This window comes from Falco biarmicus, chromosome 3 (genome assembly GCF_023638135.1).
Source record: "Falco biarmicus isolate bFalBia1 chromosome 3, bFalBia1.pri, whole genome shotgun sequence".
NCBI classification, from domain to species: Eukaryota; Metazoa; Chordata; class Aves; order Falconiformes; family Falconidae; genus Falco; species Falco biarmicus.
Genome location: NC_079290.1, coordinates 16,165,323 through 16,445,470, shown reverse-complemented (window position 1 = coordinate 16,445,470; position 280,148 = coordinate 16,165,323). Strand labels below are relative to the sequence as shown.

At 41.3% G+C, this 280,148-nt stretch overlaps 7 long non-coding RNA genes across 10 annotated transcripts; 5 read left to right on the top strand and 2 right to left on the bottom strand.

Annotated features, from left to right (window-relative positions):
* Nucleotides 1–1,862: 1,862 nt before the first annotated feature.
* On the top strand, nt 1,863–14,038 carry LOC130146753 (uncharacterized). 2 transcript variants are annotated; one of them, XR_008820998.1, is made up of 5 exons: nt 1,863–3,169; nt 4,841–5,091; nt 5,448–5,484; nt 13,176–13,279; nt 13,370–14,038. It is a non-coding gene; the product is annotated as an uncharacterized LOC130146753 (long non-coding RNA). The 2 variants fall into 2 exon arrangements; XR_008820997.1 differs by having other exon boundaries at nt 13,176–14,038.
* A 37,896-nt stretch (nt 14,039–51,934) lies between these two features.
* On the top strand, nt 51,935–62,072 carry LOC130146754 (uncharacterized). Its single transcript, XR_008820999.1, has 3 exons — nt 51,935–52,092; nt 58,172–58,253; nt 61,329–62,072. It is a non-coding gene; the product is annotated as an uncharacterized LOC130146754 (long non-coding RNA).
* Nucleotides 62,073–83,357: 21,285 nt separating this feature from the next.
* On the top strand, nt 83,358–145,013 carry LOC130145900 (uncharacterized). 2 transcript variants are annotated; one of them, XR_008820729.1, is made up of 10 exons: nt 83,358–83,667; nt 85,775–85,850; nt 87,003–87,142; nt 114,832–116,660; nt 126,061–126,197; nt 130,756–130,871; nt 139,535–139,656; nt 140,754–140,830; nt 142,452–142,774; nt 143,495–145,013. It is a non-coding gene; the product is annotated as an uncharacterized LOC130145900 (long non-coding RNA). The 2 variants fall into 2 exon arrangements; XR_008820730.1 differs by lacking the exon at nt 114,832–116,660 and having other exon boundaries at nt 83,389–83,667; nt 142,452–145,013.
* Nucleotides 91,002–107,989, top strand: LOC130145904 (uncharacterized). The gene is made up of 2 exons (XR_008820733.1): nt 91,002–94,449; nt 106,325–107,989. It is a non-coding gene; the product is annotated as an uncharacterized LOC130145904 (long non-coding RNA).
* Nucleotides 103,530–106,334, bottom strand: LOC130145901 (uncharacterized). The gene is made up of 2 exons (XR_008820731.1): nt 105,024–106,334; nt 103,530–104,840 (listed from the first exon to the last, which is right to left on the bottom strand). It is a non-coding gene; the product is annotated as an uncharacterized LOC130145901 (long non-coding RNA).
* LOC130145902 (uncharacterized) lies at nt 132,760–176,079 on the bottom strand. Its single transcript, XR_008820732.1, has 3 exons — nt 175,917–176,079; nt 139,529–139,650; nt 132,760–135,557 (listed from the first exon to the last, which is right to left on the bottom strand). It is a non-coding gene; the product is annotated as an uncharacterized LOC130145902 (long non-coding RNA).
* Nucleotides 176,080–189,960: 13,881 nt separating this feature from the next.
* On the top strand, nt 189,961–201,216 carry LOC130146223 (uncharacterized). 2 transcript variants are annotated; one of them, XR_008820825.1, is made up of 4 exons: nt 189,961–190,301; nt 191,018–191,061; nt 194,273–194,414; nt 201,154–201,216. It is a non-coding gene; the product is annotated as an uncharacterized LOC130146223 (long non-coding RNA). The 2 variants fall into 2 exon arrangements; XR_008820824.1 differs by lacking the exon at nt 201,154–201,216 and adding an exon at nt 194,551–194,601.
* The last annotated feature ends 78,932 nt before the right edge of the window (nt 201,217–280,148 follow it).

Below are 280,148 nucleotides of genomic sequence, written 5' to 3'. Positions count from 1 at the left end.
CAACTTTCTGGGCAGAGCTAGATGTAGGTTTTGAACAGATTTATTTATAAAAAATTGATGCAGTCTCGCCACAGCAGTGATTTAATTTGGATACAAATATATAAGGAAACTTATACGGACCAGACAAACATCTGTCAGGAATGAACAAGGCACAGATAATTTTGTCTGAGCAGGACAATGAACTAGGAGACCTCCTAAAGCTCTTCCAACTGTTTTCAGTAGTAACTTGATCCTGTAAATTGACAGTAGTTTTCCCAGGCAGGGCATGCGGTTACAGTCCCTGGGAGCTGATTTTTGGTAACAATGAAAGTGATGCTTACTGCAGCACAGGTCTGACATGCAGATGAACTCATCAGTCTCTGCAAGACCCCATATCTCAGTTTTGCCAGGCTAACATCTGAAACCTTGTATGTCATTATCTGCTACATCGCTCCCCTCCCTGATCACCCATCCTCTCGGACTTTCACTTCCTTGCTCTGATTTGATTGTGCCTGTGATGTTGAAACACTCCTCTCTGTGTATCTCCTGCTGCTACTATTAGTTCCTTTTTTACTTTCTGAAATCTCTTACATTTGTTTACAGATGAAACCCTCTGAACTTCCCCTAAGTCACCACCTCTGCCCATTTTCCTGCGGAGACGTCTTTCATAATTTTACTTTTTTCATTAATTTTAAAGTTTCATATTCTTTCTCTTTTTAGTTTCTTTTCATGTTATTTTCTTTTATTCTCTGGAGTTTTCCAGTGTATAGCTCATATTCTTTCCCTTGCTTTCCATTTTCCTGGAGCTGCCTACTACAGAAGTGGTCATCTTTCTTTTCTTGGTAAATTTGATGCTTTTTTGTTCGCACATAACTGTTTCATCCTCCTGAAGATCATGTGGGCTGTAGAAACACAATTTGTTTCACCAATCCATAAAAGAGAGTCTCTCCAAACTAAAATTTCTCCAAGCTGCACTAGTTTTCCTTCTAGCTGCCTCAGGTTTCAATTTTCTGTGCTTTTCACAGAAAGTCTATATATAAGGTCATATTCTTTTAGCTGACTAATCTTGCCCTGCCCAGGACAGCCAACAGTCTGGGACTTGCTTGGCACAGGGAAAACCTGAGATCCAGCCCCTGATGGGAATCAACAAAGGACTTGAACTTTGGTCATCTTTGTCCAGCATGGAGACCCTGTCCACCAGATTATTGACCCTTCTAAGATGTGTGGCTCTCAGAGGTCTGAGAAGATCTTCTAGAGGTCACAGATTTGTTCTGGTGTGAAAGGGAGAAATCTCAAAGATGGAAGTGGTCTGGGAAAACCATTTCCCACAGAGCTGCCACAGGACTCATATCCCCTGCTTTGTACAAGTGGTCACAGTGTGGGGATTGGGCTGGTTTGCTCCTGATGTCAGCCTTCTCCTGGACTTTGCGACCGCTTACAAAGTAGTAATTTGAGATTTTTCCCTAATTTGCTCCCTTTGGCCCTGAGCATGGATACCAAACATTGCTGATTGCTTCTCCCTCTCGTTCATCCTTTAGAACAGCATGGGTCTCTTCTGCTCCTGCAAAGCTGAGCATTACTCCAACTTGCAAGTGTAATTTGCCTTAGTATGGAGATCACAACTGCATCTTTTTAGGACAAGCTGTATTTATTTCTCCATGTTGTAAACTCAAGGCAGAATCTCCATCTTTTACTAATATTATTTCTCTAGACGAAAATTTCCTTCCTCTTTGCCAGTTCATACAATAGAGTAAAATTGCTGTTAGGATAGGCTGTGCGTGTTTTGATGGACACATACAGGCAACTGCACAAGTCTATCTCACAAAAAGAAGATAAAAGGGGGGGGGGGGGGGGGGGGAGGGGGAATCACACCCTATTTTTCATCAGTCACCAGAAATGTAATCTGTGTTTTACTTGGAAATATTGAAAGTATAAGTCTTCTTATTTTCAGTTAAAGCAAATTAGCCTGTTCTTCCTCTTTATTTACAGGTGAAACCATAACTTTTCCTGCCAAATGAATCTGCCAAATACTGTTTTGTCTTTAAATACTTTTTAGAGGTTTGGTTTTTTGGTGGTTTTTTTATTTATTTATTTCTCTTTTTCCCCTCCTCTGTATGCCTGTAATGTCCCAGTTTTGCCTTTGTTTTGCACAGGAATAAGCAAAGACAGCTCTAATTTATGCGTTAATTTTAAAAGGTGTAAAATTCAGTACAAGATGCCAAGGACAGTGGCTTATACATGCAAGACCTGCTCCAGTCATAGGCTGCTGTGTTCTAGTCCGTATCCTTAAATTCTGCAAAAGTGTATCCTCTGTTACTGAAGCTGGAATTGGAAGGATGAACAGTATTAAATTAAGAATCTATCTGTATTAAATTAAAAATCTGTTACATTTCACTAGTGTTATTAATGTGCCATCTAAATTCCCCATCTAACATATAGACAAACTAATCCTCAGACAAAGCTCTGACATCCTGTAAAAATACACTGTTCATTGACTAATTTTTCCTATTGTTTTCTTCTCTCAGTTGTTTTATTTTCATGACCAGAAAACTTCAGCCCTTTGCCTGTGGGTAAACAGCTAAGTTGCGTAAGAATAAAACAAGCAATATTAATTGCAATAAAAGTATAAGCGGACCTTCTGAGTTTAAAGTTTAAAAGCATTTAAACTTCATGCATTTAAAGTGAGATTGCTTCATCCTGTAGTCCAGATTCTTCCTTTGCTGTGGCTGTCTCACCCGCTAGTGAATAAAAATTGAATGCGTTTCTCCTAGCAGCGTGCCGTGAGAGACTGATGTGGTCCAGAGTAGAAAGAGGAGGTGTGGGGGACGTGACCATTGCCACCAGGATTGGTGTTGCCTGACCATTGAGCAGATATCCAAGCCACCAGTGTCAGGAATTTGGGCAGCCTTGTTTTTTATTCTTGTCCTCTGACTTACTTTGCAGCTCCTGCGGTGTCCTGCAAGTCATTCTTTCTGCTTCACCCTTCTCCTCTGTGGCAGGAGAAGGCTGTCCTGTTTGCTGTGAGGAGATGCTGCAAGGTTTCAGGAGCTGATGACTCCAAAGACTTTTTCAGCAGAAAGCTGCTGGCATTTGCAGTGCAGCTTCATCATGGAGCTGAAGTGAGCAAAAAGATTTCCAGAGAGGATGTTCTGTGACATCTGCCACTTAAGACTTCAAGGCATTTGCAGAGGTGAAGTAAGCATACTGTTAACTGACTAGGAAGCAAATCCTTTCTCTTTAAAGTTCTTGTTCGATGCAAACTACAGGGGAAAAGGAATGGAAAGCATCAATCCAGATCATTTACTGTTACCCCCAAGGAGCAGATTCATTGTCTATTTTCAAAAGACTGCCATACAGCTATTAAAGAGCGTTCTTGGCTTCTTGGGGAGAAAGGGAATGTACCCCTGTTGCTATTAATTATTAATAATTGCTGGCATATTTAATGAGTTCAGAAAATGATCAGTTCATTCACAATAATCTCTTCTGCCTGCCCCCTCCAGATCCTCTAGGAAAAAAAACCCAACAGACAACAAAATGGATCTACTAAATTTCAAGATGACTAATGACACTTACATAGCATTAAATAGCAGGATGAAGACAGAATTTCTGTAAAGGATGTTGCTGCTTAGATAGCTTTAGAAATGCAGGACACTTTTATTTCACTTAAAAAAAAAAAAAAAAAAACCAAAAAAAGAAGAAGGTGGTAGAGACAGACTTAAAATAACCCAGCTACTGAAATGTCATTATTTTAACTTGATTTTGAGCATGCAAATAAAGGAAAAGAATGAGGAATGAGGTATTCAGAAAGAGCAGGTCCCTATAAAGGCTAGTTAAAGTCAGTGACAAAAATTGAGAGGCTGGTCCCAAAGGGGAGTCCACGCTGTGTGAGAAGGGAATTGCCCTGTGAATGTATTTAGTCTGCAGCCATTTGGGGTGCAGCTTTTGTGCTGTCTTTACTGTGCCTAGTAAAATAAGATGCTGGCTTGTGACTAGGAATCCTAATGCTGATCCCTAACTAATGCTGATCCCTAACAGCAGCCAGCATTGTTAAAATGTCAGCAAGAATGATAAGAGATATCAGGCATTTGGGACAGTGGGAAAGGCAACAACTACGTTTCTGCTCTTTTATTTGCAAAAATGGGTTCTGGCAGTTACACATCTGCCGAGGATTGCTTTGCTCCTTAGGAATAGAACAGGAAGGAGAAATAATAGGAAAATATTTTATGAAGTGTGACAGCAGATGGGCTATTACATATGACTCACTGTGTGGTGTGCTGGCAAACTCTTACTAATGACCTTGTGACTCGGCAGCCACTTCGGCAGAGGTTATAGACTTGACAGGCCATCTCTGCCTGGCAAAGGTGAGCCTGAGCCCAGCAAGCATCATGCTGTTCTGAGACTCGTGATGCCAAAAATGTGTTACCTGAGTCAAGGAAACTGAATTATGTGGATAATTAAAATTTATATCAGAGTTGAGTGTAGTTGCCTATGTGGATACTGAAGTTATTTATGTCCACAACCATTTCATCAGTCTTATAAGTTATCAAACAAAGGGGCCCTTGCTAAAGGTGGAGGTATTAAATGGGGGTGTCTTACCCACATATTAAGTAGAGGTGAGGGGAGGACTGGACCTGGCAAGAAGGTGACAAATATAGTGAAAATGCCAGAGCCATCTACAAATTGATAGATCCATGTTTTATTTGTCCTTTAAAAATCAACCACTGTACAATGAGATGTACAAAGTACAATGCACAAAGAGGAGACCACTGTACAATGCATGGTAGGGAAGACCCCTGCTGCAGAAAGGGAATGTCCAGGCTGATCTAATACTTCTTCTCTATTTTTAATTTCTGTGTCACAGATGACCATTTTATCATCAAGTCTTCATGAAGCCCAAAGATCACCAGTTTTCGAATGGCTGTAGATTCACACCACGGGCACAGGAGACTGTCAGGGGAAGATGACCTGTAACTCTGGTGTCCAAGCTCTCCTTTGGTGCTTGTATTACAGAGCATCTAAATCACATATTACAGCCGTTTGGATTGTACCACCTGCTGAAGCAAGCAGCCAGAGACGTAGTCCTGTAGCTACCTGTGATGTTTCCAGTTCCAGGTGCATTTGGTTTTGTTTACAGCTGCATTGGACTTGCATAGAGAAATGCTTACACCTCTTACCAGTGCCTTGGAGGCTACAAGACCTTGTGGAATAATGAAATTACTATTCTGTCACCACTTCAAACTTTATATAAGAAGACATAGGAGGCATGAAACAGCTTGTATGTGATACATATTTGGGGTACTATGGGAATTCTATACTTTTCCCTTCTGTGCCCTTGGGGAGTTGTGTCTCCTTTGTCTTAGGGGAGCAGTTTCTGCCTAGGCTGCTCCAGAGGCCACCAAAGCTAGACAGAGAAAGGAATGTGCCCTCTCTCCTGCACCTCACTAACACGTTTTATTGATTTATTACAGGGAGCCTGATCTTTGCTGGAGAAGCCCTCTTGGGAGGGTAAGTATGAAGCAGCTGCCAGTAAAGGCAAACCTGAGGGCATATCCCTGCTGAAGGTGTGACACAGAAATTTGGTGGCAGGGCAGGGATCTAAGAGAGCTTGGGAGGAAGAGAACCTCTGGTTCCCAGCTCTTTGAGGGAGAGGGGAGCTTTCCTGCCCTCCACAGTCACAGTCTGCAGACCTCCGACAAAAAGGGAGCAAATCTCAGCATCTTCCTCTTCAAAACTTACTCCTGTAGTGAGTTCAAAGGAAGTTTGAAATATTCTTTGTAATACCCACAGAACTTCAGGGTTCAGATACCTCACTTGCCAGCACTCACGAAGAATGAATAGTTCAGTGAAGCTCACATGCCTGTGTTTTTCAGATCCCTGCACCAGATTGATAATTTGACTCACTGTAACAAGTCAGAGCAACCTCAGTTCATTGACCCTCATAGAGCTGTTGCAGCAGCAGAGTACGGGCTTGCTCGGGGCACATTCCCGGTGCATTCCTGGAGCTAGGGATTATTTGGGGTGGTGCAATACTGGGTGTCCTCCTGCCACTGGGATATCTCAACAAAGGTTGAACCCCTGCAGTTGCAAAAGCACAGCTGGGAATTTGGCCTGTGATGTTCTCTGGTCTTATCCCTGTTCATAGCTATGCAACCCAGAGGAATATGGAGATGCAGAAGGAAGCGGAGAGCTCTCCTCTGACAAGGAGGAACTGTGGGCCTTTGTGCAATAACCCTGCACTCCTTATTTTCCAAGAGCTTTATTAGCCACTCTTGCATAAAGCCAAACTAACACTATCTCAGGACAAGCATCAGAGTCCTCCTATAGCCTCCTGAGCTTCCTGAGGCCAGTGCAAGTACCAGCTTTTCCTAATGCAGGAGGGTTGCCTGTGTAAACTTCACCCCGTGACTTCAGCCATGTAATCTGTATTCAGAAAGAGATGCTGCCTTTGGCCCTCTGGCTGCCGTTGTCTGGCTGTTACCTGTGCAACCGTTGCAGAGCACCGTGGCAAGGGAAATGCAGCAGACACAGCTGGAGGTGATGTCAAGCGGGGGGGTGGGGGGTGGTGGAAAGAGATCGAAAGTTGAAGGCAAGAGTGAAACTCTAATTGAGGATCTGTAAGGTACTGTGAAGATCCTGTCTCCCCTTGGTGGAGCATGCATGGAAAATACAAAAGATTTCCTGCCCTACATCTCATGCTACAATGCGTCTCTGGAGGTTACAGTCCATTTCTACACGATGATTCCTCTTATTTTTCCAAGAGGTGAGGATCCCCATGCAGGAAGTTAAATCCTAGAGGAAATGGGCTTGTTTTCTTTTGGCTTCTTCTATCAACTCCGTCCCCATAGGACCTCAACTTTCCCAAGATTACAGACCAGCCACCAATGTATGTGATGTAGGAAGGCATCCTGCTCTGGAATTTCCTGCTGTCCCACCTTTAAAACAGATTTTGAGCATCACTCACCAGTGAGGCCCAAACCAGGCGCTCTCAGCCCTAATACAAACTCCATTGCTCCACAAAAGTGCTCATGCCCTCCATCCCCCCTACCTGTGGACAGACACATGTTGTCCAGAGAAAAGAATTTCTTGAATTGGGGGTGGGTAAGTATAAATGGGCTTTTTTCCTCTGTGCCAGGAGTGGAGCAGGACCTGGTAGCAGTTTATCAGTATAGGCAGCTCCCGACATTTTTGCAGGCAAGCCTCTCTTGAGCAAATTTGACATGTCTTCGTCCCTTCCTGTGTCCCCACTTTCTTCCTAGCCTGGTGGTGATGCTGACACTGAGCTAGTACGACTACCCGAGCCTGTCTGTCCTGTAGTGCTTTCTCCAGGGCTCCCTGTGTGTGAAGCCCCTGGAGCTGACAGAGCACCAAAAAACATGTTCATGGGGGTAATCTGTGCCTCCTGCTTGCAAAGTACTCCTGTTCCACGGAGCTGTTGGAAACAAGAGCCCCATTATGGCCCATTCCCCTAAAAATGGGGCTTCTGAGGTGGTTGTGGTTCCTAGAAGCCGATATCAATGCAGGATCAGGTCCTTACCAAGGAGGTTTTGACCTGTTTGGGTAAGAAGAGCTGAAAGGACAACATGAAATCATAAATTAGGTGTATGAAAAGTTCAGAAAGATTTATCTTGTGAAAATGAGGTTAGTGCAAGGAGAGAGCTTTGCTCAGCTTCTGCAAATTTCCACTCTAGTCAGCTGCAATCATGTAAAGAATGAATAAGTGGAATGAAGGGCAGCATTTTGCAGTAAATTCCTCGTGTTCTGAAGGTTTCCTCTGGACTGAAAGAATAGTAACTATCATCCATTACAAGGGTGTGTAGATGTGATCAGGTAGAAACAATCTCGAACAAATGCAGCAGAAGCAGCTTTAAGATGCAATGAGCGTTCTGACTCAGAGAGAATGATTTCACAGGGGAAAAATCCAAAGTAAAACTCCAAGAACAATGCTAATTAGAGATGTGTCAGGTGCTTGGCTCTGGATTACTGTTTTGCTAGTGTGTGCATTTCAAAGACAAGTCACAGGCAAGAAACAGAACAAAAGATGTTGAAATTTCCCCATCTTTTTTTTTTTTTTTTTTTTTTTTTGTCTTCCTTGAATTAGGCTGAGTGAAGTCCTTGGGAGAGGAGGCTGGAGAATGAGCTGTGCTGAAGGCTCACTAGCCCCAGCTAGTATGCCATCCACAGCTGGTTTCATTATTGGCTAAACTGTTGGAAACGCAATCCAGAATGAGGGAAAACTGAATTCTGTGGTGAAAAACTGGGAGATAATTTTTTAACTCTCAAAACCCGCCGTAATTTGCGGCTTCAGACAGGACAAAAAGCAATGGCAGTGTGAGAAAAAACTGCTTCTGGCTACGCATCCTACCTTGCTTCAGACTAACAGAAAACTTAGCAAAAAAATTTGAGCTTCGCAACTATACACAGTTCTACTCCCCAGGGTCCTCACTGGCTAATTAGCACTCTCCCTGCCAACAGCAGTGATCTTTTCAAAGTCCAGCTTTCTTCCTCTGTTGAAACCGAAAGGTTTTTGCAAGCAAGGGCATTAGTTGCAGGTGAAAGCTTCTTTTTAATGAAATTGGGACCAGGTTTCTCCCTGAGATTTTGATCATCCATTTTGCCTAGCTTTTTTTTAAAAAAAATTTCTCACAGATGTTCCTTCTTATGTCTCATCATACTTGATACCACTTCAGTGCTCGCTACCTGGGTTAGCCTGTACATTGTAAGGCCCCTCTCTCATGACTTTCAGTAAATATGAGACAATCCTATAAGTCACCAGTTTTGCTGGTTATATATTGACATTTGGAAACCTTTTCCTATATAACCTGTCTATAAGAGACAAATCTCAGCTGATGCTGCCTGCCTGTCTGTCCTAGAAGAAATTCCCTGTGCTCAGAAGACTAACCTGTTATTGATCATGCTTGGGAAAGACCCCTGAGGGTTTGCTAGGTATGATTTATGCTTTTTTTCTCTTTTCTGCTTGCTCAGCATTCAGCCATTTGCTTTCTTACTGCTTTAATGTTGTCTGTTGCAGTGGTTTGTGTTTAGTAATTGATTGTACCTTAATGTCAGGATAAAAAGCAGTGGTAAAATGAGACACTTAAAAACAATGACTTAGTGCATGTGCACATATGCCTATGCATCTGAATATAAGTAACCTGATGTATAACAGGATTAATAACTGGAAAAGTGTTTTTTTCTAGCTGAGGTGTTTTTTTCAGATTCTGTAATTGTGATTTGAAGGGTGTTTAATGCACTGATTCTCTCAACCCCCTCCCTTTGCTTTCCACCTCTCTGCCCTGCCCTGCACCCCACATGTGCAAGGAGGAGCTCGCCCTCAGCGGAGGGCAGTGGGGAGATGCCCAGGCATTGAGAGGGATCTCTGACAGGGCACCCCAAGTCCTGTGCTAGCACCCTGCTTCTGGGATTTTTGCCCCCTTTTCACCTGACCTGTGCATGTTTGCTGTCCAGCTGCGGGTGAATGCAAACCTCTCACTGAAACCTCTCTCACACAGTCAAATTCAAGCCTGCACCGGTGACCCTGCTGCTTGCTTCTGCTGTCATTTTTGATCTTGTAGGGGATGAGAATATATTCACATGCAAAGTTGTAAACTGCCTGCACTTCACCTGCCTATTCCGGTGAATAAACAGAAAATTCTGCTTATGGCACATCCTTTCAACAGGGGAATACTTAGCAGATGAACTAAGGCACTGAAGCGTGAGTACCATTAGCCACACTTGCCAAATGAAGAAAGAAAGAAAGAAAAAAAAGATAGTAAGGCAAAAATCCCCTGGTTTGGAAAATATTTCCTGACTATCTTACCTCAGCCACATACTAGAGAATCTAATCCTGTTAAAATTCCTCCCAAGTCCTTCTATCCTCATAAGAGCGTTTAACTTTATATACCTCTTATGAATAGTTCTCCAACAAATTATATTACCTGCGTAAGTATCAGTTTTGGGGGTTTCATTATGTGATTTTTGTTTTGTTTTATAGAAGGCTCTTTGTACACTGATGGCATTACAGAGCTGATGAGTAGTTTGATTTACATGAAATAAAATGGGGAAAATTGCATGAGTAAGATGAGCTAATGAAGCATTGAAGAAAGAAAATGTTACTGTGCTGTCAAAAAAAAAAAAAAAAAAAAAAAACAACCAAAAAACCCCACACCAAAAAAAAACTCTGTAGGCTGACAAGAAACCAGACAAGCAGACTCTCTGAGTAATAAATTTACCAGCATTTTAAGACATTTTTAGTTTTGATAACATCTTTACAGGGAATGGCCTGAATCAAACTTTTATGTTTTAGTATCTTAAGATTTGGGGTGTATGGACAAATAGGAACTTGCAAGTGTGTCTCTGTTGATTTAGTGGGTTGACTGAAAATCCTGAGCCAAATAAGTCTTAACATTTGTGTCCAGCAGTAGTTTTAAATGTTCTTTTTTTTTTTTTTTTCCACTTTTCACTCTCTCTTAGTGGGAGCTTTAGGCTTGTAAGGGACAATTTCACTTATTCAAGTAGTGAGATGTTAACTGCTCAGGCGTATTTGTCTTGTTCGCAAGAAGCAGTGGAGAGTGGGAAATCTATGGACCTTGGATTAATTTCCCTGGAGTTTAAAAGATAGTCTGGATTTCCCCCCCCCCCCCCCCCCCCCTTGCTTCTGGAAAATTCAGCCTGTAGATCTTGGTGCCTACAATTTTTTATTTAAGACATTGGTGCAAAATCTCTGAAAAGCCTGATGTGAATCATCCCAAAGAATCACATTTTAAATTATTTGCTTAAAAAAAGCACCAATGCTGGTGCCAAAAAACAGTCTGTAGAATAAAACCCAACTCTTCTGTGTTTTATGACCTTAAGGGGAAGCACTCCAGGGTTGTATCTGCTAGCTTGTACTAATGTCCAAGGGCTATGATCCAAAACTGCGATTTTTTCTGCCTGATGGGAGACTGCAGGTGTGGCTTGGTGTCTCTGTCCCAGGATGGAGGCTTCTGTACACCTGGGAGAGCTGCACTTCTCTCAGATAGTGCATTTGTCTGAGTGTGTGTCTCTTGCATCCCAAATGGATGTGTTGGGTGGTATTAGCAAGCATTTCCAAGAGGCGCATCTCTGCAGCATGTGTGTGTCAGGCTCACAGAATAAGTCAGTCAAGTGAGTGCCTTGGGATTTGCCTGCTTCTGAACCAAATTTTGGATTTTTGACCCCTGTGAGACTGCCAATGGGTGCAAAAGCTCAGGCAGCAGGGATTAGCTATGGCCACCTGGGTGGTGTTTCTGGGATTCAGCCTCTTGGCAGCCCTAGGAATGGCTTTCAGCACCACCTTCACAAGCAGAAAGCCTGATTTGCATCCCTGACTCTAGGGCATCATTTTTGCTTTTCTGACTCACTGGCTGTGCTGTGTTACCTTGCTGGGGCTATCAGACAGCATAGGTCAGGGAGGCTCAGCTGTCTGTCCGAGGCGCCTTGTTCCTTCTCCTGTCCCTGCCAGCCTGCCCCAGACTGAGGAGTGGAAGCCACCGATTGCCATGTCCCTCGAGTCTCCCCTAAATGCCCAACAGCCAGACCCTGCCCTGTGCCTATTGACCGCTTTTTACTGAGGCGATACTGAAAAAGGAAGGAAACGTTACACAAAGCGATTAAGGACAAAAAGTCACCAGCCCGAGAGGGATGAGCCCCAGTCCTTGTTTAGTTGCAATGCAATCTTTACATGTAATGATTTATGCTTTGTGTCTCTGAGAGCACTTCTCCATATAAAATTGGAGAAGTTGGTTCATATAAAATTGGAAAGTTGGTTCGGAAATGTTCGGATACACACAGGGGCACCATTACCCTCTGTTCTTTTTCATATTAGTGGCTTCGCAAGTCAGGTCAGCCCTTATCTGAGATGCTGGTGCCGAGGCCAACTTATCTGATCAGATCATCTATTCTGGTGGAGTGGCAAACAAGAAATTTTGCAGAATCCATATTATTGTGAATTTGCATTAGTATATTCACACCATTGATCCATATATCCTTTTATCATTGACTCATAAAGGAAATGCCAAACTTGTTCTCTGTTGAAAATCATTCTCTTTCTTTTACTCCGATCACTGACGTTATCTGGTGCTTTCTGTACAATTTTCTCATTCTTCTCTGCATTGATAATGCTGGATATTTTAAACTTCTCATCAGCAAATTCCATTTACAGCAGGCACATTTTTTTTGTGCAATGCTATTAATGAAATTATTGTCATGTCAGTCCTGAGACCAAACCTTGAGGAACTCCAAAAATACTCTCTACAGCCCAGCAGTTCCCCTTTGAGCACAGGCCGTTATCATCTCCCCATTAGTCAGTTCCTTTTCTGCAGTTTTGGATAGTGCCTGTCATTTTGGATCTGCATCGTCACCGTGTCCCAGACACTGGAACATGCCACAGACAAAGTTAAATGAGGGAAGCTGGTTTCTGAGGCACATCTGTACCTGTTTGATACTTTCTGACCAGTCCCTGGTACCAAGCTCTGAACCATGTTGCAGACATGGGTACCTTATTGCCTAAATCTCAAGCCTTGCTTCCTATCCCAACATTAATAGTTCGGGAATGTGCCAAAGATCTTAGTCTCAGAGTTTTGATTGGGTTTATACTGACCAACACTATCTCTGACTGGTACATCGCTCTAGACACTGGTTGCTATGGGCTGCTCAGTGGTGCCTGTTGAAGCAACATCCATTTAATTTCTCTTTTCAGACTTTCCCCTCAGCTGCCTTCCTGCCCACCTCTTTGGGTTTCTGAAGAAATATTTCCTTTGCTGTCGTCCTCCAAGAGTTATTCCTCTACAAAAGATTGCCAGTCAAGCTGAGATTAAGATATTCATACCAAGTTGGTAAAGAGCTGGTCTATTTAAAACTCAGGTGTTCCCCAAAGATGAACGAGTTGTGCTAAATCCACTGGAAACATCGGTGTGCATTAACTTCGTCTGGCCTTTTACATATAACTTTTTCTATACTGAACCCACTAAGTGCCTGAACTTAATGCCAAATCGTTGCCTGATTGAAACAATTCTCAGTACTAAAACGTATACCAGGAGAGATTCTGGGAATATAAACTTCTGTGACCTAATTCTTAACCAAAGTAAAATGATATAGCTCTTGATTTCAATGAAGCTTTGTTAATTTGTACCAGCTGAAATTTTAGCTCGTAATTTGGTTTTCTTTTCTTTCTCCCTCAGCTCCTTAAAATTTCCACTAAGTCCTCTCCCTGAAATGTCACATGAATCTGGTAGGCCACAGGATTTTACAGTGGTTCACTGAGATATATATGGCTGGGAGAAAGGTTAGTCACATATTTGTCAGAGGAATGTTGTATCTCCTATGTAGAGTAAGCGATTGTCATCAAGAGCCTTATCTCCCCCCCGTATCGCAGGAAGAGTGGCACCAGGCTCGATCGTCAATAAAAGCACATACGAGGAAGATGGCTGCTTTGACTGCATGAAAGCCTGTTCAGAGATATGAGAATAAGGAAGAGCAGAAAAGGTCCTGTGGTGGAAATGTAAAGCCAGTTGTGATGGTTTGTGGTATAAAACAATCTACACATCAGAAGAGTCATTGAATTTAGGACAAGTTTAGCGCTGGTCAGCCTCAGCCTAGTGAGCTGAGCGGGACACATCTGCTCTCAGCATAGGGGGCGTGAAGCCAAAACATGAAGTTTACCCCAGCCAAGATTGTGACCAGACACAGATCAAGAAAGCAAAATAAATTAAGTTCTATGAGAAAAACAAGATAAAATTGGGGTGGAGGGACAGAGGAAGAACATGTGGGTGTGTGAATTTCTGAACCTACCATATACTTCCTCCTATGATTATTTTCCCTACCGGTGGCAACTTTCTTGTAAGGTAGAACTTTTATGGCAGTAAGAAATGTATTAAATACATTCAGACCAGCACAAGCCTCAAATTAAAAATGTTGTGTTTTTATTTCTCCACTTAGATTGCTATTTCTTTTTCATTGTATTTTGATATTTAGAAGCTGTCTGCCTTCCTCAGGTTTGCTTTCCCTTGTTTCCACTTAAAGGTAATTGGATTTTATTAATGAAAACCAGCTTCCTCCTCCCCACCCCCCCCCAAAAAAAAAATGGCCTCTGATTTTTAACTGTAGGTGTAGTTTTAGCAAAAACTTCCACTACTCATGGAACATCTTGTTTGTTTTGAGACAACAAATGTTATAACTCTGTTTCCTTTAAATCAGTATTGAAGAATGAATCAAATCTTGTATGTTTTTCAGTTGAAAATGTTGAGAAAATTGATGCCTGATGAGAAAATGCAGCCAGATTGAGTCTTGAACAGGTCAATGAAAATGAGCATGATACACTGTCTTATAGTCTTTGGTACAAATGAATCATTTAGTTGTGAGACTGGGACCAAGTTTTTAATTTACAACACATTGCACAATGGCATCAGAGCCTCTAGGTGCTACAGAAACATTAGTGATGCTCATGGGAACAAAGGCTTCTGTTTTCCGTAACAGTATCTATGACAAAATATTCAGTGCTGGACACTTGTTATGCCAAAACAGTTGTAGTAAATGGAAAAGACTTCAAGAAAGTGTGAAGCCAAGTTCAGAAAAAAACATCCTGAGTGCAGGGTGCTAGCATGGTCATATAAATCATATGAGGTTTCTGTAGCAGGAGGCACCTGAGAAACTCCCTTTTATTCCTCCAGCTAACACTTGTGTGTAGCTTTGTGGGTGGGAAGAAGCCTTCCATACTAGTCCAGAACAGAAACTCACGTATGCATCATGTTTGTGTGGACTTGAATTCACATCTAGAGGTTTGCATCAAGATTTCTTTGCCTTTGCAGTCTTCTAAGCAGCAAAGGTTTGAAATATTATCTATAACATGATGAAGTGTAGCCTGAGTATAAGCATATGAAAATCCTGAATTTGAAGGAAAGATTATTGGAGTTATCCAAGGGGTGACTGTAGCAACATAATAATACCATGCAAAGAATAACAGGGCAAATACCAAGGAACTTTTCCTGAGAGGAGATCTGTTATCACACTAGTACAAACTCCCCAAAGATCTGGTATTCCCCCACAGCATGAGAATTTTAAAATGGGATTGGGCAAAACACTCAAACACACTGTGTAAAGTGTGTCTTCTCTGATGGACTGGATGACCTTGCCACTTCTTTGTTCTGTTTGCCTTAATCTTTGAACAACAGTACAGCGAATCAGTCACTGCTTTTCATTCACGCTTCTGAGGATAAAAAAATCCAAGAGTGTCTGCTTGCTTTATGGTTCTTATCCCTAGTCTGTTAAGCAGGGCTTACACTGAACAATAGATGTTTCTCAGCCATTGCAGTGCTAGATATTGATGAACATCCTGTTGGAATTTGGGACTGGCTCCCCCTCTTGAATGCATTAATGACCCATAATTTTCTTACAGATGAAGGGAAAAGGCACCCAACCTGTGTGTGTTATTTGGAGAACCACAAAGGTGATGCTCTTTATTCCTTTACGATCTGGTATATTCTAACCTTGGCAGAAAACTTTATTTGAAAGGGGAGGGGGACTAAGGCAAAACTGCATGCCATGCATAACTCCTGAATATTACAGATGCTAAATATTTGGAGGAAATTTTGCCTCTTATAACCTCAACTGTCTAAAAGCCAAGCATTTTAAGTAAACCAGTAATTTGAACTCCCTCTGTAGTCAGCAGAAAAAGTTGTCTTCAGAAGGTCACTGATCCTGCCCATACTAGATGTTGCCTTCCATCTCCATTGAGTACTGAGCCTCGAAAACTCCCTTAGATTAGATGTTTGCTTCTTAGATGGGTAATCTCAGATAAAAAGAGTTCTGCTCATAGTGATTAGTTTCTCTGCTGTGTGTGACCTTCTCCACTTGAATCCCAGAGATAGCAATGAATAAAATTGTGTCAGATTGAAAATACTCCACAAATACTTTTTTCTTTTCTTATACTTCTTTGAACTAAAGCTAAAATTATTATTCTGTATTTCCTGTTCTACCTTGATCAGACTATACTAGTGCATGATTGAGGTCCATGGGTATTAACGTATTCACAAAGAAATGGCACAGCCCCATTCAAAATTCTATATATAAAGGATATGCATGTATATGCAAGTAGCAGGACTGTTATTGATGTGACAGCATGAGGCAGGGTTCGAAGAAGAAACTGCTGCAGCATATTTCTGTTTAATATCAAGAAAGTATAATGCTGTACTGGGGTTCCAGCAGTCTGCCCTCCAGCTACTCTTCAGCAGATAAGAAGAACCAATTGGCAATGATCCCACAAGGGAGCATTGTCTGTTCTTGCTGCAATCCTGCTGTATCAATTCCATGCCATTTGCAGACCTCCAAAGGCTGTAGGTCTGACCCCCAGGGTCAATACAGTTTTTACTGTTTTTTACAGTTTACAGACCTTCAGTCTGTACAGATTTTATGCCACCTGAGTGAGGCATAGGAAGCTGGATGCTTTGGAGAATAAGCTTTATAATATTCTCCCATAGAAAACTTCATCCAAATAAGATTATCGGCCTCTGTATCTCACCTATGCCAAATCCCCTGAATCAAGGGGCAATGGTAGCCATCCAGTATCCAGTCTATGCTCCACACTCGATGCAAGAGCTGTTAACACTTTTTACACCTGGTACCTTGTGTGTCCTGCAGGTATTCCCTGTCACCCTGAACAATCCCCAACTATATTCCTGGGCGATGAGATCTTGTGTTTTGAGAAGGAGCTATGAAATGGTCTTTCACAAATTATGTTGCCTAAAGGTCCAGCCTGGAGAAGGGGGAAAGTGTGCTTGTGAACTATACAGTCAAGCTGTTGATGACAGCATCGAGATCCTCTTTGTCAAGCTTAGCAGCAGATGACTATGGACGGGTGAATGGCAGCTGTTGGCAATTCTTCTACATCAAACAGCCGTGACTTCTGCAGCCACTGCAATTCTGTCTTGCCTCCACATGGAGACTTCAGTTTCTGTATGTATGTGTGGCCATTGGTTTGATACAGTCTGTGTGGTAGTGGAAGTTATTTAACAGTACAGTAAATCACCTTTGTCCATGGGTGGATTTTGCCCATAAACCATGCAGTAGGCGATGAGAGATTCAGTCCTGAACCCAAGTCATTATTTATTATTGCAGGCACAGCGCCAAGTGCATGTGTCTATGCTGCTCTCAGAGCCTGTACTGGTCTCAAAATAGTGTAGCTATACTTATGACTTACGTGGCACTGAGTACAAGTTGATAAGCTCCATTGCTTTAAATTAGCTCTTGAGGTCCCTCTTAGGCACTGGTTCCTAAGTGGCAGAGGTATGTGGAAACCGTGGAGTGTCAATCAGAGGCTTTATGCAGCCATTGCTGAACATGGTGATCCTGCAAGGCCATTGTGTGTGGCTTTGTCCATCATCCCAGTGCTTGCTTCTGAGAGGGCAGCTTGTTTAGATTCAGTGCTTCATGTTGGACCTCCACTGAAGATGTTCTTTTGCACCATATCGCATTGGAAACCTCCAAAATGCGTAAGGATCGTGGCACATGAACCAGTCCTGCCAGCAGCATTATCCAGGGTTTTCTTTCGCCCAGGATATCCCTGCCCTATCGTTACACTACCAGATTTCTCATAAGCCTCTGAAATGCTACATTACTGAATGTGTTGTAGGACAGGAAGGACTGTACAGCTAAAGCACATTCATTTAAACTATACCTCCCATATGCGGTCAAATCTCTGAAGGGTCCTTACCATCGATTGATCTCTTAGCCTTAAGATATATCCTGCAGTTAAGGAGTGGAGGCCTGAAAGGGGTCTCTTGTGTGCAGGAAATCACATTATATAATCCCTTTTATGAACTGATTAAACTCCATCTTAAAAGTAGTTAATATGTTTTATGCCCAAATGTTCTTACTTGAAGCCTTTTCTGGTAAACTACTACCCTAATGTTTAGAGGTGCTGCAGTCTTTCATCAAAATGAGTTTACACTCGTTCATTCTTGGAAATACAAGCATATTGTGTACCGGACATTGTGCAAACCAGTAAGTCCACAGGGACCTTGCTTGAACAGCCTGTGATGTTGAGGTTGCAGGGACACAACTATTTTTTTTCTGCTGAGTAAGCAGAAGGCAGCCTACAGCTGAGCTCAGCTCTTTGAAAAAGAAAAACCAACCCTTTTTAAAAGTCATTATTCTTTTTTTCACGAAACCAAGGCACTATGACTACTCAAGAAAGCAGATCTGCCGAGTGAGGTGGTGTCATTTTCAGGTAGACAAATTTCAGAATGGAGATGGCCTTTGAGGGACTTTCCCAAGATCAGACAGCAGCTTGTGGCAAAGTTGGAAATACAACCCAGATTTTCTGAGTGGTTTGCTGCAGTGAGAAAGTCTCTATCAGTCATACGTCTATGTCTCTGACTTTCTCATTCTTTTTCTGTTTATTTATTCTGATCGCTTAAGTACCTCAACAGCTTGCAATTATAGAGAAAATGAAGCATGTCCCGTGGGCTGTCTTTTTCTTGGGAAGCTTTGCTGAACACTGAGTGAGATCCTGGTTATTCCTGTCAATAGGGTCCTTCGCTGATAGCAATGGATACTAGGTCAAGGCTTCAGTGATTCAGATTTCAGTATCTATGTGCTTCATAAATTTCACTGACATGGGACCCAGCAGATCACAGAGGGAGGTCACAGGCTCTGCTTGTTTCAAGGTATTAAGGCAAAAGTGTGTGTGGGTGTTGTACTGCTCTGTTCAGTCATGGGGGAACCAAGTATGATGCAAAAGGTGTAATAAAGCAATAATGATGATGGCAGCTACTAAATTTCCTCCAGATGAAGTGCACATGATTGGAAGGCCATGGGTGAAAACTGGGAGAGGACATAAAATTCTTTTCTTCATCTTTTTTTTTTTTTTTGCTATTGGAATTATGCCAGCCTGATTTGCCCTAGACACAAAATATTTTGACTCTGGTGGGATAGCAAGAGCATCAACACTGTCCATCTGCTGAATGAGGAAGGAAGTAAGTGATGGGGTGGGAGATGCTGTAGAGGAAACTGAAGCAATAGTGTGACCACAAGAAGATCAACAGTACCTGTCTGCTTGGCTTTGGCGGTCTGCTTGCATCGCAGTGGTGACATAAACATGTGATCTGGTTCCAAGGTCATAGGGGATGAGGATTTGTCCGGTGAAATCCTCAGACTGCTCAGTTCTTTAGAGAAACCAATCCACCGATGTTTAGAAATTTTCATGTCATTCAACTAGAACACTGAGGTAGGAGAAAATCTAGACATGAGCACTAGGAAACAGAGCTGGCTTCAAAACATTGCTTCTGAAATTGCAAAGGGCACCAATACAATGATAGGTAAATGTAGCACATTTGTCAGTAGCTTTAAAACAAGCACAAGCTAGATGCTGCTGTTTTAAAGCTGAGTAAAAATGATTTACAGAAGCAGGGTTTGGATGCAAGTGACCGAAGAGCATGTCTGTCTCCCATTCTCCTGTGGATGGAGGCTGGTTGCTGATCTCTACTGCCTTTATCTAATTTCCCTTCAAATAATCCTACTGTAGAGCTTTTTTTCACAACTTCATTTTTTTTTTATTTTTTCATTGGCTATACCGTTACCAATCACAGTGACAAATCCTATTTTCCTAAGTGATAGGCAGTATATTTTTCTCCCTTGGAATTCTTCCTTTTCTCCTTTCCCCACAAACTTCTATTTACCAGAATTTAATCTGTTCATTAATACATAGACTGGATCCTGAAATATTATAAGCAGGTTTAGCTTCAGTGATTTGAGAGAAGGCACACCCATAGATTCCCCCTCACAAGCTAGCCTTTATGTGTGAGAAATGGGCCATTCTTTTAAGATAGAAAGGGCCATTGTCCTGTCTCTGAAATATCTCCTGTTTGGTACTCAGGGAAGATAAATTTGAGTCTTTCCTTAAATTACTTTTCACTCTGAACTGATGTGACATTTATCTCTGCTAGAGTGTTGACTATATGAAAAGCTGAAGCTTGTTTAAAGAATGCTGCCAAACAAGAAAGATTGTAATCCATCTAATTACTGAGCTAGGATGTGCCAGGGCTGCAAACTTCAATTACCGCCATTAAAGCATCAATTGAAAGCTTCAGCTGATTCCCAGAGAGTCAGACACTTCCAGACATTTCATGCATTATACAGATGTTTTGCTGCTCCTTTAGTCACTAATGGTTTGCAGTTTTGAACGTTTGGGACTCCTGTAACATGAGAAGCAAGCTCCAGATGTAGAGGGATTTTGAGTGAATTCTGCCGCTTTAAACCACATCTTGTCTATTTCCCCCCCCCCAGTAGGAACTGATGACCTCATGCTGGATGGGTTTTATTTTTCCCAAGTGTTATAAGACAAATTTGCCCACAGGGTTACTTGCAATTCCTGGGAATCCACATTTCCATGGATATCAAAGGCCCAGTACTACAGTGAGGTCGCTGGGACGGAATTCTGCAGGCACACAGCTCTCTTTGTAGCCCCAGCTGCTAATTCTTTATATGTCAGTATTGCTGTCCACGCGTTTAAAGAATAGCTCCAAAATAGCAAAAATGACCCCATGTTTTGAGCAAAGCTCTGGAAATTTTGTGGGCAACACCTTCTGTGATAATCTCACCCTTGTTTCACTTTGACACAACTGTTAGTAACTCAGTTTGATTGATTGCCTTCTGGCAATGTGCTCTTAAGTCAGAGTTGGGTCAAAATCAAAGACAAAATCCTTCTAGAGTCTAACTTTTAAAAAAGCCCAGGACTTTAATGGCCGAGCACTAAAGGAAGTTTCAGAATTAAAAGTCAATTTGAATCACAGAGTCAAATAATTTTATTTTGGAAACATTGAGACAAAACTTTTCTATTTCCAAAAATGTCTCTTTTCAGATGCAAATCATCTTGGGAAAGGTCGCAGAAGTCATTGCTTCTGTGTCACTTATGCTGCTTATGTTTGCCAAGGGCAAAATTTGCACCTGTGCAGAACAGCCAGCCCCAGGGTTAAATCAGCATCTATGGGCCACTCTCTGCCACTTCAGGCACTGCTGACTTGCACCCAGCTCTCAAGAGAATATCCAACAGGAAGATTACACTGCCTGGAAAAGGGATGTAGCTGCTGGCTGAAGCCCTCAGTCTAAAATGTTGTGTGGATCTTTTGTTCTCAACATTTCTTCCTGTAAGAAAAAAAAAAAGTTACCTTCCTTGACAGCCAATTAGCAGCTGCATTCTACATATGGGCAGTCAATCCCCTCCTTTGATTTAATCTTCAACTGTATGTGCTTTTACTAGGTAGACCTGTGAATTTGATGCACACTCTCAAAATATCATTGCTTTTTAAACAAAAGAAAAGCTCAGAAGGAGATTTTTCTGGGAGGGTTCCCTAAATGAATAGCAGTTTCTGGAGATGTACTAAAAGGAACATGCAACTTGATGTTTAGCAGGGGCTGAGAGGTGGGTGTGTGTGGCTGCAGTTATCACCTACTTCTCTTTGCCAGCACATCTTCCCATCCCTCCTGGGTACTGCTGAAACAGACTGGGAAAAGAAGGGGAAAAGACAACCTCCTTTGAGGAGAGATTTCAGGTGTAGAGGCTTCATGTCATAGACAGCTTTTGCTCCTTGGGCAATGGCCCAAAGCAACAAGAAATGCTAAAACACATAAGGCTGCCTTGAAGGTATTGCCTGTCAGGTTTTTACACAAAGTGATTTCATGAGGTGCTCACGCAGGCCCAATTAGGAGAAACTGCAAGAGTGGGTACCCTGGTATACTTCAAGTAGTGGAAAAAAGCATTTTAACAGCAGAAGGACACAGGCAGAGGTATATTGCAGGAATGCGTTTCAGAAATCCTATTTGTAAGGTATGCTACACCAAAAAGGAAACCCAGATTCTCTCTCTATCCCTTGGAAGTTTGATGAAGCTGATCATTTGAATTTCCTTGAAACTATCTGGTCATGTCAATGGAAGTATGAAACCCTATGACTTCAGAAATATTGTGTATAATTAGGTATATTCTGTAGATACTGGCATGGCGCACACAAGGCATGAACATACGTTTTCATTTAGACCTTCATTTTTATGTTAGGTGAAAATAAAAAAAATGAGAAAAGGTAGAGGACAAGTGTGCCCAACAGCTCTGTAAAATATTAATATCTAAATAAAAATGGCAGCCAGTTCTGGCAAAGAGGAGGTTGCTAGCGAATGAGGTTACAGCATGTCAGAAACACATGGAAACCACTACCTAGTAAATACGTCATTCCTTGTTGTAAAGACGGGTGAGCCAAATTGCCCCAAGAAGAAATAGGTATTGACAGTGGTTGTGGGAAGGTAATGCCTTTTAAACACAGAAATGTAAGATCAGCTCTAGACTTAAGATCCAGCTATCCCGGGATTTCTGTCTGACATTAATTTGCTGTGAATGTTTAAAGACAGGGTATAAAACTGAGTCAAGCCTCCAGTTTCACTTCCTCCAGCATCTCCTTCCGCCAGCTTCTGGTAAAGGAGGTGTATATTTATTTTTTCATAGTCACTAATGGGTTTTCATTCAATACGTTTGTCTAATTGCTTTTTTAATTCACCTAAACTTCTGGCACCTACAGCATCCTGTATCAATGGGTTCCATTTGTTTAGGTATGCATCGCATGAAAACGTACTTCCTTTTGGTTTAAATCCTCTACCTGAGAATTCGTTGCTTGCCTGCTAGTTCGGGTTTTAGGAGAAAGAGTGAATAATCTTTCCCTAATCATCTGCTATTTGCCACTTAAGCTTTTATACGCTAGCCTAATCATATAAAGAACTAAAAATATTCAGTCAGCCTTGAAACCTATATATGGGAAGAAATTCACTGTTTTTTTCAATTCATCCTTCTGCCAATGGATGAAAGTAAGACATCCCTTATTAGGATTTGAAACAGTAACTACAGGGTTTTGTATGTTCAGCAGCTTGTAGCAGTAATGAAGACAGACAGCTTATGAAGTTTTCTGGAAGTTCTCATTACTGCTGAAATGCTTGCAGAAGCACTGCAACTGCTATAGGGTTCAAAACTTACAACAATGCTAAAGAGCAAGGTGGGGAATTACAGGTCCTTCCAGCAGTCATGGTGGTGAACTCCACACTTTGTGTAGCCGTGGTGCTCTTCCACATGCTGCAAAGATCAGGACTAAATAAATATCTGCTGGGCTAATTGTGTCTAACCCAAGAGCACTCAAACCCCATGGATCTCTCTAGTGAGACAGAATTTGTTATGTGCGCTTCAGGGAGCTTCGTGTTTCTCTGCTCTACCATCTTGGCATCTCTGAGTTAGCTTGAACAAGGCTAGTTCATGCTCTCTAGGTGATGCAGGTATTGAACAAGGATCTTTGTGCAGGCTAACTGCATGGTTATTTATTCTGCTCAGGCCAGTCTGAATCCTGAAATTAATTCCATGCTCTGTATCTGTGCGACAAGTAATGACTGCAGCTGAGACATACCTTCTGAGTAATCCAAGAACTATGTTATTACTTATGGAAGAGAAAGTGCAAGCGTTGGCAAGAGAAAAAAGGCCTGTGGAGGAAGAAGGCAGTTCTTGTGGGTGTGTCGGACAAATGTTAAAATGTTAAGTCCCTGGATAGGCATCACCTCAAAGGACCTACGGGCACTGCAGAAAATGATGCAAGCTCTATGCATCTTGCAACTTTCAGTCTAAAGGACAGGGTGATGTTCTGAGGTGATGACCTGTGTAAAGACTGGAGGCAAAGAAAACATTGGTCTGATCAAGTTGAAACTAGAGGCGATCCATGGGACAGAGGAGGATGTAATAACATTGAAAAAAGTGATCTGTTTGCAAAATCAGGTGGCCCCATATCTCATCAGCTGCAGATATGCAGACCCAGTGAAACTTCATTGACCAGAAAGATTTGATCTCCTTTCCAAAAGTTGTTTCTGTCTTCTATTAAGAAAAAGGAGATGTTAAGAATACGAACTGTGAACACTGGAACAATCAGTCCTGACAATGAGAAAATACTTTCAGATGTGAAATGCTTATCTGAGTTCATCTTGTCGTTCATAGAAGTCCCATCCTGAGTGTCCTTGGAGAGGTACAATTCGATACACAGATCTCTGAGGCTTATCTCTATGTCCTGTGTTGGTCACCCTATAAGGACCTGGATGAGTGAAGCTCCATATCTGCTGCAGATTTATTAAAGGAATCATTGTTTTACTGGTGCTAGCAGTATCCTGAGCATCACAGGACTTTTTCCCCACCTCCTATTGGAAGTCTTCAGGACAACATATCAGCAAAGAACAATTGGCAACAACACATTCATAGCCGAGGCCCTGCTTCTGCCTCTGATGTCAAGTTTGTTAGTGTCTGGCTTACTGGAGAGGAAAGTGAGTGTTCATAAATCACTCATAATGGGCAAAATTACTATTTTCAGTAGCATTGGCTTGTAACACATGGAAGGACCTCAGTAATTTATTTGTTTCTAAAAACTCTGAATGGTTACCACTATTGCTGTGTGTGTCCAAACTTTATCAGAAGATTATTTCCTTTGGCTGTGGGATTAACTTCCTGCGCTGAACGAAGGGGATGGCTTTCTCAGAGACTCCCAGTTGGCAGGAGCTTTTATGAGGCTATTGCTTGGTAGAAGGTTCTTCTGCTTAAGTATAATAAAAGGATAATGAGCAATTGTTGTCTCTTAGGCTATGCTGTGGTTTCGGTAAAGCGGGTTTACTCCTTTTTCTTTGTCAGTTTTAAGACTTGCGTGTCCCTCCTGCGGGCTGTGATCTCTTTGCATGGGGTTCACAGCAGAGCATTCACATTTCTGTAAAACCATGTGTATGTGGCTTTAAGACTACTTCAGAGTTATTATTAACAATGAAAGTTAAAAAAAAAAAGAAAAAAACCCCTTACTGCAAGTCATTAAGAAAACTAACTCATTGAGTAAAAAAAAAAAATATATTATCTTTGGAAAAGGAAACAGCCAATATAACTGCAAACTACTGGTCTGACCACTCATTTTTCATTCTTACAACCACAGATCATACAAGCAAAAAAAAAAAAAAAATCCCCTATCTTGGAGATTAAAGAAAACTCAGACTGGTGGCTTATTTAAATGAAGTCTCTCAAGTTGTTTAAGGTTGAAAATCACACCTGTGCTGAGAGCCAGGCACAGAGATGAAGGGCTGGGTCTGGTAACAGGCATAGGGTTCTGCAAGTCCCTGGTTTTATTCAAATTAAATTAAAATTAAATTAATTAAATTTAAAATTGCTCACCCATTTACCACTGAGCATGTGTTGGGCACCCTTTGAATGTGTCGCCTGGACCAGAGCCCCAGGCTGGGGACAGCCCTGACCCTGCAATGCATGAGTCAAGCCTGGGACAGGGCTGGGTGTGTGCCCACAGACCTTTCGAAGAACCTTAAAGAAAGGAGGATTCAGGGCTGCTGCTCTCACTTTGGGATTTTGGCACCAAAGTGCGGCTTCAGTCCCATGTTAGATTCCTAATCCTCAACTGCTTCTAGGTGGTGAGTGATGATTCAAGGTCACCACTGAAATCATTAAATATTGTATGAGGTCTAACTTCTGTCCTTGGCTGTCCTTCAGGGGGGTTGCTGATGACATACTTTGGTGACTAACTTACAAATCAGCCTGGTCCTGGCTCTCTGTCCAGGACTGAGCAACTCCCTGCTTACAGTAATCAACACTGACCACAAAGGACTGAAGTCTGCTGCCTCGTACACCCCTACAAGTCAGGAGAAACCTCATTTTAGCTTCATCTGGGGCCGCTCCTGATTTGCATTGGTTTAACTGAATAACAGACTCCGGCTGGACATGGACGTGAGCAGCAAATCAGCCCCAGCACAACACAGGCTGAGATGGAGGAAGGCTTAGGGTGGCCTTTTTTCATGCTAAAGCACAAATATAGAAGTCCCTCCTGCTGCAGTCCAGGAGTCACAGTCCATAATTGTCTTTCATCTTTTGGTGCTATTATGGCTGATTTAAACTAGGAGAGAGATTCAGGCCCAGGGTGATGTTTCCTGAAGCTCTTTGTCCCAAACCACTGTTTGCTGCGTGAGCGTACTGGAGGCTGATGCTACATGGAAGGGCAGCTAGAAGCAAGATGCAGCGCATTCCCCTGCTGGTACCAAGTCTTGCTCGTTTCAGGCAGTTTGAGTCATCTGTCCTCAGTTACTGACTATTAATTTCCAATACTGTCCTTGTGTCAGCTAGCCAGGAAGGCTGTGTCCTGAAGATAATGCTTAGCTGTCCCTTGCTGCTGGAGGAATGAGCCTGAGAAATGTTTCTCTCGGCTCAACCTGCCTCGAACTGCTGGCCGTGAATTCAGTCCTTTGCCAATACCCTGTACGAAACTGCATTTCTTACAACCACTGCCATTTACATAATGCAATATCCATATGGTGATTGTTTTATTTATGTTTCCCCTACTTCAAGGCAGAGGAAGCCAGCAGCTGGAGCTGTGAGATAGAGGCACCCACCAGTTACTGGGCTGTGTTGTTCATGGGGGTGATAAGCTTTTATCACCCATTGGGAGTTAGGATCTTGTCTAAGTGATAGCATCCATCCCTTGAAAACAGAACAGAGCTCTCACTGTTTGCCTGTCTGAAAGGAAAGAGTTTATAACTCCAGACTTTACAGTGACTGTGAGCTAAAACATGACATAGCTTGATTGTCTTAATTTCTTGACTCATTCTGTTGCAAATCACAATACAAGCATTTGCTTCCTTTGCATCAAAAGAGTTTAATTGTGTTTGCATTGCCCCCTTCTCTGTACGTGCCACTGGAAGCCTTAAAAATATCTCCCCCTCCTATGTGACTTTGATTCTGCTAATCCCTACCCACCTTTTGAATCAATTAAAGGACAGTTTATGGTTTGGAAAGGGAAACAGGGCAGATGAGAAGCAAGTCCTTCAGCCATCGTGTGTGTTTCAAACACAAAACAGGAAAAAGGGTCGCTTCAGTGGTTTGTTTCTTTTGCTCTTTGGATTGCATACCAAGGGAGACAGAGGGTAACTGTTGATATTTTGTTTTTATAATTAAAAGAACACCAGAAGATTAGCTTTACTGTGTCTGGATATCATCTGTATGGAAATTTCTACAGTTAAAAAGAAAACAGGAAAGTTTCAGATGGTTTCTTTTTAATTAATCTACAGAATTATCTTGTGCTATTACTGCATACGGATTCCCACAAATTTCAGCCTTCTCCACAGAAGGAGAAATTTGGCCCCTTTCTTATATTAGCCAAATAATTTTACAGAAAATGTAAAGCTTTTTCCTTTTTCCTCTCTTTTTTTGAGAGGATGGTCTGCTTTTCTGAGAGACAATGGTCTGCTTTTACCATTCTGTCCCTCTGATTTTGCACCTTTGTGATTCCACCTACTGAAGAAATTGCTTTATAGTGGCTCTGAAGCTGGGAAATCTATATGAAGGACGATGCTGCAAGTTCACAGGGGAGGCAGTTGCAAGTTGCTTCTGTGGCTCTTGTTTTCTGAGTCTCAGCAACCACAGTCTGAAAATTGTGAGACTCGGGCTGCAAAAGCACACGCGAGCCGAGCTGGAGCCGAGCCCCAGCAGGAGGCAAAGGGCTCTGCTGCTACGAAGAGCAATCCTCTTCCAGCTTCAGCCACTCGCTTTGTAGGCACAAGTATTGCTTTCTTGGGGGCAGGCTGTCTGCTTTGGTTTAGTTTCTCTTTTCTTTTGCGTGGCTTCTCTTCTAGAAGTGTATCTTCTATAGGTACAAGGGCTAACTGTGCAACAGCAGTGACACAGTAAGCCCTGGCACGACTTCAGTTGTACAGACTCATCTCCATATTCACTGTTCCACAAGCATCCTGCATCCTTGGGTCCTTACAGTGGTGCTGTACCATGGCTGGATGTGACAGTCTAAACTCTCGTGATATCTTTACGTGTTTAGACGTCTCGAACTGATGTCTTCACAACATAAAAGAGAACAACGAGAAAGAGAAACCTTCACCTCATCCCCAACCTCAATTCCAACACTTGGTAACTGAATTCCCATTAAATTACTTCTCTAGGTAATTTCTTAGAAGGATGCATCTTGCTTTTAATATTCTGCATCAGCTTTTAATTATAATATTAATAACATTGCATGTAAAGGATTTATCTTATGTTTTAAAAAAAAAACAAACACTTTTTAAGGGTACCTGTTTGAGTTTCTGAATCACCAGTAAATTCAGGGAATAGAGCCAGATTTGATCTAGTATTCAGATGGCTCTGTGGTCCAAATATCCAAGTGTGTTTCATGTTCTAAATTGCCTTTGAAAGACTATTTATTCCTGTACATTTTTGGTCTGAAGTGAAATATTCCTGGGAATTTCTCTCTCCCACATAATTTTTTTCCAAGGAAATGCCTGTGACATGTCAAAGGAGACATTTATATTTCCAGAGCACAGCAGGAAGGGAAGCATAATGCTTTTTCCAACTTGATTCTGAGGCTGGGTTTTTCATAAATGCTTATCACTGGAATAGTTTCACTCCTGCTTAATGAATGGCTTACGGGCTTTCCAGGGCTCCAGCACAGACTGCCTGTTACGTGCCACAGTGGCTTCTCTAAGTTTGTTAATTTTACTACTTCTGCTATTGCAACATTTTTAACAGCTGAGGTGAAGAGGAAGAGTGGGATGGGAAGGAAGTGGTGTGGAGACTTGACTCCTATTTGCGCTCGTCTGTGAATCTGGCAAACTACACCAGAGCCTTATTCAGACAGTGTCAATTCAGTCTGCGTCTTTGGGGTTTCCCACTTGATAGTGATACAGCAGTTAGTAGGGCGTAGTAAACCCAACATTTTTAAGTGTTTGAGCTATGATTCTCAGTTTTCATCTGTGGAAAAGGGGGAATGGTTTTTCCTTGATGCTGTGAAGTCTTGTGATGGTAAATCCACAGGTACTGAGACGATAAGGGGACTCCAGATACTTAGACCTAATGCATGAAAGGATGGGGCCATCAGGCTTCATGCCTGTAGCAAGTACTGGGTGGCCAGCTAGTCTACCACTGATGCACCAAAGTGAGCCCTGCTTTGAATTTGGCCTTGAAAGGTCCCTTTGACCTCTGATCTTCTCCTCAGGAGGAAGAAAGGAAGGAGCCAGAAGCAGAGGTGGCAGAGAGGTGAGAGGGAGGGCGGGCTGGACTGACAGGCAGCACCGCTCCACGCAGCGGGGATGCTGAATTCAAGGAGGAAGGTGAGACAATAATGCCCCCTCTCTGCAAAGCGGGGTGACCTCTGAGGGTGAGTCATGCCTCCCGCTGCCTCCCACCGTGTTATCGGCTTCTGACGTGACCGAATGCTGAAGTGAAAGAGACGTCCTTCCATGGCAATGAAAGGAGAATGAACAATGGCAAAAGATAAAGCGTAACGTAGGAAATGTGAGCAAAAAGGCTCCCCCCAGCCACAGACAAACCCAAGCAGCAACGAGGCGGCTATCCACACACACCTGTCCATCCCAAAATGGCAGGGGAACCCCAGCAAGGGATGTGGAGGCCTCAGCCCTGCGCACCTCCTTGAAACCTCCAGGTATTGGCAGGGGGGCTTTCTCTGACATGCAAACCCAGGGAAATTCCTCTGTAAAGGTTTGCATTTCATTGGATTGCAAGCGAGATGGACAGCAGGCGGTCCCACGGGGATGGGTACCCGGCACCACTCAGGCACGCAGGATGTGCGCCCATAAAAAGCACTTCACCTTAAATACGAGATTAACTTACCCAGGGTCAGGTTCTTACCCACATTTGACATTGGCCTTTATGAGTTTACCTTGAGGTAAAGCTGAAATGCTTTGACTGTGTGGTGTTTTCACATCACGATGCCTTGTCTGCATTTCCCTTTAGAAAGGCAGAAATTGTTATTAGCCACTGAGAAAAGAAGATAAGCCAAGCATTGTCCTCAACAAAAGAATAAGCAAAGAAGCAAGCGTGTTGGAGATAAGAGATATGTTTTGTTTACAGAAAGTTTTTAATTTTCTCTCAAACTGATCTGAAGAAATGCAAAGGGGTAGGTACAGTATTATTCTTGATGTGCAGACATAACTGAAAGGCATTTTAGATGGCAGTGCTTGTAAGAAATAGAGGTATATACGAATGTCTCCCACAGAAACAGCCATGCATGTTTTTGGCTACTTTTAATTGTGGTTTATATTGCTTGGGTTCAGGTGCACTAGTTATTTCTCAAAGGTCACAAATAATGTTTTTTTCAGTGGACCACCATTACACAATCAATTACTAACTTCTTTTTTTAAAATTTATTTTAAGATTACCTAGTAATTCTTCAGGATTTGAGATATGTACTTGTACTTCAGAGGTCCATAAAAATGCTGAAACTCTGCAACCTCTGGATATTTCCTATATCACCTCCCACTTGCAACAGGACAATCACCAGTGCTAAATGAGATCAAGGGTATTTGCAAGGTGTTTTTGAAGGGCAAATAAATTCTTACATTTTTCAGAGTACTGGAAGTAGCTTCTGTCCCCGAGATCAAACAACCCCTGAGCTGAGACACATACAAGATTTTCCCCAGGTCAATATTGTTACCCATCTACTAAGCGATGGCAAAATCTGGAATCCTCTAGGGCAATAATTTTTATGGTGTGGATATTGGTTACAGAAATTACTCTTTCAGTCCTATTGGTGTAATTTGCATAAAGCAATGTTAGTCACCAGTAAACAGGAAGCTAATTTTTGCAGAAACCTTGCCCTGCCCCTGAACCAGCTGTCCTGCTTCCATCTCTCTTCTGAGTATCGCAGCCTCAGTGTTGAACTCTGCTTTCCCCATCTGCAGCATCTTGTTTCAGCTGCTGGCACTGACTTTCACACCTCCTGCTTGCCCAGTCCCATGGATCCACGTGGCTTTCTCTGGGCACCAGGTATTCATTTCTGCAACTGCTCTGGAGCTCGTAAAGTTTTGCAGTCAGATGAAACAGCTCCCACACCTTAGGAGAGGTTGAGCTTGGTCCATATCTGACATGGGCGAGAGACTTGGGCTCCATTTGGCTCTCACACACATCTACCACAGTCGCTTGATGTTGGACTCCAGTCTTTTCTCCCTTTTGGGCTGGCTGGTATGGAATTAATGTTACGTTCATCTTTAGTCCCACCAAGCAAGAAAAATATATACCTGCATCAAGAAAGTAAGAGGAGATAACTGTGTGTGTTGAAAAAGATGCCCCCTCATCACTAAAATATGTAGTGACAGGGTGAGGCAAGGAGGTCATCTTTGTAAGAAAGCGTTTTCCTTGTTGGTTAAATGCTAAAATCAGATTTTTTTCCAAAGTGATGGGGAAGGGGTGGGCAGTACTGTGACTGCAGGTAAAGAAGGGACAGATTTAGGTTTATTCCAGGAGAGGACTGGGAGATGAAACTTTGAACATTTTGTTTTGGCAGAATTATCAGTTAGGCTCCGGTTTATCAAACCTCAATTCTAAACTTAGCTTCTCCAAATCAAGAAAATTTCAAGCATTTGTGTTGGGCCAATCTTCAGAAAAATGAAAAGGAGAAATTCCAGAAGCTTCTGGTATTTCCAGTACAAGGCCCAAGTTTTGCATGATCTGAAGAGGTACGTTTCAGTTCTGGTTAGCACTGAGAGCCCTAACCAAGAAAAACAGAAGAAACTTCTGTCTTAGAAAACCATAAAATCATCTTGTAAAGTTTCAGGTGAACAGAATAAACAATAGAAACATGAGCTCGGGATGAACAGGCGTATGTGCTCCCTTGCTTTCTCATGCTCATCTGAAACACATTTCTAATCTTTCTGAGGCTCATCCTTGCTGAGGAAAGAAAAATACGCATCTATTTAGGCTGCTGTTGCTCTGGATGGGAAACTGGAGAAGCCGTATTGCTATTTTTACAAGTTTGCTTCCTTCAGGGGAGAGATATCTTAGGGTTGAGGGGGAGGTAACGTGATCTCTTTTTCTATTTTTATAAAGGGCCTGGGGATGCACAGGGAAGCTGCAGATCTGTGCAGTTGAAAGTCTTCAGCTCCTCTTTTGAGATACTAAGGGAGGAACAGTTAGAAAAGCATGGCCTAATTAAGGATATCTAATATGGTTTCAGGAAGGGAAGGGCATGCCTCATTAACTGGCTGGAATTCTTTGAGGATATTGCGGCTGAGGGAGACCAAAAAAAAAGGCAACTCACTTTGAGCATTGTGTACCTCAATGGGCTGGGGGGGAATAAAACACAGTTAGGAAAGTCTGGGGTTGATACCTACAGTATGGAGTGGGTAAAAATATAATACAAAATTAACTGATATTTAAACCTGTGGGGAGTGGAACTATTTCTTAGTTCTTGAAACCCTGGGTGCATTCTTGCCTTTAATCTTTTCTTTTTTAAAAAAAATTAAATTATTATTATTGATATAATTGGCTTTTGTGGTTCAGCTGAATCGAAAGCCGCAGCATTTCCAGATGATATTGCACTAAATTTGGAGGGCAATGAGGAAAATTGCAATTAGAAACAGACAGTGTTAAATGCTTTTTAAAGTTTCTAGCATGGCAGATGGCATATGCAGTAAAGGTCAGATAAATGTAGCATCAGGATAATAAGCCCAAGACCCTAGAATCAGGAGACAGAAAAGGTGGGGTGGATGCAGGGTTTCTCTGTATATTGACAGCTTTAACATGGGAACTGTGGGAGCTGCACTTTCCCCAGATCTTTGCAGAAACAGAGACTAAAATGCTTCAAGTTATCCTTGGGAGAAAGAGATGACTCAAAAAGGAAGATCATGTACATTTTGACTGGGGAAAATTAGAGTTTCACATGAACCTGCTCAGTGCAGCAGGAGCAGGGCTTGCAGCCGAGGGAGAGCAAGAGCTTGCAGTGAAGGGAGGGTCCGGCTGGGGTGTGGGACGTGGGACTGAAGTTGGTGGGGATGTGGATGCAAAGAAGTCATTTGAGCTTCTCTCACCCTGGGGATGGCATGGGGCCGGTTTGGCCACTTGCCTGGCTGCCTGGCCATCCCAAGGGCTATTGGACCAGCTGAGTGCAATGCTGTCCACTTGCAATCCCTCAGTACCCTGTTGCTTGCCCATCTGCTGCGAGGAAGGGTGCTGTCCTCATGAGCTCTTTACCACCTGGACATACTTTCAGAACTGGGGAAACTGCATGTTTTTGACCCAGCTGTGTTCTTCAGAGCTTGCAAACAATCAATCCCCTTGATTTGTTGTACAGAACCAGTCCTTCCATGTTGATTTCTTGGAAAAGCCAGGTACTTTCTTGTGGGTGTAAGAGACAACTGGACCCTGAGAGCTCATATGGGGGGGCTGAGAAACAGTCCTGTGACTCAGGGCGGGGTTTGTTCCCTGCTGAGCAAAGCAGCCTTTATTAGAAGGAAAGTAGGTGTTAGAGGGGAAGAAAATGGGGAAATCCTTATGTTATGTTTATTTTAATACTGATGAAATGTTAAGAGCTTTGGAAGAGTCTCATCTATATGTCTCTGTTAATGGTGCCCCTTTGCAATTTGGTGTGAGACTGGGCACACATCACTATTCACTTAGATAAAAGAGGATGGACACTTAGAAGTTGGAGGGGCAGGGAGAGGGGAATGCAGTGAAGACCTGCCTGTGAAGGAAGCACCAGGCAGCAGGCATGAGAAGGAGCACAGCCCTGCCAGAGGAAGGTGGCTTACGGATCAGGGCGGGTCAGATGTGCCTCGAGCATCACTGGTTCCCCTCAGTTCCACAGGGTCTGCTCCCAGCCAGGGTCCAGGCCATCCCTAGGGGCTGCCTCTGCCCCTCAAGACCTCTAAGAGTCTTTCTCTGCTCTTCTAGTCTGCAAAATCATCTGTTAATGCGGATGCAGAAGAGCCACTCTGTTTTTCCCCTTGCCTGAGGAAGAAACAGCATGAGTGTCATTGCTTGCAAAAGGTGCCAGACTGGTGTTCCCGTGTTCAGCCGCAGGCTGATTACAGCAGACGCAAACGCAGTGTAAGGGAGATGCTTCCAAGATATTTCCTGAGTATTTGCCCTTGTTTTCTGATTTGTGCTGTGGGAAGGGCTGTTTTTCAAGGACCAGCCTCTTCCCATGACTCTAAGGGCTGTACAGGCACTGAAAACAAAGAGACCCTCCTCCTGCAGAGCCTCTGATGTGGGATGAAGACAGGAGCAAGCAGCCAGTGATGTTAGGGAGGGAGGGGAGGGAGAGGAGTTGGGGGAAGCCTAGAGACAGCGCTGGCTGTAGTGACAGACCACGTCGGGGATGACTGCTCGGCTGTCAACCACATTTTTAAAGCCTTGCAGTGCCAAAGCATTTACCTCCAGGATAAGAAGCATAACTTAGTTTCCAGAGGTTATTAAGTTCTTGATCTCTGGCTTAATGCAGCCAGAGAGGATATTACCCACAATGACTGGTTTGTGAGGAACGCATCTGGCTTTAGTGAACTGGAATATTCAATTCATTTTGCTGAAATCACTGGCTAACCTTCAGCAGGGAGGAATTAAGGAAAACTTGGTGTGAGGTGAGTTTTGAGGTGGAGGAGCTTGAAATTTGTGTGCACTGACAGATGTGTATCAATGTCCCCCGAGGAGTTTCCTCCTAATACCAAATTGCCAAGGGGGAAAACCCTAATTTATAATTGACTGTGGTCAGTTTGAGCTAGTCAGTAACCAGCAAAAGGCTTCAGAGGCTGTTATCTGTTCTCAATAGCACTTGGACGGGGACTCCAAGGTGTTATTTGGTTGGGTGCTGTATGAGTACAAGGGAAGAAAGAGTGTTCTGTAGGCCTGTCACCTGGAAAATAAAGACAAACTTTGAAATTCTGGCTCAACTATAGTCAAAAGGAGTTTTACCGCTGACCTAAAAGGGGTGAGAATTTAATCCAAATAGTACAGAAATAATAAAATACATACAATAGGCTATTCAGAAGCTCAGAGGAAGCCAGAGGAAGCAGGAAAACAATAGACTCCCTAGGCTGATTTGTTTGACCATGTTTTCAGACTATTAGAGCAAAAAAAGGCATTTGGGAAATACAGACACGCACACGCATTTGTGCTGAGAAATGCCAGACATCCCCAAACAAACAAACAAACAAGGTGTCGCACATCTGTTCCTCACCTGCATGCGGGATGCTTTCGGACCTCACACCAAACTGCGTAAGAAATACATGCACATCCAGCTGAAAATCCCAGGGTCCTAGACAGGGTTGGACAGTCACTAAGGACTTCAGGGCCGAACTTGTCCCGGGGAGTGAGCTTTAGCCCTGGGACCTTCCCGTGACACGAGCAGGTTGCCCTCCAAGTGTGCAGCCCCCCCCCCGACAGCCAGCCATGGCCACATGGCTCCTCAGCGCCGGTGCCGCGCTCCGGTTGTACAGCACCCGGCACAATAAGCTGCCGGTCAGATTTGAAGGCTGCAGTGTGATCTTGTGATATTAATAATATAATGATAGCATTATAACTGGACCATTCAACTCTGTAGTTTGTTCTCCTATAAATGATTTATAAGTTTTATGCATTTTATATGCCTCTCATTAAAAATGCATTGAAAAATACTATCAAAATACCACTTTGCGAGACTCAGGATCTCTTTATTCTTGTTACAGCCATCTGCCATTAAACTTTAATAACTGACTGATTATAATTTATTAATTTATCACCTGTTCTTTATACAGTTGGATAAAATAATTGTCAACCAATGTGAAATGGCCTCCTATTGTGTTATTAATCCCCAAAGCAATTAGAAAACCCAGTGATTGCACAAGCCATTGAAAATGGGCAGTAATTCATGTTAGGAATGATCTGCAGTGTGCATGTCAGCGCACTTAGTGTGTGATTGGTAATAAAGTTCCTGTCACCAGTGTGAATTTGAAAGGGGGCAGTTTAAATAGGGAGGCTTTTATTTTTATTTATTTATTTTGTAAATAAGCCTGGAGGTTTAGGGCTGACAGTAGATGTGTAGGTTGCAGCTTGTCTTATGGGTTCTGTGGGTGCAGTCTGAGAAAGGTAACACCAACTTCATATGGTGTCACCCTAATGCTTCTCAAACCTCCTTTGGAGAGGTTTCTGCCCCTGCTAACATCCCCAGGAATGAAAAGGTAATTTGGGGATAGATATAAATGCCAAGTCATTTAAGAGATTGACTTCAGTCAGCTTAGGATGAAGATGTCAGATTTCAGTATCTCTCCGTTGATTTTTATCTGCCGAGGTTTCAATATAGGTTAGTTGTGGGCTTTCTGATATGGATATTTACAGTATGTGAAAAGGGACTGAGCCAGCGGTTTATTGAATCCAACAGCTGTCGTTTAGCAATGCTGTTTGCTTACTTTGCCAGCGTGAAGGAGATATGCAGGCCACCCCAGATGTGAAAACGTTCCTTATCTCCCACCCTATTTGCAGTGCAGTCTTCCAGCTACTAGTGTTACAATACCTCTGACACTAAAAAGTCACATTCCAGTAATGTTGTTCCTGATGCAGGTTTAACTGCTTTTCTGGTGAAAAGAAAGAAGAAAAGAAACAAGAAGAAGAAGAAAAAAAAAAAAAGATGTCATGACATCAGAGAGCACAGCCACACTACTGAGGAAAGCAGCTGTAAATGTTTCTTTGTCCTAAATAAAGCTGCCTGGCCCCTCTTGTGTGTGTGCTCAGTCAGGGACCACGCTGGTGGGTCAGGCACAAGGGAGGTATAGAGCTTCCAATTACAGTCTTATTTTGTTCCACATCGCCTGGGAGAACTTTTCCTTGAACAAGATGATTGCATAGATCGAAAAGCTGTCAACATTTTGCTATTGTAGAAGGCTCTGGGCAGGCTTAGGAAGAGATTTTTCACATTTACATGCCATACAGTAAATAGGTCTGTGCATTAGTGTGATGTAGTGACTCCAGAGCATGAGAAAGTCTCGTCTTCCGTCAGTACCATGCTCCCTCTGCATGATGGTAGGATAGTTGACTTATTCCTCTTCCACCCAGCACTTCTGCTGTCTTTGCTGTTCCATTTCAGGTTTGTAGCTTCTCCACAGTTAAAGCTGGAGAAACCACTTTAAGACCCAGAAAAACTGACATTGAACTGAGCATTTTGGGACACTTGTACTTCCTCCTTCTACAGGGAACCCAAAGCAGAAATAAAGAGGTCATTCTTGATATTCTTGTACTATTTCTGGCTTTTCTGGAAGTAAAAATCAGAAGAAATCTCATGCAAATGTTTGTCCTTCGGAGACATCCAAGACAAATGTGCAGATCTAAGGGCTTTAGATAAAGCAGATATAAGTATGCTGAGTTCTTTTTCTCTCATCTTGAGAAACTTTCCCACCTTACCCCTCTAGTGTGTCCACAGATAAAATCTGGACTGTAGAAAGTCCTCAGAAATGGTGCAGCCACTATAACTGCCTTGCACTGAAGGTGCACAACCATCCTACATAATCCTCAGTAGAGATGAGCATGGAGAGGATCTTCCACTCCTTCCCACCTCTGCAGGCATACACAAGGCTACTCTGTATTCTTAAGCTAGCGCAGTGACTACAACCTCTTCATCTTAGTTTGCAGCAGAGTGTTTGCCTTCTGTCACAACCCACAGCTAACTAATCATATTTTCCCCAGATTTGGATCTCAGGGCTCTTCTAGAATCAGGTTCTCGGCACCAGCAGGGGAGCTTCTGGGTATGGAAGCTGGTTATGGCATGCTGTCTAACATGAGCTACCGGGTAGGTAGTTTTTCAAACAGTAGATTGACAACTGTTACTGTCTGTGTTTTCACTGCAGGTAGGAGGTATCCAATTATCTTGCAATGTTAATTGAACCACAATGCGTATACACCTTCTTGACTATAAGAGCATCATGGAAGGAAATCCACATTCAAAACAAGGCTAGGGCCAGTCATCCGTGTAATAGACCCCCCTGGCTTCTTCTGTCTGTAAACTCGATGGTCTTATATAGCGCACCAGATAAATACTTCACAGCTGAAGAAGTGTCCCAAAAACTCTCATTCATGAAGGGGTACCCATGGCCTTTCCCCTCCGCAAAATTGCCATCTAAGGAATCTGTCATATTTTTACTCATGACAAAGTTCCAAGCTGGGGGGGACACTGAATCCTTTAAAAGGACTGTTATCAATCACATAGGAAGATCTATGTTGCAAAAGTGTGGTTGGAATCCATGTGGGTCTAAACGCAAGTTAGCAAACCATGGCCATATTCTGCACTCATTATTTCCACAAAAGGATTGCATACACCCATGTGCATCTCTGAACCTATCCCAGTAATATCCCATAAATCTTTTGACTGCATTAAATGGTGTTACTCTGGCTACATCTACCCTGATGAATACATCCACTAGTGGTCGCATCCACACTAGACAGGCTGGCCTCCCTGACAGCAGGGTAGCTTTGTTCCCTCCTTACCACACTTGGCCCTATGTCTCCTGCAAGTCATTTGCCCCCTAAGACATAGCTGTCATTTTGGGTCCATTTTTTTTCAGTTCAAAGTATGAGCTATGCTGCAGTCCTGCTGCTTGGTGTTTTCAAGGAATGAAGCTGAGATTCTACATTTTGGTCTTGTATTTCTGACATGACAAGGCTGGAGTGCAAAGCCTGCAAAGAAGATGCTGAAGGATTCTGCAGAGCAGAAGAAAACAAGCCTGGTGTATTCTTGTCCATACTGCCTGCCGGGAAATGTTCCCAGAGTGGAATATCTAAGACAAAACACTTTGATTTTTCTTTCAAAGGAGCTATCTAGTACTTTCCAAAAATAGCATGGGAGTGAATTAATGTTTATGCAATATGGAGGATCAGTGAATCAAGACCAGGGGTGAGGCTGAGAGTGAGGTGAGGGTGTAGACATACTCCCACTCATGTGAGTGTATGTAAATTGGAGTGATTTTCTGGGCACGGAGAGGTGTGGGAAAACACTGGGGAACTCGGCATTCAAATGCTGTGACTGCATCTTCAGCATTGAGGGTGCCAGCCCTTGTGAAAACAGATCCTGAGCTTCAATTGGCAATCCTGTTCTGAATGGAAAACACACCCCCAGATTCGGGTTTTCTCTATGAACCAGAAGGAAGAAAAGACAACAGCTTCACCTGAGTTCATTCTGAAGTGAAGGCATAACCTTTGACACACCGGATCGTTTACCCTTTTATGTGGGAAAACCTATTATTAGAGCTTGACTGAAATGTTTAAGAGACTAACAATAATGCCACCTACCTTCAGCTTTCAAATATTGAGTACTAGAGTTTGGTGCTTACTTTTCATCCTTGTTTAGACTCTCCTGCTTTGGAAAGTCTTGGGAAGATAACCTATTTCTTTAACAAAGCTGTGCTGCAGTGTGGATGATGAGGATAGTGAAGATCCTCAGGAGATGCTCTTCGAAACACCCTGGAGCCTTTTGCATCAATTAGCTCCACCAGCAGTATGCGACTGCCTGTAGGCCAGGCTGTTGCCTATTATCTCTTGAAATGAAGATCATTTTTGATAGGGAAAGTGGGAGGCTTTTGCTTATGAGAATGAGTTCACTCAAGGCTGCTCAAGTTAAGGGTTCCTTCAGAGTCTCTTATATCATATAGGGCAATTTATAAGGAAATGCTTTTTTAAAAAAAACACATTTCTTTTTCACTTAGCCTGTTGAATTTTGCTGAATGTGCTGCAGTTTGTTGTTAGGACTTCTGAGCCCTGATGAGCACAGGCAGTGTCACATCCCCAGTATGTGGTCCAAAGCAGTGTCGCAGTGGGGTGACTATAACTACTGTCAAATGGTGTCAGGAGTCCGGTTCTGACTTGAAAAGAGCATCGCTGACACTTCTTACTACAGTTTTTTGGCTTTCTTCCAAGGTTTCCTCCCCAACAGATGCTGAAATCCCAGCAGAAAGCAGGAATGAATATAACAGAACAAATGCACAGCATAGCTAATTAGTCATTAAAATCTCCTAAAGCAGCTAGTATGACACAGAAGTAAAAAAAAAACAAAACAAAACCACCAAAAAAGCAAAAAGGATAGTTTATTGGATCTCTAACCTCAAAAGATTTTTCTGTTGCACCTATCACAGCATTTTATTGTAAGTAATTTTTACGGAGTGAAAGAGAGGAGGACGTCCTGCTGGCAGTTACCCGAAGTATAAATCCAGAGTAGTTCTGCTGCCTCCAGCAAGACAATCCAGTTTGCTGCGACGGTAACAAAAGGCAAGTTTGCAGCCAGGCTACTGCTTTCACGAGAGCTCCAGCAAGAGAAACAGAAGCAAAAAGAGTATTAATAAAAGAGTGAAAGACCTTTTTAAAATGTAGCACCTGGAGAAGGTCTCGTCATGTTTGTATGGCACCTGGCACAACAGAGCCCTTCTGAATTCTGTTTCTGGAAGCTGCAGATATATCCAGTGAAATGACAGCACCAACCACCGAGGCCCAAAATAAAAATCTGTGACAGAGGTATTAGGAGCAGGGTTTGGGGAGGAAGAGGAATCTATGTTGATGGACTCTGACAAAATTCCATCACAGTGAGTCACTTTTTAATTGAGAAAGAATAAAAGAAAGCAAGGGTGGGGAAAAGACACGGGTGAAAATCAGAGGTCACCTGCCGTTGTGATAACTTAACTGAAGTTTTGGAAATGAATCATCGCAGCAGGCAGTGGAAGGTTTCACCCCAGGCGATGACAGGAAACGCAGGGCTGTAGCTGTGTGCAGAGCATTTTGGGCTCTCGATTGGCTTTTATTGATTGGGAAAGTACAGCTGCGCTCAGAAAGTCTTAGCTTTTTCTCTCATTTTCAGTTCGACAGAAAGGAAAATCTCGAGCAACCATTTTCAGCTTCTCTTTCTCGGAAGCAAGGGGGTAAGTGGGAGGGGAGTTCACAGGAGGAAGACACAAATCTCACAATTTTACTCACATGTCTAATGAAATCACATGCTACCAGTGACCCAAACAAAAAAGAAAAGAAAAAAAAAAAAAACAACAAACCCACAGCCCACACCCTTGCTTGAAAGAAGAGCTGTGAACAGCTACCCAGGAGAAGACCCTATTGAGAGGTGCTTCACAAGGGCTTTCTTCTGTTTGCAAGCATGCAGCTATCTAGGACATCCCTCTCTGGGCATCAGATTTTCTGGGAGGGGAAATGATCTTGACCAGAAGATGAGCTTAAAGCCATTGTTTGTAAGCCAGTGGTTTCCAAACTCCTGCTACCAGGCACGTGTGATCCTGTCTGTGGCATCTCCTTGTTCTGGGCCAGGCTGCAGTGCACATCAAAATAGTTCACATCCCACCAGTAGTAAACTTACATTGGTAAACCTTGCTTACATGCCTTTGGATGTGTTTGCCCTTGGGGTGGCAAGGGACTGTGTAAAGATCCAGACAGCACATCCACTTGGTGTGGTACAACTCTGTGGCTACCTTAGCAGCCCAGGAACGGATTAAATGTAAAAACCTTAATGCCTCTGGATCTGGTTGAAAATATCTTCTATATCAACCATAACATGTCCTGGGAAATTATTTTATCTACAAATAGGTAAAGGCTGCGTGGTGTCTTTGCTGGTTCAAGTGTCTGTACTGTTCATCTCATGCTGCGAACATGGTGAAGAACGGCAGGCCCGTTTTAAAATCATTCCAATCATTAGATACCAAGTCGTGTGAGCCAGGAACCAGCTGCAAAGACCCTTGACACCTCTGAGGTCTCTTTACGGACCTTTGCCTTGGCCTGGCTTAGCTTTGGTTTCGCTCTTGTATGAGCATGGCCTATTTGAACGTTGCCTCCTGAAGAAATGGTGGGTGACCAAACAGCAATGAAGTGACAGTGAACGGAAAGAGGAAGCACTTCCATTTTGCTGGGAAAGGACCATACATGACACGGTGCTTAAGTGCATGCTTACATGTATAAATGCGGGCCTGCGCATGTGACACCCCACTGAATTAGTGCACAATTCACATTCATAGTGTGAGCTTTACTGGTATTTTGTATGAGAGCCCCACTGAACCCATCATGTGTGTGCAGTGGCTTGTGTGCATGACTTACGGGCATGCTGTTCATTGCAAAGAGCAACCAGACTCTGGGAAAGTCAAATAAGGTTACAGGCTGTGAGAGACACATGGTTTTAAAACACTCCATGTATGAGGGATGCCAGTGAGAGCTGAGGAGACCCACACAGAGAAACTTACCCACAGAGTTTATGCAGAATAAAGATTTTGAAAAGTGTGAGAATAGGTAAAATTTAGATACTGCACCAGATTTTCTTGTTTCCGTATTTTGGGCTTAAAAATACTTATGAAATTATATGCAAAAGAAGAATTAACCAATCCCCACCTCAAAAGAAGAGGCTGAAACAAAACCAGAACCCCTTTACCTCTTGTCACCCTTAAAATCCCCCGGCGCTCGCACAGTCTGATGCATGTGAGATGAAGCATTAAAAAACTAGGAAACTCCAAAGTTATGGTATCTCACAAAAGTTTTAATGGTTGTAGGAGAGATGTGTCATATTTTCCTTGTGAAAGGTAACTCAGAATATTTGATTATTATTATTAAAGTACACTATAAAATATGAAGAATATGAAGTGCAGAAGAGTGATTGTGAACTGTAAAATGTAGCCTTTCTAATTTGAAAAGTATTTTATATCCACTTTACCCAGCTATCAATGACTTCCCTAGGTCCAAACCCCTGCAAAGTGATGCCCAAATAATTCTAAAACCCCTCGGTAATTTTAATGACCGTATAATTTATCATAATTCTGAGTTTCCTGTAAGCAGTGCACATGTGGGGAAACTTGCACCAAAAGTCTATTCTCAAGAGAGTCTCATGGCTCTGAGCATCACAGCAAGCTGCCTGTAAATGTATGAGATTGAAATGAGATTTGTTTTGATCTCTGCCTGGCTTGTTCACTTCCAAAATAAAGTGCTACTGATCCTATGTCACCTTTGTGCTTCAGGGAAGCAAGTGGTGCTGTGTAAGCTGGAGCCAGCAGTAAGATGTCAAAGTGTTTTCTATGGTATGGGGGCACTAGCAGGGAGTCCACATGTTTAGGAAGAAAATCTGAGCATGTGGTGTGGCTCTTCTTTAAGCACACCCGGCTTTTGACATTTCTGGGAAAGAAAAAAAAATTGCCAGGAGTTGGTACAATTTTAGTATATAAAATATGCAAATTACTGCATTTCAAATGAATTCTCAGGTTACTTGGAGGCCACCCAAATCTCATAGATGAACACCCTAGTTAACATTGGGGTAAAAAGTGTGTGAATGTTGAATGAGGACTTGTGGTGGTGGCAACAGAATGTACCGTATCACTGAGGATGCTTGCGTGACCCTCATCACCAGTATATCTGAGCAGTTGTGGAGTATCACTTGTTCTTCCTCGCACACCCCAGTGGGAAGGGGAACAACAATCTTTCTGGGGTCTTTATAGATGCTCCATGGTGCAGAGCCTGTGACCCAGGAGTGGCTAGAACTGACATCTCCAAAATCCTGTGTTAAGTGTCCTGCTGAATCAACCTTTTTCCTATTGTCGGTCTTGACAAGGGTGCTATAAACTTCTGTAATGCAATGGGAACATCAGACAGGGTCTGCCTCGGAGGTGATCACGAGATGAGCAATAGCTGATCTGGATGCACATGGCACTCTGCAGGTGTGTGATGAGCAATGATATGAAGACTGCAGAGATATATGAAATCTATGTTAACATCCATTAGCTTGTAAATGAGTGGTCAGGCTTGTACCTGCTTTGGTTGGAATTTGGGGTTTTAACTGGCTTTTGTAGATATTCTTATATTATAGATTATACAAGATTTCCAGCCTTACTGGTATGAACATTAAGGAACCACTTTTAAAATAGTGGATTTATGATAATTATTTTTTTATTGAGATCTCTTTGAAAGGTGGGGGCTATTTTATAAGTAAAATAACACCAGTCTCGATCATTTCTGTACAAAATGAAGTGTAGGTAGTCGTACATAATAAATAATGTTTTGATTTGAAAATGTTTCATTACATTACATTAATACATCTTAATAGGTATGGATCATGTCACACACAGTTGTTAGCTTTACTGTTAGCTGGATCTTTCTCATTAACACACTGTAGTTAAAAATGAAGTGCCCTAAAACTGACTATGTAATACTAAGTGTAATTTCTGAAATTACTGTGTTATGCTGTCCTAAGTACCTTGGAATTGCTTATTTAATGGAATGTTCAGCCCCTAAAATAAATCCTTTACTATCTACCATTAACTCCACAAAATGTTTTAAGGACAAACACAAGCACACTGTCCTTTCAGGAGAAGGCTGAAGTTATTAAACGTTTGAGCCATCCTAATCAGCGAATGCCAAATCTAAACTTGTCACAACTGTACTTATAATAGCTGAACTTTCCACCTCCCCATGAGTGGCCTGTCTCGTCACACTTATTCTGCCTGACCTACTTTCCAGCTCCATACCTAAAGATGTTAAAAAAATTTCTGCATCTCTTGAACGAGGACAGAATTAGTTTTTGTAGTGCTGAATCAACACAAAACCAGTCCATGGCTGGGGACCTCTGCCTCCTGCTTCTCACAAAAGAGATTTTTCTTTTGGAGCCCCATTCCACCTGCATCATTCACTGGCTGAGGAGTTTTGTGATGAGGTGGAGATGCAAGGAGCTTAAGACACGTTGCTGAACTGATGCCACGGTTTCAGGGTAAAGAAAACAGGGAAGAAAGGATACTCTGCTGCTATTCAGTATTCTGTAAAAGTGTTCATCCTGCTGCACTGTCTGTATTTGCAAAGGGCTCCAGAATACAAAGCTGCATCTAAGCTGCCAGCATGAAGTTTCAGGGCATAGGGTAAAGCTCAGTCACACTGTCACCCATGGATAGCTCTTGTGGACAGTTCTCTGTCATGGTTTGGGGAAGCCTGGGCTGATGCCTCAGCAGCTGGCAGCCTGACCAAGGAGTGAAGGGGCAGTCTAGCTCTATGGGTATCAGCCGACGTCCCACCCAGGGACAGACTTCAGCCTTTTTCACTTAGTACAGACATAGCTACGGAGACCTGGCATCAGGATACTTAATGACAGCAACATCCTGTGTATTTATTTATGTGTCTGACTATGACAATGATAAATATGGTTATAAAACCACTAACAAATTGCCTTGTTCTTCCCACACTTACAGCTTGAATATATGTCCAGGCAAGTAATTGTACCAGGGACATTCCCTGGCAATGGGCCCAAGTGTCCCATCTCCTACAATTAATCTGTCTTATCATACCAGATGGGTTAGCTGCATCCAACCTGCCTGTTGGGAATGGTCTTTGGACCATACAAGCTTCTAAATTGTGCCTAGGTTTGGTGGGTTTTTTTGGGGGGAATGCTACCTGGCACAGACCCAGACTGTGCTAGGGACCACCAAGTACCCTTGCCTGGGAATGACCCTGGCATTATTTAATTTATTGGAATAGATGTTGCCTGAAAATCTCCCAGTGAGTTCTTGGTGCTACATAATTAATAATATCCCACTAAGGAACAAATCATAGTGCTCAAATGAGGAAGGAAAAGATTGTAATTTCTGCTGTACAGGTCAATAAGATAAAGCCCATAGGGCCAAATCCTGAGAACCTGGTGGGAGTTATGCCTGTAATCAGTCAAGTTTATAAATACTTATTGAGGGTCACACCAGAAGATCCCTATAACGTAGCCAGGATTTTTGGACTGGGTACAGTAGTAGCTTCTCCCACTGAAGGTGCAGTTGGCAGGTTTCGAAGTGTGATTTTGTTCACCTCAGAGAAGTAAGATTTGTCAAAAGGGAAGGCTGGGGCAGGGGCAAGGTGTTCATGCTGATGTAGAACATGGGCTGGTAATAAACAACTGCGCTGCTAGTTAACACAGAGCAGCACAGGTCTCTAGTGTAGACTTCACCTACACGTCAGCACTACTGCCAAATTCTCATTTCCCCCAGCCAAATCTCTTCATCTCTCCATTCCTTTGGTATATAGGCTCTAACACTCTTAAGGTATGCAGATGCAGCTGTGACACAAAGGCTAGACATGGATTCCATCCTCGTTCCAAACACAATGGACTTCTTTCTCAGCAAATACATGGCTTACAGACAGCCTTTCATCCTCACCAGAATTGCTTAACTTTTAGAAACTTTTAGTTTTATCTTTTGCACATGTGTAATTCTACTAAATGAAACAACTACTCTATATAAGAACTGGTTTCTAATGTCAAACTTTTACTGGAAAACCGGGAGGGAGTACCATGTAGCAGTAGTCAGGTCCTTTGTTTCTTCTGCTCTGCTGAACCAGCACTTTGTAATGAGTCTATCGCCAAAGGACAAACGCTTCTTTTTCCTCTCATACCATGATGATTCCCTGTTTTCCAAAGTAAAGCCACGAAGGTGAGGGAGGGGATGTGTGTAGGGGGGGGAACGTGGTCCTCCAGCAACAGGATGCCAGTACCATCTGCTGATAGGAGAAACATGAGTTTAGCCTGGACCTCCCCCCTCAAATCTGTATTCTGTCTGAGACAGTTCGGTGTATTTTTAATTAATTACTCATGTCAGTCAGAGACACTCTGCTAACACCAGTCATATCTTAACAAATGAGCTCCTCGCACCTTTCATAAATATTTTATCTATCAGATTCAGCAAGAGTGGCCCAGTTTTCAGTAAGGGAACACTTGGTTCAGACATCAAGGTCTCTGACTAATGGTGTAAGCATGGTGAGCTTATGTCTCGCATCAGTGTGAGTGTCTGAGAAAAGGCAAGCAGTTTTGCAACACAAACATTTGGAGCAATGTGATTCCCTTCTGGCAGATGCAAAACTAAAAAAATTCATTACATGCCTGGATGCTCTTTGGCCATGGAGCTGCGAATGGAGGCGGATACTGAGTAGTCAGATCCCAAAATATTGATGGACTTCTGGTTGGCTGCAGAGCGTTTGATACTGTTAGCTCACCTTAAGGGCCCTGATTCTGCAAAGCAGATCTTTAGTTTTACACCTTTGCTCCCATCCCGTTGAATTCAACCTTTGTGGTTTACTGTTGAGCTGAGGCCATGTTTCTGGATCTCTTTCTCACCTTAGCTTCAAAAATCATTCCGGCTTTGTCTAGAGCGCAGCTGTGGGTATCTGCAGAGACACTCAAGTTGTCTTTAATAGGGCTAGCACAGGCACAGGCAGGAATTAGCATATTTCAGCATAAGCTGAAACATTGATACCTGAACTAATAGCTAAAATTAGTTCGAACTCTGTGTGTGCTATAAACATGTTACTGACAGATCTAACTGATAAAGCGCATTATCCTCTTAGCTAATTTTTGAACTTACATTAATCAAAATCCTTTTTGAAAATGCATATAATGACTGGCCCTTATATTCCAGCAAAATTCTCAGTAATGCTGTACATAATACTAAAATATTTTCTGAGTGCTACTTTGTGTATTCTTAGTAAAGATGGAGACAAATCTAGGCCATTTAAATGCATGTTCTTTAGTAAGATTCAGCTTTCTGCAATTGTATGAAAAATCTTCAGATGACTGTGAAAGTATTGTTTGCGTATCTAGCACAGAAGACAAGTTACAAGATAAACATCCTTCATTACTCTTCATTGCAACCTCCATACATGGGGATTTTAACAGTTTGTTATCATACATTGAAAACTGAGATCTATAATAACAGTTTTTAGAGATTTTTTTTAACCTTTAACAAAACCACAAATATTAATTTTCTTTTAAATCCCTAAATCATCCAAATTTTACGTGCTGCATGAACTATGCCTATAGGCTAGGTACCCTATGTAATATTGGGTACATTTCATGCAGCTGGTAAAAATAGTAATCACCTTATCACAGTATTGTAGAGCTGTCAAACATTAACTTCACAAGTTTAATGAAAAACAAATCCTAATGACAGGGATAACTTACAAGGACTATTGATGATGAAACATCCTTACTCACCATTTTAACACCATTTCAGTATTAATATACTGCAGGTTGATTACTGTTATTCTTGGAATTAAATGATCTTTGTTATATTAAAATAAATGAATAAACATTGATTTCACTGTTGCGCTTACAGCCTTAATTCTCTGGTGTCTGCTACAGAGTCTGAAACTTTTAGCTAAAACTTCTCAAACCTTCTCTTTATATGGCAAAAAACCTTTATGGATTCTCATGTAATTCAGTATCCCATTCAGACTTCTGATGACTGTGTTGGTAGATTTAGATCTGCCACTGGCGATCTGGGGTGCAGTTTTATGTTCAATTTAATCTGATGTAACCTACTTTCCCCTCTCTTCCCCCCCTCACATATTCCTGCCCCTCCCTCACATAGTGTCTGCAGATCATGCGAATGTGCGTGAGTTGACACAGAAACTAACCACATACAAGAAAAAAAAAATTTGTTTTCTGCTGGTTTAGCAAACAAACTTGTTTCTTTGAGATGATTTTTAGATCTCATGTAAGGAGTGGCTGGGGGTGGTAATGGGCTAGACCCAGGCATCTTCTTTTGGTGGCTGCCTGCTGTGACATTGGGGTAAGTGTAATGTAATGTTGCATCTCTGTGTATTTAACTTTTTTTATCATCTCTGCCTTCCCAATTTGCTCCTTTATTATACCCGCCACAGGATACGAGGCACAAAGGATGTCAAAAAGGACAAAAAAACCTAGAAGTGATGCTGAAATACTAAATGAAGGGAACCAAGCATCCTCTGTTTCTCATACACATCCGTGCTAGAAGCTGCAAGAAAGCCTGTCCCCTTTGCCACCATAGTGATAAGGAGAGGATGCTAGAGGAAGAAATGAGATTTGAAATCTTGAAACCTACACACACATTACTCTTTCCACTGACTGGACTCCAAGGTTGTTGCTCACGAAGAGGGAGACCTGATATGAGGCCGTGGCCAGCCTTTCAGATACCTTTAGTCAACATTAGTGTAGTAAACATATGCTTTAAGCGTGCAGATATGCAGATATTAGGTGGCCTTTAACCAAGATGAGGATTGGTGATAAACAAATATCCTAAGGCTGCTAAGGATTTTAAATGTAGGAGGTTTGAAAAGACTTATTTCCTATTTTCTTTATTCATACTGAAAGCAAGTGAAATGCATGCTCAGACCACATGAAAACTTTAAAGAAAAAAATGGAATTCATAACTGTTAAAGCCGTCGTCTGGCAAAGAAATTGTTAACTCAAGAGTCTGAAAAGATAACAAATATCTGCTGAGATTCATTAACTAGGAATTTTTTATTCACTGCTGCATAGCTCCAATTGTTTTTTAAATGGGCTTGGTATTGAAGAGGACATCTGTCTACTCCCAGATATCTGTTCTAATGGCAGGAGTTTCATGATGTATTCAGAGCCCCCTGGCTGTACTTCCAGAAGTCTTTTCTCTGGGAAGCAGGTCTAGGTTTTGTCCCAAAAGTACTGGCAGACCAAGACCTGGAGCAAATAATACTTAGGTCCTCGGAATAATTTATGTAAATAATTCTCATGGGCTTTCATTTACCTTTTGCTCTCCTGCATGTCTGCCTTTGAAAGTGGCTCATCTTCCAGGAATCCTTTACAATTTACTGTTTTCTGGAAGTGAAGGCCTTTTCAGGCATCTCCTCTTAATGAACTGACAGTAGTTACTTACAAACCTCTAGGCCCACACTAGTGACTGTTTCTTAATCCTTCCTGCAGGCCTGTTCCAGTTGCAATGTATTTTTTTTAGCTGCTTGCTTCATTTAATTTGCCTCTTTGTTCCCATTTGCTGAGTTATTTAATCAAATATGTGCTGCTGAAAAGCATCAGAAATGTGAGCTATTTTGATAAAAATCAACCTTTGTGTTTGGTTTATGTGCTGGGGCTGTGTGTGAGGTTTTAGGTTGTTTTGTGTTTGGTTTTTTTTGTTTTCTTTCTTTTTCCCCTCACCATGTTTGGTTTCCCATTCACAGGAAACCCAAAGAGCATTCACACATAAATTAAACCCTCACTAGAGAACAAGAGGTATTTTCCTCCCACTTTCTAATAGAAAACCAGGAGGAATGCCCACTCCAGTGTATGCAATTTCATACACTGTGTCAATGGGCAGTTGAAAAGAGTTCTTGTAAGATTTGTAGGACACATGCAACCTACATTTACTTTCCACCCAACACATGAAATCCAACCTGACAGCTTTGAGTTACACACAGCCACTAGAAGAAACATCTCTGTGGGAAAATACACACATGAAACCCACTTGAAAAATAAAGTTGGCAATAATCAATTACCTATAAGCCCAGCTCTGCAAAGCTTACTTGTGGGATTAATTCTTTACATGGTACTTTTTAGCACCCAAGCGCTTTATAAAGGGTAGCTCAGTCATCCTCATGTTTTGCAGAAACTTAGGCACACAGTGATATTATCTGCCCGAGGCCACAGAGAAAGTCAATAGTGGAGACAGGATTTGACCCTGGTATTCCCAGCACTTGAGTCTGGGTTTTCCTTTGGAGGCATCAAGTGCCTAGAAGCTTACAAGGTAAGACTCCTTGCTTGCTCTAAGTCTTTATAGGCTCCTTGGGAAGAAACACAGGAAAAATGGTCAGCTACAGGTAGATATTCACTTCACAGGCTTTGCCCAAGAAGACTTCTGTCAAAACTTGTGTAGCCTTTTTTCTGCTTGATGAATGCTTGCAGGGAGCCCAGGCTTCCAGATAATACAGTCCTAGAGCACACATCTCATGCAGAAAGTCCAAAGGGCTGTGCTTTCTAGAGCTTAGAGAGTCTTTGGCACCATGTCACCACAGATGCAGTGAAATGGAGCTGGTGTGCCACCAGGTCTTGGAGCTACTGCTCATCCCATCACTATGCTCTTGGGAGTCTGGAAAATCTGACCATGTCAGCTTATGCTGGAGCATTGACACTTCCAGCCTTCTCTTCCAGGCTCTCAGAAGCCAGCAGCTGCTCTTCTTCAACAATGAGAGTCTGGATTTGGTCAGTCTTTCAAAGATCATAGAATTTCTATATGCAGAAGCACTGGAACCCACTATAGATAGTGAGGAATACTCAAACATTTGCTTATTTTAGTGTTTCCTCTTTTTCCCCCCTCATTTCTGGGCTCCAAGGAAATCTTTCAGGTTTCTACTTCTCTTTTGAAATGGAACATTCTAATTTTTTCCCCTAACTTTTGAGATTTCCCCAGATTTTGATTAGGTCTTAGCTAATTGTAACTGTACCACTGGACTCTGACTAGCTAAGCTACTAACATTCCTGTTCTTACTGTTATTTTACTCATACCCATTTGGAAACTGTCCCAGTGGGCAGTCCATGAGGGAGACCTCTGATGCTAATCACTGAAGTGAAGACCAGGTCAAGCTACTGCTTTAATGAGTTTCCACAGAGTTTCCATGTCGCTAAACACAGAAGTGAGCTGCCAGCATCCTTCCAGCTACAGCAGTTGCTGGCTGCAAATATCTGGTTTAACTCATGAATGCCCTCTGCCTGTTTGTTATTAACCATCTGCCAAAGACAGCCTTCAACAAGAACTGCTGCTGGAAGGGTCTATAGGAAAGGTGGTGTCTCATTTGTACCAGGTTACCCAAAACAGTCCACGTACTTGGTTTGAAACAGACCTGCTGATGGTCCTAAACTGGAGGAGGGAGAACCAACATGAACCAACACATAGCGCTGGAGTTGAGGGATGGTTACCTGCAGCTCTTGAGCAAGGGCAATCAGCAGGGCCAGAGCCAGATCTGGACACAGAATGTGTGGCTATGTCAGGGAGCTCACTGGCAGTCTTGGCTACCTCGGTTTTCTTGCCACTGTACAGGACAGTGGACTTAAGCCACAAGAAATCTGTTGAGAGGGGGAACAGTATGGACACAAACCTCACACTTCACTGCCCGCACAGTAAAATTTTCATTAAAAATTATGCTTGTGTATTTACATCCATAGAACTCCCCATATGAATGCAGAATGAGGCCACAAACACATCCCAGACCTTTGTCATGGTGGCTGGTAATATGATGCGAAATATCATGAAAAACTCAGGTGATGCCTGCCTGATTTTGCTTGGCTGGTGAGAAAGACTAGACAGCAAAAACGAAGTTTCCCTGGTCCTAGCTATGTTCTCAAAGAAGTTGTAAATAATTACCTTCCTCCAGATGCAGTTGAGTGAGCTGAAAATGTCCTGCCCATCAGGAGGTTACTGATGCAGCAGCAGAGCATCTCATGTCCGTTTTCCCCTGCTCCACACTCCAGCCCACTGCAGGAGCGATTGCGGGTGTTTTTTCCTGAAGAGGATTAAGCAGCACAGGTAAGCGCACAAAGCATTCTCCAGCAGAGCTGCTGGCCGGGAACGTGTTGTGTAAAGGCAATGACATTTCAACGGTATCTTACGGTGTTGTAGCTGTTTAGCTGATCCCACCTCAGCCTAAAGTTTTTTTGTAATACCAGTTATACCACCAGTGATCAGCCACTCTCCTTCACTGTGAAACCAGCAGCAGCAGGATCCCACCAACAACCCTCCTGCTGGCTGACGAGCGGGTCATACCCAGCATAATTCATACCAGTGCAGGTTCGTTTCAGCAGCACAATTTTATTCAGGAACATGGGGGTTTTGCACATGTAAGCCAACAGCTGTACTTGATAATCTTTGTAGCCCAGGTTGGGCCCAGAGTATATGCTAATTTGCCCTAGGAAATAAAAATGTAGTTTAGAATGGCTTTTCAAAAGCAGTACTACTTCCACACCCACACACCCCCCACACCCCCCCCAAACCTTCCCCATCATAGTAATATGAAACACATTGCAGCCCAATTTCTTACACTTGTACATACTGAGAGTAGCACCTTTGGGGCCACTGACAAGTATGAGGGGGACTCTTTGTAAAGTGGTTATTTTTGCAGTACAGACCAAAACATTTCCCATATTGCCCTTATTGAAAAAATACTCTCAACTTTGTTTGAGGGTAACACTTGCCCATGACAGAGTGGGGGCTGCAAGGGGGTGGAAGCAGGGCAGCGGTGGAGGTTGCTGCTCCCTGAGGCTAGCGATGTGACAGGGGATGTGGTGCCATCACAGCTTCTTGCTGCCACAGCCGCCTACATGTGAACGCTTTCCCCTGAGCATGGCTCTAGGCAAAGCCACGGTGCCTGTGCAGCACCACCAGCAGCCAGGGTGCTTCATGCTCTGGAGATGTGGGCAGAGACTCCTTGGGGTGCAAAGAAGCACATTACACTTCAAGCTTTTCTATTTGAAGCTTTGTCAAGTACTCGATGCTTATCAGGTTTTCATTGCAGCATGGGGTGTCAGCCACTTCTTCTGGAGACACTTTAAAGTATTATCTCCAGGATCTGATCTCACTCTCTCAAGATCTGGCCAAGATTGCTTTTGCTTTCACTGCAGGGGTGAAAGAACTGCATAGTGTCAAGGGTCTCCTCTTCACCTTATCAGTCCCTCCCACTCCCTCTTAAAATGTGTTTGCAAACTTTTTTTATGAGCAGCCAGCTGGAGTGGAGGAATCCCCATGCAGGGACTTCTTTCTCCCTGTCCAATTGAGACAGAGGCTTAAACCTCTGACTTGTCCTAATTCTCTGCCACTTTCACTCACTGAGAACAGGAACCACTAGATCTGATCTGTGCTTTTGCACAGTGCCCATCCCTGTGGCATCTGAGCTTCCTTTCACTTCTACCTCCTCTAAGATTCCTGCTGGGTTAGTGCTCAGAGGCAACTGTGAGTCATATTCCCTATCAGACATAAAATGGGAGAAGAGCTGTTTATAAAACATCATTTTTATGTGTCACATGAACACTGTGTTGCATATCTCCAAATTATTGTACAGTGGTTGGATATCGATTCTGCTGTTTGAATTTAAATGTCTGCTCTTCTCAGAAGGTCTGCTGACAGAATTTGACAGAAAATGATTACTTAGCTATGGATTTTTTTTGTTGTAACTAACCCACAGAATTTAATAAAATAGTGAGAACTGATTTCACAAGAGGGTTCTAGAACCTGAAAATGGGAGGAGAAATCTTCCCTTAGTAACTTGTATAGGATGCAGATAACTTCTGGATTAGCCTGTTAAATTTGATTTAGGTCCTGATTCAGCAGAGCATTTCAGTACTGCTTACGTTGCTGAAATGAACAGAGATGGATCTGAACACAGGCTTAGAGATCATTACATGTTGGTGGATGAGATTTTTAAAGTTATTTAAATGCTTAGCTCACTAAGCATCTTTAAAAATCTGTCTTTAAATACCTTGCTGAATTAGGGCCCTAATTCCCATTAAATTTTCTGTGGGCTGGATTCTCCAGTTTGCCAAGTTCATTTGTTCCCTTTAGACTTCCTCATGAGGTTTCCCTTGATCAGCTAATGTGTGTTGAAATAGACCTCGTTCTGTCTGCAGTTGGCATTTAAAATTCATTCATTAAACACGTTGGCTAATGCGTTATTAAAGAAACACCTTTTATCCTTCTGTAATCATACTCTTGGTACATCTCTCATGATGCAATAGGTGCTGGGTGCATTTCAAAGGTACACAATTGTGTCTCACAGCATCATGATGTAACAGGCTTCCCAGGTATCATCTTTCCATGCATGAGACGGGGCTGGGATGGTTTGTGGCATGAGAGCATATTTGATATGTTGGCACTGGGTGGAGGAGGAGGTTGATGGTAATGTTGCTGGGAAATCATGCTTGGTTATGGTCCAGTGCTCTTTCCAAAACAGCCACCCCACTGCTGGGGACATCACATAGAACAAGTTGACCAGGTACTTGTGTCTTATGGGCTTACAAGGCTGTGAAAGCCTGAGACACAGACCTAAGGGGTAAAGGGAGTGTGGGGACAGCGATGGTCTCTCTGCGCAGTTCCTGAAGCAGCAGCTCGTCACTGGGACACCAGAAGGTCGGGTGACCCTTGTCTAGAACAGAGGGAAGTGTGCTGTCAGGCCTGGGTGACACCAGAGAGCACACCCATCACCCTGCAGTGCCAACAGGGTGACACAGCCTGTGTGTCCCCCTTGGGAAATTGCTGCCTGTTAATCTCACCCCTCGGTGCCTACGCCTTATTGCTGAGCTTCGGGAGGAATGTAAGTGCTTCATTGACCACAGGGTTGAATTTCACCCGGATTAAATCCCTTTGAAAAACTAAACTGGCTTGCTGATGAGCTACACAGAAATACTTCCTGTCTATTGCATTACCATCTCTGGGTTTCACCCTTTCTGAAACACAAAGCGGTCATGGAGGGATTTCAGACCTTGTGGTAGATGGTAGTGAAAGAAACATTATCCTCCTGCAACACAGGAACGGCTCAGTTGATTTAAGTCAGGTTTGGCTGAAAGAATCTCCATCAGCTTTAACCTCTCATGCAAAAACCTAGCATAAACATGATTGAACATGTTTGAAACTAGAGGAAAGCAGATCTGTGAGAGAAATCTTCATTAGAGCCGCAACTGCACAGAATCTACCACCTCTCCGCATTTGTGCCATTTATCAGTATTTAATACAAATATATACATTGGAGCAAAAGGGAAGAAGAGAACCCCCCAGGACGTGACTTCCAATTAGCAGGGGGTCACATCCCCTGCTGTGATTTGCTATTGGAAAAACATGCAAAAGATAATTGAACATTACACTCTCATCTCCCCCTGCTGCTGGCAGCATTACGAGGAGGGCTGCTCCGGACCCCTTGGGGAGATGGGGAGAAGGGATCAGGCAATTACATGCAGCGCCACATAATAACAGTGATTCATAACCTCATGGCACTAAACTCACTGGGCCAGATCTTTAGCTAGTGCCCGCTGGTGTAGCTTCATTGACTTCAGGAGGGAGATGCTGATTTACGTCAGCTGCAGATCTGGCCCATTTACTTTTTCTCTTTAAGAAAGCGATAAACTATATAGAGGGAGAACAGGATGTGCAGTGCTCCACACGGCAGCCTGATGGGTTTCTGCAGAGGAATGCTAAATAGCTGAGACATACTGACCGCTTTTGCTAAGTAAGATCAGGTTATAGTACCCCTTGTGCCTCCACAAGGTGGCTTAAACTGCGAAATTTGCTATTTTGGACTTGGGATACTCAAAGAAGCCGGAGTGATCTTAGTTATAGTTAAGCACCACAGAGCAGTCAAGGACAAATCACTTTCTGTACAGCTTTAGGAATGGGTTCTTGCTACCAGCATCATCATCTGGAGGTGCTGGCATCCGTAATATTAGAGGAAGTTTCCTTAGTCTGATCATTTTCTTATCCTGATTTGCCTTGGTGTGAGTTGGTTTAAGGGAAGTAGTACAACCTAGGGATTAGGGGTCCTCCTGTCCCAGTCCAGTTCGAGCACTGACTTCCAATGTGACCTTGAGCAAGTCCCTCCATGGTCCTGTGTGTCTGACTCTTTTCCTTGGCTCTTGAGAAGATCTTCTTTCTTTTATGTGGTTGCCTGGGAATTTTCCAGCTTCCTAGGAAGAACAGGCAGCCCCTCTCTGAGACCCAGGCCAGGTACAGCTGTCCCTCCTTTTGGGCTGAGACCACACACAATTCAGCCCAGCCCTGAGGCAGAAGAATTAGCAGGAGGGTCTCGACACTCCTGGGGTACAGAGGTCTGGGACGGGCTGGGGTCTATGCAGCTGTGCCAGGAACAGGGCTGCTGTAGGAAGAAGGCAGCTTGTGATGAGAGCACCAGGGCCCTGGGATCCACGGCCTTTACTCACTCTGTTTGGCACAGGCTGGAGCGAGGAATTTTTAATGACAGGATTTGAAAATGTTAGCAGATTGTACATAGCTCGTGCCTGCTTTCACTAGCCAAACCAGCCAGTAATTTAATTGCATGCGTGGCTTACAGCTAACGTAGGCATGCCTGCCTGTTGCATGCCTCTCAGCCCGGTGCGGGAGGGTGGGCTGGCCCTGGGAGAGGGCACTGGGAAGCCCTGCCGATCTGTGCCGAGCCACGCGTGGCTGCCAGGGCCCAGATTCACCAGTGGGGATTGCATTCAAGGGCACAATTGCTTCCTCCCTTTGACCAGGCTTGATGTGGTTGCAGGAATACATAACCAGCATGTCCGCTGAACTCTTTTCCTTTTTATGTGGCTTCCTGTTCTAGTCCCTCTGTATTGCAATGCTGTAAGCTCCTTGAGGCAGGGACCATGGCTATATGTACCTTTGCTAAATGCTAATGCACTCGTCATGTTGCTGCCTGAGTGAGCAAGATTGCCGTAGTGTGAGCTGGCTTCAAAACTCGGTGCTGAGCTCTGTCTCACTTTCTCAAAGACTCAGGTGGTGCTGGGGTTGAAGTTGCCTGTACTGGTGAATTGGAGTGAAATATGCTGATCTGCTCTGTACTGCAACAGCACCTGAAGGGCTAAAAGCAGGAAGAACAGAACTCGGTTTTGTCAGCTCTGCACTTATGAATCATTTTTTAATCCTTAATAAAACTTCTATCGGCTTAGAAATCTTGATACTTTAAAATAACTAATGTCAGGTTGTTTCAGTTGCTGCCCCTTCACATTCATGCCTTTAGGCATTCATTCCTTGTCTTTGCCGCCCTGTATGCTGCAATCTCCTGACCATGAAACTTTAGGCTTTATTTTAACAAAGAGTGAGATTATCCACAATCCCATGACTCCAGGACCTGTGTGATCAAGGAAAAAGCATACGCCACACCACAAAAAAGCCCTGTGCTTGTCACATTAGCATTTGCTGCTGTTAGAGAAGGCCTAGGGAAGAACTAGACCCAGGCTAGGGAGGGATCCTGGCAAATGGTGGTTCCAAGATTTTTATTAGTGTCCTGTAGTAGGTGCCTCAAAATTAAGCTTCTTAGTGCCATTTTGAAGCATAGAAGTGCTATTATTTCCCTTTCACAGCTGGGAAACTGGGACACAGACACAGCTAACAGCTTGCCCAAAGTCACTCAGGCAGTCTACAAAAGAGAGGAAAAAACAAAACAAAACAAAACAAAACAAAACAAAACAAAACAAAACAAAACAAAACATGTCTAAATCCTGGGTCAGGGTCCTCATCAGTGAGCAATGAACTGGAGGTGAGTACCACCGGGTTAGCCTCTGCAGGCTGAGTTAGGGTTCAGTGTAAGGAAGCAGCCAAATGTGTGGCTGTCTATCTGGAGGGTATTTGCACTAATAAAACTGCTGAGTCTGGAAAGTTGAGTATTTTCCCGTGTGATTGCTGGTGTTTCATTTTCTGGTCATGGTGGGAACAGCCTTTCTGGTTCTTAATGGAATTAGTAAAACATCCAAACATTTCATAACTTTAATGGCTGTAGAAGTGGGAGAAACTCCAGCTGGTAGGAATAGAGATGGCTCCTGGTTTTCCAAGTCAGTTTGCCCTTTCTTTCGTGAGCTGCTTTATTTTATTTTAGTAACCTGCTGTCTTCTTTCTGTTTAAGTCTCGACGGAAAAGAAGGAGAGAGCAGGTAAACAGAGGTGCAAAGTCATCATCTCTAAGAAACACCCAAGAAATAAGTACAGGTAAGGCAATTTGCAACGTCGCAGTCTCCCGGGACAGGGCTTTCCTTAACGTTGACCTGTGTTGAATCTTCCCTTTGTGCTTTCCTGCAGCCAGTAAAGACACGGAGTCCAGGCTCTCAGCCGAACTGCAGCTTGTTCCTGCCTCCTTATCTCCATCTGTTACCCCTTCCCTTATTCTTGCTTGGCCAGTTACTCGCAGATCTCTGGCCTGAATAAAGGACAGCCCCTCCCCAGCTCTTTGTGGAGCGGGATATTTCCTTCTACACACACTTCCCTTTGAAGAAAACACTAAGTTTTAAAATTACCTGGCACATGCACACAGTAAGGCTCCTCTCCTGCAGAATGAGCACCCAGATCAACGTGTGCCTGATTTTTTTCTCTCCCAGCATTGCACATGCATTAAATATGCCCATAAGAAACATATACCCACTGCATCTGTGTCTGTGCACACAGGTTGGATGAGTATCCTTCTATTTGTTTGAATCATGGAAAATTCACATTTTATTGTTTTGTGAAAATACATTTCCTATGTCCTTTTATGCAGCCAATAAACAACTAGTTAGTGAATCCATGGGCTAGTGAAAGATGGGGAGTTGTAGTGACTAGGCATCAAGCAGGAATTTAGGAATGCTGTGCTCTGTGTTAGCTCCCACACTGAGTCATCTGCATCCTCTTTGGTAAATCACATGGAGGACTGAAAAGAGATGCTCCAAATCACCTGTAAATGCAGTATGTCCCCCAATGCATCCCCCTCCCATTCACATAACTCCTTCACACTCTGTCTGCAAGAGGCCTGTATGACAAAGCCTGTATTTTGGGTTCCCAAAATCCTGCATAGGGATACTTTGATCCTGCCTGAGGCAATGCTTGCAGGCACCCCCTGTGGGAGACAGGCAAGCCTGGTCTCAGGGACGGTTTCAGCCACCTTTAGCAGACCAGTGCAAACATAGCCATTAAGTTCTCCTATTTGTAAAACAGGAATAACATCTCTTAAAAGCATCGTGACACTTTTTTGCTAAGTGTTTACATGTTCTTGGTGTATCTCGCTCTGGAAAGAGCTCCATGGAACATTTTGGAAGGGGAGAGGATTGCTGTACAGTATAACAGAGTGTGACAATGGGTAGCAGAAATGGGCTCTGAGTATTTGCAAAGAGCCTGTGATGAAAGGAGAGATGGAAGTGCAAAGTATTATTATTCTAATGACACCCGCCTCTCGCTGAGCTGTGCCTTGTGGAAGTGTGTGAACTTTGGAGCATGCCCTGATGAATGTGAACCATGACAGCTCTCAGGAGATGTAGGGGATGCTGGCAACAGTTTAATCAATTATGACAGCAATGGTAAGATCTGTCCAGATTAGAGCACTTCAAAAACTACAAAGCCTCAGGCTTCTCTGTCTAGGTTTTTTCGAGAGCGGGACAATGAAGGAAATGGATTGATTGGGGTCCTTTGAAATGTAGTAATACATCTGCTGGCTTAAATGCAAGACCAGCCAGATAGTGTTTTATCATCTGAAGACACAGGATGGTACAGGAGGTAGTGCTGTGAGTTTTACAGTTATGCCTGCCTGCAAATGGGCTAGATATGATGTTTCCCTGGAAGAAGGGTGGGTTATCTTGAACGTGTTATTGTAAAATAAGACAGGGATGAAGGAAAACAAAAGGAAAACATCACACAGAAAAGATCTTTTGGGGAATGGGTAACTGCAGAAACATCAGATCAAAGGAAGACATTTTCTGTTAGGAATCAAATTATCCTCTTCCTGTCCAAGTCAGATGGACCCATTTGAGGAACAGATAGGCAAGATAAAGCCTCAGCCAGAGTGATTTTATCTCACTCTCAAGTGTGTGTGCACGTGTGAATCTCAAATAAACACAGCATCAGAACACAGAGTTATGGAGCACAATGAATTACATGAGCATGCACGTGTTTTTGCAAAAGAAACAAACAAACTAAAACAGGTAAGGCTTGAAATTGCCAAATCAGCAAATAAGAATGAACACATCACTATTGCAACAGTATTTCCTAAATATTGTCCTCAAAAGCAAGTCACAGACTGCATAGGGTATTCAGATAGGTGACCATTTCAGGGTACGTTAAGCTGATCAAGTCATCGGAAGCCACCGATCCTTTTAAAGGGGTTCACAGGTAGCTCCTCAAAGAGCCACCCAGACATTGCACGGAGCTTCTTGTTTCACGCTGGCAGTAGTGGCTGTGTGCAGGGATGTGTCCTACGCAGCGGCTCTGCTGCACAAGGATGAGCCAAACCCTGGGGCCCCCTTGCCCCCAGTGCCCAACCCTATTTTCTGTAACTGCTCCTGACCATTAGTATTGCTCCCTGCTGCCAGTGCACGGCATGGCCTGGTTCTTAGCAATAGGAAATGTGAATCAGATGTGCAGGATTGATCCCTAGCCATGCAGCATGTTGCCACTATTTGCCCGGTGGCCTGGCTGTGCCCCTTACGTCTTCAGTGATGCGTGGCAGCTTGTTTGCACTGCAGTGACTCCCTCTCTGCTGGTGTCACCCACAACATTGCTCCATCACGGCCTGATGTGGCAGAGATGGGGACAGAAGTCAAGCATGCAGGTCTCATGCCTGGTGTGTGAAGCCTGGCAGGTCTTACGCAGTCAGGTTACAAGAGCGAGAGCTGGAAATAACCTTGTAGCTGTACAATTAAGTGAGCAAACAGGGCTGGGCTTGTTCAGGAAGCAATGCACTTCGACTTTTGAGGGAAGAGCAGCTTTGCCAAAGCACCTCCACCTGCTCCCTCTGTTCCAGTGTTGATACCTCACCTGAACCCAGAGGATCACAGCAGACCTGTGGTTTTGACAGCCCTGCGTACATTGCAGGAGAGTTCACGCAACAAAGACATGATTGCCTGCTACTGTACTGTGCTGGGGTGGATTAAGCAGGGGATTAGCAGTGCAGCCCTGGCTTCAAATGCTGCTTTGGAGGTTGGTAGCAGTCCAGTTTACAGCTCTTCTTCCCTGTGTTAGGTGGGACTCTGGGGAGCAACTGTTTGGGTTTGACTCTCATTGTGCAGCCTCAGTGACATGACAATGTTTCTGTTTCCTCAGGAAAATGGGGATCAATAACACTCACTCACTTCAGCAAAGCACCTTGAGGTCAGCCTGTGAGAGATGCTGGAGGAGTGGGGACTATCATTCATTGGTGTGGACTTGCAGCCCACTGCCTACTCCATGGAACCTAAGCCACAGCTGGTAAACACAGCATCAAATGTGATTTCTTTGGCATTCTTCTCTAAAGCATTGCCAGCCTTCCTTCATGTATATTGTTTGCAGTGACCTTCTGTGCTTTGTCTTTGTTCATATACCAGCTCAGACAGGGCTGGCTTTATTATCCAGCAGGGCCCCTGGTGTGAACACGAGCACCTAGAACGGTGCTGATGGTTGGTAGGACATTAGAGTACACCATAGCAGACCCTGATCCATGTACAATAAAGGGACCTAAGTAAAAGTGCTGGGCAGATGGCTGACTGCAAGTGCCTGACTTTGATGTTGCAACAACTTCTCCCTCTTTATGGCATAAAAAGGCACAGTCTGGTAGTCCTAAATACTAGGCAATGAATCACCTACTTAATGACTGTAATAGGCAGCCAGAACACAGTCCACAGCCTTTTGGGGTCTGTCCAGTGTCTACTTGCCTGTCTGTAAGCACACATCTAAAAATAATAATTGACCCCTGATTCATAGGGTCAGTACTTTTACATACCTACATTTTTATGATGAAAAAGGAAAAGTGTTTTCTTCATGGGGTTTAATTTACAAATTAAACTGGAAAATTGTTGAACTGGTGTTACAGGAATAAGCAGGGTATAATTTAAAAAAGTGAATAATCCTGAAAGTGTGTTTTCTTTGTCTTTTTTTCCCCCAGCCTTGCTGTTTTACAGATGTGTAGTCACTTTAAGAAAGTTAATTTGTCACCATTGTGAGAGAGGTTTTCACTGTTCACGCAAACGCCAGCTGCCACCCAGCTGAGTGTAAAAGAAACTTCATTTCCACCGTGAGTAGAGACCTGTCCTGAGGACCCAAGTGAAACATCTTTTGCATCCTGCTCAGTCATTAAAGAAATACAGAGGCCACTACTGCATGTGGTTTATCACCATTCAGGATGGCAGGAGGTTGCCCCACAGACATATCTCCATGGAAAAGCCCGAGGTCTCCTTCCTTATCATCTATTAAAACATGGCATCTTCTCTGCCCTAACATACATGTTTACATCCTAGTTTGGAATCCGGCATCATGACTTCCTAAAGCTTTCTTAAAGTACCTTCTACCATCATTACCTGAGCTGCAGTCTCCTTCCTTGCCTCTGATATGAAGAAATTAGTGATCACCAAGTCTTTCTTCTTCCTGCCACCTTCCCCAGCCATCAGCGAGGTTACACAGAATGATGGCTTTTCTTCCTCTGCAATTGTGCTTTCCTGGACAGGGCTAAAAAGGCAGTTAGATGGACCTTGCGCCCAATTTTCCTTCCCATTGATACCATGGAGTGGGGAGTAGGGAAGGAAGCTGCTCTCCTTGTTTTGCCATCTTTGCTCTTGCCCGTTGATGGCCACTCTCACTGCCTGAATGCTGAGCTGAGACCATGTTACTGTGTCCTTTCCCCCACCTGACTCACTTCTATCTCTCATTCCACAGTCTGTCTCTCACAGCCATAATTACAGGCCTGACTTTGCACGTGGCTCTGGAAGCTAGATGGCTTTGGGTTTCTCTGGGGTTGTATGATGTTGTGGACAGAGATTTTATTAACTCTCATTGCAAAAATGACTGAGCCAAACCATCCTTTGAGTGTTCACAAACCTGGTTGTAAAGATGCTATAGCCTCCAGAAGAAGTGTGGACATTCCATACTTGCCCAGCAGTACTCCACCATGCTTTCTACCTTTGCTTACCCCCAGATTTCCACCACTTCCACAAAAAAAAGGAGTAGTTCCACAAAGAACAAGAGGACTGCAGGAGGGTCAGCAAGATCTGATGGGTCTTTTGAAGCCCGCCTTGCCTGTATCAGCATAAAAAAGGTATCTGTATTAGCATAAAAAATGTATCTCATCAGCTCAAAAGGGTTTGAAACACCAGGTCTGACCTCCCAGAGTTGCAGTTGCAATGGAAATGGTGGGCTGAGGATGGCATTCGGAGTGGTTCAGGCAGGTCTGTGAGGTGAAAGGTGGTCTTTGTTTAAGAGCACTAAGTCCCTCCACAGACACAGCCTGACTATTTATTTATTTATTTGTTTCCTGGTGAGATCTTTGGAAGATACTTTTTTCATTAAAGTGATTCATAGTCTTGTAGATATGGAGCTTTCATGAACAAGAAAGCTGGGTTTTTTTCCAGCCAGTGATATGCTAAGTTTTTCCACTAGAGGTGACAAAACCCATAAACTTTTGAGGAGAAATTTTACTCCGTAAAAAAAATAAAATAAATATCTCTATCTTTGTCTGCTGAAGACAAGACTCACAAAAAGCAGAGAACAGTACAGCTGCAGGTTCCTAGGAAACAAAAAAATACCTTTATCTCGCCAGTGCCTACTGTGGAATCTGGCATCTTTCACCAGGCTGAGATATATGAAGGGCATCAGAGTCAGTAGCCCACAAAGAATACACAGGGGCACTAGCTTTAAATGTACCTGCAGAGGGAAGGATTAAACTTGGCTTGTATGATTAATCTAAAAGACTTCTGATGTCTTAGTACCCTTCTGACACAATCTAGTCACATTTATTTAGATCTGACTCAGATGTGTGACTATCAGCCACGAAATCAGCGGCATCAGTTTTGCAGCACAAAGCATGACCTGCAGCTCCTAATTTTTTTCTGGGCAAACTCCAGATCCAGAGCAGTTCAGCTTCCTGAGAACTGACAAGGTTGGAGCATAAAACAATCTGTCTGCTGGCTTGATGGAATAAAACCTGAACAACTCTTTACAAACACCATCCTTTGAGAGAAAGGGTCAGGAGTACGCATTAGGTTCACAGTCCTGCCTCTCTGCTCATTGTAATAAGCAAGCAAGCTTAGGACGAGCATAGGTTCAAGAATAGGATTGTCCTCACTGGTATAGAAATAGTTACATACATAGACAAGCATTAAATAAGCTCTTTTTCTTTCCTCAAACAAGCCTGTTAATTTCTGATATTTGTTTGGGTCTGAGGTAGTTAACAGCATAAAGGTGAAATCCCTAATATGTAACAGATTGATGCTGTGATATTCCAGAGGGCAAGTGAAGTTTTACTGTTTGAGAGTGGGATGTTCACTCATGGAGATCCTGGCAGAGCTGGTTAATTTTTTTTTTTTCACCCACTGAAGTTACCGCTGCAAAGGTTTTGCAGTAAGGGGAGGAGCTCTTGCGCTCTGCTCCTCTTAATATTTGACTACATCACAGTCTATGAGTGACCTATTAATTGATTAGCTGCAAACTGCTGAAATGCCAGGTTTTTATACGTGCATGTAGAGAAAACAGGGAACCATATTCAGGTCAGGTTTTAAGGTTGCGCAGAGGTCTGCAGTGGTAGATTATCTGCAGACAGTGTCTAGGGGAATTATGTACGTTGGGCATTGTGGTAAGTATCAGTCTTAGAAAAATGCTGGTTAACGTTTGAAATTCCTGGAGTCATGTCGTTTTCTACCATAATGCATAAAACGATGTGTTCTATTGCAGCTGTGCAATTTGGCTTTGGTAAAGATGAATACACATTTCTAATGACCCTTATCTACCTTGTAAATGTTTAGCTCATTAGAAGATGAATCTCAATAGTGAGGGAGACAAGCTAGGTGACAAGTCTAACTGTGCTGATGCCATAAGATGAAACTTGATAATGTGTAGCATCTTGCAAAGAAGGAATAGCTAAAATTTCTTCAGACAAATAATACAGCAGATTGATTTAGATTTGGAATAAATCAAAGTGATTATTCAAGCTAAATTGGTTGAAGTCTAACAGCCAAGTGAAAGAGATGGAAACAGATGCTAGAAGGATACATTAAGGTGAAATATCTAAAGATGTGAAAATATTGCAAGAAACTATGAACTAATTCACTTACACATGAATTTAAGGGAAAGACTTAACATTGTTGGTGGGACCTGGCAGGAGCCAGATGCCAGATGAGAGAAGATGAGACAGTGAGGGTCTGTGACCCTCAAGGTGACAGATGATGGGGTAAGCCTGAGGAGAGTTTTTCACCTAAGGATAATCATTTGCAGTTCAGTAGAAAAAAAGTAACCATGTTTGTGCCCTCTCTGTATTTTTAGCCAGGTACAGAACAGCAATTTTAATGTACTGAGACTTGAGCAAATGATTTGCAGCTCAGCTTTCCTGAAAGCAGCTCCATCTCTGTGATGGATACGTGATATTTCACTAAGTCAGGGTTGTTTTTTGGGAGGTCTTTGCAAGGCTGGTGAGTGTGAAAGATTTTCCATATGTAGAAAGCCTAGGGAGCACTTCCAATGGGTTGGTAGAAGATAGCGGAGAAAAGTGAGCTTACGTTTTACAGACACACATTTGCTGTAGAGGGATTTGCTCTTTGAACAAGCAGGATCTTCTAAGTGGGCATATCAGTACCAGCTAACAGACAGGAGGAGAGAGACAAGAACTTGACTGAAGCATGCAAGGTTTCAAAAGGAAAGGAAGATCTCTGCCATGACAAGGTTGCCCTTTCTATTCTTCACCAGGACCTCTGATACACACTCTTCTCACTTATTATGAGCAGTTGCTGTTGCAGCAGCTGGAATGAAAGATCCCTTCCATGCAAAGCATTTGTATTGCTGTATGAACAAAAAATCTTTATTTAAGAAAGGTGTGTGGGAATATCCTCCCTGGCTGAGAATGACTGGGTAAGACAACTTGTGTATGGATGGAAAATATTTACCCAGGCCTAGCACTGGTGCCCCTGAGGTTGGTGGGAGTTTTGCTAACTTTGGGAGGACAGAACCAGGTTTTGTGATGGCTCTCTGGGGCTGGGACAGGCAGAGTACAGTGGGACTGAGGTATTCTGGTAATGTGTCACGTTGTTTTAATCAAGAGACTTGCATCATTCTAGGAATGGAGATGTTTAGTGAAGGGTGGAGTGCCTCAGATAAATAAGCAACTGAAACTTGGGATGTTCATCCACCCCTTATCTGAACTAGCCAGATCTCTTTGTTGTGCAAAATGGGGCTGGAAAGCTTTTGAGGATAAACTTCCTTCTGGCATTTGATATTCTCTGCTTCTGCTTCAGCTGCAGGCACGAAATCAGCTTCACACCAGTGTCCACTTTTCAGCTCTTTGGTTAGGGCCTTCACCTCCTTTTTCCCCATGTGCCAACTGCTATGAGACACTGGCAGCAGCTATAGCTACTGGTGGAACCAAGTCCTTTCACATCCCCAGCACCTTCCCTTATACCTCTGAGTGGGGCCACTGGCTCCAAAGTCAGTTACAGCAAATTTCAACAAGATCGCCTTTGTGGAAACTAGGAATCCCACCTGCACAGGGTCTTTATTACTAAGATGCTGAGGGAAGTGAAGCAGGATGAATTCAGTTCTGTCCAGGACCTGCTGCATGGTCATGAGACACCATTTTTGTGTACTTAAGTTTTTTTACAAACATTTTCTTTTCACTGAACTTAGATGTGGTATTACTAGTAAGCAAGATATTCAGTTCAGCATAAGCTAATAACATTTTTTTTAGGCTAATGACTGTTTTGCTCTGTAGGTATCTGTCGTAAAGCTGACGTTCTGAGACAGTGTTTCTGTTGGTTTGTGTTTCCCAGATATTTAAAAGACAGGTCTGGATATGCAATCCTATGCTGAAGTGTAAAAGTTAAGGGTTTTACATATCTAGATAGTTGATTTATGGGATAAATAAGTTCTCAGAGGATCAAATTATCTAAGCTAAAGCAAGAAACAGAAGTCCAGTTAAGACAAGCTTAAAAATATGGCCCTGGAAAATGTCTGGATGAAATTTATTTGCAGAATAAATTTCCACCATTTGCAGAAGGGTCACTGCTATCACTTTATTACTGAAAAGTCAACTGCCCTTACAAGTGTTTTCATCTTCAGTGGCTGAAAACTGAACTTCTCTAGCAAGTGTATTGTAGACAAAAATCCTATGTTAGAAAGAAAACTTTTTGTCTGCTGGATTTTGCACTTTCTGACGAAGTGCTCTTTTGTAGAAGACTGACTCCTTTTGTAAAAATAGGTTGTTTATCTGAAAACACATTTTTGTTTTAAAAAAGTTTGATGCACCCAAGGTCAAGATCTGCTGTAAGATCTAATCCTTCCTGTGTTCATGCTTGACTGTTTGCAGCAACATGCTTCTGGGTTTCCAAAAGTAGCAAAAACTGCAGGGCCACTTTTTATGGCTGTTTGGAGAGGGGTTTACTTAGCTCTCTACACTATCAAATGACTCAAAAAATCACCATATGTCAGATTAGATCAGCTCAAAAATTACAGCCAGGAAACCACTGATAGCTTTTCTGGAGTTCCATGGAAGTTTACATAACTGTCATTGCATGTCATTTGGTTTAGCAGCTGCAGGAAGACCCTGGTCTCCAATAAACAGACATAATTGATTAATAGACTGTATCTGTGGCCACTGCAGTTTGTTCTGTGCGCTGAGATCTGCGCACCCAGGTCTGGAATCCTGCTGCTGAAGACACAGTTTATGCATTCATTTAGTTTAAAATCTGTATCTGCTCTGAAAAATTGTGGTGAGTCATTTGAAGAGCCCAGATCGATTAGGCCACATGCACATGTTGATAGGATTAATAATTCAGGGTGAGCCCAACTAAATCTGTGGCAAAATTTCCTTTGGCTTTTATATGACTTGGAGGTGGAAAGGATGGGAAGGTTCTTTGAGTCCACTCCCTCTGCTCAAGTAATATTGCAGGTTTCCATGACTTACTTGACTGGATCTTATAATAAAATCTCACCAGTTTTCTTATGTTTTCAAAAACTTCTTTCCTCTGATGGCTACAGAATCCTTTGCTCCGGTTGCTGTGCCCACAATCATCCTGCAGCTTAAATATTTTGTGCATGGCATTTATCACTTGGGATATTTAGATACAGCAACCATATTCTGTGTCAGCCTTTGTCCTGTGAAGCTAAACAAAACCTATACATCTCTTCTCCTCTTGCAAAACAGGCTTGCCATGTCCCTGGCCAGTTCAGCAGCCTTCCTCTGCACCTATTTCCTCGTGAATTCTCCTTTCTTGAAAAGGCATGACCAGAATCGCCTGCAGTGAATTTTCACAGGGCTGCATACACTGTTACCATTGCCCTCACCTGACAAGCTCCTTTAAACACAGATTATAAAGATGCCCTTGCCATTTCCAAGGGCTAATTTTGGGGGTGGATGCATCCCAGAGGCAGGCAGCCGCACCAAGAGAGCTCTGCCCCTTCTTCCCCCTGGGATTACTTCAGTGAATGCCTTCATTTTATGGCTTTTTAGAAGTGAAAGGCAGGATCTTGAAGGCCATGACCCTGGGGGAAAGGAGTGTCCTATCTCCTGCCCGTGACTGGCCCAGGATGGTAATGTTTGCAAAATCCAATTTTTATGGGGCTTTTGTGACATGATGGAGGGCAGGCAGGGTGGTGGGTATATATATCGTGCCATGCTGTTGTTGTCGTGGTACACCCAGTGAAGGGTGGCACCCTGAAATAAATCACCTGGGCTCCAGCAAAGTCGATACAGCAGTTTATACCAGGTAAAGACCTGGCCCCTGGGCTTGGGGTCACCCTGGAGAAATAATATATTTTCCTGGTGTCCTGTCTTTCTCAACCTCTGTCAGCACAGGGGGAGACAGCTGGGCCGGGGGGGGTGTGGGTGGGGAGTGGGGCTATCAGCAGAGCTGCCGTGGTTTTGGGGCAGACAGCCTTTTTCCTGGAATTTTCATGGCTATTATGTATAAAGAACCCATACTGTAACTTCAGAAATAAAGTTCTTCAATATTTTTTTTTTGTCTTCCCCCCCCCCCCCCCCCCCCCCCCCCCGCCCCTTCTCTTTGCCACAGCTATCTGTATTTGACAGCGAGCAAGACAGTCACCGGGCTGTTTGGCCCGCTATCTTGGTTGCCGTGTGCAGGCTGACTCAGGACTCCCACGATCAGGCCGGTGGCTGTACTTGTTACAGCCCACCAGCCCCTCGTTGCCTTGCTGAACCTGTATGGCCTTTGGAGTCCTTCACTCCCAGGTCTGGCTGATGATGTTTGAACAACAGGAAAATATGCTCTCATGTCACCTAAGCAGTAAGTGTTGCAAACTTTTGAAGAAAGCTCTTTGTGCAGTACCAGGTAAAAAACCCAAAAAGCTATGCAGTTATAATGTACCCTTCATATCTCAGCATCTTCTGAATTTTCCAAGGATATCAATAATAAATAAAATGTCTTCAAAGCTATCTCCTTAGAGCAATTTTAGTACATTTAAGACATGCAGTAAAACATTCACTATGACCCACGAAATGCATATAGAAATAGATATATATTTGCCTGTGGGAGTACATTACATTGGTAACTGAAATAAACTTTTCTTTTGTATAGACTTTAAAGGAAATAAAGTGATTATTAAAAACCTCATTTAAAATCCATCAGTAAATAAAAAAGAACATACAATTAAAATGTATTTATATAGATATTCTTTACTGGAAGGATTCTGCATAGGCAATGGAGGTAGCTGGTGTAAACTGGTGCTTAGAGATCCCTTTTGATAACATCCTAAATCACTGCAGAGCTAGACACAACATCCAGTTATTCGGTGTGCTATGTTTGGGCCCATTCTTTAAGTCTCTAATTCTGCCAGGTTTTCCAGTTATAAAAGAGGGCAGTTCAGTAAACAGCAAAACTGAACAATGGATAATTTGCTTTTTTTGGGAACAGAAGATTTGCTAAGAATATTGGTCAGAATACAAATGTTTAACAACTTGAGTCAAATTTGTGGAATAATCTAACTGAGAAAAAGCAACAAAGTATTTCCTTTAAATATCACACCATATCTTTTTAGTAGTTATATGTTGCAAACATTTTGACTTTGCAGTTGAATGTGGCCTTTCAGTTTAGAAATTAACCCTGAAAAGAACTCTGAAAGGGGGAAGATAATAAAAAAAATACTGTAGTTTAGATAAAGATTTTCTGAGTAATACAAAGTAGTATTTTTGAGGAGTTTAGTGGGGGTTTTTTGTTGTTTGTTTTTGTGGGTTTTTTTTTTTCCTTTTGGATTGGTTGAAATGGGAATTACTTTAGCCACTGATCTGGAAAAGAAAAAAAACCAATCAACAAACGCAGTTTTAATGGCTTATAATACTTCCTTGAGTAAAAATCTGGAAGATGAAGCTTCAAAGTTCTCCTTATATTATTAAACATATCGAAGTCTCATGTTACTCCTAAAGCAGTTCCATGTTACTCCTAAAGCAGTTCAGCAGATGTACAAAAATAGTTAAGCCTTTCTTGTGAAAAATTCAAATTATGACTCCAATAAGACATAGATTTATTGTGTTTTACATGTACATTAGTCTGTACCTTCACAGTACCCATAGATAGGTAGGTGATGGTGCTGGACTGATGGATATACTATTCTTTTTTCATGGAGGAAATTTTTGCCTTAAAGCTTTAGTTTGGATGTAAGTTTTCCAAGCATTTACAGATGGAAGTATTACTTATTTTATTTGTTGGGGTTTTTTCCACAATTGTTTCTGATGTCTTCTGCATACTCCTGGAGTGGTAGCCCTTCTAATTGCATAAGGCTCCTTGTGGTGAGGTTCCTATTCAGCTGAAATTGATGTAGTTGCATTTTCCCTGGTTGTTTCTGCTGTCTGATGGCTAGATGAAATATGTGAAGAAAGCACCCCGTTGCCCCAGTGCTTCCAAAGGCCTGTGTTCAGGCTCGGTGATAAGATTCCTCTCCCTGAGAACGTGCTGTGGGTGTGCACTGAATCCCAAACCCCAGCTGCTCACACTTTGTGGAGGGGGCAACATAAATAGAGAAAAGCCATAAAACAGCGTCCAATGCCCTGGGCAAGAGCTGGAAGTTGGTTGGTGTTGATGATGAGGGGCCCAGGTACCATCACAGTGACCCTCCAGCTGGATGTGCCTGCAGCGAGATGTTGGTAACAGAGTCTGGTCTGTGTACAAATGCACAGGGAACACAGGACTCAAAGGTCATTTATTTGCCCATGGCAGGGCCCCGCTGTTCTCTCCTTGTCCTGATGTGAACTTCTGATTATCATGTTGCATGCTTTGAAGTTTATTAACTTCTTTAGTCACCCTGTGCCCCTGTGCATAAAAATACATGTGTGTGAGCACTGCTCCTCCAGCCAGGCTGGCTCAGACAGTAAAGCAGCACCAGCGTGAGAGATGTGGAGGTACAGACCATGTGCCTGAGAACATGCAGGTTTGTATAACAGCATCTCACAGACTGGGCTGTGGAGGATATTTAAAGAGCTCCTATAACGCAACAGCTTAGCTGGGGCAGGGGAAGGAAAGACCTTCCTGTTCACACCCAAACTGGTTTGCTTTGGGAGATCTCTCGTCTCCTAATCCTGCAGTGCTGGGAGGGGATGCAGCTCCTGCCCCAACACAAGAGCTGCCCTCCAACCCAGGCACCAGCCAGAGGTGGCATGGCGTGAGGAGGGACAGGCATGTCTCATCCACAACCCCTTCCCCTGCTACCAACTAGTCCATGCCATGAGGGCTGCCGCAGCCTGTCCTGTAGATAGGAGAACAACTTAGCTTTAACTTACAGCCCTGTGCAAAGATTGCGCCACTGTGCAATCTCCAAAGCAAGACAAGGGCAGACTGTGTCTCTGAGGGAAGCCTTGCTCCCTGCCATCCTCTTGCTCCGCCTGTGTGGGACAGCTTTAGTGTAATGTTAGCTAATGCTGCCTGCAACATGCACTGGATGAGCTGTACCAGCTGGTACCCCCCAAGGATCAGCTCAAACCTTCATTCCTCTTTCCACTCACCTTTCCTGTAAAGCTTTTTCTTGTGAGATCAGAAACTCAGTGACCTTGGCAGCGAGGGAACTGGAAAATGGGTTTAGTTGGAAGATATGACTCAAAAGCACAGTTCAGGCCTCAGATATCTTCCCCTGGGGATTACAGAGTGAGCAATACTAAAATCAGTGTGTCAAGATGTCACCAATCATGCATTGGAAGAAACTTTACATGGCAAGATGAGAGTGCTGCAGTCGGTGCTCTGAGTTTAAAGAAATGTTGCAATTCAATCAACGTCCCTTCGTTTATCCTAGTGTATGCTTCTCCGTTCAGCAGGAAGCCTATTTCATTCCTTTTATTGCTGCCGTGCTCTTTACTGCTTCCCCCTCCATGAGCATCTATCACAGATCCGTTCACGTCCTCTGCCTCTGATAGCTAACGGGCACCTGTCACCAGACCGGTCTTTGATGATGCTCCATCGATCACCCAGAAGGAAATGGTTATTGAGTGGGTGGCAATCAACTTTTTACCTCTCCCTGGAGCCAGAGTGCATCAGTGCTTTCCAGCACTAGGCAGAAGCCTCCTGGAAGGTATTTTTTGTGCTACATTTCCTCACGTGGAAGGCTGGTGTGCCAATGCAGAGTCACAGGGCTCAAGAGACATGGCTGCAATTTCTTGCTGAGTCTTGCTTTGAACTTAGTGCTAGAGGAAGGTAGAAAAGGGAGCTGGGGCTGGGGACCAGCATCTTCTGGCTGGCAGGTCCTACTTTCCAAGTCAGAGCTGCTGTTGAAATCAGGGGAGAAATGTCCTGTTGATGCCAAAGGTTTCTACCACCCCTCCCACCTTTGCAAACACAAACCTAAACTGAGAAAGACTGTGGAAACATGTTAACCATGACTGGAAGAAGGAAGCCCAAATGCAGATGCTCAGTGGGAAAGAAATAATTAGGATTAAATGTGAGTTGGTAATATATACTGGTACAACCACTGTCCCAGCATTTGCTGGAAAAATCTGAATTTTCAGTCTGAAAGAAAAGAAAGACAGAGAATTAAGAAGAGACAAATCCTCTGTGTTTTCTTACAGCAGTAGACAGCAAACCACAGCCTGTGTGTCCCGATCCTTAGCGGCACTTAGGTAGCTAACTCCTTTAATTCCCATTAGCACTAGCAGATAATTGCATTTGAAGACGTAAATGTTAACCAGCAGGACTCAGAAGGACTCAAGACACTACAGGGCTGGTAGGCACAAGATGCTCTCAACACACACCTTTGAAGATAGACCCAGTGTTGTTCTCTCTGTACACATCTTTCACACATTTGGCTAGCTGGGGCTCAGCAGGACTTGTTGGCAAACTGGTGTGACTGCCAAGCACCCCTATGCAGAGAAATCCAAATGGATTCCACGTGGATGCAGTCTACAAGAAGTAGAGTTAGAGTACACATGTATATGAGCAGTAGTCAAACTGGGTTTGTGTATTTTAAAATATCTAACATAATTTCAAAGCAGCGTAATCATCTGGATTGACTTTTTCTTCCTGCTCTGTTATTTTCAAATATTTACAGCAGCACTTCTAACTGCTATCTTTAACCAGTGGATACAAGAATATGTGGTATTTCAGGCTTTAAAACATCCTATGCAACAGCAGAGCAGTTTGCCAGTACTTACAGAATGTATTGGTTCCTTCTTTTCAAATGGATCCCGGACTGTGTTTTAGAGGGAGGAAAAGCAAAGGTGGGATAGGTATGTACTAATCCCAGTAAGATCCTCAGATGTAGGGCCGTTTGCACTCACAGCAGCAAAGTTGGTGTGATTCTGGGCTGCTGACACACGATGCTTCACATCTGCCTGTGCATTCACATTTGAAGTGCTTTGCAGATGTGTTTTAATGATGTCATGAGTTTCCTAACTGATGTGTAATCACGTTCTGCCTTCACCTGATATGGTGTGGTACATGGCATGATGCACACCTCATTCTTTAAGGCATTAGACCCAGATCCACTGAAGTTTTTCTGCGTCAGAGCGCTGTGATTTGTGAACAGCCCTGGCAAACCAGGATGACTGATGAGACCACAGCTCTCGGCAGCACCACCTCCCTCCGGCTGCCACACTGCACCTCCTAGTAAGGGTCTTGAGGCAAAGTGTGACAGCTCACTTCAAAATGCCACGTCAGAAACCGTGGCAGTTCAGATGCTGATTGATGAGCAGCTGTGATGCCCCAGCTGTCTGGACAGTGAGGACAGCTGGCTGCATCACCTCGGCAGCCAGATGGCATGAAGCCGTTCCCTGTCAGTCAGAGCTTGAGGTCCTGCAGGACAACAAGTTCTCCGTGGGCCTGACATCCAGCCTTGTCCTATGGCCTAACTCTACCAAGATCCTCAGTTCTGTGTCCGTCACATCTGTCTGCATGTGACAGTTTGTTTTCTCCCAGCTGTGTGTGTTTGCGCTTTTCACGCTGGCTTTGATTTGTGCTATCTGTTTGGGCCAACTGGCTAAGTGTACCGGGATTCCTGTGAGCGTTGCTTTTGAATTTAATACTATTTCTAGTGAAAGCCTGGCAAATAACTCAAAATGAGTGCTTTGTTTGATGAAGCTCCTCATTTTCTGTTCACAAATGGTCCATGAATAGAGTGCAAAATTATCTACTGCAGCCATTAGAAAGTTTTTTGCAAATTTCTTTTGGGAAGTAACTCTTGATCTGCAGCGGACACGTCACTCGTGTTAGTGCTGCAGATGTGTAACTTACCAACATATGTAACTAATGTAACTAATCAAAGCATTTGAATTCCAACTTTTTTTTTTTTTTTTAATTTTGAATTTAAATGCCAGTTTGAATTCCACTGGCTGATTTCAGCCTAAGCAACTGGTGCAGTATGGATGGTTGCCTGATCCAAAGAAGGAAATTGGCAGAGAAATGAAACCAGCACTCAGTGTCTTCTCCACCCTTAGATTGGGGTCCCCCAAAGGGTGGGGGGATGTGCAGCACTAGCAACAGCAAGCAGCAGTGATCTCTGCTTTTGTACCACGTGCATGAATGTGGCTCAGCAGCAGAGTGGAAGAAATCAGGGGCTGGTTAGTTGCCTCTCTTTTTTGTTGGAAGAGGAAATGATGTCCTTCTCCATGCTTCTCCTGGAGAAAGGTTCTGGTAGGCCACCCCAGACACAAAAAATCTTTAATATTTTCTCCCAGGGACAATGTGAGCAAAAGGATTTAAGTATCCCAGTAAGGAGAAGTGTCTGTGCCAACCTAGTTTGTGTTTGTGGCCAGGGACCATGACAGTTTACCTGACTTACCAGATTAAAGTTAACATCATTTTTGAAAACTTTCTCCTCTCCCTGAGCTTCTGTGGGAACATTGCTGGAATTTATTGAAATTTGTACATCCACCCACGGCACACTTCAAAATGCTGCAAAACAGTCAAGTTACAAGGAGTGGTAAAATGTCAGGTTTCCCAGTTTCCTCTTCCTCAATTTGCAGATGCTGGCATTTTTTTTTTTTTTCCTGTAACAAGGAATAAGTAGCATCACAAAGGCATTCTGCATCAAAAGGCCTTTCATTCTGCCTTGGCTTTTAGATGGCTTCCGATCCAGATCTACTATAGATATCTCCTTTTGGCTACTATTGGAAGTTCCCTGCAGTGTGCAGTAAACATTCACTTCATATCACACATCTCACCCTGACAAGCAAATCCCCTGCATATCAATGTGGCCCTGTGAAGAGATTTTGCTTTTTTACATTCCTTCCACTCCCAGCTGTTAATTTGCACTGACTAGATAGCAGGGGGTCCTACTCTGCCCCAGAGATACGCTTGCAACTTCCACTGACTTTAATAGGATTTGCGTGAACATACACAGTCAGTCCCGCAGCAGAATTCAGATGAGCTGGCTGGAAATTTCAAAGTCATCAAGGGGTTTTAAACACCCAGTTTCTCTAACCTTCAATAGGAATGAAGTGTTCAAATCTCAGGTAATTGTTAAAACCCACGGAGTTCACAATAACTAACTAGGTCTAGTTTTATTGTCTTTTACATAAAGCAAATCTACAGCCTGTAATCACCCTGCACAAGGTAAAAAAAAAAAAAACCAAACAAAAAACAAAAACCAAGAGGGCAGGAGTTAGCCTTTCACTTACAGAGATTTTATTTGAATTGCCACACTTTCATAGGTTCAGTTACTGCAAGTGTGAATTACGTCTACAAACATTTTGACAGACCTGCAGAGGACTGAAAACATCTTCCCCTGCCACCACTGTTTGTAGGAAATTATTTATGGGTGCTACTGATAAGTATTTCAGATTAAAACTGAACTATTTTAGATTAAAAGCATAGGAGAGTACTAAACTGTTCAGGAAACCTGTAAATGGAAATATTAGGTACATGTATAGCATTGTGTCTGATTTCCTTTATCCACTTGAGGCATAATCACCAGTTGTTAGATCAGGAGAGCTTTACCAAGTTGTTTAAGTACACAGTGGAACTGTCAAAGGCATCTAAACAGTTAGATGTTCAGTTCCCACAACTTTCAGAGAATATATGCATCAAGAATACACGTAAGGAATGGGTTGGGATTTGTGAGTAATTTAGATCCTAATTCATTTAAAAAAAAGGAAATCACTTAAACGTTCTTTAAAAGTCCATTTTTCAAAGATACCGTTTGGTTTCTTTGGTGCCTCAGTTCTAGTTTGGCCGTCCCTCTAGAACAGCATGTTTCTGCTGATGGAGCTGATACACACAGGCAGTGCAAAAGAACGTGATTAACTGCTTGTTTTTTAAATATTAACCAAGTCTTCACTTTTCCAATTAAAATCTATCAAATTAAGCAAATTGCATGGGGGATTGGAAAGAAAAAAAAATCCTTCACTTAATTATTTAGCCAATATTTACTGGGTAGGAGTGTATTATTAACACAGCAAAGGAGGCTATTAATTACTATTCACAGCATTTCTAATAAAAAAATGGCATCTTCTATTTCTATATAAGAAATATTGTCACTAATAATCCATCCTAAATTTTAAATGTGGCGTAATAAACTGGATGTGCCATTTCTCTGTTCTGTACTGACACATGCTATATGAGGAAGATGAACTTTTTTCAGGGCTGTGTCAAAAGGCTTTTTCTTGGTGACCTTTAATCAACTGGTTTCCAATTATGCAGAAGTCTAATGGTGTATTTGTATATTTGTAATTTATTTTCCAGCAGAAATCTCTGCTTTGGCATCACCTGCTTTTCACTTCCATTGTGATAACATAGACAAGCAAAAATAGAAATGAAAAAAATGAAGAAAAAAAGCTATTTCCTTTACTCTTTGCAAAAGTTTTAACATGTCATCTGTTGCATAAAGGATCTCCATGTGTAATCTGTTTATTAAGAGAAAGGAAGTGTGAGGAAAGATATTCTGAGGTAAAGATACTTGAATTGGTGTTGCTAAGGTCAGGCTTCAATTTTCTGCTTGATTTTAGATGCCCCATGTGAACTCTAGTTAGTCATCCATGACCTGCGTCCCTGAAATCCACAGTGTGTCATGGAAGGAAAAGACAGCTAAAAGAAACATTTTGAAATCTTTTAGGCTATCTATCTATTTGGTGTTAGGATCGCTTCTGCCTAAGCAACTTCTGACAGATGTTTGTCAAATTATTTTTTTAATGTTAGATTTCTTGCTACAATTAAAATCCATATATTTTATCCCAGCCTCAGCATATAAGAAGAGCTTATTCCTTGTGCCTCTCAAGTACTTCAAGACTGTTTTCATGTCTCCTCTCAGACTTCCCCTAGTCCAAGACAATCCCAGTTCTTTCCTCCTGGGTCACATTTTTCTCTGCATTGCATTCTTGCTGCGCAGTCCGTCCTTCCTAAAGCTGGATGTGCTATTGCAGGGCTGAGCAGAGCAGGAGGGATGTTTCACATGTCTTACAGGTGATGGTTTTGTTTGTACACACCAGTGCTGTATTTGTCTTTTGAACAACAGCGTAACATTGTTGACTTGTGTTCAGTTTGCAATTCAACATAATTCCCAAATGGATTTTTTTTGTCTCTCCACCTGTTCTTTCAAATTTGATCTCATTTTTCCAGGCCACCCCTCTAATTTGTCACATTTTTTCTGATTCCTGTTCTATTCTTCAGTGTGTTTAGACTGCCTTCCTAAGCTTAATTTTATCTGTAAATGCAGCAAACACACTTCTATCCCTTTTTTCTCATCATTCATGAAAATATTGAACTTTACCAGACCTAGGAAAGAACTCTGTAATTACCACCTGATACAATCCTACCATTTTGATGCCAAATCATTGATAAATTCCTCTTAAAATGCAGATTTCCAGCCAGCTTTGCATGCCTTTTCTGTGTAGTTTAATCCTGACCATGTTTTCTTAGCTTACTTATGAGAATATAATGTGAGACAGCGTCAAAAGCCTCACTAAAGTCAAGATGTATGACATTTTCATTTCCTCCGCTACCCACAAGGCTTGTTACCCTGTTGTAGAGTTGAATTAGATTGGTTTGATGTGATTTGATCTTTACAAGTCTATGCTGGCTGCTACTCCTTTCCTTGTTACCGCCCAGATGCTTACAAGTAGTTAGATTATTTGTTCCAGATTTTTCCAGAAATAAAGTTAAATTGTCAGACTGATAATACCCTAGCTCCTCCTTTACTTCTTCATACAGATAGGTGGTCTGCTGACTCTTCTTCAGTTTTCTAACCCTACCCTCTTGCATGAGTTCTCTAAGAGATTTACTAATGCCTGTAAGTATCTTGGGATAAATGTCCTAATGCCCCACTGAACTGGAAACATCTGCCTTATCTAAGTATTCTCTAATCTGATCTTGCCTTGTTGTAACCTGAGTTGTTGCCCTTTGGTTGTATCAGCCATCTAGTCATAATTGACCTTTCCAGTGAAGGCTGAAATAAAAAAGGCACTAAACATTTCACTTTTCTGGGACTCATCTGGCAGGAACTTGTTCTCTCCATTTAGCAGTGAACCACTGTTTTTCCCTGGAGTTCTTTTCTCTGCAAATGTGCTTACAGAAAGCTTTTTGCTTCCTTTGCTAATTTCCTCTCTTTTTGTACCTTTGCCTTTCTCAATTTTTCCCCACATATTTCTGCTATTCATTCGTACTTGTCTTTAGTATTTCAATGTAGTTTTCTCTTCCTGTACATTTTATTTAGCTCCAGGTCATTGAAGAGCTCATGGTTTAGCCAAATTGTTTTCTGATTACACTTCCTATCCTTCCTTCATGTTGGCATGGCTTCTGATTGTACGCTCACTGTCATTTCTTTAAAGAATTGCCAACTCTTCTGGACTCCTTTGTCACTTCAACTTGTTTCCGAGGAGATCTCACCCACCAATTTACAGTGTTTATTGAAATCTGCCCTCTTGAAATACATTGCTTTTAGTTTTCTGTTTTCCCTCCTTCCTTTGCTAAAGATAGTGAATTAAGTCATTTCATGGTAATTATAGCTCAAGATTCCCTGTCTGTAAACTGGGATAACATCTGTTTGTCTCTGTAGGTTATAAAACCTTGTGGGGAAGAAAAAATTTCATTTGCTTTTCCTTTTTTTTTTTTTTTTTTTTAATAAAATACAACACAATGCAAGAATATTCCAGTATTAGCTGATTCCTCTAAAGAAGCCCTTGTTCCTCTGCCCTCTCTAGGGACCAGGAGTATCTTTCCCTTCCTACAGTACCATGTTTCTGTCTTTGACAGATAGCATGGCTAGGTCTCTGCTCTGCCATTCTGCTCTAATATCTCACCATCTCCTTTGTGGTCATCTTCCTAATTGACTGCTGTTAAACAGGTTGAAGAGTAAAGGCAGTTGTACTGGTAAATATATCCTAATAGCAATGTAAGTACAGACAGTGACAGGAGAAATAGTCATATTTTAATATATTATATATATTGTGGGGCTTGATGCCAAATTAGAGCAAGACCCAAGTGCACAGCAACGTGTGTGTGTGGATTTCCCCTACATGTGGGCTCTAGATACCATGTGAAGGAATGTGGATTTTCAGGTCTGGAAGCAGCTGTGGTACAGTCCAGCCAGCACCTCAGCATGGATATTCAGGGGAACATGTGGAGCCTACACATACTCCAGAGACCAGACACAGAATCATATTCTCTCTGCTGTTCAGGGAGGGGCAAAGGCTGCCATGCTGCCAACAGGAATGTAAAGAATTTCCAGATACAGATATCTGGTTGCAACCCTTCAATTAACTGGAAAGAGCAATAAATGTGGGGCACTTGGTCATCTGCTCTGCATTCATGTAAGCACTGTCTGGAAGTGGAGAAGAGTTAGGAAATATCTACAGTGTCATTCTTTTGAATTCCTCCTGTGCGAGCCTCTTCCCTTGCACTAAAATATACACAACTGCAAGCAGACATAAAAAGTAGCAGAGTAGTTAAGTCTGGCCACATGTATCATGACTGTGTACCAGGACAGTGAGAAAGTGGGCTTACGATGTTGGCCGGAGAAAATGGTCAGTTAGTCTTGTACTCATTTGCTTGTTTGAGTGAGTGCTGTTGGCACATTGTCATGAACGGCAGTTGCTGAATCCAGCTAGATGTGGCAGAAAACATGGGCAAGAAACTGGAGGAGCTGGCAGTCATGGTGCAGCAGGAAGACTATGCCATTATCGCCATCACAGAAACATGTTGGGGCAACTCATACAACTGGAGTGCTGCAATAGATGGCAACAAACTCTTCAGGAGGGTTAGGCAAGGAAGGAGAGACGGTGCAGTAGCTCTGTATGTCAGGGAGTGTTTCGACTGCCTAGAGCTGAATGATGGTGACAACAGGGTCAAGTGTTTATGGGTAAGAATCAGGGCCAACAAGGTGGATATCATGGTGGGAGTCTGTTAAAGACCACCCAACCAGGATGAAGAGGGAGAGGAATCATTCTACTAGCAGCTGGGGGAAGTCTCAAGATCACTACCCTTGTTCTCATGGGGGACTTGAACCTACCAGGAGCCTGATGGAAATACAACACAGCAGAGAGGCAGCAGTGTAGGAGGTTTCTGGAGTGTGTGGAAGACAACTTCCCAAACAGCTGGTGAGTGAGCCAACCAGGGGACATGCCCCACTGGGCCTGCTGTTTACAAAGAGAGAAGGACGAGTGATATGGTGGTTGGAGGACATACTGGGCGTAATGATCATGAGATGTTAGAGTTTCCAGTTATCAGAGAAGTAAGGAAGGGGGCCAGCAGAATGGCTGCCTTGGACTTTTGGAGGGCTGACTTTGGCCTGTTTAAAAGCCTGGTTGACAAAGTCCCTCCGGAGATAGTTCTGAAATGCTGAGGGGTCCAGGAGGGCTGGATATTCTTCAAGAAGGAAATCTTAAAGGCGCAGGAGCAGGTCATCCCCATGTGCTGAAAGACAAGGCAGTGGAGGAGAAGACCGATCTGGCCGAAGAGAAAGCTTTGGCTGGAACTTGGGGGAAGAGGAGAGTTTACCACCTTGGGAAGAAGGGGCAGGCAGCTCTGGAGGACTACAAGGATGCCACGAGGCTATGCAGGGCGAAGACTCAAGAGGTGAAAGCCCAGCTAGAACTCAGGCTGGCCACTGCTGTAAAAGATAATAAAAAATGATTTTTTAAATACGTCAGAAACAAAAGGAGGGCCAAGGACAATCTGCATCCTCTATTGGATGTGGCAGTGAACATGGCCACGGAGGATGAGGAAAGGCTGAGGTACTTCATGCTTTCTTTGCCTCAGTCTTTAGTAGTAAGACCACTTATGCTCTGGGTACTCAGCTGGAAGACAGGGACAAAGAGCAGAATGAAGGCCCAACAGTCCAGGAGGAAACGGTCAGTGACCTGCTGCTCCACTTAGACACGCACAAGTCTGTGGGCTGGACGAGACCCACCCGAGGGCACTGAGGGAGCCGGAAGAGGAGCTCACTCAGCTGCTCTCCATCATTTATCAGCAGCCCTGGCTAACGGGGGAGGTCCCAGAAGACTAGAGGTTAGCCAGTGTGACACCCATGTACAAGAAGGACAGGAAGGAGGATATGTGAAATGACAGACATGTCAGCCTGACCTCAGTGCCAGGGAAGGTTATGGATCAGATCATCTTGGGTGCCATCACACGGCACATGAGGTACAACCTGGAGATCAGGCTCATCCAGCATGGGTTTATGAAAGGCAGCTCCTGCCTGATGAACCTGACCTCCTTCTACAGCAATGTGACCCACCTAGTAGATAAGGGAAAGTTTGTGGATGTTGTCTACCTGGATCTTAGTAAAGCCTTTGACCCCATCTCCCACAGAATTCTCCTGGAGAAACTGGCTGCTCATGGCTTGGATGGGTTTACTCTATGCTGGGTGGAAAACTGGCTGGACAGCCAAGCCCAAATAGTGGTGGTGAATGGAGATAAATCCAGCTGGTGGCTGGTCACATGTGGTGTTCCCCAGGGCTCAGTACCGAGGCTAGTTCTGTTTAATATCTTCATCAACAATGTGGACGAGGGGATTGAGTGCACCCTCTGTGAGTCTGCAGATGACATCTAGTTGTGGGGGGCAGCGTTGGTTGGCTTGAGGGCAGAAAGGTTCTGCACAGAGGGATCGACAGGCTGGACTGATGGGCCAAGGCCATTTGTATGAGGTTCAACAAGGCTCAGTGCCGGGTCCTGCACTTGGGTCACACCAACCCCACACAATGCTACAGGCTGGGAAGCTGCCTGGTGGGAAAAGCCCTGGGGGTGTTGGTTGACAGCTGGCTGGGCATAAGCCAGCAGTGTGCCCAGATGGCCCAGAAGGCCAACAGCATCCTGGCTTGTATCAGAAACAGTGTGACCAGCAGGACCAGGCCAGTGACCGTCCCCCTGTACTCGGCACTGCTGAGGCTGCACCCTGAATGCTGGGTTCAGTTTTGGGCCCCTCACTTCAATGCGGGTGTAGAGATGCTGGAATGTGTCCAGAGACGGGCAACGGAGCTGGGGAAGGGTCTGGAGCACAAGTCTGATGGGGAGCAGCTGAGGGAACTGGAGGTGTTCAGCCTGGAAAGGAGGACACTCGGGGGGGTTCTTATTGCTCTTTACAACTTCCTGACAGGAGGTTGTAGCCAGGTGGGGGTCGGTCTCTTCTCCCAGATAATAAGTGGCAGGACAAGAGGAAACAGCCTCAAGTTGCACCAGGGGGAACGTTTAGACTGGATATTAGGAAAAACTTCACTGAAAGGGTTCTGAAGCATTGGAACTGGAACATGGGCAGCCTGTTCAGGGAGGTGGTGGAATCACCATCCCTGGAGGTGTTTAAAAAATATGTAGGTGTGGTCTTAGCTGTAGAGGAATGAAGGTGGGTTAATTAGCATTGATAACATACAGCTGTGGGCTGGCTTCAGGGGTGGTGGGTTGGCTGATGTAGATAAGGTGCAGGTGTGGCTGGTTCTGTTAAGGGGTTGGGCAGGCAGTGAAGAGGGAGCAGCTGAGGGAGAGAGAGGAGGAAGAAGAGGGAAGAGAGAGCATGCCCTGGGTGAGCAGAGACTAGGAGAAGACAGCAGAGGGACTGGCATGAAGAGATGTTGGTATGAGATGGTAAAAGACCTTGTTGCAGCTGGCTAGTTTGGAGAGTGCTGCGACACTTAGTAATGTGGTCCAGTGGTGGACCTGGAAGTACTAGTTAATGGTTGGACTTGGTGATCTCAAAGGCCTTTTCTAACCTAAATATTTCTATGATGTGTAGCTAACTAGATTTTGCTGGAAATTAACTGACAAATTAGTGTTTTAATTGGTAATGTCAAGTTCTTAATATCCATTTATTTAGGGTAATTATATATAAAAAATAATGTTTGTCAGAGAAAATTTCTCAGGTTCAGGCCAATATTTCAGGTGCTTAAGAAAGACAAGTGGGAGATACAGGCTGAAGGATGATCTTCCCCATAAAAATTGTTTGCTCAGCAGATATTCTTCAGGGGTGTAGGTGATTTAGTTTGAAATTCCAAGTCATAGGTACTCTGAATTGTGTCTTTCTGCCTTTCCACTTACAATTGCATCCCTTTGTGTAAAGAAGCAATATATTAAATAGAGGATTTGAGCCTGGGTTTTCCTTGTTCATGGTTGTGCTAGTGCCCCTGGAACTACTGAAACATGTTATTTCCTTTTTTTCTCCTGTGCCAGCTGTTTGTTATCATCCCTGTGCTGGAGGATTCTGCCTCCGCAGATCTGTGAGACGAAGGGAATGAGTCAGTGCAAAATCAGAAAACCAATCGAATTATTGCAATTGTATTATTAAATTAATTAATTCTTACATCTTCAACAGAGAAGATTGCCCAAAACTCATCCATAAGTCTTTTGCATATAATGAGCAAAACCAGTATTAAAATTCTTGTTTCTGCTCATGGTATTGTGTGAAGATGGTTCCTCTGGATTTTTGTATAGTACTCTTAAAAGGTCTCCAGCTCATCTGAAGTAAAGCTATAGGGAGAGACAAAGAGAAGGAATTGAAATCACTAACATTTCTGCAAGAGGGGAAAACTAATTCCTGCCATGCTCTACAACCAACCTCTTGAGAAATGCACAAAGGAATTGACACTTGTAAACAGAGAAAAATGAAAATGAACCCAGGCTTTTATCATCTGAGTGCAGCAATGTCTCAGATGCCAGGATTAGGAGATTTCTATTTCAGAAACTGCAGGAACATTAGTCTGTACATTAAAGCTAAAATACTTTGTGAAATAGTGAGCCAGATGCAATGTGCATGAGTAGCTTTTCACTGCCTTGCTCTAGAAGATGTCTTGAGTACCACACAAAACACGATGTGACTCCAATACAAATGTTTTCTATTTAGCCAACGCTACCGAGGGATCATAGAAAAAAATACTGCTGTGCTCTTGGCAGTGTCTGATACAAGTTTATGATGTCATTCATTCATTAAATACAATCTGAGGTATTTTGTGCAGCCATTGTGTGTCAGAAAGTGAAATGATCACTTTTCTTGGCAGCATGTGCTATCAAGAGTGCATTTTTTCCCCATAATTTCTGTAAGCAATGGAGCAGCAACAGAGAGTGTGATTTGGCAATGATGATTCTCAGAATAAATCTTAAGTATGTAAATTTTACTCTTGCCATGTACCTATTCTTATTCTATCATCTGGATGGACTAAATAATGTACAATCTGAAAGCATCCAGCGCTGAGGCTTCCTTTATTGTATAGACATGTCAGTGATGACTGATGATTTTCACTTTGTAGATGATTTTGAAAGTTTAACACGGGCAAGGTAGTGGCAATTGTCTTGCACAACTCTTAGGATGAAAGTATGTGCCATTACATCCTGCAAAGTGGAACAGATTCTGAAATTCTAGCATTGGGATCTGAGATGAGAAAACGGCAGAGATCTCTCTGAGATGATTTCCAGGTTATGAGGTCTGGTTACCTTCTGACTTGGAAAACAAAATAAAATCAATGTTGTCAGCATAGGTAACATGTAAACAAATTCCAAGTGGAATGAAATGGGTTGAAAAAAATCCAAATGGCTTTCTTTAGGTTTTGGCTTATTAAAAATGTGTATTATCAATTATGATATTAAAAAAGCAAACAAACATGGTTTTCAAGTATCGTGGATCTTGTTTACATTGAAAGCTTCTTCCTCTTCTGAAAACTAAACGTCAAAATTTGATGTGATTTCCTGCAGTATTTCAGTTGTCTTGGAACTACGTTTTTTTTGGCAAAAGTGACGCTTAAAATTGAATGCCACAGGTCCATTAACGGTTAGTATTTGTGTACAACCTCACCCTTGAAGTTGCTGTCTGATTTTTTTTTTAATGTTTTCAAATATTCTTAGAATATGTTAAGTTCTAAATACGTCTTCTAATCTTTTGCAGTTGATATAAGCAACTTTAAGTGCATCTGTAAAAGGACAGGATCATCTAAGCTATATTATATGTTGGCCACTATATTCTTTTCTTATGCAACCGTCTTCAGTAGCTGGCTAGTTTATGTTGCTAGAAAGAATGTAAATGGAACCAAGCAGATATGCAGTAAACAATTTTTGTGTGGATCATTAAAAGCATTTGTGAAATATGCTCTGTCATTGCTTCAGATAATTTTCTACACTTACAATGAAAAAATTGCTAAGGGGACTTTCAAGCTTCCTATGATTCCTTTCACGCCCTCAATTTTTTTGACCAAGACACCTCTACTGGCTTGGCATTTGTAGTGTTGTACAGCTGGTTATTGATTTTTTCGTTCTTAGACGATATAATAAGACATATTTTTTCTCTCTGTTTCTAATGTGTAATCACCTGAGATGAAATATCACGCCCCATCCTCTTATTCTGAATGATGAATAATTTGAGATTGAGGATAAAATTTGAATAGAAAGTTGCAATATGGAGTTACCTCTCAGTTGTGGGCTGGAATTGCAGCCAAGTGTCACAGGAATAGTTTTCTACATCGGTATGGGGTTAAAAAAAAAAAAAAAAAAGGATATTTCCTGAAAAGCAGAGCACACTGAATTCTCCATGAACAAAACAACCTCAAATGCCCTATGACATGTGAAGATCATCTCTGGAAACTTAGTGGGTCTCTTACTGCTTTTTTACTCCACCATTTTTAACATGTTTTCACCACTGACAACTCCAAATGCTCTACAGATGTCACAGTCTCTAGTGATAGCCACACATACATAATACTCCTTTTTTCCCCCCTTGTGAAGCTGACCTCACCTTAACCACCCTGAGGGGCTGAGGAAAACCTCTGCCTCACATAACTACAGCCACCCCAACACTGCAGGTGTATTATATCATTATATTATTAGCTCCACAGGAACAAGCGAGAGGACATAAATCTGCTGTATGAATGTCAAATGGGCTTCAGCTGAAGCATATATTTAATGCAGTGTAAATGACTTGTATTTACAGATGCATCTTATGCAATTGCGTGTGTCAGGCTGGTGAAATGTGGCTGACATTGGAAGTCTTGATGACGTAACCAAGATGAGGTCAGTAAAAATGCATGCCGTTTATATGTCACCAGAGGCCTCCTGCACAAGCGCAAACAGGTGGGACTTATTTTTATTACGGTTTTGATTAGCTTTGGAGGGAGTAAACATGCTAGTTTTTAAATAACTCTGTGATCTATGCACTATGAGCTCGACTGTGATTATTGTTAGTCATTTCAGTGGAACAGCTAAGCAAATTAACGGGTACTCTGGAGTGGGATTCATCTGAAGTGAACACATGTTTTGAGAATACAGGCATCTACAACTCAGTAGCTCACCTCAGTCCCCCTTTGTAGCCAGAGGAGAGTCAGTCAACCAGTGTAATCCTGCATCCATTTTAGCCAAAAGTGGATGTTTCTGTTCAGTGTGAATCATTTCTCCCAACCACTATTGGCTTTGTTGGTTTGGTCTCCGTTGGCTAGAGCAGGCACCTGGACAGCTGTCTCCAATACAGATGTTTACACCACAAGGACCTTGAGAGAGATATCTTAGGCCTTGGGTAAGCATGGCTGAGCCTAGATCAAGGTTAATTTTGTTTGTTGGATAGGACTTAATCTGGCCAGCTGTGACTTCTGGTTTAAGTAGCTATGGATGAATTTGGCCACTCATTTTGACCTCATGAAGAGACCTAAGAAATTTTGAAAAGAAAAATGTGTCAGGAGGGCAGAGGAAACCAGGGTAAGAGAATGAATTTTACTCAGATGAAGAGTGGTCATGGGGTTAATTTCATGGACATGGGCAGGGACAATGTCTGGTTTTGGTGCTGATAGTAAGCTGGTATTTCATCTGAATGTGTGTATAGGTTGCTGACCATCATTTTGCCCTTTTGAAGGAAGTGACCTTCACTTTGATGGCTATAGCAAGACAGGAATGACTAGTGATACTACTTGACCTCTTACTACAGGTCACTGCAGGAGCTACAGATGGCTATTGTCTATTAATTATTAATACAGCTGTCCCCAAGGGTTTTGCTATCAAAAATGGCAGTGGTGATGGGAACTGCTTTTGCGGGTTTGGGATGCTGAATTTTTTCAATAAGCTACTTGTCTGGCTGCTGTCATGCTCAGTTGACACCATTCTCTCACGAGGGAGAGAATCCCATTTAAATAGCAGTGTCAGCTCCAGATTACCTTTTTTTTGCTGACCAAACCATAGAGCATGGCATGAGATAGAGACCGTTCCTTGCCTACCTCACTGCCTAACCATGGGTGCAGGGAAAAAGCTGAATATAGCCTTGGTGAGAAAGCAGTAGAAGATTTTGGTGGTTTTTCTCTGGATCTATAACACAGGTGTGTTTCACGGTATGTATTAGTGGGTTAAGCAACTCTTGTGACAGCTCTGGGTAAACAAGGAGTGAGGAACCTTTTACTAACCAGTGCACATAGTGACACAAATGGGGCAGAGGAAAGGCAAAGTATTCATATATATAATTACCATTTCAGCATTGGGTTCAGAGTGCTGAGCAGCTGGGTTATGGAAGCAGGTTCCTATCAGGTTGCACAGGGAAGATACACGTGAATGTGACAGAAACAAGGCCTGACTGCTTGTCTGGGAGGCTGATGAGATGCAAGGGCTGATGCCCATTATTTCTTACACACTGTCAACCTTTTACTGGTGTAGCACGAGTCAGCTATACCAAACTTTAGTTTTGCACTGAGTTGTACTTCCTTTCAGAGCACGAGTGTGTGTTTTCATCTGGTTTCACAGAGCTGCTTCTCGCTTTACTGCAAAGCATGGAAAAGTCTAGACAGGAGACATGAACCTGGTTCTGCTATCTCTGCCTGCCCTGCAAGATGGTTGGGTCAGTATGCCCGACAGTTACATTATACCAGGCAGAGAGATTGCTAAGGGTTACATCCCTTCTCTTTGATCTGCTCCAGAGTAGATCTTACTGCCATATTGTGGACTAACCCAAGATGAACCATCAGTGTTGCAGTATTTATTACCATGAGGTGGACACTACCTCTTTGCAGAGAAACATCTGCACACCACTTTGACTGTCAGACTGAGCTGACATCGATGCAATTACCTGGTCTGAGCTCCTTCCACTAGAAGAGGTTTTCCCTAAGTGCAGATGAAGCTGTAATGAGTCCTCACGCCCCTGTCTACAGAAGCTGCCCTAGTCCTGGATATAAGCCTCAGGCTGTCTCAAACCTCTACTGAGCCTGCTTAACCCAAAGCCCAAACAAAAGCCACCACATGGGAATTGGGTCCAGTAACCTGGCTTGCATTTGAACCTGAAATCTGGGAGTGAAAGGCTTCATCCCAGCAACATCCAGTCCTTCACTGTTGTTCACATTCACTTACACCAAGGAGGAGATGGATGTTCATCCATTGAAGAAACAATCCCTGCACTTCTCTTCACTCTTCTGGATGTCCCCCGCTGTTTGCATAGCTTCCTTGCTTAGAATAATGAATATGTCTAAAGCAGGTTTCTCAGTGTATGGTTTATCTGGTTATTAATGATGTGGAGCACTTCAGGACCCTTAGGACCTCTGCATTGTTGCTTTAATAAATGTCTTTCAAAATGATGAGGCCACTGGCACCTTTTCCATGCTTTTATGGTACAATGATCTTAAAGTAGCATGGTGCATTTTATTTATTAGCCAGCCCATTAATCACACAGGTATCAGTTGGCTTCAGGGAAATTTTTAATTAGAGATATTTAAGGTTGAGAGAAAGTGCTTCTGTGACAGACAATGAGAGCAAGCAGAAAGCAGGAGGCAGGCTATCTTTGTGGCTCTGTGATTAATACAGGATTTAAATAAAATATTCATGAAAGGAAATTGAAGTTATAGCCAAATCCAAACGTTAAACCTCCTTTAAAACTCAAATCTAAATTCTTTGGAGATTCATTCTTCTCTGTATTCATTAGTGGGGAATGATTCTGATGAACATGAGAGAAAAGGGAATTTGTTCCCTAATGTAATAATTCAGCAACATTTTTAAATGTTTCTCCTAAATCTTCTTGAACCACAATTTAATATCATTGACAAAATCCATATCCTTATTTGAAATGACTCACAAGTCACTGGGACAGGTACAAAGGAAAGATCAGGGTGGAACTTGGGACATCTCTGACAGCAAACTGACATGCATGAGGCAGAAAGAAAAGACTGTGTAGAGGGCAACTGCATCCTTCTGGCAGTGTTGGATAGGTAGTTGCTAATACTTAAAGCCTGCATTGTCACATGAAAAATGAATGGTACTGGCTCTGCAAACATCTCCTTTGTTAGTTAATTAGTCAGGTGTACTCTGTTTTGATATAGCACCTCTCTGGCATGCTCAGAGGCATCTCCTAAATTGCTCTGTAAAACAGATTGTTAAGAAAGGGGGTGGGGGGAGAAGAAGGAGGAAAAAGAAAGTCAAACAAACCCTGTAGCAAATATTGCATGTGACTCAGTCTGCACAAAGGGCAAAGTGTGGAACATTAAATTCTTCTGCTTGCACAGAGCAAAATTTTTAGTCTTGGATGACCACATTTAAGAATTTAAATGTGTAGGGAAATTAATTTTTCCAAGTTACTGAGCTCCTTCAGCTCCATTTCTGTTTCCCTTACCCTTCTTGTGTGCCACAGTATTTCTCCCTAAACCCAGAGCATCCAAAAGTCCTTTGGCCTTTTGGTGCTATGAACTTCGGAGGTCTTACTGGAGCATTTCCAGATCCCTAGTGTGGAAAGGAAAGCTGTAATTTTTTCCCTTCTTACAAGTAGTGACCTGAGCTTGTTGACAAGGAAGGAACATGAGTGATGCTGTCTTCAATGTGAGTCAAGCTACTCCTGACTAGAGACAGAAAAAGATCAGAAATCTCCAAAACTGGTATGTGACAAGTGAAGCAGCTCCCAAGACAGCACCAGGTCCTGCCTGCAATGACACTGTCACCAAGGAGAAGGGTGAGCTCATAGCCCCTTCCTGCTGGCTTGTAGAGAAACATGGAAAGCCTACTACCGTCTGTTCCCACTAGCTGTATTACACAGTGGCGGTCTTACTGGGAAACTGTGGTCCATACACTTGCCAAATTTCTCAGCTTTGAGAGGAGCTGTATAAGGTTTCTGAATGAGAAAAAAATCTCCTGGGATGTTTCTGTGTTCTCATCAGAGGGAGACATCTAGGCACATGGATGGAGCTCACAGAGGCTTACACATCACTGAAATCCCTTCAAGTATAGGCGAAATAGTTTGCATGCACAGAACCACATTAAGGCAACCCAGGGCTTCAGGCAAGACCACAGCTGGTTCCTCCTTGTTCAAGCCCAAGTATTTCTTGTGTGCTCTGCTTTGCCTTGTGTGTAAGTGGAACTAGTCCTCTTCCCTCAGCTGCTGAGATGTTTTTCCCGTTTCACTTTTTCTGCAGACAGACAAGGGCTATCTTTAGTGATAAGAGATTTCAGCCTTTATTTTCCCTTTACATTGTAAGTGCACTCACATAGAAACAAAAAGTGCTTTGGTATTATTATTGGTCACAAGATCAACAGGTTGCAGAATTAAAAGCAGATGTTCACACCTCCCGGGAGTATAATTTTAGATGCCTCCTGATCTTGGCAGGCATCATTTTTTTGATTACAGCTTCATTTTTTTATTTTTTATTTTTAAGTACAATGGCTACAAATAAAAGGATTGAGAGGTTTTCTTTTTTGGGGGGTGGGGGGGGTGGGAAATGCTCAAAGTCTGAATCCATTGCTTGACACCAAAAGTCAGGTTTGATGTACTGTGGCTTTGGTGGAATTGCCTTTAAATGAGATGAAAAAGAGGCGTACTGTCATCCAAGAACATAGCCCGAGAGTCCTTCTATATGACCAAGAAAATACTGGTGTTTTTCCTCCGGTTAGGCTGGAAAACTCCTAGAGGTTTGTGGACTATTTCTGATTCTCTTACTTCTCTTGGAGAAAAAAGACTAGCATGTGGATTTGCTATTTAAATTCTCTTCACTAATGCCACTTTTCATGGAATAAGTTGTTAAATTTGGTAACAAGCCCATCTGAAATGTCATGTCTATCACTGTAGAGTTCTAATTAACACTAAGGCTTATTAGTCTGAGTTGCCTTAGAATTTGAATAAGGGCAAAGCTATGCATTGGGCTATATGCAATCTTTGCCTCTAGTAGATTTAAAATTTTATTTTCCAGCCTAACCAGAAGAAGTTACATGTGCAACTCACACTTCCTCCATTCTTATTAAATTCTTGTTACCAAAGATTTTAGGTTAGGGATTTTTCATTGTTCACAGACAAACTAGGGAGCTGGGAAGAAGATACCATTGGAAGAGAAGCAAGACCTGAATCAGAATTATGGGGACAAATGAGAGTGTTATTACATTGCTGATAGCTCGTTTTTCCCCTAAAGAACATGCCCTCTCCCCCACCCCCTGCAACAGGTGAAATTCAGAAATCACTTTCTCCTCTATTGGAATGAATGTGTCACATTGAAACATATTTCCCCCTGCTCTAATTTCTCACAAGCCATTTGGCAATCCATCTTTTCAGCCCATGTTGTGCAGGTCTATGATTGTATTTGAAATTCCTGTACCCATTAATCACCACTCTGTGACCTGCTTTACTCTGTACTTACTAAGCTCCTTTCCTTCACTTCTGGACTGCCAGTACTGTGTAAACTGTTTACTTTTCTGGTGTAGCATTTGCTCAGCATTTTGGCAAACTCCAACAAAATGTTCCCAACTGACTTTTGGCCAACAAACGCAACAAGCTTTTCTTAAATGGAATTTGATTCCTACATATGTTTGTCCTTGTTCACTGTTTCAGGCAGCTCTTTTAACCATTATCACCTGGCCTCACCTTGTCTCTGTTGTGACTGTAGAATGAAAACAATTGTCACACAGGCCTGAACACTCTTTACAGGTCCTACTCTTTATTTTTTTTGCTTTCCACCATATATCTTCGAGTTCTCAGGAGACCCATTTAACTCTTGTACTGCTTGCAGTCAGGCAGAAGAAGATGTTGCTTTCATGGAAGAATGAGGGGGAAAAAAATGCAGAAATGGAAAAAAACAGCAGAGGAATTGGAATTTCCACTCCATTTTGCTGAAACAATAAAATAGATCTGATGCTTTAAATCAGGGGTCCTCAAACTACAGCCTGTGGGTTGTATACAGCCCCCAGGGTCCTCAATCCGGCCCCCGGCATTTACAGGCCCCCCCCCCGCGCCGGGGGTTTGGGGGGGAAACCAAGCAGCCGCAGATGGCTGCCTGCCACTGCATCCGTGCGCCGGCCCCCTGGTTAGAAAGTTTGAGGACCCGTGCTTTAAATATTTGCCTTCCAATAGGTACCCAGCCTTGTGTGAGGTTGTGCTGGAAATATATGGAGCAGGAATATCTTTGGCATAAACACTTCACATTCATACGCAGAAGAAAGATGGAAAGAAGGGGAAAATAACAGAAAAATGAGATTTCTTTCACTAAACTTAAGCTGTTCAGGAGCTATTATCACTGGAGTGTGATAGGACAGCAGCCAGTGGACCCCATCTATCTTTACACACTTCTCCTCTGTAGGAAAGACCAGAGGGCGTTTAGCACTGAAGTGATTACAAATGAAGTCTCTATACTTAACTTTGGGTAGACAATGAGCTTTTAAACAGCTCAAAAAATGACAATGACTTTTTTTAACGGCTGCAGTGAAGTGGGAGAAGTCCTGCCTGAAAATGTCCAGTTCGAAATCAGGTGGCAAGTCTTGAGTCCTAGCTAAGAGTGAAGCCTGTGTTTCCTGAGCTGTAGTGCGATGCATGGCCCATCCTGCCTCTGCTGACCTGAACTGTCTGAGCCTGCCCACCTGGGAAGGAGCTAGCCAAATCTCACTGTCACAAAAACACTTCCATTTCCCACCATTGCCAGGAATACCTGAAGAACAGCCCATTTGTGTATTTCATGTTCTGATCTATGTTTAGCCCGCTGTTACCCTTTTGTATTGATATGTTGTATAGTTTTTGGCTGTTCTGCTTTGCATCTTAGTCAGAATTGGCCTAAAAAACCCAAACCCACAAACTTGAAACCCCAAACCCATTGTGCAAATATTTTAGATCATTAAACAAGGCTTAACCCTGTCCAGGAGAAAAGGACTTCAGAGGTCTTATTATGGATAGTGTGTTTATTATTGTTGTTCTGTGCTAGTTGCTCATCTATCCTGCTGGAGCATAAAAGACATTTTGCACTGTGTGTGCTGGTAGATATCTCAGTGCTTCATCTTCACGCAGCAGAATGTAACTGGGTCATTTGAGGACAGAGTGTGGGTGGTGCTTGATAGTTTTTATAAACAAATCAAAATACCTCTGCTATCCCCAGTGCCTAGTTAGCTGTATGCTTTCCAAGTTCTCAGTGCTGAAAGCGTGGAAAGTTAGATACTCTCCCGGCAAAGAAACAGAGGTACGTGTAAGTTTGATGTATTTCATCTGACTTCCTAATGGTCTAACTCTTAAAATTCCCTCACTCCTACTCTATCACTGTGCATGGAAGTGCAAAATAAACATAACTTTTATCTTGAGGAGACAGCAGATAATCCACGAGACCACAGATGACAGAGGTGTTTCCAGGCTGCTTCTGCCTACACACTCTTTTGAAGCCTTGATATTCAAATTGCATCCATTTAGGCTCCCTTGTGCATTGATGGAGTAGGTGTTAGCTGGCCTACGGGAGATTGACTGGAGATAACAAAGGTTCAGGTCAAAAGAAGGGAACTTAATTTTCTCCACTTTCACACCAGTTCTGAATTCGAGACCTGGTGAGTCTGTCAGATGCTGTTGCTAGCTTATCCCATTGATAGCCACACCAGGCATCACCCTTTCAGAAGAATTTTTGTCCAGCTGTGTTTTAGTATAAGTGTTGGTGTCAGTCACAGTGTCTTGCACAATCTCATAGGCTTGCCTTGAACAGCACATGCTGGTATAATGTAATTAAAGGTATCTACTCCTTTACTTCCTATCTTTCTACTGTTACACAGGCTTCTTTATATGGGCTAGTCATAGGTACATTTCACTGCTGTGATCTTTTACAGTGGTTGGGCCTTTTTAACTTAACTTGCTTAACTACTTCAGCAGTAGTTTTGTAACACATGTACATTGCACATTTATCGAAGCACGTACCAGCAACTGCAGATATACAATAAACTGATACAATTGCTCTTAGTGCTACTAATGTAGAACTTGACTTATTTGGTTGCCTAAGTATTTAATTGTATAACATCTTGTGGCCTATACAATTGGATTTAGTGATAGAAAATCAAGGCCAAAGAGGCATTTTTGGGAATTTTTTTTGTGATTTTTTTTTATTTTGTGAAGAATGTTTTTAAAGCACATGAAGACAATAAGAGTAACACTTAAATCCATTTTCTGTAAGAAGGTGCCATCACCATTTCAAAAACTTGTTAGATGTGGCCTCAGAAGTAGTAGCAGGAGTTCCTGTGATAATTCTTTTCCCAGAGGCACCATGAGCCCGGTTTAGAGCCTGATTTATTCACTGATGTAAGAAATGACCCATGCTCATGAGTTAGTCAAGTGAGAGAGATGTTAAAGTGCTGCTAGCATTTCCTCCACTTCAGAAACAGCACAACAGCTCTTAAGCCTCCATTTCCCCCCCTACAAAAGTCCTACTTTTTAAGTCAAACAGGAATTTCTTCATAGTGCCAGACACCATATTTGTTTCTTACCTACCACCCCCTACACCAGTTCTGAAACCATTTGTCCCACCAGTACAACCTACTTCATCTTAGCAGGCCCACTAGCCATCTGTGGGCTCCTACATCATCAGCTTTTAATGAATGGGATTGTAGCAACCAAACCAGATGATTTTTTAATCACTCTGGAGACAAGGAGGGAATTTTTCGGTTTCTATTCACTGCAGGAATAGTAAGTAGCAGGAGAGAAAAGAAGAAAATGTCTGATTTTCTACCTCCCTGTGATGGTTCTCATTGGGACTATATAGCTGGAGTAACCTAGGACAACTCGAAGCTGTTATTCATGTCAGAGAGAACTGCAGGTCCAGGCTGCATCTGAGAAGCAGAGAAGCCCTATGGTCTCTTGTTGTCTACCCAGTTCTCCTGCCTTGAGTAGTTCCTAAAAGAAAATTTACCTTTCTTGTCCTTCAGAGCTTTTCCCACTCAGGAAGCTGACTGTGTGCACAGCTGAAAAGGAGAGTAATACTATAAAAAACACTTTGAAAGCAGGGAAGGAAAAATGCCATTGAGCCAAGTGTTATTTTGAGTCAGTGGAGTAGGTTCTGTTTCTTTCTGTGTGTTACACAGAGGTCGGAGGCACAGACACATGCATACACACCCCTCCCTCCCCTGGCATCTTTTTTTTGCTGACTTCAGTGGCAGTTTTTTTTTGTTCAAAGCCTTCAGGGTTTGAACCCTGTTTAACACCTCTCTGTTGAGCAATTCTGCTGCTCAACAGTCTATGCCTAGTCAACAAATTGTGCCTGTGATTTTGCAGTAGGATAACATTGTAGATAAGACACACCTACTGGGCACTTTCAAGTTATAATATTGTGTTAGTCATTGCTTTTATGTATGTTTATACACAATATCTGCCCGAAGGTATACATTGATTTCCAGCCATCAAGAACACATTTAAAATTGGCTGAGTGCTTAACCTTTGTTCACAGAAAGTGTATTTTAAGATTTTTTTCCCGTTAAGAATTATTAGCTCAGAAGAGTTTGATATGGCTATAATCATAATCATGATTATTGACTTAAACTAGAATTCTTCTAGTGATTTTATTCCTTTTATAAATTTGAGTTATACTTGTAATTTACCTTTTGTCTTTTAATAGTTGTATTCCCTTAATATGTATTGATTTAAGTGGATTCAACTGTATTTCAGGTAAAGATTTTCTGACAACTAAAAATAAAAATCTAATGTAGTGTTACTTTACTTATCTGGTAATTTTGAGAGTTTCTATAGTTAAAATAGGGAGGCAAAAAAAGGAAAAAAAGGGATAAAAGAAGATACAGTCTGAGATTCACATTGCAGGATTAAATGCTTAAATTCAGAACAATTCTGACAAGCCTCCTCTCCCAGTATGAGCTAACCTTGGAAGCACCTAAAATCAATCATAGCTTCATTTTTTTCCCGTCTTAGTTCCCTAGCTGCTGAAACCTAATTTTGCTTGGTTCATCATGGGCTGAGCATCTAAGTGCCTGCCTTCTTCCTGCATGCACCTACCAATTCAGGGATGTGTAGAGCGAAACTCAAACTCCCTTCCAGTCCCTGGAGGTGAGGAACCCATTGGGAGGCTCCAACAACAGCCGTCACCCACCTGCAGCCACAGCATAAAGCCCAGCAACTGTGTGTCCCTCTGCTGAAAAGCACAGTGAGATGGAGGGGAAGGGATGCTGTTGTCTTCTGTTTGCATATTTTCCTCATGGGAAATCCATTCAGGTTGTGGCAGATGGTGTGAATGTGATCACTTTGCCAGGGTTCAAACTGGTTGTATCAACTTGCCAGGGGAGCACTGGAATAGGGCCATTTTGTGTCCCTCCTGTTAAAGCTCTGCAAAAAAGTATGAGGCTACAGAAGGGGAACCCATTGGTGAAGGAACCTGCAGTACTGATCCATGATTTTCCCTGCATTTTATCCCAAGCTCCTTAATTTGTTAAGTGGAGTTGGAACTGTGGCCCACGTCATATCCCAGTACCCAGTTGCGGGGCTGCCTGCCTGAGATATAGGCTCAATTTTAAATCCCTCCTCTGCTCAATTCAACTAATCTGAAGTTTGCTGCCCCTGTCTTAATCACCAGGGTAAATGGACACTCTTGTTCAGTTTTAGAAGAGACAAACTCAGGTATTTTACATAAAGCTAAGCAGATTCAGCTACTAAAATAGTGAAAAAGTAAAGTCAGGAAGTGTCTAAATATGGTAGGCAGCTCCAAATCTCTATCATTTGATCAAAAAGGACCAATACCCAGGGATGGTTAAAAGGGTATCTCCTTGACATTATCATAGAATGGTTTGGGTTGGAAGGGACCATAAAGATCATCTAGTTCCAACCCCCCTGCCATGGGCAGGGACACCTCCCACCAGACCAGGTTGCTCAAAGCCCCATCCAGCCTGGCCTTGAGCACTGCCAGGGATGGGGCACCCACAGCTTCTCTGGGCAACCTATTATAGGACAGTCCTAGGTGCTGGTGGTGATGCCTTAACTCTTGGCAGGGTGTGAGTCTGCTTCTACATCCAGGCCTTTGTCTCCAGCGGGGGTTTTTTGTGCTTACTCATTCAAAAATTACCTGTGAGTTTATCTCTCTCTTATTTACCGCTGCACATCTGGGAAGATTTTATAGACTCCAGAGGGAATTCCACTTGGAAGAATCCCATGGTATTTAATTGATTTTAAAGCAAAGAATTTTACTGCTGTGGAAGAACATTTTTGCACAGATTACTCGAGACCTATTTAGCAGGCAAAAAGACCCTTCTATGGATTTTTAGACTACATACTGCATTCGTGATGCCAGGATCACAGCCTTCGCCTGAAAATCTCTGATATACAGGTGAAGCAGACAGCTTCAGTCCCTGTTTTACCAGACCAAGCTTCCTCTGCAGTAAGACATGAAGTCAATGGTAGTGTTAGGAAGAGATTGTGTTTTTCCTGATTCCATGCCCTGAGCTGTAGCTTTCCTTTTACTCTTCATGTTCATATTCTCCAGGCCTTTATAACTCTCAAATGCAGATTGTATCAATGCCATGAGGTGAAAGAAAACTAGATCATAAAAAAATTTACAAGTTGTTTTACACCCATGATAGAATAAGGCAATCAATTATTTCCTCCTTCAAAACAACTCTGCCCATGTTCAGACATGGATTGTTGGTGTATTTCAGAAGCTGTGTAGCAGCATGAATGAATGCTATGATTCATGCCCCACGCCTGCACCTCAGGATTGATTCAAATGGCTATTATCATGTTTCAGAATGTGGTGGCGGTAAACACAAGGAAGATGTGCTATGTTTAAGAGCCTCCCATGTCAAAATACCCATCAGCTTTGATTGATACTTACTGACTCATGGCCATACAGGAGACATGAGATTTGTCAACTAGGATTACAGCGGTGTAATTATTTACACTCCCAAAATGTTCAGAATGATAAAGTGTTTGTGTGAAGTATCATGTTAATGGAACTACTAGAAAATCAATACCAGGATTGCGACTGGATGCCATTTAATCTATTTTTTCTGGTTATATGTCATAGTAGAGTTTTCTTTATCCTGCATACTCATACAACTCTATTTGTGTCAAGTTCGTTGCAGTAATTGCAATGACACTGGTAATTACAGACAGCATCATGCGCTCACTTCTGTTCTTCATAAGCATATACTCTCGTCTCTGAAAATTCTGTCCATTTTTTGATTTGGCATCATTCTGTCTTCAGCATTTTATTTCATTGGGCCAAACCCTGCTAACCTTTCTACAGAAACTGGAGTTTTACCTTATTGAGAAGTAGTTAAGGTAATGGCTGAAGTGGGCTGAATTACCTACCCCAGACACCCTGTGCAATCCTGAGTTGTTCCCCATCTGCTAAAAGGGATAAACAATGCTTTTTGTTATGATCTGTACACTTTTGCTGAACGTTTTAGGGTCTCAACTGACTACTGCTAAGTGCTTTTACACCGTTTGAGACCCCAAATCTCTCTTGCAGGGCTGGCAGTGTTAAGATCGTCATAAGTAATAAACAGACACCATAGGATTTGGTCCATGGTTAAAATACCTGATGAACCACTTCTGTAAATACATCCTTGTACTATATCTTTTCATGTCCATGGTAGGAGAATTTGTCCACTAACCTCTAAACTCGTGAAGGCTGGAGTCCTCTTATTTGTCTGGCACACCTGATTGATTATCAAGATTCTACACAAAAGTAATAGACCTCTATAAATCAGCCTGAATAATAATAACAATTATGGTAATGATTGATACATGAGCATTTATTTGTGTTCCCCTCAGCCACACTAATGGGATTTTGATGTATAAATCTCTTCTCATTGTAACCAGATTACATAGTTCTGAATGCAAAAATGCTGTTTCATTTAATCTAAAGAAGAAAAAGTCTTCCTTTGGTAGAACTATGTAATGATATAGATCATGTTATACTAGAGATCTTATGGAAATGCTCAGCATTGATCTGATAAAAATTGCTATGGGGATTATAGATAAATTCTATTGTGTATACAAACATTCCCCTGGGAACTGCTGCGATACTGCCTACAAAAGCCAAGATTATGTGTTCATGAAGAAGCTGCACAAGTTAAATAGTGTGGGTTTCTATTCTTCATATAGAGCAAATGTAAGTAGCATATAATCAGGCAGAAAGGTCAGGAAAATTTTGTGTGTTAATTTGAATGGCAGAAACCAGCAAATCAGCAATTTAAGCACAAACTGTAATGTCTTTGGGACAGAGAACCTGTTTTTGTTACATATATCTGTAGGGCAACAGGGCACTGCAGATGGCTGGTGTCTGTGTTTCTACAGTGTTAGTGAAACATGAGTAAGACGTAAACCATAGTAGTGAAGATGCTGATCCAGCAAACAGTTAATTCCCATGACCATCTATTGAATTCAAAGATAGTAATCATGTAAGTATCCATGCAAGGATGTTTGTGTTGGTAAGTTCTAGGCTCAAGTGGCTCCTGCTTAAGTTTTCACAGGGACCCAGGAAAAACAAACACAGATTGTCGGGTATTTAGTTGGGTGCTTTAAAGGGAAGTGACCTCTCTCATCCAGGCTGGACTAGTTATTCTATCATTTTTTATCTAGGTGACTCATATCAGAGCCTTTTTTCCTCATCTCCAGTAGTTTCTAACAGTTCTATATTTTGTTGCTGTTTTCAAGCAGCCAAAAAATAAACAGAAGAACCAAATTTCAATGAAAGCTGTATTTGTATTGGAGCACTTTTAAAGTCCTGTAACATAGGCTTTTACTATGAAATTATCATGAGACTCATAAGAAAGAGTTACTGATGGGAAATTGGACTGAGCAAATGAGTTTTGAAGTCTACATGGGTTTCAAGCCACAACAAGTTCAGGTTTGACCACAGATGCATACAAACCCTTTCCAAATGATACACATTGCTTTTGGAAGGAATATATAAGGCTTTGACAGACTGTTAACTTTCTATTCCCCTCTTCACCCTTTGGGACACTTAGTGCACAGTTCTACTTGCCAAATTAACTCCCAATATATCTGTATTCCACATCCTGCTAAACAAACAGTTACTCAGAAAGGTGTTCATGTGTGCACACATACACACACACTTATATGAGGAATCTAAACCATTCTATAAGGACAGTCTTCCAAGCAACTGCTCTTGAAATCCTGACTGTTCCCAAAACTAGAGTAAAGACATTAGAAATTTAATTACCTTTTTAAATCTCTATTTTCAATTAGCGACATGCTTTGTGGTGTAAGGAACACAGCATGGAAAAAAAAAAAAAAAAGATGAGTTTTTCATCCTTTTTTTTTCCTGAAGGATGCGTCAGTACTAGAAAAAATTGCATCTATACTATGCAACTGTCTCTTTCACATACCTCATAATGAAAGATGTCCCTTACCATGGTTCCAGCATTTTCTATACTCCACATATGGCAGTGTTGTGGGCAGGTATACATGGTGGTGGACTGTGGGCAGAGGCAAACTTGTTTTGCCTGTGTTCTGAGTAGAGCAACCAGAGGCTGGATGCACATCGTTATCTCAGTGCTGAGCCTGAGCTAGTTTGTTCTCCTGAAAAGTGGGATGCATTAAGTAAGGCTCAGTGCTGGGATAACCAGGTTTAGATGGCTTCTGATTTTCTCAGTGTGGTCATAGCTTTTATGGGTCTCTTGGCTAATACACTATGCAGACACATCCACAGATTACGTGTTGCATCGTTTTTAATCATTCAGTTAAGTACCATGAATCTATAGCTATAGGTTATTTGTAGTAAGGAAATGAAAATGAAATATTTCCTTCTGGACATTGTTTTCACACTCTTTTTCACTGTAGCCTGGTTGCACAGTGGCTCAGGAGGTGGAGAGGAGGGGAAAACAGCCAATAAAAACTGCTTAGAAAAAGCTCCCTGCTTTTGAGTTCCTATTCTGATGAGGCTGAAGTATCACCTTTGCCTCGCTGGCGAAAAGCATTGCATGACATAGCATTACTCAGCTGGGCCTAACTGTGTACAGCACTGTATTTACAATATATATACATATATATATATATATTTACACCATTAGTGAACTCTCTCTAATCGCAGAGGAAGTGTGAGTGCAGACCTGGACGGTCCGAGCAACTCTGCAGTCTCTTGCTTACAAGACAGTCCTTTGTGCCTTTCCAGCCCACTCATTGCAAGAGGTATGAAAGAAACCTGTCTGCACAGGATTTATGGCTAGCAGAAAATGCACTCTCTCTTCCCGTCCATCCAAATCCTTTCGGGAAGCACCCATGTAGTGTAAGTGGAGCTCTCTTCCAGTCATCTATTTAGATTGGAAAGCCTCTTGGTTTTCTTGGAAGGCAATCACTTATGAAGTCCCCCTGCAGAATGCTGTTGAGAACTAAGCCATGGAAATTATTGATATAATCATGTTCAACCAATTTGTAAAGCCCTGGTGGGGGAGGGCATGAGGAGCCCTCAGTCTGACATTTAGAATTAATGCCAGGAAAGTTTCTCCTCCAGAGAAATGTTGAAAACCCAGTGTTACTTATTTGCAGTCATAGTGAATGTACAGGACCTGACCAGCTAAAAGAATAGTCTAATCAAAATCTCATCGAATGCAGGGGGAAACGTCCCACCAGCTTCAGAGTTGAAATGTTGAATGTATTTCTCATCTGAAACAATGTAAGGAATTAACGATTAGAGAAGGGTTTGCAGCCTCCGCACAGAAATTTAATAGGGGCTGCTTACCCTGGTATTTTGATACTCAATTTATCCATTTTTATTTGGAAGATGAATCACCAGAGTGCCTATGCAACTTTCTTCTTCAAGGGAATTTAAAAATGCATCCTTTAATAAATTTGGCTCCTTACATCATTAGCTTAATGACCACCAATTTCCATCCCAACCTGATTTCCCTTTCCTATTCATGGCCAGAGAACTCCTGAAGCTTGGCATGGTTTGGCTTCTGCCCATCTGCTTTTTGTGGTGTGTCCTGTGGTGACTGGTAGGAGAACAAACGCCGTAGGCTACTGTTAAATAAAGCAGGTCAAGGCTTGTTCTCTGGCCCTAAGGACAAGTGGCACAGGATCTGCATGGCTCAACCCCTCTTCCCACCATCTCAGATAATATAATGATTAATCTCTATGGGCCACACTGTCTAGCACTTAAGTCCGTGGTAGGGATGTGTTCAGGTTACTAGTGTCGCCAGAACTGCAGACGAGTGGAGGGACACTAGGACTGCCATTTCCACTGGCAGTGGATTTGCACTGTGGCCTTAGTACACGTCTGTGAACATGACCACCACAGGGAACTGACAGCGCCGTGACAGTGTGTTTGTTTAGAATTATCTTAATTGATGCTGAAACTATTCATTGCTTCCTGTTTATACAACCTCCAATAATGTCGAAAGATCAAACACAAAAACCTAGCCTGGCAATTTTCAAGAGCTGTCAGAGGGTATAACAGAAATGACTTAGATAAATGTGCTTTCAACTTCCATGAAATGTAAATGTGTGTGTAACACATCAGTCTGCCAGCCTTTATGGAAAGCTGTCCATGGATGCTTTTTTGTTCTATGAAAACATTAATTTCTTTTGCAATAGCATGAAGCCTGGAAATCTCAGTAATCAAAATATATATCAAAATGTTTGAATATCTTTCTTTCCTGGATCTTCTATTTGGACTTTGAGTTTGGGATGTCTTCTCTCCAGGCCTGTGGTGGGGGTCTGAAAGCTCATTGACCCATTTTGGTGTTACAAAAGATACTAAAGACATGTATGTCCCATAAAGCTTTATCCAGTTAATCTATAATGAATTTAATGGGATTAATATAAATTAATAGATGTTTTCCCTATCATTATATTATCATTATTATGTATTGATTTGTGTTTTGGTAGTGCTTGGTGGCTTAGTGCCTAGGTACAGGATCATGTGCATTGTGTGGTTTCTTGTATCAAGAACTGGCCATTTTTCCAGAGGGGCAGAGTTCATCCCATGGACTTGACAGAAAACCCAGTTATATACCTTTACATGTAGGCATGAGGTATGTTAAAACATGTTTGGTGTTTGAGAGGGTGCGAAACTGCCTCTGGGGACATAACCATTGCCTTTACATCAGCTCTATAAACTTTCAAAAGCAGGAAAACTGATGCTGTTGTTCCAATAAACAGAATTGATACAACTTGCAACTCCAGCTGAATGTTTTAACACTTTTCCTTGGGAGAAAAGAGGAGGGTTTGGCCTTTCAGTCAGGCATCAAGGTGCCAGCTGCTCAGTAAGGGTGAGGTGAGAACCAATCTGCCAGTGCTTTTTCCCCAACTTCATTGCAAAGCCATGGAGCTTCCTTCCATCAGCAGTTGGGCTCCGTGCAGCTTCTAGCAATCAAATTATGTGACACATAATAGTTTTGTTTGTCAACTGTGACATTTTTCCAGCAAAGCATAATATCATTCTCAGGTCTGGTGTTGGAATATGAGTAATTACAATCAGCATACTGTAACACCTTGTCTGGCTGTAGCCTTTTTCCACAAGGCTAAACGTTCTTCTGCTGATGCTGAACAGATATTCAGAGACCTCTTTCAGTGGTTCCTTCTTCTCCAGATAACTTTACATTTGTCATTTCACAGACCTGTGCTTTGTGTTCCCTTTATGGAAAACAACAAGAACAAGGTCATAATATACTCTGAGATTTAAATAGGAAAAGGATGTAGTGGACAGTATAGCAGTGACTTCTGCTGAAGAATTTGGACCTACTCAGAGTGGTGGGTATCCTCCCAATAGGCAAACTAAACATGTTAAAGCAGGGAGCATTAACTGGGATTACTTACCTCCTCACGTTACGATTCATCATTTTGTCTTCCATTAAGATTCATTCTAAATGGCCACGGTGAAGGATAAATAGGAAATCATTCGCACCACCTGTGAACGCGATATGAATTACTCTAGGAAAAAAATCAGGTACAAGTATGTGAAAGAGAAAACCATTTTGGTCTTCAGAAGCAAACACCTTTTGATTTTCAGAGGCTAAATCCAGTGGATGCAAAGGGAATCATGTGAGGCTGTGATCCTTATAGCCAGGCCAGTGTTCTGCAACAGTGAGAGTCAGCGTGGCATTGAGCTTATCGCTGGAGACACTCTGCAGCTTTCTGGTTGTATATTGTACACCTTTGACTTTTAGAAGAGATGATTATATTTAGATCCTAAAATCAAACATTGTATAGTCTTGTGGGAGAGGTTAAAAGCTTTCAAGTGGTTTTGTGTTCAGACATTGTAAAATAGATTTGTGTGTGTATACGCATATATATGTGTGTGTGTGATGATGTAGGTTGTTTTCAGCTACTTAAGATACACCCAGCCTTGTTTCTTGGGGAGGACTGAATTTTTAGATTTTTAGTCTGATTTCAGTGTCCCCAGTTGAGTGAAAACTGTAACATTGCCATGTTTGTCTCAGATCTACCACGGCCAGGCACTTTCATGCATGATGATGTTTTTACCTTAAAAAATGCAAACAGGGAGCACCTTCAAGATGTGAAGGAATCAGAGCTTCATTCCTGAGGGGAGGAGACCTGAAATATTTATAGCATTTGTGCTACAGCTAGCTAACAAGGGTTGGGGGAGGTATGCTTGATATCATCTGTCTTATCATCTGAGGCTAAGTTATAGTAATACACCCCCCCTTTCCCTCTCAGCTTACCTTTTTTTTTAAAAAAAAAGATACAAAGGAAATACTTTTCATGTCAACTGTATGAGGTAATGTGCAGTGTTTCTTCTTAAAAGCCAGGGAAGAACAGTAGCAGATGGGCCAAACATAATCTATTGCCATCATTTCACACCGCAGTACAGGATACTAAGACACCTTTGCATAATTACTATTTTGAAAAGCAAACTGAAACTAATAAATTGCACCTTTTCCCCACTCCTTTCCCCTTTCCTCCTCCATCCAGACCAGCTGTTTTTGAGGGTGCCCAAGCTTCCAATTCTGTTCCATTCTTTCTTACAGGATTTCTTCTCCATTTCTCTTCCTTTTGGGTTAACTCCAACCATTGTTTGCTTCACCTTTACCTCCTGCTTGTGATCCTTTTTCCTAATGTTTCCCATTGAATCTCCTTCTCATTTGCCTTCTTTCCAGGTTGCCCAAGCACTTCAAGAAGTCAGCCTGTTTTTCATATCCCAAAGCCTGGGAATGGGAGATGGATTTCAGTGAGCCTGACTGAAAACCTCACTGAACTCTAGACACAGCGTCAGCCCCTTTCAAAAATAGACACAGGTTTTGAATTGATGAAAACCAGTGGTGTTCCATTATCTTGAAGTGACTGACACCAGTTTACACCAGCTGAAGATCTCTTGTTAAATCCCACATTATCCACTGGAAACAACAGAAAAAACATTTGAATGACCTGGAAGACAGACTGACTCACTGAAGTCTCACCTTAGGATATGTGTGTGTTTTAGTGCTGCCACCTTCTACTTTCTGTGTGTGTCCTTCCCTTGTAACCTAGACTTTATTTTATTTCAACATAAGGGTAATGGTCCAGATTTATTTAATTTCTTATAAGTTCTTCTGGTTACCTTTGCTGTTGGTTGACTTTAGACCATTTTTAGTAGAAACACTGAGGAAAAAGGGCCTTGACTACAGCTTGTAGGCTCTTCTGCAGTACCATGACTTACTAACATCTCCAGGAACATATAACTTCAATAAGAAGGAGTAGAGGAGCAAAGGTTCAGAGAATGAGAAGACAACTCCAATTTTAAAGAGAAAGGGACAGCGAGAAAGTCTGCACATCCCCACATCTTGTAGGTTGCTGATGTCACCCAGGAGGCAGGAGGATAGTAGAAAGGGTGGAAAGAGCCAATACCATCTTTATCATCATCTTCTGAGCTATGTGTATGAATAAAATAATTACCTGGGATGGTGAAGGAGCTCCATGGTAGACTCAGAGTGTGAGATTAGGTTTCCTGATTCCCATCCCTGTGTTATATCCACCAACAACACTGCCTCACTTAATGGGGTAAAAATTGGCTTCACATCAGGGTGGAACATTCTGTGTCTCCACCACGTTGACTGCTCCATCACTGAAGAGAGTTCTGTTTACAAACTCCACCACTGCACTTCTTACTGTTAAATTCCTCTTGGGTTAGGGGTGAGTCCAGGATGGTTGAATTTCAGCAGTTTGCTCTGGATTATGTTTTAAGCCTTCCTGGACAACCACAGCATGTTGGTCCCAATGAGAGTAATTCCAAATGAGCCAGTAAGTGCTTTCATACAAAACGGCTGCTTTCAGTTCCCTATCTGTATAGCAAATTAGCCTTCACTTTTAAATTTTAAGTTGTCAATTGTGATGTGATTCTGTATTTAGACCAGCTGTATCCCTTCACATTAATAAAAATAATGTTTCAATTGTTTGAAATTTCACGGGGTAAAAAAGTACAAAATACCCGTTGAAGTTGTCATCTTCTCTGTGAATATCAGCTCCGCAAGCATGGATATCCCCAGCTCCTAGAGGTCATTCAGGTCCCTGAAGGGCTGTCGTGGACCCAGCATAGCTCTGCTTTCCTGTCCAGAAAAGACATATTAGCGATACAACTCCACAAGCTTCTGGGAACAAGCATCTCTGAGAAGTAGCCCTGTTATTTTTAGGGAGCAGAGCCATCCATTAGTCAATGTTTGAAAGGAAAAGTTTTTTTTTTTTAAATTTAAAATATTTTTTTTGTTTCATAAATAAGAATTTCTTTAGTAAGAAATGTGTCTTTGAAATAAAAAATGAACACATTTCATTCTGCAAATTTGAAAGAAGCTTTTGACTATTTTCAGTGGTTCTCCATTTTCTTTTGTGGCTGAAAACAATTCAACCTAAATTTGTAATTTTTGCATCAGCTGAATCTCTGTTTTTTGGATGGAAAAGAGCCTCATAATGATGGGATATTAAAGTGCAGCTTCTAGAAGGAACAGAACTGTTGTGAGCATGTTTATGTTTACCATGCATTGCAGACTTTGGCTTTGGAGGAAGGAAGCTGTCAAGGTGCAGTAAAGGCTGGATGCACCCTGGGGGCTGTAGGGTCTCCTGCTGGGGACCTGCAGCAGTGGGCTTTCACAGCCAGGGCCCACCTCACCACCCCTAGCCAAGGAGCGGGGCATGCAAGTGGGTAGCCAGAGGCAGCCCTGAGCATCAGGTACCTATCTCCATAAGACTGGAGATAGGCTGAGGTCAGACCAGAACATCAGGCTGCAGGTGGGGCTTAGGATCAGGTCCATTGAGGGCAACTGGGGTCAGACACATCCCAGGATGGCTGGTCAGGTTCATGGGGACAGTGCAGTGAATTAACAGAAGAACAAAGACCAGTGTTTCTACTGAGAAAAAAGGTCACTAACATTCCCTCTCATGAAACAGGAACATTGATCTAGTCCTTGTCTAATGAGTCAATGACATATATTTAAATGTTCTTGGAAGTCTCCTATCCAGTTGTCAACCTCCATGGGATTATAGCACCAAGCAGCAAGCTCTACTTTCATTGCTGCCTAAAGGCAGGAGAGACTCCAGCAGATTGAAACAAGGGCTGACCACAATTATAGGTGGTGTACAACAGAAAAATGTACAAGCACAACTGTGGTTCAGAATTAAAACTCAGGCAGATAAAATACTGCATTCCTCTGCTTCCAATTAGTATGAGAAAGATGTGTTCTTGGCGATTTCTCCTTTATGCTCATTTGAGAAAGAAGAGTTAATTTAACTACAGTTAATTTCATGCCCTCTATAATGTACCCAATTATATTGTCCTAATTATTTCAAGCCCTCATGTGCCTTGGTTGAGTGCCTTTTTTGGAAGAGGATATTAAATAACGATTATCCTCCTCATTAATACAATGCACGATAAAGAGAAAACAAACAAGACATGGCTGAAAGGCATAAATATCATTTATACTTTTTACTCACTTTCCCCCCTGATCTTTCCACAACAGCAGTAACATTAGTCATGGAGACAGGAGGAGGCTGACAAATTTTTTGTCTTGACTTGTCATTCCAGTTTTGTCTGGTTAATGCGTGAGGGTGTGGGCATCCTAGAAGCTGGGCTTTTCTGAGAGATCAGCTATTATTGATTTATAGCAAGCACTAGGTTACAACTGCAGAAGTTGAGATCTGAATTAGTTCTAATTGATCCTTGTTTTACTAATTTGGACAATGAAACATAAAGAACCGAGTCGTAGTAAAGAATAAGGTAGGAGGGTCACATCCATCTCTTACGCATGAAGATTTAAATGGTGCAGAATTAGTGCTATCGCATCCATATGAAGGTAGACAGGATTTGGAGACAGCGTATGAGGCAGATCTGTCTTGCCATACTTCATAACAGGGTGGGATTTGATTCATCAATTTGCAGGTCCATCGGCTGGTTCTGTTCATGTCACTATATATTAAGAGCTCAAAAAAAATGACCTCTGGCTCCTGCTCTCGTGCATGTGCATTCAGATCTCAGACAGATGCTTAAGTCTCTGTCCTGATTTCTGCACCAGGTTGCCGAGACCCAACACTCATGTAGGTGGGCTTGTTATAAAGCATAAAGAACAGTACTGAGATACAGGTAAGATGGTAACCTTCAACTATCATGTGATTAAGCAACATGGCATGTAATGCTGCTCTTTATAAAGCCCAGGATATGATTGGCCTTCTAGGCTGTAAGTGCAAATTGCCAGCTCATGTCCAATTTTTCATCCACCAGTATCCCCAAGTTCTTCTCTTTGGGGCTGAATATATATCATGTAAGGGTGTAGGCACGATAAAGGACAGTGTCAGCTCATATAATTTTCATTCATGCACACTTTGAGAAGTGCAGAAGTATATATGCGGTATATGGAGCAACCCCAGGGTTGATTTCTTCATTTTGTTCTATCAAGATCAGCAGAAATATAAAGGAAATTAACCACTACCTGTGTTGTCTGTAAATCTCAAGTAACTGGATAACAGTGTGCTATTTGGAGTTGGAAAGTGTAGCTGGCCTTTGGTACCCTCCTCCTTCCCACCTGTTCAGGATATTGCTTAACTGGGAAGGTGAATAATGAATCAGCCTTTTCAGGCTCTTTCAGATTCCACCTTGTCTGGAAGAGAAACTGCAAGACTCATCAAGCGCAGGGTAATAAAAACATGTGCAGACAGAAATACCCTGAGCCTAAAGCTGATGTAGCTTCTGCCATTTGGCTCATGTAAAGATTCTTTAAATCCTCTTACAGTAGAAGGCTGTAGGGGAGTATGCTGTTGGACTGATAAAAGCATGTCTGTCTGTTTTGTAACAAGCAGCTAAGAAGCGTTGCTGAGTCACCTTCAGTGTGAGCTCACTCTTCTTTTTCATTACTGAGCAGCAGGTGTCACGAGCCTTTTCTGATGCAACTGCTAGTAAGTGCTCTGCCATCACCCATTGTGTCACATGGCATCACAGACAGAGCCAGCTGATGACAGGAAGGAGAAAGGGTCAGCATCTGATACCAAAGTATAAACAAATTCAGAGAAACATTACCTCATTGAGGAGAAAGAGGGGGGATGAGCGCAACCCAAATAAAAAGTGGAGAGGGTACAGAAAACAAAGGGAGAAAGGGATAAGTCTGCTGCAGGAACATTACTTTTTTCACCCTGAGCAGTTTTCAGCAGGTTTTGCATCAGCCAAGCACATTCTGTACAGCTAAGCAAAGGCAGAGACAAAAATAGACTACCCTACCAGGTGAATATTTGTACAAGCTCTTCTTGGATGAAATGCACTTGGAAGCAATTGGAGCTGGGCTCAGACCCAAATTAGACTACAATTCCACGTGCAGATATTCAGTGTGATACAGTGGCTCCAGCTGCTCTTCAGCAGATCAATGCATTTCTCCTCTGCTGGCTCAAAATGCTGGCAATCGATACAGTCTGGGTAAGCCTGGTGGATCAGCATCCGCATAAGTGCATCTATCCCAGCCTTTTCAGGGGTATGGTCATTCCAAGTGTTTTAAAAAAGTGCAGTTTTTCCCTCTTTTATTTTGGCTGTCCTTGGCTAAATATAGTCTAGATACTCAGGGAGACCACGTTGTTTTCTAGTTCACTGGTCTCAGTGGGAGAATTGCATTGGTAATGAATCACTGATGAAGCACCAAAATATTTGGCCCAAAGTGAACACTATGTGATTTTATGAAAGTTTTCTCCTTCTTCAAAGTTATTAAGTCAGGGAACACATCTTTTATTAGGGCAGCACTGGGGGGAATATACCCTCATACCTAGCAGCATTTGTTGAAGGGTTAAAACAGAAAGATAAGAGAGAAAATAACCCGTGAGCCTTCACCCCTGAAATGGAAATACTGATTTTCTAATTTCTTTTTTTTCATAAATTTATGCATGCATATGCACATACAGTCCAGTGGTTCAAGTTCTTGATCTGTGTCAGACATAGCTCAATTTGCTATTTCATCAGAAACTACTTTTAGTAGCCTGGTAAGGACTAGGTCCAGTAACCATCTTGTCTGCACAGCGTAGTACCATTAAGCAAACACTGCAGCTTACTATGCAGCTGACAGGGAGATTATGTGCTTAGAGTGGGATTCAGAGCAGGTTGTATGCTAAGCAGGGAGATGCAGCATGTAGCCAAAAGATAATCAGGAGAGAAATGCAGGGCCTGGGTAGGCAGGGATAAGATGTCTCCAGAATCCTCACTTCAGATCCAGAGCTCAGACACTACCCCCAAAGGCACACGCTTACAATCATTTTCTTGAGAACCCAACAAATCTCACCTGTTTCCTCTGAAATGGTGACCGAGTTCTTGGTTCTGGTGTTCAAGTGACCAGGCAGATGGAGAAGTCCTAAGTGATGGGGAAGAATGGAAACAGGTCCCTGCGTGGGGCAGCAGGCAAACCACCTCCCAACCTAATTCACCTCCCCGGATACCCCTATACAAATAATTATGCAGGTTTGAAACCTGAAGGCCAGGAAAATGATGATGTGGATGAAAGCACATCCAGGTTGGAGGAGCTGCTTAGGAAGAGTCGGTCAATGACCTCATGCATCACAACCAGCTCTGCTAGGAAGAAAAGAAAGGTGGTTGTCCTTGGTGATTACACTCTGAGAGGAATGGAAGGCCCAATATACTGACTAGACCCAACCCAGGGAAGCCTGCTGCCTCCCTGGGGTCTGGGTAAGGGATGTTACTGGAGAACCTCTGATTACTACCCACCACTGGTCTTCCAAGTGGGCAGTGATGAAGTCCAAACAAGTCTAAGGGCAATCAAGAGGCACCTCAGGGCCTTGGGATGACTGCCAGTTGCAGGGAACAATGGGGCGTGTAATCGGAAGATCACACAGATCAATATGTGGCTCTGGGCCTGGTGTCAATGGCTAAATTTCTGATTTTTTGTCATGGGTCAGTTTACATGGTACCAGGCCTGCTGGTAAAGGTGGGGTTCACCTGTCTTAAAGGGGGAAAAAGATCCTAGGTCAGGAGTTAGCAGGGCTCACTGAGAGAGCTTTAACCTAGATTGGAAGAGGGAAGGGAATAAAGCCAAACTCGTTAGAGATGAGCCTGGGGGCAGCACACCAGGGTTGGAGGCAAGATCAATAACACAGCTGAAGTGCATCTATGCTAGTGCCTGAAGCATGGGCAACAAATGGGATGCTCTGGAAGCCATCGTGGAGCAGGAAGACTATGACATTATCACCATCACAGAAACATGTTGGGGTAACTCATACGACTGGAGAGCTGCAATAGATGGCAACAAACTCTTCAGGAGGGTTAGGCAAGGAAGGAGAGACGGTGCAGTAGCTCTGTATGTCAGGGAGTGTTTCGACTGCCTAGAGCTGAATGATGGTGACAACAGGGTCAAGTGTTTATGGGTAAGAATCAGGGCCAACAAGGTGGATATCATGGTGGGAGTCTGTTAAAGACCACCCAACCAGGATGAAGAGGGAGAGGAATCATTCTACTAGCAGCTGGGGGAAGTCTCAAGATCACTACCCTTGTTCTCATGGGGGACTTGAACCTACCAGGAGCCTGATGGAAATACAACACAGCAGAGAGGCAGCAGTGTAGGAGGTTTCTGGAGTGTGTGGAAGACAACTTCCCAACACAGCTGGTCAGTGAGTCAACTAGGGCAGTGATCATCCTCCTGTACTCGGCACTGCTGAGGCTGCGCCCTGAATGCTGTGTTCAGTTTTGGGCCTCTCACTTCAATGTGGGCATAGAGATGCTGGAGTGTGTCCAGAGACGGGCAACGGAGCTGGGGAAGGGTCTGGAGCACAAGTCTGATGAGGAGCAGCTGAGGGAACTGGGGGTGTTTAGTCTGGAGAAGAGGAGACTCAGGGGAGACGTTATCACTCTCTACAGCTACCTGAAAGGGGAGTGTAGGCAGGTGGAGGTCAGTCTCCCAGATAACAAGTGGCAAGACAAGAGGAGACGGCCTCAAGTTGCACCAGGGGAGGTTTAGATTGGATATTAGGAAAAATTTCTTCACTGAAAGGGTGCTGAAGCATCAAAACAGGCTGGCCAGGGAGATGGTGGAATCATCATCCCTGGAGATGTTTAAAAAACATGTAGCGGTGATGCTTAGTGACATGGTTTGGTGGTGGACTTAGTCATCATGGGATAATGGTTGGACTTGATCTCAAAGGCCTTTTCCAACCTAAATGATTCTATGATTCTATGACTCTTATAGTTCACTATGCAACCTTCTTTCCTGACCATATTTTGTGCAGTAATTGGTGGCCAACTACTACACCCGGTAGGTAAGTGGTGTAGGTTCAAGTCCCTCCTCTGACTGGGAAAATGCTGTTAATTATCACCAGTTACAAAGCTGGATTTGGGTTATCCTCCAGAGCTCTTGCTGAACTCTGCAGCTGTATCACAGGACTCCAGAAATCCTGGGATAAAAGTGCACATCAGCAAGGCTGACTATAGTCTCCTTGCAAGGGGGAGACTGGGGTGTTTGTCACTGTCAGTTTAATAGATTTTCCTTGACACAGTCACTGAATATAGCACATGTACTCTGCTGATGGGGCCACATAGCTCAGGTAGAGTCTGACATCTTTTGCCTGTCCTTGAAGAGAAAATAAAACAGACAATGAACACTTTCTAGACTACAGGGTCCTATTCATATGATTATTGTCACTACTTTTTAACCATAAGCTTCTGTTCTGTAAAATAGCTTGCTATGCTGAAGAGGAGAGAGACTCCTCAAGGTCTTCCACAAGCTGTGTCAAGCTGACAGTTCTTCACAGAAATTTTGTTGGATGTGTCTAATTTTCAAAGTCATTCATAACAGTTTTTTCTTAGTTAAGATATTTTGAGGACCAAAAAAGGGTTGTAGGATACCTGTGCCTAACCTAGGCACAGGTTGCTGTCTTTTCTCCAAAAACTCAGATCAGGTGTGCCATCAGTACCAAACACCGGAATGTTTATGATCTACCAGCTTTATGCTTCCCTATCCATTTGTTGCTTCTTTTCAAACTGGGATGTCAGTCCTGCACATAGACATTTGGCAGAGACTTGCCCATGGCACTCCAAAAGTCTGCTGCCCCTGGGCAGAGTGCTGCCGTGAAGCACAAGTGAAGATCATGAGCCCTTGTGTCTGTTGTGGACTTGCTTGCTCTGCCCATTTCTTTTCTGATGTAGTTCACCTCTTTGAAGCAGGAGAAGATGCTGATCAGCGGAAGAGAACTATTTCACTAAAGTATTCCCCCACCACCTTTAAAAACTCCAGTTGACTTCTGACAAAAAAAAAAATATTGCAACCAACTGTTTGCCTTGAAGCCAGCACACCAAGCCAGGCCAAAATCCGTGCAGTGGTAAGACAGTGCAGATTGCCATGCTAACTATTGCCTACTCTTCCTCCAGCTCAAGGGGTGCTTATTTCCTGATAAGTCTCTGTTCATCTTTGCAGGGGTGGCAACTCCATCAGAACTGCTCCTGAAAGACAGTTTAAAATGCTAGCAGTTCAAGTAAAAAGTGGGACTTTTTCAACTTCAGTTTGAAATTCACAAAATGCTTTGTGAAGATACGGTTGGTTTACTGTTGGCCGGAGAGATTCACTGCCTGCGTTACTGTATTTTAATCATTTTGAGTATCACTGCAAAATTTCTCTTAAGCAGCACTTCCTTCCTGTTATTCTTGCTTACATCTGTTCACTGTAGTAATGGATATTTTTGGCTGTAAGCAGTTATGCAGCATGACACTTGGCGAATAGATGTCTGTGTGTGCACTAGCTACTGTTTTTTGAAGACTCATTTGGCCCTTGTCCCCTCTGGGTGTGACAAAAATATAAAGATATCGCTATAAACTGCTTGCCAGCCTTTCGTTGCTACTGTTACCTTTTTGACTGACATTGCTGATGCTTGAGCTCTGCTCTGAACTGAACTCTTTTGGGAAAATTTAAAGGATTTGATTTTAAGCTTCAAATTTATTGTGTATATGTTTGCTGAATGACAAGTTGTGCTTCTGCTATCTAGTCAACAGCGTATCTGTCCTTTGTAAGTAGCATGCTGTTAATATGTGATACAATTATTTCCACTAACCGCTCAGAATCCGACTGATCACTCTCACAGCCATAAATGAATCTGTTTGACAACCTGTTCTCTGCACAGTAGGTAGTCTTCCACCCGCCAGCTAATTTATCATTGCATCTGCCTTGTTCTGCCAAGGGATATGTTCTAGTGCATTTATTCTGTTTCTAAAAGCTTGTGACTGGCCATTATCTTGGGAGGAGAGACACGCAGAAGAACAAAAATTTTATGATGTATCTTTCTGTCTTTGTGAAGCTCTTGCTCACAGCATCTCAAAGAGATCTCCATTAGTTGTTCTTAGTCTCTTTCACAGACTGTACTGCCCAGTAGTTGCAGAGACCCCAGCAGCCCAGCTGGTTGGCTGAGGCTAGAGGAGAATGTTTCTCAGCGCTGGTGAGAAGTGCTTAATTGATATTAACATGGATGGAAATGGTCTGCTCAGCCATAGGGCAGACGTCATTTGGTATACTTTCCTTCCCTCTAATGGTATAGTGCTCATGCTACCCAAAAGGACCATCTGTAGATTTTTGAGATAGTGCGGGCCTGTTTATTGTTTGGTTTTTCTGTTTGTTTCCTATCTGTCTGGATCTGCTGTGCTAATTGCCTTGATATATGAATGTTAAGCTTGCCCAGATATCCCAGCAACCAGCAGATTTTTTAGCATGCATTTATTCTTAATTCAAAATAAGTCTAAGGACTTGCTGAACTGAGCAGCCACCATCACAATGGGAAAACCTTCATCATCCAACTGTCTGAAACAAGCTCTTCTGCCATGCTGCTAAGCAGTGTTTTTGCAGTCTGAATTCTTCAATACAGCTTGCATTTTTTTCCCCCCAGGACTCACGGTTCAGGTTCAAGACCTTGCCTGCCACACCTCCCTCTCCCAGTGCGAGCCAAAGCTACGTGTTGGAATCACAGAAAGGCAGCAAAGTTCATATATGATGGAAAAGGGTCAAAAGAGTAGGTATCACCTGCAAGTTGGGGCTATCTTTTTTATCCTCTGTAAAATCTGGGTCTTTACTCTTCAGTAATGGGTTCTCCTGTATTTTAGCCTTGTCTTGTCACATACATAGGAGGATTAACACTGCCAGAAGGAAACTGAAGATGTCATTCAGAAGAATGGACAGGGCAGTAACTTATCAATAACAATATCATCCTTTCACCTAACAGACTCTAAAGCAGAGACATGTCTTGTTTCTATTAATATTTCATAGAACCAGCTGGTACTACTAGATCCAGCCAGTCCCAATGAACTTCATTTTAGCCTTTTTATTAGCTTATAAAAGTGATAGGGTTGATGGATACCATTTAATGGAACGCTTTCCACCCTGTTCCCCCCTCCCTTCCCACCCTGAAAAGTCTGACATTCATAAATTGAGGAGGTCAGTAATTTGCATCCAGCTGAGTGGCTGTCTGGCTTTAATGAGATGATTTGTAATCATAAGCACTGCACTGCAGTGGTGTCTGGTACAGGGGGAAGAGGGGCACGTATGCATACTCCAGCTGAGATGAGGGAGAGGTGATGGGAGGGAGGGAAAGCACATGGATCAGAAAAAGGAAACAAGGCTGGAATGACATAAGGAGCTCCATTAAATGTAATACAATAATGCTGGCCTGGTTAGTATAAGAGCCAGCGGCTGGCTGATGCAAGCCAGTGAAACTCCTGTTACATAGGTCAGGCAGGCAGCTTGCAGGATCGCTCTTATCCAGAGCTCTTTAAAGCAGCTGAAAATAACAGGTTCGTTTTTGCCAGCTTTAAACCCTCAGTGCTCTTATTGCACCGCTCTGTCATTCCTTTCCCACTCCTTACATAACACAAAAACTTCCAGACCAGGAAGACGCTTCAGGGGCTAAAGAGGTTATATGTTGCATAGTTAGCATGTTCCTCATCAGCTATATTTTCAGCCCGTTTTCCTAACGGAATGGATCATGATCTGTATGTGCGTGTGTATTTTTCCTCCATCAGATGCATTTTTAACCCGCTAGCTCTTTTCATTTCAGTCACACAAAGCAGTAGAAAATTCCTGCAAGTCTTAGGCAGGCAGGTAGGAGAGAGACAGAGACTACTAATCCCTTCACTGGGGGAAAGACTCAGAAGAGAATCCTTCTGGTAGGGAGATATTTTTAATTCCTTGGCCTTGATAAAAGCTTCGCTTGGCATCTGTTTCAGAGCAGACAACCATGAATCTCACCACAGGCACAAACCCATAGGAAGCCAGGCTGCACTAGCTCTCCTGTACACAATACTTTCTCTGGCTAACTGTGAGAATTTTGCACCTCCCAAAGACTGTCTTTCCCTTGTCTCCAGGGTTTCTCTTCTCTGTAGTAACAATTTTCTGAGATTGTCACGCGATATTTTTCATTAGGAGGCCCAGCTGTGGAGGACTGTTTCTTTAACCATGTCTCCAGCTGTCTTGAGTTATTCTTCAGCAACCCAGCTGGACCAGTGTAGCGTTTTTTTACAGCTGCAATAGAGTAGCCTGCATGAGCTTTAAGTTTGCTATTTTTTAATACATTAACTACTTCATGTTGCCAAAAGTAAAAAGGCAGGAGTGCAAACTGATGTGTTCTACTACAAGCCCCTTCCAAGGAAAAGACACTGAAGTGAGGCAGGGGGGCTGCTGGTTCGCCTTAACTCGCAGTGTCTCCCTGCGCAGTTTTAGATGCACGATAATGTTGTTCAGCCCAAAGACCCTTTACAAGGTGTGGCATCTCCAGGACAGCCTGCAGTCAGGTCACTTTGTGAGGAAACAGCCATACCACCACAGGGCCCCTCTCTCTTCCTTCGCCGCTTCACATCAGGTGACGTTCAGCCCTAGTTCACCTCACCTTTCTCAGTTATGACCTCACATCCCCTTCCTCATCTGCCCCTGGAGGAAGAACATCCTTCCTTCCAGGCAACAAAGAGCTTTTCTTTCCCCCTGTCCTGAGCTCCCTCTTTAAAACATACATGCTTCATGTGCTTCCTTCCCTACAGATGTTTGCAACTGCAACATAATCCCTTCCTCCTCTTCCCTGGGGAGACATGTTACCTCTATGTTAAGTAATAGAAATTTAAGTTACAGGGATGTGTGGGTGGCCTTCAGAAATTGTGCCAGAAAGATGTTTCTCAATCAGATTTTCAGTTCCAACAGGAAAAGACGAAACAGCACAACTCTACCCAGCAGGCAACCACAATAGCTGAACTTCCTTTGGGACAGAAGGTGCCCTCAGTCACCCTAGGGAAAAAGCTTCCTCTGGGTAGGGTGAATATCCCTGTAGATGGCTTTTTTTGAGAAAAGCCCTATCCAGGAAGCAGATCCCCCAACTTCTTTACCTTTTCCAGGCTATAATCCTACCTAAGCCCATCAGCAGGTCTGTGAGCTGACAGTATTTTCCCTAGTTTGTTCACAGAGAGATCAACTGCTTTGCCAGATCCCTAAAAAGTACCCATCTAATGTGCTATTTAAGCAATGTATCATCAGTCAGAAAGGAATGAGCTGGGTATAGTCTCAATGTTAAGAACAGCATAAATAAACTGTAGATTGAACAGAGGATTGTGAGGAGGGAAATTCATTTTTACCGTTCCTCTAATGTACACTGTCTCCTCTTTGTCTGGGGAGTAGCCCACAGATGATCACCTCTGGACCAGCAGTGTGCTTTAGTGTAGCCACTCAAGCTAAAAAAAAAAACCCACCTTGAAACATTCATTGATGCTGTTTTATTATTTTCCCAATCATGTTTCCTTGACTTGACTTGTCCTGTCCCTCTGATCAATAGCAGACGTCACCCAACATGAGACATGTTTTGGATTGATTTAGAGTGCTTATTAGTACCAACTTCTAAATCACTTTGCTGAGACTCCTCTAATGTTGTTGGCACTTGATAAGGTCTTAGGCTGAGATTTTCAAGGGAACACAGCAACTTAAGAGTCCAAAACACTTAGAGCTCTCCAGCCCCTGTTGAAAATTGCAGGCAAGAGTGCAAGAAATTTACTTGCTTTCAATTATAAGATTTTCAAGCACTTTAAGGTGCCCATAGCTGCTTTATGGTTTTTTCAGAGGTACCTTTCGGAAGCTGTGTGCTTAAACATATTTGGAAATCCTATTAGAAGCCATTCAGCATGTTTATGTGCCTAAATTCCTTTAAAACCTGACTCAGCATACTATGATACCCTTCTGTGTGTGAGCAACAGCATAAAGAGCGGGCTGTCAGTAAATGACTGATGCTGTATGAATGCGTGGAATACAAGCCAAATCCCAAATGCAAAGGCTCATATGTTACAGTCATATAAACCAGCCACTTGTTTCTTCAGCAGTTGTCACAGCAAAGCTGTCATTTCCTAGTTCAAGAGTCTTTATCACATCCTTATCCTTGATACATACTCTGGGAGGAGGAAGGATTCATGAGGCAAATGGAAGTGTGATTCAGAAACTACATTAAGTCGAGGAATGAAAATGCTCCCAGCAGTGGCCTCAGTCTACTTGGATATGTGGAATGGATAGCTGGAGTTCCTCACATAATTTAGGTTACATTACCATTTTCCAAGAAAAATCCACAGTCTGGATTCAGTTTGTGTAAATAGGAGTTTCAAAACCAAAGTCTAAAACATCTAATTCCATTCTTGCCAACTTGCAGCTGAAGGATATTTCTGATTGTGAATTGTAATGGTGGAGAATATTGACTGATTCAATCGGAGCAAGAGTCAGGGACAGACAGACACACAGACCATTTCCGAGGAGATATATCCTGTTTCCCATGACAGGCAGCTTTCTTATTAAAATTATCCCAGTACATATATTCTCTATTTGAGCATGAAGTGCTCATTACAGGTCTCTACATAAATAATGTACACTTGAAATGGTTCCCTGTGCCATAAATATTGACCTTGGTTAATAATTGACTATGGGATTATATGTCTGCTCCACTCATACACTACAGGCTGAGGGTCTTGCCTCTTCCCATCAGGTTTCTTTCCTTTCACTCCTGTAATTTTGGGAGAAGGTATTATACTGATACCATCAATGTAATGATGGCACAAGTTTGCACTGGAGTATATAATTACCTCTCTCCCCCTTCCAGTTCTTGCTTAGTGTCCCCAGTCATTTCATTGGAAAGTGTGAAAAAAAGATCTTTTTTAATTCACTTTACAATTTAATCTGATTCCTCTGCAGGGCAGGCTGTAGTCCTTGTCTATTTTTGCTTTAACCTTTAGTTAACATTATTACAATCAGACATATCTATCAGTCACTTTGTGAGGCTGGTTCATGAAAAGTGTTTCAAAGAGCAGAATATGGACCAAATTTGCTGCTTGAAATGCAGTGGAGCCAAGGCATATTTGGTATATGAGGCTTCCCAGCTTCACACTTGATAAATCTATACTGCCTGTACTGAGCTTTTGCAATATTCTACAGATTCATGGAAAATGAAGAACTGAATGATAGGAAAATGGTGCCTGGCAGAGTTAAGGTTTATAATGTCAGCTGCAGCCGTGACTCCTGAATAGCATGTGCCCCTGCAGACCCTTATTCTGCAGCCCTTAGGCTGGATGTTCAGGAAAAATGACTCATACATCATACCACCAATATACCTTATATATCTAGAATGAGTTGCCCATAGAAATTCACCTGGGCCTTGTACATTGGATGAAAACTGCATGCTAATATAAAATGTGCTGGATAGCTTCTCTGTGGTATTCAGGTACCAAGGAAAGGCTTTGGTTGCAACAGCATGGAAAGATTTCATCAGAAGGTTTTGTCCTCTGAGTTTTGATAGGACTTTCCTCTTTTGGACATTCTGCAAATATGTAAGTATCACTAAAAATGCTGTGGTTGCTCCTGTAGTTCCCAGCTTTTCCTCTGGTGGCACATTTATAGCCATGCCATGTGGGAGTTGAGAAAACTGTCTTTTCTTTTACTGTCAGCCTTTATAATTCCTAGCCCAGTGGCTCCTTGCTTTGAAAGAGAGATATGGAGGATGCTGTCCAAAAAAGCAACATCTATTTATGGAGACAGTGAATACACAATGAGTTAGGAGATGGTGACCAAATTGTGCAGCATTGTTTGTGAGTCCTTGAGGACCAATAAAAATAATAGAACTGCAACTGTAAATAGCTTATTACAAACATCCAATTTCTATGCTTGGAATTCAGGACTGTCCAGACCGTAAAATTAATCCCCTTGCCTGCTGGACCTTGGAGTCAGGGCTGCTCTGCCAAAGGTCACTCAGTTCTCAGTGATGGCATCATTGCTGCTTTGTTTCAGCTCTTCAGCTCTGTGCATAAACATTTGCTGTGCTTGGTTACCATTTGGGATTGCATAGAGAACATTGGGAAGATGGGGTGAAGTGCCACAGCCCCTTCACAGCTAAGAATTTCACTTCAAGGAAAGGCACATGAAAGGACCTGGGTACTAAAATTCATGTATCATTGGATGGTTAATAGAGGGATAATGCCAAAAAGGTTTTGGGCTAATATTTGAAATGATTGGTGAAGGAGTGATGAGAATTTGTAGTTATAGCTAAGGTTAGATGTAGTAAAAAATGCTTGATGTTCAATAACTACTAGTTTCAATTTTGACTCTGCCATTAATTATAGTGTCTTTAATATTTTTTCAAGAATTTTAGACTTTTAATTATTATATATTAATCAAGAATATTTAGAAATGCCTAAAGTGGCTAACCTGAGCTGGGTTTTTTTTGCACAGATTTGCACTGATGTAACACACACAGATAAAAAACTGCTGTAACTCAGTTTGCATTGTTATTTTCATTTTTTTTTCAAGTGTGTTCTTTCCTTTGGAGCATGAATCTCACAACCTATAAACTGCTTTATGATCTCTGGTGGTGGTGTCCTGACCTGTAAGAGAAATGAAACAATATCCCCCTCTTACTCCTCTCATATAGCTCATCATGTAACTGCATAATAAAACTTCTAAGTTAAGATTGTACCGGAAACAATGTTTAACATGGTTGTATGGACCATTTCTGGGTCTTTCACATCAGCAAGCATATAATATAGTCCCTAAGGGAATAGAAGGCATGTAGATATATCCTCCTGAATTAAAATCCTGTGTCACTACCACCACAATCTATTGATAAGACATTTTACCCCCCTGAGTTGTCTGTTACAGTTTGTCTTAGGTAGCAAAAAAAAAGACAGAGCTGGGTTTCTGGAACAGATTAAATGGAAGTATAATTTTGACAATGCCTAACTGCACAGCTATTATGCTCCACTTTCATATCACAGTTGAGATATCTTGTCCCATATCCCCATCCCCTAAGAACGCAAAACTGGCCAAAGATCCTCTTGAGGGTCAGTGGAAAAGAGAACTTTAAAGGTGCTTCATGGCCTTCAGAGATGAGACTGAAGGTTGACATGCCTGATGTGCCCTGGCCAGCAAGTGGGCTGCTCTAATACAAGTCCACTTGTTGAAGGGCACTTCATCTCCAGGCTGCCGGGAATCTTTGCCTTGTGCTGTGCCAAAATGGGCCAGTATTAATAGAATTGCCACTTCTCGATAAATATCAAAAAAAGGTAGATGTCCACACAGATCTGTTGTGAAGCCCAAGTGTTAGCAGCCTACTTCAGGGTTGGTGGTGCCAGTAAGAGTCTGGCAGCAGCCCAGAAGGTACATGGATGTCTTCACATTCAGCTTAACCCACACCATCAACACCAAGTGGGAGATGGATGAAAAACTCAAGGATGCTCTCATTAATTAATTATTTGAACTGCATTTTTACACCAGCAATCAGTGTCTCCTGTTGCTTGACAGACAGTAGACAATTTCCAGTTTTCCCTGTACAGGGTCCCCGGTGTAGCCCCGCAGTGGTTGGTATAATGCAAAACCACGCATCAAATATGTGTGTCCACCCATGCCAGTGAGCAGACCTCTTCTGGCACCCGTAGGCTCCAAGTCAGAAAAGAGAGCTGCACATGAAGGCCTGGTGTTATAACAGGGACCTAAAAAGTTCCATCTGAGCTGCAGCTGGCACTTGCAGGCAGTACTGCCCACTTTGCACGGGGCTGTGAGTGGGAAGGCAGGGTCTGCTCCTGCAGCTCTCACCAAAGCAGGCAATGGAGGGATGACCCTTCTCCTCGTCCTCACTCTTCTCCCTCCGTCTCCCTTGGCCTGTGAGCTGAGGAAGGCCTGTCTCATCCTGCTTGTGTGTGCAGTGCCCTGCAAAATATGGTCCTGATCTCATCTGTGGTTTCCAGGCTTTGTTATAGGACAGAGAAACAATAGGCATTTTATTACCCTGAGTGTATCATTCCTGTTTGAATGGTCCCTCAGCATGGTGTTCTGACTCCAGGCTTGCCGAAAGAGGCTTGCACAGTAATTAAAAGATTGTTAATATTGCTAATGCTGTTCAGAGCATAATTCCACATCAAAACGCTACTGGGCTTTTGGGGCCATTTAAAAATCCAAGTTTTATCCCACTTCAAATTCAGCTTCTGAGCCTCCCCTCCACAGTGGATCAAACCAAGGGCATGAATCCAACCACACTCTGAATGAAGCTCCAGAGTGTATAGCTTCAAGTCATCATTCTATGTGTGAAATTGCACTCTGTACTGCTTTGTATAACAGAAGTACTTGGTCGAGTACTGTTGTGCTATATCACACAGAAATGCAATAAAATGAACTTTCCCGGTTGGTTTATAATGTCCCAGCAGTTCATACACTGGAGATAAAACTGGTAGGTCCCACTTCCTGATAGAAGTTTATCTCAAATAGAGCTGAGAAAGACATTCACACTGTGACCCAAAAGATGGCTCTCACCAGAGACCTCCATCATGTTTCTACAAACTAAGGTACCACTTGGTCTGCTCTTTTTTACTCTTTCAGAGGCAGGAAACACAACCTGAAGCTCTCAAAGTCTTAAGTTAAAATTGTTCTGCCCACCTGGGGGAGATTTAAAGAAAATAATGCTAGTCATGACAGTGAGGATCTGATTTTCATAAAAGCTCAGCTCCTATTTTGGCACAGAGCTAATTGGCTAGAGTCAAAATCTGTCCTCACATTAGCAATATTATCAAAAAGTTTTTCACCTGGTGCTTATGTCTTGTGAGGGTCTGAATATGGCTGTTCATCAAAATCAGAGGTTTTCTCAGTGGAAAACTGAGGTTAGAGCATATGGTTTGAATCATGTGTGGTAAAGTCTTCGGAAGTTTTTCACATCGCTGCTCTAACAGGTAGGATATTGTTTGTTTCTCTCTTCTCTGTTCTCTCAACGCTGTTTCTTTTTAACACAGGAAAAAACATTTCTTGGCCCTCCATTTAGCCTTGATGAACCTGGAAGCTGACTGTATTTCACTTCACTGCATTAATTCTGTCAAGCTAACATGAGAATGAACTCAACTTTGCTGGTAAACATATACCTAGCACACACAGAAAGTAGCTCTACCAAGTTACAAACATGTCATCTGTAATGAGCCTCCTGTCTAGGCATACTCTGCATGTCCTCTTCATCTCATAAACAAAGAGTAAGAGCTGTCTTTTCTGTGTGAAAACTGGTATAGCATTTGTGGCAGCCTAAGGTTGTTCCCAAAGACTGATATGAAAAGCAGTTTATCTGTGTTATGGTCAATGTATCATCCTTCTCACACTTTTTGAGCCATTTTTTGAGAATGATGAATTGTAGTCATCACCACATTCAATTAATTTTACTCAGCTGGTTCTTATAGTGTGTTTGTACCAAATGTCCTCTAACAGCTGATAAATCATCCCTGAGTGGCTGCAGAGGTAGCAGCAGTGACATACACTGGACTGACGACAGGAATGTGTCACACCATGTCTCTCACCCCCTCTTTCCAGAAAGATTTTTGTGACCTTTGGTGGCATTTGCAAGAAGCCATTTTATCCTGATGTTGCATGGCTCTATTGATCTCTGTGTAGGATTAATCTTAGACAAACAGGCCACATAATTTATGTAAACTCTACAGGTAATTAAATTCCTTCCAGCAAAGGTCAGGGCAGAATATTTAAGATTTCATTTGAATAGAAATTACAGTTAGAAATGAAGGAAAAAAAAGAGGGAAAGGAAGAAATTTGGAGCTTGTCATATCAATTATTTTAGAGTAACTAAGAGGACTCAAGTTATTTCTCAGGGACTAAGATTCAGTCTTCATCATCTGCACTCACAATTAGGAAATGTTTGTCTGTAATGACTTACAAATAACTTCAAGAAATGTTCAAACAGTTGTAATGGATAGTCAATGAAAACATCATCTTTTTTCAAAGAGACCTGAAACTCTCCTTCCTAAGTAAATAAGCCCTAAGCGTGCAAGCGTGTCTTTGTAACTGGTCATGATTGTAATGCTCGCTCTTCCTTCACCAGCATCTTAAAGCTCATGGAAAACATTATTTTTCTGTTTACCTTCCAGTTTCACAAATCTTTGGATTTCAGTGTTCAAGCTTGTCTTCTACAAAAAAAAAAAATTCATTCTGGGGGCAAGCCCAGAAGCTTATAGGAATGCATGGCTTCTGAACAAGGATGCTGAACAGCACAAACTACCTTATGGTAAGATTTTATGCTTTGAATTCTATCTTTTTTTGCCTGATATGTTCCAAACTATCAGAATGTAGTGTTGTCTTTGGGAAAGGCTTGCATAATTTTTACTACTTATCTGATGAAGTGGTCTCTGTCTGGATACGACAAGACGGTCACAAGGCTGAGCAAGGACCCAGGCTGGAGACAGAGATGTTCAGTTGGTGAAATCTTTGGACCAACCCAATCTATTGAGATGGTTTGAGCGAGTGTCACAGTCACCTTCCTGTCCAGCTGAAAAGAGTACACATTCACAGAGATGGCTGCGGTATAAAGCTCTCAGTTACAGAATGGTATAAGGGGTAGAGGTAGGAAAGAGGTGACAAGTGCACTGGAAAGCGAGCTGCAACGGACACAGAGATGACACTAAGATGAGAGCATGATTGCATATCTCAGTGTCATGACATTGCTTTACTTCCCTTCCTGCAGCAAGGACCTCACCGAGGTCTGGTTTGACGTCACCATCTTCAGGAGCTCTGCATCCCTCACACCTCACTTCCCAATTTTGAAATTGTTAGATTTCTAAAACCTTGATGCACAGAGGGACCACACAACCTCTCTCTCAGCACCCTGTTCCACTGCTTTAGTATCACCAGGGCAAAGAAGGTTTTCCTTATAATCAGTCTGAACCTCTCTTGGTTTGGTTTGGCCCCGTTGTCTCTCATTCCACCCTACCAGGCACCACTGTGAAGACCCTGTCCCTGTCTTGTGGGTAACCTCCTTGTAGGTACTGGCATACTGCTGTACCAGGTCCTCTCCTCCAGGCAGAGCCTGCTCTGATCCCTCAGCTTCACCTCACAGGGCAAGTGTTCTGGCCTCTTTTGAAAATGGATTCAATATTTATCCCTTAATACCATTGCCCCTGACCTCCATAGCCTTTCAAAGAAAATAGAAAGAGGAGGCCTTGCAAGGAAATCAGCCAGTTTTCTCGTGATTTTTTGGGATACTTTTTGGATGTGGCCCATCTGATTCCATGGGCCAAGTACGGGTCAAGTTCTGAGGAGTAATCCTTGATTGATCCTCATCCTCTGCAGGTATCTCTTCTCCTTGAAGCCCCTCACTAAACACAGAGGCCAGTGAAGGCTGGTGCAAAGACAGCGTTGATTGCCTCGGCCCTATCAGTGTTTGCTGCTATAAAGTTCCCTGTCCCATTCAAATGGGAGTTTGGCTCCCAGGTACTGTAAGCCTGTGAGCATCAGCAGTGAAAACTGTGACCACAAAAACTGCCATCGCTTTGGGGCATTCAGTGACTGTGGTGATCCGTATAACTGCAACCACACAGTCCCCACAAACAACAAAATTGTGAATAGAGGACATAAGCTGTGATAGGAAGTGTTTCAATCTGAGTAGCATAAATTGACATTAACATTGATGTGACTCAGAGCTGACCTAGGCCCTTTACAAGGATGTGCTGATGCCAGACAAGCTTTCCTTCCAAAATCCTGTTGTGTAAAGGACTTCTAGAAAAGATGCCTCTATTAATCTCTCTTGGTAAGTGAAGAGAGAACTATGGGCTTGCCTGGGTGATGGCTGGGTGAAATGCAGTAGCTGCCATGCCAGGAGCCAGAATAGACAGCCATGGATGTGACTTCTGGCCTTAAAAACTTAGAGTCAGATAATTTAGTGAACAAATGAGATTGTTTTGTAATAAATGGTTGGAGGAAATTATTGTGTAAAGGTAAAAACCCTTGCCCCATTCAGCAAGTGGTGATTGCCAGGAATTCAAAACCAAAGAGCACCTACAGCTGCATCTTAGATGCCAGCTACCCAACTGCTGAGCACATGCCCAGTTGCTCTGAGATAGCTGCAGCACCTGCTGTTGCTGCAGGTCCTGTGGCAGATCTGGTCCAGTCGCAGTAGCATCTGCCTCACCAGCTTTGCAGCAGTACCTTCCATCTTGTAGCTTAGCTGCCTTTGTTTCAATTACAGCCCCATCTGCCTCCACGCTGGCTGTCTCTGTTTTTGATATGATTGCAATCACATCTGCTCCACCACTGACTGCTGCTTTCATCATGATTATAATGTCATACACCTTTGTGCTTTCTGCTGCTTTGCTACTATAATGATACTGGCATCTGAATCGTATTTTGACACAGTTGCTTAAAACATCTGTCCTTGTGCTTGCTTGACAACACTGGAGTGGCTGGGCTGATGCGAACTTCAGGTTCATCTAAACCCATGTTTTCTCCACCACTGGCCATCTCCACACACTTATAGAGAAGATGTGAGCACTCTGCAATAAGCAGATGGGGGAAAACCTGCTGCTGATCTTTGCCTCATACTGCAGTTGGCGCAGCAGCTATAGTGCTAGCCTGGGCTTTGGGAGAGCTACATTCAGATTCCTGCTTTGCAACCAATTTGCCAAATAAATCCAAAAAGATTACTTGTGCCCAGATCTGTTGTGGAGTTCTACACTCAACATCACAGTTGCTGGTTGTTTTCGCTCCAAAAAAAGCCTTAGTGTCCCTGACTTAAAGTTCCCCATGCAACAGATGAGGGAAGTTAGAAGAACGTCAGGAATTTTCTCAAAAGTTGCATGGAGAAAGGGCCTCCACATAAGAAATTGTAATGACATAGGCACCTTCTCTCATGTAAGATTCATAACTTGAAACCATCCCCTGGAGGAACGTACCTGTTTCTTTTCAAAATGGAATTAGGCTCAATCCTTCTTTAAACCACAGCTGACATGCAGTAGCAGGTGCCCACATTCCCCTCCATGTGCAAGAGCAGCACTGAAGATGGCTAACAGAGGTGTGAGGATTCAGCAGGTATCGGCTGTGAGATTGAAATTACCCCTCCTGCAGATTACCTCAAAATCTGGTGGCTTTTGCTGTATGCGAGGTGGCTGTATGCGGGGAAATTTCTCTTCTACAGGCTCTGCATACAGGGCTTAAACATTCACCAGGTGGGAGGGGAAAGGGATGGACCATGCATAAGCAGTATGTGTTGTTATAACAATAACCTCAGGTTAAAAATAAAACTAAACAGAAGGAAAAAGAAATAGCGCTGTAACTCTGCTCTGAAGAAGGACTGTTGTTGCAGGACATGGAAAAACATTAGCTGGTGAAATCCTATTGTTGCTTGTTTGATGTGTTCACAGGTTTTCCCAGTCAATCTCTGCCATGTAGTAAAACTTCACTGTTTACCCACAGAAGTAAAGAAACAAAATGAACTTTCCCATTTTCTTGTAAGTAATCGTACTTTCAGGCCAAAACCTCAGCCCCTCACACATGTCCCCTTCAGGCCTGTCTTCACTGACATATGCTGGCACACCCAGTATTCTTTATTACAGGCTTCAACCCAAAAGCCATATAGCCATGCTGGCATGCTCCGCTCAAGCAATTAGTCACTCTGGTTGAGCCAATAAGCGTTGTTAAGAGGCTGGGCTCCTCAGCTTAAACACAGCACTTGCAAATATATTGATTTGGGTTCAGACTCCTAATGTGTCAATTTATACGAATCTGTACACGTCTGTCCTGGGATGTTTGTATGACTCCTCTGTCTTCTCATTAGTATAATACAGCAACAGATCATAATGTCCTCCCCTCCCCTCCTCTCTTGATATGCAATTACAGTGCATTGCTCCATTACATCCGCTGCAGCATTGAGTGACGCAAGAAGTCTGGGATGTTGCAGTCTGACACTGATGGGTCAAGCAGCTCCATGTTTGCTGAGCTGCATGCACTTCTGTAGTCTCCTCAAACGTAGCAGGCTCTGTCTGGGTGCTTACATTTCAATAAGTGTGTAACATTTGCAGAATCAGGAGTCCAAATCTGCCATTGACATGAGCTGCAAAAGCAGCTGGTCTTATGCTTGTCTAGTCAAACTAGACCAAACCTCTGAACCTTTTGAGGTTCGCCCATCACTAATAATTAACGTCTGACTTTGATAAAGCTGACATTTGGTTTATAAAGGCAGACTAATAAGCTCCGAGAAGGCTTAGAAATCCTGTCGACTAATGTATTGCATTACAAATATTAAAAAATACTGTCAAAATTAACATAATCTACTGCTGGGCACGTTAGTATATTAATCTGATTGGAAGCGTGACCCCTTTTTGCTAACTTTCCAAGTGACCCTGGTAAAACTGTGACATTTCTAGATATGTTACAGATAGCTGTTTTTTACAGACCTTTAAAAATATAAGATACAGAGAATGAAGATATAAAAAATACTGGTTTTTTAAGGCTTTTAAAATTTCTTTTATAGGCTTTTCTGCCCTTTGTATTTAATGAGTAGCCCAATGTTTTATTTGCTTTAGGCAACTGGTTTTGTCTGGGCTTTTTTCTCTGGCTTTCCATTTTTGAGGCAGATGTTATCTTTATGGTTAAAGAGGTTTGGGCCTCCCTCTGTGATATTTAAAGGGACCCAGAGCCTACTGATTTTAATTTGAGTGGCTGCAGCTAGCAAGTAGTGGGAGTTACTGACCTTCAGATGACATGCATGAAAGGACAAAGTATGATGGGAACTTTGTCCCATCTCTCTGTGTTTTTGTTGGACAGTGGCTGTAATGCACATCTGAATCTTTTAGGTATTTCTTTTCCTTCTCCTGCTGTGTGGATGGACATCATCTGGAGGACACTGAGGCAGTAGAGGATAACATACCAGTCACACAACAGGAAAAGAGGAACAAAATAAGACAAAATGGTATGTAGGGAGCAATGCATGTTCTAATGTCCTCGTGTTCTCATGACTCAGGGTGAAAGGTTTGCTTGCAATTCTCAATCTATTTGGGAGCACAGCATTAAAGCTAGGTATAATATTAATGGTAAACCTTAGCCCTCACTATTGGCTAAAACAGTTTTCAGCTTTTGACGTTCCTCCTTTAATGCAGAGTTGTTTCTTCCTACTCCTTTTCTACTCCTTGTCTTCTGTGAGCCTGGGAGCCTGTCTTTGAATTAGAGGTCTTCAGCAGGCTTGTGGTGATCATTGCCCTCTTCACTAAACATTCTGGGTGTCTCATTATGCCTTAAAGGGATCAAAGCCCAATTTCCCTCTTCTCCATCTCCTGAAACGTCTGTTGAGGGGTGTAGGTAGGAGCAGTGTGTCCCAGCTCCTCCCGATCAGGCAGCAATTAACATACCAGGAACGATGGTACACAGACCGTAGAGGATGTGTGGGAACCTGAAAAAATATGAACTAAGAAGTAGAGCAAGTAGAGGGGGTAATGAAGAATGGAAAAGTCACAGAAGAATGGAGTTCTTAAACTTCTTGTGAATATACGTTGATTTAATCAAATGATATTGGGTCAAAAAAAATTGGGGAGAGTTTTTAAATGTCTTTTTTTTTTTTTTTTTTTTGCTTTGGCAAAATACACACATACACAGACATTTTGGCAGGAAAAGTCTGTTAAGCCTGAACTGCATTTTTCCTGGTGCTTCCTGGTGCTTTTTTTCCCCTTTTTTTTTTATACCCCCCCCCCCCCCCCCCCCCCCGATGAGCTACTGAAGATGAAAAAGAAATAATTTTCTTCCTGCAGGTCTAGGCTACTCAGAGCTGCAGGGAGTTGAAGGTGTGCGTCTCCTTTTTTGTGTCCTGGATACTGGCAGAACTGAATTCCCCAAAAGTGCTGGGCTGACTTAGTGGCCACCTGTCTGAATTGACTGTGTTGTCCCTAGCTCAAATGACCACCCAGCCTGAACTCTGCAAGGGGGGGCTGCCAAGCTGTGGTTAGTTTCTTCCCCAAATAGCTCTAAAGTGTGGCTTGCTGTGTGCTTTAAGTAAAATTATGCTACTGTTCAGTTCGCCGCTTGATTAAAATGTATCTTTCAGCATGTAAGGGTGGGCAGTGACTTCCTGGGATTAGAAAGGGAAGTGAACTGGCTGGAAAGCAGCAAGGAAAGATGTTGTTTATGAGTAGCGGGAGGGCAGAGTAGCATGTGTTGCTGAAGTTTGGGACTTGGCCACATTACTCAACTCCAGTTAAAGCTCTGCTAAATTCACTCAGAGTCCCATTTTCTTTCTTAATAGTACACACAGGAACGCTTTTACCAGAAAAGTGATTCATCTGCTGTGGTATTCTAGATAAATTTCGGGAGAGCAGGGCTCCCATGGGCTGACAGTGTGAACATTTGCCCAGGACAAATGCCCTCGCAGCCTCTCAAGTTGGCTGAACACAGACTTCTTAAGATTTGCACTTTTTCAATATGTAAGATTTCACTTGGCATAACAATTTGCTTCCCATAATAAATGTTTTAAACAGCTTTGAAAGTCCTTGCTTTCTCAGAATTTTGGTGGGGTGCCGCCCTCCCTGGGCTCCAGCTGCTGCCAGGGAAGCTCTGTGCAGGGATGCTTGTCAAGGAGAGGCTTCGTCACCCGCAGGGACTGCAGGTATTATAAACCCATCAGTACAGCCGCTACTGACGAGTTCTGTGTGAAGCATGAGTGAGCACGCTCAGGTGCCACTCCACTAATTTACAGAAACAGAAAACTTAGCTGTTTTGAAACGCGAGGGTTGCAGTGGCTGTCAGCTTAATGGAAAGAGACATTGTCTTCTTTGTTTCTGTTTCATGGAGAAAGAAGTTGATAAAACAAACCTATTTTAAGCCTTTTAATGAGCAATTGTTTAGAGCAGTCAAAACATTGGCTTCCTGAAGAAACCAATAACTAATATAACATTTTTACTATAGGTATGTGTGTGTATGTCTTAGAACATGAAAAGAAAACTGTTTATAACCTCCAGAGTCATTTGGAGTGGACTGTAACATCCCTCACAAGAAGAGGTCAAGATTTTTGGGTTTGGCCCAGGCTTTGACAGAGGCTCGTTTTCTGACAGTAGGAAATGGTATTGTTCTCTTCCCTCTTTTTCTCTGTCTGTCAAATGAGTAGGATAACATGCCCAGACACATTGGAATCTATTTCTCTAAAGCATCTAAAGATCCTTGGATGGAAAACAGTACCTATATATACTGAGTCTGTAATTTCTGAAGTTTTGTGTCTGTATACTTTTCTGGCTAAGTATATTTACATCTTAACAGAAATAAAATCAAGGACGCTCCAGCTGAAAAAACCAAATCTGGGTTTGAGCTTGAACTAGTTTTCCTCTTGTCCTTTTTCTTTTTTTTTTTTATCCTCATTAGTACTGTGCCATACCTACCAGCTTTTTTGACGAACATTGAGAAATCCCCCAGCTGATATTAATGGTCAAGAAGGAGAAACTGAAATACCACATTTTTGATGTGAATTAGTTATTTTGTTATGCTGAAGAAACTGCTTATTTTGATGGCAGTGGCTTCTGTTGTGTTTATGTTCCTCCACTGATCTCATCAGGGTGCCAGATGATCCATCCACACAGGACCTAAACCAGCTGGGTCCAATATTAATGAGGAAAGGAGCATGTTAATTGTAGCAAGGGGTTCAGACACTAGTGCTTCAAAGCCAGTTCAGCCGGACCAGACTGAGTGAGCCTCCCTGTGCATGGCTTTTCACATGATCTTTCATCATCTATTGAACATAAGGTCTACATGGAGACAGACATTTCACTGAAGAAGTTATTTTTGCCTTTAGCCAGGGGCACTGCGACCTGCCATCTTCCTCTTACAGGTGGCAGACTGAGTGATTAATCAGGACCATCTTACCAACTGTTGGTTTGAGTTTATTTTATTTTGTAGCAATAAGGTGAATTGGCTCTAGACTGGAGCAGGGGGGATTTCCAATTATTTGCTGTGAGCCACTCTCCTTCAGCTCAGACTTGGTTGGGTTTTTTTAGCTAAGGGAAATGTTTCCCTGCTGAAAGTCTATTTTGCTGTAAGAGGCAGGGGTTGCACTGACATTCTGGTGGTTATTGCAGTGAATCTCTTGGTCTCTTAGGTTTTCCATTTGATACTGTTCATTTTGTTTTTTAAAAATCTGAGAAACATGGTGGTGCTTGCACGAACTTTTAAAATTTTGCTCGGGCACAGGGTGGATGCTGATGGTTCTTAGATGTGCAAGCCATTGCCCTTCTCTAACAAGCTCTGGTAGAGCACTCACAGCCTGCTGGTTTTGAGAGAAAGATCATTGGCACCAGTAAGGTCCTATGGCACAAAGTCTTTTTGTTGTAAGCTGGAAAGACACCCAAACATCAGAGGCAGCTGTCAGCAACCCTTGCTGTAGCCCATAGAAGTGAGGTTTATGTGAAGAAGGTCTCTGGTATCCAGGGGTTCTCCTTCGTAGTTCCAGAGATGAAGACAACAGGGTGACCATTGCTGACAGGGACCGCTGACAGACATTAATGGATCAAATATTTCAGAAACTAGGATGCAAGGGCACTTAAAATCTCTTTGACTCTCTTTCAAACGAATCAATAATTTTGTTAAAACTCTGGGGTTTATGAGAAATAAGAAATGAAAGGAAATCATAGTTACAAAGAGTGCTTATTTTATATGTGATTGCTGTATTTCAGCAGGTATGTGAATTTTGGTCATCCTTTTCACAAATGAAAACACAATGTGAAGGATGTTGTGATCTCAGGCAAGTTTGTAAGATAACATCAAGTGTTATTTGGACAGTTATGTTTTCTGGGGTTACTTAAAAGCCACAGCTATGATTATCCCCAGTAAGAGTCCTTTCCTTTTAATTTACAGTAGTGCTCACCATGCTCACCATATTCTTTTTGCAGCCTAGGTTTACTGACTGTGTTGATTCACTGGATGCATCAGTTTGCTTTGAGTTTTCTATATAATGCTACTCTAAATATTACTTAAGAACAAAATACTTGTTAACTGATTTTATATTTCTTGTTGGGAACTTATGGTTGTGAGCTAATAGTATCCTAGTTCACAACTGCTATCCCTATCTCTGTCATCACTTGCTCTCTGGAATTTAAATCTGTGTTTTATACCTCTGTGTTCGAGATCTTTATTTTTATATATAGCCTTTACCCATCCTAGCCAGTATTATTTTCATACAGAGATCGGTTCACATTACATACCCTCTTCCACCCATCTCTGGACTGGGACACTTAGAACATTACCAGTATTACATTTCACATCCAATCATCAGCTAGTTGCAACTAGGAGAAGAAAACGTTTGTTTCCATCATGTCATCCCATTCCTACTTCACTGGTCAATATCTCAGTTATAGTTGTGATAAAATTAGTTCAAAGCATGAAGAAATTCAACAACCTATGTTCAGTAGTCATCAAGTATTGATAAAGGAGTCAAAATGGACAAGAACTTCAGCTGAAAATCTGGCACATGATGGGAACTTGTATAGGTCTCTTGGAGTTTTCAACTTTAAGAATCCTGTTTTAGGCAGGAGCTGAGTTTTACCAAAGAGTTTCAAAAAGAAGCAACTGCATCTAAGATTCTGCAGTCTGTGAAGCAGAGCAGCATGTTTTCTTTCATTCACATCTGTGAAGAAATTTCCATGAAAGACATTGTAATTAATGGTTATAAATCTGGAAGAGATCCTTATCATTACTCCAAAGTTCACTGTACCTCAGATTCATGGTCAAAAGTTAGTGGGAAAAAGTGATGTGATACATATATATATATAAAAATACATATTTAATATACATTATACACATACCTATGAATATGCATATATTTAAAGATATACATATATTTATGTATATACATATATATGCATAAAATAAACCGAATCTTTCCTATGCAATGGCTTCCCAGCTCTTCCACAGCTTTCAGGATCAACCACATTATGCCTCACATAGCAGATTCACGTCTGCAAAAGGTCATTTTCTGTCAAGTAACTGTGCTCATATACAAAGAGGCCATTTCTACCTTGTTCCTTCAGTTTGTCTGTTCTGTGATCAATATCACAGTCTAGACCTAGATGACTGCAGAATCTGATTGCAGCTTAATTTCCCATAAGAGCAGCTAGACCTGCTGAAACAGCTTGAATATGCAGCACTGAATAAGCAGGCTGAGCGACAAATGTCCTCTCACCATATTGGGAAGCCCAATTAGCACAGCAGAGCGCATCTCGCTATGGTATTTTTCTCCCCATTGGATTTTGAAAGGATTGAGCTCTGGGACAGTCATAGTGAAGTAACGGAAAATAACACTGGTGTCCATCACTGAATAATTAATTCTAAGGAAACTATAGAGGTGAATGTGTGGTTTTAATTTTTCAGTTTATATAAGGTTTGCCTTAAATGCATGAAGATAAACTGATCGTATGTTAAGCACTTAGTGACCACTAAGGACTTTAACCTAATTCTTCCTTAGATTTAACTGGGGCAGTGGAAAGAATTACCTTCCCTACCAATCCTTGTCACACCACTGTCAGATGACACTGTCCCCTCGGTGTGGCTGGAGGTGCACCTGATCTACAAAGTTTACAGCCTGCAGGCATAGAGCACTAATGAGAGCAGCAAGCTCATTATTAGGCTTGACTGCATTCGCTGACTAATGAGGATGGGTAGCTTTATTTTGGGTGGCATCTGCTTTCCCTAATGCCAGCAGTGTCCCTGTCTCAGTTGCTTGTGAACTGTCTCCTGAAAGGCTCCACTTTAAGGCACAGCTGAGGACAAACCTGAATCAACACCAGTTGACTTTAAAATTCCCAGCTGTCTTTTGTGGTGATTTAAAAATGCTTCATGTTTAGGTTTTTCCCGGTTGCACAAGTGCCAGCTCTGCTCGGGAATCAGAAGGGAAAGCTTGGGACCACTAATTGCATCCGCTGTCACAGTTTAAGCCGCTGGTGCATGTGAGTCAGTATCTTTAGGTTCTCGGAGACAGCTCTTGGTCTGGTTTGCCAGATGAAGTGACCTTGTCTCTGCAGAGCTGCGGCACTGAGGTTTTGCTGGCTGAAGGGAAGGTGTCGAAAGGCTCTTTTCCCTCGACAAGCAGCCAGGAAGGGAAGACAGGAGAGAAGTGTGCCAGGGGATGTGCTCAGATGACTCACCTCGGTTAGGTAATGCCTAAGCTCCCATCAGCAGCAAATACAAGCCAAAGTAAAGTCAGGGCACATTTAGCCAGCAGATTGGGCTGCACAGCTTATTCCACCATGGGGACTCTTGGCTGAACTTATTTCTAGATCTTTGTTTTCTCTTCCTGTGCCAGCTACCTCCATTGAAGGTAACAAGGAGGAACCTGCATATTACTTTATTTTTATGCTGAGAATGAATTAATTCAGCTATGGAGGTGTCAGTGAAAACAGGAACAAATACAGAGAATGGATGTGGGGAAGGAAGGGAAGTATTGAAGACAAAGGGCTTAGGTACCTCCCAATCAGGGATCGCTCATACAATGGGCCATTAAAATTTAGCTGAGTCGAGTGTATTGTTTTTAATTTGTATTCCCATAACATACTCTGTTAAGGAGGGTGTATGCAGCAAATGCATATTAATGATGCTACACATTTGCATATTATAGATCCATAATACCAAGGGTGTAGTAAAAATCTTTATGAAAAGTGGTGACTATGCAGCAGTCAATTTTCTCTATATCTCAACCGTTTTAATGCTTTTTTTTTGCGCGCGCGCACACATACACACACAGAAGCATGCACAAAATCCTTACAACCGATAGCTATACAACATTAAGGGACTAATGATCTGCAAAATTCCATTTATAAAAGATGAAGAAATGTTAGATTTATATAGAGAATCATCAAATTATCTCTTCTTCTGGAAGACTTCCAGTTCTTTGTTCCTTTGTTCTAAAATTTTTTAAACCAACAACCTGCCAAATGCATTGGTTTTTAAAATATGTATTTAATCCACCTCAGTTTTACTGCCAGGAGGAGATTATCCTGAATTTCATTTTCAGAATAGTTTGTACGGCTGAGATACAAATGCCTGCAACTCAACTGTTTACAGTGAAAACTAGCCTCATCTGGGCTAGCTATGGGTTATTAGTGGTCATTAACTGAGTAAGAAAAGTGTTAGTGGTTATTCCAACATACGTGAACAGGCATGGACCCTCATGTCAGAATAAGACCAGCAACACAGTCTTCAAATAAGTCTCTGCTGGTCTAAATGCATAGTTAAAACCTCCTTTACTGTGGGTAACGCTTTGGACAAAACGTGTTGCATTTGCCTCCCATCAGTGCAACCTACTGTTCATGAATGTTGTTACTGGTTCAAGTGAACTTAGAAATGTGGTAAAGCAGAGGAATAACCTGGCCAGTTATACCAGGATATGAGCAAAAGTCTTGGATGCCACTTGTCCGTCTTGGTGAGGGAAGATTTCCTGGTGTAAGAGAGAAGCTTGTGGCGCAGATTCCTCCTGGCTTTGTTTCTGCCTCCAGGGGAATTGGTTGGTTTGTCACTGAAAACCTCGAAACTTCTGTGTAAAGGCTAAAGGCCAGGGACAGGCAAAGATTTCCACTCTCTTTTGGATGAGGTTTTGTGCTCTGAGAAGCAGAAGAATCACTTGTAGCTGCTTCTCGCGAGAAGAGAATCATGGCAAAAATGAGGAAAGGTGGACTCCAAGCTCACAGCATAAGAGGTTGATGTTGGGAGGTCTGGCTGATCACAAGAAGCTTCTGGCTCAGAGAGCGCTGCACAGTTTCCCATCAGCCAGTTTTTTTATATGGACATTCACGGAATGAGAGTTAATTGATGTCTAGGTCAGTATGTTGCCTGGACATGAAATGTTTGTTAACTCGCCGCATCCCATCATCTCATTCCTAAAGAAAGTGCCACCACTGATAGGCCAGAATGAAATGAAGGAACAGGAGTTGTCTGGTCTGTGACGACACCTGATCGTTTTCTCACTGTAGCTTCCTCAGTTGCTCCTGCCCTCACTTTTTCCATGGCACAGTAGGTGCATTACAGCAATGCTGCTTGCAGCTATGTACTTTGCTGCATACAGAATAAAAGTCTAATCTGTCTTCCACTGATGTTCACAGATCTTGCCGTTGACTACCGTGTGAGCTGGAGCATATCCTAATTTATAGAAACCAAATGATCTTTACAAACCCAACAAAGCTAAAGTAACATAAAATCATCTTTGGACCTGCTCAATAGCTTTATATACTCAGCAACACTTTCTTTAAGGACTGTAAATCAGAGGTTTGGGAAAGCCATTTTTCATTCTACAGACAGTGTCTCACTTTAGGAGTAAGATTTATATTTCCAGTTTATGCACAAATCTTCATCCCTTGCCTATTAAGGGATAACAAAAGTGGAACCCTAAAGAGTGAAGACAGGTGAGGGTCTGAATTTTAGGTATATATGTCTCTCTAATCTTCATTTATGTTTTTAATATCTACAAAAGTATTGTTTCTTTTCAGATTTATTTTTAACCTTGAAAAACAAAGACAACCCAAAAATATATTGCACTCAGATCTTCAATGCTGAAAGACAAGGAATAGTGAAGTACCTGTTTTGTGTCCTTCTGTCTTTTCTACTTACCTGCAGAGTGAGGAGATTAAAATGCAGAATAATGGACATTTGGCTGGGATAAGGAAGGACATACCCCCTATCTCCTGTGTGCCTGCAAGCAGTTGTCCATGGCTGTCCATTCCTTGGGGTACCTGCAGGTATATTCGACATGCTTTAGAGGTGCCAGGGCACAGCCACTGGGTCAGTGAACTATGTACATCCATCTGCTTCAACCCCTGTATAAGGTTTATGTGGGGGGTAATGTTTAAAGGTTAAGGCAGTGACCAAAAAAAAGTCATCCCAAATATGTAGCCTTATTGTTGGGCGATGAGAGGACAGCAATAACAAAATTCCCCTAGGTATGAATTTTATCTTGGCTATATTATTGTTTTCATGCAAACCAAATTTCTCCACTGCTGTAATCCAGCTGATTTTGTGAGTGAAATTAATTGGGACAGAATAGACCTAAATGTTTTGGATGGCTCTAAAAGAAATGAGGGAAATGAGTATAGTTTTTCAGGGAAATTAAGTGGATGCAATAGGTATTAGCCTTCCTAACAGGCCAGTTAAGGTCCATGCTTACCTCTTGACTCAATGTTACTCAGTCCCAAAGGGAATCTCCATGAATAAGAAGTGGAAGCAAAAAGAGTCAGGACCTTGCTATTTTTTCCTTAGTCAGTTGAAGGACCAGTTGCCCCATCCTAGTCCCTTTAGACCAAAAGGGAGTTTTACCATTGACGTTAATGGGAACAGGACCTGGCCCAGGAACCGGCTGCTTTGGATCTGCTTCTGTCACTCTTGCTGCATTGTTGCTGAGAGTACAGAACATCCTCGCCTTCCGTTTTTCACTCCTTAATGTTTCCTTAGAATGCTTAGGCGGAGAGTGACTGTAAATGCTTAACCTTTGTCAATGGCAGACGTTCAAGAGAGTTTGGCTGCCTCTTTCTATTTCCTTGTGGACACTGATTTAAAAGGCCATCCAAAACATTTGTTCAGAAGGATATGACTAACATGAGAATCTGTCACTGTGTAAACACAGCGACCGAAAACTATTTGGCAGTGTTTTGTATCTACCGGCTAATAATTAGGTATTTACATTTGCTTTAACAGCACCAGTTGTGATGATCTAATGTAGTTCAGTATTTATATGGACAGCTCATCAGATTTTTTTCATTTTACAATGATTCAGCATAATCACATGAGAGATAACATTTAAAGAAAAGTACGTATTCCAATAACCAATGTAAAATTTCAGTCAGGACCACATTAGGAACGACATGCTGAGCTCACACAAGAACAACGCCTGCATTTACTGGAAACGTTGCAGTAAGGGTGGGTGAAGTCATTGAAAACAAATTGCTGTTCCCTTCCTAAATAGGCTTAGGCTGGAATAGGGTCCTCTGGGTTGTGACCAGATTTTGCCCTCACAGTCAGTTTGTTCCACAGAAACTGGGTAAATTCTCTTGGGAAACAGATCTGCAAAAATGTGCATAAGAATTTTGGGGAGGGGAGTGATACATGGATCTAACACTGTCAAAAATATATTAAAAGCCATAAACTATTTCCTGTTGTTTGGGCAGTTTCAGAAGAGCACATTCATGTACTGAATCTTTCATCAGTGCAGTAGGTATAATGTTATACTGATCCAACTGTGTCAAAAGTTATGTGAACAACAAGTATATCAGTCCGTAATTCAAATACATGTTATTCGCTATCATGAAAACTACAAAGACTATGAAGCCTTAATGATACAGATCCAAGTACACATTGATAAGCTTGAAGGGCATATGATTTGTATTAACTTGTGTACCTTCCACTGACATTGTTTTCAGAGCATCATAAAGGAGTAGGAAAATATTGTGCAATAGCCAGTACGAACAAATTTGCTTTTGATTCTCCTTCTACTAAAGAGTTTGTGAAAATGTTTGAGGACAAGACCTTTTTTGTGCCCACTCGAGCATTACCCTGTTTGACTGTTTGCAAGAAGCAGAAAAATTCACGTTTCCCCACAAATATACCTCAGATCACCCCAACAGATCCTAGGAGATAAGGAAAGTCAAATAATGTACTCTGAGAACCACGGGAGTGATAGACTTCCCCATGAGCATTCCAAATCTAACAATGGCAAAGGTAATTCTGTGCACAGAACCACCAGCAGTACTACTGCTGCTCAGTACATTCGGTTCTTCACATTTTTTATCACTTATTTGGTACTTTGATAAGCTGAGGAATACATTTCTGTGCAATACACTTTCAGCTCAGCCAGGTTAGATCTCACCCTGGTACTTCCACCTCCTGTGCAGTATATTTTTTCTTCTAAATCATTAATTTCATACCATAAGCACTTTAGATAGAAAGTTGCAAGATACTATGGTAGAGTAATAGAAATGAGGAGTCATCAAATCCTTCCCACTGCTTTGGGGGAGGAGACAGCAAGGAGATGACAGGGGACAAGGTGAGAAGATGGCAATACCATGCTATGCACATCTACCTGTACCAGCCAAGTAACTGCAGTTGGGAGTGGTATATTTTTTTGATAATGACCCTGAAAAATTGAAACTGTTACAAATTTTTTTTCCCCCTATGATTTCTTTTTTCTCTACTCTGTGATCCCTGACTCTTTCGTGGATCACCAAAGGCATAGGTATGGCTTCTGGGCTCTGTGGCCACTTACATTACGTGGATCCTTCTACATTTGAGAAGTGATGCTAAGCCTCTGGTAAAGGCTTTTCAATATTTCTAAAACTAACAGTAGTGGAATTTGATTTCTGTGGAGAAATTTGGTAGGGGCAACGTGAGGAAAGGAAGAGAGGAGACTCACATCCTAGCGTGAGATATTTTTTTCCTAGAAATTTCTCTCTCCCTGTTATTTCTTGCTTGAGCTGATCAAATGATCTAGTAAGAATGAGTCGTCTTTGCCAATGTCACCTTTTCGTTATTTCTCCACTCATAGTGCTGGCAATAAAAGACTGCTTCAAAGAGGAAAATATTCTCAAGATCTTGGCCTGCAGTGCTCTGAAGATGTGATTAACTTGCCAGAGGTATAGACAGCTCTAAACTCATTCAGAGCAAGAGTCTTGGGACTAGCTGGTGTATTTTGGATGTTTGCCAACATGGGAATGAAACAGAAGCATCTGGATATTCTGCATTCACACTGCAGTGGCAATGGACTGTCATTTCCAAAAGCTGGACATGCCTTTCATCCTGACTTCAGATGTGCTTCCTGAAGTGGTCACTTTATCTCTTTCTCCTCATTTGCTCTTGCCACCCAGAGCTGTGAGTGTTCTTACCCTCCCATCCATAGGCTCGGTTGCTCCCTGGCAATGTAGACAAACAAGCCCAGCACTTGCACGAGGCTAGTTAACCTGGTTAGGGCAAGCTGGGGACTGCTCATGTGAGCATCTCCACCAATAGATCAGATGGGTTAGTAATTTCCAGTTTGGACGCAGTGATGGAGGTCATGTAGCAATAAAATAAGTGGAAATGGATTTAAACTGAAAGAGGGTAGATTTAGATGAGACATTAGGAAGAAATTATTTACTGTGAGGGTGGTGAGGCACTGGTACCTGTTGCCCAGAGAAGCTGTGGATGCCCCATCGCTGGAAGTGTTCAAGGCCAGGTTGGACATGGCTTTGGGGAATCTGGTCTAGTGGAACGTGTCCCTGAGCAAGGCAGTGGGGTTTGGAACTAGATGATCTTTAAGGTCCCTTCCAACCCAAACCATTCTTTCACTCTATGATAAAATGAACAGCTGTGGGAATTAAACTCAGCTGAAACAGCTGGAGCTGAAAGAGGATGTGTGACTGCATCCTGAGACAGCCAGGCTAAGTAACAGAAGCAACTGAGCTGTGTTTATACAATTTCCAGGCACTTAAATGAAAAGATTACCCTAAAACCTGCTTCAGTCACCGCTAAAATACTAGAGCATCCTGCCATCTGTTCCCCAATTATAAAACTAACATGTCTAATTAACATCTCTTTCTTTTCTGGTCTCAGATACTCACAAAAAGAGGGAAAGAAGTCTGAGAAGCTGATTGCAGAGAGGAGCTCTATATACACTTATACAAATACAAAATGACTACCCATTAAAAAAATATAAAGCTTAAAATTTTGCAACACCTAATTACAATGCCAAGAAGAAAAGCTCTAATAAATCCTAACTGGCAAAAATACAAAAATAAATCCAGATGAATCTTCTTTCAAAAGAACCCAAGAAACAAAAAAAACAAAAACCCAAAGAACCCATGAACTGGAAAACTTATCTGTAAAGGGTGAAGGATGCTTGTTATATTCTGTTATGAATTTGTCTCAAGTTTCTGATGAAAGTATCTTGAACAAGAATAACATTTGATAAACCATTACCTTATTTAAATTCTTAATATTTGTGGGAGTTTTCCATATTACAGACCATGTGTATGATTTTCAAGAAAGGCAACAGGCTATTATGTGTCCAGTTCTGTACTGAAAACTAAACTCCCCAAAATTTCTTTAACTCCTTTAACCACTGAAGTACATTGTTATAACCCAGCTGGTAATACCAGCTTGATGCATCTCATTAGAGAAGCTTGGTTTTCAGCTGCCAATAATTTTTCTAATCTTTAATGATTTGGTGTTTAATATTCCCTGTTATGTGCCTGCTTCAAATGCATTTTTTCCCTAAGCAGATTGGGTCAGCTGGTTTCATGAATTAAGTCAGGAAGAAAAAAACCAAAAAAAATAGACAGAGGTGGTTTGGTTTGATTTGGTTTTGCTGAAAAAAGATGGAGAAGTTGTTTCTTGAAATTTCTATTGTTTCATGGTTTGGAGTACTGTTTTGAATTTTAGAGGCACTTAAGACTGGTTTCATGGACAGTCTTTGGCTGTACCCACAAAAACAGCCTACATTTGTCCTTCAATGAATTTGTTTATGTGTCTTCATCCAGGGCATCTTAGATTTTTTCCTTGTAAATCCTCTGAGAATTTTGTTTTTACCAATGATGCTGTCCCCCAGCCTGACTTGAAAAGATGCTGCTGGTGAAAATGTTGGGACTTTGATCCTCCACTAAGGAGATGTGAGTGGGTCTAACAGAGTGAGGAACTGAGACTAAACAGGCATGAGAAAAGGTCTCTATCGAGAAAAAGAGACAAGGGTTTCCTCTTCAGAAAAGTGCACTTACTGGATTAGGTTCCCTGCCAGATCCCAAAGCCGAACCCGGATTTCCTGAGTCTGCTGTCAGCAAATCTCTGTGAAACCCTCTGAAAAAATGCCCGGTTCTCCTTCAGAGCTGTTCACAGAGTGGACAACAACCTGTTACTACTATCAGTTTCTCCTTTAAGCCTCGTGGCAGAGGCAGATCTCAAGTTTCCAGCCCCCCAATGATTTGTGTGGGTGTCAGCACTGCTCTACACCACAGAAAGTCTATCCTTTTCCCCCATTTGATGATATAAAAGTTGGAAAATGACATTCTTAGGAAATATGTGAAAAGACTAAAGATGTAATTTCAAGGCAAATATTAAAAACTCAGATTTAAGGTTGTCTTGGTGATCCTAATTCAACTCTATTATGCACATTGATACAGTAATTAAAGACGTCTTTGTACCCCATTTTTTTCCATGCCAAAAACTGTGTCTTGTTCATTACATAAAATGCATGTGCTCAGGACTACATAACAATAGAAGGATCCTTACCAGAAATACAGACCAAAGGAATGGGGCCCAGAATAAATAGGAGATGTGCAAAATATTATCCATCTATTATGTGAAAATGTTTCCAGAGAGATATGAACATAGAAGAAAAATACACTTTCTGGGCTAAAGACACATACCGCTGCACACAGACATACACATACCTATTTCCTCCTCTTCTTGATTCTGTTTACATGGGGGTGATTCCACTGCAGATGTAATTGCTATTTCCTGGTGACTCAGGCATTAGCTCTCCTGCACCACGTTTACAGACACAACCCCTTCAATTCAGCATTTGCTTTCTGTTTCAGAAGGCTCTTCAAATGAAGATTTATACTCAGAAGCGTAATGAAACAAATAGGGACAGTTTTCTTTAGCATTATTTGGGTAAAATATTGCCATAGGGACAGAAAAATTACCTTGATCATGAAATAATGTCTGAGATGGATTATATCACAGACATAGTTCTCTCCTTTTGGCAATGTTTTACTGGTGCTCCCTTGAAAACCCGTTGGAATTTACATCCTCTATCTGCATGCATGTACACATATTATATTCAGTTTTTCAGACTGGCTTTAACCCAAAATCTAATTTTTAAACCTGTAGAATTATGGATACGATTTTGTATCTGCACTTTGTTGGTGTAATTTAGGTCCCTGGAACAAGCAGCAAGACTGCACCCTAAATTACTAAGCTGCAAGGTACGTCAGGTGAAATAATATGTCATTGATGTCATAGAAAGTATCTCATATATTTTAGAAAGCAGAACTTCCTCCCCTGTATTTTTTGGTTTGAAAGAGAAAGACAAATCTGATGTTTGGTAATAAAACCCCAGCCGTGCTACAGTCTCTTTGTCCCAGTCCTACAATGCCATGAAACTGGTAGCTCTCTGCCTCTTAGGATTCCCACTATAAATTAAATCTCTTCATGGTGTAAAGGAGAGACTTTTCAAACCTGTATTGTGCTTTGTATTCCCCTAATGGAAAGGAAGTATCGGGGCAAAAGAAATGTAATTGAGCATTCTTCTGTCTTGGTTGTTCTTGGGTGCTGGAGTGGCCCTTTGTGCATGTGGGTAAGGGGGAAGAACATTCCTGAAGCTGCTCTAATTTATGCAAGGTACTGGACTGACATCTGGCTGCCTCTAGACTCCAGGGGAAGATATAAGTGGCTTAAAGCCAGTTTGGCCTGCTCTAGTGATGAGAGCAGCTCAGCCAAATCAGAAAATCTGGCACTTAAATATACAAATTATAATAATAATATTTTGGGGCAGAGGAAAAAATAGATGCCAGCCTTAGCAAATGTGGCCCAATGGTGATGCACAAATAAACCACCATCTGCTGGAGACTTTGCAAGCCTTTAAGAATTGCACTTTTGAGTTTGCAGACTTTTATTAAAATAGATAGATCATCAGGGCAAGGTTTAGGGACAGATAACTCAGCTGTGACTTCCATTTTGATTTCTTTCAAAAGCATGGCACTTCCAAATACTATCAGTAAGGTTTCTGTTTCCCTTCACAAATCTGCTTTAATTTACTGTTTGGATTATAAAAGAGGGAGGAAAAGAGTCTGATTGGATACTCCTGTGCTTCTTCCTTTATCTTTCTGTGCGCTGACGTTCTGGGATATACTATCTTTCCAGAAAAATGCAACAAGAATTGCAGTTAGAATCTGCTGATTTTTGATGTTAACTAAATGCATAGAAGGTACGTTGTATAGTATTTCTTCCATCTCAAAACCTCTCTTTTTTGGCCGTTGACACATGCCACTAACATAACTTACACATATTTTGTGGTTTTGCTCTGTGAAAAGGAAGTATTAAGCTCTGAGACACTCTAATAAATTTGTTTGGTTTTGATAGAGATTGACTGCCTGAATGCTACCATTTTTACCAGCCATAAATTGCTCTACAAGCTGTTGGACGAAGGACCTTTCATACTCTGTTTTGACTTAAACTGGATAAATCGTTTGCAGTGATTCCTTCAGGAGGTGTCTGTTCTTTCTATTGTGTAAATTTGTCTTCAAATGCATTTTCTAATGAATTGCATCATTCTCAATCTGCAGATTGCTCACAAGTAATGCATTGCAAATGCTTGAAATTTTAGGTGGGGTGGTTACCAACCTACCTGTGTGGTGTTTTTTCTGGTCCCTGTAAGATAGATGCAGTTATCAAAAGCCCATGTCTGTTTCAAATGCAATATTACTGTTACTGTCAGAGTTTCCTGGAGTAACATCTAGAGACTGGCAGTAGCATCCTGATCAACCTGTGCTGACAAGCCACTCTTGTGAGTGGAAACAACATGATGACAACAATTTGCGATTTAAGCTCTGGGCTCATCTACTCTTTCTGGGGAGAGAGCGGACCACACTGGGCTTCTGCCTTGTGGGAAACGAAACAGTCCGTGAGAAAGCGATGTAAGCCCCATTTTCCTGATGAAGACCTGAACCGCACAGTGATTGAGTGGTGAAGACTACAAGGTCATGATAAGGACTGGAATTCATCCTAAATCGTAATCCAACATTGACAATCCAATAGTCACTCTTTAGCCACCTATTTGTGTCAATCTCTCCTCAGGAGAAGACAGGACTTTCCCTACCTAGTATCCCAGTCAGTGATTAAGAAGATGACTGGCAATACACCTGCCATTGTCAAAGGGTTAACCTGACTATGAGATTCATCCTCCACGTCACGCAGCACTGCTAAATATATCTGTTATTGCAGCTTATTAGATTTGCCAAATGTCTACATGTCTCCCTGACTCCTAGCTCTCAACATGCCTTTGTCCAGCTGACTCATTGATTCATGACGTCTTTTCGGCTGCATCACTGGTAGCATTGATGTTTTTCATTATTTACTGATCACCAGGCTTTTTTCTTTCTTAAATTTTGCTCCCTTTCTCCCCCTGCAGCATTGTCCAAGAGAAAAAAAATCCAGTTTTACTAAACCCAAAATTACAAAGAGCCACATAACACAACTGCTGGCTGCACAAACTTTGAGAAGCAGGGTGTTTTATGGTCCCACACAATGGCAGTGTCATAAAGGAAAGCTAAGTGGGTTCCTTTGTGAGCTGGTGGGGTGGCTTTATATCAGAATAAGAAAAACAGCTGTGAAGCTTACCAAAGCCACTTTCAGAACTATATTTTCACTGAGAGGAAAGAGAGAAAAAGACTAACAGAGAGAACGTGCAAAGAAACTGCTTGAAGAACAGGTGTTTCCTGGCAGGTCAGAGCACAGTAACCCAGCTGAAAAAAGAACTGTGATAAGGCATAACATCAGCATGGAAAGTGTTCAATATTTTCCCAATCACAGCTATTGTTCTGCTTAACTGATGCTGGCAAACAACCCTGCTGCAACCTTTTAGGTACAGAGGATCAATGAGCTATTAACAGTGCCACTGGATATACTGATATACAGAATAAGTTTTATTATATTGGCAGGACAGCTGTAACTCCTGCTTCCCTTAGTGCTGGTATCAGGAGTTCTCCATTCTGCTTGGCTCTGTAAAGTAGAATAAATACTTGGATGAAATCTGGTTGTTAACATTTTAGGTTGTTGTGAACTGACACAACCAAGGGCGTACCCAGTGTTAAAAGAAACATATTGATTGCATCTCTTTGAATATTTCTTGTCCAGCATGATGCGCATGCTAAGCAAATCAGGAATGGTTGATGGGGTTAAATGTGATCATCACCACCATCAAGTATCGGCTCAGAGTTGCCCTTTCTGCACTAATCAGATTTCACGGTATTAGGACTAGAATTTGTATTAATTTTGTCTCTATTCCTTGCGGTGCATATTTGTATTAGACATGACAGTTGCAGCCATGAGTTTGAATCCTGTGTCCTGCAGTTAGAATCTGTTGGTTTAGCCACAGTCTAAGACTAATGCGAGGTAGCTATAAGCACCTGAGACCAGTCATTTAACGTCTCTCATTCACTTTACACATCCAGAGAAATGAGAGGGTAAATATTTGCTAACTTCTTGATGACAAGATTGATCAGTTAGTAACTACATGCACCAAGCAATACAACCAATGAAATGAACCTATAAACCACTTTGCAGCTCTCTGGATTTTGGGCCGATCTGGAAATAGAGCAAAAATTAAAGCAATCAGGCATGCCGTAATAACTACCATCTCTTAGGTATGAGCTGTTAGCAGCTCACAGTCAGCAACAGCCTGGTGTCTTACTGGTGGTCTCTGCTTCAGGGCGGTTTCCGCCATCACCATCCCAGCCAGCACATATGAGGAGGACAGGATCAGGAAACAGAGGCCAGCTTAGGCAGCAAGAGTCTGTGCCAGTATATGCCAGCTCTCTAAAGATGCAGGCCATTGATGTATATTTTGGGTCAACATTTTCACCTTTGCCTCCTACTGATCTCCACTGCTGATGCAGGTGTTACTTAATGCCGAAAATTAGAGCTGTAGGATGCGAAAGGACAGAGCTTGGATTCACTGCTGGCTTGACCACGCAGTTTTGAGCACTCCTCGGTCCTGACAGCACCCCCCTCTCCGCCAAAGAGAGGAGGATACTGTGCTGATGGAAACCTGGGTGAGCAATAGTTAATCCTATGGTCACAATTTCTCTAAAATCAGCTGGCTTCTGCTATGTCTGAAATGCTATTTTAGTGCTTTAAACTTCAGGCGAACTTCCAGCACAGACACTCTTATATCCCAGAAGGCTGGTTTAAGTGCATATATGTTGAAAGCCCAGAGAAATGGCATTTAGTTCACTGTGCCCTGGATCTATTGCATAAAGGATTAGGAATTTTATCCTCACAATTGCTGCTGGTCTTCATACATAAGCAAACTTCTTTTGAGGCTGGTGAATATATTGTGGTCTGACAAATTTAACCTTTTTTTGGAGAAAAAAGACCCAAGTGTGCAACACTTGGCATAGACCATAGATACATGGTCGAAGTCCTCTTCAATCCTCTCTCAGCCTATTCTCAGGACCTCATTCAATTAAAAAGTAAGGAAAACATCTTCAAAAGTGCCTAGATGACTCTGAGACCTAAATTGCACCATTTCCCAATGGTCATATAGGCTCATGGCTGTCTAAGACTTCCACTGAGACGTAAATTCCTAAATGCTTTAATTATGACTGAGAAGCGAGGTCCTAAGTCACTTAGTTGCTTCTGAAAATTTCATCTGAGAACTGGACAATGACATCAGAGTTTAGCCTATGTTGTCAGGCTGCATGTGCGTCCTGATGTGGGCAGAGCTTCAGATTGAAACCAGGGGTTTTCCACAAAAAAAAGAAAAGGTTTAATACAGATCAATCCAACAAGGGAAAAAACAGGTGAATCTCTTATGGGTGGTAAATAAAGGAACTTTCGCAAAGTAAAAGGCTCCCCAAATCTGCTAGCATGAGTTACACAGGAGCTGCACACAGGGAGGGATTAGGGAACCCAGGTACTCCTTTACCTAGTACTGAGTAAGAAGAAACAGAAGGATGAAGTAGATGGTGTCAGTCTCTGGGATCCAGCTGCCTCCTGGTAAAACTGGTTATAAATTGTCATTGGAAAATTTGTCTCTAATCAATACCTCTTTGCTGCTCACTTCCAGGCTGTCACTTCCAGCTTAGCAGAGAAGCCTTGATGATACCTGGGGAACTTCTCATCCTGCATGGGGGGATTCTGTGCTATGCAATCATGTAAATTACTTACTTAGGTGAATGACGCTTCTCCCTTGCATCAGGATCATCAGTCCCTGGGGAACAGGGGCATGGGGCTGTCAGCCCTCCTGAAACATATTTTATCACTGGTTAAACTTGATGGTAGAAACAAATGTACTTTATTCCTTTTAAATCTAAGAGTTGAGGGCCGGGTATTTCATTTGAAGACGTAGAAAACAGTGAACACCCGCTGTAGCTTGCTTTCACTTGTTTGGCTTTACAGTGGCTTCCATCTTCCCAAAGTCAAGCCAAAATGATGCATCCAGCTCACAGATTGTTTAGACAGCTCTGTTCCTCAAGATTTGTCTTCTGTAAATAAGAATCTTGATTACAGTGTAATATCCATTTTCTCTCTCTCCCTCTCTGTGGGGTTTCTTTTGCATAAATCAGCATAACGTTGCTAAAGATAAAGGGATACAGCTTCTTATTAGTTCATATTAATCTCAGAGAATAACACATAAACACATTTGAGAATTACAGTGTTTTTAGAGAAGGAATTCCTAACTACATGAGCTTGGAAATGAGGTACGCTCTGACAGCTGGGGTATACGAATAACTCCTGAATTTCCCATTCACTGCATAACTATGCTCCAGCTCTGGACTGTAATTAACCAAAAGTACTTATGGCATATTTAGAAGCATTTATGCATCTGTTTGTCTAGTGTACACCAAAGATGTTTCTTTCCATGGTACTTGAGTTCTAGACCACAAATGAAGAAATAATGTAGCCACAAAGGGACATCGTGCAATTTATATTCCCAAAGAATCTATGGAGATTGATATTGCACATATGGATAATAAGAGAAATCTATTGTCCTGAAAAGCTGTAGGCCCAATTGAAAACGAAAACATAATTTTCTAAATGTTGAATTTACATAGAGAAAATGTGAGTCTTGCAGTGACACATACAGGGCACATACATCTTGCTGCCTGTTTCTCTAACAAGATTATAAGGATGGCCATACTGTGACAAAGCTAAGGTCCAGCCAGCTGGAGTGCTGCTAGAGGGGTGGCTCTTTAATAGGATCAGATGTACTCTGCTCTTCTGTGAGATGTGATGGATTTCAGTGGGCAATAACGGTTCTGTGCAGAGGACAGTAACTCTAAATTGCAGGAGGAAAGGAATCACCTGGATGCTTTATGCAGGAATGAGTGTCAGGGTGGCTACAAAGGGGAGGGAAGTAAGGGAAGAAAAAACATTTGCATTTTCAAAAGGAGCTATTTTGGGAACTGTTTTGGCCCATTTCCCAGTTTCTTGTTCTGGGTGCGTGGCAGTCAGTTTAATTAGTTTTTTCTGTACAACTTCTGAAATGCTGCAGTTGTGATTTGTGCCTGGTAGGTCATTAATTTACTTGCTGCCAGTTTCAATGCACAGCCTCTCAGAGCTGGCAAAAACGTGCACTGGCACGTGATTTGTAGTGATTGGTGGTCATCATCCATCTGACATAACAGGTGAGAAAAAGAAGAGATGGACATTGGAAGTGTTACTGGAATTGCTGAGTGAAAGACACCATCCATTGCAAATATAGTGGAAAGATTATCCTTTGGTATTACATTAACCCTCAGCAAAGCCTCATTGAGGTAGATACTCTTTATACCACCATAGTTTGTCTCAAAGGGCTTGGCTTCCATCACCAGAATAAATTAATTGCCATTTCCCACTAAAATCAATTTCCACAAATCACACCAGTAGGTGTGATGTTTACTAATAACTTTGAGGATTTGGGCCATCAAGTCTTAAAGAGCAAGGCAGGCAAAGGGCTTGGGTAGGTCGCACTGAGAAGTGGACTGATTTGCCCCTCACAGAGGTAATTCACTGACTACAGCCAACTGCTTTTCAAGTCCTACTACAGAAGTATATATATTTTTTTTAATTTTTCCTTTGTAGGGAGGGAAATGGTCTAGTCTATCCTGGAATCTCAAGGCTTCCCTGGGGTGAGTAAAATTCCCTCTTCAGGGTTCTCAGCTGGTCTTTCTGGCTGGAATTTGCACCAAGACTTATGGTCCACGTGCTACATATGACATGAAAGCAGCGTTGCAAGAGGACAGCCCACCAGTTCATAAGGCTTATATATGGTCTTTCTAAGTGTCTTAGACATGAAAGATCAGTGGTGAAACACAGACTGACTCAAGGTATCAATTAACATTTCCAACCCAGACAGATTCATCCCCCTTCCCAGTTCATCCTTATTTGTACCTGTGCAGCTGAGGGCTTGTCAGTACCAGGGGTCCCAATGCAGGCTGTTATTACCCACACAATATATACCCACACAATATATGCCTAGACCATGTATTGGTTCTAAGAGGTTGCCCTGGCTTTGCCTTCTTTCGGCTGGTTCCTGAGAGAGTCATTTACCGGAGGCAGCAATGGACCATCCAAGTCCTGCTAATAAGCAGGCAAGAAGTCACATTCCTTCATTATGTAAGTTCAGTGGAAATGTAAAATAATTGAATTTATCCCTAAACAACAGCATATTTATCTTTATGGCAGAGGCCTGCGTTATCAGAACAGCATGGGAACAAATTCTCATTATGTTGATGGAAATCAGATTCTGTTTCCCATGTAAACCATGTGGTACAGCTCCTTGCTTTCGGTGCCATATGTTTTCAAGATCACAGTGATTTGCTTTGGTTTGCTTTCATTTACCTCCTAGAAATATGGCAGTCAGGTGGAATGGTAGATGCTGTATTTGCTTCTGCTTTGTTGATAGCTCTGTGTATTACTCAAATCCGTGTATTTACTCCCAGATGAGAAATATCGTTAAGGTATTGTTAATGCTGACAATATATCACTCTTTAGAGCAAGGTGATTTTTTTCATTATTATTATTATTATTTTAAAAGCCAGCCCTTTGGAATATTATAAGCTTAGGAAACTCTCAGTTACATATTTAAGATCAAATTTGTCAGTAGGCTCCTATCATTGCGCACTTTTAATCTCCAAAACAGGGGCTCCCTTTCACATATGGTTTAAGCCCTGTCTGCTGAGGTCTTGGATTGTAGCAGAATATTTGATCTGTTGAACTGGTGATCTTGCTGGGGTGGTGAAGAAAGAGAAAATCTGACTTTGTTTCCAGAGACCCAAGAGTAAAACTTAGCTGGATGGACCAGATTGCTTTCACGTATAAACTGGTATACATTGGCTCCACATCGGCTCATTTGGGACTCATTAAAAACAATTGAGAGTTATATACCAATGGACATCTTTCTTTAATGAACTGGGTCTGAACAACAAAACCACCTCAAGCCCATCTCAGCTTATAACATTAGTGTCCAAGCACTGGGCATTTTGATATCATTACAAAACTCTTGGAGACAGGAAAGGGCTTACTGCTTTTTTTACAGGTGAGAAACCGAGGCAGAAAAAGCAACTGGGATCACGTTCACAGTCACAAACAGGAAAACCTTTGCAGAACCCAGAATGGAAACCAAATCCTAGCACCACAGCAAGGAGGCTGTCTTACCTGTCTAACCAGTTGACCTTTGAAATACACTTTTCCAGATTTGACAATGCTCATATTCAACTGCAGGTTTGAGCCCTGGGTTTCAAGCCAACCTGCCGTATGAAAATTTCCTTGCATCCAGGTTTTTATTAAAGCTTACCCATTTGTTGTCCAAATCCTGTCAGTTTTAGGAGAAATGTCTATGCCTAAACTCTTCTCTCCTTGACTTTAAGTGAACACTTTGCCTGCCAGGCACCGATCTTTGATCTGGATTTCCTTGCCAGCCCTTCAAAACAATTGCTGTCACCATGGCATCTTATTTCCATATTGTGTCTGAGAGTGACAGCAATTATTTCCCACTGGAACTGACTTCAATGTCACTACACTGATTAATCAGCAAAGGTTACTATAAAGGAAAGTATCGGTCTTCCTTTTCCATTGGAGCAGGAAAATGCCAGATCTTAGCAGCACAGCGCCTTGGGGATGGCTGCATTAGTTTTCCAATGAAAGGTTCTGCGCAAGTCACACCTCCCATCCCCCATGCCTCCCTACCACTCCTCTCTTCCTAAAACACACACTGAGTGTTATTATATAAAGTTAATTCTATAACCCAGGGTTCTTTTATTTTTTTCTTCTTTTTTTTCTTTCTTACTTTTTTTTTTTTAATGCTACTGACCTCCCATTTCCTTGTCAGTCGACACCAAGCAATTCCCCAGATGGAGAGAAAGATTTCCACTTTGAATATCCCTGAAACACATTTAGAGCCAAAGGCTTTATCATGGGAATAAAAGCACTGAGGTTCTCACAGCTGGGAAGATTTATACAGCTGAGCCTTACCAGCTTAAATGCCTACAGACAGAAACAGCTGAGCTGTGTATTATTTCTTTTCCCCCAACTTGCAAGGGAGATGAAAAATGCAGAGGCAGCCTGCAGATAGATATGACTGACAAGGGAGGGGCAGATCTGTCTACCCGTAGCTGCTGCAGTGGCATTTTTATAAGATAATTTCAGCTCCAGAGGTGAGGAGGCTGGGGCTGACATGATTGCCCTAGCCAAGAGGAACTGCCCTTCCAGCTAAAGCACTCCAGACAGTGCCAGGGAGCCTTAAGCATCAGTCAGGGCAGCATGGAGCTGAGCCATGCTGATGAGCCCCAGGGGGAAGGTGTTTGGTAGAAGATGAGCTGAGCTGAGTGCTCTGCACAGCAGAATTGTTGTTTTCAGTCTGTGTAAAAACAGAAGCCAAGATGTCTCTGCTCTTCTCACAGTAACAGCAGCAGTATTTTATGCTTTAAAAAGTGAGGGCAGATCTGTATGAGTTTAATCTGCCCCCCATGAAACAGGCACTCAATGGCCGTGCTTCCCTTGGAGACAAACAGGAGGGGAGATTCCCAGAGGCTCAGCTTCCCGTCCACCCACACAAAGACGAAGACGTGCTGACCTGATGGAAGCAACCTGCAGACTCCTCTGAGGAGTTTGCGCTAGTGCTGGCCAAAAGTGAGCAGAGCAGCCCCACGAGTGCAGCAGCTACGATAATGTCAGCAGGTCTGTGCCTCCCCTGCTTCTGATGTGTGTCTGTTGCCCTGCCTGTGTGCTGCCTCTGCTGTCAGTTGTCCTTCATGCCACCTAAACCCTGGAGATGTGGGCTCCACTATGTGCTGTTCATGGCTTCATCACATCTCTTGTAGCCCTCAGCCATGACTCTAATTATTCCACCATATCCAGGTGCCTTTGTGCCAGAGAGGGGGAAGAAGTCTAAGAACGGGCAGAGCTCAGTCTGTGTGGGGTTCTGTGCCCACCCTCCGTGAAAAGAAGAGGCCTTCAGAGTCCATGTCACCATGCCATGCTCGTCATTGCTCCTGATTTTCCCACCCAGGCAGCCTGTGGTCTGGCAGTGCATTGCTTCTCCCTGTGGGCCCAGGCAGGCTTGGGATCCAGTATCCCTTCAAGAATGTGTTCACTCTGAGCCTGGGGCCATCCTTGCCTTACTGTAAAATGGAAATGAAATTACTTACGTTCTTAGGAATGCCAGTGAGCCACTTTTGAAATGGTCGGGGTAAGGATGGCCAACATCCTTGTAAATCATTAGAGGAGCAGAGCTGCATTTTCTAAATGCTGCCGGTAAATCAGCATGGGAGGGGAAAAAAGAATTCAACAAACCTGGATATTGATTAGAAATGTATTTTAGCAATAGGGAAGAAAACAAAATATCCTAAAATTAAGGGTTCTGGAAAACAATTTAAAAGATTGAATTGTCAGTAATAATGTATCTAGTGACTGAAGTGCTCAGAAATAATCGGCGTCTGTGCTTATCCAGCCTGAGGGACCTGACAGGGGGTCTAATTTACGATACCAGTGAAAAACCTACCCTTTGAACACCAGGTTACTGGGGATACTCAAAAATCACTCATTCTGCAAAACTTATGTCATCATGCCTGCCTGTCAATATTCAATTGTTGTCTTTTTCTTAACTGTAATTTTTCTTGGGGTATGGACTTCAAACCCATGTGTAACAGCTGTTAGTCATGTTGCTTAACACAAGAGCCACCCCTCAGGGTCAAAACAAAAGTCCATTTACCTTAAAAACCCATTGCTCACAATGACTGTAAATAAGAAAAGAATGGGGACATCAGAACCAGACACTAGGTTCAAAAGGTTTTCATCAATTTATACCTTGTGAATTTATATAGAGCATATAGATGTTTTATGTTTGCCTTTATCCTTTTGGTAGCTCTCTGCTTGAATTTTGACTGCCCTTGAGCATTGGAGGGATGCTTTACTGGGAATTGCACTCAGTGGTTCCCAGATCTTTACCATGAGTGAGTAAATCTAAGTCAGAATCCATCACCATGCAGATATAATTTCTATCCATACTGTTTGGTATGTGTATTGGAATTGCCATTTCCACCCCACCCACCCCCACCCCCACCCCCAGTCATTCAGTTTTACGACATCTTCCTATCACTTTCCAGTTCATTGTAGATTACATTATGCTGGATAAGTCTGTATCATTTGCAGGCTTTGCCACATAGCTCTTCACCATATTCCACTGCCTTTTATAAGTTTTAACAGCATAGATCTCTATGGATTGCCACTGTGAACTTCCTTCAGTTGTTTAAATGTATAAATTTATTGCTAACTTTTCCTTTCTATCTGTTAAGTTAATTCAGATTCGTTCCTTTGTCCTGTGACAACTTACTTTTTTTAAAGACTGCAATGAAGGGCATAATAAAAAGCTTTTCTAAATTCAAACTTCATTATTTTAACTGGAGTGCCCTTCTCCCTGTGCTTGATGGCTCTGTCCTACCCACACCTACTAATTCAGCTCCTCTAGTAGTTCCTACTGATTTGCCCGTGAATCACGTAAAATTTATCCCTGAAACGTTTTTTAAAGATGACTGTTACCTTTCCCACCCTTCACAACTTTGACACCAAAGCTTATTTATGCAAAAGGAAATGCACTACAGCTAAAAGCTCAGCAATTTCATGTCTGAGTTCCTGAGACCTCCTGGATGAATAAATGCTTTCCAGACTTGGGGTCTGGTTACTTCTATTTTATTCACTTGTCCTAAAAGTTCTTCCAGTGAAGCTTCAATATGAGACAGTCCTTCAGCTTCACATTCTAAAACATGGCTCCAATATGAGACAACGTTTTCTACAGAAAACAACAACACAGAGAATTACCTGCAACATACGTATCTTTGAAAGCTACTTCTATTACTGGAAGAATCCAGAGGTTTTGGAGGGCAAGATGGACTAAGGTTAGTAAAAGCGATACAGTAATCTAGACTTACTTTTTGTTGTCACTTGTGTGTGGTGACATGGCTGGGAGTGTTGTTTCTTCCTCTTCCCCTCAGTCATGACATCTGACTATTGTTTTAATCCACAGACCCTTCTCAGGCTCCAGAGATCTCCATCTCCACCACAATGTCAATCTCTGTCCTTGACCTTTCCTACAGTCATCAGGAGACTGATTTTGCACCACAGAAGCACAACCAGCGTGCAGATAACAGCTAGTTGCAATCCCAGTGTTAGAAATCAGCAGTCTCCAAATTATTATCGACAGGAAAATGAGAGAAGCTCTCCTTTCCTTCTAACATTTTTGTGTGCTCCGTAGAAATCAAGGAACATCTGATGGGGACCATATGAGAGACAGTTTAGGGGTGGGGAAGAAGTACAGCCCTGTCTCACTGCAGCAACCTAGGCAAGGGAAGTGATGACTCCCTTTAAGGTTTGGGAATGGAAAGAGCCAATGGTGCAGTGAAAAGAGGGAGCGAAGGGAAAGGTACAGACTTAGAATGCCTCCTTTGGAAAACTCAAGCCTGCTATATGCCATTCTGTAATTCTTTATCTGCTGTGCGTGACTGAACCTCCCACTGCAACACACCCTCACCCCCACCAGCATTTCCCTCCTTCTTCAGAAATTCCAGCCCCAGAGAGGTGAGAATGCCTTTGTGTAGGTACTAGGTGTATTTCTGCACACTCTTTGGAGACTTTTGCTGCCTTGCAAACTCCAACTGCATATCCTTGGCTAGTCAAGCTTTGGTGATTTGCACCGGCCTAGGGTCTAGCCTGTGGACTTAAGAAGGGTCTGTGCTAATCCTGTGTGACCTTCAGTATCCTCTTTGGCTTTGTGTGTGCCTTTCCCTGCCTCTGCGGCTGCTGAATACAGGAGGAAGAAAATTGGGAAAACTAAACTTGGGAGAGGTATTACCGGAAAGCCTAAGCCTGTAAAAAAAACTAAATTAAAAAGTCAGAAACTTGCTGTCTCAGCTATAGACCTCAAAGGGTAATGACACGTTTAGTGATCATAAAACATGTCATTTCTCTTAAGCATTTGGGAAGTTGTAAAAGGGACTGAATTAAGTTCTGGAAAACTTAAAAAGTATAAGGCAGCTTAGTCAATATTCACAGGATATGGGGAATGTATCTTTGTTTATGAGTAAGGAACAACACTTGTCATGATAACAACGTTCACAAATGATGGAGGTGCAAGGAATAATTCTGAGGTTCTGAGTGTTTGGCCCCTGAATGAACTTAACGTAACTCAAAAGATCACTAGAAGTTGGCCTTAAAATATTTAGACAAAAAAGTAAATTGTATTTTTTCAGAGCATTTAATTGTATTAAATTAAGTTAATTTCCACTGTGCTCTTGTACAAGGAAAACAAAAGGTCTTACCACTTAATGGGCCATTATCTCAGCTGTCAACAACAACAGATAGTACCCAAAGAAGTCCCCACCCCAGCCCACCCCAAGATTTCCCCTTCTAGGTGTTCTGGACAGAATATATCCAGCATTTCTGAGCTGCAAAGGATCAGGTCTCTAGCAGTGGGATCAACTGCATGATAAAAAGTTTTTATGGTTGAGAATTTTTATGGGAAAAATACACAACTTTTGAACACTCTGGCACTTTGTGTCTATGGATGCAGTGGTAGCTACATATACGCACGCAGGTGTTGTTTCTGTGTATGTATGATACCTGTCTAATGGGTTTACTTTAACTGTAGAATTAATAGGGATTCTCACTTGGGCTTTCTGCTTGCTTCCGATTTCTCAAAGAAAAAATGCTCACCTGAAGTAAAAGACATTTTAATTCATGCTTCTCTTTAGGGAATTGGGTATGTGTGGGTGGAAGAAGGAAGTACTGACTTTACATTACCTGTCATTTCAAGAGGGTTACTCCCCCGCTTTGTAGTAAGTGTAAGGGTACAATCATCAGAATTTCTTACAGTCTTCCAAACCTTCAGCAGGGTCAGAAGCCAAACTTCCTCTTCACTAGGAAAGATCCCACTGCAGTATGATGGACCAGCAGGGTGAGAATGGAGGTCAGCACTAGTGGCTACGTTGTGATTTGGGAGGGTACTGCCGCGTGACTGCTCCGCTCTGAAGCTGGCTGCACTGGCTCTGCTATGAGGGTATATTCTGTAAGGACAATGGGCAGGCCACCGGGTCTTCCAGAGAACAGCTGAGATCTCTCAGATGGGTATTGCCCATGCTGGTGATGTCAGTGTGAGAACCTCAAACATCACTCCTTGACATTAAGGAGCTAAATGAGAATCACTCTGTTGTAGTCCAGAGCTAAACGTTTCAGCAACAGTAGGATTAGAGATAGGACAGGGAGTGGGAAAACGTGCAAAAATCTTTTCTCAGACTAAGAATCTAGAAAATATGTGCTTATGAATTTCTTTTATATTGCTTTGTTGGCAGAGGCACATTTTGATTTTGCTTAGTGCTGGAAAGGGATTCCTTCTGTATCCCTTATAGGTCTGAAGCTTAATGTTAAAGTATCTTGACTCCAGGACATAATACAAAGAATGTCATTGTTTATTCTTTGATGTTCTAAAGCATCTTATTCTTCAGGGATCTCAACATGCTGTACACACATTAATTAAAGTCCATAGTACTCCTAAATCAGCTGCTATTATTCCCAGTTGATTGATGGAGAAGCTGAGATGAAGAGAGATTATACGGTACATTTTCTAATGTGGGAGTATGTGAAACCAGACCCACAAAATTCATGGTTCAGCAATTAAATGGAAGCAATATGATATTTTTCACATATACTGAAAAACCTCTATGTTACACTGAAGCAACATAAAAAATTGTTCGTTGAGACCTTGGTGTCACAATACTCACAGAACTGCAAGGATTTTCTGGATGAAGGAAAGCTAGTCTGCATGGCCATATTCAACAGATGTCTCAGTGGCATCAAGTTCAGATCTAAATCCAAATATCCAATAATATTTATGGCTATTTGGATTTATGGTTTCAGTTGAAGCTACTAAAAAGAACAGCAACGCCCAAAGCAATGCAGGCAATGGACCTATGAAACCAGCAGGTAGTATCAGACAAAGCATGAATACAAACTGTCTACTACAATGTGAATCAAATACGCCACTGGTGAGCACAGCAAACTGTGTCACATAGCTTCATATTTTATAACAGAAGAAATGAACTGGGTAGATCCTGGTCTCCATCTGTAATAGCCAAGAAATAATTTTAAAAGCTTCTGTGAAGATTTCTGATCAGATTTTGTCTATTTATTTTTTCAGTTACTGATTATTTTTTTTTAAAGAATATTACACAACTGTCTCAAAGGCATATTTAATCCTGTTCTTTGAAGAAACAGGCTTTAGGAGCTCCATCCTCCCCTTCATCGGAAGTATCCTCAGATGCAGCTTCCTCCTCTTTATCTGTTTCCCTGCTTAAGTGAAAGATGCCTGGCTGATGGATCTCAGTATTACTCAGAGTAAATGAAAACAAGAAGTTTGAAATAAACTATATTTGAGCTAATTGCTGTTTTGTCTTTTGCTTTCTCACCAGGCTCCAGCATTGCTGCCTTGAGGCAGGTGGGCTTGCAGCATCCCAGACCAGAGTCCTTCAGAGCACTCCTGGAGCCCTGTCTCATGCTGGGGCTTTCCAAGGGACCTCGATCAACACAGGCTGTAACAGCTCAGGCTTTCAGCCCAGAGCCTCATGAGTTTTTCCCATTTAGTTTGGGAAGGTGAGATGGCCCCACCTCCCACAGCAAGCTGCACAGTGCATGCACTGGAGCCAGTGGATCTGTACGTGCAACTAGGGGCTTTTTGGTGGCTCAGAGACAGCAGAATGGGACCTCTTGCCGGCTGCTTTCTGACTGCAAAAGCATTGCTCCCACTGGATAATTCAGAATGAGCTGGGACAGAGAAACATTTAGGATCTGAAGAGAAACCTGAGTCACATTTACAATTGCTATTGCAGTCAACTGAACAAATAAATAAAAAAATCTTTTTAAGGTTAATAAACAGGATGTAACTTGTTAAACCTTAAAAAAATACCTAAGCAAGCCAGTCCTTTGCTGTTATTGCATTGAATTCTATTTCTGTCTTAGCTACTGTCTTGCTCTGTGACCTTGGCATGCAATTTCCCTCCCTCGTCTCCCTGTTCTGCCTCCCACCATTTTCTGTCTTGCCTATTTATGTTTTCTTTCGCTCTCAGTATTCAAGTTTATTTGTTCTGTCAATTGAATCCATTCTATTATTCAGGGAAAGCTGTTCTCTAAAGCATTTTGTCATCCAAAATATTCCCTAGAATATCAAAATTGAAAGTAATGGAAAGTAAATAAACATTCACAAAGCATTACTTCCACATGGAGCTAGGACCTTATTATACCTGGCTGCGTGACAAGTCTGTCAGTCAGTAACGCTTATTTCTCCTTGCAGCTGGCTGTGCCACAATGCCTCTCTAAGCCCATTTTTCTGAATCCTAAACTGATATCTATCTTCTGCAGTGCCTGGTACTGACCTTAAGGTTTCACTTTTAGAATTGCTTGCAGGTCATCAGATGGTACCAGTCTGCATCCTGCGTGCAGCGGTTTGAGGGATCTGTGTTTGCAAAGGCAGAGATCAGAGCACAGGGCAGAGGAGTACCTAAATGAGCCATTTCTATAGGACACACTTGAGACACAAATCTGAAATGTTACCAGCTCAGACTTTCCACCTCTGATATTTTGTGATTCACAGTCCAAAGCTGTTTCCTAAACATGTACTCCAAAGTTATCAGGCTGAGTACCAAGGAAATGATTCACTTTCCCCTTTTAAAAAGCAGCTGCTGTGTGTTGGAGGGGCACGGCTGCCTTTTGCATTGTTCAGTGCTCAGGCACAGGGAGATCTGGATTCAGCTCTCTTCAGCCTGACATGGTTGGGGTCAGGTTCTAAGCACCAGGATATTCCTACTCACCATCCTTGCAGCAGTGCTGGTGTACGGAAAAAAAGGGCAAGATTCAAAGGGCCAGAGGCAAAGCAGGAATGAGAGACACTGTCCCTGTACCTAAGAGACGAGTGCATTTCTTGTCAGGAAAAATGGTGGATTCTAGTCTGTTTTGCCAAAACAACTCAAATGCTCTGTATGGGAAGACATCAGACACAATTAAAAACAGGGCTGAAGCTGAATTCTCTCCTTTTCCTTACAAGGCTTTTAATTGCTAAAGCCTAAAATATGTTTACTACTATCTTTCTTTCTTTTTTTTTTTTTTTTTTTTGGTTGTTGATTTTTGAACAAGCGGCTCATATTTTGGTCTAAACACCAGGTTCTCAATATGTCTGAGAACCCCTGTCTCATTGGTAGCCCCACTAACGCTCAGCTCCTGAATCCAATCAAAACTTATACTTACAATAGAACACCCAGCCAGAGCAAGATGGTAGCATCTGTGGATATCTTGTGTTAAACTGACAAAAATATATGTTTCCATGTTGCCTCAAATGAAGAAGTGATCAGGCAGGGTTTTATGGTGTCAGCACCCTAATTCTATCTACAATTTACTTTAGGTTCCTTATTTCAGTGTCTGATAATCTGGTACATTCAGATGTTTCTTCTGCAAATGGCCATCATAGATCAGGACAGTGAATTCTGTCAAGACACAGTGCTGAGTCAAACAGATACACAAGGTGAAAGACTGTAGGAAACTGGCCCAGCAATTCTCATTCCCTTGTGAGGTTTTTAGGATTTTAGGGTGATAGGTGCCTGGCTGAGTATGGTCAGTATAAGATGACCCAGCTCAGCTTTCCTATGCACTGATATCGGACCTGGCTTGTTTTAAGCTAACCTAGATGCAGAACACACCAGGTAGTGTGGCTGTAATTTTGTTTACAATGAGATGAATAGATTAGCTATAGCTCATAACCGAATTAAGGCTGGGTCTTTTTTTAAAAAAAGTGCAAAATGTTGATTTCACTTTGGAAATTTGTGATATTGGGATAGGCAGGGGTGGTCACCAGTGGATGCAAAGTACTCATCTCCTCAGGAAGGATACTAGGAAAAACATACTCAGACCAAGGGCTTCTTGTGCAGTGCTCCTGCAATCATGTTACATCTTTTGACTCCTTTCCATCAACCCAAGCTGGGTTTCTGTCAGGCCCACAGGGAAAAAATGCAAGGAGTTTTATTTCAGGGAAGTTTCCTTGCAACTGCTATTTCAGAGGTTTTCAAGTTGTTATGCACTGGGCCTACAGGATATAGGGAATGTCTCTGAGAATGTACTAATGAAAAAAGCATCCACCAATAACTAATTAATTATTTAAATCCACCATAAGGCTGTCCATACCTGCACTGAAGGATCTGCAAATTGAACATTCTTTTCCCTGTCTGTTACCATGGAAGGACAGAAGAAATCTGTCCATCTAGTGTAAGCTACTACTCCATTATATTAGCTTATCTTATTAAATATTTTCAATTGCAAAGGGCTGAAGTCTATAATATTTTATACAATGGACCGGTTCTTTACAGGAATGATTTAGAGTTCTACATATAAGACACCTCTAGCTCTCAGCTCGATGACATGATCTACATTAATCCGGCATGACACGGTTGTAGATCTTCACAGTTACAATGCTAAAATTGAGGACTAAATCCTCTGAAGTGAAACTGGAGAAAAGGGGAGAATCAATATCAAGAGCTGAGTTTGCTTGATTTAGCCTCATGAAAAGGAGGCTGAGGAGGGACCTTATCGCTCTCTACAGCTGCCTGACAGGAGGCTGCAGACAGGTGGGGGTCAGTCTCTTCTCCCAAGTAACACCAACAGAACACAAGGAAAAGGCCTCAAGTTGCACCAGGGAAGGTTTAGATTGGATATTAGGAAAAAATTCTTCACTGAAAGGGTTGTCAAGCATTGGAACAGGCTGCCCAGGGAAGTCGTGGGTTAACCATCCCTGGAGGTGTTTAAAAGATGTGTAGATGTGGCACTTGGGAGCACGGTTTAGTGGTGGACTTGTCAGTGTTAGGTTAGTGGTTGGACTTGATGATCCGAAGGGTCTTTACCAACCTAAATGATTCTATGATTCTAACTATGCCAAATTACATCAGCTATGGATACATCTCTGTATTGCTTTCCCGTACTTTTTAAGTTGCGTTCCTGAAAATCCTTCCAAAGGCACTGATTAGGCTGGTGAGATGGATGTGGTTGATAACTGTTAGTTCCTGCCATATGGATCACAATTGGAGGCTCTACAACTTGCTAATGACCTGTCTTAGGAACAGTCTGCCTGAAAAGATGAAGAAATGAAATGTCCCTGTATTTGCTGTGCTAAGCTTTGTGTTGGCAAACACTTGCTAACATATGTCATCGGCTTTGAAAAGACATGGTTTATTTATATGTTAATTACTGCAACACTTTGGGAAAAATATTTGTTGGTACAAGAGCTGTGTAAATAGTCAAATGTTGAGATCTGTTGCCATTTAAAAAAAAATGAGCGCTGGCCAATAAAAATCAAGAAGTTACAGTATGAAGGGCATCTCCTTGCTTATGGCTCAGTCCAGTCTCACTGAGATCTCCACTGATTTCTGTGAGTTGTGAGTCAGCATTTAACTGTTCTGCATGCAAACAGTAAGAAAAATTCATGCACACCCTTCCCCGAATTGGCACACTGCTTCGAGACACTGCACTACATTTGAACCCAGAAGATGGAGGTCACTTCTGGGTAACAACACACAGTGGAGGGTGTGTAAGTGTTGCTGGAAGCAATGTCAGTGATAAAATAGATCTCATCCTTCCTCAGACCCAGGGCCTCATCTGGACACGGAGCGGGGCTGTTTTGAAGGTGTCATGCCTTCTGTGAAACAGGAGCCAAAGGCCTTCACAGCTATGATCATTAAAAGTACCTCAACATCATTTGCAAGAAAATTCTGGCATTTCTGCTGTCTGAGAAAGTCACTGGGCAATGTGTAGAATTTGCTTCTCTGAATTCTCCTTATTAGTCGCTGATAGAAATGCTTCCCTTCAGACCAGCCGCATCCCATACTCCTGGCAGAAACCTGGGTAATGACATATCAGGCACTCCACAGCTGAATTTCTAGGTCGTAAAGTACTTCACAGTGAAAATTGTTCTGTCAATGTATTGAATTTTCACAGTGTTGCTATTAGCAATACTGTTTACCTTGAGGGCAAACAACAAAAGAAACAATTCTCTTGGATCTGCTTGGTGGTTACAAACTCCCTGTTGTTTACCGAGTAGTTTACAAACTCTTGGTTTTGTGTACCAGTTGTATTACAGGGCTGTGATGATGGAAGTGAGACATGCATTTTTTCTGCATCGATAGCTGAGAAGCTGCTGGGTGCCACACCCTTTCCATGCATGGGCAGAAAGTTGCTTATCTTGCAGCCCACATTGTTATCCAGTTCTTCAAAACTACGAAACTATTGAGACCTGAGAACCCCAGAGATTCTCAGCTGCCAAGAATACATATTTTGCTAGGTGTTGTATTCACACTAGGGATTAAAGTAAAATGTGGGAAAGATAAGAAATAGCAATGCAATCTTTAGTAGCTATCTCCTGTATCCGTGCATGTGATGAAATGGAGAGTCTTGCCACTATGAATGGGAAAAAGATCTCACTATACAGTCTGATAGACGTTTGAGGTATCAGTTATGCTCATTATAACTTCTAGAGAAAATATAAAGGGGGAAGGGAATGAAGGCGTGAAGGACAAACTTCTACAGCCTTGATACCCACTTGTTTATCCATTCTCAGTAAAAGCAATACAAAGGCTGCTGTTAAGTATTCCTTTCCGGTCAGAGACCCAATGTTTCAGATGCTCACTCTAAAAGGGACTTCCTTGCTCCACTGAGCTCAATTTAAGGACAGAAAATAGACAGGTCAGGGCTGATACGTTTGGCTTCATTCCCTGCTGCAGAACATCAAAATCTCAGTGGCTTGCATTTTTATGGCAGTGAGTGCTGCACAACAGTTGAATAATTTTCAACCAAATGCACTAGTAAAACAAAATAATAAACTTTGTCATTCAAAGACTGCTCCTTCCCAGTAAGTGAATGATCATCCTGTAAATGTAAAGGTTGTGAAGGATCTTCTTTAAAATTATTACTGCAATCTTGTTAAGGATCTTGCAGTACTTCAGCTGTCAGAGGTGGGGGGAGGTGGGGTGGGCTGTGGGCATTACGTTTGATCCCCCATTCTCAGTGAAATAATATGAAACTACAGTTACAAAACCCTAAATGAGAGAGAAAAGGTGTCTGGATTTGGAAATAGATCCAACCTGCAGATCAGCACCACTGTCAAGACAAATAAGGTACTGAGTTCTGCAAGTGGCAACCAGAGAACAACTCTACCTTGATGTATTTTAGCCCCTGATCATTATCTGTGCAGTTTAAACAGGGGACCTGTTCATCAACAAAACTAACCTATGACCTGCACACTAGTCTGAGAAGTTACAGAAAAGCACAGCCTTCAGGAAACCACACAGGTTAAATAGACAAGTTGCTTAAAAGTCTATATTCTTGACGCCACCCAAAGAAAGAGCCATTTCTGATGATGTTCACAGCTTACCCCACATCCTGTTTTAAGACAGAGCACCTGCGTAAACTACGTGGTTTTATTTTTAACCAGCTAGCTCTAATTAACCTATTGCTGCCATAATTTCTTCCACCCCAGTGGAAACCTGCAGTATCTCAAGGGTTGCCTAAAAAACACATCCAGCAGGAAGCAAAGCTCTGGGTGACTGTTCATGTGTCAGGTGCTTCAAATCTGTTGGATTTCTGGGTTTGGTATTGCCCTTGGTGTTGTACATACAGATGTCGCATGATGTGGTCCTGTTTCAGGAGTAGCACTTTCCACATCTCTGTCCAGCAATGGACCGCACAAGATACCACATCTCAGCACAGTGACTTATTTTTTCATTCTGAGAAAGTGCAGGGAAATAAAAGCCTTGTAGCTCTATGAACAATTTCATAATGTGCCACCTTTCTTCTAGCAGCTGAAGTGACATTGTAGAAGATGAAACCTACAACTGCTGGATGCAATTTCCATACACATGCCATTGTTTCAAAGAAAACAACAATTTTCTGAATGGTCACGAAACTCTTCAGGGTCCCACATGCAAAAAGTCCCCAGAAGTCTCCCTTGAACAGTTTAATTAAATTCAGACTTCTGGCAAATTGATTGAAGGGACAGGTTCTACAGGATCCCACATGCCAAAGTCATTTGGCAGGGGCAGGCTCTACGAATTCTACATGGGTAATTTCTCACAATTTCTTTACATTAGCAAGCAAGTAACACCTTCTTCATTCAGTCTTTCCCTCCTGTTCTCAAGCTGAGATTGATGGAGCAAAGCTTTACACCAGCATTACACGATGACATTTTCTTCCTTTCTCTTTAACCTGTTGGTACTCAGTTTCCCAAAATCCTTTGGAAGAAATAATGGGGTAAAAGACATTGTACTTTGGCCCTCCTATCATTCCAGACAGTCTATAGTGAATCACAACCATCATGGCTCCATCAGGACTTGTGTATCTTGACCTGAATTTCTCCTGTGGCAGAATCAAGGAAAAAAGGTGATTGTCTATGAGGTGAGAGGTGTTTGAGGAAAGGTCAGCATAGCAGCTGTGGGAGTGCTGGTGCTACCTGTGTGGTGGTGCTTGAGCTACATAAAAAAGCTCTGGGAATGAGGACAGAGGACTATGTGGCTGTTTATTTTCTTATCCTCTGTAATAATACACCTTCCTGGCTTGTTTTACAAGGCTCTTTTGTCCCTCAAAATTCCCAGAGAGAGCTTCTGCTTCATGTTTGTCTGTATTCGATGTTTGAGGAGTAATGGGAAGAGAACAGGTGCAGGCACATATGCAGAAACAGCTTTTTTACAGCAGTTGTTTCACAAGGAAGTTTGCCTTGGTCATCAAATTAACCAGTCTGACCAGCACTGAGGTGAGACTGCTGGTCAATCATGAAAGTGCAACAGGGTGTAAGGGAAGAGCAAAGGGATGTGAAAAACTGAACTTCAATTACGGTAAAGCTGAGGTTTTTCAGCTGATCTGGATGTTAAACTAAGTTACTTCCTCACTCAAAACAAGGACACACCCAGTGGTGAGAACAAAACAAAGTTGTTTTGATTATTGCTCTCTTCCTTTCACTTTTCAGACTCTCCTACCTGCCTCCATTGCCCCAGTTAGGGTTGTTGTGTCCTTGCCTAGGAAAGACAGGACTTATTTTTGGCAGTTGTCTCTACTAACTGCCAGGCTTCATAAGGAGCAAAGATGCTATCACCAAACTGCAATAAGATCTCTGCATTAGTCCCCTCATGTTATAAGGTGGTAGTGAACAGGGCTCTTCTTAGTTTTCTTTTTTTAATTGGCTGAGTGATTACTTATATGAAACCAACCTCATTTTAAGCTTGCTCAGTGAAAGGCACAGGAACAAACACTAGCTGATGCTTCATGATGACCTTTCTAGTTGCTATTGTATAACTATGTCCTGAAAACATTTCTCTGGCAAATTTCCTTTTCTCTCCTCAGATCAGAACTGCTTTCCTTAGATAATTTAGAAGTGGATTGTGCCCAGCCTCACACAAGGTTGGAGAAGAAATGTTTCAAGGAGCCTTTCCTCCTTTGTGCCCTTGGGTACAGGCTGGCATGATCCCTCACCTGGAGACAGGCGATCAAAACTTACCTAGAGGATCTGGATTCTCAGCTCCAACTCATGTCTTAGATGATACCTTTGAAAACGTCACTTGAATCCGCACTCATTGAGCCACTGTGTGTATGTAGTGCCCTGCAGTCATTGCATTGCACATCAAGGAGAAACAGGCTCATTGCAACCTCTGAAGTCATTGGACCATTTTAAAGTCCAATGAGACCATAGAGCAGGGATGCACAAGCAAAGGTCTCCCACTGCATCTGAGCCTTCCAAATATTTCCATGAACTATGTTGGATGATTTTGGAAGATCTGGAAGATTTATTGCATCTGTATTGTCTGTATGTTAATAAGGAATGATACTTTATAATGTCCAACTCTTACTTCCAGGACTGACTTAATTGGTCAGCATTCTGTATGTGGACTCTATGGATAGATGCTACCCACTCTGACTTTCAGGAGTTGGCAGAGCTTAACAAGACATCTATAGTCATCTTCTAGGACTTCTAGAATGATACTTTGCTTTACATTGAGTTTGTGTTTTGATATTTAAGAAGAATGATGAGGGAGACTGGTTTAGTTGAAGTATATTAGGTATGTTGTAGACTTAATTGGGATTTTCCCTGACTTGAATTATTCTTCCCACTGTGTGGACCGGGAGCTTAAGATTTAGGCAGGGCCTGTGATTTGTGTATACAGTTATTTTCCCTTGAGTTTTCTGTCACTCCTTCCCCTTACTCTCTTAACAAAATGATTTTTAGAGTGTTTTAATTGTAGGAACAGAATTAAAGCCAGTATAGAAGGATGAACTAAACCATACACAGTTCTTTGTGGCACATTGCAGAACCATTCCCTAATGGAGAACAGATGGGGTTTTTTCCCCCCAACAGTGCAAAATTCCCACTTTTTTCCCTGTGGGACAGAAGCTACTGGCTTTTAATATCATTACTCATCCGTCTAACGTAACTGATTTAAGAACAAGATGCCTATAGGATTGCACGCCTAATTAAATTCTTACAGCTCTCTCAAGATGTCTTTTCTCTTGTGAACCTTGCATGTATGCAAGACATGAGAGTCTGCATTTGTGCAGGTTTACTTGACACTTGTGTGGTTTTTACTGGCACTTACAAATGGCGAAGTCCTGAGGGACTGCTCATGCCTCAGTTTTGGATCCAACACTTGTGAATCCTGAGCTTAACCCAAATTGAAAATTGTATAGGCTGGATTCCCAGCTGCTGAATATTGATATCTCTTTATTGACTCCTGCAGAGAAGCGATGGTTTCCATCAGCTGAGGATGTGTGCATGGCTGTGTAGGTTTGAGGGTGCCCATCTGTTTAGCAGCCAGCAGGGGCTGTTCTCATCAGTGATCCCAGCCTACAAGATTTGAATTCTGACCCCATCCATCAGTGTCCCCAGGGTCATAAGTCTGAAAGAGGATAGATTCAGTGGCCATAGACTGTTTGTTTTAATATAGTTTTGTTTTCTTTACTTGGCTCTTATTGAGACAATTAAAGTTTAAATTACCTCTCATCTTCCAGGTCAGCCATGAGCGATAAAAGGGTTCCAGTAAAGCAAAGAGGAGAAGATTACATGCTGGTTTCCTTCTCTAGGCTTGCATGGGGAAGATCTGTAAGATTTTAATTTCCAGACCTGCTTAAAGGATGCTCATAATTTTTACAAACCACAAGTTTTGACCATCCTCCTAGTTTCCCCTTCTACCCAGAAAAAAGAACATTAAAGCAAAGCTGAAGAATGTAATCAAAATGGGATTTATGTCCTGAGATGTCTTTAAATGTCCTTGTAGTATTTAAATAAAGTGGAAATTATCTTTGTTATTTGTGCCAAGCTGTATCATTTCTTTGGCATATCCTGTTCTATGAAATGGGAAGTGGTTTTGCAGACTTCCTTATATAGGGCCTCTGTTTAAAATAGTTTGGGGCATTTTTTTTTCTTCTTTAACTTTGATAAGAGAATTTAAACTCTGTTTACATTCTTCAGCTCTCTTCCTTTTTATCTTCAAGTGAAGCTCTGTTTTTCTTTGAAAGGTAAAAATGTCATCCTTAGATGAGAATAGCATTGTGCTAAGACATCTGATCAGACAATATTTTACTGCCAGTAAATCAAGGGAAAGTATGAACTCTGCACTTGGCAAGGAAGGATTCATAGCTCACAAGATGCAGCTGAAGAAAAACTTACCGCAGCAAAGTAGGATCAACTAAAACAGAAACAAGGATTTTGGCAGAAAATTAGGACGCTGCACAATAAGCAGTGGGTTCCTATCTCTCAGGACTAGATGCAGGGAGAGGAGCAGGGAAGCGGGGGAAATACCTTCAGGGAAGGAGAGATAGGACGTGGTACTTCCTTGTGTACAACTTAAAGCATTTTTACTAGCCTAGACGAATTATTTCAGTTTTGGGAAAATGAACAAGGATAGAATAATTATAAAGGGAGATTCTCACCTGGAGCTACTCCTTTAGGAAACAAAGCTGTCACTTGACCGCAAGACCAGCATAGAGAATCTCCTTACTGGAGGAGAGCTCTGTAATGATATAAAGCTAGCAGAGCTCGTTATGACGTCCACACAGATTCGCTGCCTACCTAACCTGCTTCCAGTTCCCTGCAGGAATAACTTCCTTACAGTAAGTAGGTTATAACAGCTGTCAAAACCCCATCTGGAGCCTTGGATACTGTAAGCAAAGCCCCAGCTGACTCTTCCCAGATCTTTTGCATCAAATGCATCCCAGGGATGAGATTTGTCTGAAGTCCTCATGGTGCAGAGTGCACAGTGGCTCATCCTGCTACAAGACCAGGAGTTGTTCAGGCAGGGATGACTTCCACTTATCTCACTGAGAAATCTGTAGGGTGAGATGAGAGCACCTCATTTCTATCACCCAGTTACCTCCAGAAAATGTCTCAGATGAGGAGAAAGAAACAGAATGGTAGCTATGGAGAAAAATTTGTGAGACAGAGATTAACGGAGATAATGCAGAGGATGGACTGTGGAGAAGTATGAAGAGGTATTCTGACCATGGATTGGAGACAGCTGATGTGTAGAAGAAAGAGTGGAAGATACATTACATTACTTTCAGGATTAATATTTCCATGTTCTTTGGGCATGAGGAAGAAAGGAAAACTGCATGGCGAGGGAAAAGGAAGGTTATATTATCTTTCTATTCTTTTAGAAGAATCATGGCTGTTAAGAAAGTCAAAGATGAGCTGTTTCCCTGAAGAATGAGAAGCAAGATAAAGGCAATTTCTCTAGCTCCTCCTTTTTGTCTTCCTATTCCCCATTCCTTATGGACCCAGCTGAAGGGGTTTCATATTCAGCAGCATGAAGGAAAGCCATGAAGTCTCTGGTGCTGAGACACTCTTTGCCTTTTACTAAGCACTTTTTTCTGCACAGTGTCAGCATTTTTGTCTGAGTTCAGGACTGAGGTATCAAACAACAGTTTTATCAGCCATCCAGACTTGACCTGGGGTCAAGGAGCGGGGGAAAAACACAGGTACTATGGAATAACTTGGACCCTGTGCAGCTTGAACTAAAAGCTCCAGTTTGCATTGTCTGTGACTTTCTTAGCTCAATTAAAGTGATGCAAAATACAAAAAAAATCCTCCGTATTTAGAGAAAAGATAAGGTTTCATTCAATTATTTATCTGCACATCTCTGCTGCACTAGGTTTTTGAGAGAGGGTATCAACTTGCTTAATTGCCTTCCCAGTTCAATCCTGAACCAGCACATTGTGAGCTTTGTGGTGCAGAGTGCCCAGGGAAGCTTACAAGTACATAAAAAGCAGGATATTTATCAGCTTTTGACTCATTAAAAAAATAATGGTTTGTTCTGAAACTGTAAAAATATAAACATGGAAGTGGCAGTGGATTATCTTTTTTAAAACAGATGAATAAAAGAAAAGGTTTTTCCACTTAGAGAAGACCTGACAAAAATGCAGGATATGACCCTTTATAGGAGTTGATGACTTGAGATGGATCCTGTGGAAGGAAGTCATAGCTGTAACGTAACGTGGATTGGTTCTCTACTGTGGGCAGTTTCACTGTGGAGCTGAAATCCAACCTTCACCTGGTTTTAAGGTAGCAAAATTCAGGGCTGTAGCTCTTTTATCATTCCCATGTAGCCTAGGAGATGGGTCTGCTGAAATGCTAACTAGAAACCACACGTTCCAGACCTAGATATTTCACTGGTTTTATGACCTTTATTGAAATCAGGTTTTGTTTTCATCCGTGCTACAATCAAGTTCAATCACAGATAATCTAAACTGGGAGCTGAATAATTTCATTTGATTGGCCCCATGTCTTTGGTGAAACCATCTCTCATTTACTTGACTGCCAGGCATATGTTGAATGCCAGCTTGAGCGGGTTTGTGTCCCATGTTGGTGTGTGGTTCTGTGTTATACGCAGTCTTCACTAAGTAAAATACAAAAATCCTGTCAGAAACCATAAGAGTAAATATTTCCCTTGGGATGGGGTAGGGACTGATGCACGCTTGTCAAAGTTTGAGATTTGACAGTAGTAAGTTGTTTTCTTAGGAACTCCAACAAGATGTAAATTGTCCCAGGCAGTATGAGAAAAGAGCCTTAGCACTGTGAACAATGCATCAGTTTTCAATAGCAGCACAGCAATACTAGTGCCACAATGAGGTTTTCCCTGACCTCAGAAAGAGTTTGTGATCTAGAGAAAACCAGGGATCTGACTATTCCATTAGAGAATATATTCATTCCAGATTTAATCTGGACTCTTGGTGTTTCACCCCTTCCTCTCACACATCCCCCCAAATCACCTCAGCCATGCATAGCCAGATGTGCAACTCAGAGGCTGGATTTAGCTCTCACTCAGTCTGGCAACCTGTTTTCTTTGCTGCAAGGACACCAAATACACCAGTTAAGCCCTAACCATCCCCCAGAACCATCCCACATCTCCTGATGTTTCTGGGAGGACAGACACATTTATCTCACAGTTTGAGAAGCAACACTGCATCACAAGAAATCCTAATGGTCCACGTGGGAGCCCCGTGCTGGCAGGCGTAAGCGCTGTCATTCCTGGCATGGCTATCCAGATCTGACGGGGCGTAGGATAACTGCTGCATATTGGGAGTGAAAATACCCTCGGGGCAGAGGCCATATTTCAAGATGAGGCAAGAAGCTAGGCAAGTTTTTGTTTTCCGTCATACAGCTCTGTCTTCCAATACAAATAATATCACAGTCCTATGGTCCAGAGACACTGTTGGCCAGAATAATCTCCTTCACAGCCGTCAATCAGGCAAGTTCATCAGAGCACTGGCTTTTAAAATATGTATTTGACAAAAGAAATACCAGTCTACTTCCTACATAACTCTGGCCATTTTTTCTCCCTCAGTTCTTTGCTTCTCATGTCTTATTTTGTTCCCTTTCCCCCTTTTGCATGTATTGTCCCTTTTCTTCTCTGTAGTAAGGAGGAAATCTGTCACCCTGAGAACCTGCAACTAAGACCACTCTACAGATAAACTGTGAAGTTAACAGCTATGATGAACTGACACACTTAACCAGCACAGCAGATAGTGGCTGATGGCCAGAAAAATAGATCTTTCTTGTGCCTACATCAGTGCAGGACCCAAGGAAGAGGCAGGTCCCAAACTGAGAGATGGCATTTCAAAATTATCTTAATGCGCTACAAGACAAGGAGCAGCAGATGAGGTAGCAGCACAACTGCTGAAGCACACAAGACAGACTTCACCTAACCCAGTGTCATGACTCACGTTGGCTGCTGAAGGACATTTTAGGAAAGGATGTAAGGAATACGGTTTCTATGCAAGGTGACTCCTCCTTGGCATCCCTCCTTCCAGCAGTCAGCAGCTTGGGTGCTTTCTCCTGTTAATCACATTTAATGACCCACAGTGGCCCTCTCCTTTATGCATCTGCCAAACCCCTTTTCAACCCATTCTGTGCATTGCACTCCACATCCACAACTGCTTTATGTGCTGTGCGGAAAAAAAATAATAATAAAAAAAATTACTTCCTTTGGCTTGTTAAATTTGCTGCCTGATTGTTTTATGAGGTACCTTCTAGGTATGAAAAAGTATTCTTCTCATTAGAAAAAGCACAATAACAGTGTTCTGTTTCAGCTAGGTAAGCAGCCACAATGCAGGCTGGCATGGTTTCAGAGGCATGTATTACATGATATTTCACTGATGTGAATGCCAAAGGCCTAGCTTTACTTAACATGTTAGCCTTTTACTTCTTATACTCTCTTACCTTTCTGAGACAGTTCAGTCGTTTCCTTGTAATAGTGGTGATCTCTGAAAGTAGGTACCAGACCACAGATGCTGAAAAATACAAAACCTTTTGAGTTGTGTGTGTAGGTCTTTTTCTTTCGCACTTGGTTTTTCCCTTATAGTTAAAGCATAGTAATTTTATGTGTTTTCTTTCTGGGCATATTTATTTCATCTCTAGCAGGAGGTTAAGCAGAACTTGATTTGTCTAGACTCATTGCTTCAAAGACTCAATGGCAACAGAACTGAAAATCCTTATCTTATTTGCCTTTGCTCCTAAAGGGTTTGTGTAGTCATGTTAGCTTGTGCTTTTATGCAAGTCTTGGGACCATTTACACAGCAATCAGAAAACATGTCTCTTTCCAAACAGTTTCTCAATGTGATTACATATCCTAGCCATTATTTGTGTTCCTTTTAGGATTCTTTTAAGTTGGACCAGATGCCACATTTTGGAGGATTTCACTGGGGCTGGATGAGTCCCAAGACTTCAGGAATCTTTAGGTAGTAAGTTTACAACTGGTGCATCCTACCTGACTAGACTCCACAGGGACAGCATGACAGCATTCATGTTGATCAGTCTACAAGGAATGGAAGAGCAAACCCACACTGATAAATCTTCAGTGAAAGTCTTCAGTGAGGACTGTAGCATTTAATAATTTCCTTTGGAGATCAGGCTTACGGTGAAAGCCACAAAATTCAGAGTTGCCTAAAATGACATAGGATCAATTTTGTCATCTCTTTCTTGTAGCATCCATCCTCTCCCTCTGTTTACTGGAATTTGCTGAGTTTCTCTTGCTTTAAGTAATCTAGTGCTTGTAATGAGAGCAATAATCCCTTAACCTTTCCTAGCTTGTATTCTGTTTATCCTCCTGCTCCCCTTCCTGTGAAGTCATCTTCAGGTGCACCTGAACCTTATCGTACTGCAGTGTCATACTTAATACATCCTGGAGCCTGACCTTATCTTTGCATCAACAGATACTTCATACCATCTGCTCATGAAATGACCATTACCAGAAGATGGAGTTTCACAACCCAAACCAGGATACATATGTGCTATTTGATGCATTAGAGCTGGTCTCTAGGATACAACATCTTATTTGAAAGTAAGCAAAATAACTTACTACCCTTTGTCACTATACAGTAGCCTCATGTATGCAACTGCTTTCATCTGTAAGGAAAAACGGGACCTAAGAGGGTTTTGTGAAATCTGTGAGTCTGTGAAAACAATCTGGCCAGTGTTAGCAGGCTATAGATTTAGAAAGGAATTTAGAGAATACAGAGGGCAAAAATCGCTATCTGAGCGGTCTCGATTCCTACAAGCACTAAACATAACAACCGCGTCAGCCACAAAATAAAGCATACCCCACTATTAACCTGGCTGTGAGATGATCTGATAGTCTGTGTTTCTCAAAGTGTGAAAGCAAAAAGCTTTCTTTGAACTAGAAATCAATGGCGATAACATTTCCCTTTTCCCCCGCTACAGCAAAGCTGGAGCCTGGGTCCCGGTAGTGGAAAGTCCTTGACTGGTGGCAGCGAAGAGAAAATCATCACCTGCTCAGTCACAAACAACACATAGGCCTACAGCAGTTTGTTAAATAAGATCAGCTAATAGTTGCACAGCGGAGCTTCAAAGCTTCACAGCGCAGTTAATGAAAGCTTTGTAGATGCCGTGTTCCCGCTGAAGCCTTGGACTTTGGGTTTAATATTTAATGCAAGAAATCTGAGGCTATTTAGACTTACTCAGTTTTCAGAATAAAAAGGAACAGAATTGCTAGGAAATGAGCACGATTTTTGACTTCTAGACCTGATCCCAACTTTGTTTACAACATTTAAAATGACTTCACTAAATCATTAAAGCAGATATCCTGGTTTGCAGGTACAAGAGCAAACCTTGAACTGGAGTCTCCGTCCTGACTAAGTTTGATTTTTGGATGGAGCTAGGCTTCTGTGTGGTGGAATTATGTGGGGGACTCAGTCTTAATTGTGCTGTTTCCTCCAGTACCCCAAGTTGATACCTAATCTATCCATGTGTTAGGCTGTATTGAAGGGAAGGTTTGTTTTAAAAAAAGATTTCCAGTAACTCTTCTCACAGGGTGCAGCACAGTAAGTTTGTAAAGAATCAATTATTTGCAGTAGCATTGTAAACATTTTAGCCCACAAATTGAAATATGTATCATTAACGGGGAAATTTTGTGTATTTCAATGAAAGGGTTCTAGCTCAGAAGCTATTTTCCAGGAGAAAGAAGACCATTTCAAAGCCCAGTTCACATTGTAAAACCTCCTCCTTTGCTACCATTTTCTTACCGTAGAGTATATATAACCTTAATTTTTCAACATAGACATATGCATATGTATGCATGTATGTGTGTATGACTTCTTATACATGAGCATCCAAACTTTTTCATTTACTTATATTTCTATCCTTCATTTTTGTAAGGGTGAACTGCAGTGTCTTTCCATTATTCCAGTATAGTCAAATGGCACTGACAGTCAGACATAACATTGACTTATGAATGCCCTCTCTCAAGAGTCTTCATTTGGTTGCTGTCTTCTTTTGCCTAGCATAAGGTCACGCTGCAAGCAATGTGATGGACTGGGTACCCATAAAGGGTACATGGGTACATCCGTGACACTTTAGCGCAATGCAGATAACCACATTAGCTCTGGATGGGATATTAGAAGGCAGCTGTGATAGCAAGACAAGTGAGCATGTGAGCGCTGGTGAATCTTCCTTTGAGATGTTACCACTAAGCTCTGGGATGAAGTTGGTTTGTGCTGAGCTACCAGACTGCGAATGAAGCAGCTGAGTTGTAAGCACATGTTCCCTTCCAGCTCTGCATAGGCTCCCCACCTTGCAGCACAGGGGTGACAATGAGCAGCCGAGCAGGAACTAACACTTCAAGATGCTGCAGCCATATGTTAGCTTGCAAGAAGCAGGGATGCCCAGTCTCTACTGCCTTTTCAGAGCCAATTTGAACCTCAACCAGAACTCCATCATGTCTCTCGCAACAAAACTGATGGCATTTAGCAGAGAATGCTATTCACATTTGTTCTTATCAAGTCCACACTAATTTAAGCATGCATCCTTTTACCCTTGCTGAATCCAAAAACCATTGCTTCTTTTCAGGGTACTGGAATTTCTTGTAGCAGAAAGGTATCTGATGGTGTCCTTCAGAATGGCCCTTCAAATTGCTTCCTTTATCCTAAGTCCTCCTGCAGTGCCAGAATTTTTTCAGCATAGCAAAAATATTTCATTCATTATCAGGAGCTTAGTCATCTGATTCTTGGTGCTGATGCTGCCTTTCTGAACAATGGCTGGCTGCCACTCTGTCTGCTTCTGTGGGAGAGCTGCGCTCTGTAATCTTTGTGTGTTTCTTTCTCTCTCTCTTTTTTTAATATCCTTGGCTTTATCATGGGAATTGATTTTTCTAAATGTCCACCTGGTATGTTTTCTCTTCCTTAGAAACAGAGATCAGGTGTTAATTTGTACCAATGTCACTGACTTCAGATGATAATGAGTTCAGAAAGGATGGAAAATCAAAGTGTATTCCACCATGCCTAGAGGAGCAAAACTGTGTAGGGAAAATCTTCCACGGCTGGGCAAAGTAGCTGGAGGGCACGCTACCCCTCCCTTACTGTGCCTTTATGTATCTGCCTTTATCCTCTCTTTAAATGATTGGCATGACCATACGACCCCAGGGGAAAAGATGGAGAGAATAAGAAGAGCCCCACAAAGCTGCATCATGCATTAGCTGTGAATAGAACAAAGCCAGGGCAACACAGTTCTGAGCAGCTTTACTCCATCCTCTCTGTCCCTTTGGGGAAACCTCAGATCACATGTGTCAGCTACCAGGAGCACAGCAAGAGGTAAGCTGAGCTGCCTTTGCGTGTGGAGAGTAACGTGGACACAGATGTAGAGTACTCTGATCAAAGCCTCCCATGATGGGAATATGAGCTGTGGAGATCCCTGGGTCTAAATGCATTTTCTTGGCCCAGCTTCGAGCCCAAATGGTATCATACTTGTTCCAGTCTCATGTGCATAGGAAAAATTAGCCTGAGGACCTTTTGTGTTCCTTTGTTTCTCTCTGCTTGGAAGGAAAACCAGAGATATTATGGTCATGAGCATAGCAGAAATGTTGGATAGGAAAGGGCTTCATGAAGGCTTCTTGATAAGGATATTTACAGCAGCACTGTTGCCACATCATCTTATTCTGTTCTCTCTAGAACAAAGGATTTGTCCAGAGTCTCCTTGTGTCTCCTTATTGACAGTAGGGATGGGGGCCTGTAGCCATTGCTTGGGACCAGAGCATCACAGATCACATTTATTGTGCTGAGCCTCTCACAGAGAATTTGTAGGGTTTGGTTTTTTTTTTTTCCTCTTTGAAGGTGAGCCTGAGAAATACTTGTGCACCTTTGTGTACAGGACAGCATGGCACACGGATAACGTGGCAAGCTTTCAGCAAGTGATCATCAAAGCTATTAAATGCCAATCAGCTAAGCTGAAATTATACTAGGTCAGCTTAGTGGTCTGTTGACGATGTCTCTCATTACCCAAGTGATAGAGCTACAGATAGTTCTTCGGCAAAATGCACTGTTATTGTTTTTTCCTGACTTTTTTTTCTTGATAAAATTAAAGAAGGCCAGAACTTTAAGAAATGGTACCCAAACTTGGGCTCTTCTGTCAGTAGTCCAGTTCCCCAAAGTGGCCCGATTTTCAGAAATGTTGAGATGGCAACAAATCCCACTGAAGCTGATGAAGATTTTGGCATAGATTTTCAGGGCTAAATGATTAACACAGATATGCAAATCACTGATGATCCAAGATAACTGCCTTATTTCTGCTTACACTTTTGATAAGAGAAGTCACCGTGGAAAGGAAATGAGTCACATGCTTCTAAAAGGGCAGGAGAGACCCGTTTCTGAACAGTGTGAGTACATTCCTGGCAAGACCATGACAGGGAAATTAAACAGAGTAACAGATCAAACATGAAGGCAGATGAACTGCGGTAGCAAAACCCCTCCCACAAAGATGGGTTTTCCCTCTGATAAGCTGTGCTGTGTGGCGCTCGCAAAAATCTTTACAAGCAGAGTGGGTGGCTTCCTGAGGCTTGCTCACAATAAAGCAAAGGGAATAACACCGCGGACGTCCTTGTTGCTTGGTGTACATACTCACCCACTTTTAATACAGAAGCTGATTTGTGACACTTTCTCTCTGTGATAGGAAAAGACTACCTGAAATTGGTAAAACTAACTGCTAACCTCTCCAAACTCCAGCAAGTTATTATTTGCTTATGCAACCCCACAAAAGAACATTAAAAGACTTCAGATGTTGTCATTACCATGTTGGAGGACATAATGAAAAACTAAGTACTGGACAATCTGTGATCATCAAGGATGGGACAGAAGACTTGCTACTTGCTAGCCCTGAAATCTGTGGGAAATTTGGGACTGCATTTAGACATTGTTACCCCTACACTGCTTTTCAGTTCAGACACGCTGTCTGCAGGTTCCCTTGCCTAACGCTCTTTTCTGTGTTTTCTATATGTATTGGAATCATTACGGCCACTGTTTTCCATTCAGGAACCATGGCTGAACAAGGTACTTGCTTATGTACTTGCTTAGATGTCAACTATGTTAAACTCTCTCCTTTTAGTTTTTGCCCTAAGAATTTTATATTTTTCAACGTTCTATATTTTACCCAGAATGTTCTTTATATTGACTTCTGATTTAACACTTTCAGCAGTCCACCCAATAAAAGGAAACATTCATTACTGGTATGAAGAAAAAACTTATCAAGAAAGGACAATTATCTGAAGCAATACCAACAACCTGATCTAATTTCTCTGGCAAGGATGGTTTTCAAGTGATGACGTGACTATGGGCCAGATTTGAATTCAGTGATCCTAGTGTAAATCTGAAAAGAGTGAGGAGTGCCTAGTCTATGCCCTGACTTACCAATGCAAGCCCCCTGAAGTCAGTGGAGTTGAAGAAACAGAACTGAATTTTCCCCTTGGAGTTTAATGACATTGCTTTGGATTTACGTCAGTGAAGCTGACAGCAGACAGTCATTTTGCTGAACATTGCCAAGAGGAAAGATCATGGTGAGCTGCTAATATTTGTTGCTGGAAACAATCCAGGAATGACACAGAAGCCAGATTTTTACAAAGCTTCGAAACCATGCTCTAGGCACCCTATGTGGGTCAAGGTACTAGGCAGTAATGGAAGTCAAATGGGTGCTAGGCCTTTTTAATCCTGTCTGATCCAATAACCTTCTAATTTCGGTCATTTTCCTTGAGCTTCTTGAATCTCTTTCAGGACAGCAATGAAAGCAGGTGTAAGAATGACTTAAGATCCAGCTAGGCTCCCAATGACAGCTTAAACAAACAATATATAAGTAACGTTCACCTTTTCTGCTAGTTGCAAATGATTGGTAGATTCCCACATAGAAATTAAACTGTTAACAATCCAGTCTGGGAAAGTGCTGAGTGTCTCCTACAAGGTGGCAAGAGGCACCTCCTGCCAGCATACAGCACCGTGATAGCTCCAACTGTAAAGTTATCCAACAGCCTGTTCTGATAGACACTTACAATGGAGTTCTGTGATATACTGCTTTTGCTAAGGAAACTGCTTGTGGGATGAGATATCAGCACAGAAAGGAAGTCAGGTTTCTTGCTCTCAGAATGCATACGGGCTTAGGCAATTTTATAACCAATACATTTTTTAATCCACCCCCAAAACTGTTTCCTGGTCTCCTTTCATTCTCCAAGATGAATCGTCCCTCTAGTAGAGACAAGCAGAAAAGACTGTGACCTTTCAAATGAACTTGGAAATTCCTAAATATGTTTTTACAGTATGGCTCAGGTGCTCACTCTTTGTCTGAACAAAGTATTTTCAGGGAGGGGGAGTGGGGGAAGTATGTAAGAGTGAGTGTATATGTGTGTGTATGCATATGCGTGTGAATTTTCTTCCTGCCTCTCCACTGAAAGTGGAACACATAATTCATTTTTTCGCTGTAGTAAGATCTGGTAAACTATGAGTAAATTCTGTTACTGTCTGGTTAAATGAACATAACAAGGCTGAGGGGAATTATCCAACCTATTTCAGGTACATGATGAATATATGTTTTCAATTCCGTGACTGTTTATTCGTCTCTTTTCCAGTAAGAGTTGGTGAATATTATTTTAGATCAATTGTGTGAGCAGTTTGAGGAATCCATACAGCTGGTTGAGAGTCACCAAACCACAGTTCATATTCCAAGGAGAGCACTGCAGTAACATTGTGCCTTCTGCATGCTTGCCTCTTTCAGAACCCAGTGAAATTTAGATGTTTGATCCGAAAAACAAAGCCAAAGTAAAGCCCTTAAATTCCTATCCTAGAAGCAAGTTGAAGCTAATTACTAACAAATATTCCCCTTGAAGTCTGTGGATATGAATTTGTCAGCAGATGATGCCTCAGACATTGACCCCTTTGTCAAGGTGAACTTAATCAACCCAGATAATTTGTTGTTTATCTGATGGAATGCTGGAATGGAGCTCTAATGACAATCTTCGCTAATTCCAACTGCCGTGTAAATATCATAAAAACATACAGTAAAGATATGGCCTGGTTCCAGGCATGAAAATATTGTCCTTTGTGATTAATCAAATGAAGGGAAGGGAATGACTGTCGTGTCAATGCTAAAAAAAAATTAATATTCAGCAACAGGAGGTTATACTAATGTGCCTTTTCAGTACTGCCCATACTGTTTTAGCTGGGTTAACACACTCTGGAAGCCTTTAGGGTCTTGCAGACTGGTCTCTGTCCCTGAATTTGATGGCCGTGTTTTTCATCTCATATCTTAGAAATGTTCCCCTGACATCAGATTTACCTCTCAGAATGCAGTCTTTTGCCATAGAGTCGAAGAAGCCTTGTCGAAGAAGGCTTGATAAAATAGAAAACAATCCAAATAATATGTTCAGCAGCAGATAACAATTAAGATATATGCTTCTTATCTCAATATTTCTTTTGCTTTGCCTCATTCCTTCATCTTTTTGGCCATCATTTTCCCGAACAAAGCTTCTGGCAGTGCGCACTGTAGATGACAATAAAATCCCCTGCTGGAAATTACCTTATCTAGCTTTTGATAGCCACACTATAAGTTTGTGTCTGAGCTAGTTATCCTATTATAGTCGACTCCAATACAGTCAATAGAGTTTAGAGTGTGACTGAGCTGACCAAAAGCTGTTGTCTGCTTCAGGATGAGAGGAATTACACCTTAAAGCCTTTTGAGTTGATTGACCTTCACTCTATTGATTATGAGGAGAGCCAGAAGTTTAGATATAGAACTCCACACTGTAGTAAGATGTGTCTCCTCCCTCTTGACTTTAATGGGGTGTTGATCAAACCCTTAATATACACATATACTGGGACTCTTGATTTTCTTTTCTTTTCTTTTCTTTTCTTTTTCTTTTCTTTTCTTTTCTTTTCTTTTCTTTTCTTTTCTTTTCTTTTCTTTTCTTTTCTTTTCTTTTCTTTTCTTTTCTTTTCTTTTCTTTTCTTTTCTTTTCTTTTCTTTTCTTTTCTTTTCTTTTCTTTTCTTTTCTTTTCTTTTCTTTTCTTTTCTTTTCTTTTCAGACAATGAACAAACAATTAGAAACCTATCAGTAACATAATTGTTCTGTGTCAATAGATGTACCATAGTGAGTCACTAACCTTGCAGCTCCTTTCATCATCACTCAGACAACAAACAACATTGGACATGACAAAATTATTTGGTATATCTGCTGTCAACATGAAAAAATATTACTCATTTGAGTTTTCCAAGTAGGAGATGGAGGATAGCTTCAGTTCATCTTTAACAGGTAGGTTCGTGATACATATACCTCTCTGGGAAAAGCAATAATCTGATGTTCACTTGTCTTCTCTTGATAGTGTGTGCTGTAACTTGAAGCTTTCCCTGGTTCCTTTTGACGTTGATTTGATTATTTTTGTTACTGTTTCATGTTCTTGCTGGACAGCTCCTTTTTCAAAGTGCAGTAGTAGCAGAGGCAATAGGAAGCCAAAGAACATCCTGCTCAGACTAATGAGTTTTTTTGTTAAAAGGACAGCTAGGTTTTTAGTGTAGTCTACCAGGTCAGAAGAGAACCAGAAGAACATGCTCTGTCAGCTATCTGCTGGTTAGTGTCATATATTATTGCTGCCTTCTCCGACCACTTTTTGCATTCTTTTGCCTTCATGGGTTTTACCTAGTTACTTTGGGGGATTGTTAGCACTTTATCCAGATTCAGATCTTCGTTTCTTGAGACTGACTTCAGGTTTTAGTTACATGAAGCCCTACTCATTTGTGAATGCCTATGAGATAACTTTAACCCCGGGACTGACGTTTGTAATAAGGTAAATAAGTAACAATACTAGTTGGAACAGGAAGAAGTGTGTAGATAAAACACTGCCTCTGTTAGGGGAAAGGTTGGCAGATTAGCTGTGATCTTGGAGGAATGGGACATAACGTAGACAGAAGATGAAGTATTCTCAGCCATGGAAGAGCTGTGTCATATGTTTTCAATTTGAAATATGGCCACACAGGATGTAAATGCAAACCAGGCTGGTGGAAGTCAAAATCCCCTCCTTTTGAGAACCACTAAATGACATTTTGGGAAGAGATGTTTCTGTTCCACTGTGAAGTTGGTGGTGGACATACAATATGACAATGTCAGAAAAATTTCCAAAATGAATGAGTTACATGCTTTATGCTGTGAATGCTCTTAGCTGTACTAATTACATATATATTTAATAGTATGTAACTCAGGGACAACATTATGCCTCTGACTTGAGTACATCATCCACACCAGGCCAGATCTAGAGAGAAGATCTTGAGGCCAAATGAGAACATGCCTATGGTTGTTATTATTAAGCACCCACTGTGGGAACATTCTTGCTATATGCTTTCCCAGTTCAGACATTCCCCCCCAGCCCTCTTCTCTGTCAGAAACACGATGTCTGTATGGACTGTCCAACAGTGGCTCTTACAGCAGGCATTATGTGGACACTCAAAAAGGCTCTGAGAAATCATAATGATAAAATACAAAAATGCATCCAACAAGAGCTGCATGTCTATATTTGTGGGAAGAAATTAATCTGTTTAAAGGTGTGAGATTAAAAAAGAAAAGACTACTCAAGTAGATCTGCTGATGCAGGTGTAGCATGACTGAAGACGGATATTTTCTGTGTCTCTAGGAAGGCCTTGTCAGTGTGATGCAAGAGCCATATGTGACTAATAAATGATGATCTTGGTTAATGGTTAATTGAAATGGTTAATCTTCTGTTACCTCTTTTATCTACAACATTTTTCCAAAGTGATTTGATAATATCCTTTTTGCCTAATTAGAGAAGCCTTCTATAAATCATTCCTGGAGGAAGATGATAGACTGCTGGTAAGAATGCTGGACAAACGAATTTAAAAGATTATTGAAAGTTTTAGGCCCTCAGTGGAAAGATGTTGAATGTATATGCATGTTAGTTTGTCTTTAACTTGCTGGTTAAAACACTGCCTGGAAAATAAATAATAAACAAACCCAAACACCTGAGCTGGTGACCAGCTGACCATTACTATTTGATTTCCTATTTTTAGCAATGTTTCAGTTGAATGTATTTATTCTTCCAACCCATTACTAAGAGTGCTTCACTGTGATAACAAAACAATTTTTTTAATCTTTGGTAGAACTATGTTTTAGAGACAGTGAAATAGCAGGAAGATGGAAAAATAATGTAAAATCTAGTTCTGAAATGAAACCACATAAACTTAAAAAACTCAGCACTCCTGGTGCTTTTTAGCGGTGAAATAGCTAGCAACTTTATTTTTACCTACTGCGAAGGTGACTGAGGTAGCAAAAAGAACCCAATTTATATGTTGTTTTCTATCTATCTGCACTATTGTGTTTCTGGAAGGCAAAGAGATACCTCTTACTAAGCCATGGCAGCTGTGAAAATCTAAATCTGTCCTCCTTTCCCAAGTTTTTCTTTATGGCAACGTTTTAACACTTAGTGCTAACTGATGATGGATATATTTAATCCAGAAAATTCAGTTGCTTTACTCCTGCTGCTGCTGCTATGGTTACAGATAATGACATAACTTTTTGTTCTGGTGGTGGTGATGATAAGGGTTGTTATGATGGGTCAAACTGAGAATTTACAAAGTCAGAAAGACTCCTCTGAAGGCAAATCTCTGTTGTGGTTGAGTAGCACTTGAAACAGAAGTCCTGGATCTTCTCTCCAGGAGTTGAAGAAAGAGTAAGGTTTACTTTTTACCTTTTTTTATAGTCTTAAAAATGCATACAGGTGTCATTTATGTATTTAACTACATTTTAAAACATAGCTATGTGTATATGTATTTTTCTAATTATTACTCTAGATTAAAGAACAAAATAGTGTTAGGAAGAAGTGGTGAAGTCAGATGTAGAGGGTGATTAGATCCAATCCCACCCAAAGGCTTCCAGCAGTCTGAAAACCAAAGATTCCTTTTTCTCTCACAGCCATGCCTAACTCTGTTAAATCTATTTCTTCTGCTTAGGCCCATCCTAGCTCATCACAGTCCTTGGGTATGCCTATCACCCTGGAAATGTCTATGCTTTCAAACAGGTCTCAACCCCTAAGGTCAGATGATTTTACCTGTATGCAATGTTGGCATGCTTCTGTCACTTATATCTTAGTAGTTTACTTGGTGTTTTCCAGGAAGCGGTCCTGCAGACCTCCACCACAGTAGTGTTTCTATCCAATCCTTTCTGTTGGTAGGTGATGCAGGAGAAAAGTACAGGGGAAAATAAGTGTTTTCTTAAGGTCTACAGCTTTTTTAATCTCTCCTGTAAATCTCAGGTTTTTCTCTGTCTCTTGCAGAACCCGACAAAGGGAAGGATCCAAATTGGGTAGCATTCCTCAGGCTTCCATTTCCAGTAGCTTTCTAGTAATTTTGTCAAGCCACAGAAAACAAAAAGCACTGGGCCAGATTTCTCTCTCATTTACACCGGCATGCATTTGAACATAAAGCCAGCAAACTCAACACAGTTTCACAGCAATTAAAATAAGGTGCTATCAGAGTTGGATGAGCTGCTTTTGGTTGACTCTCAAGGAATTTAGAGGTATTCAAGCACATTTCAACCCAGGTGATTGCTTAGTATTTCTGCATATTCATGCTAACTATACAGATTTTCTCATCATGTTTGCTGACACTGACCACCCCTGCTCAGGTCCCATGCTTCATCGTCTAGGTTGCATTAGTGCCAAAACAAACTTTTTGTGAGATAGTGGGAAGCTGTAGATTTCATAGTTAAATACAACACTGCATAGTGCATCTGCTCCATCACTGAGTCCTGATCAGCAGGTTAAGTGTTATAGACAGTTTGTGCTGGCAACTGAAATAACCAATGGATGGAGCAGCTGCCTTGCAAAGTGAGACTGGAGGGTCTGGGGAGCTTCATTTTGAAGGGAGAAAGCTGTGGAAAGTGTACAATGGAGTTTTATGGAATCATGAAGGGTTGGATAACGTAAATGTAGAATCTTTTTTTGCCACCCTCCACGATAGTAGAACTACAGAATAATTCATTAAATAATTATATGATTGATATAAACCAGATAAAGTACTTTCTTACATCAAGCATGATGACCTTCTGGACAGAGAGAGATGAGGATAGATAGCAGTGGCAACTTTAGAAGGAGGTTAGGGAAGTTCATGGACATCTGGTCAATTAACAGACACAATACAGCAAGAATATATCCCTAATATCCCTAATAAGGTGGCTGCAGAAGCTGAGGAAGCATGAGGTGAATGGGCCACAGGGTCCAGGTATGCTTCTTGTATGGCATCTCCTAGCAGCCCCTGCAAGAGACAAAATGCTGAGCTAGGTTATTATGGCCAGTAGGGCTTTTCTTTTGCTGTTATATTCTTACTTACTATCTTTTGTGATGTTTTTTCCATTCCAATTGTGAGGAACATTTTAACTGGCTTCTGGAGCCCACTAGAATGCTGGTTTTACAGCATGCTACTGAGGGTATGCATTGCATGCCCTGGGGTGCTGCATAAGAGCAGGAATGAACATGCAAAGCTTTCTGGGACAATCTGGAGGACAGCACAGGGAAGAAGGAGCCAAACTCCTTCGTTCGGTGCCATCCAGCAGAACCCCTCCTGTGAACTGTCGAGACCCACAGGCACACCCAGGCTTTGTTCTGGAGGGAACTCGTTGCTTTATGGAAAAAAATAATTGAAGAATAAGTAACAGTTATGACATTTATGAAACAGGCAGGGATAGTCAGAGGACCAGGACACACAGCTGGGACCTGAGGTATTTGAGACCATGAACATAACTGGATTAAGTTTCACCTATACTATTAGCTAGTTTGCTGTACTGAAAAAGGATCAGGACAACTTGCAAAGGGTTGGAGCCAACAATAGGAGCCTGCATGGGGTCACATAGTTGACTTCCCTCCCCGTTTGGTTACATGGGCCAGCACTTGGTTAAAAATGAGGCCTCTTTCTTCCATTGTCCTGCATGGTGCTGGCAATGAATAGGCTCCTGGGGTTGTGGCTTAAAGGGATTATTAGGAAAAAAACCCATGCCTCCTACAAAAATCCAGCACAAAAACCTGTGGCAGTTTAAAAGACCAATGAAGAGAAGGTGTTGAGCTTTAATTATGGTCTTTCTCCATGTATGAGGCAGAAGAATCAGAGCAAATTCAGGTGAAAGCTTCAGCTCCCTCAAGACAAACACAGCAGGGTCAGACTGAAGCTGTTCCTAATTGCCTGAGCCAGAAGGAAAAGATGACAGCAAGGAAGGGCCCCTATATGGAAGCACATGGTGTCGTACTCCTGGTTTTTCTCAAATCCACATGTTCCTGTGGCTGTGGTAAAAATGGTGTTTGAGTGGCTCGTAAGATTTAATTGCATACAGAGCTTTATGACATTACCAACGTGCTCATTTTTACATAAACTCTTTTTGCACGTCGTAGACAATTTTGTGCATGATCTTGTGGCATCAGAAACAGAAGGCTATGGGCTTTCTTGACATTATTTACCTCTCTGCAGGAGCATATGATTGTAATGTCTGCAAATAAACATGCCCAGCAACAAAGGTTTTTCTATCAAGATTTTCTATGAGGCCCTACAACCTTCAGAATTACTATGAGACTTGTGTTGTCAGTTGAGTCATACAGAAAAGTCAGGATGAGATTATTTGCTTCCTCATGTCTGATTTATTGCTCTATTTTTCAGACCACTGCACTCCTAGGTCATGGATGACAGTGTGTGTATCAACATCTTTTAGGGGGAAGCTCTGAACATAGCTTGCTGCATATGGCAACCTAAATATGCAGCTCATGATCCTGTCCAAGTAAAAATTGCAATGTAAGGAAGCCCTGATAGACTGCTCTTCATTTCTGCCTCTCTTTTCCAGTAAAACATTCTGTCTATTATGTTGATTGAATCTCTAAAATTGTCTGCTTCCTTCCTGCCTTTATAAATAGTTTCCTATTTGATGTGTATTTACTTTCATTTTTCTTTTTAGGTTAGAATGCACTTGTCATTGTAACAGTGATAATAATTTGCAATAGATGTTAAGATCCTGTTAGTACTTTGAGTAACAGAGAATTGAGACACTGACGTACAGTTCCCAGAAATATTTATTCAGTTTTCCATACTTATTTGTGTGTAGTTGGTCATTTCATAACAGCAGCCTGAAGAGAGATCACAGATGAACTTTGTCAGTTCTGACTGAGTTTCAATTGAAAAATTCTGTTAAATCAAAGTTCTTCAAGTGGATTTCAAGGAGTGTGAACTGCTGCACCTTCAAATCAAGAAAATGTTCATATGAATTTCTGGAAAACCGAACTGTTTCGTATTGTGTTGTGTATTATAATCTAGCCTCTGTGTGGGGGAACAAGATTTCACCCTGTCTGAATTTGCATGTTTATTTCAAGTTATTTACTAAATAATTTGTTTCTAAGTCAAATTCATTAATATCTTTACTCTTCCACACTTTTTTGATGTATTGCTGTGCTGGGTTGACCCTGGCTGGATGCCCGGTGCCCACCAAAACTGCTCCATCACTCTTCCATCCTCAGCTGGGCAGGGGAGAGAAATTATAACAAAAGGCCTGTGGATTGAGGTAAGGGCAGGGAGAGATCACTAACACGTTGCTGTCATGAGCAAAACAGACTTGACTTGCAGAAATTGATGCTACCAATCTAATCAGTGTAGGATAATGAAAAATAAAACCCAAATCTTAAACCACCTTCCCCCCACCCCTTCCTTCTCCCCAGGCTCAACTTCACTCCCAGTTTCCCTCCCTCCTCCCCCCCAGCAGTGCAGGGGACAGGAATGGGGCTGGGGTCAGTCCCTCACACGCTGTCCCTGCAGCTCCTGCCTCTCAGGGGGAGGCTCCTCACACTTTGCCCCTGCCTACTGGGGGCTGCATGGGCTGGGGGCACGGCCTGCCCCGCCGGGGGTGCATGGGCTGGGGGCACGGCCTGCCCCGCCGGGGGCTCCAAGGGCTGGGGGCACGGCCTGCCCCGCCGGGGGTGCATGGGCTGGGGGCACGGCCTGCCCCGCCGAGGGCTCCATGGGCTGGGGGCACGGCCTGCCCCGCTGGGGGTGCATGGGCTGGGGGCACGGCCTGCCCCGCCGGGGGCTGCATGGGCTGGGGGCACGGCCTGCCCCGCCGGGGGTGCATGGGCTGGGGGCACGGCCTGCCCCGCCGGGGGTGCATGGGCTGGGGGCACGGCCTGCCCCTCAGGGGGTGCACCGTGGGCCGGGGGTGAATCTCTGCTCTGGACCTGGAGCAGCTCCAGCCTCCTGCACTGGCCTGGGGGGCTGCGGGGCTGCAGCTCCCACACAGTCTCACTCCTCTCTCTGCTGCTGTTCTGCTGCAGTTTCTCACCCTCCCTTCTTAACTATGTTATCCCAGAGGACCTACCACCATCGCTGATGGGCTCGGCCTTGGCCAAGCAGTGGGTCCATCTTGGAGCCGGCTGGCATTGCCTCTTTTGGACCCAGGGGAAGCTTCTAGCAGTTTCTCACAGAAGCCACCCCTGCAGCCCCCCTGCTGCCAAAACCTTGTCACACAAACACCATACAATTTCTCCTGGTCTAGCAGAGGACATTTATTAAGCAACTGTATGAATACCTTATTACAACCAAAACTTTCTTATGCAACCACTCAGGCCTGATTGGGAACAAGCATCATGTACCTGAACAGTAGATTTTTATTCATTTATGGGACAAAGACGTCCAAAGCAGTTTTTAAAAATTCATTTCTGCACACCAGATCTGTTCTTGTGAGTGCTTCAAAGTAATTACAAAGGGACAGTGATATGGTTTGTGTTCAATGTGACCAATTTTGTGCCAACAAGTGATTGCATTTGTAACTGCCCATTTCGTGTGCGCAATAACATGTTTGCACTTCTGCATGCTTATTTTGGAGAGCACAAACCAGGACCTCACAGTCTGCAATGGAACAAATGAAGCATGGCAAAGAGTCATTGAGAAGACTGGCTTTGCATGAAAATTCCTCGAATCAGTAGAAGTGTTGATCTCTAGGACAAAACCACCTTGCTTCACTGATTAATTCTTTATAAATTATTTTTAAACGTGCCTATTAGTGTAATTTATCTCTTGTAAGCTTGGTGAACAGGTGTTTTTAGCCCTTAAAACCTTCCAAGAATCAAGTCCTCTTTTTATTTACATTTTTAATGGTTCAGTTGTCACAGCCAGCCATGATACAGAAGTGATTCCACTGAATAATTTGACTTGGCATTTTGATGTCTGTTTTTTTCAGGGCTGAGTGTTATTTGGCTTATCTTGACCTGTGTCATGTCATTCAGCGACACTTACCTCCATTTTTAACTACTTTTGTACTACTCCACTAAAGAATTATATTCAGCCTGAATATCTAGTTTCTTATATTTATCCACCCATAGCTCTCTGGGCTTTTTCTTTATGTCAGCAAGGTCAGACTTATTCCTCTTCTAATTATACACAGTACCTACTCAAATCTGTACCACTCGAGCATGTCAGCTGTTGAAGTAATTATATTAGTATGAATGTCAAAAAAAAACCAAAAAACAAACAACAAAACAACCCAAAACCGAGAAAAGGAAGGAATACAAAAATACAAAGAATTTAAAGCTTTAAGGGGAAAAGAAAATTGTTCTTACTGTCACTGAATGTACTAAGTCCACCCAGACAATATTGTTTCAGGTGTTAAACAGTCTGGGGACCTGGCCTGAATTTAAGTCAAAAACACCAGTATTCTCACTTTTCATTCTTTCTTATTAATGTTACCTTCAGGAAGGCATCTGTGTGCCCGAAGGAGAAGAAATCTTCAATCTTTCCCACTGAAGTTATTGTCTTACTTTAAATAAGATTGCTCAGGACCTCCTAGAAAGAAAACAGCATACTAGCTTGTATGAAATAAACAGTTGTCAGGGCTCTGCTGAAGAAAACATAGTGGCTTTCAATTAATTTTCCATTTTCATTTTATCTCTTCCTTCAGAGCACACATATTAAGAAATTTACAATGAATCACAGTTGCCTTTTCAATTTAAAATCTTAACATGCTCTTTACTTTTTCACTAAAGAACCTGTGTCATATAGTTTATGCTACAGGTCTTTACTGGTAGAAATCCTCTCATTTAGCAGTGTTCAAAGCTTAAACATATTGTTTCTTTTATATATACCTAGCCTAGTATCCTTTTCCCCTGGTGTATGTAGTGCCAAGCTCTTCCTTAGAAGGGCACAAGGAGGAAAGAGCTGTGCACAAAAGATAGTGTTTGATTTCAGTAGGGTTTTGACTGACATCTTTTCACATTTTCTGTTTTGGGATGACTTTGGGCAGAGATAGTCAACGTAGTAGTTAGTACTTAGAAGATGATGCAATTAATCTTCTGGATACTAGGTATCAAAGCAGGTCTGCAAAAAGCCCTAAACCAGCTTCTCCAGTGATAAGCACTTTCTTTGGTACGTACCCTGGATACATACCACATAAAGTACTACATAGAGTAATATGGGTTGTAAGTATGAACAGCCAGGGTAGACCAGTGATACCCGGAGGCAGGCAGCTTTCACAGCTGATTCTGATCACCTCATGAGCAGAGGAAAAGACCCATATTTTTCTAGTCAGTTTTGCCCTAAGCAGAGTTAACTGTGCAGTATGTATTTTATCAATTTTGGCAGTGCAGTATTCTGCAGTTGTTTTTATACATGGTGGCCACAGTAAGAGAGCACTTGCTGTTAACCATTATGATGTAATGATTAGATTTTTGCAGTCAGTTACACTTCACAGAAATCAAGTAACAGCAGAACCATCATCTTTGCTATAGGTCAATGAAACCAAAAACCTGTGTTTCAACACTCTGATGATAAGAAGCTCCTTTCTCCAGTTGAAACAGAATGGACTGGATGACTGGATTTTAGTTACTCTGTAACATTACGTCTGAATCCCTTCTGCATCATGAAATGAAGGTGAGATATGATTACAGTAAAAATTGCATAGCATTTTTAAAGTTTGTTTTTAAAGCTGGTTAATTTGCTCTTGTTCATGTTTGAAAGTTATTCATGTACCAGAGTGATTTTTTTTCTGTCATTTATTTATATACAGAGGAATCCTGATCAGCCACAAAATTTGCAAATTGTTCCTGAATTCATCACTTCCAGCTGAAAAAAAATTAAATCAAAATATTTCTCACTTTTAAGACAAAATTGATTTTTATTTTGGAACATTTCATTGCAAAATTGAGGGTTGGTCAATGCGGACTTGATGATTTGGAAATATTTTATATTCATGAAAACAATATTTGGGCCCAGACATTGTACACTACGGTCCAATAAAAGGCATCACATCCTCTACCTAAGCTACCCAAGCTATTTATTTCCTTAGCTTTGGAAAGTACACACAGCAATACAAAAATATGTTATTTACATGTATAAAAAACCAGCATTCTTTCAACATGTTGATTCCTGCCAGAGCCAAGTGATGCGGTCCAAGTCCACACCGTGAACTGCCCATTCATCCAAGAGAGCACACTAAGACTTTGGAGTGCTTCTAGATGAACAATGTTGAGCTATTGAGTACAAATACTCATCGCTTGGATACATTTTTCATTTGATGTCTAATGGGAGCACTCTGGCATGCAATTCATAAATAAGGGAATGCAAGGACTGTTTCTTCTGTGTGAAATCTCCTCATATAATCTTCCAAATGAAATATGACAGTACTGTAGGCAACAGACTACTGTAACTTGTTTGCATATGTTGCCTTGGAGAGTGATGCCACAGTTAGTAGCTCCATCTTTCATGAGGAAACATAAGGCTACAAAAACTCAAAAGGTCTATCTCCTATAAGCAAAACCACATTTAATTCCCAAGGAGCACAACAAAATGGCCAAAGCAAGGTGGAGTTCCAAGGCAAACAAAGAGTGATATGGGAATTTTTTCTTCTGGTTTAAAACTCTCATTTGTTCCTCCATATCTAGCAGTTTTATATCAGAATACCACCTTCCCTTGGCAGCTTTTTCCAATTAAATTATATTGTTCTGTTGTTGTACTAGCACCTCTTCTACTGATGACTGTACACATTGCTGTTTGTTACAGCTTTTAAGACAATACTGCAATACTTCTATCATTACCTCTGATTTCTCTTCACTTTTAGTTCTTTATAGCATCTAATAAAGCTGCAGAGATCATTCCTAAATAGGGCCAGAAATACTTCTAATGTGCTGTTAACAAATAAAACTAGTACTACCTCATAAGAGCATGATTTTAACCATAGCCTGAAGCCTCGTTAGAACCAAAATGACTTACAGTTTATGCGTTAGCATTTTGCTTTTAGCTGTATGCAGAGTGAGTGCCTCAGGATTTCAATAGCAGGTATTTTTTCTGGTTTTAAAGGATGCTAACTGTGTTTAATTTAATTTGCATTTTTTTCCTTTTCCAACTGATCTTGAGATTATTAAACATCAATTGATAGGAAAATTGTTCATCTTTAAAAATGATGAAATAGACCTGGTTTTGTCATCTAAAGCTGACTAGAAGTTAAGGGATAGACTATGTATTTAGGTTACCCAAAACTTTACAGTTGCAACTAGTCTGCAGACGGCAGCCACCTGGAACCTAGATCCACCCTCTCCAAGTATTGCCTCTTACTGATGACAATTTAATGATTGGGGCACACACTAAGGGAACTGTGAGTGTACCCACCAGCGACATGCTTGTCTATTATTAGAGAAGATCTTACTGGCTCACTTTTTTTTTTTTTTTTAATTGGATGTTCTAAATAATTTCCCTCTAACCCATTTCATGGGGGAGGGGGAGAATAATGCCGTTTTTGTTGGCTAAGCATAGCTACTTAGAACTTAAGTTGTCACCATGTTATGCACATATCCCAGCAGAAGTGGGAACACAATTGACTTCTTGAAATTGGGCTGTAGGATGTTCTGCGCCAACTTTTTCACTGTGAGGGGAACATCTTTCTCTGTCTTACCCAATTCTCTCATTCTCCCCCTTTTTCTCTCAAGAGAACTTGAGACACAACCAAGTTACATTAAAAGTAAGAAAAGCATTAGATACTCACAAAATAAAGGAATTGCCTTGGCTCTGGTTCTTAGATAAAGGTTCTGAACCCACAAACTCTTCAGTGACTTCCTGACACTAGTTGTAGTAAAAGCCCAGAGAAGATGTGTCATTTGGGATGCACATGGGAAAGCTAGGTATTTTTAAAGGCTTTTATGAAATGAGTGGTGATAAAAACTGTGAACAGCTCACTGGCATCATGGAACTTTTATTTAGCCTTTCATAATAAGCTGTGGAACTATAATATCTTGAGAAAACATTTTCAACAGATCTATTTTTGGCCTTTAGTTGTTTGGCCTGCAGCCTGTGTACAGGGTTAAGTAATTTTTTTTCTGCCGCAAGGACATCTTTCTGCACCACCATCATGGTACCAGTGTTCCCTTGCTACCACCTCCAACATTATTAGTAATAATGACTTTTTTTTGTCACATTGTATGTAGTCCTAATCAAAGAACAGAAATTCAGGAGAGCTTCCTCTGCTTAAATGTGACTGTCTGCAATTTAGACGTCTATATCTGGCCAAATATGCTTTGGTCTGTGCCCTTGCCATGTTTGATTTCCTAGTACAGACGTACCCATTGTAAATCTTGCAAAATATTTCTGTTGTGATAAACCGTTGACGCTTTCAGTAAAGTTCCTAAAATTCAAATTCAAATGCTATGTTACTGTAGCAAACAGCATATGACGAAGGAAAAATGGGACTAGTAGCAAAAAAACATGTTACAGGATACTGCCTGGAATATATTCTGCCCTCAAAACAGCCCACATTATCTCCCATTAACAGTAATGGAAAGTTTGCATACACATCAAGGTAGAATATATAGCTAAGCCTTTGACTGCTTTGATACATATTTATGAATGTAGCTATACATTTATTCCTTCAGCCAATTTAAAAACCTGTGATTCAGAGTTTAAATTTATTCATTAATACCTGCAAATAGAGAAAAACGGCATGGAGCCAACATTAATTTAAAGAAAAACAATCTGATTATATGGTAAAATATGTCAGGCATAAGGAAGAAAATGAAGGTTAATTTTTTTCTCCCCTGAGTTGAGATTAGAGACACTGTCAGAATGATTATCCCATTGAGATCAATTGTTTGGAAAAAAAATTTGGAGATTAAAAATTTATGATACAATTATAGACCAGATCATTAGTGTCAGAAAGGGTACATAGTATTTTGCATAGGCAATAATAGAAATAAATGTCTTAGAATATGGAATTTTAGAACAATATGTCTGCAGCTATGAAGAGTTTTGATCAAGATACATTGTATAAGCAAAATATAAGCAAAAATATAGAGATATCTTATAGAGATATATATCTATATAGAGATATCTATCTACCAATCTCATAAATGAGATTGGATTAATTTGGGCTAGGTTTCCTAATTGATTTGATATCACATAGTGAATTACTGTGAAATTAAGAACACTGAGAATTAAAATCCTTTAGATTCATAAAACAACTGAAGACTAACATCAGGTTGTAGATCATGTACCCACCTACCTTCTCTTAAAATTCCAGGTAAAAATTTCTGTATTCCAATGTATTTTGTATTATCTGTTACTTTACTTTATTTTAATTTATTTTGAGTATTAAAAGACTTGTACCTAACTGCACTGAAAAGTTATTTGCTATGTTTTGTCTAGCTCCTGCTAAAACTATGAGCAGCCTGTTTTGTGGAAAACAGGTATCATTGCACAATCCTGGCTGACTCAACCCATAGAAGAAAGTAAGTCTTAGCTTTCTTCATATTAAGGTTTGATATAAGAGGAAAAACCTCTCCTGGCTAAACAGATAAAAACTAAAAGCTACCAAAATCCAAGGTAATCTCCAAAGGCAACAATTTAGAAATAAATAATGATAACTGGCGTGGAACTTCTTGGCTGAGTTATGGGGTAAAGGATCATAAAGATAGATAAAGATCAGCGGTGTCAACGCTAGGGGAAACTGGTACCATACAGCAACAAAACTCTCCCCTGCCAAGTGCTCTGTGACATCTTGTTGGATGCTTCTAGCCAAACAATGTCAAAATATGCTTATCCTCCATTGTAAATCTGTCTACAGTTTGGACTCACTTTGCAAGGTAGGATTTTTATGCCTACCATAAAAATCATGGTTTGATGAAATCCATTTTGCCAAAATTTTGTGTTGAGCAGGACATGGACAAAGAAGAAAAGAGCCTGAAACCATTCAAAATAAACTTCAGAGAGACCTATTTAAGAGTCTAACTTTGTCCACTGCATATGTGCACATGACTTGCAGTGGGAAGGATTACATGTTTATTTTGAAGCAAGGTAGTTAAAAGTGGACCTTAAAAGCCTTGTTTTATGATATGCACTTGACTGCATTGCATTTCTCACTTGGTGTTTTCTAAGTTTTGAGTGTTTGTCTTTGCAACATCAGGGTTCTATCAAAAGGGTGACTGTGCATGAAGGAGAGAGTAATTTGCTAGGTCTGTAATACGGAAAAAAGGAGAAAAAATCCAAAGCAAAACACAAAATCCATCAGGTAGCAAGTGAGTGACATGCACAGGTACCCTTAGAGGCATGACAGCCTTTAGATCCATTGCACAGACCTCTTGCCTCTTGAGATATATTTGTAACTGCTGGGTAAGGTTCTCATCCTTTTTGCTGAGCAGCACTAACAGACACTGAAACGTACATTTTCCCAGTGGAGGTGTACAAAATGCTTGTTGGTGAATGTGAGGTTTAGGAGATGTGGAGCTTCAGATACATCTGTCTCATTTTCTCTAAGTGGTACCTGTCCTGGTATACAATGCCACATTTAAGTTCTAAACTCTTGCTGAGCTGAACTTTGTCCAGTTTAAACTGGACTGTATCCTCCTTCACAGAGCCTGGGCTTAGCAATCAGCAGGTAAAACACTGAAATCACACAAAAAGAGAGAAAGAAAGAGACTTCCTGGTCTTGAGAGCTGGCAGCAGGCAGGAAAACACAACTAGTATGGAAGGAATTTTTAAGCACACAGCTGCCAACTGCCTCAGCTCTTGTCTGAACACGGACAAACTCAGGGGCTTTTTGAAAGGCTACAACTAAGAGACAGAAAAGGCATGCAATACATCCTTAGTACGGATTTCACCTTCCATCTCTTAAATTTTTAGTCTCTACCACAAAATCTAGTATACTTAGTGTTATTCCAACAAACTATTGTAAGGCATTATTATTATTATTTTTCTGAGATGGCAAGCAGTGAGTTTTACCTCAATGTCTTTGAGACATGTATGAGGTATTTTGAATGCTAGTATCTTTAAAAATTCAGCCTAAGGCAGATACCAAGTCTGGAAATGTTTAGCCTGAGCGGTTACAGTTTGACAGAATTTTAAGCCAATGAAAATCAAGATTTATTAGGAGTGTTGGGAAACTTCAAATGTAGGCGGTGTTGCCACCTACATTAACAATACATGTGAAAATTCAACAGCTAGCTACAGAAAATGAGACTCGTATTAGAGTGTTGGTATATTAATATGCATATGGAGAGAGAGAGAAAATAAAATGCTTTTTTCCATATTTTTTTAATGAGACAGAATCATATGTTAGCAAGAAAAACAGGCATACTTAAGAAATTAAATTGAACAGAGATAGGAACAACCCTGGCTTTATACATTCCCTTGACAAATCTCTTGAGTTTTTATGACTGTATAATCCAACTCCTGTCACAGTTTTCTGCCATGGCATCTTTCAGACGATTGGTTTTGTGCATAGTTATTAGTCTGATGCTGCTAATCTCTCATTTCTGCAGGAATAAACTCAACTGCTTCTATCTGAGTGCTTATAGTTTCTTTTAAAAGAATGTAATTCAGGTGGCCTAATGGGAAGGTATGAGATCCAAATTTAAAGAAAATGTTTGATCTTTTGTGCCTGCTAGGTGGTCTAGAAACTGGGCAGTATACTGGCAGAGTTTTCCAGCTTCATCTGGAAGAAGATGGCTAATAACATGCAAATGTTGTACATCCTGTTAATTAAGAAACACAATTGATGGAATTTCCTTCACCCGCATTAGCTGGGTCAAAAGCAATGCATATAGGCCAACCTAGTTCCCCATCGGTGGAGAGGGTGACTCATCTCCACAGAAGATTAGTTTGTATTGCAGAATGGTTAGCCTCCCTGTGGAGCTGCCTGGTTTTCCCTGTTAATTACAGAGAAGGGTCTAGATCGTTTATGAATATCAGGCACCCAAGTTTCAGATGGCTGCATCTAACGGAGAGGGGATTTACGGAGTGGCTGTAATAATTTTCCTTCTTCCTGCAGGGATGAAGCTTACATCAACATGAATGTTTGTTATCTTCTCAGTGCTCCTATCAACTGTTAGCAGCTCAGATATATCTCATCCCAGCTTAAGATCAAATACTGAGGAGATGTGATAATAATACACTTGGTCTCTGGCTATGCAGGATACTAGGTGAACACTCCTTCTCCGAGTCCTCCCTTCAACATTCTGTTCTTTTTACCACAAGATGTTCCTGACTCACCTACTAAAAGTAGTATAGCTTTACAAAATTGTCTTAACTTGCTTGTAGACTTTGAGGCTTCAGCCAGACAGAAGTGATGTAAAGAAGAAATGTGCCTTTGTGAGTAAAATGATTTTTTTTTTTTTTTTATGATGGACAGGTCTTATAAGGATGAGTTTGTTCTTTTGTTGACTTAACATTCATGTGGACCAACCAAAACATAGTAAGTATATGAGTATTCCTACTCATTCTAGTCTATCACCTTTCTTTTTACTTGTTTCCAGGCTCTGGAAACTAATTCTTCACATTAATTCCTGTCAAAAATAAAGAATCATAAGAATATTTTTCTTTCACTAAACAAGAAATGATACTGCTTGTCTTCTTTTCAAGGTCCCCCTGTAGCTTATTCTTGTTTTGGACATCATATATAAAAAGACTAAATATCTGCTCCCTTGTTGATACCAGCCACGATATCCCAGAAGTCACACTTTTTTTCCATCATCACTTTCAGATTTTCTCCCAATGTTGAATAGTAGGGGAGCTTCTACCACACGAAAGGTGTGATCCCTTGCTGGGACCTCTGAGGTTCGGTGCAGTTTAAAGGATTACGACACCTTTACACAGAAAGCAGAGTGTGGCACTACCTTTTGAGATATTCTTGGTGATTCAACTCCCAAGTTTCCTGCAGTCAATGTCCCATCTTTCTTTCTCCAGAGCACACGAGATCTGTGACTGCTTTTCTCAAATCTCTGTTAAGCAAGATCTAAGTCCATAGGCTGATGAACAGACATTGTCTCACCTCACCTCTCACCATGTGGCCTCTGAAACACACCCTGAGAAATATCTCTTTATTCCCCAGGAGAAAGGCATTCTCCCTGGTTGTCCTGGTTTTTGTTCAAAGTATGCTGGCAAAGAGGGAAGGATTTCTTCTCACTTTTTTTCTGATGAGTTATGCAAAGACCGGAAATACTTATGGGCATAGTATTCTTAAGATACTTCCCACCTCATTTTCCCCCTGCAATCTTTTTGTCCACTACTTGTCATCATATATAAAATGAGAAAGAAGAGTTGTCTGTGACTGATTCATTCTTTGAAGTGTCTGCCACAGCAGTGTAATAAATAACCATAAACTTTGTATCCTTGAGATGAGAAATCAATCCACAGAGGCAACTTTTAGATATTTCATCCAGAATAAGAATCCAAGAAGGAGAAAGATTAAGCGAAATGGAGAAGTGAAGAACTTGCCTGTCACCTTGCCTCATGTTTGTTAATTGGATACAACCGTAGAAAGAGGCAGCATTCAGCTTCAGGGTTCTTTCTGTGTGAAAAGCAAAGGTGAATTCCCTGATTCTCTATAAAAGCCATCTCCCTCTTTTTTTTTTTTTTTTCTTTTTTTCTTTTTTTTTTTTTCTTCCGTTTGGATTATTGATTTCTGTGACATATTTTAAGCATCTCTTTCTAGCTGCTACTTTTTTCCATCCCAGACTCTGCCTGCCCTCCTCTGGTCTTCCCACACCTTCACAGGCAAAGAACTGAAATGCTGAAATATCTGAAAAACAGAAAATGTTGTAAGTAGGAAAGAAAGATGGTGTGAACTCAGGTAGTAACGCTGAATGTAATGCCGGTCTTTGCCTTAGGATAAGTAACATGAGAAGTATCTACCAAATTTAGGATCACTGGCGTATCAGCTAGGCAGACCTTTAGTCTCCTGCTTTGTTTAAGCACCTCAAAAATCTCATGGTGGATGACTTTGTGTGGGTAAGATGTGTATTTCAGGAAAGAACAGTGAATCCACTCTTCCTGAGTCACAGTGAAATATCTGTACATACTATCCTTCCTTTTTAGATTACCTTTCTCAATTTTAAGATACATGTGAAAATTTAGTATTCAAAAGTTTGTGGAAAACCAAAAATCAAAAACCAGTGTTTGCATGAAATCATGGGAGAGACTTTTTCTTTAGGTGTGACGTTTTCCATTTCTCCCTCAAGTTGCAGATGATTTCAAAAGTCCTATGGGCAACGCACAGGGACAGTTTCCTCTCAAGTTTGTCAATTTAATTTTTTGTTCCTCTTCCTCATGACAATGCAATGTAGCTGGGCAGGGAAAAAACAAGAGAGAAAAAAATTATGTCCACAACAGAGTACTGCTAGAAATCTGCCATCTGACTTGTGGTGGTAAATGATGTTTCAAAGTAATTGGTGCCTGCAATGTACTGATACACACAAAACCCCCCCGACCATATCCTAGAGATTCCTGTTGGTCTTTAAATTTTAAAAGCATTTGCTTAACTTATTCTTTGCATGCTATTCTAAAATATTCACAAGTATCAGTGATGTTCAGGGAGTTTGTACTGAACAGTTGGAAGCCCTTTCGTGACTGATCTGATCTGACTCACCATGTCCTCCTCATAAGTGCAATCTTTGCCGTTCCCCAGAGGTACCCCCTTTCAGACGGAAAAGTGTAAAAGAGGCACTTTGGAAACATTACGTGGGAAGACTTTGCAATGCAGTTAAATATAGTGAACTGTGTCTGAAAATGCAGACCCCTTGATGCCAGTGTTCATAGAATTATAGAACAGCTTGCGTTGGAAGGGACCTGAAAGATTATCTAGTTTCAACTCCCATGTCTTGGTCAGGGACACCTTCCACTAGACCAGGTTGCTCAATACCCCATCTAACCTGGCCTTGAACACTGCCATGGATGAGGCATCTACAACATCTCTAAGTAACCCGTTACAGTGTTTCACCACCCTCAAAGTAAAGAATTTCTTCCCAAGATCTAATATAAATCTACCCTCTATGTTTTTTCAGTTTAAAGCTACTACCCCTCATCCTATCACCACACTTCCTGATAAAGAGTCTCTCCCCATTTTTCCTCTAGGTCCCCTTTCAGTATTAAAGGCCACTGTAAGGTCTCCCTGGAGGCTTCTCTAGGCTGAACAACACCAACTGTCTCAGCTTACCTTCTGAGCTGCAGCCCTTTGATCATCTTTGTGGTCCTCCTCTGGACACACACGAGGAGGTCAATGTTTTCTTGACATGACACGGGACACTGAGCTCTTCTGAAGTGGTAACTGGAAGTTGGACTTGATACTTTACAGTCTAGAATTATACTAGGAAACTATATGAATTGAATTGAATTGAAACCTAAATTATCCAGTAGCCGTAATGCATTTGATACCTAGCTGGCATGCAGACACCTCAGTAGTAGGTATTTTCCTCTTCAACGGCGTCCCCCTCTGAAAAGCAAATAAAATTATGCTATATTGAAGCAAAAGTTACCAGCTTTTCCAGCGTCAAGAGTTGATGATTTTTTAAGTTGTCCTTTAGAAATTTCCCAAGTTAAAAAATAAATTGTGTCTTAAACCATTCGACATATTTCTCAAGTGGTTTCTCTCCTTTAAAGGACCGTGAACTTCATAACAAGGGTAATTTTTGTGTGTTTCACTTTCACATTTATAACTTCACAGTGATGTGGTCATAAACATCTGCAAGTGTTTCCAATCTATTCTGATTAAACTTTGATATTTGTAGCTGCAGATAAAGGGTTGCAACCTAGATGCTGTACAAACTGTAATGAATGCCAATCTCTAGATACTTTATAATTCGAGGCATATTCTGGTGGTGAGGATCTTAAGTAAATTTCCCATTAGTTTGTATGAATCACTAGTTTATACTGTAACATATTAATTTCATATCAATTAATCATGTGATTATTGGTTTAAGATATTCACAGTGGAAAAAGGTTTTGAGAAAGATGAGTAATCAAACTGCTTTGAAAAGCAGCTGTTCATGCATAGTTGACAGAAACATGTGCTGTTACTGTGTGTGTGTGAGGGATTATAAAAATTACTGCATTTGTAGAGGAAGAAAAAAATATCTGTATTTTCAAACTCATCTCATGTCCATTGAACTGAATGCTGTGCTGGTGGAGCTTCTGCAGTCTGTCTTCCCAGTTCATTCATTAAAAGTAAAAATTAAAAAAAAATAAATTGAAAAAGGCATGGAGAGGGGGAGGGGGAGAAGACAGTGCAGGAAATTAGAAATAGATGTGGGTTTTCCTGTGGCAGGTTTCTTCAGCTAGTTATCAAAAGCCTCCATTACGCTGAAATAAATGGCTACCTTGCAATTCTATCTCCTCTTTGTCAGCAAGCAAAAAAGAAGGAAGTGCAGTGTGCAGCTGAAAAACACCGGGCAAGATTGTGTAGGTGAAAACATAGCTAAGACTTGATTGGAAAGGTAACTGAGACTTATTCCCTATGTGCTCATGCCTGGTACTGAAGCCACTGGTTAGTGTTGAATTAGACCTTCAGAATTAGGCTATTAGCAGATGTTTCTTACTGGCATGGACATGGACGTTAGGTCACGTACTAGATTACCTGTTTGTGCAATTTCTTGCTTGTTTCACTAAAGAGAAAAATTTTCAAGCCTGGCTCAAGGAACTCATTTAGTTGGAAATATGTACCATTCAGTTCACGTTAGATGGAGTTTTCAAAGTACTCTCATTAACTTGGGTTTAACAGTTGTTCTTTACTTACCTTTCTACTGTAAGCATTCCCCTCTATGGGACTGTCAACGACTCTAAGAATAAAACTGGCTCCTTTCTGGTGTCTGACATGCCCAGCTAGAGCAGACAGGGAACATCTGGATCATCTGCTTTACTAGCTGTGTGTACTCCACTTTCACCCTATTTTACATCTACCTAAAATTCACCCTGTGTTTTCAATTGATCTTCCTATTTATTTCCTCCCTGAAGGCTCAAATCTGCATCCAGTGAAGTCAGTATGAATGTTATATGAGAAAGTTCAAGCCTTTAGACTGTGATTTAACAAGGTACTTAAGCACATGCCTGGCTTAGCGCACAAGAACCTTCTCATTGAAAGCAGCAGAAAGATTGCTACTGGCCTAATTGGGAACAAGAGTGAGCTATGAACCATTAAGCAGCTGCTGAATTCCAAGGCAGCAGTGACTATATTTCAGTGATGGGCTGGGCGTAAGCCCTGTGAACAGTTTACGATGTGCTTGGAAACCTGAAGAATGAAAGCAGCTCTATACCAACTGCACCCAACCATGGAATTTACCAGTCTAGACAATATATCTGCTGGTCCACAGCCACCAAGAAGCTTGTAAAAAGGAAAACGGTATTTTCCAGAACAAATTGAGAATTATATCTCCCCAAACTCAAGGCTAATCAGTGAAGAGCATTTGTCAAGATTCTCACAAAGTGGAAATTATTTTACGTGTCCCTCTGTCATCTGCCAGAAAAGGATTTTTAAGCAATTAGTTCTACATACATATACATGCATGCAGGCACGTTTACATACAGGATACTACACATACATATCCTTAACCTAGCAGGGCAAGACTAGCAATGCTGTTTCTGAGTTTGCTCTGATTTTCACCATCTGATGTTCCAGAATGGGGGCAATCACCAACATCTACAAATAAATATTTGAAAAAAAAACCCAAGTGATTTATTTCATAAAAGCCAGAAAATTCACAGAGACTGATGAATTCATCCACAGATACTGTCCTATCTTATTCCCACAATGTAATATTTGGTACTCCTGTAGGAGGTGTTTGATGTGTAGGTGAGTGTAATATAGTCATAGATAAGCTGTACAGTCTGCAGGCAGATGGCTACAACTTATGTGAGAGGCAAAACAGTGGAAGATTCATTGTGTGATGATAGATAGGAAAAAAAGATAATGCTCATTTTTGTAGGTTGGTATGATCTTCCCACTGCCCTTTATACTTAGGTCAATTTATGGCACACTTAAGACTGTGAGATACACACCCCTCAATTTTCTTTATCTCTTGCCCACAATAAAGCATCATAATCCATGACATGCCAGGGAAAACACCTAGTGCTTTAGGTCATGGTTCAGTGAAGTAGTTGCATTGCTTAATTGTGATTGCACTGCCTCCTACCTACAGGCAAACATGAAGCCATGATAGCACCCATGCAGCACCCTGGTCCTCCTCCACCCCAGGAATTCCCAAGAGACAGGCTTTGACTCCATGTTGCAAACACATGAGGTATAGCCCAAGCAGAGGCGACGTGAGGTTTACACCAGCTGCACAAGTCCAGTGCTCAGAGTACACAACAGGATGGCTCTCTGGATCCATTTAAGGCACCTTTAGTGTAAATGTGGTATGAACTACTGGCCATCTAACTCCCACCCTTATGCCTCCACCTGGGCTAGGCTTGGCGTTAGACAATATCATTAGGAAACAGCGTTGTTCGGTTCTTGCTGCTGCTAACCCCTGAAAAGTCTCTCTTAGTCATTAAGGACTGTTTGTGCATTGTCCACAAAAACGGTGTTACAGCACTGAGTGAGAGTGGCTGCTCTGCTTTCAGGGGATCACACAAGAAATTGTGTCCATAAATAGGTTATTTTTTTTTCTTAGAAACTTGTCACTCTTTGTGGTCATTTATCTAAGATCTGTACACTGTGTCAGGGAAGCCAACCCTATCTAAAGTTGCAGTTGAGGTCTGTGTGTCGTTTATTTCAACTCGACATAGGAAAACAGCCAAAAAGAATTTCTAATTTAGGCTTTTCTCTCTGAACTTACACACCAGGACTTTCAGCCCTGCCTGGCTACATTATTTGGCACTGTGATTGATGGCAGCTGTGCATACCTCTGGCCAAAGTGAGGTACATCTGTGAGATACCTCCCTGCTTGTGCTTATGGTTACAATAACACCATGGCAACTGTGTGACTAGCCTGAAAAGTCACTTCTCTTGAGGAGTTTCCTATTAGGTGAAACTTGTAACAACACTAAAAGGTGTGCAGAAGAAACCATTTCAGAAGCATCACAGTACTGCTCAGGCAGGCTTATTAAAAAGAAGAGGTACATGTTATCTTGAAGTGAAATGAAACTTCCCTTTAAAGGGTTACACTTCAACACCAATAGGCACAAATTGCTCATTAGTCCAAGAACTTGTATGAAGAAATTACTAAAATGCTGCCTCTGGGTTGAAAGTGGAGAGCTGGAGAAGAACAGAAAGAGCACTGGCCCCCAAAGAGTATATTGCTTCTGCAGAACAGTTAGACCAAAGAAAGCCATCTGCAAACACTCTGAGTGTTTCGTTATTGGGAACAGCAGCAGTCGTCAGCTGGGGGAAGCTGTGGCCTCAGTTTTAAAGCAGGGCATTGTCTGATTTGGTCATTTGCTTAAAGCTGTGCATAAAATGTCAAGTGCTTTAGAGCTTAAGAAGTGATCAGGGATGTTTGTAAAAAAATACGGACGGAAAGACACCATTTTCTACTTGCTTGACTTTAAAGGGTACACCTGATGTTTGTTTACTGGGCAAAGAAAAGGCTAATATTAAAAACTTAATTGACTTTACTTTGCACCTTTATAATTCAGAAGGGATAGGATATTGTGTTATAGAAACTATATTTGCATGTGGGGATGGAAAGGCAAGGGGCTATAAACTCAGAACAATTCTAAGTGTCTGGGCAAAGCACAAGTAAAGTCATAGAATGACTCAAGCTCATCACAACTGATGAAAGGAACTGAGATGCTGGGCTCCTCTGTTGTCTCAGGAGCCCCAGGAGAAATCATAGAGCATCCCCCTGCATCCTCCCGGTTACCTGAACTGCTTTGAGATATGTGTTTGCTCATTTCCTCACTTTTCCCAATATACCACCTAGTTAATCCTCCCCGTGGCTCTTCAGCCAGCCCTGTGCATTCCAAAAGCACCATAGTAGAGAGCAGTTGGGTATGTTGAACTGTGAGTGCTGAAAAACTGTTGTTTTTCTGGCTTGCCCTCAAATTCTTAGGCTGCCTCTGATCACTATTGTTCAAGTTTTGAGGCAGAATATTTTGCTTCTGCAGCATGTCATGTGCCTCTTATTTTTAGCTTATTTGGCAATTCCTAAAGTGTTTGTTTCTAGTTCCACTAATTTCTTTATAACTGCATCTGTTGGGTTGGGGCTCAGTTCAGGAAAAACAATGACTGTGATTTTATTGTTTATGAATGCTCTAAGTGCATGGCTCTGCACAGATAACTAGACGGAAAGTCACAATTTCAAAATGCTATTGCTAGATGACTTAGGCTCTGTTCCAAAAATAATTAGGCACTTACAAAGCTGATTTTCTATGAAAATCAAGAGTATGAAGGAGACCTTTGACTTGAGATCTCAGGCTTGGAAATTCAGCATATGAGTATTTGGAATTTTACTCCTGGCTGCGATCCAGTAAATGCCATCTTGTAACCTACTCATTGCAAATAGTCCCATTAAACAGTGTTTACCTCACCATGAGTGAACTGGGTTATGACCTCAGTAGGGACACAAGCAGTGAGTAATAGAAACAGATGGAAGGGATGTTAAAAGAGGGAACATTATGATTGTATGTGACTGCTATCTCAGGGTCTGGTTTTTTTCCTGTATCATCAGCCTGATAAATATTATTACCATTTCAAATAACTAAAAGAAGCCAAGTTGGCTTGATGTGCTTATATGGCCCCTTTTCACTAGCTTATTCACTTTGCTAAAGTGTAGTTACTTGGACTGAGATTGTTTAATCTGTTCCAGTTAACTTGTGTTTTTGTTTGGTTGTCTTTCCTTTTGGAATCTTTGAAACTGACACAGAGAAGCTTTGTGGGGTATGAGGATGGGGGTAATACTTTTTTCTTCACTCTAGAAGTGTTTTGCTGGGAAGCCATTTTGATGAGAGGCTTTCGCCCTTACAGGCTTTGAAGCAGTGAACTGAAATTTGGCAAAGGATGGGCTTGGTATGTAGAGTCCTTTGCTGTCTTTGTAAAAACGTGGCCAAATCATGTGTGTCTGAAACGAATCACTTTCCACAAGCTGAGACATTGTTAAAGATCAGGGGGAACAGTTCCCCATCTTGACAGAACATGCCCCATCCCAACAGTGAATGAGGACACTCATTACCAGAGCTGCAAGCTGAAGCAAGAGTTCTTTAGAATTGATCTTCCTTGTGTCTTGCTCCCTGGGACTGTGGTGGCAGTAGTCATGGAAAATTAGAAGAGATTGTCCCTTCTGTCAATGTTCCCTGTGCTGATGCCACCACTGGGAACAGATCCAGCTTAACGGAGGGTATGAGTGGAGATGAGAACAAACTGTGTGGTACCTCTGTCAGAAAGAATAGATGGATCTCACTAAGAAGTATTAAATGTGAAAACATTGAAACTGCATTGGAGATTCATCCAGAAATCAAAATCCAATTGCCAAAACCAGTGCCCACTTTGGATCCAAAAAGCTGAATGATTCTTTGCCAATATATTTAATTTTCCTTCCTAGTGCATACCACAGTGCTTAACAAACTACACAGAGGGGGGTGTAGGTGCATTTGTCACCACCTTCCAGGTAAAAAGTGACTCCTTTTTACAACACGCTTCATTGTTACTCTGTTGAGAGTGAAAGAAGAAAAGAGACACTCACCTTTCGGAACTTCAGGGAAACCTGGTCTGCAGCATCTGCTTCTCTTAGCTGGAGTTTTGCCAGCTCATCAAAGCTAATATCCCTTCTTCTGCAAATAAATGCCAAGGGATCTTTAATTAGCTAAAATGATCAGCAGTCAGGACCTTGATTTTTCACTTAATCTGAAAATAGCACAGTGCCCCTTAGCACATTGCTGGAACATTGGCACTGCACCAATGGAGAGAAAATAGTGCCAATTACTTAATCATACACTTCCTGCAGCTCAGCTTCTTCTACATTTCAAGTTGAGTTCATCTCAACAGCTGGAGAAGGGCATTGTCATTTCTACAGTTTGTGGGAAGGGAATATTCATGCTTTCTTTGGAAATTGTCTTGTAGGGCTGCTTCAGATCTTTTGGATTTGTTCGCTCGAACGTTAATACAGCAAACTCTAGTGGTCAGCATGTTGCAGTGGAAAGGAGTGAAAACAACAGTCCTGATCTATGTCACGATTTATTACCAATCACAGGTGAAGCGAGGGCTCCACCCTTTGTGCTATTCTTGTATACCACAGACTTCTGTTCTTAGCGTTAACTCTTTTAAACTAACAGCTACATCAACTCCCGATGTCCAGCAATAGTACGGCTAGTAAAGGCTGAGCAAGATGTTTGCAGAAGTCTCGGTGAGGTGTTTCAAAATCTCTTCAATTAGTGATAGGACCACTGTACTGGCAACCTGTATGAGTGTGCCTGCAGCAATGCTCCATTCCCACAGCTCCCAAGAATAGGTAGGAAAGCAAGCTGCTGCCCAGCTCCAGCTTTGCAGATCAGCTCATCCTTGTTTTAGGTGCTAAGCCAAAATTAATGGAATTGCACTTCAGAACAGACTTCAAGTATGCTCTGACATACCTTTCATCTTCAGATACTCGTGTGCCTCAGCAACATAGTAAATGGTGGGATGAAAACTCCTTAAAACAGCTAATTGCTGTGTCCTGCAGGAAAGATGTCCCAGTGCCAGTGAAGGCTGTAGACTGGGTGCAGCCGGGAGCAGAATGCTGTGGTGGAATTGGACACAATGGGAACATACTGCCAAGGGCCAACTTCATGGCTCTGCACAAAGACTTGTGACCCATTTTAGCAGAGTTTTGTTTGGTTTTGATTTTTACTGGCAGTACTAAAATGAAAAAAGAAAAGAAGGCTACAATGAGAGCCAAATATTCTGGTATAAATAAGTGTAGTTCTGTCCAAGTCACAAGACTGCGAATGGCTTAATTCAGAGCTAAATGTCTCTATAGATGTAAGGTAGCTCTCTTCATGCCTATAACACATCTCTTAGAAGAAACAGCAGTCGGGTGTCATGCCACTGTTAACTAGAGTTTGAATGTGATGACACCACAACCGTCTTTCAGTGCCGTATGTTTCCAGGCTGGACAGTGCAAGACCACTGCATTCAAGTGGGGAAGGGAGTGCTGCAGTTTCCACCTATTTGCTGTTGCTGCTTAGCCGCTTGACCTGGTTCTCACCAGCACTGAAGGACCTGTTTTCCAAGATTTTTTTAATGCTTCTACTCCACCCTCGAATAACTTCTTCCCATGGAATCCTGCTAGTACCAGTAAAAAAATTTTAAGGCTATCCTGAAACCTCAAAGCACCACTGTGAATAGAAGAGGAAGATATTTTTATCCCCAGTTTACAGAGAGGGAAATAGAGGTTTGTAAATTACTTCCTCAGCATCATGATGCAACTAGTCTTATATTAAGAGTTAGAATGAGAGCACAAATATTTTGTCTTCCAGACCTGTATTTATTTCCATGCCTCTCTTTCTTTCAAGAGACCCTACATTATAATTAAATTAACAACAAATATGATTAAAGTAAACAGTTCAGTTAAGGTTTTCTGGAACGCTATATATATAGACTGCTTTCAAGTAAGAGTCAGCTTTTTCTTTCTTTTTTCATTTTTTTTTTCTGCCGTAAGCCTCCATTTCCTGCTTTCTTTGAAAAATTGTACTACGAATTATCAACAAGAGGTCACATACTCTAGAATTCAGCAGGCACTGCCAAACCTGTATGTGCTTCTCTTTAAAGTAACATTTTTCATGTTCTGTTTCACACATGGCCTCTGGAGCTTGTAGGTCATGCACAAATACAATGGTGGTCTTTCATGACCACAAGAGTTTCTAAATCACTGTGTTTTGCATTCTCTCCACCTGTGTGACTTATTCTGGTTACAAACCTTTACAAAGAATGATCCTCGCACACTCAAAATCTTGCAGCTTGCACCACTTTCCCCCCAAATGTGAAATTATTTGGTTCATAGCTCTTTGCAGGATTGCATGTAGTTCAGCTCCTGGGTTTACTAAGAAATAGAAAGGTGTTTGCTCTAGGTCACATCAAGTGTCCATCTAGCCCAGTGGCCTCCTGCTAGCAGTGTCTGTGCACTGACAACTATCGAAGAAAGTGAGTACAGGGCAAATATACTTCATCTCTGCAACCTTCCAGCTTGTAAGTCAAGTGCATAATTATGCAGCTTTCTGATGTTAGCTGCACAGCACTCAGAACCATAGCTATGGTAAAGGAAGATTGTAAAGAAAGGATTGGAGTAGGTTTGAGCAATATAAACAATATCTTTTCAGTTCCTACTGTGTTAAAGCTGGACAGGGAAATGATGGACTGGATTAGAAGATAGAATGGAATTCACAGGGGTTCAGAGGCCCTTCTTTGCATGATGTTTGGTGTCTACAATGGGATTAGTAATTGGAAGATTAGATCTGCAAGAACTAAGAACATCTGTACAGATGAATAAAACCTAGTTGTTTTACCCAGTATTGATATGTGCTTAAATCTTAATGTTTCCTCTCCCCCAGAAAGAGTAAATGAAGACTTGTCATTTTTTTTTTAACTTCAAGTTATTTATTTCAACATTGCAATTAAGTAATAATTAAGTTGCTGCAGACCTCTGTTGGTTCGAGAATTTCTAGCACCCCTTATTCTGAGCATTTATGTGTATGTATAAACACTGACTATCTACACGGTACCTGAGCACAGAAAGATCCCACACAGGTCAGTGATGATCCTGGTCTCTGGCAGCAGTTTGCAGGACTTTTAAAGAAATGACTGGTGACATTTGCAAATGAAAAGCACAATGACCCCAGCAGATTAGTACACTGCTCTCTTGCATTGAGGTTTGGTGTGAAAAGAACTGAAAAACTTTTAAAAAATGTTAAGTGAAACCAAGACTTACTTGGTACCTCAAAGCCAAAGATCTGGTCCATTCTTAAGTCTTTTTCTGTGATATTTAGTGCTACTTACACAGGAGAAGTTTTCATGGTGTTACTGCAGATTCAAACCCAGTTATCAGAGAAAACTGTGCATCTGCTATGCATGTGTGATAATAATAAGCCCATGGAAATCCCATTTAGGATTTTTCAAGCTGTACGTATGTTCTTGGCTTCCCATATAGTACACTAGATCCACAGTGGCTCTCATGCATTCACTCTTACAAAGAAATTGTCCACAGCACAAGATTCCTATAAGGCTTCAAGTGAAATCAAGGAGTATTCATTTTTGGGGGAGAAAGCTTATAAAAGGTGTGTATTGAAGAGGTTCATGCCCGGAGAAACTCTTTTTATTTGTTCCTTGTGTTGAATGCTTAACTGATATTTAGTTTTAAACACAATAACACAAACGGTAAAATTTTTCATCATGTAATGTTACTGAAAATCTAGCCACTGACTTCTTATGATTCTATCAGGAAACGGGACTGTTGATCTAGTAATCTGATTTCCTTGTAGTATTTAATTTTCTTTACATCTTCCTTGATAAAATCAAGTCTTTCAGAAAGGAAGCCCATTTTTATTTGAAAACTTTGAGTTCAGAAGAAATCATTGTTTCCTTGTTAAGATACTCCATTAGTTCAGCACCGGTAATATTCAAGGGTCCATTTTTTTTCTCGATTCATTCAGTATCCATTTCTTTTACAGTGACCCTACAAAGGTTCCTTGCACCCAAGATTTCTCTGTACAAGAAATTCCTGGTTGGAGAACTGCATTCTTGTTCTAAAGAGTTTCTCTATGTTCTTTCTTAAACCAGTTTCTGTCATCACTCTCTTTCAGCACAACACAAATTGCTTCTGTAGCATCGTATCTGCATCTTTTCTTTTTGTAGGAACAGCAGAGGTAACGACAAAGGCTCATCAATATCCCTTAAAAATGAGAGGCATTCTCCTTATTTCTCCCCTGATTTACTAACACATTTGATCTTCTGGGCTGCTAAAGCTCCATCTGATTACTAAGTAGACCACTTCTAAAATAACCCATCATTTAAAAATACTTTGCTTTTTGAAGTTTCAGGTCCATTCTTCCATTCACAGGAAGATCAGATTAGGTGGTACAGACTGCATTTTTCTCCCTTTTATTTTGGAGGGAACAGTGCTCCCTTTTCAATCTTCAGTTATTTACTCTTATTCAAAAGGGATGTGCAGCAGCCCTTGGATACCAGCATATATAGGTCCTCAGAGTCATCACAATGGTCAACATTGTGGATATATAGCCCCAAACCTACTAATGGCTTCATTCCAACTAAATGCGAAAAAGAGAATTTTGCAAGTCTAAACCAGAGGTCAAAACCATAATTTGTTTAATTTATAATTCACCTTCGAATCAATGGGTTAAAAGTCTCTTTGAGAGCCAAAATTATAGAAAACCTTTTAATTTTAGATTTATTTTGTATGGTAGTTTCCTAGATAGATCAGAAGTTTCATTCCTTTTTAAGTGTTCCCCCTTCTTCCTCTCACATATTGGCCAAACAAAGGCTCATGAAGCAAATCTGAGTTCACAAATTGATCAGAGAAGTTGATTGATTTTTTTAAAAAACAGTTTGTCTGTAAGATGCCAAACTGGCTATAATTTCAGCATAGCTTGAACAGTTATGATTACTTGGAGAATAGAAGTCGAGTTTTGTGTTTGATGTTCAATGAACTCCACGTGAATATTTTACAGTTGTGATGAATATTGAACATTTTTGGTAACAGTAGTGCCTGAAAGATATTGATGTATAACCGTATACTATACTGGCTCTTCACAACATATCACCTTTATGAATGCTAGAACAGACTCAGTGTTATCCTTAACTTCTCTGATATGTGATCTGGAATTAAGACATGGTGCTGAGTAATAGTATAATTGGCAATTTGAAACAGTTAATCACGTACATATCTCTCCATATATTTTTCTCTTTAACATTGTCTTCCCTTCATTCTGCTTCAATTCAAAGTGAGGGAGTACTGCACTGCAGCTTAAATAAAGCTTGGTTGAAATAAAGTGGGTAAAATTTTGTAATTAGAAATGGAGGACTGGATTGTTGAAACACTGGAGAAATGTGCATAGCTTTTAGTGAACTGCTTTGGCTCAAAAAAATAAAACTTATGAACTGAAAATAAACCATTAGTTTTTCAGAATTACAGTGTTTTGCTTACTTGATTTAAAGCAAAGATTGGTAACAATAAGTTTAGTAATAGCAAGCAGTTTCAAACTGAGGTGACCTTGGCTCTAGGTCCTCTTTTGCATGCGAGTATTTGGATGTATACTTCAGCACCCTGGGCTGGCCTTCACCACCAGGCTGTCATGTGTTTCAGAGAATCAGAGGAAGCAGAACTGTCACAGCACCCTCCAAACCACGGGTCCTCAAACTTTTTAACCAGGGGGCCAGCACGCGGATGCAGTGACAGGCAGTCATCTGCAGCTGCTTGGTTTCCCCCCCAACCCCTGGCGGGGGGGGCGGGGGGGTTCTGTAAGTACCGGGGGCTTGATTGAGGACCCTGGTGGGCTGTATCCAGCCCGCAGGCTGTAGTTTGAGGACCCCTGCTCCAAACTGTCAAGCTGCAACAAGGTCTTTCACCACCTCATACCAGCACACTCTTCATACAGTCCCTCTGCTGCCTTCTCCTAGTCTCACCTCATCCAGGGCATGTGCTCTCTCTCCTCTTGCTTCTTCCAATCTCTCCCTCAGCTGCTCCCTCTTCATTGGCTGCCCAACATCTTAACCAGCCACACCTGCAACTTATCTACATCGGCCAACCCGCCGCCTCTGAAGCCAGCCCACAGTTGTATATTATCAATGTTAATTAACTCAGCTTCATTCCTCTACACAGAACTACTTTCCACATCTCTCATTGAGACTGATTACTCAGAAATATAAGGGCAAGAATAGAAGCAAATGATAATTTGGCAGAGGTGGTGAGTGCTTAAGTTCAGCTGAGAAGAGGCAAGCACGGCATTCTTGTACCAGAAAGTTTATATATCAAACGCCTATTTGATTAAAGAAGAAACTATGGGAGGGAGAGAATATACTTGTATCCCAGACTGTTGACTGTATCCTCGTCCTGTGGAGCAAGGATTAACTCCTTGCAGTGATGAAAGAGAATTACGGGAGGGAAGAATTCAAAGGCAAAATGAGGTTGAAGAACGGAAGTGAGAGGGAGAGGAGAGGGAAGAGAAGAGATCTCAGTTGGAAAGACCTAAAATGATCATCCAGTCCAACTGTCTGACCAATTCAGGGCTGACCAAAAGTTAAAGCATGCTATTAAGGGCACTGCCCAAATCCCTCTTAAACACTGACAGGCTTGGGGAATTGATTGCCTCTCTCTAGGAAGCCTGTTCTAGCATTTGATCCCTCTCTCAGCACAGAAATGCTTCCTAATGTGCAGTTCAAACCTCTCCTGATGCAGCTTTGAACCATTCCCATGCATTCTATCACTGGATCCCAGGGAGAAGAGATCAGCATGTCCTTCTCCACTTCCCAGCCTCAGGAAGCTGTGGAGAGCAACAAGGCCACCCCTCAGCCTCCTTTTCTCCAAACTAAACAAGCCTGTAGTACTTAGCTGCTCCTCATAGGGCATTCCTTCCAGCCCTTTCACCAATTTTGTTGCCCTCCTTTGGACACATTCAAGGGCCTTCACATCCTTCTTAAATTCTGGGGCCCAGAACTGCCCACAGTACTCAAAGTGAGGCCTCAGTACTGCTGAATACAGCAGGCTAATCACCTATTTTGACCGGCTGGTTACACTGTGTTTATGCACCCCAGGATGCAGGTTGCCCTCTTGGCTGCCAGGGCACGCTGCTGGCTCCTATGGCTGATCCTTTCTGCAGGGATGCTCCCCCAGTTTATACTTGTGCTCATCATTGCTCCATCCCAGGTGCAGAATCTGGGATTTGGTCTTGTTAAATTTAATCCATTAATCATTGCCCAATGCTCCAATCTATCTAGGTCCCTCTGCAAGAGGGACGTACCTCCCAGTTTAATATCATCAGCAAACTTGCTAATGGTGCATTCAACTCCTGCATCCAGATTGTTGATAAAAATATTGAACAGAACTAGTCCTAGAATTGAGCCCTGAGGAACACTACTGGCAACTGGTCAGCAGCCAGATGTAGCCCCATTCACTGCAACCCTGTGAACCTTGCCATTCTTCCAGTTCTCCACCCAGCGCACCATGAACCTACTCATCCCACAGTTGGACAACTTTTCAAGAAGGATGCTGTGAGGGATGGTATCAAAAGCCTTACCGAAATCCAGAAAAACTATATCCACCACCTTCCCTTCATCCACTACGTGGGTGACCTTATTGTGAAAGGATAGTAAATTAGTTAAAGAGGACTTTCCCTTTCTGAACCTATGTTGACTGTGCCTGATGATTGCATTGTTCTTTAAAAGTCTTTCAATAGTACCTAGTATCATCTTCACTGTAATTTTTCCAGGTGCTGAGGTTAGACTAACAGATCTGTAGTTTCCTGGGTTTTCCTTCATGCCCTTCTTGTAAATTGGAATAATGCTGACTAGCTTCCAGTCAGTGGGGACCTCCCCTGACTCCCAAAGCCTTTGGTAGATGATCAGGAAGGGTCCTGCCATAACATCACTAGCTTCTGTAGTACTTTGGGATGAATCCCACCAGGCCGCAAGGACTTATGAACATTCAGCTGATACAACTGGTCGCTTACAATTCCATTGTCCACAAATGCAAAGTCACTGTTCCCACACTTGTGGTCCTCCAGCTCAGAAAGCCGGACAGCCCAAGGTCTATCTGTATTATTAATGACTGAGGAAAAAAAACCCAAACCACTGAATGCCTCTACTCTTTCTTCATCCCTGTTTGCTAGGTGACTATCTTCAATAAATATCAGTGCAAAGTTTTCCTTGGATCTCCTCTTGCCATTAATGTACGTTTAAAAGTCTTTAAAAAAGAAGGTGAATAAGAAGGCACTCACTGACATCCTTTATTAGACTGTGAAAGTTTTCTAAAGGAATCAATAGAAAATCCCTTCACTTCAGTAATTAAAGCAATTGAAACATCTCTGTGACTATAAATTCAAGGACAGTCTTCACTGAATGACAGAGACGGTTTTGTTCTGGTTTTTTACAGTGCAGTAAGATCTTGGTTCACATCTTGTGTCCCCAAGTACTGTGGCAATAAAAATGTAACAATAATACCCATATGAAGAATTCAAATAATTAAATAGTATATATCTTCTTTGCTTTTTACAGAAATACAGCCATTGTCAGATAAGTCTGTGACTTGCTTTTAGTCAGAAATGGCTTAGACTTATAACATCTTCATCCCTTGTAACCAGGATCCTTTTGTCACTGTCACTCAGAGTGCCCTTGGCTACAAGAAGCAGCCAAACAGGCAATTAAACAAAATCTGTTGGTTTGTATTATTTGACTTTGTAAGAGCAGTAGCATCTCCAAGTGGTCTGTGGGTTCAGAATCTCCATTTCCCCTTCTATGCAAGAACCTATAATTTCCCCATTGTTTTTCAAATAAGGTGAAAGGTGTGTGTGTGCGTGCGTCCGTCCTTTAAAATGTTCATTAGGTTGAATTATCATGTAGAGTCACTTTTAGCTGACCAGATCTTACATCTTAGTTAACAAACTGAAATTTCCCCAATCTAGCCTTTCTCCATAGCTAAGTTAAAATGCGTGATGCAAGAACACAAGTTGAATCTACACTCCTTGTAAAAGAAGCAGATGTTGTTGCCAGCATCTCTGAAGCAGAGACAAGCAAAGGCATTTGTTGGTCCAGCTATCTGCAATGCCTGGACATACTTCCACTGTACTTCCACTGCAAGCCCAGAAGCTTCCTCCCTAGGGGACTCTTGGTCTAAATTCTGTTAATGCCTCTGGGTTTTTTACTCCCTCTTCTTGCACTGGGGAATTTATCCCTTTAATTTCCCTTAGCCTGCTGAGGTCAGAGGAGTTATACTGATTAATATGCAGGAGAGGAATTGTTAAAATTAACCATGTAATGGTTCATGTATTATCTGGGACAATTCAACATTCATTTACTTAATGAAAGTAAAGTACAGCTAGCTTGATCCAGAACATATCTGAATGCTGCCATTTCAGGTAAATAAGTTTTGGGATCTAGTTTTCTGGAGTTGGGGCATCATGGAGAAACTCCAGTATCTTGCTTTTAGCTTAGCAATGCCTTCTCTTTGGAAGTATCCTGAAGTTCCGTTACGCTGAGTACAAATTACTTCACTTTCTTCTACCTATGCATTTGGTGGGGATTTAAGGCAGGAATTCTCTCCCATCCATTAGAGTTTTTCCATAGCTGCTTTGCACACCAACAGAGTTTTGATCTGAGAAAACAAAGATTTCAGAGGAGACAAGAGAAGAACATAACAGTGTGGCTATTGATTTCTTTTGTGCTATGAAATGGTTCCTTATTCTCAAGATCTTCAAAACAAACAGAGACAAACCCTTTCCTAAATGAGAAAGGAGACATCATAAAATCCAGATCTCCCTCCTGCTCCCCCCCGCCCCCAGTATAAATTATACTATTTCCTACAGGAGCATAACACCCCTGATCTTAATATGGGAAAAAAGGTCCCCACTGCAGGAAATGCATGTTTCTCTTGCTCAGTTCAGACTCTTTAACAGACAAAGATGAACTGATGAGTTTCTTTGGCAGTGATTATCCCACAACAGCATTTCATTAAGTGGCGTGGGGGATTTCCTCTTTACTTCCGCTCCAGGCTTACTCACAGATCCCACAGATGCGGATCTCTCAAAGGACAGCCTTTTTTTTCCCTACCGAACCTCCAAGAATTTGAAGATTCCTTTTAGAAAAATAAATTTCCCTTTTATTGTGACTCAGACTCATTCAGTCCAATCCAGCCTATGCAAACACACATACAGCTTTAAATTAGCATTTGTGAACAAGCTGGGTTTCTTTGGCTGTTTGCTGAGACTTGGCAGTTCAGTTCCTTGAGGAAAAAAGAAAGAGAGATTCACGTCTATTTATGGCTTGATTTTCAGACATGCTGAGTACCTCCTGTGGACTTTGAGAGCTGTTCCTCTGAAAATCAGGTCACCGATGTGGTGCTGGAAGGAGAGAGCACAAGGAAAAAGAAGGGCCCTGATTTGCAAACACATGTGTTTGTACGATTTGGGGAAGAAAATAAAATTAATCAAGAAACCAGTTTTTAAAGGTCTTGTTTGGAACTAGGGCTGAACTCCATATTTCAGGCTGAATTCACAACTGAGAAATGCCCGTGTGCAGAAAAGCACTGATGGTTGTCTGCTTTCTAGCATAAGCAGAATATGTCTTACTTCATTCCCCAGCTAGCTTGCTAGTAAATTACTCAGAGATTTATCTGTTAGTGCACGTCCAGCACTGGCTGGAGAGCTTGCCCTCCTCCTGTCTGCCTCAGCTGCTTGTCACTGTCTCCAGCCAGAGGTTTCTCTCCTTTCTGCATGTTACTGAGCAGCTGCTCAATGGGAGCAGTCACTAAGTTATTCAGTTGAAGTAGACCAGCTAATACATTTTAAAAAGTAGGTCTTTGACTAAAATGCAGTAGGCAGTGCACATGTGACCTGTTCAGCTGTGGATCTGAGCAGGGTGGTGTTCTTTACCAGAGGTAATATCTTGCCTTAGTTTAGAAAGCTTATTTTTGACTCAGAATTTCTCTCTCTCTCTGTGGCACCCAACATTACAACCACAGTGGCACAGAGAGTAGCTGTTACAAGTCCAAACTACTAGAGATTTTTTTTTTAAATATTTTTTTTCCAAAACTTATGATACTTGGTTCCTAAAGTAAACCTAAAATTTAGGTCCCATCTAAACTAAATATAACCACACTGCAACAATGCACTGGTCCATTTCTTATTAAGAATTAGGAAAAAATTGTGCATACATAGTAGATTTTTATTCCCTCACCATCTGCTAAGACAGGGTTAAAGGTAAGATTTCCAAAGGTACTTAAGCTCACAAAGTGAGAATTTCTTACCTTTCAAGGACATTATAATTGCAGGTAAGTTGTTCTGTAGAATAGATTTCCATTAAAAGAGAAAGAAAAACAAAACTAAAACCACTTGTGTTTTGGGGCTATATAGCTTTCCTAGCTTTTTGACAACCAGAAGATATTAATAAAAATGTGATGTTTTTCTAAATTTCCAATACCTTCCAGTAACTCTAAATTCCACAGTAAATATTTAAATTCTAAGACTACTTTTGTAGGTCAAATTCCTTTAAATGGAACTGGAGCAATTGCTATCGAGGACAAACATTAAAGAAAAAAAATAAAAAAAAGAATGCAGTAAATTTGGTAGTCTGGGTCTCCCTGCAGGACAGAATGATGCTAGTTATTTAATTACAAATAGAATAAAATACCTTGTGATTTGTTATTTATTGATCAAAAAATAAAAACCCTTTTGCCAGTTTCCTGCAAATATGCAAGCTTTGGGATTTGGCATAAAAGCCCAAATGGATAAAACTGCCTCTGACCTGTATCCTAGTCCTGCCAAGTGGGTTTGAAACAGAAATTCCATGAAATAAGGGGTGAGTGGAACAGTAACCCTTTTATTTGTATCACCTACCATGGGTCTTTTATAGCCTTTTTAATCTAGGTTATTAAATATCAGTACAGATATGTCTTATGGAAGTTGCTTGTAAAGCTGTTTAAACAACACCAAGAAAACTAGAAAACCTGCTCATCACAAAACAGGAGTGAGATAAGACCAACATTGTCACACTGAAAGGCGATTTATATTGGAAGATGAAATAATCCACCTGAAATGTTCAAAAGCATCTAAATTTAAAGCAGAAATCCCAGTAATTACTATCTAAGCTGGGTATACGGTCTCTTTAGACAGCCTTAAAAATAGAACCTCTATGGATACAGGAAACTCTTTAAAGATTATTGTCCAAGCCTGCTCTATTTATTTCTTGCAAGAGCATCGACAGTATGTCAGACTGGTCCCTGCCCAAAGAAATCTCTTGCAGCACACAGCCGTACGGAGATCAGAGAAGGGCAACAGCAAAAGGGATTTACTACGCATGATACCTTACAGATGTAGCTGTCTAAACAAAAGTAATTGGGGAAAAATGACTGGTGTTTATGCTTAGAAAGACAGTGATATCTTTATCTTTAAGCAATAAATCAGATCTTTAGCTACTGATACATTTTAAAACAAAAGTTACTTATATCTGTTTATTGGCTGAAATGATTTTGAGCCAAGTTCTTTATTTCTTCTGGCTTCTGTCATTGTTTTTTTCCAGGAAGACTTTTGGCTGACTGGGTGACTGCTGATCAGTAAGAATGAATGCAAAATGCATGTAATGACAGGCAAATTTCAGTAAGCCCATACACTTAGGAGGGCTGGGTTCTTTTCCTGGTTTTACTCTGAGAGGCTATGTGATATTGGACAGTTCAGTACAGCTTCCAATGCTTTGTTTCCCTTGAAGATAATATTCCAGATGTTTTTCTGGAAGTATTTCCAGACATACAACACCTGGCAACACTGGACATCCAAGCAGAATCTACTTTGTTATCCAGCTTTATGCAAAACTCCAGAAAAAGCCAAAACCATCTCTCAGGCCAGTATGTACTCTGCATGTAGAAAACACTTTCATTCCACTTTATTTCTTAATATGGTAATTCTTAGAAGCATTGCCCTCATATCACATTTAGAAATATGGACAAATAAAGAACCTAATTCAGCCACAAAGACTGAAAGATGTCCTGAAAATATTTAAACAGAACATCACATCTCAATGTTTAAAAGTCTCTGTCCAGGCCTAAAAAATGGTTGCTAAAAGTATTATCTTTTTCCAAAAGTCCTAGCACGTTGTCGCACTTCTTGGAATCTCTTCTGCTCTTGAAATCATTTACTGTTGGTAATATTTTTTATTATTTAATGTTGAAATATTTCAAGAAAGGCCTCATGTCAGCTGCAGGAGGCTGGATGTAAACATACAGAAGGGAGAATGTATCTGTTTATCATATATATTTTTAATATCTTCCCACCTCTCAGGTCCTGTTTGTGGCCTATTTGAATTTTTTCTCTTCTTCCCTCAGCAGAGATGGTGTCCTACCTCTTACTATGCTACTCATCCTTGTGACTGTCACACAGTCACCTGTGTAGTCAGGGACAGTCTGCCCTGCTCGTAATAACACTGAAACATCAGACCTTTATACACCTGCTCCTGAAAATCCAAATCTACCAAAACGTCTGCAGGAAATCAATCAATCCAAACGGTGTTATACTTTTTTCCTTCAGCTGAGTTCAAATTTTGTGCCGTTGCTTTTGTCCCTGCTCATTGCAAGATCATTGGTTAGATGACTTTTCAAGATCCTTTACAACTCAAATTAATCTATAGTTCTATGATTCTCTTGGAGAGTTAAAACTGGTGTGGTATTTTTCCAGGCATAATACCTGTGATTTGTAGGCAAACTTCCAGCAAACCAGCCTGCCTCACCCTAAGCAGGTGAATCAAGGTGTCATACACCATTGTTTGGTCAGATGCTTGACGTATGATGAAATAGTTGCTTCTGGATCCTTCCATGGTGGTCCTCCTGTGTCAGCTCAGGAAAGCCCACCGTTTCACTGGGTGTGTCTCAGATGGCCAACTAGACTTGCTTCTTCCTTGGTAGAGCAGTTACCAGTCACAGAAAATAGTGCAAATTTTTATTTGCACTGAGATCACCAGGCTTCACTGATAATGCTCACTGAAAAACAGGGAGATGGTTCCCTTTTATGTTATATCATACTCTGAATACTCTGGTAGACATTCACATGTCAGTTGTAACCTCTTCAGACACAGGTTTACTCTCAAAGACCCTGTGGGAGCACAGTACTGCTGTCCTGGCAAACCTAAATAATCAGAGCAGGTCTAGACATAGGCAAGGAAGTTGTGATGCTTTTTTTTTTTTTTTTTTTAAACCCAAATCTTTTCAGTGCACCAAGATAATAAAACAGGAGTGATGGAGAAATCTAAGAATCCTAAAATTAGAGCAGGAAGTTTTGAGGTGGTTTTTGCTCTTTTTTCTAATTATAGATCGAAAATACGTGGTTTGTGTTACTTTTCCGCTAGAAGTTAACAAACTGAACCATTTACACACTCACTTTGCTTGTTTTCTTCTTGTTTCTTATTTTTTTCAATGCAAACCCTTCCTCTGAATGGCTCCCACAGTTTGAACTACTTATCTACAGGTGCTGAAATATTTGATGCTTTAAGATAGAGTGATATGGCCCACTCTCTCCACCCACATGTCTATGGGGTTTGAAAACCAGTCAGTCAACAAGACAGGCTTGTTTGTATGTCTTCAATATTCTCACCCCCACAGCTGTCTAAAAAAAAAAAAAAAAAAAAAAAGAACTGTCTTTCTTTAAGCAAGCAGTGATGTAATGGTGCTTGTTAATGAACTCTCAGTGGTATCGTGATTACAGGACTTTCCATTAGAACGTCTTTTCTGGGTCTTCTCCAAGAAACAAATTCAAATGTAATCACCTCATGAGTTGCAATGGAAATAGCCCTAGAGTACCACTCCAGTGTTTCAAATCAGCAAGCTTATGAGGAAAATTATTCTGTGTGTTTTAATAGCGATTTCCTGCAGTCCTTTTCTACACCTTTCACTGTCTTGCAAGAGTTCCTCATGTTTTTAAGAAAGCACGGAGTTGGAGAGGACAAGGAAAAAATGCACATAAAATTTTGCTAAATAAAAGAAGAATAAAGCTAGAAATAACAGACTTTATGAGGTTCTACAACACTGTTCCAGCTTCCTGTTACTGCAGGCAATAAGGACTCATATAATCCCCTTCATAAATTGAGCAAACTCCATCCTCAATCTGCTTCGATTACTTCGTACTTACTTTGGAAATCTATTCAAGAACCTCACTACAGTGAAGAGTGGAAACCTTATTGTTACTAACCTGCAACTGTTCAAGGCCAGATTAGTTTTTGTCTCTGTCATTTCCAACTGATTTTCCATGTTGTACTAAAAGAGTTCTTTGTGTTTCTTAAGAGTCTCCCTGGTTTTCTTCCACCTCTGAAATGTTCCCATTCTCTTCTGTGTTGATGATATTTCCTGACTTCATGTCACCAGCACATTTTATTAGTCTCTTATTATTATGTTTGTGCCATGGTTTCTAATAAAAATAGTAAGTAAGATGCGTTTTAAAACTACTTCTAGAGGAACTCCTTTCCTGTTTAGCACAATGCATGGTTTTATCTTCTTTCACTAGCTCCTTACTGGATTTATGATTCATTTATTAATTTACATCTTTTTCAGATTAATCTACAGATTCCCACGTGACAACAACATAATGTTGAAAGCCAGATAGATTTAATGTACCAAAGTTTCTTCATCTAAAATTCATTTCTCATTAAAAGATATGGAGCTATTCTGCTCAATCTGTCTTTGGTAAGTTCATGAGACATCCCTTGCACAGTTTTAAATACTTACTCTACAGCACTGCACATAGTTAAGATCAAGCTAACTTTAAAATTATCCTCTTACACATTTGATATTTTCTCATGAAATTGCTCTCAGGAGGAGAGCTATAAATGAGAAAAGTGGTGTTTGTCAGTGATGTCTACAGCTGGTAATAGAAAGGATAGAGGGCCTCATCCACAAGTACATATATCAGCTGGAATCTTTCCACTGACTTAGCAATCTGCAGATCAGTCTTACAGTAGTTCAGAAAAACACTGCTTCTCTTTAAATTTTATTTTTAGGAAAAACTTTTTGTGGCCCAGCTACTGAGACAGACAAGGAATACATATGGCATTATAAGACAGAACAAATTTTATTTCACTGGCTATTTTGTAACTAATTTTCCCATTATTGGTTCTAGCTAAATTTTTCAAAATTAGTGAGGAATACATTACAGTTATATGATGATTAACTATCTAGTCTGAAAAACTTTCCTTCTCTAACTTTCAGAGTGTAAGATCAGAAAATACTGCTTCTGGACCTCATGTATACAAGAAGAACAAAACAATTACTATGAAATTATGATCAAGTCATTATGGAGCAGTCATAGCAATATCAACACTTGTTACCAAAAGATGGCTGTATTTTATTATAGAACCATTCAGTAGCTAAAGCAATTATTCTGGGATCAGAAACTGAGTTATGGCATTGATTCATAAAACAGTCATGTGTTTATGTTTAGGGCGTTGAAGTATGTGCATAAGTAGTGTTTAGAACAGGCATGTTTCCTTCAAGGTTGAAGTTAGGAATTTTGTACTGCTCTGTTAAGTAGTTAACCCATGGCATTAAAATAGTACATAGTCAAGAGTGCCTTGAATCCTCAGCACTCGTGACTGAGTGTATGTTTGAAACCATATCAAGTTCACCATATCATTCTAGTTACAGAACCAAACCATAGTATAAATCTTAGTCTTCCACGCTGAGAAGAGGTGAATGGAAACCAGGCGCCAGTTCTTCAGGGAAAACACAAGCTCCTACTTCATGGTGTGTTCATTATCTCTGTGTTCATTTAATTAGGGATAAACCCTTTGTTATTCCAACTGTTCAGGTTCTTGAAACAGTAATCAGGGTCTCTTTTCCAGCTACCAGCAAGCCCGCCTACTTTGAGAAGTACCCTGACATTATCGAAACAGGCGAGACAAGACACATCTGAGCTTTGGCAGAAAAAAACCAAACAACCTCCCCTACCCACACACAAAAAACCAAACTAAAAAACAAGAGAGTGAAATCCATCTGTATTATAAATTGGGCAAGTGGGGGTGCTGTTTGTTTTACCCCTCATGTCTCTCTTTTAATCCCTTGGCATGATTTCCAGCAGGCTTGCTGCTGGCCCTTTTGCTAGCTCCCAGGCTTCAGTGGGGGGGTCGTTTCGGTACTCCTCTTCCACAGCCTGCCAAGAACTCAGTTTGTAAGTTTACCAGGGATAAACTTTACCTTCAGGCTATACACAATCTATATGGTTTTAGATGTCTAAGTATTTCAGTGACCTTTTTTAAGAAGTGCTGAAGAGAACAAGGAGGAATTCTACACAATGAAGTGTCAAATGAAGTGCAGATAATAGTTCTGAAGTCCTAGACATTTTCACCTGTTCTCTGATCTGGCTGTGAAGCAACAGGTAAAGAGCTAGTTGTTACTTTTCATGACACTGACCCCATCTTTTTATTTTTAGTATGTGGGGAAAGGGTCAAAAAAAGGGTTAAAGAGCAGAGTCTCCATCAAAGGATGATATAATCATGGGTTGTAGCTATTAATGGGCATTTTAGTAACTATTCATCAACAGGGATTTGCACTCTGTATCTTGTAGAACTAGGGACAGGAGTAAATCCAAAGGAACGGGAGACAGTGTTGTCGTGATTAAGCCACACGAAATACTCTGGTTTGGACTGAATAACATTCAATGGAAAAATACATTTTTTTGTGGGATTGTCAATATCCTTTAAAATCCATGTTCTGTGTAACTGCATGCTCCCATACCAGTGTATACATTGCTTGGTCATTTTTTGTAAAATACAGGAAAAGCTCCTCTACAAAAATCAGCAGAGGAGTAATGGAGGTGAGTTCTTGCCCTTGTGCTTTGAGACAAATTGTTTCTAAACTGCACAGCCCCTGAGCTTGGTTACGGAAATACAGCCCTCAGTGAAATAAAAAAAATATTGTATATAGGAAGGATTTTAGGAAAAGTTTAATAATTAGATCACATCTCAAATAATATTTTACATTTCTTTACAGCAGGGAAAGCATCATGAATGTTTTGGGTTTTTCTCTTTGATCTCTGTCTTAGCTCTGCCTTCAGTTTTTTGCTAAATTTGTATATCTACCAGACTGACATAAAAAGGTGGAAATCATACAACCTAGTTTTTAAATGTATTTGCCTGTAAGGCTAGTAAAAAGGATATTTTTTTTTTAAATGGGAAAAAAGAAAATGAACTGGTAGTGCACTGTCAGATTCTTAACGCAAATCAGTCAAACCTTTACAGACTGACCACTTGAGTTCAGCTTTAAGAAACTCAGTCTGTTGCTGATTGGAGTTGACATATCTCTTCGACTGATCGACTTCACAAGCTAGAAAAGCTGTATGGAAGAGGTGCTGTGGTTCTGAGTAAAAGAAGAAAAGAATTCCACTGTGAAAGTGTCTGAAACCCTTGAAGCTATGTCTAAACTGATGCATGTGATACTACTTCTTCATGGTCTGGATGTGAGCCCCACTGCATCCAAATCCCTGCTTACTGTTCAGTCTATGTGACTTCAGGATCCTGACTGTGTTGATCTGGCTGCCACAGACATCCTTTGGCATGCAGTCTTCCTTCAGAATAGACCAAGTGCCACAGTGAGAAGAGCAAGTCTTTTTTTCAATCCTACTATTCCCATTGTTGCAGGAAACATCCTTCTCTGGCAATTAGAAACTTGCAACAAGTTTCCAGCCTTGAGTCATGCATGGTCAGTTTTCACTCATTCAGCTTTGTACTGACATGTTTCTATAGCTTTAATAATTGATTCTCTCCATGAAATATACCCTGGTGCATTAAGAGGGAGCAATGGCATCCCTTCTCAGCATTAATTTTGACATACTAAGCAAGCAACGCTTCCAGGCTCCTCTTACAAGTGAAACTCTTCCTTTCATTATTGGTTTGCATGAACATGTTCTACATTTCCATAAAAAATCTGTGGGTTTATATATGTGTCCAGGATTTCTGTCTCATTTAAAGCTGCTGTGTATTAACTCTGATCAGGCTGGGTCCAAAAATCTTTCTGCAGGACACGTTGAGCTCAATAGTACATCGACTTGGTCCAGCACTTCCCAGAAGCATTACCCCTGGACATTGTATCCTTGGAGGTGTCATGCTTACTGCTCAGGTATTAAACATGTGCTGTGCAAGCATGCAGCGAGTCTGAAGAGCTGCAAAACATTAAATTCAGTGCATGCATATCTTATCACTGCATGTAGGTCCATCTGGGAAATCTGCGGAGGAATAGGGCAGCTGTCCTTGTCTCAGTAACATCCCTTACCTGTTTCCAATTGGAATGGGCAGAGCTGATGGTGACCGAACACACCAACTATATGCACGACACTTGCAGCATCTCATCTAACACAATTTCAGTTTACCTTTTACTTGGCCAAATCCCAGTGTTGTCTCAGAGTTCTCTGAAACTGATTGATGCACTCAGATCTCTCTTTCTGTACCATATTCAATCAAAGTGAACACAGTTCATAGCAGAAATTATTGTCATTAATATCTGGTGTCCAAATGAACTTCTGATATTCTCATCTTTTACTACACGGTTGATACAATTCTGGATTTGTACCACTAGCAAATTTCATTAATACAGGCCAAATTTTTGTGACAAGGTCTCTAACTGGATATTTTAAAGAAACTATTAGTTCTTTCTTCCTTAGCTAGTCCCTTATAGTTTTGTTTAGCTCTCCAATCTAACTGAGGAGTCCAGTCACATGCATCTAATTAATTTCAAAACTGTTTCTAAAAAACCCGCCAGTTTGATCCTTCTGGGTGCCTGGTATCATTTGGTCTTTTCAACATAGATAGATATGCTACCTGAACTACTTACGATTCTATTTTTATTGTAACTGTAACTTTGCTCCAATGGGGCAAAATTCTCAGAAGATGAAAATTCAAGCTAATACCATGGTACATTAATAAAGAATATGGCCTGTATTTTTCATGGTACGGATGAAGTAACTGACAACACTTTTTCAAAAATCTTGTTCATAACATCCCTGTATTTGTTGGCTGAATATTTTTACAGAAGTAAACTTTTCCAAATCAAATAAAAGGAGACTTTTTTTTCTTACAGACACAGTGACCACTTTGACTTTTAAAAGCAGTCTGCATTGGTCAACTCTTCTTCCTGGGGAAATATTGCAAACACTGAAGTGAGAAAAAACACTTTTAAAGTGTTGAATTTGAGACTCAGTACATGAGAAAACTAGATAGAGGGGTGGGTCACACAGGATAAGACTCACGCCCAGATGCTCTTGTTCTCATGTGCGTACCTTTTGGTAAGTCAGTTGCAACAGTTGTAGGTTTAAAGATTACTGCTACTGTGATTTACTGCAAAAGAACGTTATTGATAGTAGGCACAAGGCATTACTTCAGTAATGTCTCACTCCATTCAGCTAAATTCTGCTTAAATCACTGTAGTCTTAAGCACTCTTGAACTAGTTCAGTAAACATGGTTTTAATATAAGCAAGGATTGGGCAACAGCAAATCAGTGCCAGAGCTTGGAAAATAACCCAGGACTACTGGCCTTCAAATCTATGCACTAATTAATGCAAACATTTCCTCCCTCATCTAGCAAGTTAGGACTGCAAAGGATACAAAATGAAAGTGGAGGGTTTGTCTGTGCTATTTTACTAACCTGCATCTTGTAAATGTTAGTTACAATTGGACCTTCAGTATAAATTCCAGATTGCAGAGATCACTGTTCTCAGTCAGATACTTTTCTGATTCATTGATGTGCTTTGTTTTTCCTGGCTTCGCATTAAGGGAATTATGCCTCACTGAGTTGTGTAACAAGGATCGGGAGCTGATCCTTGGCTAAAGCAACACTCACGCAGATACTCAGCCCCAGTAGAGCTACTTTAATTCTGCCAACTGACCAACAGCACTTTTCTTCTGCTTTTTTTCTTTTTCCATTGGCTGTGAATGGTCATTTACTGGCTTGAGTTCGGTCCTCCTGACAGGAAGGGTTTTCTTGCGGATAATAGAATATAGCCAGGGTGTCTGAGCCTCTGTTGGGCTTTTTTATAACAGTCTGAATCAGTGCTTTTCAAACTGTTTTCATTTTGTTACTCCCTGAATATCTTCAAGGGGAGGTGCAAGCCTCTGTGTAATAAATTTAAGCCTCCTGAGAAGATGTTCAGCACAGTCTAGTTGACAAACTCTTCAGAAGACCTCTGGGATTGCAAACTGAGAATAGCTGACCAGACCCAAAACTTTATACGTGGACTCACATAAGGCAAGAACATTTTCAATCCAAGGCTTGAGATGAGAGAAATATTTCCAGTGATAACTTTATATTTTTGTTTAAAAGCCCGTCCTCCATTAATGATCTTTCTGCTACATTAAACCTTTTGCTTTGTCAACTTATTAATTGCCACAGTGATGAGTTCAGAAATTTCCAATGATATCAAGCCTTTCATTTCTAAATACACTCGTCACCTTCTGAGCTTTTGAATTTGTGGAAAGGAGAGTGGAAATAATGAGGTACAGTCCAAATTGTGGTGGAGGCTGAAGAGCCTTTCCTTTCTTAGACAATGCACCGATGGGAGAAACTTTAAGGGAATTTTCCTGGGTATAATCAGTCGTCACACAAACAAGGCAGCCTGCAGCATCAGTTAGTCACCACAAGCAAATCTTTTGTTTCCACACCTAGGTAGGAGCATGCAATGGTATTTCGCTGTACCTACACACACAGCTTTGCCTTTTTGTGGGTGAGTCAACAGCCCTGTGTGCTTTTCTAACCTTTTCTCCCACCCAAAGTGTAGATGAGTAACTTCTCTGTTTTATCGTGGGGAAACAGGGTGGTGAGGCTGTCTCTGTCTCACACAAGACACAGGCTGGGAAAGAGGACTTCATAGGCAGGGGTGAGGAGGGAAGAATTGTTTCCCTTGAAGGCTGAAGATGTTCTGGGATCTCAATCACGTGTTGTAAGGTGATAATTCAGAAAAGTTTCAGGCGTTCCTGATAACTAGAGAAAAATCCTGAGAAACAGGACTCAAAAGGTGGATTATTGTACAGACAGTTATTTTCAAAAGATCACCAATTATTTCTGGTTTTATGTGTACAGATCTAGAAACATAATGCAAGGCACTGTATTTTTAATATGGTAACTTGGAAGATTAGTAACTTTCCTTTTGAAAAGTAACTGTCAGTCGAACTGCCACGTAAGTATACTGGTACAAGATTAATTATGTTTTCAGGAGTTGAGAGAGTCAAATTTGTCTCAGCTGATACTGTTTTTCCTTTCTTTTCTTGTGAAGTCAGAGGTTTGGTTTCCTTTCTGTAGAAAGTGACCTGAAAAGAAGTGGAAACTTGTTTTCTGCTTTAGACACGTGATTGCAAACAAAGGAATCCATCTACTCTGCATCAAATATACACATTATAGACAGAGCTTATTCTGAGTTATCGGGGACGTACTGGTCTGAAATAACTCATTAACCAATGAAACGTATGAAAAAGACCGATACTTCCAACAAAAGATGTATACCAAAACTCTCATATAGTCACCAAAAGCCTATCAGGGACATGGTTTAAATGGTTCCATCTCTACAAGGTTTGCGGTCTAACAAGTTTTTGAGATGTCTATTACATGACTGATGGAAGCTCCTGACCATGTTAGGGTGAGATTTATGTGGTTCTAGCCTTTCTGGAGCAAGAATCTGCTTTGTCTTTGAACACACACAGTCCTCTACTGGTTTCCAGTTAGCTTTCATGCACATGGTTGTACAAACCTCGTAAGATTTAAATTGATTGTAGGGAGCTTGAAATAATTTTTGTTTCAACAGCTTCACCCTGTCTCCCTCATTTGTTGCATACAACTTGCCCACACCAGGATCAGCATATGCAGCTCCTGTAATGCCACATTTCCCATGCAAATCTCCACAAGGCACCCTTACAGACCCTAACACACTCAGCCATGAACTCTGAAAGAACTCTTCACAACAATGAAAAGGTAAAAATGCCCAGGGATCCACCTCCATAGGGAAATCCTGAAGAAAACAAGTATTTCTTGAAAACGAAACATCCTACGTGACTTCTGACTTTGGGGGTGCTCATCAACACACTGGGTATGATATAAAAGCCTGAGTAAGAAAGATCTACACAGGTATAGTCTGGATATCCAACAAGGGGAGACATCCTCCTTCTAGCCCTATGCACATTTATCCTTTTACACATTTTCAGTGCCATTCAGCTAACCAATTTGACTGACCAAAGAGTGTAATTATTGCCATATACACTGCTGACACGATCCTCAGTTGTGCATGTGTGACACAGCAAAAAGTCCAAGGGATTTTATGGCGTGAAAACAAAGTTGTAGTAATCAACCAAATCTTGCTTAATTGGTGGAAGCTGAGGGCAGAATTGGACACTGTCAGGTTACCTTTATGCTGTACACCCACAGTCATCTAGTTGAATACTGCCTACACAGCAATCAAAACCTTCTGGATTTGCTTCCAATGTGATAAGCAATGATGAATGGAAAATCTGTTCAGTGATAGGTCCTTCTTGTGTGGAAGGAGGCATAAAAGGAGTGGGGAATACTGTGACAGAGGAGAAAGTGAAGTACAGGGGACACTGCATCCTCTCTGAGGGTAATTGTACGACTTACAGCTGGGATAGGAGTCCTGGCAGTGAAGAGAGGAGGAAGGAGAGGTAGTGAGAAAGGCCACGTACAAAATGACCATCCTCTCTGAAACCAAGCCTGAAAAGCCTGGTAACCAAAGATTAGAAATGCCTTTTTTAACTCTGGTCAGTGTCTCAGTGAGAAACCTGTGAGGCGGACTTTTTTTTTAAATTATTTTTGCAGGTGGGGGCAGGGAGGAAATTGAGAGGGATTTATGTTCAGTCCTTTGTTGCTTTCAGAAGCAGCATGTTTTGTTTATCTAAGTGCTGACAGTCAGAGAGGGAAACTGAACCTCTAATCTCAGGAGAAGATAAGCCATTACCTATTTCAACACCATCTTCATATTTTCCTCGACTGCAGCTATTTTTTGTTTCCATGGATAGGGATTACTGACTAACCCAGTCTCGCAGAAAGTTGATTTTTCATCTCCCAGAGTTAAAATAAGCAAAGATCACAGCCTGGGAGAATGGCGGGTCTGTGCTAAGGCTGCTTGTCCCCAAAAGACCATCTTGCTTTAAGCAGTGGATATGTTCTTTGCTTTGATGGGAAAGTGAAAGTGAAATATAAGTACCATAAATGCTGGTACTGAGCTGATGAAGTATTAGAATTATTCACTCAGCCAACCAAACCTGTGCTTCTCATCCACCCTAAAGTCCAAATAAGGACTCCATTGTAAAAACATTCTAAAGTCTTTTTATCAATAATTTCATGCCTCACAAAAATAGACTCGTATTTGATCCCTGCTGGGTGCTCCTAGTCCCCCAACAGACACATGTCAGTGGCTGTGGTAAAAAGTGCTCTTCCAGATCATATAGATTGTGGTTATAAATAAAACCAGATTCTTGTAAGCTCCTCTCAGCCTAGATTTATTTATAACCTCACAAAAAATCCTCATGACATGCTGCGCACTAGTATATTTGGTTATGCTTTGGTGAGTTACATACTGAAGTAGAACAATATTATGCCATTCGACGATGGTAAAATTTCATGTGTAGTTTCATGTTGAAGACTTTCTGGAAATTATCAGAAACTTTGAAGCATCCATTTCCCTCCTCTCGCCCTTTTAAAAATCTTATGTTTTTCCTTAAAAGATTCTTTTGTCCAACAGTGAGTCCTAGAAGCTTCTTTCATCATCCAAACAATGGCTTCTCACAAAAGAAGTTTTCTTCATTCTAAAATAAGTGAGGCTTGTGAGACAGGGGAAGGGGATTTTTATTTGTAAAAAATACTTTGCTTGAGTTTTCTTCTGTGAATGACAGTGAAATGTTGAGGTTTGGGGTGGGAGCTGAGGAGACATTTCTTCCCAGCACCAGTTCCACTGTCAGCATCATCCAGCACTGAAGCTGATCATAGAAAGGGATGGATTTCTGACACATTTTCAGCCTACTCCATTAACAAAATTTCAGCCTATTCTTTCCCCTAACTTTCCAGCCATCTATAACAGTCTCTAGCAGGGGTATTTTGTTTTGCTTGTCACTGAACTATGAAACACAGTAACACAGTCTAAATATGTAGATGAATCAGATATCCTGAGCATGTATTCTGGTCTTTTGAGTTATTCTTTAAACTGCACTATGAGATTTTTTTTTTTCTTATTCTCTGTAGCACAGCTAGCAAAAAATGTTAAGCATTGATAAATGTTAAATGGCTTTTTATGTTAACCATCTATCTTTTTTTCAGACCTACATCTTCTGTAAATATGTGTTTTAACCATACTGAGTGGAGGAAACAGCTAACCCCAGAGTGTGTTAGGTTTTCCTGTTCTAAGCAGGCTTGAAACCAATTAGTTTGTAAGCAATGAAACCACAACAGCAAAAGCCAAAACCTTGTTCAACTGGGGAACAAGCGCTACTTCTTACATATCAATTCCAAGAATGTTTTCACTTTGTGTTACCTGGCTGTTGAACACCATCAGGTCAGTTATACTTAGGTTTTCTGCTTTCATCTATAACCAATACTAAATTTCAAAATAAAGAAAAACCAGGTAGTTACTCAAAAATGAGACACATGATGTCAAATCATATCTAAGTATTCATTCATAAAACGTAGTGACTATCAGAACCCTTTTTTGTTCAATGTTACTTATTTTACTTATTCTAATTGATCAAAATTGGGTTTACCAAAACATCCATTTTAAAAGATTTTCTATAAATAGTCCCTTTCTGTAATAACGAGTTTTAACAAAACTCTGAAGCGCAGGGCCATGAAAATGTTGATTCTGGAGGTCAAACCCAGGAAATGCTATTCTGATTTCTGCATTATGACCAACATACCTGATTCAGAACAAATCTGATTAATGATTTGTCATCACAACAACTTTCAGTGGAATCTCCTGTGTTCAATTACATTTCAAAGGGCTCATGTTTAGATCTGAAACCCAAGCAAATGTTATCCCAGACAGCTGCTCTTTAAAACATTCCTCTGTCATTAACCTCTGATTCTTACATGTCATCAGCAACAGTTTTTTACACACTGCAGTTCTTCTACGGATAAGCATCAAGAGCCAAATACAAACAGAACTATTGAGATACTGATCAATCTCATCAATAATATACACTACTGAAAGTAAAAAGGTGGTGGTTTATTTTTTAATGGACTTTTTATCTTTTTTGATTTCTTCAAATGAATATTAATTTCCAGGAAAGTGAAGAAATATTACAGTATTATGACTTTGACAAGATCTTTGCATTTCTGGTAATGTGGTTTTTCTGCTTTTAGTTTTTCACATGTACAAAGTGTTATATGAAAGAGGGATAGCAGACTCACTTAACAAGACCTTGTTTTGTGTGAATAAAATATATGCTGTGATTCAGGTTTAGTGGGATAAGAGGCTTGAAATCTTTTAGTAAAAGACTGAAAGGAAAAAAGAAGACATTGTGATAAGATCTATATATACATGATGCAATTGCTGCTAACAGATTAACACTTCTGCTCCTGCAGATATCACACTCACACACGCACAGAGGGAAGTGCTAATGTGTCTAAATACATGATTTTAATTAACTGCTCACAAACACTGTGCAGCCCTCTGACAGACTCCTAATATCTTCAGTGCGTGTACGACCTTCTTAGCAACAGTGATTGCATCTGCGGGCCAAATTCTGGTGAGCATAGGTTATATGTGCCTTATAAGCCTTGCAAGCCCAGGATGCTTCCCACATAAATATGTTGATGGGAAAGGAAGCCCTTGTGTATGCTACAAGCAGGAATGCGCTAGACACCAATGAAGCCTTGAATTTGGTTTCTAATCATTAAATAACCAGGAGCTCTGACACAAGAACCGAGCAACTGCAGAGAAATTATTCTATCTTGGGGCATGTATACAATGGAGACAGTGAAAGTCCTGATCTACTCCTTGATTTTTGATGCTCATAAGCCTGTAGTAGGTCCGTGCCTTTAAGTGCCATATCTAGTGTACAAACTGATCCTGTGCCATCACAGCTCCAAAGGACCGAGAAATGGTTTACTCATTTCTTCATCACCCATGTGAGCAATGACAAGACGGGTCATGAGTGACCTCAATATGACATCACACATTGACTTCTGTGTATCCTGTAGCTCTCTGGTGAATTAAACTTTTTCTAGCACTAGAACCATGGCTCTTACGTTTACTCCTGATATAAGGTAACTGCGCTTGATAGGACAGCCCCACCTCCTCTGTTGTTTGTAGTCAAATTATGTCATGATTTTTCCCCATCCTGTGATTTTTCATGTGTGCTTGGTATTCTCTCAAGTACTTATGAGTTTGAGGGGACTGAATTTTTTTTCACTTTTTTCTTCCAGTGATTGATCCCAAGGTAGCCAGAAGATTTAATGACCTTCACCTATTTTAGCAAAGAGAAGAAATGGGGAATGGAGACATAATCCCTGCACTAGGGGAAGGCGGCATTCTAATATCGCAATGTAAGTGGAAACTATCAAAGCTCTCATATTTCTATTGTTATTGCATAAAACCAATAAAAAAAGTTTTGCTCACAGATAAATCTGGATAAATCTGGTAAAAGTTCCATATTTCTGAGTCTTATTATGGCATGTCAAAAGCTTAAGTAAGCACAATAAACTCTAGTACTTTCTTTGCAGGTTGTTATTGTCAGTGGGCTCTTGATACCACGCCAAACCAGTAAGCTCTGGTGCAGAATGTGTGTGGGAAAAACACACACTGAGATCTGCATTTATCACATTCCAGGTCAGCTGGAGGAGATGACATACACAAGGTTCCGCCACTGACTAGGAAGCTTTTGAAACTAGGTTCCCAACCTCAGTTCAGTCATTGACCTGATTCTTTCCCTGTTGTACCTCCAAGCGTCTAACTAGCTAACAAGCGCAAGAGAGGTTGTGGTGCTGCAGTGTGAATGTGTGAATTACAGGCTTACTTCTGGAGGAACAGGAGGCAGGAGTCATCTCAGTCTCTGCCTGTGAGACTTGACAACTGTTGCAAGCAGTCTGAGGTATGAAAGGACAGAGGCAGCTACTTGGCAGGAGAAATGAACTGCTCAAAAGAAGCACTGACTTTTCTCTGCTTCTTGTACAGTTAATGTTTCAGACTTTGTACAAAGGCTCCCATAGCAGCCAGAGCATCTCTCTCTCTCTCTCTCTCTCTCTCTGTGTGTGTGTGTAAGTATGTGTGTGGGAGTGTGTGTATAGGAAACAGTCTGCCTAAGACACCCTTTTTGTCTGTGAAAGGAAGTGTTTGAATTAGAAAGAGATTCTTCCAAGGATAAAACATCAGGGACAAATTTATATATAGCAGTAGAAACTGCTTTCTGAACTTCATATAGGAAGGAGTCTGAGATACAGATTTTATAAACAGACCCCTTTGGATCTCTGAGGAGAGGATTTAAAAAGTCAAACACATCCAGGCCATGCCTATAAAAGTAAAAATTGCACTGCCTAGAGCCTTTTAAGCAACAGGCTTATTTCAAACAACAGAAGACTATGGCTGTTACTCCTTCTCTCTCTCTCTCCATGTAGACACATATTGGCAAAAATAACCTCTGACTAAAGATGCTGTTAGTTTACTGATTTTATCGACTATAGCTGTAAGATCCATGGCTGAAATCTTCAGTGAGAGGGTAATTCATTGACACTTGTTGCTGAGCAGTAAGACAGGCAAGTCAGATATCTAGAGATAAAGACCCCTTCCCTTCCTATAGCAAAAGGAATGATCTGGATGGGCCAGGCATCTTTGACTGTCACTTAATGGAACAGTTTGGGTCACTTTTCTTCCATTAGTTGAATAAATGAAATTAATGCACCTGAAAACGAATAGTGAAAAGAGTTACATGGAAATGAAAAGTTACTGCAACACGTATTGGATGGAGACTACAGACAGCAAAAGACAAAAGATGCTGGAAGGGTCTGCTCAAAAGCAGGACCCTTCTGTGAGAAGGATGTAGGATCCTGTATGCCACTAACAGTTTGTAAAAGGACTGTAATGTTGCAGGACCTGTTGGGATGAGTGATGGCAAGATGAAACAGGGTGACAAGCAACAGTGGTGATGTCTGGCAGTAGGCAGTGAAATGAACACAGCAACCATAAACAGCAGGTGCCACAAGAACCATCATAGAAACTGATTTTATGGTCAGCATCATAGCAAGGAGTTCTGATCTTCTCTGTATTACACAGGCCAAGGTTGTGAGTTTGACCTGCAATACAAAGAATTTGGTTTAACCCTTTTGAGCTCAGTTTGCAAACATTCATGTATGAATGCCCTGAGAGTGCTTATGAGTCCCCGGGTTAGTAGCTGGGCTCCCACAGAGCTATGTTTTAACTGTCCTAAGAAACAGACAGTGACTACATGAACATTTTTGTGCTTTGCCTCCAAATCACTTAAAACCAGGTAAACAACTCATTGTGTAAACATGCAATTAAGAGTTTAAAATAAAATATGATACTTACACAGGAAGAACTGTTGGATTTACAAGGAACAGTTCCTGGAAGCAAAAAAGATTTGAGTCATATTTCTTTGCTGCCATTGTCATATATTTGGCACTAATATCTCTACTCCTGGCCATGGCAGAACTAGTGATGGCATTGCTGCAGTATTGACTTGTCTTTGATGCTGCCAGTGACTGTGCAGCAGAATGAGGTAATTTGCAGAGGGGAAAAGCTGCTGCAAATTCCCTTTTCCCTGCTCACTTGCTTCTTGTTGCCAGGTGATTGGGTTGGGTGCCATAAGTGGGATATGTAAATTCAAAACTGGTTGATAAGGATGCATCTGAAGTCTGTGGGGTCCCTGAGTCTTATCGATCATGCCTACAATGTATGTCTTTGCTTACCCCTAGTCCTGGCCATGCCATGGAGCGGGAGATAAAGACACAAAATGCAACCTCTGATGAAACTCCCAGAACCTTTGAGTTATTCCCAGTCACTTTCAGAAAGGCTTCTTTACACAGTCCCTCCAAGCCAAACTGCTCTGCTTTTCCTAGCACAGTGGGAGCTAGAGATGTCTACAGGTAAACACAGCCAGAATTGGAGATGTTTTTCCCCCAGCTCCCAAATCAGACCCCTTTATCACTAGTCAGCCTTGAAACTTTCAGTGCACATCACCTTTTTATTCTGCAAGGCACACAGAGAGTATATACAGGACTTGTCTGCTGCTGTGTCATGACAGCTTCACCAATTCACAGGAGGAGTCATTAGCCAACCAGACAAAAAGCTCACAGTCCTTCAAGGGGAACATAATCACTTTCCTCCACTTTTGTTCTCTTTTTTTTCTTTTCTTTTTTTTTTTTTTTCCACTGGATATATTTCAAAGAAAAGAAAAGAAAATTTTACAAGCGTTCCAACGGCATCGCTAACTGCTGCCTCTCCTCCAAAAGGCAGAAAGGGTTAAGGTTGCATGGCCCTGGCCACTTGTCAGATTTGGCATGCTACAGCCAACAGCTGGTGGAGGCAGTTAATTAGTCCTGCACCCTGCTCAAAGTTCAGTCTTTACTGGCAGGGAGAAGTAGGCTGCACCAGCCTGCTTCCCTCTTTCAATTAACAAAAGCCTGTGCCATCAGATTACCTTGGCAACGTGCCATGGCATCCGTGTCATTTGCCTGCCTGAGCTTTGCCATGGCAACAGGAAAGCTAACCTTGCCAAAGCAGCATCTGGTCTACGGGTGGCAGATTACCTGCCAAACAGATTTACTAGCTGCGAAGTGCTGCTGACTGCCCCGAGAAAAGAGAGGAAGGGGGGAAATCTTGTGACAAAAAGATGGTTATCCATTTTAATTTTTCTTTCTAAGCAAAGGTTTCCAGAGGTCCAGCTGCTGATGTGTGGATAGAGCATGTCTTTATTCTTTCTGGGCATGAAAGCCATTAAACAAATTAGGCTTTATCTTAGCCACAAGGTCCTCTGGGCATTACAGAAGCACAAGTCTTTGTCGAGGACTAATTTCTATTATGCAGTAACCAGGCTGGTCTTGACAGAGCACTGCTGGTTTTTTATTTCATTTCATCACATCCATTTTGCTGTGTTGACACTAGAGATATGTGTGATCCAAAAATCATGGATCCAACTGCTCATAAACTACAGGGAAAATCAGATCTGAATGTCAGCATCACATCTAGTTCCAGAAGCCTACAAAACTCAGGGATGGGCAGGAGCAGATTCATAAGCAGTGTGAGATTATTCCAATGGACTGTGCTCTCAGTAGAGACTGAAGCTTCTGGATTCATTGAGGGCAGAGAAATAGACCGTAAGGAATGCAGGACTGGCTCTCTCTCTACCAAATCACCCTTGAAACCAAACCATGTTGCAGAGGAAGGCCATCAAACCAGTGGCAAACACCCAGTGGTACCTCTGTTTGGGGAGACAATTCCTTTCTGACTCTAACTCAGTCACTCCTTTAAAACTGAGTTGCTGTGACAAAGACATATTAATCAGCCTCTCAAGAAGTATTTGAATGCAAATGCAATATGATTACCACTATGCAGCAAGGAAGGAAGGAACAAAGTTCCTTTCCAGTCCCTCCTTGGTGATTAGTACACTTCTGAAACATGATGTTTCTCTGAAGCAACAAATGTGATCAAGGAAAAGAATTATCATCTTATTTCAGCTCTTCTTACAAACTTATGCATCTTCTCATAAACTTTAATTTCTTATTCCAGGATGTCCCTATCCCAGTTTCTGGCTCTGAGGCCTTTACACACTGAAGTAATACAATGAGTGGTGGTAGATACAGATGGAGCAAGCAGAGAGTGAAGTTGCTGCAGTAGTGGGAAAGTTTGCTTCAAGTTGGAAAGCGAGGCTGGTCACCAATGCTTCACATCCTCAGCAAAGAGTGCCATAAAATTCTTTAGGTAGTCAATGGTCTATATTTTTCTCCTCTCTTAGGTTTAGGTTTCTAAGGGATAAGAGATACATTTGGAAGCGTGCGCATGCATGTGTCTCTCAGTGTCACGTAGAACTATGCTGTGCTGAGAGAACAAAATCAATAGCTAAATCTGGACAAAATAAATTGGCTAGCTAGCACATATTTGAAAGACTCTTGGCAGAAGGCTAGCCTCACAGATCAGAATATAAATAACTGGAGGGTTCACCTCTTGTATCCATACCAAAAACAATCGTAATAAAAAAGCAATATAAAACAAACAAACAATAAGAAATCTTTGTTCCTTAAGCCTTTTAAAACTCAGTATGTAAGGGACCTATGCTGCTCCACCACATCACTTTGTTACCCAAATATTCATGTCTGTACACTGACCTACAGGTCAGTGTTGTAGTTTGGTGCACTGCATCCATCTCCAGCGCTCGCACAGTGGTTACTAAACATCACTTCACACCATTTGGTGTCTGCTTGAAGCTAACAGGCAACATCACCATGAAAGGGGGTCATCCTTATTCATAGGGTAGATGCAGGCACAGAGAATCAAGTGACCTCCCTGTATTCACAGAATTTGTTTTGCCAGAGTGAGTACTAGGCCATGTTCTCTTTTGCTCTGCATCCTAACAAATAATTGTACCCACTTTCACCCTTTCGGGTTCTTCTGCTCATAATGCACACAGATGACTGCAGTAGAGATCAGAGACCTGAAGCCAAATCCTGCTGCCGGTCTTATAGCTAACACAAGGAGAAACTCCGTATTGACTTGCTGCCGCACTGGCTAAGATAAATGCTGAGGCGGGTGTGAGACAGCAGGCCAAGGTCAGGGAGTAGCAGCAAAGAGAACAAGAGGAACTTAAATGTCCCTGTGAGGGATTGTCTGCTGCAGACCCCAAGGGATCAGCTGTGCCCAGCAGGGATGGGAAAATACAGCCGCCCTGAGGACAGCTTGGCCTGGCAGCCCAGAAACTTCCAGAAGAACCAGCCTAGTGGCTGGAAGCTTTCAGAAGGAGCTGGTCTGGTGGCCCAGACCCTGTGAAGGGGTGAAGTCTGTGGCTGCACACCCTGAGGAGCTGCTGTGGGACATGTCCTCTCTGAGGACCTTGACTCCTCAAGGAGCCCAAAGCACAGCCAGCCAAGCACCTGGCACAGTGAGTGTCTCTTTGAGTGAGCATTTCTCCCTCAATCCTGCACATTTTTCCCCTTTGATTTGATCAGCTACTTCCAAAGAGAAGCAAATTGTCTGTGGCTTGTATATGGCTAGCTGCTCCATGAAGTGACAAGATTGACAGAGGCTTCACCCTGCATCTGCTGTGGGACTCATCACAAAGATGCATCCCTCGGCCAGACGTCTTGAGATTTCCATGCCCTGCCAGGATGAGGAAAGAACAGAGTCCTTCCAAAGAAAGTCTCCTGTCATTTTGTATCATTTGTGGTCAAAAGTCAAGGATCAGCCACACTGATGAAAAACCTTCTAACTCCAGCCGCTGGTATGTTCATGACTCCTTTCCAGATCCCAGACCTTTACAACATGAGAATTTCTGTCTGCAAAAGACATCTGAGGCTGGATGAGCGTTTGTTTTTCCTGTTTTCAGTAATGGTCAAAAAGAAATTCAGTAAAGTAAAAAAACCTGCAGTAGTTTCCCCCCCATCTTGTAACTTATGGGCTAAATTACATTACAAACCAATGGCTGGAAAGTTACCAAAACACCTTGAGGGTACTAGAGAAATCCCACTGAGTTCTCCAACCTCTGTTCAAAGAGATCTCAGGAGCTGTGGGTGCCCTATATAAGGTGTGATGCCTTAGAAGCAAGGTGGGAAGTGCTAACACCCAAACACATCACACTGGTCCTTATTTTGGAAAGAAGACGTTAACATTAGTGCCTAAAGCAGAACTGGGTTCTTTCTGGGTCACTCAACTTCAGTGTCTAGTCCAAAACCTGTAGTGCTTAATAAGAAGACTCCTGTTGACTTTTGTAGCCCTTGGCTTGTGCCCTGCTAGTCAAGCTCCACCTCTTACACATGAATTCTGTACAGTACTAATCAGTAATTTATCATTTGAACTATTGTTTGAACTATATTATATTGAACAATATTGTTTTAAAAAAATAGCAGATAACTTTGTATTTTCCAGCTATGTGTATTGTTTTCCTGCCTAATGGGGATCTGCTCCATTTAGTCCTAAGGTGATAGTGGAGTGAAAGAAATAACAGCTAGAACCTGCACCGTTATATATTGTTTGCCTCTTTCTGTGACCTACCTGTAGCCATAGCAAATTTGTGACAAAATGAGAGAAGGAAGCACACAGACTTCTGGTTTAGTCACCTCTCTGTGATCAGAAGTATATGCATTGTGTATGTGCTTCAGAGGAGTAGAATTGATCTGAACCCCTGTCACCTCAAATATACTGCTAGGCCATCCTAGGAAATCCTAATAAATCCTTCTGGCCTAATTGTTAAGCTCTCCAGGGCACGGGCACATGGACAAAAGCAACATGCTAAATGGCTTTCAGAACGTCAGGAAGTCTAAGAAGCTGAAGCCAAATATTCATTATTGCTGAAGCATTTTTGTTGGAGGCTTGCTTGTGCTATACTTTATAAGAAAGGCTTCATTGGGATGCAGAAAATATTCCATCATTTACAGGGCTGGAGGGTCACCACACTACAGTCAGTAGGAAGTCACAAGGGAAATTATCTCTAGTATGGGGAGTGTTTTCATATGCAGGATTGAAACTTTTGCACAGTCTGAGAACACTGTTTTACATCAAATGATAATACCATCTCCTATGTGGCACTCAGTTTGAAGCGATTGTGATGATCCTGTCATTTCCAAATGCTGAGAACTGACTCAGCAACCCAATGAGTCGTCTCACGTTAGGATCTCAGATTAGTAGTCCTCCTCTATAACACAAGTTATGATTTGCTGCCAAGAGCATGTCCTGGACACCATCCCCACTGCTGTCAAAGTTTTAATCCAGAAACAGGTCAAATCCAGATGGTGCATTAGTAAATGTTAATGTGTTTTAATTATTGGGCTATTTTTAGAAGGTTCAGCATGTTGTAGTGCCTGGAAGTAGAGCAGAAACTAAAATCCAAGTGAGATGCTTCACTCCTCTTGAGATAGGGAGATGGGTTATGTGCCGTTAACACTATCAGTGAAAAAAAACCCAAATAATTTCAGTTCTAGTTTTAAAAGCTGAGTGTCAGCACAGAGAATCTACCTCAGAAACCAGCGCTTCTTGTTTACTTATGTTTCCTGAATCCCAGCAATATTGTCAAGTAACAGAACTTCTCACTCAGTCCTTTAATGCTATTGGTTCTATGTCCGCCTTCCTCCTATTAGTAGGACAATGAAAATACTGATTATTTTGACCTTCAGGAAATTATCAGGAATGTTTTCTTTGTGAGTGAGCTTGTATGAGTCGAACAAATTGAATTTTCCAGGGCAATTACTCATCCCTGGTAATAGGTAGAGTGATGTAAATGAATATCAGCTCCCTCAACCCCTACCTCAGACTTTCCTTGTGTATTACAAGGTCTAAACAGGATCATCTGGAGGCTCAGATTAGGCAGTATTTGCTAATGTTGGTTGATGCCCAGATATTTAATAAAACATGTAAATGTCTTTGAAAGTCTGAAGCTATAGGCCTAGATTTACTGGTTATCAGCTGCAGCTACTAATCATGGTCCATTTCTATCTAATGTGTGTGGGTCTGGTTCTAGGCTCTGCTACATATTTCTTGCGTGTGATCTTGAGCAAATCATCTGCATTCTGTATCTAACGTGTAGCATAAGAAAAGCAATACTTTATTTTAATATCTCTTTTAATGCTTTTATGTGCAGTGCCTGGCTATAGAATTTTATTCATTTGATGCTCCTCAGTGCAACTATAACAAATAAAAATACTTCTTTTCTGAAAAGGAAAAAAAAATAAAAGGATTCTTTGCCTTTTTCTCAGCATGCTACTTGTGAATCCAATCAAAGTGCAGGCATTGCTGATTTTTTCCATGTAAATGGCAGCCTCCATTCAAATGAATTCTTTAGGCAGTTATCAAGTAAGAAGTGCAATGGGGGCCAACATAAACCATATACAATGCAAACAGGAGAAGAGACTGCAATGAATAATCTGGCCATCCCAGGTTTCCTGCCCTGTGCCTCCATCCAGTCCCTGCGATAATTGCAGAGTTTTGCTTAGGCTAGAAAAATGCTCGTCTTGCAGTTGCAAGCATATCATGTTGGATTTCAGTTTTATTTTTAGTCAAGTGGATTTGCTGTCTCTTGTCAGCTTATTGTGTTGTGTTAGCAGGGACATTTGAACAGAACAGAGTTTTGTTGGCACTCCAGTGGGCTCTTGCATATAAAATCAAAGTTCTTTTGCTTACTTCATGTTCTCATTCATTCATTCAGTGTCTCAGAGCCTGCCAGCTCTGTGGGCATGCAGCCAGTTTTGCATTTACTACTGGGTTTTGCTGCTGGCTGCCAGTCACAAAGGATGGTGATAAATGGATTCAGCAGCACCTATTAGGATTAACTGAAGGCTTAAATGCATTTTGAACCCTCTTACTGCCAGAATTAATTATAATAAAATTAATTATGCTATGTTAGCCACTGAAGAACAGGCCAAGGTGAGGAAAACACCCACCTTAATGTTTACTGAAGCTTGGAGCTGAAATAAACAGTGGAATCTATAGAACACAGAACCCAACATGCTTACTAGGCTCATATGCGTAAATGCAAGCTCTTTGCACTGCTTTCAGTCATCTTTAGATTTTGGTCTCAGAGGCTTGTCCTCCATGCTGGCTTCAGTGATACAGGTCAATCAGAACAGTACCCATACGGTGATCTGCAGAGCAGCTTGGAGAGAAGAAGAATCCTCATATTTTAGCAAAAATAGCTCAGTTGGAATCCCACTTACTGTATTTCATGGTATGGCCTTTGGAATAAATATGTTAATAGAAAATTCAGTGACTTGATTGCTTTGCAAACCAAAGAGGTTCTGTTCAGCTGACCTATTGATCGTAGTAATTCAGTTCAGCCTTGTGTTGAAGAACAGCTGCTGAAAACCAGTGTAATAACATATGGAAACCCTGAAACTCTCTCCTGTCAAACTAGCAGTTTGTCAGATAGCTGATACAGTAGAACCCACCATGGTGGCACAGGGATTATGAATAACCTTAGTTAAATTCTGCTAGGTCCATACAATATCATACCTTGCACTTATGAACTGTGCTATTGGATTAAAGCTCCCTTTTGAAATGAGGCATCGATGTGAGTAACACTGGCAGAATCTGGTCTAGGCTAGACAACGGGATGCAGGTTCAACACTGATGAAATGACAAGAAATCCGTGACAGTCACAATGTCCCAGTAAATGACCTGACTCCTTCCTTTTGTGCCTTCTTCCACATTCTGATCGGATGTGAGACCCATCTACAACATACAAGCAATCAAATTTCCTTGATCAGAAAGCTTACAACTGAAGTGAAGACTTAAAAGATGGAGGAAAGAAAGGAATAAAAATAGAATAAAAACAGGTTTTTAGAAACATTACTTAAAAGTGAATGGAATGTCACTCTTCCCCGCAGCTCCTCAATCTAATTCAGGCAAGGAAATAATGTATTTTGACTACTTCAGGGAAGGGCCTGATTAATTCATCCTTTCCAAAGGCTCATCTATAGTGCATACTATAATAAAAAATCAACTCCTAAGACTCCACTGTCAAATGCAGTAGTTTGTATCTCTGAGCTATCTCACACCATTCATTTCAGATAAAAGGCTGCTCTCTTCACTCTTGTTCAAATTACAAACAATTCTGTGGTTTCTTGTAGTTGTCTCTGCAAACTTGCCCTTAGTTTGCCCTGTCTCTCCTGCAGAATAACATGGTATTTGGTAGACAATTAGAACTATTCCCCACTTGGATATTAAATTATACTGCTTTGCCTACTAGTTGTGTGCTGCTCAGAAAGTTGCTACAAAGCATGCCTTGGCTGAAGAATTAAATAATTGCTAATATTTTTTTAGCCGTAAGATTGAAGCTAGATTAAGTTACATTCTTTTTTCAAAATTTTTTTCTGTCCAGTAATTAAGTGGTTTACTAACAGAAAAAACATTCCAGCTGAGCAGAAGTCTGAGAAACCAGATTCAGGCCAGCTACTTGAAACATGTACTTGAAACATTAAAGTCAGAACTGTATCAACCATGGGTTCCCTCTGTATTCTATAAGGAGATATAAATCTTTCTTTTCAGGGTCATTCAGTATGATTATGATTTGAATCTATATGGGGAGTGTAGTATGGATTAAGCTCTCAGCTTATGGTACCTACCTTAGGATGCTAAAGTTCAACAAGACAGAAATCAAGCCAGGACATGGAGACAAAATGGAATCTGTCAGCCAGTGCATGAGCTTATACCCAAAATAGACCGTCTATCCCCCACCTTTTGGACTGAGTGCTCCATGATGTGGCTCTTCCATGTTCTTATTTTCCCACCTTAGCTTGAGACATCCAACTCTGACATTTTGCCTTCCTCTAGATTATCCTTTGGGACCACACTGGACATCGTCTGAGAGCTGCATGATAACGCAGTGTATTTATTTATCCTTGCATTTAGCCCTATTGGTATTGTACCCGGTTTGCAACACCGTTCTGCTTCTTTTGGAGACTGATGGTAAAACATTGGTTTAATTTCTTGATTTCTCATGTTTATTCCTATTCTTTTTCTTTTCTTTTTCTGAAAACCACCATATTTAAGAGATTCTGTGGGTGATGTTTGTATTGCAAAACACAGCTCTCAGATTTGGAGCAACCACCTGCTAAATAAGAGCTGTACTTTAGGATGAGATTCAGCTGCAGACCACAACCCCTCTTGTCCTTTCCCTCCACATCCTAGCTGTGATGCAAAGGAAGTGTGAGGAAGCGGAGCACAGGGAAACTGCAAAGCTCTCCATGACTTGCTCTTGTCTGGACTGATAGATTTTAACTCCTTCCAGATCGTCATCAGAATGACTGTAAATAAGTTCAGGAAAAGGAATCCTTTTTGAAAAATTAAGAAAACTGGGATCTTCTTATCCCTACCAGACTCAGATCTATACAAGATTCTTCTGCATGGCATGCATAGTCTACTAACACGGGAACTCCTGCACACACAACACTCCTGACATCTTCCTAAAACACTGAAGTGTACTTTATCTTTTACAGCATAAACAAAATTGATATTTTCAATCTCTCCTATAGCATGTGCATAGTTCAAAGGATTTCCTCATTGTTCCCCATTAATAGTTTGCTGTTTCTTTCAATTATCATACATGAATATCATGTAGCACACTGGAGTTTCATTCTTAGAATCCCATAGTCTTAACTAAAACTATAAGGTCAACAGAAGAGGCTGGTGTGTCTACTTTTGAGTCAAATCATCCCAAAAGTAGCAACAAAGAGAGACTAAAAATGCTGGCACTACTCATTTTGGAGAGAGGAAGACTGATAGGGGATTTAATTGAAGTTTATGAAAATCTGAATAAGATGAGTAAGAGCTGCTGTTCACTAAATCCTAAAGTATTCGAACTTGAGGGCATTCATTGATACTAGTTGTAGATCGCTTAAAAAATAACTAAATAGAACAGAATAGAATAGAATAATTTCAATTGGAAGGGACCTATAATGATCATCCAGTCCAACTGCCTGACTGCTTCAGGGCTGACCAAAAGTTAAAGCATGATGTTAAGGACACTGCCCAAAAGCCTCTTAAACACTTACTGGCTTGGGGAATCTACCACCTCTAGGAAGCCTGCTCCAGTGTTTGACAACCCTCTTGGTAAAGAAATGTTTCCTAAAATATAATTAAGGGGTGGACAGCAAACTTCTGGAGTTGTTTGCTATCTATGTGAGGTTTTGGAGGCAGCACAGTTTATAAGAGAGTTAACAAACTAATGAACAGCATCCAAAACAGGTACTAAAAACAATCAGCAGGGATGCACCCTCTAATCCTTAATCCATTGACTGTGGATGCTGGGGCTGGGGCAGCAGGTAGTAGCTGTGTCCATGTCCTCATTCTAAATTACCTTTTCATTGCCATTGTAAATTTCTCACATGCAGTTTCACAGGAAGCTTCACTTAGAGCCGATGTATTTAGTAACTGGTTTTGTTCCCTCTTGTGCTTTGCTAGTTGTCCAATAACAGCAGGTGAACAATGGTCTGTTTAGCCTGCAAGATGATATTCAAGCATTGGTTGTTTTGTGCCAAGTGCAGCATCTCATTTCCAAGATCCTCCAGAGTCACACATGAATCATTTCATAGTGCTCAGAGTCTTGGAAGAAATTCTTATACTCAGGTGGACCTATATAAGCCATGTAGACATGAATAGCATAAGGCTCCTTCCTATTCTCCTTTGGCTTCTTCTTACCCTTTTCATAACACCACTAACCAGCTTTTTCAAGCCCCTCTTGCAAGTGTGCACAATCACCTCCATTTGTGCAGAACTTACAAGTAGAATACCGGTCTGGATGGACCATTGGTCTGACTCCTTAGCACATGATCTGTTCTTCTGGCATTCAGCTTCTTTCATCCACCTGCAACTTGTCTGAAGTTCATTTATAGATATCAGTTAGAAATTGAGTGTGTCTTGACAAGGTGGTTTGAAGATGAAATTGTACGGTACTTGGGTAGGTTAGTTCCAGATCAGAAAGTCAAGGTGGCAGCTTCTGAAAAAGAAATAAGGGATTAGCCACTTGCTACCTCCAAAATATTCTGGGAAGATGACCACCCAACACTGCTAGTCATAGGATTGGACTATATGGCCCACAAGATGACATTTAAGATCAATAGGACAGAGGTTCTTTGGGGGGCTATATGTTGTGGCAAGGGGTGCAATTCTTGAAGCTTTCATTTCTGCAAAACCCCAACTTTTAAGCAAGGCAGCGGGGTCAACTCATAAATCCCTCGCAAGATGACACAAACACCCTATCAGAACAAAGAAACACTCTATAATACTCAGCAGGGTATAATGGAACCTTTTGGCTGAAAGTGAAGTGATTAACAATGCAACAAGCAATTATGCGTGATGTTCAGTTAACAACAAAATAAACATGATAAAATATGACCGCAACATTTTGAATCAAAAGCTCATAGAGAGATACCATTTGCTTCTACATCTTCCTCTATGCAAATAGTGCATCGTTAGCAAAGTAATATCCATGTGTTTTCTGCCACTATTTAATTGCATGGGAGGCAGTTAAGCAGATCAAAGAGCTCTATTAACAACAGATAACCACAGAGCAAATATGATTAAAAGTAATTACAGAAGGAAGTAATCTGCTAATTCTTAATGGTTCTGAGGACTCAGAGAGGAGTTCTCAAAGTGATTCTCATCACTGGAAATCGGGGTGTTACTGCAATTATGTATTCACTTGTGAATTACATACTCACTTGTGACACGATTCAGAAGTGGGAAAACCCTTATCACAAGTTACCCCTTTTTTTTCTGTCATTTGGCATCTGATAAAATTTCCCAGACCTCTTTCATTTCTAAACAGGACATCTCTTCACCTTCCAGGCAGCCTCTGGAAACAAACCATTGCCATTTTCCTCACCCTTCCTTTCCCCACACATCTTTTCTACCTTAACAACTAGACTTAGATATGATTTGTCACTCCTTCCACTCTTGCCCTTCTCGCTCCACCTTAATACCTCCTTCCTTTCTTACCTCGCCTTTTCACTTCAGACATCCTACAAACTTGCCCCTAATAAACGTTCTCCCTATGACTCTCCTCTTTCTCCCTTCCCCATACTTTGCTCCCCCTTTGCTGTTCCCTGTCTTCACTGTCACCAAAATGCACATGGCCCCAGTGTCTTTAAGTGCTTTTACAAACTGTTGTTTGATGGTGCACAGATTCTAATGGTGGCTGAAGCCTCTCTGTATCACAGTGCTGCTGACATTAAGGATCTGTTGTGGTTTAACCCTGGCCGGCAACCAAGTGCCACGCAGCCACTTGCTCACTCCCCCTCACCCAGAGGAATGGGAAGGAGAATGGGAAAGGCGTGTAAAACTCAAGGATTGAGATAAGAACAGTTTAATAGGTAAAGCAAAAGCTGTGCGCACAAGCAAAGCAAAGCAAGGAATTCATTCCCCACTTCCCATGGGCAGGCAGTTGTTCAGCCATCACCAGGACAGCAGACGTCCATCATGTGTAACGGTTACATGGGAAGACAAACACCATAATGCCAAATGTCCCCCCCTTCCTTCTTCCCCCAGTTTCTATACTCGGCATGACGTCATATGGTATGGAATATCCCTTTGGCTAGCTTGGGTCACCTGCCCTGGCTGTGTCCCCTCCCAATTTCCCACGCCCCTCCAGCCCTCTCGCTGGCAGGGCCCAGGAAACGGAAGAGTCCTTGATTTAGTATAAACATCACCCAGCAACAACTAAGAACATCAGCACATTATCAACACTGTTCTCACATCATAGCCAAAACACAGCACTGTACTAGCTGCTAAGAAGTTAACTCTATCCCAGCTGAAAACAGGACAGGATCACAACTGGAACCAACAAAAAAGCTCACTGAACCTTCACTTGGTCTGAAACCAACACTTTTTTTCCCCCCCCAGCTAAAATTGGCATAGTTATTCAAAATTAACCTCTCTACCTTCAGAGATGCACTGTATGTATTTAAATATATGTAATCCTTGCTGTCCAGCCTCTTTTTCTTTTTCTTCTCTATTCTTCACTTGCTGCTCAAAAATTTCATTTCCAACTGTTCTTGAATCACCAAAGTATTTCTGCTCCAGGCCTGAGATCTTGTCTCTGCTAAAGCCAACAGACCAGTGCTAGCAGTGTCTTTATCAAGCCTAGAAGCCTAGGTCAGAAAGCTTAAAAATAGCAGAGGCCAGACTCCTAAATTTGTATTAGCACTTAGAAGTGATAGATTCTCTTCAAAATTGTTTACATGCCTAACAAGTCCAGCTCCACACATGTAACTGATGCCTCTGAAAAAAAAAACCCACAGCTAATTATGATGCCTTCCCAGAAACCAATGGTTGGGAGTCTGCTTTGCTGAAAAGACAGTATGAAATCAGGACAGTCCGCTTCAAGCTTAAGCATGTCCATTTAAGTAGGAGCATAAATACCTAGGGAAGGAATAACCGGTCCAGCATGAATTACCATCTTCTTATGATAAACTGTTGAATGCTCTACATCTAGTATTGTTATCCAGATTAATGAAGAAACTCTGGGCCTTTGCTCTTCTTCCTTAAGGAAAACTTAAAATGCCACTTTTTGCTTTCAGTTTTGTCAGATTATTTCTCTGATTGACTCTCCAATTTTCTTGTAAGAAAAATCTTGAAGGTAATTCACTGGCTTTTGAAAATCAAATATTTGAATTAGGGGATTACAGTGTTCTGTGTTTCTGTTCTTAATTTTTGAGGTGTCTAGCTTTGTTACATGATCTGATCTTTGCAGCCAGAGCTTTCTCCCTTTCCCAGTAACGCTTAAGTGGTATTGCCGCCTCCACTTCAAAGGGGGACCACAAGGTAAAATACATGTACTTCCCATAGTCTCAAACAAACAAAACACATTCCTGCAACAATACAATCTCCTGATTCTCACCCCAGTCTACTGGCATCTAGACAATCCTTACTGCCTTTTAGTTGTACTATTGCTATTGCTTAAAGACCTGAGATTGTGTTTCTAAAGAGATGTGGGGGTAATAGTTTTCAGGGTAGGATAATTACCAGGATCCTCCCTAATTAATTAGCTGATCCGTAATTTTGTCATATTCAGTCTGTGCCTTCAGAGCTCTTGATCTGCAGGGTGCTCTGGAAGAAAGTTTCTCTCTCATTAGAGAGTCACAAGTTTTGCTTTAGGTAGGCTGTGCTGTGCAGGAAAAGGTGGTTTACAGGGTAGGTGAGGTTCTTTATTAGGAGCTAATGAACAAAATTCCCTGTGCAACTGAGTGAAGAAAGGTTGCCCAGTGCTTGTTTGGGGCTTATTTACCAGGCTATTTCTAGACCCTGAATGAGACCACTAATTTGATCGTGCCTCAGAGTACCTACAGTCAAAGCCTTTGCCCTCATGTAAGCAAGCGGAAAGAAGGAGATGCCTCAGAGGGCCCTTTTAAGCACTTGGTTACCTATAGCAAAGCAGAGTGAACCTTTCCTCCCCCGGCCATCCAGATTTTACAAAGTTTTGTGAAAGGCTCTGCAGATCCTGTTAAAGATGGACAGGACAGCTCAGCCATCTGAAATGGGGTAAGACCATACTTGCCTGCCCAAGCTACTGACAGAGGAATGTCCTGCTTCATGTGGTACACATGGTGTATAAGCGGTTCCTGTTACCAGAGGGCATAAAGATTACTGTAATAACAGAACCACAGAGCTGCTGAGGTGGGAAGGGATCTCTTGAGATCATCTGCTGTGAGTCCCCTGCTCATGCATGGTCAGCTCATGGTTTTTTCCATTTTCTCTTTGATAGCCAAGTTAGTACTAATGTCCTTACACTAAATCTAGTAGCATTAAACATGCAATCATACATCTGCAAGATCATGTTCTTAAAAATGGTATCCTGTGTCCCAGGCAGTTTGTGGTCATTTTTAGGATAGGAGATGAAAGGATGATATGGGGGCGGGGGGTGACCAAGGAAAGGAGAGGGAAAATGGGAAGTCTGACTACACATTTCACTCCTATTTTCTAATAAAGCTAACAAGCAGGTGAGCTTTTGGACTAAAATTACTACAGACACTCCCTTGCTGCTTAACTCCGTACTTCAGCCTTCCACTCAAAAACTGAAATTCCTTTCCAGGATGCTTGTAAGGTAGTTGCTTTTTTAAGGTTAGGAAAGGTAGATTGCTTCAGCTGTTCTGGTTAGTCTGTGGCTGGCTTTCTTACTTTTTACTCCACAAAGGTGAATATTGTTGGCTTTCTTATATTTTTTAACATTTTTTCAGAATACAACATAGTCTTACATTCACCATGCCATGCAGCTTGAGTAAGGAAAATAGAGCAATCCATTTCCATTCCTTCATGTGATATGCTTAGCCTGTATTTGTGTGAAAAGCTGTGAAGTATGGGTGGTGAGAGACAGGAGACTTTTTGACTGAAATTTTAAATATTTTTTTATAAAAGCTTTTATTCTTGCTTAATTCGAATTAAGTAGAAGCTAATAGATCAACCCAGCCTAAAGGGTTCTATTGTTGAGTAAAATATACAACGCTTGAAGTTAATAACTATTTTTATAGTACATGTTACTACTAAAAGAAATAATGGATCCTTTTAGCTAATTTCCTAACCTTTTTTTTAGGCACATGAATAAGATTCTTGATTTAAAAATAATGTTTAGCTTCCAACAAATTGACTTCATGCAACTGGGAGCTGATAGGTGCTTAGAATGTAGAATGAACAGGTGATTTATTCAGGTGCCTGAAACCATAATCCTGCAAAGATTTATGGTTTTTAAAATCAGGTTTAAGACTTCATTGTGTATTCCAGAGCCCAGTTTTTAAGTTCTTGTTTTCAGTATGCTGGCGTTTTGATTAACCAATTGGTTTAACTTTCTTTTACTACAAGTTTGCAACATTTAATGCATATAAGATAGTCCATGATAAATAGCTGTGATTTTATTAGCTGATAGTTGGAAGGACATGACTGATAAGTAAGATGTCACATAAATCAGTGGCAAAAATGACCGTCTTTGAAGGCCAAACATAGCAAAGCCTTAAATCTCTCCATCTTCTATAGATTTATTTATAAATCAATATACAAATCAGAGCTGGGAAGCTAAATTCAAGAGTAATTAACTTTAGATCAAACTGTCTTGATACACTGTAAAATAGCCAGAACTTTGTGAACATAATTAACCCGTATTTTGTTTTGTATTCTACCACAGTGTGGACTAGTTTGAAAATGTGTCTGTTCATGTAAAAAGAAGACATCTTGCTGTCATTTATATCACAGTGGTGAAGTAACTCAGCAATCCAGTGTAATTGCATAATGAACACAGAAATGTCAATTTCTAAAATGTTTAAGGGGAATATTGTCTGTTGTACTACTGGAAATCTTTGCCTCTCTGCCATATGTGTGCTTTTCTGAACATCACTAACAAAGCAGAAATTCTTGGTACAGAGATGATCTTTTCTGAAGCTGTTGTCTTGCCTGCTGTTGATCTCTTTCTTTCATAAACCCCACTTTAAAAAATAATAATCAATGTCTAACTGAATGCCTAAAGCGTGCATTTGAAAGTTATTTTCCATCCTCTGTAAAGCAGGAGGGGGTATGTATTTATTTATGTATTTATTTATTAAGTGGGATATAAAGAAGGAAATGGAAGTTTGTTATATGCCAGTTTCTAGCTTCCTTAGTGGCAAAGTAAGATGGGTTAAATCAAATCACACCAAGTCTCATTAACATCCTTAAAAGGTAGGAAAGTATTGTCAGCCAGTGGAAAAAATCTGAGATAAAGCACACACAGAACTAACTTTCCAGGTATTGTGGGTACCCAGAATTTCAAAAGAAGTAAAAGTGTTGATGAATATCTCTGACAGTCAGCCCATTTGTGTCTTTCCTAACACCACACACAAAAGCTTGGGTAAAAGCAGATCTGCTGAATGCTATGCCTACATTTTATCTTGTGGAATTAGCTTTTTCTGCAGTTGCTAAGCCATGTTACCAGGGTTGGAGACGAAAAGTCTTAATTTCACTTTCTACTCGTTGTACTTCAATTAATTTTGAGCTTTTTGTGCACAGCACCTCTTGCTGGAGAATAAAATGCTTCCTCCTAGTTGTTTAATGCTCTTTTCTTACACAAAAACCAGACAAACAAACAAAATAATAATCCCCAAACCCCAACAGAACCCAGCTCTGAGATTTTAAACGGTGGGATGTTTCCTAGCACAAAGGTCTTATGTACAAAGGGCAGTTGTATGCTCGCAGTACTCATAGGAACAAGTCAAGCTACTGCGAGTATCCCTCAGCCCTTTCTTATGTAAATGCAATTCACCGAAAATATCCTAAATGTATTCTCTGTGATTTTCTATTACCATTTCCTTTGTACCGTTCATGAAATGTTCTGACACAAAAAGGCATTGCGCTGCCAGCTGTAAGAGCACTCGGCATGGAGAATACACCCCAACATAAGGAAATACTGATAAGTGAGTGAATCCATGTAGGAGAACGTCACTTTGTGTGTCTTCTCTCACTGCTGTTGCCTCCTGCCAAGCCCCAAGAGATGTCTGATACCTTTTATGCCAACTCTAGAGTTAAAAGGGAAAAGCAGGCTGAGGTCTGCGTAAGTTGCAAATGTAACTCAGTCAACTGGTGTATAGATACTCCAAGACAGAGGCCATCGAATGCAGCAGGCAGAGAAATACGGCATCTTGGATCAGTATTTCTGCCAAGTTCCAGGAATACCCTACCTATAGAAATGATTCATATTGGAAGTCAAGGCAGAAAACATGCTTTTCCACTAATGACACAGTTTCCTTTCTAAGGATCAGAGGTTTTGTACTGAGGCACATTTAGGGAAACTTAACGATTTAGGCTATCTTCCCCAAAGCCGAACAATTGTTCACACGCTAGGACATGAAAGAACGATGCTGCCTAGTGAAGCCTGCTGTAATGCACATATGGATCTGGGATAGGTGCCCTGGATGGCAAATTTGTAATTCAGTTTATCATTAACAAATTCCTATTCTTTAAGGGAAAGATGAAGTAGGCTGAAGAGCTACTTAAAAGCAGTCTTAAGACATCTGTAGTTGCCGTGTGTCCTCAGTTCTGCTTTCTGAGATATTTCCCACATTAAAAGTTAACAGACACTCCGAATAAATTCCAATGAACAGTGGGAATTTCTGGGAGGACTGACAAACTTCAGGGAGCATGACCCTTGAGCTCAGGTGATGGGGAGTGCTGGGAGTTTTCAGTATAAATAGCCATGGTTATTTTTCAGTAACATTTCATTTCCAGAGAAGTAAATTCCTTTGAAAATATTCACAAACTTCTGTGACTCGTAAAGAACTTTTCCCTTATTGCATCATCCCAGTACTTGGATATAAGTACTTACATCCTCAGAGAGGCAATAAGTACATTTTATACTTTGGAAAAATAGCACTAAGTGTTCTAAATCAAAGCTGGAGACCTGCTTCCCCTATGCTGAAGACAAGAAAGGCTGTGGTATTTTCCAATGCTAAAGTTAATTGCAGTGGAGGAAATGTCTCTGGGTTGATAAGGTGGTAGGATAAAATATAGGATAAAAATGGGATGATGGTATTACACAATAGATGGAGGAGATAAAATAATAAATGTTTTGTATTCAGTACAGAAGCCACAGTCAGAGCATGCTTTCCCAATGAGTTAACTCAACTTCAGAATAAAGTGGCCTGTTGCATCAGGATGTCCTGAAAACTGTCTGCGGAAACATGCTAGTGATCGTGTGGATGGAATTTGGCTCATGGGACTGAGTTCACATCCTCAGGGCTGACATCACTGGAGTGAGAGATAAATACATTCACTGCATGTTTTTCCATGATGAATAACATAACACAGTTTTGTGACAACTATTATGCAGGCTTTACTTACAGCATTGCAAATGGTGATCTACAGATACATGAAACCTAATGAGTATTAGTCTCCTGGAACACTATTCGATACTATTTTGTTAAGTTCATTGATGTTACAGTGTAATAAATTAAATCTTCTGGGTTTGTATGACAAACCTTAGCCCACTGTAGAAGCCTCAAATGTCTACTGAAAGCCACATTTTCAAAAGCTCAAAAGCTTCAAATAGTATTAGGTATCTGTATTGCTAAGGAGAGACAAATACAAGATGGGGCACTGAGAAATAAAAGCACTTCAGTCGAATGAATGCTTTTTAAAAGACACTCCTGAAGGGTGAATGGATGATGTTGTGTCAATGGTTGGAAGTTACAGATTATTTTACCTATTCCATTTCTTATGTTGCTACAGCACCTGATACAAATTTTTGCCAGATATGAAACAACCATCTTAACAGGTTATTTCTCCATTCAAATTGCTGATGTCGTCTTCCGGCTACAGTATCTGCCACTGACAATTAAGTGGAGAATACTAGAAGTCCTCATTTTTGCACCAGCTGAGGCAGGACAAGAGAAAAGATATATAAGTGGGCAGTAATCTCATTCTGACAGTTACTGTTGCAGAGCTTCTATTATTAGATTTCCTCTGGTGGAGATCAAATATTTTACTCTTCAAGCCTCAACTGTTATAGTTGAACAATGGATAATAATGTTACTTGCAATCTTTGTTTAAACAGTGTCTAGGAACACTGAGAGACACAAATATCTGTTTAAAAAAATTGAATGACACTTAAAAAAATGTAGATTGTTGAAGAAAATGCTGGCTGTCCCAGGAAACACAGGTGGTAGTTTGGCTCTCTTCATACTCCACTCAAAGCATATATGCATCCAAGAAATTTCATTCAGTACCACAAGACATACACACTGTCACTAGGCTTGTCTTCACTTGTGCATTATTTAAAGATAATATCTTCTTGAAATTATCAATCCATTTCTCTTTTCTGTTTACATGCTGATATATACACAGATGAGCTGTGCAAAAAGTAGATTCTTCAGTTCTCCAGCTGCACTAACAACTACTTTAGATCCTGGTGAACATTTTTCTTTGTAAAAAAAAAATAAATATATAGATATATAGAGAGATATATATAACCTTCTCAAAACTTTGTTAATTTGTTTTTGCATCAAATTTTGGTCATTTGGGGTGAAAATATTAATTTCAAGAGATGTACTCAGTGTTCAAATAATTTTTGATTCTTTCTGTATTTTGATCTAAATTATTGAGGCTAATTAGTAACACCCCATTTTCTTTGCAATGCAGCAGGTCAGCTCCAAGACCTGTTTAGAAATGGAAGTCTATAAATCACATATTTAGCCTGTGTGCTGCTTATTTCTTTATCCAGACTATACAAGTTATTAAGCAGGTCATGACACCCAAAACTAAACATCAAACTCGAGCTGAATTTGCTACAAGTTTTGGTTGCTTTCAGACTCTTTTTCAGCAACAAGATTATTCACTGAAAAAAATAATAAAAGCACTGTGTAGTCTGTTACTCGAATGTAATAGGACATGAAATTCCGCCTGGGTGAAACAATGCAGTTCCTTTTTCCTCGTCCTCTTTTGGCTGGTAGGTCTTGCTCTTGGGTATCCCGGGAATGTTGCTGCAGGACATCTTTAGCCTTTTGCCAGCTGAATGATAATTGTTTCCTATCTCTCTGAGCCCTGACTTCCAAGCATCCCTCCTCCTCCCCCATGGCCTGGATTGAAGCTCCTGTGACTGAGCTTCCTGTGAGGTCTCTGCAACAACCCCAAGGGCCTCTTCTGCCACCATATGTATGTAATCACAAACTGAAAACTTTTCTGCTTCTTAAAACACAGGGCTGCCATGTGAGATAACTATCTACAGCTATCAGCCTCTCACTGAAAAGCATTCAGATGCATCCTTATGCTCATTTTTTTAATAAGCCTATTATGCTTTATTTCTTTTTTTCCCCCCCCCCCCCCCCCCCCTCCCCTTACACATTGGTATTAATGTAATGAAGGATCAAAATTAAGTATATCAGGCAAAGGTTCCACCTCAGGAACTTAACAGCACGCCAGACCTTCTCCATATTAAGAAACATGCACCAATGCGTAACCAAAATCAGTTTAACTGCCCAAGCTGGCCAAGTGTAAACCAGGGGAAGCGACCTAAGCTACACTGGCAGGAAGAATCTGAATTATTTTAAGTCTATCTTATTCACACACACCTTAAATTGTATGAATGTATTTGCAGTGCAAGGACTTAAGAGCTCTAAGAACTCTGAATCATAAGCAGCACTGTCCTAATTGGACCAAGTGAAGGACCTGCTGTTATCTTCAAGGCATCCTGGCATCCTATTGCAAGGATGACTTGGTTGCTCATGAAGCTGTTGCAGAACCACTGAGGTTAACAGTCTGATATTGGAATGTGGCCAGAAAAAATAAAATTAAAGTGGTAATAATTTAAACTGCAAAAAAAAAAAAAAGCTGAAATAAAAACTGTGCTGGTTCATTTGCTTGAAGGAAAGCTGAGACACGCTGCAACGAGGGTGGGAGCCACATAGAAGTGTCCCCCCTACCTGGGGTGGGACCCCTGTTGGGTACTTCTGTGTGTGAGTGACGCCAAAATAAACAATAGTTTTATAGGAAACAGAAGCAATTTTGTTTTCATACAGTAGTTAAAATCAGCTATCCCAAATGAATGGAGAGGATGAAACCAATTTAGAGTCTGGCCAAGTAAACACATGTTTTTAACTTACAAAAGGACCTGTGTTTTATTCTACCATTTCTTCTCTCAGTTAAGTGATACCTCAGGATGACAATGATGGTAATAATAATTACAATAACAACAACAACAATAATAATGATAATTTTAACACCATTTTGGCCATTGAATGAAGTAACAGTCGTATGCTTCCAATTTTTAAATGTGAGTAATGCAGCTGGTCTAGGTAAAGCTATGACCTGTTCATTCCAATAATTTACAGATCCAGATCCAATATCCAGAATAAATTAGTTAAAAGAAAAAATCTAATCTACAGAATATGAACTCCTAATTTAAACCAATGCTAGGAATGTTGCATTAAGTATCCCCCAAATCTAGGAACATTTCAGGGTTTTGTCTTGGAAAAAAATAATGCAGTTGTGAGGGCATTATACCCAGAAAATGGAGATTACAGAGTTATACCTTGACCCAGCACAGACTGCCTTTGTGAGGGACCTCTGACAAGTCAGGCTGAGCCACACTTCAAACTACCTCAGCTTCCATTTCTTCTTTATTCAAATTCTTGTAACCTGGAGTAAGAGAGTGGTGGGGTTTTTTTTTGGTTTGGTTTGGACTGGTTTGTTTGTTTCCCCTACAAATATGTACCTCTCAATTAAGATCTTACACAAGATTCACATTTTAAAACATGCTCTACATTCCCACTGTGACTCTTACTAAGAAAAAAATGCACTCAAAGTGGGCAACTGCAGTGCAATTTGTCCTGCAAATGTCACCTTAAGTATATTTACACTTTCATCCTTTTCACAACATGATTTTTTTCAGCATTTGCGTGTCTCTTTTTATTGTTTAAAGCACTAGACATGGAATTTTTGTGGTTTAACCCCCTCCCTCCTCCTCTCCAACCCAAGGGAAAAACAATTTTGCATATGTTTTTCCTCTTTATATTTATGTCAACATTTTCCTTTAACAACTTTGAAAATATATGTTCTTTTTGGAGTTATTTCCATCAGTATAGCTGAGTGATGAAATGATTCATGAGAACTGATAACTAACAAGATTCATGTGTATAGATGTTGCTTCCCATTGGTAACAGTCATTTAGTGATGGAATTATTCAGCAAAGGCAAATGAGATCCAAAGGCAAATTTCAATTTTGAATAAGTTGATTTATTTATAAACCAGATCACAATTTTTTACTTTAAGTGGCTAGTTGTTTTGTGTACAAATAGAATTGACCTTTCTTTTCTTCAGGAGGCATTGTTTTATCAGTGGATGTTGTTTCCAGCCGTGTGAAGGAACTTTGACTTTCCATAAGTTTAGGTTTCCCTGTACATGGGAAACTGAGGGAAATGACCAAACTTTTGCCAAGCCACACAGAGCATTCAGTGTCCCCTATGACACACCAAGTGCAGAGACTTCATTATTCTGCTTTGGGTTTGCAGTATTGACATAAAATAATTCATAGTGCTCATAGTACCCTTAATTCAAAATATTGTGAGCAACAGGTATCTCCTGTTAAAAAGATGCTCCCAGTTAAAGACATCAATTAATTTGAACTGCCAATATTTGAAAAGGGAACTTTTTAAGTGTATATATAATATGATTCAGTCCTCTGAAGGAGAAGTCACTGAGGGAGCACATTGCCATTTGAAGAGCATTAACTCCAAGTTTGTTGTCACTAAACTAATCTTTCCTTATCTTCTATTTAGCAGAAGGAATTCCTCTCCCAGTTGGAACTGCCAGGTTTTTCTTAGAAAACCTCCTAGCAGAGGAGATTCTGAAAGCCAAAATTCCACAGAGTGTTTTGTCTTGCTAATGACTTCAGAGCACAATTGGATGCCCAACTGTGCATCTTTGTACTTGGCTGGTTTGGGACTGATTTGTCCACAGGGGGAAAGTAGACTGCTACAATTACGTCTGAGGGAATCCTCCCTCAGAGCATGTGGGGGACATGAGCACTGCTGCTCTAGCAGACCGTGTTTTCTCTGCAAAAGGCAAGAGCTAAAGAAGGGGGTTAACAATGGGATGAAAGGTTTTCTCTGAAGTCATTAAACTGTGAGGAAATGGTGAGGGTCATGAATACTTAGATAAAAGGAATTAATGAGCATGAGGTGGGAGGTAAAAGTATTAATGGGTTGCTGACACTTAAGTTATAAAGTAGTCAAGCTCCGGGACTGGCAGAGCATCTGCATTTTCACAGCAGATTTATATTTTGATGAGCAGATCGGTGTTTCTAGGTATGTCATATTAGCTTTAACCAACCATGCAGCAGGAATTGCTCATATCTGTTGAGCCTGTGAAAACATAAGCCAACTTAATCACACTATGCAGTGTTCATATCTTTGTCTGTAAATGTCTGTCCCTATTGATTTCCTCTGGGAAATAAAGGTCATAGGATTGCCCTGAACCAGAAAGGCCCTTGTATTGGGATTAGGGGTACAAACCAGAAACTGCATTGAGTCCAGTGAGACAGCTAGTGAGGGAAGAGAGGAGGCACAAGTAAGCAGGAGAGATATTATAGACTTAAAATGCGAAACTTGAGAGTAATGTATATTGGTAGCACCCACCACACCCTAGGTCATCCAAGAGACTTGTAGTTTCTCTTCATGGGGACATAAAGGTAGAGGCAACAAGCTGGCTCCGCAGCTGTGGGGGACCCCTGTCCTGCTAGAACTCCTGATGGCAAAGCTCAAAACTGGCAGAAGGCTCCTGAAATGTGTTATTTTATATGGCAAGCACCGGTCCATGTAGGAGAGAGGGCCCTGCCCTGGATGGATGGTTTGTGGGCAGAAGCAGGGGGAATTTCAGACTAGTAGGGCCGTTCTGTTCTCCTCACTTCCAGTGCTGGAGCAGTGCCCCTTGGATACTGAGCACGTACTAGAACTCACTATCTCCTTACTTTTTCCTGTCCACCGTTTTAAATCTGATCTCCAAACTCATGGCCTGCCTACAAAAATTATTAAACTCCCTTAACACCTTGATAATCAGCAGCAAAATACCCAGGATGTATATAATCTCCCACTGATCGGATGCAGAAATGCCTATGTTTCGATAGTACCAGTTGGATACATCACAGGCATTGGTGATTTCACTAGTACTTGCTAATTTGTTACTGTCAAGTATCGGTGCTGGAATATGTTCATTTTCACAGAAGACTCCACTTAGCTGCAGGCTAATGAAGCTGTTGAATACAGAGCATATTTATTATTGTGACTTGAAATAAGATTAGTGGGGCAGGACATTTATTTTAATTTCTTCCAGGTGGCATAAAGCCTTGTTTTTTGTTTTCGGTTTTGTTGGTTTTTTTTTCCTCTCTAATTTAAGAAGAATTTGTGGTTTAGGAATTAAAGACCTAATTAAGCTGCATGTCAAAACCAACAAAATACCCACACAAGTGATTCCTTCTGACAAAACAGCCTTTCAGATTAGGCTTCAGCCTCCTTTAAGCATCAAATGGCAGGTCTTCTGAGGAGCAGCTTGTGTTAAAAACAGTGCAGCACTGACAACTCTAGTCCTTCAACATAGCACCAGTCTGCTTCTCCACACACTATTAATACTAACATGTATAGCTAATAAAAATCACATCAAGAAACATGTAAACTTTTTTTCACTGGTGGGTATGCTGTAACACATTATGCACAAGAGAAGCAATCAGTCAGGAGTTTTAAAAATACAGTGTGCAATGTCTGAATAATAGCTGTGGGAACTGCTTGCATAGAACAGGATGATTAAGAAGTTCTGTGCATTATTTTTAACTGTCTTAAGAAACTTGTCAGTTGGAAATGGGAAGAAAAAGATGTTTTTCTAACTCAGGCTTCCAAAGGACTTCTCATGTTTGTCATCTTCCTAAATGCCTGCAGTGAATACTTGGTAAACCACATGGTAGACAATCAGAACAGCCATGTGCTGAATGATAGAGGCAGGTATGATTAGTCAGGATGCTTATGATGAAGCATTGAAAATGTAATATTATCCCAGAACACTACAAAATGTCTCACAAAATAAGGACTGTATCGGAAGCACACCAATGACTGGGCCTGGGAATGTGTTCAAATTTGACAATTTGTATGTGACAGTATAGGAAAAAGGGAATGAAGTGTGGTCCAGAGAACTTTCTCCAGGGAGATGTGGCTGAATTTATGGGACAGCTGTATAGGTATGTTGTAGAGAGCACTGGGTGTGAGATCTCATTCCAACACTTCACACAAGTCAAGTGGAGGATCATAGGGTTATGGCAGGCAAGTGGTGCAATAAATTCTTAGCCTCAAGCCTTTGTACTACCATAACCCACTTCTTTCATTTGAACTGGGTTTTAGACACTGCTCTTCAGAAGATAAAAAAATATTCCTTTCCCAGTGTGTGGGATACATAAAGTTTTTAATTGATGATTACCTTGCACATCTTGACTCTCAATGGGCTGCAGAGGTATTATTATCTAAAAACCGTATGATGGATTTAATTGGTTTTGAAACTTTTTGTTGCCATTTTCTATAAATTAATGTAACAGATTTTTAAGTTTTGCTGTTTCTTCAATATAGATGTATTTGATATCTGTACTTATTATTTGATTTTTCTAAGGTACTAGTGTATATAGTAAAAGTCATTTTTTCTCTTCCTTACTGACAGATGACAATAGACGGATTTCTCAGTTTCTTCAGAGCAATTAGCGTTTGTTATTTACCTTCCTAAAGGAGTGCTATGATCTAAAAATAAAGATGTTATTCTTCATCTACCAAAGCACTGGACCAAATATTGTGGTTTTTGTTTAGCAACTTCTAGTTTACTTGCTTTGAGGAATGGTAGGGTGCAAAGAAAGTAAAAGATGGAGAAAAATGATAAATTGGAGCAAATATCCTGAAAAGCATTAAATAAAACACTTCTAAAACTAAAGAATAAGACTCTGAGGAAAATACTATAAGTTTATTTTGTGGGAATACAGATTTTTGTTCTATAAAACTTTATGTACTAAAGTGGGAAGTTTATTTAAGGGTATCCTCTCAGATAGGATTTGTACAACAGAGATATTAACTGAAAATTAGTGGTACTGAAATATGGTTGAACGATTAACTCCTGTACTAGGTAAGCAGTATATAGGAAGTGTGAAGTAGGACTCACAAATATTACAATACTGGGATTACAAATAGTGCTAGAATACATTTTCTTACAGAAAGAAGGACACCATAGAATGCAATAAATATGGATATGAAATCTAAGTCACAGTGAAACAGTAAATGGTTTGCTATCATGTTCCACAGCAAAGTTATTAGGTGCTTGCAGTTGAAGGAAATCCCAGCAATAGTTATATCTAATCAAATAGCCTTCATGGTGACTTGCACAGTACAGTATTACAATTTTCTATTAAAATAAGGCTTACAGAAACATTCTTTTCACACCTCAAGCAACTGCTAATTCCAGAAGCGAAATGTGGTTGTTTTGATTTGAACCTTAGCAATATACAAAAGTTGGTTCAAATGTAAATTAACTTACGACACATTAGGAAAAGAGAATATAAGTTAATTGAAGCCCTTTTAAGGAACGGTGATACTAAAATTAGGCAGAAGAATCTGTCTTATTGCACCTAAATTACGGTCAACTGCATCAACTGAAATACAGAACAGTAAAAGAATTCACCCTCATTTGAGTCCCTAAGGGCAACAAAAAAGCTCTTCCTATGCAGCAAGATACCCAACATTCAGCCTTGCAACATGCTGAGTTTTGTTAATAGGGCTTCCTAAGTAGGTTTTGTACTCTCCTTACATCCTTGAAGTACTAAGTAGGAGCAGGGAGAGTTGTCTTTACTTTTACATTCAGTAATGTAGAAGAATTCAGTAAAATAGAAGAAATTATCACAGTATTGGATTTTTTTTTATTTTTTACATTTCATTCCAATGATTCTCCTCACATCTCAAGCTACAGTATTTTTCTCTTGCTGCTTTTTTTTTATCCCTTGAATATTTCCCTTCTTATTCATCAAGAAGTGATGACTATTTAAAACCAGTGATTTTTTTTCTTTGTTAGTAGTTTCACACTCTTCAACAATGACCTCCTCTGATTTTTTTCTTTTTTTTTTTTTTAAATCAGTCAGTAGGAGAAAATTTGAAAAGCCTAGTTCCCAGAGAAAAAGAAAACCATCTGGGGTAGAACACCTACTCTTTCCTTTAGAAATGTCTCTCTATAGTTTTGATGTTCAGAACTGTCAGAACACAGTCAAATCAAGGTCAGACATGGCTATAACAAACTAATTTCTGCAGTGCTAGATTTTAAATCATGCTTCAGTTTCATTCTAATCTGTCTGCCTTACCTCTTATAGCTTGATTTATATTAGCTTTTTTTTTTTTTTCCTTCCTTTCTTCACTTTTCAGGAAGCTACTTCTTCCATTTTCTCTCCCCTTGCTCTTATTTTTTACAGCTTCTTCAGTTTCCCTTAATCCCAAGGACTGAGGACTGGGAAAAGCTGAATGGAGTGCTGACCTGAGGATACACCCCTATGCATGCATACATTTGTTGTTATGACATTAGTTCCACGATCAAGAAATGCTTTGGCTGCCATAATTAATTTCTTAGATAAAGTGAAGCAGGAGTTTTTTACTCTTTTGTGATATCAGCAAACAAATTTTCTAAGAAATGCAAATATCTCAAAAAGATGCTCTAGAGGTCCTCTTTTTTTGCTGGAAACTCTTGATTCAGTGTCAGCTTTGCTATCTTCTGACACCACTTGCACCAATGGCTTCTCACAGATCTTCAGCTGACAGTTTAGAAACTCAGGAACTCTTACACAGTTCTGTGCAACAAGGCTTACATGTGTGCACTGCAATTTAAAATGTGCCTATTTCATTGCTTTGGCCACTGTTCAAACATTCCTGTTCATGTGCACTAGAAGTGCTTTATTTTTCTGTTTGAACCTTAATAGAATTTAGGCATTTGTGATCACTCAGTGCCTGACGCTGATGTGAAATCTACTCTCAAAGTAACTTTGATTCTTACCAAGGAGGCAACTGTTGCTGTTCCTGAGACAAGAGATTAGGAACTGGGTTGATTAAGAATATAGAGTATTTTCCTCTTAGGTCCTTTGGGTTTTGTCTTCGTGACTCCATAAATACATGTCTATCCATATGTATGTAGGTATTTATGTGTGTATATACCTATTTGTGGAACTGTATATGTGTATATAAAGATATATATATTCTACGTACAGATTATATTTAGGTAAACATAATTTATTAATTTCTAGATGAGTGGCTAATTTTTGACTGGGAAGAAAGTGTTAGAGATTCAGACCCATGAATTAGCACATAATACTACTGGATTCTTTTAAATTATGCTGAGGACTTATTTTTGTGATCTTGGACACAAAAATGGCAAATACTTACAGTCACAAATGATTATATAGAACAGTATAACCTCTGTATTATATGATATGGGCAATATCATATATCCTATCTAGGCTTTTAGAAATTAGTAGGAAAAATGCATTTGAAACAGGAATCTTGTAAAACAGTGGTTGCCACTATCAAGAGGACTTTCATTACAAAGAATCCAGAAGCTTATGTGAAGGTGTCAGTCTGTGTGTAACAAGCATCTGATGAGGTGGGAAGAAACAAGTAATAATTCCTTGTGAATGGGAGATTTTCCCAGCTTTAACAGATTCCACCTGGATCTCAGCTCCAGCCAATCTGGCAATGATTTCTAGATGGACACACATGCCTTTATATTAGATACCTTGCATTTAAAATTTTGGGTATTGATCTCAGCACTACAGTGGTTGGCAAAAGAATCAAAGGAATTAATCATATATCAAAGGGACAATAGCTAAAAATGTGAGAAGTCCAACATTTACAACCAAATCTACGTCACCTCCCTCAAATCTTGTGCAAAAATATTCCTTTAAGGCTATTTATTCTTTAGTGCTTGCCATCATGATACAACTGAAGTCAATACTGTGCACATGAAGTCCAAAACTTCTGACAGGTGTAGTTAAAATGACATAAAAACAGAATATAATGTCATTGGATTTGACTACTTTGGCTTTCCTGTGAAAATTCTGCACTCCTGGATGTTAGCTAAAAAGTTGGGAAGGGAGAGAACACCCACCTGTGACATTATCCCTCATCTTTCTCTGAGAGTCCTGGGGACGAGAAGGATCTGAAAGGATGGCTGTTTTCTGCTGCCTCATTTCTTGGAAATCAGCTTGAAAGTCACACTCCCTCCTCTGTGAAGTGATCCAGCTCTAGACACTGTGGAAAGAAAGTAGTAAGCAGGGAAGCCTGAGGCAGAAATTTCTGTAGCCAAGTTGTTAGGGAGGTCTCAAGTGAGGAGACAGTGGGAAGGAGGACAGTGCAAGGATGACAGAGGCATGAAACACCAGAAGCCCTGTCTCTGCCTAAGCCTTTTGGCTACCACTATTGACAGAACCACCAAGACACTAATGAATTTGTGATGGACAAAACATTTCCTCTCCTCCACAGAGACAACCACTTTTTTTTTTTTTTTTTTTTTTTTAATTAGATGATGGGTAGGAGGCTCCATAAATGCAGCCTTTGCTTTCCCTCCTCTTTGCAGGATCCGTGTCATTGTCATGCAGGTGTGGTTTGTTCTTCTTTCATGTTCTGACCATGTGTGTGTAAAATATACATCATGAAATGAGCACTAGCTTGTGTTTCTTTACTGACCTAAAGCACCTAATTTCATTAAATAGCTTTTTGTACCATTCATTTTATATCAAAAATGCTTTTTTCTATTTTTAAATATGCCTCTGTTCTTACCTGAAATTAAAGCTCTGCCATCAGGACTTTGTACAGAAAACTCAGCCATCTTTACTTGTCATCACAGTAATTTATACAATCAGAGTGTGCTGGCTTTGTCTGTGATAGAGTTAATTTTCTCTGTGGTAGCTGGTATGGGGCTGTGTTTTGGATTTGTGCTGGAAACTGTGTTGATAACACAGGTATGTTTTCGTTATTGCTGAGCAGGCTGAGGGGGCACAAGCAGTCGGGAGGGGACACAGCCAGGACAGATGACCCCAACTGACCAAAGGGATATTCTATATCATAGGACGTCATGCTCAGCATATAAAACTGGGGGAAAAAGAAGGAAGTGGGGGATGTTTGGAGTGATGGTGTTTGTGTGCCCAAGTAACCATTAGGCATGGTGGAACCCCACTTTCCTGGGGATGGCTGAGCATGCCTGGGGATGCCTGCCATGGGAAGCGGTGAATGAATCCCTTGTTTTGCTTGGCTTGTGTGTGCAGCTTGAACTGTTAAACTGTATCTCAACCCATGAGTTTTCTCACTTTGACTTTTCTGACTCTCCATCCCAGTGGCTTAGTTGCCAGATGGTATTCAACCACGATGCAGAGCTTTAGTAATTTAGTGTTACCACCTCCAAGCAATGCAAAGCCATAGGACAAGTCCCCAGAGCTCTGAATGTACTATATCTTATGAGGACTTTAACAATTGGAAATTTCTTTTATTTACTTTCTGATTTTTTAATCTTTTGCATTCATTTTCTCAAGCTTTTCCCTGTTCAAGCCTGTTCTTCCAGGAGAGATGATCATTATCCACTTCCTTTCTCTTTCCCCTCTTTTTACATGTTACTTTCCACCATTAGTTCTTTTTGGGTGGAAGAAAAAGCACTGTTGCTTGTGTATTGGAAAAGGCCTGGGCATGGTAAGAGTCCACATGAGAAAGGGAGAAGGCTGCAACATGGGATGTTCATTTTGGTGCTGCATGTATGCACATACCTGTGTACACTTCTACATGGACACCTGGAATTTCCCAGAGGCATGAGAGCAGAATGAAATTTTCTTCGCAAAGTAACCCAGCGTGGTGAGTGAAAAGACACTTGTGAAACAAGGTGTGTCTTAAAGAAGTATACTCTGGGGTGTTCTTTTGTTAAAAACAAGAATTCAGGTAGATGCCAGTAGAATCGTACTGAGTCTTCTTTCTTTTTTTGTTTTAAAACTGAGATGAGTTAAATGTGTTTTGGTTAAGACAACAGAAATGTCTACCGTTATTGTACATATATTGTTACCTTATTTGAGAGGATACTAAAATCCTGTACCTCACATGGGATACATCAGCTTATTGCAGGTAATTGTTACTTAGACAGAAAAGCTATGTAATATCATCAATTATTATAGAATAAACATGCTATAAATAACTCTTTCAATAGAGTATACCACGGGGGCAGATGCTGCTTGTCTTTAGTCACACTGATTGCTGTGGAACTCTTGCATGTGTCCCCTTCTCTAAAGGCTTGCTTCATGTCCTTGCATCAAAAAGCCCCTTGGGCTAACTTCACAGAAGTTGGCCTTAAGGTAACTGGTCTTCATTCACAGCGCAGAAAAGTCTCCCCTGGAAACAGGTAGAAATTTGAAACAACGACACAGTAGACATATTTTCAAACACTAAAAGTGGGACTTTGATGTTCAGCTTTTAAAAAGGTCTCAGAAGTATTTTTTCCTCATTATCACCTCAGTTGGGTGACCTTTATACTTGCCTTTCTCAAAAATGTTCAAGCACATGAAGACTCTATCTTCCCTATTGCTGTTGTTTTAAACATAACAGATTAATTTATGTGACTCAATTTACAATACTTCATTGGTTAGGTATTCTTGGACAAAAATATTCGAGAGAGAGTGAACCAAATTTCAAGCTCAATTCTGCAATGCTCCCACACATTTTTGCCCTTGCTGGGTATCTGCACCTCTGTGTTTCAGCGCAGTGGCAGGAAATAGTGTGTTTCATACAAGCGCCTGGTGTTGTTCATTTTGATTTGCCTCACAGTGCAGGAAGTCTCCTCTGGAAAGAGGTAGAAATTTCAAACAGCAATGAGGGCCCACATATTCTCAGCCACAATCTGATCAGCTGGAGGTGAGAACAACCAGTTTCTCACTGAGAAAGAACATCTTTCAGATTATCTCATACATGATCTCATTTGGGGAAATGAAGGGAGAGGGAAGAGTTGAGATGATACAAGAGTGTCTTTGTATTACAGCTTCTGTGAAACTTTATCTCAAATGCCCTGCTGTCAGTCTTAGACCAGAAACAATTTCTAAAGAAGCAGTAATCCTGGAGGAAGTCGCAAACGGATCTCTTTAGGCTATACTAGAACTACATGTCTCAAACAGCAAATGTTTTCAAGAGCCAAGAAAACCATACACTATGTGAGACATGATCATTTAAAGGATTAAACTGTTCACAGGCTGAAAGTGTCAAGAATTAAAAAAAGAAGAAATTCTATTTTTTCTTCACTCTCTTCATTTTCTGTCTCTAGCCTCCACAGACTCACCCACCCATTCACTCACCGTTTTCCTCTCTGTCCTCCATCAACAAAGTTTATTAACATGTTGCCTATGGAAGGAAATGCAGTTTATCACACCTGGCTGTAGAAAGGAGTGCCACAATGGAGGGATCCAGCTGTGCGTAGGGAAGGGTCTAAAGGGGTCATCAACTCATGATGCCTAACCATGTAGGAAAAGACTAGTTTTTAATACTCAGGAATTTGAGGCTCAGGGGGGACATTATTGCTCTCTACAGCTACCCGAAAGGAGGTTGTAGGCAAATGGGGGTCAGTCTCTTCTCCCAATAAACAAGTGACAGAACAAGAGGAAACGGCCTCAAGTTGTGCCAGGGAAGGTTTAGATTAGATATTAGGAAAATTCTTCACTGAAATGGTCGTCAAGCATTGGAACAGGCTGCCCAGGGAGGTGTTGGAGTCACCATCTCTGGACATGTTTAAAAAACATAGATGTGGTGTTTAGGGACATGGTTTAATGGTGGACTTGGCAGTCCTGGGTTAAGGGTCGAACCTGATGATCTTAAAGGTCTTTTCCAACCTAAATGATTCTATGATTCTCTGAATTCTTTCTTGTACAAACCTCCTCATATACTTTAGTGCTTCATGGATAGGTAGACAAGACCTTCATCTAAAAACACCACTACATATTGAATCAGGAACAGTTTGCAAAAAGGAAAGGGTAGCTTAGTGAAGGCAGTGCAGACTTGCAGGTTAGAGGAACAAAGCTTGCCGCTCGTGAAATACCCACTGACATCCACACCTGGCACGAAGCGTGGTGCCTAAGGAAGTCAGGATAACAGGAATGTCAGCCTGTCCCTAAGTGCAGGGAGTCCTGTAGATTCATGATAATGTTAGCAAGCTACCCCTGCTTCTCGTGCCACACCTACAGACCAAAATAAAGACATTTTACCTCTTTCTCAAATAGTGGGTGAGCTAATGAGTTACACAAAATAGAATTTTAAAGGATCAGTAGAGTTACTAATATATTTTTGTGCTTATTTATCTGCTTCTGAGATCTTTCACTGAGGACCATGGTAGGGGAAAGATTGTAGAATGCACTGTAAGCTATTTCGTACATGATTTTTTTTTAAAAAGACATCATCCTTGATGCCTTCACATCCCTGTAGTGAATAGAGCTCTTCAGGAGAGTTAAGTTTCAGCAAGATATGTGTTCTTCATCTTTTACCTGCTCATCTAGCCAAATTTCTGCTAGATGTCTGGTTTAAAGCCCTCCTCTCACTTCCTTTCATCTCAGAGGAATTCTGCTGCTCTCCCAAGGATGCAGCCTGATGGCATTTTCCCCTCTCCAAAAGTGCTGAAGCAGAAAGAATTTTGGTTGCTTTAGGGATTCCCTCTCTCTGTCCTGCTTCAGTACTGTGGGCAGAATATTTGTGCAGCATTCAAAATAGCATCTATCTCTCATTATACCAGATATGAGTCCCTAATAAGAATAGACAGCTTCTTTGTGCTGTGTAGAGTGGAGTGCTTAGTGTTCTGATCTGCACCAGGAAAATAAGAGAAAGTATAGTCCTTCCGCTAAGACACTTATTTAAGGTCAGAAGCTGTTTTCTTCAGGATTCACAAGTGGCCTTTTCTGGAATTATCAAAGCAAACTTTTCTGTGAATTCACACAGATGGTGAAGAATCTGCCCCTAGTTAATTTTAAAATTCTCTTCCCAGATGACAGAGCACTGTTCTGTAATTTTGACTTTCACACTTCTTGGTGTACTTTGAAACACAGTACCTGTGATCCCAAAGGATCTCAAAGTGCTCTGCAGTCATGGACAGAGAAGTCTATTTGCCTTTGAAGAACTGCACTGATGCAGTCTGCAGACTAAAGGCCTATTATTCTTTGATCCTCCAGCTGCTAGGAAACTTTGCTTACTTTGATAAGTGATCATAGATTTGTCTGATTGGCTTCATAGAGATACAGTTTAAAATGACAACAAAGTGCATTGGCAATTAAAGTACATTGATCTCTTTTGGACTCAGGTGCTGTTTCCTTAATTGAATACTTTTCCTTCATTTTTAATGGACACATTTGGTATATTTAAAATGATGAAGTCCCAGGTCTAGGCTAACATTCAAGTGCTCCTTCAAGCCAAAATGACAATAAAAATAGCAAAGGTATTTACATGGAAAATTTGTATTTGTGGTTGAGGGGTTTTGCAAGCAGTTTGGAAACAAAATGACAAATTTTCATGTGAATCAGGACTTTTATTTCTCCTTTACAGTTTTAATTTGTTTTGTTAAATGTTTTGTAATTGCCCTTTTACTTTTCTTTTTTGCTTTTCTAATGACCCAACTAAGAAAAAAAGTTTTGAAAAGCAGAAAAAAATACTTTGGTGAAATAAAAGCAAAGAGACACCTAAAAGAGAAAAAAAATAAACACCACCACCATCCTCCCCCCTAGCTGTGATGCTGTTTAAAATTACCATGTTTTTTGGCAGAGTTGTTTGGCTACTGTCATACAATGACCAACATTTTGAATTTCCTTTCTTTCTTTACAAGTTTTGGTATTTTGGGGTTTTGTTTGTTTGGTTGGTTGGTTGGTTTGGTTTGTTTTGTTTTTAACTGTGAGAGAGCCACCATATATATCTCATAGAATCATAAAATGGTTTGGGTCAGAAAGGACTTTTAAAGATCATCTAGTCCGAACCCCCTGCAACAAGCAGGAAAATATTTCACTAGACCAGTTTGATCAAAGTCCCATCCAGCCTGGCCTTGACCACTGCCAATGGTAGGTAATCCACAACCTCTCTGGGCAACCTGTTCCAGTGTCTCACCATGCTAATCATAACAAATTTCTTCCTTATATACAACCTAAATCTACCCTTCCAGTTTAAAATCATTGTCCTTTGTCCTACCAATACAGGCCCTGGTAAAAAGTCTCTTTTCTTATTTCTTATAAGACCCCTTTAAGCACTGAAAGGCTGCAATATAAGGTCTCCCCAGAGCCTTCTCCAGGATGAACACCACCAGCTCTCTCAGCCTTTCTTCACAGGAGAGGCATTCCATCCTTCTGGTCATTTTTGTGGCACTCCTCCAGACCCACTCCAACAGGTCCATTTCTTTCCTTTGCTGGGGATCCCAAAGCTGGATGCAGTATTCCAGGTGGCACCTCACCAGAGCAGAGTAGAAGGGGAGAACCACTTCCCTTGGCCTCTCAGTGGTCATATGAGGAGGTTTTGTACAAGAAAGAGTTCAGAGAATCATAGAACCATTTGGGTTGAAAAAGACCTTTAAGATCATCAAGTTCTTTTCATTCAGCCTAAGATATGGTTGGTTTTCTGGGCTGTGAGTGCACATTGCTGGCTCGTGCAATTTTTCATCCACCCAATAACCTCAGATTCTTTTCCACAGGGCTGATCTCAATCCCTTCATCCCCCAGCCTGTACTGACATTAGACACTGCCCCGACCCAGGTGTACTTGGCCTCATCGAACTTCATGAGATATATATGGTCCCCCTCCTCAAGCCCATCAAGGTGCCCCTGGAAGTCATTCCTTCCCTCAGGCATGTCAGCTGCACTACTTGGCATGATGTCATCTGCAGACTTGCTGAGGGTGGACTTGATCCCACTATCTATATAATGAATGAAGATACTACATAGTATTTGTCCCAATACAGACCCTTGAGCAACACCACTCATTACTGGTTTCTACTTGGACATTGAGCCGTTGACTGTAACTGTTTGGATGTGGCCATCCAACCAATTCTTATCCTTCTAGCAGTCTATCCATAAAGTCCTTACCTCTCCAATTTAGAGGCAGGATTGTTGTGGGGGACCGTATCAAAGGTGTAACAAAAGTCCAGGTAGATGACGTCAGTATCTCTTCCCTTGCCACTGATGCAGTCACTCCACTGTAGAAAGCCTGTAGCTTTCTACATTATAGTAGAAATATTATAATGTTGTATTGAAATATGTAGTATTGGCTACTACATATTATAGTAGCCAATACAACTAACATTTTTACAGTGGTGTTCACGATCAATGTCTTTTACAAGCAGCATTTAGTGAGTCATTACAACAAAACTGTTTTAAAGAATGTATTATTTTATGTTTCACAGAAAGAAAATAGGCCAAAAGATACAACCAAGACCTGTTATTAGCAGAATTTGGTCATCTGTAGAATTAATCATTTCCTTCTCAGTATTTCTTATTCATCTCCCATTCTGACAGCCTGAGACCCTCGTACCTTGCCTGCAATATGAATCTGTGCCTTTTTCATTCATTCCAAAACTGATCTTTTGTAATCATCACCCATGGGCAATTCCTGGAGCCAGGCTCCTTTTGCATGTGTTCACACTCCCCTATTCATTTCACACATCCTCTGAGACACAAGTTTATTTATTGGGTTTAGTGTCTTTACCCCTGCTTTCACAATCTTGAAAGCTGAAGGGCTTACCCACACCTCAGATCCAGTCTCCTTTTTCTTTCTTTGTTATACACTTGTATAACTTGCCACTGGCTCTTCTGGATAGTGACTGAGTAAAGTGGCAAGACCACAGTGTATAGAAGTGCAGCAAATTGGATGATCTATTATTTGATAGTGAGGTGTACAGTCATTTTGCAGTAGTTCAGACTGATATAAACACTTCTAAAAGGAAACGTATCTTATATGGTAAGAGAATTTAGGAAGAAAGCTGTATTTGGGCTCAGTGCCCAGCACTGTTGTTCTCAGAGTAAACATTTTACTTTTCTCTGTTTCCAGTCCACAACAAAAATAGGAGAGCCTTGCCTAAAATTAACTAAAGAGGCTCTTTCATCTTAAGAACATTTAGATTTGGTATTTCAAGTAAATGCTTTAAAAAGAGTAATTTTTGTTTTACAGCAGCAGTCTCTTGGAATGTCTGGGCTGGATGCCCTTGGCCAGATCCACAAGGTCTTCATAAGTGGGAAATGATCTTTATCTCCATTTACCCTTCTTTTTTTCTTCTTTTTTTTTTTTTTCCTTTTTTTCCCCTGCCCCTCTAATTTTAAAATACATTGGCTGGAGAATTGGATTTCAAACTGTGTGACATGTTTTCTTGAGGGTTTGTGTGTCTATTAATAGATAGGACTTGAATATGTGCTCCCACATCATGCCTTGTTGTGGGGACAGAATTGGATGGATATAAAGTAGAAAATGAAAATTTCAGCATCAGTTCATTTCAGGTTCTAATGTGTACTTTTCAAAACCTCTTTCCAAATGACAACAAGTTCTGTTTCCTTAGAAAACCACAGAGTTTCTTGCCATAAGGACTTCAGAAAGACAGTCTCTGTAAACTCAAATGTACTTGCTTTTCAAAATTCATTTCCTTGAGAAAGGAAAAACTGCAATGCTTATTTAAAATAGTTGATGGCCTGACTCTTGTACCAGTGAAGGCAATATTAAGCAATGTCTTGATTCCTATGGAAGGAGGATCAGATTCCTAGATAGCTACACAAATATTTACCAGGCTGGGAGAAGGCTGGTAACACCCTCCAAAATAAAGGTTGCAATATAGCCTTCATTTATAACTTCCTGTTCTCACATGTTAATAACTTCCTCATGCATTAGTCTTTCTGGCAATTCTCCATGTTTGGTTTCTGCCTGGAGGTGATGTTTGTGTTTGGAACCAACTCATACCATGCTTTCAACTAGGCAAGCAGCCAAAATGGCCTGAGATTTGTTGCTCGGTCTACAGGTAACTGTCCTTGAGGACTAGCACAGAATGGGGAAAAAAAATTAGAATTGCCAAACCTATTAAGTGATTCCAAGATAACTTTTGAGCCAGTGTAGGAGTGTTTGGAAGTGATTTAGTGATGTCACAACACATTATTATTGCTGTTTTATGTCTGAAGAAAGCAGTCCATTTAGAGTCTCGGTAAGTCTCCCCAGGGGTCAAGAAGTGAATGGGTAATTCATTCTTAGTTTCCTCATTCTTTTATGTGAGTGGAGGAAGGAGAGTGGAAGAAGGTACAGATGGCTTCTAGGATACCTCCTCTCCTCTACTTGCGTAAACCAATGTATATTTCCTTTTGCATTTGGGGGAGTTAGCCAAAGATAAACTCTTCCTTCAAGTACTGAACTGTGTTCAAGTGTTTAAAACAACACAGATGAACCGTCTAAAATCTTTTGAGTACTTTGAAAAGCTAGAAGGCTTTCTGTCCAACCCTGAGGGTTCTGAATAAAATAAAATATTCCTCTCCTGTGCATTTTATTGACATTTCAGAAGCACACTATCTGTATACGATAACAATTCTGAATTGGAATGTATGGTATTTCCTTGCTCCCTTAGAAGAACTGAGACAGGATATTGAATCAGACATTCTGAATCTGAAAGCTTTCTCTCTCTTCTTATCCATATGGTTTGATGTCTCCTATATATATGTGCAGTGTCCTGAATAGTGCTTGACATAGAGACTGTGGTAGGAGAGTATGAAAAGGTTTGGGTTATTTTTATTTTCTGGCTGTTTCTTTCAAATTTCTAATCCATCAGGTAAATAAAAGGGAAATATAGCACAAGCAGAAAAATCTTATTCAGGAAAAATCATGTTTGTAGTTTGTAATTATGGCAGATAACTCTGGGTGACAGGAGAGCTTTGTGCTTAGTAGGGGGTGTACAGGTACATCTGCACAGGTATGAGCTCCTTCCAAAATGGTAGGACATCAGTCAGCCCTAATCCAAAAGCTGTGTGATCCTGCTGTCTGAACACTATGTCACAGCAAACATAGCCTGCCATTCAGCATGGGTTATTAGCTTGGAATCATTACAATGCCAACACAAGTATGCAACTTCTGGTTGCTTCAGAGAGTAAGCAGGCATCAGCCCATAGCATACCTCATTGGCATATCCTGAATGTGCCCATTCCCACTGAGGCAATCAGTGAAAAAAATTTCTCAGTTCAGCACCAGAGAGGATTTCAACCCATAACTGAAGGCCTCCACTATGAGGCTTTTTCTAGCACAACCATTCTGGTGTAGTCCTGATGGAGTTGTTGAGAGAGGGTCTGTTATGTTGCTAACCCAGCTCTCTTCCAGGACAGCTAGTGTTGGGTGTGCAACAAAAAGAAGGTGACTTGAGACAGCTACCCAACTAATGTATGAGGGTAGCAGTCAACAGCTCAGTGGTCAGATGCAGAGCAGTGACAAGTGGTGGCCCTCAGGGGTCCATATTGGGACTGGTGCTGTTTAATATCTTCCTCAATGACAGACATTGGGATTGGCTACACCCTCAGCAAGTTTGCAGATGACACCAAGCTGAGTGGTGCAG